This window comes from Acomys russatus, chromosome 9, assembly GCF_903995435.1.
Source record: "Acomys russatus chromosome 9, mAcoRus1.1, whole genome shotgun sequence".
Lineage (NCBI taxonomy): Eukaryota > Metazoa > Chordata > Mammalia > Rodentia > Muridae > Acomys > Acomys russatus.
This window is the reverse complement of record NC_067145.1, coordinates 39,367,437-39,655,794: the sequence shown is the minus strand read 5'-3', so window position 1 is coordinate 39,655,794 and position 288,358 is coordinate 39,367,437. Positions and strand designations below refer to the sequence as shown.

Below are 288,358 nucleotides of genomic sequence, written 5' to 3'. Positions count from 1 at the left end.
CAGGCCAACTAGATAGCAAGCCCACAAGATTTGCCTGTGCCCAACACCTCAAACCCTGGGGTTATAGTCATGTCATCATGCCCAGTATTTGCCTGGGTCCTGGTCATGCAAACTTAGGTCTTCCTGATTTCCCAGCGAGTACTTCATCCACTGAGGCCCCTAACCCTAACAGCACCTTTAAAACACTCGATTGTTTTCAACCTCCATGTAGCCAGGATCATGGCAGCTCTACGATGGCATCCAAGTGACATGTGGTAATTTAGGCAGGCCCGCATGCCTCAGTGAGGGACATACAGAACAGCACAAGGCCTTTGTAATATGTCCCTGCGGTCCCTAGTCTCAGCCTGGTCTTTCTCACTGGGCCAGTGTTGAAGGGTAATTCTCACCTAAGTAAATAATGTTGATCTGAAGCCAAGGCATTTGGGATTAAACAAATCATTTCTCCACCAAAATCCGTGGCAACAATCTGAGGTTGGCTAGCCATGTGAAAGTGGCACATCAGTGCTTTTCTGTGACTGGAAGGATTCACCCTCTTCAGCAAGTGGCCGTCAGAGCCAGCAGGCAGCCTCTGGACTCTTGGTGGACGGTCACATTGCTCCATCGAAGTGGAAGGTGGCACTCTTGGCAGAGCCACAGAATGTTGCCACAGCTGCAGCCAGTACCTGGCTTGGTGACGCCCTGAATGGATCTCTTGGCTCAGAGCTGCTCCCAGATCCCACTTTCCACCCAGTGCTGTTTCCAAGGACGCCAGTGAGTGGCAGAGGCCTCCTACCCAGCACCTGAGTGACCTCAGGTAGGTTCAGCTGCTCTCCTGGGAAGTGGCCAACAGATGAAGCAAGGCAAACACAGCACTGTCAAACACACATGAAGGTAAAAGCACGGGTTATAGAGGAGCAGTTAGCATCAGCACTCAGTAGGACTAGGCAGGCAAGTCTGTAAGTTTGAAGCCAGCTGACTACACTATAGAGTGAGCTCCAGGACAGTTAGGGATATATAGTAAGACCCTATCAAACAGGAAGAAAGGGGGGGAGGGAAGAAAGAAGGAGAGAGGGAGGGAGAGATAAAGGAAGGGGAAAGGAGAGAGAGAGAGAGAGAGAGAGAGAGAGAGAGAGATGAAACTCAGGGCTGCTGGTGCATATAGCTCAAAGGCAGAGGACTGGCCTAGTATGTGAGGCTCTTGGTAGTAGGGGAGTCCTAGGTCACTGGTGTGTTCTCAGAGGGGATTATGTGTTAACATTATTTATATAAAACTATTTTTCTGGTTGTCTTTTAGCCTAGCTATCACACAAATAATTGAGACTCCATTATATTATTTTAATAAGCTTCACAACACAATAACTGAGCAGTTATTACTCTATTCTTAACCATCTAAGCTAAGTTGGCTTCCTCCCAGCGTACATCCCAGGGATACTTGCACTTTGTAACTTTCCTTACTGAGCTCTCTCCTGGTCCCTCCTGGACATCTCCCATGCTCAGTCCCCTGGGTAAATCCCCTACTTCCTCTTCTAACTCTTCCTCCCTTGGCTGGCAGGAAGTCCAGCCCTATTCTCTCCACTACTCAGCAATTGGTAATAAGGTGTTTTATTGGCAGTCCAGGGACCAATTGGGGAGCAGTGTTTACACAACATTGAGACAGGAGATTCTCAGAATAAGGATTGCAAGCAGATATGAGTGGGGTACAGAAATCAGCATTTGAATTATACAATACTCTTATGCTGACAATTATGGGACTCCAGCTTCATCTTCCTCTATCTTCCTTTGATTCTAGTCACGACTAGTGAATGGCTTTTGCTGTGGCCCCCAGTTGCCACCATGATGTGCTGCTCACCACAGGCCCCAAAGCCCATGAATATTCTCAAACATGAACTTTCAGCACCTCCAAAGCTGCGAATCCAAATAAGCCAGAAAGCTGATTCATACTGTGTAAGAACCTGATCTCAGCTAGAGTCCAGCTCCTCCACTTTGCCTTAACTCTGGCCACACCTGGAGGCATGGCTTTTTGCATAAAATGCTAGATTGTAATCCTACTTCTGAGTTTACCTGAACCAGGAAGACTCCAAGGGCCGCTGTCCTCTTGATCTCCTAACACCAACAGAAGGAGTTTGTTGGTTAGTTCTAGTCACTCGCCATGGGCATCACTGTTCCCTTGTCCCAGATCTCTATAGAGTAGCTAACTGGCTTCAAACTTACAGAGACCGGCCTGCCTAGTCCTACTGAGTGCTGATGCTAAATATCCCTCTACAACCCATGCTTTTACTTTCATGTAAACGGGGCAATTTGTATCTTCAGAGATGCAGGCACCAACAAAACACAGGCAAAAATTCCCATGAGAGTCAGTGAGCTAAGCTAAATTGCCTCTGCTTTTTGCTTCTAAACCATGGAAGCTTCAAAGAAGAGACCCAAACAGTATGACCATTCTCCCTCAGAGGACCCAGGGCTTGAGAAACACTAAAACAGCTGCAGGGTTGGGGAGTGGATGCGCCTCATTAGTCACATGTGTTAATCCAGTTGGCCAGTTCTCTTTTGACCTGTGGGAACTTGTTTTGAAAAACTACCCTATGATATATTTAGAGAGGCAAGTCCCCAAATCAAAAGGTTGACTCCAAATTGCTTTTAGTCAGATGGGGTTCTTTCCTGATCAAGGAGGTGAAGGCCTGGCTGAGGCAGGGAGAAATACAGACTAAATTGGCAAGAATAGGCCATTACTAACCCCATCTCATTTGAAGAAAAGCAGGAAAGAGAGAGAGAGTCCAAGCAGGCTTTAAAATGGAATTCTCCCAGCATGACTCAGGGTTGGCTTTCTCCTGCCAGCTTCCAATTTGTTTTTATAGATGGGAAGGTGGGCTCACACCACCAGGCTAATCTCAAAATGAGGAGCGAGAAGCAATTCATATCACATGAGCATGAAGCTTATGGGGGTGTACCCAAACATCGGTGTCTGGGGGCGGGGATGGAAACATTGTGGAGCAGCCGCATTCCAGTGTGTTTGTGGAAGAGTGTGAGGAGGGCATGGTGTGTAAAAATAGAGTTACTTAGGAGACAGGCTATAGAAAGCTAGGCGTCTCCTTAGGACCCTCTGATGTGGGAAAGTATGAATTTCACATGCTCAGTAGAACTCTTCATGTTAAACCCAAAGAGGAAAATTAGAAGCTGTGTGAATTATCCGACCAGGCCACAACTGGCCAGCAGATGTTGTAGCCTTGTGGCTATGAGATTACATGCTCTGAAATTGCAATGTACTGTGTTTGTAACAAACATATTATAAAATGCAGAACAGACACAGCCCCGGAAGAGGGAATGTGCAAACTGGAGCAGGCTCTGCTTTGAAAGCATCACATGCCCACTAAACTGCTGTTTCAGTGAACTGGGTATTTTTTTTTTTTTCTTTTCTCAAGAATGAAGAGGTAATTTTACCCAAGTTCACAGAGCCAGAACCTGTCATTTTAAACAGCAATGGAGACCAATTCCTTCCAGCCTCTTTGCAGCAAGGCAATGTTCTAGACATCTACAAGCTAGCTGTCAGGCCAGGCAGGGCTGGGATCCACTGGCATCTATGGCCACCACCCTCCATGCACCAGAGCTCGGAACTGGAGGAGAGAAAATCTGATGAGCCAGGAAGGGTGTTCAGGGCTGAGCAGAGCTCTGCGAGACACAGTCTTAGTCACCATCAAAGACCAACCCCTGGCTTCAAGCCTCAGCATTGAAGCTCCCAACACACACACACACACACACACACACACACACACACACACACGGTGGGTTCAGGGGAGCACTGCAGGTATCTGTTCTCCTCTGAGGGAGAGGATGGGGTTCCCCATGCAAGGGTGAGCGTGAAGAAAAGGAACATGGCTAATGAGGAATGCTGGCTTGCTGGAGGGTTCCATCATGTGAGTCCCACCTCCCCACCTAATCCTGGCTTTTCTTCAGCAGGAGCCTATGGGTCCCAGGGCTGCATGGAATTGGTATGAAAGCTGATGTGTGTAGCAGGACAGATGGAAGCCTTTTGGACTGAGTCTCACGGTGACAGGCAGAGCAGATGAGAGTGAGGAGAGCCCAGCCAGCAGCAAGGAGGCTGACCAGACACCAGCAAGTCACACCAGATTCCCACCAGCCCACCATACCCATTCTCAGGGTCCCGGAAGCTCCCTGAGCTGATCTGCTTGCTTGCCTCTAGCCCCAGGAACAAGTTCTGGGCGGACTTCTTATCCTCCCCATCCCAGGTCCTGCCCTCCATCCCAGGTCCCTGGTCCTTTGGTTGTTACCTAAAATCATCCCAGCAGAGAACTCCAGATTCCCACCTCATTCTAGAGAAGGCATCAGGACTCCTCATACCCACATGCCTTATGTTTTCCCTCTGAGCCTAGGATCAGAATGGAGGCCCTGAAGCTTCACCTTGGGGAGGGGCCACAATGCTAAACATTTAAATCCCAGCTCTGCAAGTCAATGACTCCTCTGTGACCTTGAGTATTATCTAACCGGATGCTCTGTGCCTCACGTCAGATCCCAAGGAGCCAAGATTCATCTATAAAATGGGCATAAAAGCAGACTTGACCTCCAGGGTTAAATGAGTTAACAAGCCCTGAGCCCTGAGAACCGTGCTTGATGTGTCACGAGCCCTCACTTACTTCCAGGCACCATTATTATTCCTTGGGGAAGAGTGATAAATGGAGAGGCCTCTTGCTGGAACCAGGCTGGGAGCCATTGTCAGGAAATAGAAAGTGATAGATTATTTAAGCCTGGCTACTTTCCTATGCAAATTCCGATGTCACATTCACCTGCAGGGTGGAACAGGGTCCTATTTTGAGCTAAGGAAGGAGCTGTCACCTGCATTTTAGTTTAAAAGTGTCCTTGGGAGCTGTAAGAATTCAGTTAAGTCCATCTATCACATGAAGTCCAGTTCTTGAAATTCATCCGGACAGGAAGCTGATGGGTGAGGCATCTGCTCACATCCTGTTGTTATCTCCTCACACCCAGGCTTTCTTATGTGTCCTTGGGTCTGTCACTGCACGAGTACAGCCAGCCACACATGCCTTGCTCCCTCCTGTGCCCAGAGGCAACCTTGCCAAGATGCCTGCTTTAGGAGTCCGCCCTCTGCCATCCTGTGTCTACAACCATGCTTACCAATTTGGCCCTAATCTATAGATGGTTGGGAGCCGGGTGTGTGAGGTAACAGCTGCCTTTCCCAGCATCAGCCTCCACCAGACCCTGGGCATCCTGGAAAGCAGGATTGGAGGTGTCAGTTCACATTATTCTTCAATCAATCAATCAATCACTCAATGTACATTTCTTGAAGCTGCTTCAAGCAGTGCCTTCCTTAAAGTAACACAGGACTAGCCACACTAGGGGCTTTGATTGCCAGATGCAAAGGAGCCTGAGAGCACCTGTGTCTGGGAACCCAGTAGACTGAGGCTCCAGAAGCTTGAAGGGAAAGTCCAGCTAGGCCTTGCTCAGGGAAAAGCTTCCCTAGGGTCTTGCCTTCAAACTTTCTTCTCCTATATCTCCCCAAAATACTAGACTTGCGCTGCCCCCTCCCTGATCTGAGAGCTCTTCACTTCCCCCAAAGGGCCATATCCTTCTGTGCCAGCCTTCACACTTGCAGATAGGTCTCTGTGAGCTCCAGAGACAGAGATACAGACACGGCCTTACAAACACAGGACCATAGGGAAGATACTCAGTATGTGGCCGTCAGGGTGGCTTTTAAGAACAGCCTATCTGGTCTAGAGTATTAGCCAACAGCTTTCTGGAGTTTTAATTCCAGATATAGAAGATCTTAGAGTCTGCTTATTTTGGAGAACCAGCCTATATGCAAGGAATGATATTTTCCCAAGTTGAAGGACTTATTTGGCTGCTCCAAGACCAGGTCTGGTCAGCTGATCTAGGAGTTGGGTACCATGACTTAAAGCATCCTTTGAAATGTTCCATGCAAAGCAAGTTCTGAGAAATCTGGGAAACCTTGTTAACTCTCATTGCCTTTTCGGATATAGAGCCAAAAAGATAACAAATTCAAGTATATATTCAAGGGCCCTAGGGATGTAGCTCAGGTATCTGCCATGTGCAAGGCCCCAATCCCCTCCTTAGCACCAATAATAATAGTAACAGTGATAACACTTACCAAAGTTAAATCAATATCAGGCAAACATTTAAAAAGGCCTATAACTCCTAAGGAAATAGAAGCAGTCATTAAAAGTCTCTTAACAACAACAACAAAAAAAAGCAACAACAACAACAACAAAAAGCCCAGGGCCAGATGGTTTTAGTGCATAATTCTACCAGACTTTCAAAGAAGAGTTAATACCAACACTCCTTAAAATATTTCACAAGAGAGAAACAGAAGGAACATTGCCAAACTCTATCTATGAGGCCATAGTCACCTTGATTGCTAAACCAAATAAAGACCCAACAAAGAAAAGAAATTTCAGACCAATGTCCCTCATGAACATTGATGCAAAAATACACAATAAAATACTCATAAACAGAATTGAAAAACACATCTAAAACATCATCCACCATGATCAAGTAGGCTTCATCTCAGAGATACAGAGATGATTCAACGTAAGAAAATGTAATCCACTATATAAACAAAATGAAAGAAAAAACACAGAATCATCTCATTAGATGCTGAAAAAGCCTTTAACAAAATCCAGCATCCCTTCATGATAAAAGTCTTGAACATATCATGGATACAAGGCACATACCTAAACACGATAAAGGCAATTTACAGCAAGCCAATAGTCAACATCAAGTCCACTAAAGTCAGGGACAAGACAAGGCTGCCCACTCTCCCTGTATCTATTCAATACAGTACTTGAAGTTTTACATAGAGCAATAAGACAATTGAAGGAGATGAATGGAATACAAATTGGAAAGGAAGAAGTTAAAGTATTGCTATTTTCAGATGATATGATAGTATACATAAATTACCCCCAAAATATTCTACAAGAGAACTGATAAGCACTTCAGCAAAGTAGCTGGATACAAAATTAACTTTTAAAAAATCAGTAGCCCTCCTTTATACAAATGATAAATTGGGTAAGAAATAAATTAGGGAAACAACACTCTTCACAATAGCCACAAATAATATAAGGTATTTTGGTGTAACTCTAACCAAGCAAGTGAAAGACCTGTATGACAAGAATTTCAAGTCTTTAAAGACAGAAATTAAAGAAGATGCCAAAAGATGGAAAGATCTCCCATGTTCATGGATGAGAAGGATTAACATAGTAAAAATAAATAAATAAATAAAAATAAAAAAGACCATCTTACCAAAAATAATCTACAGGTTCAATGCCATCTCCCATCAAACTACCTACACAGTTCTTTACAGATCTTTAAAAAACAATATTTGACTTCATATGGAAAAACAAAAAACCCAGGATAGCTAAAACAATCCTGTATAATAAAAGAACTTCTGGTGGTATCACCATCCCTGATTTCAAGCTGTACTACAGGGCAATACTAACAAAAACTGCGTGGTTTTGGCATAAAAACAAACAGATTATGAATAGAATTGAACTGAAGACCCAGAAATAAACCCACATACCTAAGGACACTTGATTTTTGATAACTATACAATGGAAAAAAGAAAGCATCTTCAACAAATGGTGCTAGTCTAACTGGATGTCTACATGTAGAAAAATGTAAAATAGACCCATATTTATCACCCTGCACAAAACTAAAGTCCAAGTGGATCAAAGACCTCAACATAAAACCAGATGCACTAAATCTATCAGAAGAGAAAGTGGGAAATAGCCTTGAATGCATTGGTACAGGAGACAACTTCCTGAATAGAACACCAACAGCTCAGGAACTAAGATCATCAATTAATAAATGGACCTCATAAAACTGAAAAGCTTTTACAAGGTAAAGGACACCACACTGTCAAGAAGGAAAAAAAAGCAGCCTATAGAATATGGAAAAGATCTTCACCAACTCTATATCTGACAGAGGGCTAATATCCCAAATTTATAAAGAACTAAAAAAAAAAAAAAAAAATTAAACACCAACAAACCAAATAACTAAATTTTTAAAATGGGGTACAGATCTAAACCAAAATTTCTAAACAGAAACCTTGCTTGCGGGATTGCAAACTTGAATAACTGTTGGTGCTACTTTTTAACTCTATTTTATTTTGATTTCTTATACCTCTACCTCCATTCCACCAGCCCTCTAGAGAAAGAAAGTTAGTGGGGAGACTGGGAGAAGCATAAGAAACCAAATGAAATAAAGTTTAAAAACTAACACCAACAAGTGGCCTCCAGGTGTGGCTAGGCATGATGGGAAACTTGGTTTCTAATGCCATAGAGAGGAAATGCAGGATACAAAGGAATGAAAATGCTGTTTCACGATGTCAGCAAAACATTCATGGCTCCTTCCACCCTGGGTTCTCCCCCACTTTGCTACCAGAAGGCAATTTTCTGTTTCTGCTTTGTAGTCTTCCTGTATTCCGTTTTTAAAAAGGTTCAGAGAACTGCTGAAAAACCAAAAGTGTTACTCAATTCTCTTGTTTTAGGAAGGATTACAGAGTTTGCTGTGCAACCAGAGTTTTCAGGCAGAGGCTGAAGCACTTGAAAAGCAGAAGGTGACAGAGAAAACAGAGAAAGTACAACAAATGGGTTCACACCTGGTAACTGAGAGCCAGAGTTTCCCACTCTTTCCATCCTGTCCTTCTCCATGCACTTTTGCTGCCAGGTCCCAGCAGGCCCTGCATGGGGTAAGGGACTGGCAAGAACAGTAGACTGTACAGGGGAAAGGGGTTAATCTTGATTCAGATGCACCACCAGAGGAGTTGCCTGGCATTACAAGGTCCCCATCAACTGTCCCAGTAATTGTGCAGCACATGCCTGCTCATGATGTTGGTCATGACCATGATGAGATACCATGACATCCAACGGAAATGTTAAGTTTAAAGCATTTTCAAGAGTCTATTATTTGCTACAAATGCATTCCCCCTTCATTAAACAAATATTACTTAACTGGGATACCCGAAATAGAATTATTCTCTGAGATTGGAAGGAATTGTTGTCAGTTGTTCTTGAAGCTGGTCAGCAGTTAGAATGGTTATCATGGTGGAGGGAGGAAGCTATGAAAATATAACAACAAAATATAGCACGTGGGATAAATGTTGCTAAAGATCAATTGCTGGGTGAAGGGTGTTCTGCTGACCTACAGGAACAAATTTGATCCAATGATGTCATTATAGAATAATGTCCTGTGGCAGCTTTAAGAGCTTGGGATATAGTTAAAGAGCCAGGGAAAAGATCTGCCTCATTTACGGAGATAATACAAGGCTCTAGAGAAGCGTTCACAGACTTCTTACAGAGATTGATTTCAGCTGTAAACAAAGCTGTATCAAACCCTGATGCCAGACAGGTGTTGATAAAGACCTTGGCACCTGAGAATGTGAGTACTGAATGTATGAGAGTAATTAGGCCATTGGAGGCACAAGCAGCACCAATGAATGCATAGATAAGAGACAAAACTGATATTGGCTCTCAAGAGCATCATGCCAATATCATAGGACAAGCCATAGCTAGATGTCTCAGATATCAAATATATGGTGTTTCAATTGTGGTGAACTTGGCCATTTACAAAGAAATTGTAAGGTTAAAAAGCTTCAGAGCTCAAATTTTCAGGTGTATTAACTCTAGGAAATATGGTACTTTAACTAGTAGATGTGAACAAGTAGGGTCTGGCAGCAATGGAATGCCCAGATTTCCCAGGGTTTGTAGGTGCTATGGAAAGGGAAAGCACTGGAGTAATGACTGCAGATACGGGAGGGGCATGCATGGTAACCTCATGCCATCAAGGAACAAATTGAGGAGCCTGTCAGCTCGAGGCACCACAGCAAAAAAATATAAGCCATTTTCCTTTGTTCAGCCAGGCGTTCTGAGAACCAGCATGCAGAGGAACTGCAATTAAGTATGCTGATCTCATACACACTACTACAGACTTTAGATCTGGCCACAGATAAACCTCTTACCCGATCCCCAAAAGTTGAATATTAAAAGTGAAAAGAAAGGGAATGGACTATAGGATTACAGAGTCAAAGGTAGATTATTGAATCTATTAGGCTCAAATGTTTTACATTGGTATGGATTATTTTATATTGATAGAAATGTAAGATTATTTTGTTCAATTCTTGCTTAATGTATTGTACACATGCAATTCATTTATTGTATAGTGATAGAAATCTAAGGTTATTTTGTTCATTTGCTTAATATATTTTGAACTTATGTATCTCATTTGAAAATGTGATATAAAGTTCTAGTCTTATGAAAGCTAACTGTTGCAAACTGTTCAGGATGATTGGAGATCCATATTAGTAGTTAGTCACCTATAAGTAATCTTACTTATAGTCTTGTTAGATACTAGTTCAGGTAATACAGAAATAAGAAAAAAAATACAGAAATAAGCTTTATTTGGTCTTTTGTTGTGTTTTCAAGGTTAAGCAGATAGTACATAGCTAGAAACAAGCAATGTTTGTCTATTTAGATATACTGAAATCAATAGACAGTCTTCAAACATTTCAGAGATCTACAGAATATGGTGTTTAAAGATGTTTCAATAATAAAAAAACTTTTCTAACAGAGAGACACGCCTGCTCCTGGCATAACCAACCCCTAAGCTACTTCAAAGAAGACGGTGGGCATCAAAAAACAAATGTGGAAAGATAGCCATTGGGGGAAAAACTGTCCTTACTTTGCCTGCTGACAGCAGGCTATCGCAAATGTTGATAAGCAGGACACTGGTGAATTGGCTGGTCAACTTTTCAGAGACTAAGTGACCAATCCTTCAAAATTCCTACTACGTAGAAAAGTCTGTCAGATATTCTGGGCTGAGAGGATGGATATTGGATGGCCCAATGACACAGAGAAGCCTTTGGTGACTGTCCAGGCAGTTAACTGTCTCTGTCATTTCTGTAGTTGTAGAAGCTGCTTGCTCTACACTGCCTACATACTTAGGTAATAGTATTTCCTTCTTGAGTCTCTGATGGAGTTGAAAACTAGATAGTCACAGTCTTATTACAATTAAGCTTAGATGTTTTGAAACTAAGACACTGTTTTAGGTCTAAAAAGATGTTTCTAGGTTGATAAATGCAAGTTATAAGACAGTGATGCAGCGTACAGAACTTTGGACTCACCAGAATAGGATAGACAGTGGAATATTTTTCAAGGTTGCCAAAGATAAAAGGACTGGGCATTGTAACTGTAATTCTTACCTGATAATTCTCATAATTATTCTTTTTGTATATAGTGTATTCATGTTAGATAGAGGCATTTTTTTTTTTAAGACAAAAGGGGTACGTGTGGTACAAGTTTTGGTTTCTTTAAAACCCAGTTATGTTTTTGTTTTAATTTTGAGTGTGGGATGTGGGGCTGGTTTTAGTTTGCCCACAGCTGATGATTGCCTGGTGCAGCTTGGAGAGGGGCATGGTCTTTGACAGCTGCAATAGTTTAATTCTGAGGACTTAGAGAGGGTATAAAGAGTCCAGATAGAGGAATAGGAGGCTTTGAGGGATGCCTCGAGAGGGAAGAAGGCTACTGCTGGTTTGCTGTTTGCTGGTTTGCTGTTTGCTGTTTGCTGGTTTGCTGATTAGCTGGACTGATGGATATACTGACTATGATGATTGGAATTGCCCCAAGGCCGAAGGGGTCTGCATCCCCTTTCCTTTCTAACCTTCTTTATCTCCTACCTAATGTTGGGTGGCTGGTAGACGGGAGGTAGAGTATAAGAAACCAAAATAAAACAGAATTAAAAAGTAGCACCAACAAACAACCACTTTGAAAATCAATCTGACGTTTTCTCAGAAATTTGAGAATAATTCTACCTGAAGACCCAGCTATATCTCTCCTGGCATAACGCCAAAAGATGCTCCACCATACCACAAGGACACTTACTCATTTATGTTCGTAGCAGCTTTATTTGTAATAGCCAGAATCTGGAAACAACCTAGATGTCCCCCAACCAAAGAATAGATAAAGAAAATGTGGTATATTTACATAATGGAATATTACTGAGCTGTTAAAAAACAAGGAAATATTGAAATTTTAAGACAAATGGATGGAACTAGAAAAGATAATCTTGAGTGAGGTAACCCAGATTAAGAAAGATAAGCATGGTATATACTCATTTATAAGTGACTAGTATCCATAAAGCACAGGATAACCATGCTACAATCTACAGACCCAAAGAAGCTAAGTAACAACTAGGAACCAATGGGGAACACTTGAATCTCACTGGGAAGGGGAAATAGAATAGACATCAGAGGTGGATGGTGGTAGGGATGCATCTCTGGGAAGAGCTAGAAACCGAGGACAATGGAGACTCCCAGGAATATATAAGGGTGACCCTAGCTAAGACTCCTTGCAATGGGGGATATGGAGCCTGAACTGACCATCTCCTATAATCAGGCAATACCTTCCAATGGAGGGACCCAGCCTTAGAAACCTTAGACCCACAATTTCTCCTACCAACAAGATGTGCAGGGGTAGAGATAGAGCAGAAATTGAGGAAATGGCCAACCAATGACTGGCCCAGCTTGAGACCCGTGCCATGAGAGAGAGCTCACCCCTGACACTATTAATGATATTCTGCTGGCATAACTGTCCTCTGAGAAGCTTCAGCCAGGAACTGATGGAAACAGATGCGGAGACCCACAGCTAAACATTAGGCAGAGCTTGGGGAATCCTAGGGAAGGGGGAGGACAAAGGATTAGAGGCTCCAAAGAGGTCAAGGACACCACGAGAAAATATACAGAACCAACTAACCTGGGCCCATAGGAGCCCACAGAGACTGAATCACTAACCAGACAGCGTGCATGGGTTCAACCCTCAGCACATATGTAACAGTGCTGCAGCTGGGTCCTCATGTGAGACCCCTGCAAGCTGGAGCAGGAGCCGTCTCTGACTCTGTTGCCCGCCTTAGGATCCCCTTCCCCTACCTCGGCTGCCTTGCATATTAGAACTTGATATGCCAAGATGGGTTGATATCCATGGGAAAGCTCCCTTTTTCTGAGCCTCTTCTGAGGAGAAAGGGAGGACAGGATGATGTTGGAAGGAGAGGTGAGGGGGAAGGACTGGGAGGAGAGGAAAAAGGGGGAAATTCTATTGGAATGTAAAGTAAATTAATTTTAAAAAAAGATTGCAGGGACAAATAAATAACCTTTATAAAGTATAAAGAAAGAGAGGAGGAAGGAGGAGAAAGAGAAAGAGAAGGAGGAGGAGAAGGAGGAGGAGAAGGAGAAGAAGAAGGAGAAGAAGAAGGAGAAGAAGAAGGAGAAGAAGAAGAAGAAGAAGAAGAAGAAGAAGAAGAAGAAAGAAGAGAAGAAGAGAAGAAGAAGAAGAAGAAGAAGAAGGAGAAGGAGAAGGAGAAGGAGAAGGAGAAGGAGAAGGAGAAGAAGAAGAAGAAGGAGGAGAGGTCTTGCAGTACAAGCCGACTTTGAGCATAGAGTCCCCTTCTTCAAGACCACCTGGTTCAGATCCTCCCCACACAACACCTCGCTATGTTCTTGCTCTGTTCTGAGGTGAGCTCTCATTCAACATCTGAGACAAATGGGCTGATTTCCTGTGAAGGCGACAATGCTGTGATTGCCATCTGGGAAGCCCCTCACCACCCAAAACTAAAACACAAAAGAGGAAAAATGATTTGGCTTCAAATGGAAGTAAACAGCTGGTGGTGATGAATTCCAGAAGCAAGTATCCAGAAGCAAGGAGGGGGGGGCAGGAAAGGAGAGAGGAGGGGAAGGAGAGAGAGAGAGGGAGGGAGGGAGGGAGCGAGCACAGGACCAAACAAGGGCTATGTAAATATAATTGTTCTAAGTAGAGTTCCTTCAATGTTTTCCCACTAGGTAGAGCAGGGAGGTTAGCCTGAGGCCAGCTGTCCAAATAGGGCTGTCAGTTCTCTGGAGTCAGCAGAGTACATGGAGGAATTTCTCTTTGGGGACAGAAATTTCTTGCCACATAAGTAAATTTCTCCATTTTATTTAGGACTGTGGTTTTTTTGCGTTTTTTTTGTTTGTTTGTTTGCTTGGTGTGTGTGTGTGTGTGTGTGTGTGTGTGTGTGTGTGTGTGTGTGTGTGTTTCTTTTCAGAGCAGAAGGGTAAAAAAAAAAAACCTATCCCTTTTTCAAAGGAAATTCTAGTCAAACCTTTTATCAGAGCTTCCAGGCCTGCCTACAAGGCATCTTTGGAAAACTCCAGCTATCTTTCTAAACACTGTGACCCTACTGCTCAGTCTGCCACAGCAGCCAGCTGTCAGGGGCAGCCTCCCTGAGCCCAGGCCAGACTGGCAGCCCATCCCCAGGGATTTGTAAGCATGTTAATGCCAATGAGTCCAGGGTAGGAGTCTAGCTTGCTCCTGGGTCTGTTTTTCTCTCTTGGCTCATCCTAAATCCCTGGGGACGACATCTTGAAAATCACTCTGGGACATTTCAGGCTCTGGCCCAGCTACGGCTCTGAATGGAGTAATGCAGCCAGTGGTGCCCATGACAATCCAGCCCCTGCCTGGCCTCTAAGGGATCCAGCAGCAGGAGTAGAAAGGGATGCTGGGAAGGAGGAAGGAGGCAGGGGTGCCACGGGGCTGAAGCTGACACATGCCATCACACCACACGGCTCGTGCCTCAGTTCTCCTTGCTCCCATTGGGTAACCTCAAGCAGGCGAGCTAAGCCTGCTTCTCCCCTTGGGTCTGCAGCCATGGGGATGAAGATCAGGGTGGCTGGTGACAGTGAACAGAAACCCACTCAACACCAACCTGGGGGAAGTGCTGAGAATCATGGGGCAGGGTCCCTGGAAAGTGTATACATTGCAGTCAGTGAGTGTCCTCTCCACTCAGGGACTCCTGTTGAAGGGACACAAGACACCTGTGTCTGTCAGGCATACAGCATGGGAGGAACCCAAGAGAGGCTGCGGTGTCCCTCCTGGCCCCAGCCTGAGGGGTTCAGTTCAGTGGAGACAACATGAAATGGAAGGCCCCAAGTCCCAGCTCCAACAGCACAAGAATCCAATAGCCCCAATAGCCCCATCTCCCGTAGTGAGAAAGAAAGAACCAACCTAAGCCAGGAGTTAACTTGGCCTAGGGCCAGCAAAATCGCGTCCTGTTGGGTTCCTCCACTCAGCTTGGAGAGCACAGTCAAGGTCCACATAGCATTTATTCCATCTCCATCATGCAGGATGAGGGGTATTCACAGAAAAAGTGGGAACTTGTGGTGGGAGTAGACGCCTGCCCAATGCCTAGTCTAGACTTTCATCACAGTGTCAAGAGTCTCAATGCCTAAGCTCTGGCACTAGAACTGGACGGTGAAGACACACAGGAGTCCTGGCTCAGTGAGTATAGGCAGCTGAGAGGCCTCGCATGTACCTCTTCTGTGTCCCCATCCTCACGGTTCTGTCCCTCACAGTCCGTTCACTACAGCACCATTGTGGGAGTGCCAAGTGTTCTCTTGGATCACAGAGGTTCTTGGTGAAGCTGACTGGTCCCTTCACAGTGCTCTACAGACTGCTAGGAGTTTGCACAGCAACATAGCTCCTCACTTCTGTGAGCATTATTGGGTTTCTGGTGCTTTGATCTTGATGCCAACATATATAAAAAGGAGGGGATCACTCGTTAAGATTTGACTCACTAATCAAGGAAATGGGGTCAGTGAGATGGCTCAGAGGGTAAAGATACTTACCGCTAAGTCTAACAACCCTGTGGGACTCCCATGGTGAGAGGAGAGAGTTGTCTTTCTTTGCAGAAAGACAGATGTCAGAAGTTATCTTCTACACACACACACACACACACACACACACACACACACGTAAATGTAATAATAATTTTAAAAACAAAACAACAAAAACCTAAGAACCCTCACAGGAGCTGGGCACCACTGTGCTGCAACCATCTAGGCACTTTTCCGAGTATTTGTCTTCCCAGCCCATCTCCCTGTAAGCATCGTGCACCCAGGACAACACAGCTGCACCTTGAGGCAATGAATGGAGCACATCTCATAGCATCAGTGCAAGCCAGGAAGAGAATAAGAGCAAAAGGCCCGCTCCATTCTGGCTACGGCTACTTGTCCTGTGGGCCATGAGTCCAGAAGGACGGCAGGTGAAGGAAAAATCCCTGAAGCAATAGAAGCTTCCAGGCATCTGGGAATGCAGAGCCTTCGGGCTGAAACTTGATTTAATTGAAAGGGAAACAAAGGGAAGAAAAAACCCGAGGCTTTGAAATGAGCGTTATTTTGAGATTAGCTTGAGGCCAGCCAGCTCACCTGTTTCCTCATCTGTACAATGGATGTAAGGACATTCATCTACAAACACAATGACAAGAAAGCGAGCACACTTTAGATCCATGCACTGCAATCTTACCATGTTATGCTTTATGCCCACAGTGGCCTCCCATACGCCATATGCCAGTGGTCCAGTAGGACAATAGGGATGCAGCCTAGGGACACTGGTACAGGCAGCCCTGACCCTTGCCTGTTCTATTATACTAGTACAGTGTACAATTATGTGAAGTCTATGGTATATGCTGTATCTTTTATCATCTTCGTGGAGGCGGTGGTTTGGAACAGGGTTTTACTATGTAGCTCAGGCTGACCACGAACTTGTAATCCTCTTGTCTCAGTCCTCCAGGTGCTAACACGGCTGGTGTGCTCCACCACGCCTGGTTTTGCCATCATTTAAGAGTGCTCAGTTCTTACACATTTGCTGGTATGCCAGGCTGTGCTGGCAGTGGTCTCATACCCCTAGTGTCGTGGGGAAAGGAGAGGAGAGAGGCTCAGGAAGTTAAGAAAACTTCCAAGGCTGAGGAAGCTCATGAAACTTACAGAAAATTACAGGATTCACTAGGCCCCTCCCCAAAGTTACACAGACAGTAAGCAACCACTGGGGGGGGAAAGAGATGGTCTTTGGTGGAGCTTTCTGCAACATGGCCACGGAATACTAGTGATGCATTTTATGACTTGTCACTCATGCAAGGATGAGATTTTCAATGATGTAGTAGTCTTTGAGTCACCATGTTTCTGTAAGTAAAGTTTTCCCATGCTACTGTAAACAGCCCCAATAAACCAAGCTGGTCTCCGGTGCTGTTGTTTAATCAGTCTCATCAGTGACCTGTCCCAGGTGAACTGGTGCTTGTTCATACCTCCGCAGGAAACACCACACAGCAGCCATTTACCTCATCTTTCTTGCATGGAGAGACTTAGTAAAATGAGAGACCTAAGACATCCAGGTTAGTGAAGTAGCTCCAAGGTGTGTGTGTGTGTGTGTGTGTGTGTGTGTGTGTGTGTGTGTGTGTGTGTGTGATGAAATCGACTGGCCACACATTTCTTAGAACATATCCCTTTGTTTCCTGGTACATGTTTGCACTGTGTCTTTCTGCATCTTTCTGCATAGGCCATTTGTCCTGCACTTGGTTATTGACGTCAGCAGGCTACTGGTGTTACAAAGACGTGTGCAGTGAAAGATGACTTTAGATTTGAGAAGAGGGGATTGTTTCTCCTGGGGTATAAATAAGCTAGAAATCAAATGCAAGCCTACCCTAGAAACCCACGCCTTGCTATGACCTGGGCTCCCTGGGGCTGTGTAATCTGTCCATCTAACAAATGTAGGGACCAAGTGAGACCAAATCAGGGTCCATGAGGCAGTGCATGTCCTGCCAGGGCCTCCTTCCCCCACGTCTCAACTTTGTTCCATGCAGTATGCTTCATTCACAACTATCTCCACACAAGGAAAGTTCTCAGAAGTTAAGTTCTGACCGTGTAGTGCCCAAGTGTCACTTGACCAGGTCAGTGTGGTCGTGCTGGGCTCTGGCCCTCTCAGAGCTTGCAGTACTGAGGGGGGACAGCATGACCTGGGGACTGGTCAGGACTCCTTGGGAGTGTGCTTAGGAAACCCTCCACAGTCAGTGAGTGCAGGCCAGAGTTCACATTCCATAGGTTCCTGGGAGACTTTCCCTCAAACCTCAGGCTAAAAGGAAATAGGAAAAAGGGAAAAAAGAAAAGAAAAGAAAGCAGAAACACTGAGGACAGCGGGGACAAGAGGACAGGACACAGTTGAGCAAGGGCACAGCCTTGGTGAGTGTCAGTAACTCTTGCCACATGGAAGACCTAATCCAGTGAGTTCCTCAAGCCACATAATGCTTCCTGTAGATTTCTCGCGTGGAGATGCCACCAGCATCCTTGCTGTGATTTTTCTGTTTGGCTGAAGATAGGGAAACAGTGGGAGGTTTGTCCTGGCAGCATCAGACAGTCTGCAGTTGCATTTTATCGGCAGCTGAATGAAAATCGCTGTAAGTCTCCTGGCATGTTTTGTTTTCTGAAGAGGAGAAGAGAACCCAGAAGACTGCCTGCCTCTCTGCATGTCTGCATGTCTCTGCCTCATCTCAATTCTGCTGCTGTGATGTAAACGGCATTGGGTTTGTGCCTTTGCACTGACAGGGCAGTTATCACTTCTCATCTGGGGTACATTTCATATGACATCCAGGAGCAGCCCCGGGACTACAGTTGGGAGTGGCCCAGCTACAAGGTTGCCAGGCTGACAGGAAGGAACCAGTGGCAGCATCAGGTTAGCTCACTGCTGATATTGTTCAGTAATCAATACCAGCTGCCCACCCCCAGGAACTGGTAGGAATCACATTAGTAGCTTTAAATGAGGGTTCAAGATAGCTGGCCACTCAGTTGCAGTTTTCATGATAAGAGAAGTTGGACAGCCCTTAGTCCTGTAACCTCAGGCCCAGCACCGTCCTCCTCGGGGACTTTGGCCAGACTTCACTCCCTGCCACCACCCTTGCACCATTCCTCCTCACAACACACATACTCTTAATGATTGTTCCAAGTCATGGTCACCAGCGTCTTACTAGATATGCAAGCTTTTATCATTAAATAGACTCGAATTTTACTTAGATTGCTGGTTTATAAGGAAATGTCCTATAACTATGGTAAATGGGAAAAGCCATCCATTTGTCAGACCATAAAACGTGTGTGATTGGGGCTGGGTGAGTGCCCACCGCCTGAGCCTGGGAGCCTGAGTTTAGATCCCAGCTCCCATGTGATTGCGGCAGCCCACAGGAACCCCAAAGCACAGGGAGACAGAGATGGGGGAATCCCTGAAACGAGCTGGAGAGCTGGGTTAGCTGAACCAGCTGATTCTGCCTCAGTACAATCAAGGAAGGCCTGATGTCAACTCCTGGCCTCCACGTACACACACACACACACACACACACACACACACACACACACACACACACACACACTCACACACACTCACACACACACACACACTCACATGCAAACATATATACACACCACACACACATATGCACACTACCAAGATTCAGGGTGAGTAAGTTCTAGTGGGCTGCCATCCAGCTGTGCACATAACTCGTCCTGTTAAACCTCAGGTTAAATGTTCTTGTTACAAAAACTTTTAAAATCCTGAACAATATACAAGAGCCCAGGCAAGCACAGAGGCCATAAGCCCTACTGTTAATTACTGAGTTGTAGATATTTTTTTAGAGAGCACATCTCCAAGGCTCTTAACACATGTGCACATACAGGAACCACGTGAGGTGGTTGCTCGGTCCGTGGGCTTGGCAGTAGAAATAATTTCGTTGACTACATGTGTGGCGAAACATCATGTGTAGTGTAAGAATATACCACAGAATTTTATGAGAACAAAGAACGGCAGAGAAGTCTGAGGTGCATGACGGGTGTTTATTGCCTCGACTGTGGGGATGGTTCCAGGCTTGCATGGGTCCCAGCTGGTCAAACGGTGCACACAGCAAATACGTGGTTTTGCATGTGTCGGATCTATTTCAGTAAAGCTTTAAATTTTAAAAGCAGTAAAGGGGTGGCTGGTGTGCGAGCCTTGCATGAAGGAGGCCATTGGGACCGTCATTAGCACTGAAACAATAAATGCAAGCATGGCGAAACAAGGCTGTTGGAATGCCCATGGCCTTCACAGCCTTGCACCAGCACAGTACCATGTTGCCTGGCAAAATTTGTCTCTGGCGCCTGCACTCCGCTGGTCACACAAATAGTAAGCCGGTGAAGAAAGAATGTGTTAGGGACACACTAGTCAGACACAGAGCTCCGATGTCACCAGTGAACTGAAAGAGAACTAACTGTACAGGAGGTCCTTTCTCACCAGGGACTCAGGATCCTTCGAGGGATATATAGTGGCAGGGACCCAGCCTGTCTTGGTACCTTGGTCCTCTCTCTTTTCCCAGGCCACTGTGGTATGATTTCCACCCTCACATACCAGGACTTCCTGGTTTGCAGTTTTACCTGTTCCTTGCAGCTGCAACGCTCAGAATGTTGGCTTCTGGCACTGATGGCCAGTGGAGTGAGCCAGAGGCCGGAGGACACCTGCTGAGACCCCCAGCTTCTTTAGTACTAAAACAAAGAACTGAACCAGGAACAAACTGCTGACAACAGAACTAGAAACAGCTCATTAGGAACAGAGGGCTCTTGGGATGGGCTGCACACAGAGTTCTTAGTGACAGCGGGTCCCAGAACTGTCTCATCGGCTTGGGGACTCCTACAGAGCTTTGAGGGACTGCAGGAGGCTCCTCTTTGTCCTTTGCCAGCCCCTTATAACCACTCTGCTCTCAGCAGCCTGTCCCGACCCTGAGACCATGCAGTCCCACCTCCCCCTCCCCACAGGCAAAAGGCTGGATGGCAGGACATAGTCTCCAGGACCTTCAGAAGGATTGTGTCAAGTGCAATGTGGAGACTTGGGGAGTGCCCAGCCCAGCTGGCCAGACTTGGAGTCACAGAACTTGAACAAAGCAAGCCTTTGACACAAAGCACAGCAGCGCTTCCTTGGCTCCGCTTCAATCTCTCATGTTACCCTTTGGCCTCGGAGGTGTCACAGCACTGTGGTGGATGAGGTCCAGAGCCAGGCTTACAAGTGTCTTGCTTAGAAGTACAACTGCGTGTTGGCCCAGCCAATGCTTGAATCCTTGGGGGAAAGAAAAAGATTAAAGTGCCTATAAAACCACAAAGTATGTACAAAATGTATTTAGGGCTTTAAGGGTTCCCGCCCCCCCATACCTCCCCCACAACAGCTGCAGGCAGTGACTTCTAGGAGACTTTTGTTTGCATTGAAAGCTGTTCTGTGGAAATGCTCCCTTTCAAAGGTTCAGAGACTTGAACCAGCTGGGAGTCCTGCTGAGCCTTGAGTAGCAGTTCTCCAGAATGTCCCTAAGTTTGGGTGGAGGGTACAGGGGTCTCATCTCTGAGAGATGGTGGGTGGGTGGGAACCAGGTCACACTGGGACAACTCACACAGCCTCAGCCCTACACACACCCCTACCCACTGAACTTTACCTTGAAGAAATGGACTCTGGGGGCTGGAGAGACAGCTCAGTGGTTAAGCACGCCGGCTGCTCTTCCAGAGGTCCTGAGTTCAATTCCCCGCAGCCACATGGTGGCTCACAACCATCTACAACAGAATCTGATGCCTCTTCTGGCCTGCATATGTACACACAGAGCATTTGTACATAAAGTATAAATAAATAGAAATTAGGAAGGGAGAAAGAAAGGTGGGGGAGCGGAGTTCTTGTTTTTTCTTGGCTGGGTTTTTCCTTAAGGCACTAGCATCCCAGTGTGGCCTTAGCATCTCACTGAATCAGATGAACAGTTCAGTCCTTCTAAGCCTGCAGCTGCTGTGAACACTGAACAGCATGTCACAGGTTGGCTGTGGGTGGGAGGGTTTTCTATTGATGGTGCCATTGTCCCTCACCCTTTTGGGCTTTTCCTCCTCTCTGTGGGAGGTAAAAGTCCCCTCTATTGCTGTATACCTGCTGCGTATTCTCTGGGGACTATGTCCTGTGTCACACAGAGATGGGAAGCCTTACCAAGTCCCACACCACCTTCTTTCTTTTTGTTTGGCCCTAAGTTCTAAGAGGGTTCAGTCCAGCATCTGGAGTGAGTTAAAAGTTCAGGCCCCAGCGTTCCTGCCTCAGACCTCTGGGCCTGAAGGAGGAATGCAGGAAGGCAGGCCAAGTGCTTGGGGGTAAAGGCACTGGCTCCAAACTGCTCTTCAATAAAAACTGTCCACGTAGGGCACTCTGGTGAAATGGCTGTTTTGACTTTTTGAGGCCCATGCTCAGTCAGAAGAATCTCAGGACCTGCCTCCACCCCTGTGGAGTCCTGAGAAGCAAGCCCCTTCCTGCAGTCCACACACACAGCTCCAAAGATGAAGATCATGAAGGCTTCCTCCAGAGGCCCACGGGTCCACTCCTCCCAGGCTTTCCCTGGGGGCTACTGGATGCTCAGGCTGGGGATCTTGGCCTAGAAGTGGCTTACCTGCTCCAGCTCTGTGCCCTGGCTGGTACACACAAACCCAGGCTCAGCCAGCAAACATTCACTGTTTCACAGTCCTGAGTTCTGGAGGGCAGGATTTACTTGGGGTCTCAATAGAGCCCTGACTCCGTGCTTTCTCCCAGCTTCTGACGGCTCACTCTCTCTCTGCCTTCCTGTTTGCATGGCCTGCTCCCCGTGTGCGCATCTGTGTTCCAATATCCCCTTCTTAGAAAGACGCCAGTCACATCAGCCAGTCATTTGGATTAGGGTCATCCTAATGATCTCAACTTAGCTCACTAAATCGACTAGGACAGTTTCTAAATGAGGTCATGTTTTGAGGACCTAGAGGTTAGGATTAGCACAAGAGAGCCATGGCCGACCTATGATGCCGGCCTGTGTCTGGGCCTCGGGTAAGTGGGTGGGCACCTCTGAGCCTTGGCTTTCCACCTGTGATCGCTCAAATCTTTATGATCCTCTCTGGTCTTGAGCATGTGGCTTGAAGTCTTTGAAGTAGGCTGGTCTATTTCCCTTCCTTCATGAGCAGTCTCTAAGCACCTCAACGGATGCTCAATATTCAACAGATGCCGTGTTCAAGGCACTCCGTCTGGACTTTAGGAACAGGTAGTCACTTGCATACTCCCTGGTCAGCACATCCAGACTCTGACTTGTAAATGCCTCTACTGTCCACACTGGGGAACACGTGGTGCATAGGAGGGCTCTGGTTCCTTCTTACCCTGGTCTTCCTGTGTTTGATTTAGCAGATTTACTCTTAAAAGAGCGAATCTTCTTTTAAAAAAAAATAATAATTTCTCTAGGTTTACTTATTCACATATTAGTGCTGGAGATCAAGTTCAAGGTCTTGCCCACACTAGATGCAAACCATGTGCTTTACCCCAAAGCTACCCCCAGCAGTTTTATTTTTCAGTATTTAAAGAAAATAAGTAGGAGGATAAGTTAGAGCAAAGGACAAAGCCGCATATATAGGAAAGTGCAGCAGTGAAATCTATGACTCTGTGTATTAACCTGAAAAAAAAAAATTAAAAATTGAAAACTTTCTCAGGCTCAGGGAAGTAGCCCAACCACAGAGCATTTGTCTTGCAAGTGTGAGGCCCCAGGATCAAGCTCCAGCGCTGCACAAATAAGTAAATAAGCAATCATTGTTGGAGAATTCCAGGAGTAAGTGTGAGTGGCCTGAAACCAGCTCTGTGTTGGTGGTGTAGATGGCTGCGTGTGTTCTCTCTGTGCATTCTCCTAGCAAGGCTGCTGTGTCAGAAACAACTTAGTGAAAACACCATTTTTAGTTGTGCAGAAGATGCTAGTCTAAGAAGGTGCCAGTTTCATCTGTCTGTGTGTCTGTCTGTTTTAAAATTACAACCACCACCTCTAATGTTATCGCACTTGACCTTTGAGCATATTTCTGGTTGCTTTCAAGGATGATGCTTCTGTGTGTGATGTTTTTGAGCGACCATCTGCAACATACTTTTGATGTGTTTGTTCAGTCTTCTCCCAGAAAGGCGGACACAAGCACTCACCAGCAGCATTAGAATCCTCTGCACTCTCTATGGGAGACTGGAGACAGCTCTTGATAGGCTACAGACATAAATCTCTTCTTACCATACACCTTGAAAAGGGGACTTCAAACTTCCTAAAGTAAGAAGCTGTGCCTTGTTAGTGTGTTGCTCATGATGGCAAGTTCTGTGGGCTCTGAGCAGCAAAATTCAACAGGATGCAGAGGAATGACTTCAGCAATTAGGAGGCACACATTTAATCAAAATAATGTGACAAAGACCAATAAAGGACAAAAGGGAGGAAGGAAGGAGGGAGGGAAGGATGAAAGGGGAGAAGAAGGAAAGAGCAAGGAGGGAAGGATGAAGGCAGAAGAAAGGAAAAGGGAGAAAGAAAAGAAACAGGAGGAGGAAGGAAAGGAAAAAGAGAAGGAGTAAGAAAGGAAAGGATAGAGGCAGGTGGGAGGAAGTATAGGCGTTGGGTAGCAGTTTCCTCTGAGTTGCAACATTCCATCCTGGAAGGAAGCTCATAGCCCCAGGAAGTGTTAAACCTGGAGGTTGTTAACACTTAGTAAATAAACAACTCCTAAGTCTCAGGAAGTTCCTGGAAGCAACTGGATATACAAGACCTCAAAGATAGTGACAGCTGAGGAGACTGAAGGCAGCGGAGCTACCTGAAGTCTTGTGGAGAGCTCCAAAGTTGCAGCTTTCCTGAGATATCGCTCATGTTGTGGTGGCTTCTGGTGATTCTGCTGCCTCAGAGTCACCTCTGCTTTTGTGAGTTGCCTTCCTCCCTTATTCCTGTAGGGAACACCAAAAAAACTCATTGGCTCACCATGTTAGACTTAGTGGTATCATCATTACTTTGGTCTTCTGTAAGTCCCCTGTCTGGGGTGAGTAGATGTTTCTTTAAATCTCCTCAGGAATCGTGTTATAGTACAAAGAAAAGGATAGAAGAAAGGAGGGGACCAGACATCATACAGGTGCGAAACAAATGGTGGGTGAACAAGGACCATAATAATAACACTAATAATCCAAAGTAGAAATGAAAACTAAGAGCTAGATTCACCATGGGAGAACAGGAAGTTCTGGTTGTGTTCCCTAAGGTCACCCTCCGTTGAGCCAGCACCCACCCTCAGCAAGGGTACGTGGAGCTCCCAGGATGCTGTGGCAGTTGGCTTAGCCCTCCCATCTTCTGGCACTGAACTCACTCGGGAGCAGTTTTTGCTTGGCTTCCCTCATGAGATCGGCACCTGCTTTCACTATATGAGCATCAGTACCAGAAAGGGCAGCTGCAGCCAGGATAGCTCAGCTTTGATGCGGCTCATAATCTGTTCAGAAAGCTCTCCTTGGACCTCCTGAGTGCAAGAGGTTTGGATGTCCTCCTGCCTGAAGTGTCCAAGACATAAGGACTCCCTCCAAGTAATGACATTTTTTGATGCCTTTGGATGAACATGGTGCATGTTACAGTAGGAGAGGTCTCTCTGGGGCAAGAGCAGGGGACCACCAATAGGATACATTTGTGGTGATGGTGCAATGACTTAGCACAACAATATTTGTTCTATCTTCAATTATTGGTGCTTGAGTCTTGTATTAGACATGGTTCTCTAGAGAAGCATAGTGGATAGAATTAATATATATGTATATGTACTAGGTATATATTAAATTACACAAATATATATAATAATATAAAATGAATATATATAGAATTTATTAGAGTGGCTTATAGGCTATGATCCAACAGTTCTAACAGCGGTAGTCTCCTGATGGAAAGTACAAGAATCCAACAGTTGCTCAGACCATGAGGCTGGATATCTCAGCTGTTCCTAAGTATGTGTCAGAATTCCAAAAAGTAGGCTCTAACACTAGAGAAGGAATGAGTGATGGCAAGCAGAAAATCAGGCAAAGAGCAAGCTTCCTTCTTCCATGTCCTTTACATAGGCTGACACAAAAATGTGTGTCCTAGATTTGAGGCAAATCTTGAATGGATCCTCCAATCAAGAAAAAAAATCCCTCACAGGTATACCCAGCAGGTTGGGTTTAGTTCATTTCACTGTAGTCAAGTTGATAACCAAGAATAGGCACCACAGTCTGTGAATCAACTCAGAGCAAGAGACTTTGTGAAGGACTGTGAAATTCCAGTGCAGCTTCTGGTCACACATTCCATGTCACCGCTGCTCATCTATCCACATAGCTGACTTTCAGAAGATCAAGATTCACCTACCTGCTGCTGTGGCCTCCTTGACCACCATTGTGTCTACCTTCACATTGCTCCACACTTAGAATCCTAGCAAGCCTGTTATCAACAGGAATCCCAGATCCACAGAGATCCACAGCCCTCAAGAGAGCTCTATCAGCAAACTTCTCAAACTTGCCAATGTTTCTGCCCAGCCACTTCCACCTGCTGCCGATGTGCTCCTTGCTGCTTACATGTGCGCAGTGTGCACTTGGCCTCCCCAGAGCCCACAATCAAGTAAGAAGTTCACTAACACCTCCAGATTCTTTGTGTGTGTGTGTGTGTGTGTGTGTGTGTGTGTGTGTGTGTATGTGTGTGTGTGTGTGTGCCATTTTAGCATTTCTACCTCAATTACTGAAGTTTGCCATTGCAAACTTAAGACCCTGTCCTGCTGCTGTGAGGGCTGGCTCTACACATTACCAGGAATTGAATGTCACACATAAGTGATACATTTAATCCAGTAAATGTGCCTCTCCTAAGGCCCCACCCACTCAGTCTAACTTTGCCACAAGCTCCCTCAGACACATTTGTTCCTGTAAGGTTTTTCAAAATCTCTTTGTTTTAAATAAGCTATTTTCTCATGATGCACAGACTGCCTTTCCATTTGAGTGTGGCTGAGATCTAGGCATAAATAGCATCCAGAAGGGAAAGAAGGGTTTTGAAGTGAATCTTAAAAAGGAAATGAAAGTGTCTCCTTGATTGTCACTTGCCCTGAATAAGGTCTTTGCAAGATCTCCAGGCATCAAGAAGCTGTTACACGTCAGTAAATGGGAGCTTGAAAGAATTAGGGAGGTAATTGGAGTTTAAGACTTTGAGTCACAGTCCTTGTTCCAGGCTCTAAGATCCTAGTATTTCCTTATCAGTACTCTGAATTTGATGAGAGATACCTGTCAAAGCTGTACATTCAGTGTACTATTGGTTTAACCAACCTCACAATGAGATCATAGGTCTAACTTTCAACACATTCTGCTCTTAGAGTTGCAGGTGCAAAGTTCTCCCGGGATGTTTCCACAGAAGCCTTTAGACTTCCATAGTCTTGAGTTCATAGCTGGCTCTCCTGAAGCTATCTTAAAATAATATACCACAGCTGTCACATGACCCACTGTTTCATCTTCTACCAGTACCTTATCCTGACCTCATGCAGGTCACCAATCACTTACTATTTGACACTAGAAAAAACTGACATTCCCTCCAGGAGGAATTTATGTGATGGGTCTCAAATATATCTGCCAAGAGACAAAGGGAAATGGCCTTTATTTATTAATATCCATCCACACTTATTACAAATAGACCCACAAGCGTTAAGCTCTTACACTTACAAGCTGTACAAAGTTACAAGTTGTACAAAAAACTGGCCACTGCAACAGAGATGAGACAGTTTAGGTGAGTGTGTGGCTTAGAGTGAGAGGTGACACACAAAAAAACCATCACAGAGATAGATAAGCAAACCATCACTAACAATAGATGTGCTTGACTTGGGGTTACTCTGGCATTTCTCTTTTATAACTTCTGCCTTTTAAAAAGCTTTTTGGTTCTGAGTAACATTAAATTGACGCTGGAGAGAAAGATAGTTCAGCAGGTAAAAGCACTTACTGCTTTTGCAGAGGACCTGGTTTTGGTTCCTAGAAACCACACAGAGGGTCACAGTCATTTTTACCTCCAATTCCAAAAGACCTGATGTCCCCTTCTGGCCTATATGCATGTGGTGCAAGTAACTCCACATATATACACATAAAATAACAATAAAAAGGTTTTTAAAAGAATTACATTAAGTGAAATTTATTTTCTTTCTTTTTGTTGTTGTTTTTCAAGACAGAGTTTCTCTGGGTTCTGGATTCACTTTGTAGACCAGGCTGGCCTCAAGCTCATAGAGATCTGCCTGCCTCTGCCCCTGCCTCTGCCTCATCATTTTCTAAGTACAACCAGTCAATCAAACTGGGATTTAAGGAAAGTTGAACACATGTGCGTGTGTGTGTGTAGGCCAGAGGTCAATGCTGGGTAACATTTTCTTATAGACCAAGGACCTGTTATTGTTGGTTTTTTTTTTTTAACAAGGTCTCTCACTATGATTGTGGGCTCACTGGTAAGAGAGGGTTTGGCTGCCTACCTCCACCTCCCCAGTGCAGGGATTAAAAGCATAGCCACCTACTTTTTTACACCTGGACTGGGAATTGAACTCTGGTCTTCATACTTGTATAATGTGGTGGTGGTTTGATTAAAAGGGCTCCCACAGGTCCACAGGAGTGGCACTATTAGGAGATGTGGCCCTGCTGGAGGAAGTGTGGCCTTATTGGAGGAAGTGTGACTGATGCAGGTGAGCTTCGAGGTCTCAGAAGCTCAGATCTGGCCTGTGTGTCTTTATCTGCTTCTTGCTGCCTGCAGATCAAGATGTAGAACTCTCAGCCTCTTCCCCAGCGCCATCTCTGCCTGTCTGTTGCCTTGCTTCCTACCATGATGATAATGGACTAAACCTCTGAAACTCTAAACCAGTCCCAATTAAATGCTTTTTATTTATAAAAGAAAGAACTAGCTAAGACACACAGTAAACACTTTCTGACTAAACTGCTTCCCCAGACTTATAACTGACCTTCTTCAATGTCGTACATGGAAAATCATATAGTTTATCCATTAAGCAGGTAAGAGTTAGTCTACACCAACATTACAGCAGTGACTTAGTTTCCTTCTATCACAACTTACTGGTTACAGTCCATCAGAATAGGAAGACAACACAGGGCCTCGAAGCAGGAACCTAGAGGCAGGACCTGAAGCACAGACCATGAAGAGACACTTCTTAGAAGCTTGCTTTTCATGGCTTTCTCAGCCTATCTTCTACAACACAGGACCACATGCCCAAGGGTGGCATCACCCAGAGTGGGCGGGCTCTTCTCACATCAACCATTAATTGGGAAAAATGCTGTACATTCTTGCTTACAACCAAATCTGAAGAAAGTGTTTTCTCACTGGGAAGTTCCCTCTTCCCAGTTATATGTAGGTTTATGTCACGTTGTCAAAACTAACCAGGACAAGCAGTGATCAAAAAAGAAAACAACCTACGTAGAAGGTGTTAAAGATGATAGAAAATGAAAGAACGGCTTCAAGTGGAAAACTAGAAAGTGAGCGGTATTGTGGAGAAAGATAAAAGGGAAGGGTTGCATTTTGAGCATGCTCACACGGAGGGCCTCCTGTGAGGGCAATGTCAAGGAGAGACGCAATAGATATGTACATGTCTAGATCCAGTGTTCAGACACAATGTGCCGTCTTGAAGTAAAGTACACCTCCTGGTAACATGTGCTCACCTGCTTGTATGGAGCAGCGGAGTGGGCCAAGGCCTGAAAAGGGCCACACTATAGAGCACCTAAGAGACATAGGACTGTCTTTGCTAGGAGTGGGGAAGCAGGAGGCAGGAGACTGAAACACTCAGGCCAGACCTGAGCTTCTGAGACCTCAAAGGACACCTGCATCAGCCACACTTCCTCCAGCAGGGCCACATCTACTAATAGTGCCACTCCTATGAACCTGTGGGAGCCATTTTATTCAAACCACCACATTATGCAAACATGAAGACCAAAGTTCAATTCCCAGCCCCTGTGTAAAAAAGTAGGTGGCTATGCTTTTAATCCCTACACTGGGGAGGTGGAGGTAGGCAGTCAACAGGGCTGAAGGTGATACTTGGTTGGATATGATCTACGTACATACTCCCACATCAGTGTGAATGTTCCTGGATCCAGTGAATACAGCATCTAAGCTTAGGAGACAGGCATGCAACACAGACAATGAGGAGACAGGGATGACCATGGGGAAGGCATGGTGCAGGTGAACTTCCACATTGCAGAGATTGCTCCTGTGGGGAGAGCCAGGAAGCCCTGGCTACCCTCAGGATCAGGCTCACACATGGAATCTGTTACCCTTTCAGTTGCTCATGATGTTCCAAGCAGGAGACACTTCCCATGCCCTGCTTTGTGTCTCCAGGCTTTTTAACTTGTGAACTCTACAGCGTTGACAAGCAGGCCAATAAAATCTCATTGTTCCTGGTGGCAGTGGTCTGTTTCTGTAACCTTTGGCTTCCGTCTTCCCTGGTACTTCTATACATCTGGTTCTGGTAAAGTAAAAAGATACACTGAGTTTATAACAGCACTTCTTGCCCAGCCCTGAACCCCCACACCCTACCCCTACCCCCACCCCCAGCCCTACCCTCTGCAGCTGAAATGGAAGGGAAACAGCCCTTTTTGAAATCTCTTCCCCACAGGACAGGATAGTACCTCATCATGAGTAGAGGTCATCTGAGGTCACCTCCTTGAGCCTGGGCCAATAAACTTTCCAGTGGTTTCTACCCAAGAAAGGACAATTCAGGTACCCAAGTTGCTTATAGACAGCTCCTTCAGCCTTCCAAGGACTGCAGGCAGCATCTTCAGCCTTCCAGGGGCTGCAGGCAGCATCTTCTCAGCCTTCCAGGGGCTGCAGGCAGCATCTTTAGCCTTTCAGGGGCTGCAGGCAGCATCTTCAGCCTTCCAGGGGCTGCAGGAAGCATCCATGGAGCTAGAACCTCTTCCTGGAAACACATGTGTTCTGAGCTATGTGGGTCCTGCTGAGTCTTCTTTGGCCTTCTCTACCCTTGCTGGTTCCCAGGCAGACAGGTGTTCATGGGAAAAGCTACCTGCCCATGTTCCTTGGAGACATCAGTAGGGAGAGAGACGCAAGGGGCAAGCACCCCTCCAGGGCCATTGTGCGCACAACTCAGGAGTCAGGGAGAGAGGAAGCCTGTCTCTGGCAAGTTCTCTGACTATAAGGGAGCACTTTTGCCTCCTTGCACCCTTTGGAGCTTCCCATAAAGCAAAGGAATTTGCTCCGAGGAAGCCAGACCCCAGCAGGAAGTGAAATTGCAGCTGCTCAGGGGCCCCAGGCCCCAGTACTCAGAAGTTGCACACTTCCTAGGGAGCAGGCTCTAGGAAAATGTCTTTTGGCCCCTATGGAACTCAAACAGATTCAAGTTGCTCCCAGTTTATGGAGAGAGAAACTCCCTGAGACATAAAGCAATTTTCCTAAGGTCCCATCGAGTTCTTGAACACACACGTACATGCGCACACACGGTCACATGTATACAATCGAGCAGCTGAGCAGCGTGGTTAAAAGCACTTGTGCTGGAATGAGGCAGTAGACTGGGCTCTGTCCCGCGGGGGGATGCTGTGAGAATTTAGTGGAACACTTGCTCTAAGTTCATCCAGGCCACGCTCCCCAGCATCATTACTTCACTCTAATCACTGACTGTTACCAAAGGAGCCTGCTCACACCCTGTGGGTGGGCACTTCCTGGGAAGGGAACGCTGAAGCATTTATGTTGCACATTCTTTGGTCCGACAATTCCTTCTGCCCTGAGGATGTGTGCAGGAAAGGCACTCCTGGGTCGAGGGTGAAGGACATTCACAACAGCATTCTGATTGGCACAAAGAGGAAGGCACCTGTTCTAACCTGGAAAACTTGGCTGTAGGCTCTCTGCCTGGCCAACTCAAGCCTTAGAGCTTCCCCTGGCTCTTCTCTGACCACCTAGGTAATAGGCAAGTCCTGTGGTTCGGCCTCCCTCTGAACCAGACACTTCCTCCAGTGAGGCTGGGGGCCTTGTCTGCTATCATGTCCTCAAAGCCATGTCAGTGCCTGGCACGCATGAGGCTCCCTGCAGAGGAGTGAGCCCAGGAAAGGAGATCCACATGTTCTGTGGACCTCACACATGCAGGTGACCATGGAGCCACGAGAGTGTGTCGGAACCCTGGGAACTGGAACTGGAGTCAGAGGTGCTCTTGAGCTGCCCAGTGTGGGTGCTAGGAACCAAACTCGGGTCTCTGGGAAAAAACAGAAAGTTCTCTCAACCTCTGAGCCGTCTCTCCAGCCCCAGGGTTCGGTCTTCAGCAGCACTCTCCCAGATGGTGAAACGCTCACAACAGATTCTTAAATGAGAAAAGAGTCTGCAGGATTATAGGCATCGCATGGCAGCAGGGCTCTTCTCTGTCAGCGCATGTGGAAAAGCCCAGATGAAAGGCACTAAATTGCTAGCGGGCTTAGTCATGGCTGCTTTTATTTTTTTTTTCCCCCTCCGTGTCTGAATATATTTTCCAGATATTTAAAAATAACCACCCATTTCCTTTATAATTGTGGAAAATGAGTGAGATAGATGGAGACAGCAAGGGATGCGGGCCTTCTGGAATGAACTGGAATGTGAATCAGAGGTCTGGCTGGTTGAAGCCATCCTGAAAATTATCCATATCGGAGCTTGGTCATGATGCATGGCTATTACAACCATTGCTTCCAGACCATCTCTGCGCCATCATGAGCTCCTTTCAAGGGCTCATTACACTGAGTGTGACCGAAGTGGCAGGTAGCGGTGGTGGAGAGTGGGGGGATTCATCCTTTGCTTAGCAGCAATAAAACCCTGAGAATAACTGAGTCCTTCCCACCCCAACCCCCGACTTCTGTGTCCTGAGTAACATCTTGGAAGCTCTTTATAGGAGGCTTGTTTCTCTGACCCCTCTTAGCATCCTTTACCACTTGCAGAAACAGTTGGGGGTGGCCAATGAGACTGTCACCTGGCCAGGACACTAGAGATCCCTGTGGCCCTGAGACTTGCACTTAGGGAGGGGATCTCATGGAAACAGCATCCACAGCTCAGAGAACTCTGCAATTCTTCTCTTGCCTGTTTTCTCGGTACTGGAGTCCTGGTGGAATGCTGCCAGCCCCGTCCAGGTATTTTTTAAGAGTCAGTGACGCTAACTATGGTACCAACCAAGGACAATATGTACAGTAAACATGGAACCCCTACCCAGATCTAGCCAATGGACAGGACATTCTCCACAGTTGAGTGGAGAGCTGGGACTGACTTTCACATGAACTCTGGTGCCCCATATTTGACCACGTCCCCTGGAAAGGGAGGCCTGATGGCACTCAGAGGAAGGATAGCAGGCTACCAAGAAGAGACTTGATACCCTATGAGCATATACAGGGGGAGGAGGTCCCCTTTAGTCACAGTCTTAGGGGAGGGGAATAGGGTGAAAGTGGGAGGGAGAGAGAAATGGGAGGATAGAAGGGATGGGATAACAATTGAGATGTAATATGAATAAATCAGTAAATAATAAAAAAAGAAAAAACAATCGAGATGTAATCTGAATAAATTAATAATAATAATAACAAAAGAGTCAGTGAAGCTTACAGCTCAACCATCAGGGATATGACATCATATGAATCCGAAGGTGTGGCGTCTTCCTTGAGGCTCTGAGGAAGTATGGAAGGAAGGACATGGTAGGAGGGAAGGAAGCCTTCAGGATGTGCCTTTTACAGGAATATTTAGACCCCTATTCTCTTCCTGTCTTTTTCTTTTCTTTCTAGACCCCAGGGCTCCCCGCATTCTCCCTGCTGTGATATACCGCTTGCCAATTAGCTCAGCAGCAAGACCAACTGACCATGGACTGGAGCTTCAGAAAATGAACTAAAAGAAACCTTTTCCATTCTCAAGGTGGTTCTCTTGGATTGTTTTGTTATAGCAGCAGACAGCTGACTAACATAGCACACATCCTTCTCCCTGATGGTCATGCATAGTTAGAAAGAACCAGAGAAGACAAGGATAACAACAGATTGAATGTATACATTGTCATATGCATGAAGGATTTGTCCCAGCGCAGAACTCAAAACTTGGGTTGCCAGCAGGAGACAGGCCCATCTTTTATATATTTGTGTGTGTGTGTGTGTGTGTGTGTGTGTGTGTATACATACATAAAATAGCTAAAGAGCAAAAGAGTTGGCCAGCAGGAAGCTGCTTTGTGAGGCCACACACCAGTGTGAGAATTGCAAGGCGGCTGGCGGGTCACAGCAGTCTTGGGCACGTGTTGTTTTTGCAGTGATAGAATGGAACCCAGGGCCTTGGGTATGTGGGACGAGTGCTCACACCCTGAGTTACATCCCCAACCCACCTCGTAGCTTTGATGGAGGGCCCTTGGCTTAAATCGGAGACTGGACTAAGAGTCTTTCACCTTTTAGGTCTATCTGAATAGCATTTGTGATTCTTCCTTGTGACCGTTTTATACAGGCCCTGGCAGAGCTGTTCGCCTCCAGAGCTGTATGCGCAGGCCATGCTTCTAGCTGCCCTTCTGCCCCTTGGCACAGGAAAGGCTTGCAATTTGAACCCTCAGACAGTAAAACTCAGTTCTCAGGTTCCCAGCTTCCCTGGTAGGGAGGCTGAGGACTCTCCAAATTTGTACTTGGAAGTGGATAGTCTGCAGTGAGGTGTGTGTGTGTGTGTGTGTGTGTGTGTGTGTGTGTAAGTGGTGAGAGGTGACAGATTTCCATGCCTGTTTCTTTTTTAAAAATATTTTATTAATTTATTCATATTACATCTCAATTGTTATCCCATCCCTTGTATCCTCCCATTCCTCCCTCCCTCCCATTTTCCCCCTACTCCCCTCCCCTATAACTGTGACTGAGGGGGACCTCCTCCCCCTGTATATGCTCATAGGGTGTCAAGTCTCTTCTTGGTAGCCTGCTATCCTTCCTCTGAGTGCCACCAGGCCTCCCTATCCAGGGGATGTCCATGCCTGTTCCTTTAACTCTGGTGCAACCCTCCATGTTCTCGGTTCCAGCAGGGTGTAGAAGCCTTAAGTGGAAGACGACCGGATCCTTGAAAGGAAAGAGCCTGAAGGACAAAGACAGGAAACAAACAGCTTGCTGGCCCTGGTGGCCCTGCCTTTGGGCTAGCCTTGGCATAAGCTGACTGGCACATGATGGCTGGCCCTTCTGGTCCATAAAAGGTGACTGCACTTTTGGGAACTCCAAAATCAGTGTTCTGTGCTCCTGCATGATTTGTCACCCACAGGTACAACATAGGCTACAGTTCCCTCAGTGTTGGAAGCACCTGACTTAACCTACCTCCCCTTCCAGAAGGAGGGATTAAGAGGTCCACATAGGCAAGCCAGACTTCCCTGAATCACAGAAGCCTGAGGGACAGTTAGCTCTCTGCTGCATCTTGGTTCTCTGGTCACCCAGCAGGCCTCTGTTTTCCCTCCTGGTTTCCTGCTGGAACCTGGCAGAGGACAGACCTATCCTCCCAGGGCCCCTAAGCCCTGTATTAGGCACGTGATCGCTGCCCCTCACGAAAATGTGAAGCCAGCTTGAGTCAGGAGTTAAAAGCACAAAGGCAGGCTTAGGACAGCCCGGTTTGTACCATGGGATCATACCTCTGGCTTCCCAAGGGCATTTTTAGTTGCTGATGGATAGGACAGTCTTGTAGCATAGTCATAGGGTATTTCATATTCGTTGGGAAACAGGCCTAGGGAGAAGCCAGCGGTGAAGAAAGAGAAAGCAACATCAGTCTAGGCTGTTGCTTATGGGCTTTAACTGACTACCCGGAAGAAGTAGGAAACATGGATTTATACCTTGGCACCGCGGGTAACTTCAGCAGCCATGGCCTGTCTGGAATTGGAAACCTAAAAACATTCAAAGCTTGGGAGAAGATGGAGGCTGGAGAGCTCATTCCCAGTAGTGTTTGCAAGTGAAAGGGTCTCTGACCCAAGAGCATCAGCGCTAAGTCTGTGAGAGCAGAGAGGTGGGGCAACTTCCCTGCCCCCCCCCGTCCACCCCCCCCCCCCGCATCCCACATCCTGAAAGGCTGTGGTCTAGAACCCTCATCTCCACCTCCCAGCTGCAAGGCTGAGCAAAACCCCCTCTTTCGCCCAGTCAGCCAAGCGCAGGAGTCAGGCGTGGCGATCAGGCTAAAGAAGCACGTGTTGCTAGGCTGGCGACAAATAACGCAGCTAATTCTTCTCGCCCCGCTGGTCCCCGCGCACAGGGGCAGCCACGGGACCGCGCCCCGAGAAGCAGCTGCAGAGGCCGAGGCCGCCCGGGAAGACACGGCGGGGCCCAGGCTTGGGGTCCTCGCCCGCCGCGCCTTTCAGAGTTAATTAGCCCTCATGAATATGGATGGCACTGCCGATTTAATACGGTTGAGAGGTCATAACCTGACCTCGGCGAGGCGTGCAGAAAGAAAAGAGGACTTTTCTCAGCTCGCCTCCTAATTGAAAGGCTGAGTAGTAGACTGCGCGCGGTGGGTGTGATCCTGCCACCGCCCAGGCTCTGCGTGCCTAGGGAACAGTGGTTGGGGCCACTGCCCGCGACCACCAGGCTGCCCAGGAGCAGGGCCTAATTACCTACAGGTACGTGCGGGGCGGCCCGCCGTGCCTCCCACCTAAATGTCGCTGCGATGCTATTGCACTGGAAATGGGCTCTGGACCCTTCCCTCTTCCACGATGGTTTTCATTTCCTGTAATTTGGAGCTGGAAGCGTTTATGGAACATCACATGGTCTTCGTTTACACAGGAAATCAGCTGCAGTTGTGAGAAGATACTGACTCACTTATTTTTGTTTTGTTTTTTTAAAATCCTTTCCTCCTCTCACCCCACCTCACACCCCCCACCCCCAGAAAAATGAAAGAGAAAAGACCAGCTTTCGGCGTTTGCTTTTGAAATAGCTTCTTTTTTTTTTCTTATCCCAAGTCACTGTTCTCCAAGTGGGCTGTGATTACAAGGGAGATGTAGTTTATTTCTAACACGTGGTAATCTCTCCATGTGAAGCAAGCCCTGGGCCAATAGATACTTTTGCTTTTCTCCAGCAAAGGAGCCAGGCTAGACCGGCGGGGGCGGCCCGGGCGCACAGCTGCGCCTGCAGAGTCCCTTTCGGGGTGGGAACGGTTTCCCGAGGCATGCAGAGAAATCCTGCCAGACTGAGCGCGAACCAGGCAGCCTCGGAGTTTGTTTTACACCTCCCGCAATGCCAGCGCGGAGCCCTAATATCGCCGTCCACACCCTGACAATAGCAAAAGTCTTCGTCACTCAGTCGCACTCCCCAAGTCTGCTCTCAGCCTACCCAGAGACGTCATCCCAATCAACATCAGAGAACCGCCGGGTTCTAGTAAAGATTGAGAACGACGTGGAAGGAATTACGGTATGGTTTTCGATCTGCCTTCGGGCGGCCATGGACCAAAAGCGCCCCCACCCCGGCCCGTCCCGAAGCCAGCACTCTTGTCTTTTCCCTGGGGCGGTTCCAGCCTCTTACCCTCCACCCACAGTCTGAGGATAAACAGTGCTCCCTGTGCAACAGTGCCACCTTGTGGCCAGTATCATCCCCAGCACCTCCTCATGGCTTTTTTCCTCCCTTTGGGAGTTGGAGAAGATGCCTTCAAACTTTATGTGTTCCTGTGTGAATTCACCATGGCATCAGAGTCCCTGCCGGGAATTGGAATGAGCCCGCCTCCTTTCTTCCTCCTGGACTGACCTGAAGACACAGAGAACCGTGGCTCTCCATTTCCTTTCCTAAAACACCGCACAGTTACATATCCACTCCTTTTAGTTAAAGCTTGGCTCCTGATTAAATGATTTGGGCAGCTATCTTGTGGTGAACTGAACTGGTTGATTATATTTTCCTGGTGTGAGTAGGATTCCGGAGAGGGGAAATAACAGAGATGGAGGGGGCACAAGACAGGCAGTTTTAGTCTTCGAAGGGCAGTGTGCTGCTCACTCCCTGGGACTAAGAAGGACTGGGGGGCTGGGGGTTCCTGCACACATTTCAGGGTTGGGAGAAAATGCCAAGTTTTCATTGGGTCTCCAGGACCTGTGTGGATCTTGAGGGTCACTGTGTCCCCAGCAGCTGAGACCCATTTCCCTGCAACTCAGACAGGTCACTCTAAGGACCTTTTACCGTCTCCCATAAAACCCTACAGCCTTATGAGTGAACGCGAGCCTAGCTGTTGATAGTCTCTCTACTAGGCCTGCTGACAAGTGGAGGACGACGGCCTACTCCTGCTATCCTTTCAGGCAGGCTCCAAGCATTAAATGCTGTAACACGACTCATTCTTTGAAACCAAATATTAGCAGGAATACCCAGCAGGCCCCTGGTTCCTGACTCTCTCCTTCTAGCAGGTCAGTCATCTGTGCTGTGGGAAAAGGCACCTGGGGGTTTTCTGGGCTTCCTGAGGGTAGGCAGGCAACAGCCCCTGAACCCCCAATACACACAGGTGACTGTGGCTGCTCCTGTGGTCACAGGAAGCTGAGGGGAGAAGCCTGCTCCTTCCTGCCAGGGGACTCTGTTCTCCAAAGACCCAGTTCTCCCCCTCCCCAGGAAGCTGCCCGTGCCTTATTACCTAACTGATGAACTGAGTGGGCACAGGAGTTGGTGGGGAGTGCTGGCTCCCTGTGTGCCCACTGCAGGTGGCTTCTCTTGGAGGGAACAGTCTTGCTGTCATGGCCTTAACCGGTGGCTCTCCTCTTCTGCCCACTCTTCTGAAACCAGGAACATTATTGGTCTTCGTAGGGGGGGCGGGGCACATCATAAACTTCATCACGATGTGGTTCACCTACAACATCTTGGGTTTTGAGAATGCTTAGGGCAGTTCCCAGTGAGTCATGGCCATAGGCCTCTCGGCCCTCTTCGGGGACCATTTAGAGAATGGAAGGATTTTCTGAGGGAGGAGAAGTTTGATGAAGAAAAGCAAAAATGCCTGAGCACCTCTCCCTTGAAACACACTGACATTAGTGAAGGTCCTTGGCCAGGATTTCCCTTGAGGGCCTGAGCTGGCAGCTGCCTGTGGCCTCACCCAGATGGCCACCTCTCCTTCTGCCAGAATGTGTTTTCTGTAGGAGTAGGCAGTCCCAGGCTTCTGAACCTCGGGTTTTAGATCCTGAGCACAAATGCACTTTTCAATATGTGTTTATTCCCGTTGCATTCACAGTAGGAAAAAAAAAAGAGCCTCGTTTGAAATAAGCCAGAATGAGATACATAATGACGTTGTTTAGCGGCAACTGTGTCTTTCAGTGTTGTTGACAGTAAAATAAATTAGCATAATAAACATAATTTGCTCAAAAAAAAAAAAAAAGGCTAAGGAAAAGCAGATGGTTAGTACATTCCTGCAGGACCTGTTGGTCCAAGTTTGCACGGATGTTTAGCGGTTTGTGCTGCCTGCAACAGATGCTCTCCCGGTTCCAGGTGTCTCCATGTGATGGGTACCAGCAGGCGGTAGCCATTGGGAGATCCGGTGCCTAGAAAGGGGTGCAAGGCCCCCTACCCCCAGCACATGGGGGTGCATGATAGGGCCAGCCCCCAGCGGGGAGCTGGGCAGCAGGCTGGCCTCCCCTGCTGTGCATAGCCTGAGCCTGCAAGCGCCCTGGGCCATTAGCATTCATGGCCTGTCGCCTGCCCAGGGTCCATCTTTTGTGCACCAGGAACAAGGGAGCTTTTTTCCGGGGAGGATGGCGCCAAAATGCTCCAGCTTCTCCAGGCCAGCTTCCAGAGGCTTCCGGGGCCAGTGGGTTTGGGCTCTCCTTCAAGGAGGAGAAAAGTCATTTTTTCTGAGGGCTGAGGTGCCTGGAGGCTTCCTTTTTCTCTTTGGGTTGGAAGGGAAAGGACCTGAGGGTCACTGCTGTGGCAGGTCCCCCGGAGCCCTGTTTGCACTAGGCAGAGGCTCATTAGCAGTCTCCCAAGAGGCTGCATCTCTTCTGAGAACAGAGAGGAAAGCTAAACAGAAAAGAGGCAGGAGGGAACTGCTCAGAAGTGCTCTCTGTAAGGGGCAGCTGGAGCAGCTCAGGGCTGCTGGGATCTGTGGCCTCCTGGTTGAAAGGGGGAACCAGTCCCAGCTGCTGGGCACTTGTCTGTCAAGGTCCTGGTGATGGGTCCTGGAGAGTCTGAAGATGGGCAAGATGCTGGTTGGGGTGGAAGGAGGTTAGAGCAGAAGTGCTGGTTAAATAGGAAGTAACCAGAAAGAGAACAGCCTGCCCTGGGCAGCTTGCACCACTCCTCAGATGTTAACACTGGAGTCTAGAAGCCCAGACATAGGTGATCTCCCCCACCCCACCCCACCCCCGCTCCCCCACCCACCGGAGCTGCTAGCTCATGGCATGCAGCCTTGGCACTTTGATAGCAACACGTAAGAGGGTTTCTATAGGTCAGAGTGTACGTTTATTTCCATCCGTGCGTCCCAGGGGCCTTTTGAACAGAACAGGGACAAACTTGGGGAGCTGTCCCCAGATTTGTCCCTTTCCTTTCCGTGTCTTCTTTGTTCCCATCCACTTCTGAGGTTTAGCTAAAGTTAGAAGTCAGCTTTGGGCTTTGCTTTATCACGCTCACATCAAATCCTTCAGAACACTTTGTCAGCGCTCCATCCAGAGACCACAGTGAGTCCGAGTCCGTCTGCTGCTGCTCTTTGTGTCTGTGGGGGTTCCAGCCACCACCGTCTTCCCGGCAGCTCTCCGCTGCCCCTTCCCCTCCCCCCCCCAACCCCCTCTTCCCCCCCAGGCCCCTCCCCTGCTCTGCCAACCCAAAGTTAGAATTTGCTGCTCTTCCCTTAAAAACCTGCTCTTGGGGGCCAGGTTCCCTGGGAAGCAGGAGAAGACATTAAAAAAAAAAAGGAAAAAGTGCTGGGGTCAGTGAAGGAACAGGAGGTGACACAGGGAAGCGTGCAGACCAGACTAATACAGACTTCACCTCTGAAGGGAAGACAGAAGTCTTGCTCTGCCGCACAGCCAAGAAAGCAGGGCCCGGCCCAGTAGGAGTCCCAGGCTGCACAGGCCATGTGGAGGAGTTAGTGTAGCCTGGAGTCAAACATGACAAATGAGTGACTCTCGTTGTCACTAGGGCTGGAGGCTGCTCGCTCTTCTTAGGTTCTCTCCAGAAGCGAGGGCTGAGCAATATACACCTTATGGCTGCCCCACTGGCCAGAAGCCTGCCCTGACTCAGGCGGCCCATTCTGGCTCACCAAGCTCCGCCTACTTCACGGTAAGCACCCAGCCACACTGTCTCCTGCCTCCTGCAGTGCAAGCCTCAGATCAGAAGTGCACAGAACCTTCCAGTCCCTGCCCCTTGTCACTCTCCTTCCGACATCTCACTTCAGTTTTGAACTCGCACAGCCCTCCCCTGTCACTGTGAGCTGTCTGTTTCTTCCTCCTTCTAGTTTATGTATGTATGAACTCCATGACGCTTTTTAAGGGATTCTGGGTCTTTTCTATCTTGGTTGCCTCTGCGTCCCTAGCACAGTGCTCGGCACACAGTATTGTTATGGTAAAACAACAACAACAAAACAAATCAGTGAGTTAAAAATTAATGTTATAGTCAAAACAGCGAAGTGGAGACCCTCCCCCAAGAAGGTATGGAAGAGGGCTTGTGTTAGGGGTGAGAGAGCCAAGCTGACCAGTAAGAGGAAGGATGGGGGCGGCAGTGGTGGGGGTGGGGCACAGTCTGGTCCTGGCAGGCTCTGCCTGGTGGCCAGGACACTTCCCTGAGGAAGCTTCCCAGGCTCCTTGCCCTCTCGCACATTCTTACACTGAATGCAGCTAATTGCAAGAGACTAAATAGTGAGTGAGCCTGGCTTTTAATACAGCCTCCACCTGTCCCAGGAAGGAACACCTGGAGATGGTAACCACGGTAACAGCAGGTACACCTTGGTAGTTGTGTCTTCAGAGGGTTTGGGCAGATGCCTCTTTGCAGTTAAACACATTTGCCCACACATGCGCTAGTAGACTGTATTCTCAAAGGCCCGGTGTGGTTATATTAGTTTTGATACCCCAGAAGGAAGAGCTGGCCCACCATGATCTAGGACAGTAAGTAGGTCATTTTACTCCCTGGATATGCTACCCACCTCATGAATATTCATACAATCTTCTTTAAAATCCACAATATAGAGCCCAACATGCTGCCCATCACCTTGGGATAGCCCGCTCCCGTCTCCTGTCTCCTGTTGCAGCGCTCAGCTTCATTTTACTAACTAAACTCTCGCTTTGCTAAGTAACCGGTGGCTTAAACTGCCTGCTACAAAGACGGAATTCAAGAAGTAGAGAGCAAAGAGGCCCCGTCACCATCGTGTCTGCCACAGTAGGCCCAGTCCACACAAGCTGCAGCCATGAACACCGGGTCTGCGGCAGCTTCAGCACCAGGGATCAGGTGTTCTGGGCATGCTCAGCCGTTTATGCAGCCGTAAATCATAAAGCAGTGGTGTGCACTGTTTACAGGCCGCGAGTCTGCTCTCCTGTGCCCTAAGAGAGATGAACAATAATGCTACCACCATGGAAAGGTCAAACACAGAAGTTGGTTGCTTATCCAAGCCGTTAAGAGCTTTAAACGTCATGACTAGTGGAGTATGCTAGCCTGCTAATGGGTCAGAGTGGCTTCCCCATTGGAAGTCTGGCTGGGTGTGGTGATGTGTGCCTGTATTCCCAGCAGGAAAGGGCTGTCTCCTCCTTTGCAAAGGATGGAAGAGGGGCTCACAGGATCTCCCCTTCACTGCTGAAGTGTTTGTTGTTACTGATAGACCTGCGGAAAGCCAGAGCCAATGCCTCCACTTGTCAACCCACTGGCCACTCTACCAGACGCCTATGAGGAGTCCCAATCCAGTGGCCACACAGGGTGCTCTGGCTAAATTAAATTTGTTGCAAAAACAGAACAAAAAGATGTGAACAGAGGAGGATAATAGGTATGGGGGGGTGGGGTGGGGAAAGGCAGGTGAGAAAGAACTAGCTCAGTAGAAAGGACAAAAGGACAGTCCTTGAGGCACAAAATGAGGCTTCACCAGGGTCCCCCGCACCCCCCCTCACCCCATCGGTGAACCTTAACCTTGGGCTTCTGTGCCCCTAGAGCCAAGTGCATCATCGGACTTCTCTGTTGTTTACATTTCTCAGTCCGCAGTATTTTGTAATAACAACCCAACTGGATTAAGACAACTGGTTTGTTCCGTGACCTTGAGCAAGACCTGAGTCTTCCTGACTTTGTTCGCCACTAACAAGTGTAGGAATATTTTTTTTTTCTCAGTCTGCAGGGGAAAGGAGGAAGGTGTACGGGAACTTTAGGGGGTGATCTCTCTGTGGAGAGAACACAGTGTTGCATACTTATCCTCCTTCCTCCTTGTCCCACCGCTGTGGCTGTCATTCTGCACCACCCCTAGCCCCCGGGGCAGTAGCATTTTGGAGTGGGTGGTGGAGATGAAGAAGCCTTTCCAGTGCCCAACTTAAGGTGCAGTGGGAGGCGCAGTGGGAGGCGCACTGTCCTAGAATAACGCTTAGGTGGTTTTGTGGAGGCAGCAGGAGTGGGGAGGCGCAGCGAGGGAGTCGGGGGAGGCAGGGGGCAGGGCTGTGCACAGATCTTTGTGATATTTCCAAATGTTTCCTGGTGATCCGTACATACCCCCTGAGCAAGAGCCTCCCACCCCACCCCCGAACCCACACCCCACAACTGCCTTAAACAGCCTGAAATTTCCAATGATCTCAAATCCTCCTGAGTAACGGAACATGTACTGTATGTGCCGAGCTCACGCATCATCCCCGAACGATGACAAAAATCTCAGCTGGAGCCCAGCAGCTGTTGCACAGATGTTCTGCGTAGCAGCTGCAACGTTGTTTGGTCTCAATAAACACCCATCGCTGAGGCAGAAGACGTGAGAGCCGAGCTGGAAGTGGTGACAGCAGCCGCCATGAAGACCCCTGTTTGCAGGAAAGAGGAATAAGACCAGAGACTGAGTGAGAGTAGCTGTCCCCCCACCCCCATCCTTACCCCCACCCCCACCTCCAGCCCCAGCAGGCACTGCCTGCTCTCACAGCCTGCTTGAGGTGTTGAGTGATGGCGGGTCCCAGGCCATGTGCCATGTGGCCAGTTTGCTATTAGAAATGGATGCTCAGAGGTGCATGCACGCTAAATCCCACCTTCCAGCTTTTGGTTCCCAAGCCCTGCACCCTTTGTCACATTCCTCAGAGGTATGAAAAGATTGAACTCTGTGTCTGTTGATAGCTTACTTACTAGTGCTGTGCACTAGCTGCAGCCAGTTTTAGAAGCAATAGACCTGCCTCTCCAGGCCATCCTGTGAATGTTCCTCTGCCCTCTTTTCTGCTAAACCATAAAGACTTCTGTATCAGCCAGACATTGTTTAGAATCAAGCAGTTCACATGCTCACCAGCAGGGGGCGCTGAAGCCAGGGCTATTGTGTCATCTCTCCCTGGGCCTTGAGCCTAGATGAGAATCAAAGACAAGAACCTAGTTTAGCTCTCATTTTGCTGCTGTGGAAGCAAGGACTAAAATAGAGACATACTGTGCGGTGTCACTTGCCAGGTAATAGCCAAGACAGGACCCTAAGCCTCCTGATGCCAACATCTACTTCCTTAGTCCGTTGATAGCTGCACCTACCCTCTAAGTGAAAAATCATTGTTTGCTGGTTAGCTAGCTCATCACTAAGAAAAGGACAAAATGTCAATCAATATACGGCATTAAGAAGGAATCCATAAAAAGTGGTGCTGTAGTTCTGAAGCCTTGAGAGATGCAGGCAGATGTGACAAAATCTGACGACAGACCAAGCTCCATGGCCGTGTGTCCCTAAGAGGGTCAAGCCTGCCCTACAGGCTGAGGTTCCAGGCCTCTCCTTGGCCTTTTCTAGTGTATACCCAGACATGCTAAGGCCAAGTGTAAGTTGTGGTATCATATGCTGCTTTGCATGTTGGGGCCATCTAAGGACCACCTGCCCAGAGGTCATCTGCATCCGAGGCCATGGTAGCCTCTCCTGAGGCTGTTCTCCAGGAAAACAAAGAGACATACATGATGTCCCACCTTCCAACACAGGTTGCCTGTCCCCTCAGCTCAGGTGCCAGTCAGAGACTTGCTTCCTGCCTTGCTGTGCTCGCTCCAGCCAGCCCTCAGCTCATATAGGCGCTTCCTTTCCACAAACCATAATATGTACATCACCGCCACCAAGCCCTTAGGCCCACCCACTTCCAGTGGCCAAGTTGATCTCCTACACCCTCTGCTGCCTCAGCCCAGGTGACCAGGGACAAGCAAATCCCACCTCACTCACACCGAGAGAGGAGCAGGGGCTTTGTTTTCACACCAGTTCCATACCACCTTCCATGAAAACTTATCTGGTCGGAAAGAGAACCCTCTCCTCACACTGCAGCTGAGCAGCTATTCAAGTGTCCAGGTGGAACTTCTAAGAAATTAATCCCAACCTGCAGAGTGGCTGGGGACACGTGAGGATAAAATGGACATGCACATGGGGCGGGGACAGCATACCTTCCTTCCACGCCTTCAGTGACAATGGTCCTAGGGTGAGGTGGTGGGGGTTGGGGTCTGAAATACCATGGCTGGTTGGGCTGAAATAAGGCAAATGGCAGGCAGGGGTTGGAAGCACCTTCCATCGTTAACCTAACATGTGCTGAGCATGTACCAGCTGCCATACACTGGGCTGAGTGCAAAGACCATAGGAACTGGGAGACAGGCCATGTGCAGGAGGGAGGCTATTCCTGACAGCAGCACAGTGCATCAGGAAATTCCTTATTTAGAGAAGGCATGCTGTGGCTTACAGAGAGCATTGTGGGCAGAGGAAGCAACACAGTTAAGCAAAGCAAGGGCTCAGAAAGCTGTGCGTGCGTGCATGTGTAGAAGAAAAGTTGAGGCACAAATTCCATGGCACAGCAGTCCCAGGGCAGTGTACAGAGGGATGGCTAGAGCGGGGCTTCACAGACTGGTCAGGGCCTCAGCAGCTACCCTCATCCAGCAGCAGCTTGGCTTCCAGGACGTGATGTGGCTGAGAGTCTAGAATTCTCACAGTGGAATATCCCCTGCCATGTGTGGCGCCTTGGGGGCCCTCGTACTGGATGTACACATGTTTTTGTTTTGATCCCAAGTGTGGGATGTGTAGTGGACGTAAACATGTTTTTGTTTTGATCCCAAAGTATGGTATGGGCAACAGATTTGTGAGAGAACAGGCGATGTTTATCCACTAGAAGATGAACCACCTCGTGCTGGGGCTTGGTTTTTGCCAGCTGAAACACATCTTAGTACAGACTCCAAGAGGATATATATATATGCCAAAAACAGGAGGCGAGGGCTTTTGGGGTTTTGGTATTGTTTGGCTGTTCATCACTCCACTTCAAGACACTCCTCGAGAGAACCACTCCAGAGAACACTTCAGGGCTCTGGGCTCTGGCTGCTGTTCCAGGTTCCAGCAGCAGCTTTGGTTGAATTGCTGGTCTGCTGAAATCCTGCCGACTACACCAGGGGAATCGCTCCCAGGAACTGAGTCCAAAAAGGTCTACTTCTCCTGTTCCCATTAAACTCTTTTCTCTCCTATTTAGGGTTGGTGGATTGGAATGGAGATATAAGAATTAAAGAACCCCAAATAGAGTAGGTTTGGAAAAGGTCAAAGCCTACAGACCCTGACTCTGGGGTACAGCATGAGTGTAGAACACACCCGGAATGCACTTAATCTCTAACTCCACGACGTCACAGGATACAGTCCCATAGGTACTTAGGTATTAGCACGCAAGTGCCCGTAAGTGTGTTTCTCTTACAATTGCATTTTAGAGGCTATATAGGATCCCATAGTTGGAGATATAAGTGGCTTCTAACTTGTTCTTCTGCAGTGTATCTTTTATAATGAACATGTTCTCATGATCCAAGACAGCTTGCAATGCCAGCATTCATACTATCCTTTCTTCATGAAAGGAAGAAGGGCTGGAGTGGGAGTATGGAAGACAAAAGATGATTAAGCTCCCCTCACCCAGTGACAAGCACATCTGATGCTGTTTCCCGAGTCTGGACTGTGCTCTCCTCTGTAAGGTGGCAGAAGGGATATTATACCAGTTTCTAGACCAAATCCTAAGAAAACACCAGCTTCTGTGCTCATTCAGAACAGACTTTAGAAGCCAGGAGGGGGCACCTGACCGGACTGCCATCCTGCAGGGGGCAATGTTAAGGACTCTGGACATCTCAATTGGTCCAAGCCTTTCCTGCCATCCTCCAATGTGCTATGTGTGTGGATGAAGCTTTTATAAAGGGATCCGTGGACCTGCTCCTGAGCATCACCTGGTGCCACAGGGGGAGGGAGAATGATGTCACCCACTTGGTCTCTGTATCTTTTTTCCCTCTATCACAATGACCAAAATATCCAGCAGAGACAACTTAAGAAGGCATTGGCTCCCGGTTTCACAGAGATTCCAGTTCAGTATGGTAGGAAGGCATGGCAAAAACCAACTGTGCCCATGGCAGTCAAAGCTGGTGGCAGACTAGGAAACAGAAGTTACACTTAAACCAGGAGCATGTATAACTGTCAATGCCATCATCCCCCAGCAGCCCACTTCCGTCAGACATGCCCCTTCTCCTAAATGTTCCTGAGCCATGAAGGGTTGCCATGAGCTGGGAACACAGAGTTTATTTTATTTTTTGTTTTGTTTTGTTTTGTTTTGTTTGTTTGTTTTTTGTTTGTTTTTTGAGACAGGGTTTCTCTGGTAGCCTTGCCTGTCCTGAACTTGCTTTGTAGACCAGGCTGGCCTCGAACTCACAGCAATCTGTTTGCCTCTGCCTCCTAAGTGCTGGGATTAAAGGTGTGCCCCACCACGCCCGGCTGGAACCCAGCGTTTAAACCATTAGCCTGACGCCAGGATTTCAGACCCAGACCATAATAAGCTCTCTCCAAGTTTCCAGTCCACAATGTTGGAAAAAGCAAGAAAAACGATTGTTTTTAGGCACAGTATTCTAGAATTCTAAACACAGTTTTCCAACAACCGGTAACCAGAACAGAAGCCATCCCTTGCTAGTGGCCAGAGTAATCTGTTCCTTTCCTCTAAAGATATGTTGCCCTCTTCCTCCAAAGGACAGTTTAGAACTGACGTGTCTTCACTTCACTTGTCTTGGGGGGAAGTTGTGTCCCTGCTCTCACCCTCTGCCAGCGTCTTGTGCCTGTTCTCTAAGCTCTTCCTGTCTATGACTATGTTAAGAGAGGTACGTGACACAGTCAGAGCTGCTTTGGTTTACCCTATGAAGAAGAGCTCTCCAGCCTTGTGTATTTTGCTTATTGTAAAGGAAGTAAAACATGCACCAATCTGAGATCCTGGAATCAAAGCCCCCTTTGGGAAGCTATCAGATGCTTAGTCCCTAGCCGTGCCTGAGTGTCTCTGTTTTGGAACCGTGGCAGCAGAAACCTTCAAGAACAGACAGAGGAAGAAGAGTGAAGAGTGCTAGGGAATAGCTGGCGCATAGTCTAGATTTATATATATATATATATTTATTTTATTTTACTTTTTTACCTTCTTGGCATAACTTTTCCCTAAGTGAGCATATGTCTTTCCATAGAAATATCAAGTATTTTCCAAATGGTGTTTCAGGCAGCTCCAAAGGCAGTGTTTTTTGAGATTACACTTAGCCCAGTCTACAGGGCAGATATCAGCATCGGGGAGTTTCCTGATCTTAATAAAGACGCAGGTTTCAGTTGGAACTAGGATGGACTCTAATACAGCCAGGAGACAACACTGGCATTGTTTGTCTAAAGAATCCATCCTGGATGATGAAGGAAGCCCAGGAAGGCAAGCAAACATCTAAAAACAAGTGCTTTTGCTTAAAACGAGGAGTGAACTCTTATTAGGAGGGGGACATTGTTAACCCTGGGTAGCTGTTGTCTGGGACCCTGGGCACCCACACACACACGTTCTTGCACACCAGGCCAGCCTCTCTTGTTGCTAGGTCTTAGACAGTGTCTGGCAGTGGCTGTCTTCCCAGACTGGAGTAGATGGGCATTGTCTGCACGTGGACCCCACGTGTGTTTAGAACTCTGGCTTCTTCCAAGGGCTACTGGGTCCCTGTAACAATGCTTCAGGCAGAAAGTGTGTCTTGCCTGAAGCAAGGGCAAAAGGCAGGTCTCTGGGGAGAAGATGCCTGTCCTCTGTGTTGTGGAGCAGAAACCGGGAAGCAGCATCAGATCTTTTGTTCCTGAACACAAAGCCTACAGCTTGGACCTTCCTGGCTGCATTTTAGAGAAGGCTACCAAAGAAAGAGCCAGTCACCCTAAGACTCAGGAGGTAAACACAAGAGGATCTAGAGTTTACAATTATCCTAAGCTACCTCTTGTCCTAAAAAACAAAGGTTCTCACAATAACTACCAAAAATATTCATTTTCAAATTAAAATGAGCTTCATCTTGCCCGGTTGGTCTAATTGGAGAGTGTTGATGCCTTCGTGTGTTCTTAGCTTTTTTCTCAGCCTTCTCGGAAACCCAGTCCCAGCAGCCGTGTGTGTGTGTGTGTGTGTGTGTGTGTGTGTGTGTGTGTGTGTGTGTGTGTGGTGTGTGTGGTGTGTGTATATGTGTGTATGTGTCTGTGTGATTGTGTGTGTGTGTATGTGGTATGTATGTGTGTATGTGTGTGTGGTGTGTGGTGTGTATTTGTGTATGTGTGTGTGATGTGTGTGTGTGTGTGCGTGCGCGCGCGCACGCTAAGCTGCCTCCCTCTCTGCACCAGACACCACAAGAGAAGCCCCTCTCTCTGCCCCTTTCCCCATGTAGAGGCACACCAGGAAGGTGTGGAACCATGCTTTTCTTCAGGAGCCAGAGGAGACTGCAGGTCAGATCTGCCTTGGGTAGCTCCAGTCTCATCCAACCCTCGGGTGCCCCTCATCCTGTCCAGTCCGCCCACTTTGTCCAGCCTGGTCTTCTGAACTTTGCCTCCGGACCTTGACTTTTGAATACATTCAAAACCAGAGGGTTGTTACAATCTTTTAAGATCTCTCCAGTGGCATATTACATATTTTATGTAATAGGCTTTTCCTGAAAGTAATTTTTCAGGTGTCGCTGGGAAAAGATATGTATACATGGAATGTTAGGAGATCTTCAAATTTTATGCGCATATGCATAGGCGCATGCACACACACACACACACACACACACACACACACACACACACACACAGAGTGTACTTTTACAAAAATAGATTAGTTAAGAAACCTTTTTAAAGTATTTAATGAGCCCCTTTTCTGTGTTGTCCCTGGCTCATGAGCAGTGATCATTAAAAGTGATTGAGGGGGGTTGAGTGAAGGCTTCTCAGAGCACCCCACGTGGGGTGATGCTGAACAGCCTTGGAACAGCTTGCTTAAACCCATAGCTATGTATGTAACACTAAGTGTGAGTTTGGGAGCCAGACAATAGGATCTATGTATTTAGTGCAAGACCTTAATTCGTGAGAAAGTTTATTCGGTTGGCACAGGCATGGAGAATAAGTGGAGGGGAAAGGGTCCACCAGGCTACTGATCCCAGCTCTGTCCATAGCTGAGCACAAATGGCTTCCAGAAAACTCTGTGGTCACATTACTGCACAGTTTGTGTATGTATGTATGCATGTATGTATGTATGTGCCTATGTGTTCATGTGTTTGTATGTGTGTGTGTATGTGCATGTGTCTGAGTGTGCATATGTGTGTATGCACTGTGTGGGTATGTGCATGTGCATACGTGTATCAGAGAGCCCAAGAGTCTGCTTTCACTCCGGTTGATTTATTTTTCTTTAGTAGCCATTAAGAAACCCAGTAAAGTCTCCTGTAAGCTTTTTGGACTCTTGGAAAACCCTTTTACTGAGGATTGCTGACTCGGAGAAAGGTTTGAGTGAACTGGAAACCACATTTCCAGAACTCTCTATTCCTAGGGTGCATTCAGGTGCTCACGGTTTCCCAAGATGCTTTGATCTAGGAGGATACCACCCCTGGGTAGTCAGCCAGGCAAAACAACCCAGACTGGCTTTGCATTTGCTGGCAGCTCAGTGGAACCCACATACGGCACAGAAAAAAATCGTGTCACCCTGGGAATGAGTTCACCTCATCTCTTATTACAAAAAAGGAAAAGTCACTGAGAAAGAAAGAAAGAAAGAAAGAAAGAAAGAAAGAAAGAAAGAAAGAAAAGACTCGTTTGAACTGTCTTAATGGTTTACACAGAGCCCAAAGGCACTACCGCACTTTGAAGGTATTTCCAACTATAGCCCAGTGCTGAGAGATGGCACATGCTCAGTAAGTGTCATGCAGAGCTGGTAGCTTGATTTACACAGGTGAGGTGCTCTGAAAACCAAGGCAGAGAGTCTACATGTGTTAGTTTGGTCAGGGTAGAAAAATTCCCAGCGTTTCTAGCCCTGAGTTCATTGTTCATAGCAACCAGCCAGCCACACTCCCAGAGCTCAAAACCTTTTCCTCCAGAGCCAGGGGATGCATAGGAGTCTTTCCCTCATCTCTCTGGCTGTTTTTGGCTTCTGGACAGCTTAAAAGACCTGTGATGGCAGGACTCTTGTGACCTCAAACTCTCCACACGTCAGCTCTATATGGCCTGGGGTACATAGGAGCCCCAGCTCCACAGATGTCACCGTCCATTGGTGTCTCTACACTAATGAGGTTGCAAAGCCCTTAGAAGGCTTCGGGTACAGGAACGATGTACTTCCTTGTCAGCTGTGTGCTTGGTGGGAGGAACTTAGAGTCAATGAGTCACGTGTCATCAGCACGGCTCCCTAGACGATCGTATCTAGTTTGAGACAGATTAGGCTCACTGACCAGAGAGGCTCAGGAACCCTCCTGCTTCTGGATCCCCAGCCCCACAAGCCCACGTCATCACAGCTGGCTTGACTAACCTCAGGTCCACACCCTCCTAAGGCAAACACTTTACCAGCGGAGCACCTCCGGAGCCCTGGCGGATGTCCAAGTGGTCCTTTATACATTGTGTAATGTCTATGACATCACACCCATCCTCTCCCCAGCACTGTTCCTTCTGCAGTGTCCCTTATTTATCACCCTGGCCAGATGCCGGCATCTGCTAGCATTGTTTATATGCAAGAGCAACCCACTTCTCACAGCTCAGGAGCCTTGGAAGTCCAGGTAAAGATGCTGGCAGGTTTGGCATCCAGCAAAGGCCCATTCCCTGGTTGTAGAGATGGCTTAAGCATTTAATGGTTTAACGTAGGACTAAAAAAACAGAAAGGAGCAGCATCTAAGGCTGAACACCCTCTTTTAGGAGCCCCACCAATGACCTAAAAGCCCCTTTTAGATCCCCACCTCCCCAAACGTCACCACCAGCAGCACCCTGGGGACCTGTGTGGGTCCCCAGATACTCAGAACCATCTCCCAAAAGTTCCACCTGCTAACTCAATCACCCGGGGAGCTAGAATTTCAACCTAAGATCTGGAAGGAGTCAAGCCATCGCATTCCTTGCGGACAACGTCTTGCCCAGATGACATCTGTCATCCTGTGCTGCCTGTGCAGTCTGAGGATAAGCAACAAATACACGGAGTGACAAATGCGCGGCGAGTAACACCCACCAGTTTCTAGGAGGCCATCAGGTGGCTCACAAGATATACAAACATAGCCAGATGGGTAAGTTGTTTTGTGACTAAATGAATTCTATTTCCTTAAGATCTGATGATGTAAGGGCTGATACGCCAGTGACTCCTTCCTCACAAAAAAAAAAATATATGCAGAAAGAAATAGCCCTGAGAATTTATTTCCCCAGACAAGAAACCCTGTAATCTGGCACCTTGTATTTAGTTACGTGGAAACTAATAATTTTCCCCAGTTTCCTATGTGTATTTCATTTTACATCCTGAGGACTTTGGCAGTTGGAGGGGCATTCCCAGCAGTGTTTTTATTCCCCAAAAAGCATTCAGTACTAAACCAAGCCCACATGAGATATGCAGTACAGCCAACGAACTGCCTGCTCCATGCCCAGCCCTGGAGATGGAAATCACTCATAAAGGCTAGTGAGTGGCCTTAGGTCCCTGTGATGGGGGACAGCTGCTGCATCCTGGTTTCAACTGCATTTTTGTAAGTGTTGTAGTGTTCTATGGTACGCCTATTTCCGGTGCAAGATAGGGCTCCGATTTCAAGCTACCTCTGCTCTGTGTGAACAGAGGAGGAGTCCCATGGGAAGTTGAGAGGTAGCTCACAGAATCCGTGGGGAAGCCTGGGAGCCACACCCTCAAAACAGGCAGATGCAGGTGGTTGGGCAGCCGAGGGACCCTGTGGGGACAGTCCCAGGTATCACTGCTGATGTCCCACCAGCCATTCACAGCTTCTGACCTCTTCTCAGCTGTGGCCATGACTACTCTTTCACGAATTGAGGCCTGAGGTTTTCATCCATGCCTTGAGAAGCCAGTTCATGGTTTCCTAGAAGCCACATTCTGCACCACCTCCAGGGTGTTAGACCTGTCCCCAGTGTGGTCCTGTGCCTTCTGAGAGACAAGGCTGGGGTGCAGTCAGCCTCCAGGAGGAAAAGGATGAGGCAGGTGGGCCCGAGTGAGCACAGAACAAAGTCCGTGTCACGAGATCACCAGTCCAGTCAGGGGTGCAGGGAAAGGAGATTTTCTCTGAAATAGGAGGCAGGATGCATGGAGTATAGGTTGATCATAGAGACAAGCTTGCTAATCTATAGACAAAACCGTCTTCAGCCCAAATATCCACAAAAGAAGGCAATGGTAGACTTTTTTTTTTTTAAGACAGGTTTTCACTGTGTAGCCTTGGTTGTCCTGGACTCGCTTTGCAGAGTAGGCTGGCCTCGAACTCGCAGAGATCTGCCTGCCTCTGCCTCCATGAGTGCTGGGATTACAGGCGTCCTCCACCATGCCCAGCTTGGTGGACAATTTTTTTTCTCTTTTCTTTTTTTTTTTTTTTTTTCATTTTTTTTGAGACAGGGTTTCTCTGTGTAGCCTTGGTTGTCCTGGACTCGCTTTGTAGACCAGGCTGGCCTCGAACTCACAGCGATCCACCTGCCTCTGCCTCCCGAGTGCTGGGATTAAAGGTGTGCACCACCACTGCCTGGCTTGGTGGACAATTTTTACACATACTGTTGATACTTACAGGTTGCTCTCTCTCTCTCTCTCTCTCTCTCTCTCTCTCTCTCTCTCTCTCTCTCTCTCTCTCTCTCTCTCTCTCTCCCTGAGCCTGAGACTGTGGGGTCCTTGGCATGGCTGTACCTACATCAACAATATATACTCACTCAGTACTTCACCCGCTCAGAAGCTACACTTGTCAGTTCTTTTTTGTTTTGTTTGGTTTGGTTTTGGTTTTGGTTTTGGTTTTTTGAGACAGGGTTTCTCTGTGTAGCCTTGGCTGTCCTAGACTTGCTTTGTAGACCAGGCTGGCCTTGAACTCACAGTGATCTGCCTGCCTCTGCCTCCCAAGTGCTGGGATTAAAGGCGTGAACCACCACGCCCGGCTCAGTTCTATCCTAAATGTCCCCCTCACTGCAGAATCTTTGAGTGCTGCCTTCTGTGATAAGCCCCACCCAGTGCCCGACCTGTTCCTCATGAATGTCTCACTTCTGACCTTCCCACCCAGCTGTCATCTTCCTGCTGGGCTCGGAATCCTTCCTCATGCAGACAGCCAGACAGTGCCCATCTACTGAAGTTGTTTATTGGCTATACAGTCTCTGCTGGCCCTAGCTCCCCAGCTAGACTGTGAACTGCAGGGTGGGTGGGTGGGGGTACCTTAGGTCTAAGCATTGGTGCAGAGCCACTGGTTGGGTCATTGTTTGGCAAGCAGTTGATGAGTATGTTGGATAAGTGTATGAATGAATGGTTTCAACAGTGCTTGGTGCAAGACTGTGTTTGAGATTATTTACCCTAACACTCCAGGGCTGGAGAAATGGCTCCGTCACTTCAGTGGGTTGAGGCACTTGCTTTGCCGTGATGGACAAGCTAAGTTTTATCCCTAAGACCCACATGGTGGAAGAAGAGATCTGAGTTCCACAATTGCCCTCTGACCTTCATATGTGCACTGTGGCACGTGCACACCCCCTACTGCTCTCCAACACAAAACAAATAAATGAGATTTTAAAATTATGTTATTTTTTATGCGTCTTTTACCTGCATGCATGTCTGTGTACCACACGCATGCAGCTCCTAGAGAAACAAGAAGAGGCCATGAGACCCCTTGGGACTGGGTTTACAGTCCCTAGGAGCAGCTGTGGGGGTGTTGGGAGTGAAACTCGAATCCACGGAAAAAGGACCCAGCCGGTGCCCTTAACCACTGAACCATCCATCCATATCCCATAAAATGCAATTTAAAAACTAAAGATAAATGCACCTGCAGTCAAGTCAGCAGATATTTAGCAGTACAGAAAGACTAGTGGTTCTCTTGTAGAGCCTAAAAACCTCGATTAAACCCCTAAACTCACTATGGTTTCAAACCAGGGCCGGAGCAAAGGGTGGACTTAAAGAGCTGCTAAGCTGGGAGAGGCCAGTAGCCAGGTGGGCAGCTGCTGGCTGACCACCCTCATTCTGGAGCGGCCTGGGCTTCCTCTATATTCTTGTGGAAATTCCTCTCATGCCATATGACGTGGCCACGAGAAACTGACCGAGACCTCGGAGAGACTTGGGGTTGATAGTATTTGTGACAGTGACAATTTGCAGGGGCCCAGGTAACAATTTCTTTCGACAAAGGAGGGTGCTTTGTTAATTCTGAGCTGGATGATTAAGAGGACTTGGGTAGTTGGGACACAGTGGCACACGCAGGCAGAGGCAGAGGATCTCTATGAGTTCGAGGCCATCCTGGTCTACAAAGCAAGTCCAAGTACAAAGCCAGGGCTACACAGAGAAACCCCATCTTGAAACAAAACAAAACAGCAACAACAACAACAACAAAGAAGACTTGGGTAGGAACAGTCCCAACACAAGTCCACCCACTCTAAGCACACACACACTCACTCACGTGGTGAAAGCAAGCACTGCACATGGCCAGTTCTCCCTTGACGTCCCCGCTCCTTCATTTGGGGGAAGATAGTGAATGAGTCTAGTACTTCCCAGGAAACCTTAACACTCCTGTGTTAATGCTGTCTGCGGGCAGCTGGTCACACCTACGTTCAGACAAGGGTGTTGTAGACCATCCCCTCCAACTTGAGGGGTGTATGTGTGTGTGTGTGTGTGTGTGTGTGTGTGTGTGTGTGTGTGTGTACGCACATGTGTGTGCATGCCTGTATGGGTGTATGTGTGTGCATGGGTAGTGTGTGTATACACATGTATATGTGTGTTCATGCATCTGTGCATGCCTACACGTATATGTGTATGTGTGTACATGTCTGTGTGCAGGCATGTGTGCCTAAGCCGACAATTTAGTGTTTTGTTCCTCAGAAAGCACCATCTACTTTGGTTTGTTGAGACAAGTGCTCTCACTAGCCTGGAACTCACTGAACTTGAGGAGGTTGGCCAGTGCGCCCCAGCATCTTCCTGTCTCTGCCTCCCAGGCACACTCCACCTCCCTTGGTTTATTTTTATGTGGCTGCTAGGGATCGAACTCAGGTCCTTGTACTTGCAGGGCAAGCACTTTCCCTAGCGAGCTATCTCCTAGCCCCAACTTCCTAACTTAGAAAGAAAGCAAGACCTGGGGAAAGAGCCATGCTTGCCCTCGGCTCATTTCTTACGTTCTAAGTGTCTTGATGCTAGCTCTAGCCCAGGGGCTGTGAGGTGAGCTTCAGCCTCTTAGAAGTTTCTGGCCGGCTGGGGACAGGGCTAAGCCTCTCCTGCTCCTGGGCTCTCCCTTTCTATCTTCCATGATGTGCTGCTGTAAGTGCTGCTCCCCAGAGGCTCGCCAGGCTTAGCTGGGCCCCCTGGCCTCAAGTCCGATTTTCACATCTGGCCCCAAGCCACCTGTTTTCTGTGCCTGTTTCCCAAACGCCCGGGTGTAGGGAGGAAAGGAGTTCACCCACAGAAGTCAAGGGGGCAAACCTAGGTCATAGGCAGCACAGCTGTAATTCATTGCGTGAGAGCCGGGGGCAAGCAAGCAGGAGTGGAAAGTTGTTTTCTGTCAGACCTCGCCCCACACCTTTACGTGAGGCATTCTCCTGGCTTCTTTTGGGGAAGTAACTTGAGACTAGTCCATCCAACCCAAGCTGAAGAGTCAAATTTTTAGCAGAAGCCCCTGGGGAAAGAGGAAGAAAGCATTAAACAACTCGAGATGCTATCCTGCTTGCTATAGCAGCCCCTGGTGCGCAAGCCGCAGCTGGAATGCAGTGCACACCCTGCCACAGCTGGGATCGATATCGTGACCTCGTGTTAACCCATTGCCTCCACAAGCTGGGATTTCCTGAACACAAACCGCTCTCTTTTTTTTTTTACTTCCTCACCTTTCCTCTTTCAGTCTATAAGAAACGGAGGATTGGTGTGGACAGAGGGGCCCGCCAGTTTGGTTAGCAGCCTTCCCAGAGCTGAATTTAGGGGCTCAGAAAAACAAACACGGAACAGCGCATGCGCTTATTGTTCCTGGCAGGTATGGAGGCCTCTGGGTTCCAGTCCGGCACAGCCCCTTGGCTTCCAGCCTCTGGAAAACAAACCCCGAACAGCACTGACCCTCATCATTCCTCTCTGAATGGATGAAATAAACAAGGTAACCTTGGCCCGCAGGGATGAAGTTCTCCATCTCCCGGGAAGGGTGCTGGCTGGTCCTGGTGAAGGACACTTCCTCTGCAGCTGGGCCCAGCCAGGCCAAAACAGAGGGGCCAGTGTGTGTGTGTATGTGTGTGTGTGTGTGTGTGTGTGTGTGTGTGTGTGTGTGTGTGTGTGTGTGTGTGTGTGCGTGCGTGCGTGCGTGCGTGCGCACGTACATGCGTGCGCGCTCGCCGGCTGCAGTGGACCTCATGGGGCAGTGGCCTGTGAGACTGAGCACAGCGGGCAAACCCTATTCAGTGGTTGTGTGACTCTTGTCCCCTCTTAGGAGAATGGGGCCACACCTAGAAGCTGGCTACTGGGGAGACTAAAGGACCAAATCTCTTGGGGGGGGAGTGTTGGACTCAAAGACCAGCAAGTGAAGGTGCTGCCAATCCTGATGACCTCAGTTTGATCCCTGGCACCCACATTGTGGAAGCAGCAGAGAACTAGCTTTCATGTGTTCTCTTAACTCTGCATGTACCATGGCAAGTGGGTACATATGCACATGTGTGTGTGTGTGTGTGTGTGTGTGTGTAACTGTAATAAAAAAATATTTTTTAAACTTGCAAGTCAAACCCTCTCCCTAACCAATGTATCCACCTGTATATCTCTACACCCACAGGTCACGGGGTCAAGTGCTAATACCTAGAGAACTCCTGACTCAGGGTGGGACACATGGGTCGCTCCTATCGCCAGCACGGGCTCCTCTGAACCTCCTGTCAGTCGCTGAAAGGCACTTGCAGGGACAGCCCAATTGGTGACTAAGTGTTGCCAGTATTTCCCAGGGAGTTGCACGCATTCAGGGCACAGAGAGCCCAGCCCTACCTGACTTGTTGGCCTTTTCCCGGCTTCTTCACACAGAGCCCATCCCAGGCTTTGTACCAGGCAGGCCTCAAACCCGTGATCCTCCTGCCTCAGTCTCTCGAGTGTTGGGATTGCTGGCCTGTGGCACCACACCCAGGGTGTCTGCCTCTTCCTCCAGCCTTCCAACTCTTCTCTGTGTAGCTTGGTTGATCGTTTTCAGTAAGTCTGCCAGTGTGACAGGGTCACCAGTACAGTGCTGGGAACACGCCTGCCATTGTCCCAGAGGCTTGGGGTGGGGGTGGGGGGCTGGGGCCGGGCTGCCAGGATGGGCTAGAAGACAGCAAAGGGGGGTCACACGGGAGTTGGAGATAAATACTGGGGGGAGGGGTGGCGGGGGTGGCTGTAGGCCTCAGTGTCCCTGTGCAAGCAGACATCTGAATGGAGAGAAGTGCTGAGCAAAGTGAGCTGGGCCGGGGTGAAGGAGAGGGTTACCAGCCAGAAGAAGAGAAGGGAAAGCTCAAGGGAAGACGTGGGCCTGCTCCCTGCTCCAGAGGAGGGAGGCCCAGGGACACTCCGGGGTCCCGGGAAATGACCCCGGGGAGATTGCTGCCCTGCATTCTAACATGACACCTTTGTGCTGAACCAGGTGGTCTTCCTTTCTGGGAAGGGCATGCTGACCCAGTCTGAGACCTTATACAGGGCACTTCCCACCAGAGCAAGACTCCAAGGGTGCCGACGGGTTAAGAGATGGATGGAGGGAGCCTGTCACCATATTTATGTCACCTTGAGGCTCAGTGGAGTAAAAGGCAAGAGAGCAGCAACTGTAAGACAGAAATGAGGCGGGGGTGGGGTGGGGGGAGACAGGTACTCACTCAGCCATGGCCCTCTCTTGCCTATAAACACACCCACACCCTAGATTTACAGAGAGGCCTGGGGTGGCTTACAAGTGTGCGGGGGGGTGGGGGTGGGGGGTGGAGGCAGTTCAGGTGGAGAATTCTAGGCTGCAGGCAGCTCCAGGCTCTGGCCGATGTAGGCTCCATGTCTATGGAGCCTGGGACAACAAAACAGAGGCACAGAGGCCAGAGACCAGCCACACCCATGACCATATGCCTCAGTTGGGGTGGGGTGGGGGGGTTGATGATGGATATGGGACTGCACTCGCTGCACAGGCCCAGCATTAGGCTGCAGGGAGTCTCTGCTCTCAGGCCACAGGCTGCCACAAGAGCATCCTTAACCCTTAGCAGAAAAAGAGAAGGGGAGAATCCTGAATTCCTAGGCCGGCTTGTTCCCTGGTGCTCCTCCACCCAGATTTCATTCTTTGTAGGTCGTTGACCACTTTATGACTGGTAGATAAGTGATAGTGTTTATATACATTGTTTTAGTCAGAAAAGATACAGGCAGCAGTTAAGCCCAGCCTAACGCTGTGGTGGCCAGGAGGTGGGATGTGGACAGCACAGAGGCCATTTTGTGTTCAACAATGACTGTAGGGCTGGCCAAGTCATAGACGGGGTGGTTGTGAGTGTAAGGCAGTCAAGGCCTGGTGGGGAGTGGGCTGGGTTTGGAAGATGGCCAGGTGCCCAGCGCTGCCTTGTGAGGTCCCTAACAGGTACCCAGCTGGCCTGAGTGAGAAAGGAGAGGCTCTGCCTGTGTTCCCCAGATCTACTGAAGAGGATGTAACCCCAGGTTGTTCTAGGGGACAATGTGCCAGAGCATATTGCGTTATCCCCGGGAATCTCCCATTTGTCCTGAAGAAGGCAGGCCTCACTGAGGAACTAAATCCCTAGGGCTGCCTGCAGGCGCAAGGCAGGTGCGCTGAGGGTGGCTTTTCAGCGTGGTGTAGGGATGGGAGGGGCCCTCCTACACTGCAACTGTCAGAGCATATTTCTGTCCCCATGTTCCTGGGAGCTTTGTCACTAGATCTCAGGGCTTGAGAAGTCGCAGGCTAACCTCTGGGGCCAGATAACACAAGCTCCCTGTCACAGTCAGGTTTAATTGTAACCCCCTGTATATATATCCCCTAGGCTTCTAGAAGACTCAGCCCCGCTGAGAACCCCAGCCTTGCCCTCAACTAGCTAGCTCTCTTCCGTGTAGCAAATAGCTCCTGCTGGTGAAGCCTGGCATAGAACTGTCCGAAGAGGCCAGATTAAGGCTGCTTCACGCTGCTTGTTCAATATGCGATTCCATTTGGAATCACCAAAAGGCAGCCTGGTAGAAAAAAAAAAAGGTGGGGGCTTACTGAGGCCCGACACACTCTGCCAACCTTGGCAGGCTTTGGTGTGTCTTAGATGCACGGTTAGGGAAGGGGCTGCCCACTTGCCAGCCTGCGCTTGCTTCTTCTCGCTGCTCACTGTGGGCATTGCCAGCGGGTTCCATCAGCTGTTAACAGGTGGCTCCCGGGGTCGGGCAACAGAGGCTCAGGCCCAAGGGCTTTCTGACCAACTTGTTCCTGACTGCTCTGCCTGGCTCTCTGAAACCGGTTTCCTTTCTCCAGCTGGTGGCCTGGCTCCCTGGCTGGGCCTAGAGCCCCCTCTGCTGGTAGGTTGCCTCCACTGCATCCTAAGGAGGCCCCAGCCAGGGTCTGCACCCATAGAAGGTAATCCAACCAGCAGTTCACTTTCCTCAGCGCTCTAAAATGATAGCGATAGAAATTCAAAAACAGATCACTTCCTAACACAGCCTCTCCCCACATCTTTTTTATTTTTCATTTTGAGACAGATTGTTTCTAAGGTGCCCAGGTGGTCCTGCTTCAGCCTCCTTAGCTCAGCATGGTCCGCCTAGAGGAGTTTGAATGATTTTAGCCTTGGAGGACTGGATCTGAGGGACTTGGAGGACGCGGGGTGGGGGTGGGGGTCGGAAAGGGGGGAGAGGGGAGCGGGAAGGGGGGTAGCTGTTATACAATTCAGAAGCCCATTTCAGGAAGGACCGCCTGGCTGTGCTTTGCTCTGCTCTGCTCCCTCTGCCTGGCTTCTAAGTTTGCTTCTTCCATTTTTATCTGAGATCTAATAGCTCCTGCTCAGTGTTTCTCAGGAAAAATGGGGACAGCTCAGCAAGCTGCTTGCCATCACCGAATACAAGATCTGCCTGTTTTGTTTTTATTTTTGTTTGTTTGTTTGTTTTTGCTTTTTAATTTTTATTTATTTATTTATTTATTTATTTATTTTAGCTCAAAGCCCTGGGGGAGAGTCAGCAATTTCTTTCTAAATCTGTGCAACCTGTTCCTTGTGACAGACAGACTACTGGCTTCTCTGCAACTCTGTCAACAGCCCATCTGAGCTTCCAAGCTGGAGTCTGGGCACACCCTCCTCCACACAGGCGCTGTTGATGTTCCCACAGGCAGGCAGAGGGGCGGGCATGCGACCAGAGTCACACTACAGAGTGTATGACTTGCGGCATTGCGGTGTCGGTTGTCTCTAGTGCCACGGTTCCTGGGGCGTGGGAGGCGGAAAGCTCTGAGCCATTTTCCACTTGGCTGGGCGAGAACAGTGGCCTCTGCAGTAATTAGCCATCTTCCGGGGAAATCTTCTAAGGCAAGGCTGAACTTAGGGCCTACGCTGGGCTCCCTCCATGTGGGGGCCTGCAGCTCTCCCTGTCCTCTTAGCTTCAGCTGTCATCTTGTCCCTATGGGCACTTGATCCTTTGTGGTCAGGCGTGACCTATCTTGCCAGCTTTATGCAGGCCGGGTATCAAAAGTGCCTGTTGGGGCCAGGAGAGGGCCCTCCTTCCTGTGAGGAGACCCTGACATTTCAGTTGAGTCATACCTGTTGGGGAGCTTCCTTTGCACATCCTTGTGGGTGGGGACCAGCCCTGGCCAGCCCTCTGAGCCAGATTTAAATCCACCCCAGGGGCTCCCTGGGACCTATGGCCTTTCTCCCATGACCTACCCAGCCCTTCTACACAGTCCCCCTACAGGGCCTAGCCTCAGCACCAGGCATGGTCCCTGTCCCATCCTCCCTTCACCACTCCACTCATACAGCAGTCCTTGTCCGTCCTGAAGCTTACACCTCACACATCTTCTTTTCGTACTGCTTGGTATTTGTACACTAGACAAAAGCTGCATGCCTGGCCTACATCCTTTGAGGAGACGGTAGACAAGGTGTGGCGAGCAAGTTATCCCATCTCAGTGACTCTTCCCTGGGGGACAGGGTGCCGCTAAATGTCATGTGGTAACAGAGTGGCCCCACAGCACAAGACCTCCAGACCCAATGTTGCTAATGAGAACTCTACTTTTTTTTTTTCGTTTAATTTTTATGTATGTGGGTATTACGTCTGCATGTATGTCTGTGTACCACATGCATGCAAGCCAGTAAACAGCATTGAACCCCTTGGGACTGGGATTACAGATAGTTAGGAGCTGCCACTTGGGTACTGGGTATCAAACCCTGGTCCTCTGGGAGAGAAACCAGTGCTCTTTAACACCAAGCCATCTCTCTTTGGTCTTTCTGTCCTATCTTTTAAGTTTATCTTCTCATCTGTAAGAAGAAAGACCGTGAAACATGCAAGAGGATTGGCAGGCGGGAGCTGCGGATGGAAGCTGCAGATGCTGCACTCACCTGAGCTGCTCATGCAGGGCTCTGCTCTCTCCGCCCCTCCCAGTTGCCTGCATCATCCATCAGGCATGTGGATAAAGGATAGACTGTTTGTGCCTCTGATTCTCATAAAAGCTCAGCTGTGGTGGCCTGAGGGGAGGACCTGGAACAGGCTGGTCACCGCTCGGTCCCGGGTGCATGCATTGGGGGGGGGGTGGCGGTGGCTCACTCATATGGGAGCTGCTGGTCCAGTTACCTTCAGACAAGAGCTGCATCAGGTTGAATGTTGAAACACGAGGAGAAGACGCATCTTCTGCCGCTGGCTCCACAGTGCAGTGCGGCGCTGGTCATTCAGGCACGACTCGGCAAATTCCTGCACACTAAATGTCAGTCGCTAAGTGGAGTGGAAGGTTGTGGAGTCTGAAACCCGGACCACCGGAATGGCGAGAAGAGAGTCTCAGCGGCCCGCAAGAAGCCTGGGACCTAGTGGGTGAGGGGGCGTGGGGCTTGCTGGCCCATCTCAGAGGCTCAGATTGCTGGTGTGCATTTGACCTCCGTGCCACTGTGCAACCTCCCAAACAGTTGGGCAGTGGAGTCAGAACCAGAGCCAGCACCTCCTCCCCCTCCCTGCTGGCAGCAGCAAGGCTTGTGCCCAAGATGGGTGGAGGGGTGAGACCATTGGAAAGGTCTCCCTAGTGGAACCCACTCTTGTAGTAGGGTCGTGTCCTCCATGGAGAAGGTTACTTACCTCCAAGGAGAGGTTCCCAAGTTCCCTGTTGGGACCTGGGTCCATGGTGGGGTAGGGGAAGAGGGGGAGGAGAGGGCAGGGGCAGAATCAACTCTATTCTATCTTTGTGTGTGTGTGTGTGTGTGTGTGTGTGTGTGTGTGTACATGGAGACACAGACACACACACACACACCTGTGCCATAGCTTACATTTGAGGTCATAAAATAACAAGGCGTGCGGGTCAGTTCTGTCCTTCTGCATCTTGCTGGCCCTGCAGCTGCTTCTCTTCATCTGGCTTGCACTGTCGAGCAAAGTCAGCCACGACACTGCATCACTGCATCATTTCCCACAGGGGATGAATATTAAATTGCACCCTGAGAGGAGCTCTTACTCAGCTTGTTTCCCAAGGTGCCCCTCAAAATCATTCTGGACTTGGGACCAGGGACCCCCCCCCCCACCGAAGGACTTAGTTAAAGACACACACACACACACACACACACACACACCAGAAGCTTTGGCACAATTCCCTGAGTGAAGAGCGAGGGGCGACAGACTCCTCGGGTAGCACAAGCTTGGTAGGAAAACTGCAATAAGGAGGGAACATACTGCACCTTCCCTGTGGTACAGTGGCCCCGTCAATTCATTTTCTGCCTGTGAATTATGTCTAGTCCACTACATCTACACTGAATGATGGCTTTGCGTGGGCACGGCCACTCTGTGCTAAAGTGCTGTAGCTCTGGCTCTGTTTTATAGACCGCATCTAATTTATGGACTAAAAGAAGCAGATGCCTTGGTCGGGAGCATGTCACTGTGATCTAGAGGGACCGTATCGTAGGTGCTCATGTGTCTGTTCAATATGATGCCTAGATTCTGGATCTGGTCCTAGCTAGCCAAGTGCTACAAACCCCAGGAAGCTTTTCCGTTGGGAGGAAGAACCAGCTGCTCTGGGGATTCCGGTGAATTCCAAATGAGACACTTTCCCTGGCTCCCTAGAGGTGGACGAACCCTGGTGTTTTCCTGCATCCACAGCTCGGATTGTGTCTCAGCCTTGTTACTGGGGCAGTAGACTCCTGATGGGTGACTCTGTCATCCTGCAGTACCACAGCTCCACAGCATTGCTCTCCCGTGCAAGTCTTCCACTGGTAGCCCTGTGCCTGTCCAGCTGGGAAGCCACACAGAGCCACACAGAGATTGGATTTCAAGGACAGCAAATAATGCCAGCAGGAGCAGCAACAGAAGAGTAGACTCACTCACCAGCAAGAAGCAAAGCTGGGCAGGCAAATCAGCATAGCACTTTTCTGAGACCTTTCACATCAAGGCCCCACTGGAAGGGAAGGTCTTTATCCCTCATTTAAGTCTTCCTGGATGTCCCCTGCCAGGCTCGTCCAGAGGCAAGTCTCTTAGCTGATCTAGGATCCAATGAAGTTGGTAAGCAAGATTGGCCGTCACGCCTACCTTAAAACACAACAAAAAATCATTTAAAAGGCTCCAGGCTCGGATTACACGCCCACAATTAGTTAATTATTAAAGATCCAGGAGAGAAGAGGCCATCACTTGTGATGCTAAGTGTCTCTGGAAAGTGACAGTCGTCCACGATATTTGTGAGAGACACTTCTGTGGAACTTTATCAGTTTTCAGAGGCTACAGCAAAATACCCAACTCATGTGATAATGGCCAAGGCTCTTGGTGGGACCTCCGGGAGATGTCACGAGACAGCTGTGAAACTGCACCGTGGGGCATGGTATAGATCTAGGCTCCATGAGGAAGTCAACTAAGACATCAAAATCAATCAGCTGATCTGGAAGGAGCCCGGCAGGCCAGGCTGTCATACCTGCCTGTAAGTGTCAAGCGGCCATTACTCTTACAAAGCCATCCTTATCTCAAGGGCACGTTCGAAATCAGTATCTCAATATGATGGTTACATTTTAGGATACATACACATACGCAAACATTCATGCACGTGTGCACCCGTGCGCACACACCCCACACACTGTGGGACCACTCCCCAAGGAGTCAACATTGACAATCTGCACATAGTTAACAGCAAGTTTCACCATTTTTTTTTTGAGCCTTTCTAAACACTGTGCAGCAAGCTTGCACATATTAGGCTTGCACGCTCAGACTGGCGTTAGAGCAGAGACAGTACTTGTTGCATAATAGCATGGTTGAACTTTAAGTGTCCCCCACATGTATGTGTTTTGAATGCTCAGTCCTCCGTGGATATATTTGGGGGCTCTAGAGCCTTTTGGGTGTGGCCTCTGAGTGGCAGAATTGGGTTACTAGGAGTGGCTTTTGAAGATTATGGCCCACCCACCCCCATTCTGGTCTAGTGTGCTCAGTTTTCTGTCTGCCACTGTAATGTGAACAACCCTGTGTAGTTCTCCGATTTCTGAAACTTTTACCACCCTGGCCTGCTGTGATGGATAAACTTGCTGCCACTGTGATGCAGAGGAAACCTTTCCTTCCCCGAGATGTTCTTGTCATTGTAATAAGAAAAATAGTTGACACAGACTCAGTCACCTAACCCTGAGGTTCTTGGTTTCTTTGAGCCTCCAGATGGACGTCAGGAGGAACCCTCTGGCCCTATGGTAACCAGCCCCCTCGCCTCTTCTTTCAGAGCCAATCCCAAATCAGGAAAAGGTCTGATACACAGCAGCGTGGGGCTGACCCTCACAGCCTTTGCGCTTGCTCCTCTCACAGTCCGCAGCATCTCCAGGTGCCCTGGCCTGACATCCTTTGCTGGATGGCGTTCCTGCGTGCTCATTTGAACTTATGGCACCTCAGCTCTTACAATTTACCCTACTGGACATTTCAAACCTATGGTCTTTACCAAGCCTGTGATGTCAAAAAAAATAAAAATAAAAATCTAAAAATATCAAAAGAGGAATCAAGGCCATAGCATTTAAACTCATGTGTTTATTCATCCATTCAGGAAATCAATATTTGTTATGAAAGTTCTACTAATTGGGCTGCATGTTGGATGCTAGGATAGAGTAATGAGCAGAGAAATCAATGGAGTAACCGCATTCACAGTTCATCTTTCCAGAGTGAGATGCACAGTCCTGGGAAAGAGAGGAACAGGCTAGAGGCTCAGGCTCTAAAGGCTTTAGCGAGATGGCTCTAGAACCAAGAGCCTGGCCAAGAGCATCCTGGCTACGCAAAGGCATCTGTGGTGGCGCAGTCATCTAGATGCAGGGAACAGCAAAGCCCACCGAGGAGTCTCCTGACTGTGCAGGACTGAAAGGAGCCAGTGTGGCGAAGAGAACAAAGGCCGTCTTGACAGGGGCCTCGGAGGCCGGGTGGACAATTGGTTATGTATTTTTAAGAGCAATAAGAAACTCCTGGAGAGCTTTAAACAGAACCATAGAGATGGGATATGCACTTTAAAAAATGATAATCAGAAAGAGAGAGAGAGAGAGAGAGAGAGACAGAGAGAGACAGAGAGACAGAGAGACAGAGAGACAGAGGGGGGAGCGACCAGATTGGAAGAGGATCCAACCCAGTCTAGGAGGAGGTCACTGCTGTGGCCTGGCGAGAGGCAGGGGCAGCCTAGACTAAGACAGAGGCCGTAGGCAGTGAGTGGTGGCCAGGATGAGGAGCCTGTTAGGCGCTACTGTGCCTAGTGTTTTGGGGACGGGCTGGTTTGTGTGCTGTGAATAAAGGCACTGGGAGGGATCGCTCAGTTTTCCTATTTGAGCAAGCAAGCTCAACAGTAAGCGTTGATGTAGAAACCCGGAAGCAGGCCCATGAGGCTGGCAGAGAGGGCTGGGGGGCAGAGGGGAGGAGAAGGTAACACACATTAACACTTGGACATGGCGGGTTTGAGATTGGAATTGTCCCGCTGGGACAAGGGTGCGGGTAGAAGAGACCGAAGGACACACTGCAAGGTCAGGCTGGTAAGTCTTTGAGAGCACCTGCCCTCTGCCGTGCTTTCCTCTTTCTGATGGCTCTACCAGAGGCTGGGGCAGTCTCCCAGTCCAGCAAGCAGCGAGGGAGACAGAGTCGGCCTGGCACCAGCAGGGCAAGAAGCTGGAACAGCCCAGGTTTAAATACAGCTTCAGGGCTGGGGAAGAGTGCTTGCCTAGAGCCCTCGGTCCAATCCGCAGCACGAGCTAAGCTGAGCACGGGGCACATGTGTGTGTAAGGCCAGCACTGTGCAGGTAGAGGCAGAGGTTCAGAAGTTCAACATTATCTTGTGCTGCAAGGAGACCTTGAGGCTAGTCTTGGATATGTGAGAACCCTGTCTCAAAAGTAAATATTTTAAAATAAGGGTATCTTCAAAATATAGTAATAGAGTGCTGTTTAGAGGCAGATAGATATAACCTAGGGTGGTTTAGTGAATGGGCAATATTGATGAACTAGGGACTAAGTTCTTAAATAGAAGACAGTGCCAAAAGCTATAGTCTCAGCTACTTGAGAGGCAAAGGCCAGAGTTCAAGGTTAGCTTGGGCTAACCTCTCAAAAACAAACAGAAAAACAAAGGTTAAGAAAAAGGATGTTTAGAAGCATAGGCGACTCATTAAGGCTCCCTGAGTTACAGCGTGGCCTGGCTGTGGAGCGATGATGAACCCAAGAACTCCTAAGAGCAGGAAGGAGGCCTCTGTAGCCTTCAGGAAGCAGGATTAAAAAAACAAAAAACAAAAACAACAACAAAAAAAACCTTATTGTGACCTCTTGTGTTCTTGCAATGCTGGAGATGGAACTCCAAGGCTTGCTCACACTGGCCACAAACACCCTGCCTTCAAGTCCATCCTCACGTCTCCGTGCTGCCTTCAGTAGCATCCACCTCACTGTCTTTAGATGAAGACACTCTTGAGGGAGGGTGAGGGACATACCCGGTTTCATTGGAACAACTCTGCATCCTTTACTCAAATCCACAAGTGCTTCCCCATTGGCTCAGACATCATGCCCCCCTGCCCCCCCCCCCGCAAGTCACTCCATTCCCTCTGGACCCGCCTTCAGACTCTCTGGTTTCACCCTTAGCTTTTCTAAACAACACTACCTACTGAAGCCACTCATGAGAAGCTCGGTAGCCTCTGGGCTACTGTCAAGTGCCCTCTTTCTTTCTCAGACTTTGTAGATGGCATCGCTGGTATTTGCACATCTTGGGAAATAATGCACGCATGCCACGTTGTGATCTCCCTTTTAAAACTTGTATTTCAGAGGCATGTTTCCATGTACGGACATGGGCAGCGTGCCCGCCTATTCCAACGGCTCCGCAGTGGTCTGGCATCGGAACAGCCTCAGACTTGCTTAGTCATTACAAGATTGCGGTGTTTGGGTGGCATCCAGCACCTGGCTATCATAAATAGCACCGCTGTCTCTTCTTGGTGGCTTTTACATTCAGCAGCAGCTGCTTTGCTGGGCCACTGTTTCCTGGGGTGGGGGGGGGGGGTTGGTGGTGGAGGGTGTGGGGACCAGTGTCTCTTTGCCAAAGTAGTGACAGGAGGTAGTTGGGGGTTTTGTTTCCTTCTCACTTCCTGCAGGGGTCCTGAGCCCAGTAAAGAGCTTTATAATGAAGTTAGCCGGCCAAGTATGAGACAGGCATAGGGTAAGCACCCTGTCATCTCACAGCTCCACTGAGCACAGAGCTGCCCTGTGCTAGAGGTGTCCCAGTGACCCTCTCAAGTAAGGAGGCCGAGGCCGGCCAGCTTCTCTTGGTATATAGCATGGTCAGAACACTCCTGAGGGGAGCCCGCTGCAGGACAGGCATGCCTGGTGGTTGTTCAGGTGTTTTGTGTTAATTCCAGAAAGAAGGCCAGCCCTGGGAGTCTACACCTCTCTCCCGAAATCGGTGTGTCTGGGACAGCCTGTCTGTTGCACTGGACTGCCATGACTACATTTCTATCCAGGCTTTTGGGCTGAGGGTGGGGGTAAGGTGAGGGTGGGGCAGATGGAATATTCAAACTAGGAGACAGGGTCATCATATGCAGTGGAGGGAAAGGGGAGGCAGGCAGGAAGGACCGAGGAGTTCCAGCTGTGCAGCCCTCTACACTTGGAGTATTTTAGTGGAAGGGAACTGCAGATGTGACCCCACTAAGGAAGCTTTGAGGGCCAGCATCAAATGTCTCTGTGGTGACAAGAGCTGGCAGTGTGACAGCCAGAAAGAAGAAAGGACAGAGCTGGGGTTGACTCTTTTCAAAGCTCCCACTGAGAGCTGGCTGAGCAGGCCTGGCCTGGGCAGCTGCAGTACTGAATTGGTCCTCTGTCATCACCTGCTCAGCATCAGAGGAGACGAGCACAGCCTTCGTGCCCCCCACTCTCTCAACCATCGCTAATCTCCCCCCTCACAATGGAGGCTGGGAGGTGCCAGAGCTGAAAAGGCATTTCTTGTGGCACCTGGTTTGACTACCTGGCTTCAGAGGGGTGCAACCCAGGGTTCCCATGTCATAGATGAGGCTGCCGAGCTCAGTGGGGAGCTGAAGGCCACAGGCCTCACAAGCTGCCTGCCGAGCATTCCTAGACACAGGACCTGGGTGACCTCCACAAGACGAGCCACCGTTATTGGCTGACTTGTAATATAGCCTGGGAAATGTTTCTGGGAAAACAGTGTGCTCTCGTTTTACACAAGAGTAAAAGGGCTATAGGAAGAATTAAAAAAGGCAGGAAAATGAAAACATCTGTTACCTCCCCCTGGAAAGAACCTAGAATCAACACTTTGGCTTATTAAGGTAATCTTTTTATGCACATACTTTTTACATAATTATGCTCATTTACATTACATTTTTTGTGGCCCGATTTCCTCACTCAACACTGCACACATTTTCTGTAGTCATTAAAGAGAGCTTCATAAATGTGTGATTACATATAATCACATATATTTTGTTGATACCATACTTAACTTAGAAAAATTCATCTCCGGGCTGGAGAGATGGCTCAGTCAGTAAAGTGCCAACCACACAGGCGTGAGACCTCTGAATTCCTAGAACCCACATAAAAGCTTGGCTCACTAGCACGCGCGCGCGCACACACGCACACACGCGCGCGCGCGCGCGCGCACACACACACACACACACACACACACACACACACACACCAACAAACCCAGTGATGGAGAGGCCAGGGACAGAGGGGTGACCGGTCCAATCAGTGGCCTCCAAGTTCAGTGAGAGAGCCAACCTTAAGAAATAAAGTGGAGAGTGATCCATTGTTGACCTCTGGCCTTCCCACATATGCACACACGAGGGCATGGGCACCCACAGGGCGTATGGACACACATCCACGTGACCGTGTATATAACAGAGGCACACACAGTATCCTTAGCTGGCCAGTTCCAGCTTCCTGCCGTTGTGGTCAGGAAGCAAAGCTTTCTATGTCTTGAGCTTCTGCGATGAGATAAATGACGTGAGCATTTTTAAAGCTCACAGCAAACGTTGCTCAACTACTCCTGAAGAAATGGGTTCTTTACACAGCTGCCACCTGTCCCTTCTCTTGGAGCGCTCTATAGTTTGAGTGATTAGCCATCAAAGATTGAAGCATGCTCAATAAAATGACCAAGCCAAGGCCTTCAGTCATATTTTCTGTTGGGCTCCCAGCTCTATCAGTCGTTTATGACGCGGTACCCTACTCTCAAGCCTCTGTGCCAAGAACCTGCGTACACACCTCACTTAGCCTCCCCAGCATCCCCGGGGCCAGTTTTAGGATTACCTCTGCTTTGCAAATGAAAAAAGAAAAATCTGAGACACAGAGAGCTTAAGTGAGTTTCCCAAAGTGCACAGTGAGCCAGCGGTGAGGACTTAGAACATTAAAGGCTGAGCCTGTCCCCGGGCGCCTCGCCTTCATCCCGGATACGACCAATAACCTGGGCCCCTGGCTTGGGAAGGAAACCCCACTAAGAGTTCTCGCTGAGCTGGGCTAACCCACTGGTAAGTGGCAAAGTTGAGGCCAAAGCTGGCCTGGAAACCAACAAAACCAGCCTGAGCTTTCTGAGCATGCTCACCCCGACACAGCACTGTAGTGGAGCAAGTTCCTTCAGGTAATTTCAAAGTATGTGGTAGATGAAGCAATCTCACAGTGGCCGCTTCGCAAGATAGGCTACGGGGTGGGAGGGAAGACTGAGGGCTCTCGGCCTGGGACCAGCTGCTGGGGAGCCGCATGGCATGCGGGAGGCACGAATGAAGCCAGTAAAGGCTGAGAAATGCGTGATTTTACCTTTCCGGGGGCCTTTTGAGATAGCATCTCACTTTGTAGCCCAGGGTAGCCTGGGACCTTCTGCCTCTTCTCCCTAAGTGCTGGGTGAGAGGCACTCTACTCCAGCTTGCCTTGAGAGTCTTAGCAGAAATGGCAACAGAGGCCTAACCAGAGCTGTAGGGTGACTCAAAGGGGTGGAAGAGGACTGAAGGAATGGTAGGGCAAACCACGTGGGGAGTTGGTCTGAGGGGTGATTGTGTTGTGTGTTAGCCATCCATCACTATCACAGATTACCAGAGTCCATCAACTTATGAAGAAAACGGGTTCTGGCTCACAGTTTTTGAGGCAGCACACCTAGTGGAGCATGTGATAGAGGAAAATCACATCATGGCCAGAAAGCGTGTGTGTGTGTGTGTGTGTGTGTGTGTGTGTGTGTGTGAGAGAGAGAGAGAGAGAGAGAGAGAGAGAGAGAGAGAGAGAGAGAGAGAGAGAGAGAGAGAGAGCGCAGAGGACAGAGCGGGAGTCCCACAGCCCCTATGAAGGCACTTAAGCCACCTATGGACCTCCCACTATGTCCCAACTCCTGAAGGACTTTGCCTTGGATGGCACCACCCTAGGGACTGTATTCTTAGCATGGGGACCTTTAAGGGGAAACTGAGATCCAAACTAAAGAAAACTAAAACAGTGGTGCCCTTGATGTAGGCTTCAGGACCAGAGGTGTGTCTATGGTCTTCTAGGAGGATGATGAGCAATGCCCAGGAGACAATTACAAGTTCCTGAGCAAGTGATGAGAAATGCTCCTGGGAGTAGGGAGAAGGATGTTGGATGTAGGGGAGGAAGAAAAGGCTTGGGCTGGGGGGACAGACTTGAAGCCAGACAGAAGCAGATTGGTGAGTGTAGGACCAGTAGGTGCTATTGCTAATGGCCATCTCCTGGCTCTCCTCTCTCTGTTCCCTCGTAGATCCAGCTGTAGTTCTGTTGCTTCTGTCTAATAGCATATAACAGAAACACTAGTTCCTTCCGGTCCCATGCCTACCACCGTTGCTGGGACTCCCATAATGGATAGCCGGCTTGTTAACAGTCACCTCCAGTGGACTTGCTAGCTCCCCTCTCAATGCCCCACTCTCTCCTCCTGTGGCTACTCAGGGAGAGTTTGTGACTTGTGATCCAGACAAAGACCATCATGAAAAGGAAAGAAAGCATTAGGAAGGACTGCTCAGAAGGGCTGTATAAGCCGGGGACGTCCAGCGGGAATGGCCACGTTGGCTTCTAGTCAAAGAAGTAAATGAGTGACATCACAGTGTCTCACCCCCACCCCCATCCCCCACCCCCAGAGACTTCTCTGCAGTTAGGTTTTTGTTCTGGTTCTCTGAGGTAGACTCTCCTTGTGTCATGCAGGCCTGTCAGGAATTTGGGATCCTCCTGCCTCGGCCTCCTGAGCACTGGGGTGATAGGTGTGCTCACCATGTTAGGCTTGCCCTGCAGATGGTTAAGCCCCAGCATGCCTTCACTCCTGGCCCTCTTTCCCAACCTTGCCTTCCTCCCTTACAGCGCTTCCCCGCCTCCATGCCATGGCTGCATAAGCCTTTTGCCAGTTTCAAGAAACTGTTCCTGCTTCCCGCTGCTACACATCCCCCCAACCCCCATTGTCTCATGAGCCGTCCCATCCCTGTGCTCCAGTCATTTTCCTCCTGACTTGCTCACAAGCACCTTGAGACCCCCTGAGGGGTTCATCTCCAGTCTTGGGGGTACAGGAAAAGTCTGGCATGTAGTAGATGCCCAGCACATATTTACTGAATGAAGGCAGGAGTTAAGTTTATCCTGGTGCCAACTGATTTACAACAGCAGCTGTGTGTGTACCCCACCGCATTGACAACACCACAGGCTTTGACACCCCACTGTTTCCTCCTTGGCCTGAGAGCGTTGTTTGTGTAATTGTCCTAGGAGCCTTCTGATGAGCAAGAGGCAGAAGGCCTTGGTGGAGAAACAGTCAGCCAGGGCATGTGACCTGTGGCCTGCCATAAGGTCGCCACACCAGTTCGGCCACCTACCTAGACTACAACAGACTCATGAGCCTCGATTGTTCCAATTCATCTCTCATCCTTCAGTGAGGTTGGTCTTCACTGGTGTGGGTATGTGCGTGCATGCGTGTGTGCACATGTATGTGTGTGTACATGCACGTGTGCACATGTATGTGTGTGCATGCACGTGTGCACATGTATGTGTGTGTGCATGCATGTGTACACATGTATGTGTGTGTGCATCCATGTTACTTTTCCTTTACTGTGATGAAACACTATGACCAAACAAATTTATAGAAGAAAGAGTTTGTTTGAGGTTATGATTTCAGAGGGCTAGAGTCCATGATGGCGGAGCAGGAAGCTGAGGGTTCACATCTTGAACCATAAACATGACACAGAGAAAGTGAACAGGGGACGGTGAGAGGCTTTGAAATGTCAAAGCCTAGCCCCAGTGAAACGCTTCCCCCAGCAAGTCCATGTCCCCTAGGCCTCCCCAACATTGTCATCACCACCAACTGGGAGAGAAGTGTTCAAATGCCGTAGCCTGTGGGAGACATTCTTATTCCAACGACCACGGTGTGCATGCAAGTATATTTGTTCCTTTGGCACAGGATATAGCCGCATTGCCCGGGCTGGCCTTGAAATCCCCGGCTCACAGGGCTGGTAGGATGGCTCAGCAGGCAAAGACATTTGCTGCCAAATCTGATGACTAGATTTAAACCCCAGGACCACAAGGTGGAGAGAGCCAGCTACTGTAAGTTGTCCTCTGACCTCCACTCCCATGGGTGTGGCATGAGGGAATGTGGTGTGTGTGTGTGTGTGTGTGTGTGTGTGTGTGTGTGTGTGTGTGTGTGTGTATGCACGCACATGTGCACACACATGCACACATAAGGAATAACAACAACAATAATGAATTCTTGGCATAAGTGATCCTCTAGCTGGGTTTTCTGAATGTCTAGGATTAAAGGCACTCCCCCACTAAACTGAGTTAGTCCATAAAGTTTTGATCTTACTTTTCTCATAGCAAACATCAATGATACCTTATTTTGGGTAAAAATCCAAATTCCTGAGCGTAGCTCTCCAGAGGGTTCAGTCTTTAATCTGCTGTCTTTAGCTGGCCTGGGGTCTCTCCAATCCGAAGTCCCATCTGTCCTGTCCCCTGCTGTCAAGCACTTCTCCATGGGTCTAGGGAGGTCCCTTTGTCCTTTTGTCTCCTTACGTAATTCCATCAACCTGTCCTTGTGGATGCTTGTGCCCCTCATATGCGCTGACCCTCTTAGAGTATTTATCACCTCATATTTTAAATAATGATTTCCTATGCCTCTTCACACCCGCCCCCAGCCCTGCCCCCGACCCAAAGAAGGGTTAGTCATGCAGAACTTGGGGGGGGGGTGGTCCAAAGACGACTAGGTGCCTCCTACCACAGCACATACACCGAGTACCTCACGTTCTAGGGATATGGCTACGTCTGACCTACAGCTTACTAATGATTAGGCCCAGACTCTGAAGTTACATCTGCCCCAGTTTAGTGCTTTCCCTGGTACTGTCCCCCATAGGCTCATGCATTTGAACACTTGGTTCCTACGTGGGGACACTGTTTGGGGGAGGTTTAGGAGGTGTTGGCTTTCCTGGAGGAAGTATCCCACTGGAGGTGGGCTTGGAGATGAAAAAGCCCCTGTCTTTTCCAGTTGACTCTGCTTCATGCCCATGGCTCGAGGTGTGAGTTCCCAGCTTGCCGGCCCAGCCACCATGTTTGTCTGCTGCCATGCCTTCCCCCTGTAGTGGTAGTGGGATTTTTTTTTTTTTTTAAATTTTTAGAGACAGGGGTTCTCTGTGTAGCCTTGGCTGTCCTGGACTTGCTTTGTAGACCAGGCTGGCCTTGAACTCACAGCGATCTGTTTGCCTCTGCCTCCTGAGTGCTGGGATTAAAGGCATGGGCCACCATGCCTGGCTGGTGATGAGATCTTATTCCTCTGTAGTCAACCCTCTTTCTTCTATAAGTTGTTTTGGTCATGATGTTTCATCACAGCCACAGGAAAGTGACAAATACAACCAGGAAAGTGGTAAGTTGGGTCCACGGAGAGGGAGGCAAAGTCTCACATGTTGTGGCTCTACGACTTTGGATGTAATTTTGTGATTTTATCCGATCGCTTCTTCTTTCCATTCTCTTGCCCCATATTTATCTGTCTGTATATTGCTCCTGCCTGGCCTCTTCTGAACTTTTACATTCCTACAGTTCCATCCTTAGCAATGTAAAATCTAAGTTAAATGATCCTGAGGCAGCCATGGAAGATAGCTGCTCAGCAACCATGAGCGGGAGCCAGTCTGGGCCTGGGACCAACCAGCAGCTTCCAGGTGATGTGTCTGGACCTACAACAGAGTTCCTGTCAACATCAAGACCACTAGAGATAGGACCAGCTGGGTACTGGGGCTGAGACGTCCCTGCCCAATGCGTCTTGCACAGTGGTCACTTCCCTCAGGCTCCCAGTTGGTAGAAGAAGGCCTCCTCAGCTGCTTCTCCCTCAGCTCTGGGCCAGAATCCTGCCTTCTGCAGCCTCTTGCTGACACGTTTAGCTCCCTGGGTTCCGCCCCGCCCCCCCCCCCCCCCGCCCCAGTAAATCCTCCTCTCGGTGGATGTCCTGCAGAGCCACCGCATGGTGCTGCTTCCCAGATGAGCAAAAATGGCGGCACAGAGCTGTCTATAAAGAGGTTTGCTTTTAGGTTTGGAATGTTTTGCTTTGCTAGAGTGTCAGAGACAATAGCCTGTACAAGTCTGCCATCCACATCTACCATAGCATTTGTGTCACTATGCTCACTCAACAAAAATATTCCAGAGCCGGCGGATGATGGCAGTGAACAGCAAACCCACGTTGCTGCTGGAGGTCCACATGCAGGTCTGACACTGCCTTTCTGGCGTGTGTCTGCCCAGTGCAACGTTTAGGGGCCACATTTGACGACTGTGCTTCAGAGCCACTAGAAGCTCCGAGTCATCTCGAACTCTGAGCTGATACGGTCTTTGATAGATAGCTTTCACATTTCCAATTTTCTCTATGGAAGGTTTCAGGTTTGGGGCTCATGGGGGATACTGAGGTAGACGGCTTCTGGGGTAAGGGACTTATTACAGGAGTATTTACATCATGGGTAGATGGACAGACGGCAGCAGAGCAGGGCCCCTTCTATAACTCTCACAGGGAAGCGGGTGAGAAGGAGGATACTGGACGTTTCCTTTTTTGGTCTGCATTGGCTGCGTGAGTGCTCAGTTAAAGAATATGAGGTAGTGGATAAATATCACTCAGGGTTAGCCATTAATGGGGTTTCCAGAGCAGGAAGGCAAGAATTTACAGAACCAAGTCACTGTAGTGCTGGGGACCAAATTACAGTAGTTCAACCATAACTTGTGCAAAATGGCAGGGCTCTGACTTACACCAGGCCTCTTCCTCATTCCTCCGGCAGAAGGAGCAGGAGTGAGGATCACCGGAAGTGAGGGGAGCAGCCCAAGCAGGAGCTGGGAGGGGTCTGCAGGCTGAGGGGGAAGCTCTGGCTGTGAGGTCACTTCCTGTGGTCCTACTTTCGGAAGCTGCTGCTTTTCCAGTTGATTCTCCATGTCAGGCTAGGATGAGCAGCAGAGGTCAGAAGCAACAGCTAAGAAGGAAGCCCGTTCCACAGAAACTTGCTGAGAGAGCCTGCGCTTAAAACTGTTCATCTGATCCTGTGGCATATCTTTGCTTCACTACTCAGAGTTGAATAGATGGTCAGGATTCGTTCCCAAGTGAGGCTAATAAAATAGTTGATTTTACTGTGTGTGTGTGTGTGTGTGCAGGGACACTACGAGCAAGATGAGGCAGACCCCCTACTCTGTAGGCAGTCTCTTTTAATCAAGTGAGGGAGCAAGGTTTCCACCCCACTTTTGGAGAGGTCCAGCAAGGATGAACTGAAGGAGACCGAAAGATTGTTTTGCCATTGGCGAAATCCGTAGTGAGATTCAAGTTCCCGTGCTAGAAAAAAATCAAACCGAGAGCCCTTGATGACAAGGGTCTTAGGAGGAAGGCCTCATCCCACCCTATCGCCTGAAATTTCCTTTTGAATTGGTGACTCTGGTTTGCTCTGGGGTGATGCTTGGGCTTGTGCTGACTAGCCACAGCGCCACCTGCTGGCCCCGTAGCGCTTAGCGTTTTGGACCCTAGGCTAAAAGCCAATTTTCCTCTCTTCAGTATTTTTTTTCCCCCTGCTGGTCCCTACTGGGTCGCCTCATTTCTCCAGAACCACAGCTGATGGGTTAGTATATATTAAAAAAAAAAAAAAAAAAAAAAAAAAAAAAGAGTATGAATCAGTTGGAGGGCTATTTCCAAAAGCACCTCATCCTATTCTTGTCCACTCAGGATTAAAATTAGGAGTAATAAAATATAAGTCTTGACTGGCCCATGGAAACAAGAATAAGAGTAAAAGGAGTAATGGCTTGGGTGGTGGCAGTGGCAGGAGATGTGTCTGAAAGCTGTTTTCATAAGCAGGCATTCAGGGCCTTCTCAGAGCCAGTGCTTGTTTGGTGTGGCTGAGGGAAGGGCGGGTTGATGGAGATCTTAGGGTGGACACGGCCACCTCATGCATCTGACCATCCTGTATTCCCCTCCCAGGACCTTGGCATGACTTTTCATTGTCGTGACAAAATACCAAAGGAAAAAAGGTAGGAATGGTTGATTTGGTTTCAGAGTTCCGTAGTCACTTGGCACTGTTGCTTGTGTGCCCATGGGTAGTGGGGAGGAATATTACACTAGAGAGCAGGACTCAGAAAAGCTTCCGCTGCTGGGCATCAGCAGAGGGCAGTGGGCTGGGGAGGGTGAAAGACTTCACTTGCTCTACCAGCTTCAGGGGAGGACTGATTCCACAGCCAGTTCTCTGAGGCTGCTGCAGTCCTGAACAAGGCCCCCGCCTCCCTCCCTCCACCACACAGGTGGCCAGGCCATCCTCTAGGTGAAGCCAAACTCTGGCAATGTGTCAGTGCAGAGCAGGGACTGAGGCCTGCAGGTGAGACCAGTGGTACACACACACACACACACACACACACACACACACACACACACACACACACTACAAGATCGCCAGTCAAGTTCCCACCTGGACAACTTCCACGCACTTCCTGCAGGCAGGGTCCGGCCCCCAAGCCTGAATCCTTGAGAAAGCTGAGCATCTGGGGATCCTGGACTGTCCGAGCGCTCTCCGCCTCCTCTTGTAATCCAAGTCACTAAGTGGTCCAGGTTAAATGGACAAAGACTATCCAAGACTGTGTCCTTGGATGCCTTGATAGCCACTGAGTAGAGCACAGGGCTTTGCACTACGTGGTCTTTTGTCCTTACGTAGTGTCCGGCCTAGCTTTTGCCAACCTGTGTTGTAGATGTGACTGAGGCAGAGGAACAGAGAAGTACAGGCTATGATGGTATCAGACGACAAAGCTGGATTTATGATAATTTCCTGATCATATAAGTCAGTTCTAACACTGTTCACAGGGATGCGGGATACACCTTCAAGAACATTTTTCACAACTCTCATGAGGCTGTGAGGGGATAGCAGGACTGGGGTGCACTGGGCACCGCCTTCCATTACTTGACATCGCCATCCATTCGGGGTCCTCCGAATCAGGGTCTTACTGAGTGTGTTAGGCTGGCCTTGAACTCACCATCTTTCTGCCTCTGCCTCCAGAGTGCTGAGACCCTGAGCCTACAGCATCAAATCTGGATTTGGAGGTTTCTTTTTTAAATTCTAGCAGCGTGGCAGAGAAGCTCAAGAGAGCGCCTGCTCATTATTAGTGTGAGGGTGCTGGTCTGTCAGCCTTCCTTCCCAACACATCCCCAAGGATGAGCAGCGTGCGTGAGAGCAGTGGCGCTTCCCGAGTCCAACAGGCACAGCAGCAGATCCCTGCTGTGGTTATAGGAAGAGAGCGTTTCCAATGATTTCCCATCTCGTTCCGCCCTGATCCTCAGGCATATCTGTTGCAGGTGCTGTGCATCAGTCGGCTAGCCTGCCTTGCGCAACGGCCTAAGATCAGATCCCCAGCACTGAAAAGAAGTGTTTAGCATCACACGCCTGTAATCCCGAAGCTGGGAAGCCAAAGGCAGCAGGGTCCCCAGAGTTCACTGGCCCGATAGTCTTAGCTTCATCGGTGAACTCCCAGGCTGAGAGAGAGAACCTGCCTCAAAATTAAGGTGGAGACTGAAGAAGACATCTGATATCCACCTCTGAATATGGTCATGTGCACACATGCACACACCTTTATTTATACCATCCATCCATCCATCCATCCATCCACCCACCTACCTATGTCTTTGGGACAAATGGAATGGCCCTAGGTATCCAGGTCTCACACCCGCAGATCCAACCACAGGTTAAAGATGCTGACCTGGCTGAACTCAACATTAGGGGTTGTTATTCCCTAGACAATACTATTTACACAGCTCTTTCTCGGCCTTAGATATTATGACTCATCTTGAGATGAAATAAGGAAGCTAGGAGAGGACCTGAAAATTTTGATACAGGAGGCTCATGTTCTGGAAGCAGGAAAGAGACAAACAGCGAGCTAGGTCCAGAGTGGTACCCACCGTCAGGCTGAGTGTCCATCACTGCGGATAGCGCTCAGTACAAGTGCAGGCACAGGAGGTTAGAGTGCCTTGGAACAGCTTGGCTTTGAGGGCTATCCTGGTGACAGAGACCTGTCATATGAACTACGCCTCACTGGAGGTTCCTGTAGCCACTGCTGTTACTCTCTGTGATGGCTTAAGTGCAGGTATCACCTGGACCAGAAGAAGGAATGCTAACTTCACGGAGCTTACCTCATGTCCATAAAGATGTTTCCAGAGGAGAAAAGTGTGTAAGTCTGAGCCCTGAGTGGGAAATGGCCTGCAGAGGGAGCAGTTAAAAGACTGAGGTGAGTTCCTTGCGTCCTCTCAGGCAGCAGGGACACTGGCCCTGTGCTATGTAGACACACAGCGCAGACCGGACCTCAGGTCCTTTGCTCTCTGGGCTCAAGGGCAAACATGGAGTCCCAGGATCTCAGGCCTTAACCTTGTGCTGAGAGGGACACACACTGGCTTCCCGAGTTCTGAAGACTCAGGCTCAAACAGCTAAGCTGTAGTTTCCCCAGGGGCTCCAGATTGCATGTGGCCTGTTGGGAAAGTCTGTCTTCCCAGTCCCAGGGGCTATTCCCCTATTTTCCATGCACGCATGTATCATGCTACCTTCTACACATGGATAGTTGGTTCTCTCTGGAGAACCCCAGCTGGAGCCCTGCGTCTGAGGTCTCCGTTACCAGCTACAGATGGTGGCAGAGCAGTCTCTTCATGACATCTCCAGGTTGCCCTACTGGCTACGGACCGCCCCCACCTTTGCTGCTATTTGAAGGATACACTTTGACCTCCCCTTTCCATCATTTCTGGGTGCATGGCTCCACCCTTTTACTTTAGCTCTGTGCTCTTCTATTTCAGCTCCCATTGTAACAGCATCAGCACCAGGAGGTCCACAGCACTGGACAATTTTCAAAGCCCATCTCCGCCATCCCCACCCAAGGACCTGCAGTGCTGGAGAGGATAGTTATTGCCTCTTTTCTTAGGGAGACAGGAAAGTCTGGTGACTGGGCAATATCACACAGCCATAACGTTGTGGTCCAGGAGCAGCTGACAGGCTCCTGCTCTGGAAGTGCCACAGTGGGGCGTGAGAGAGGGCTAGGACATTAAGACAGACATACTAAACTAGGCTGCGGGGGCAGTTATAATGACTCACCGCCCATTGGAAGAGCATGCTCAAATCATGGTTTAGTTTTTTTCTCAATTTCTGGCAGTGCAGGGCATTGAACCCAGGCCTCACACATGGCAGGCAAGCACCTCTCCACTGAGCCATGTACCCTGGTCCCATAGCTTCCATTTTAATGCCTTATACATTCATTTTGAGAGTGGATATAATATCAAATAATATAATAATATCAATTAATATCAAAATAGTACATATTTTGAGAAAAGGCACTGAGATCTTAAAGTGAGGACAGATGCAGCTGTAGTGCTGAGAACATCTGCAGTGCTCAGAGCAATATCTGCTTATTTTGTTTAATCTTACACTCTCACCTAAAATCCTTGCCCTGTGTGAAATCCAGAGCTGCAGCAGCTGGTACTTGACTGACAGCTACATAGTTTCCCCCTACAAAGGAACAGGTCAATGTACACCGATCAATGAGTTGTGATTATTCTGAAATTTTATTTTGGGATTTTGTGTCACAAAATGACATGTGTAATGTTTACAATGGGTACGAGAAATTGAGATGTTTTTATTTCTATTATCTGAGAATAAAACTGTAGCTAATGTTCCAAACCAGCATCAAAAAAAACAAACAAACAAAAAAAAAACGCAGAGCAAACTTTTCTGTATATAAACTGTACATAAAACAAGGCACTATACATTTCTGGGGGGATATTAAGGTAGAAAGGTGGATGTTCATAGACTCTTCAGAGTCCACACTGGGAAGTACAAAGTCTTTGTTCGCTTTAGCACCGGAAGCAGAGCTCAGCACAAGCCACACCTAAGACTGAAGGAAGTACCACCCCTGAGCACAGAGGTGGGGGAGTGGACAGGGACAGACGGACAGAGGGACGGATGAGGGGTGCGACCGGTGGCAGGCCTAAGTCACAGAAGTGACTCCATCTAGTCTACTTTTGTAGTATTGTTTTGACACCAAAGAAAAGAATTGAAAGTGAATGAATACATATTGCTTTGTTAAATATGTATTTGATTTATATGATGTTTATATAAATATATATATATATATTTAGAATCCACAAACTATCAAAATAACACTTTATAAAGAGAATTGCTTTTTAAAAAAAAAGGCAACGCCGAGCCAGAACAGGAGGGCAAGGCTGCAGCGGCCACTGAGGCAGCAGTCGGCTGAGGGAACGGAAGAGACGCTTTTTTTCAGTTTACCTGAACCATGGAAAAGAACGATTCAAAGAATTCTCTTACACATTTACAAAATGCTCAACGCCAGGACAAGCGGTAGAGTTAATAAGGTCAGCTTCTGAAAAACTCTGATTCAAAAATACTTTCTTGTTTGACAGAGAAAAATACCGTTTTCTGGTCTAGCGGCCTTGAAAGTGACCTCCCTGGGCTCCCACCATCTTGTTCTCAGAATAGGCCCTTCGCTTTCTTCAGGTTCACTTGCTTCCAGGTGGGCAGCATGTTGAATTCATCTCTGGTCATGTCCAGTGCGAACTGGAGGAGATTCACAGGGAGACGCCGGTGAGTGGCTGGGGGAAAGGACGCTCTCGCCAGTGCGTCACCACCGTCCCACCCAAGGGCCACTCACCTCGAAGTCTTCATCTGTGAGATAAATCTCCAGCTTGAGCGGGTCCACCCCCTCTGGGAGTGGCCTAGCAAGCAGATCTGCCAGCGGATAGATGGTTTTACACAGCTTGGCTAAGACCTCTTCCACCAGGGTGATCTGGTTGGACACTTCAGTATCCTGGTGAGAGGGAGCAGAGAACACGTGAGAAGGTGCACGCCATCTCTGGAGAGCTGCAGAGCTCAGCTCTGTCCCATCTACGCGCAGTCTGGGGAGGTCGGAGCATGGCGCCAGGCACCGCGGAGTTGGGGGCTCTGGAAATCCAGGAATTCCCTCCTGACCTTCAGAGCTTTACTCCCCCTACCAAGTTTCAAATCAACCCTGTTTCTGAACTGCCTCCAAAAGAGTCAATGAATGAATGAACAACAGTGAAAGATTGTTGGACTTGAAATAAAAACAAAACAAATAACCCTCCTCCTACCCCCCGCCAAGATCCCCCCAAAACCAAACACTAGGTGCTTTAACATAGTGGAATTTATTTGAATACACTTTAAAATAATCAAATTCAAAAGAAACCATGCCTTCTACCTTTCCCCACAGTGAGACACTAGGAAGAGAAAGGTGTAGCTCAGTGGAAGAGTACATGCCCAGAATGCTTAAGGCATTCACACACACATGCTCGCGTGCACACATGTGCGCGCACATACACACGTGCATGCACACACAAAGTCACACACAGAGTCACACAGACAGATACAGGCACAAAGGCTGACACGCAGACACACACACACACACACACACACACACACACACACACACACAGAGTCGTGGTGTATTCTGGGAGAAGCATCCTCATCTACTACACTTGGGTCTGGGAAGTGCTGTCCTCCCTGTGGGCAATTGGCTGGTGAGTGAAGGGTTTCACTTCAATCTATGGGGCAGAAACTCAGGCGAGCCGGGCATGATGGCGCACACCTCTAATCCCAGCACTCGGGAGGCAGAGGCAGGCGGATCACTGTGAGTTCGAGGCCAGCCTGGTCTACAAAGTGAGTCTAGGACAGCCAAGGCTCCACAGAGAAACCCTGTCTTGGGAAAAAAAAAAAAAAAAAAAAAAAGAATCTCAGGCGAGAAGTGGGTGCAAAGCTGAGTCCAGCTGCCTGGCCCTGTGGATGATGACTCCTCACTTGGTGACTCAGAGATCTGAGGCAAGTGTTTCATGCCTTGCTTCCTACTCTGGTTAGATGGGGGTGATAGTAAGATGAACACTGAGGTACCGTCTTCGTAATTAAATGAGAACTCAGATATAACATGCTTACTGAGAGCCGGGGCAGCTCACAGTGAGCCTTAATTACAAGCTTGCTCAGCGTTATGCAAACCACCCCCAACCCCGGTGAGCTTCAGTGAGCACAGATATCTAAGGGCTTAGACTACACGAGGCAGCTGTGCTGCCTGTAATCTTCAGAGCTTCTGGGCTCTGCCATCACACATATTATGAACTGTAGAGCTCTGCTGGTCTGGCTAGGGATCAGGATGCAATCAGCTCCTTCCCTACGTTGATCAGATCCGTGGAGAGACAGACAGCTTGGAGTGTTGAGGCTGCAGCAGGCAGGAGGCCCTGGGCTCTGCTCCTAACACACAGGAAGGTCAGCTGAGCAGACACATGCATTATCACACAAGCTCTCAGCTGCTATGCAACAGCAGATCTTTTTTATTTGTTCGTATGGTTAAAGTTACTTATAAAATGTATTCAGGTCCACCTATCCTCATGCCTGTTTATGTGTATGCACGTCTACATTATAGGTTAGGGTCTCCATATAAAGGAGAACCCATTCTTCTGAGCTTGGGGCCACTTGATTTACAGTATATGCCCACGGCCATGCATTTTCTTGATTGCATTTTTCTTTGCAGCTGAGTACTACTCCACTGTGTATCTGCACCTCGTCTTCTTCATCAGCCAGCTGTCCATGGACATCTGGGCGGCTTCCATTTCCTAGCTATGGGATGCAGATACCTCTGTGGTGGGACATGGAGTGTCTGGGTAGATGCCCAGCAGTGGTATACCCGCGCTATGTGGTGGGTCTATTTTTATTTTCTTGAGGAACTTCCTACTGACTTCCATATTGTTATTATATTAACCTTCACTCCTAAGAGCAGTGAATTAGGGTTCCTCTTCTCCCACATCGTCTCCAACATTTATGGCTAGACTTCTTCTACCTTTCTTTCTTCCTTTCTCTCTCTCTCTCTCATTCTTTCCTTACTTTTATAAAACTAAATATTTTATTTATTCATTTAATTTATTCACTCTTGAGGATTTCATACAATAGACTTTGCTCACATTCTTTCTTGATGAGAGCATCTTGACTGGGGTAAGGTGGAATCTCAAAGTAGATTTAGTTTGCCTTTCTCTGGTGACTAGGGATGTTGAACACGTTAAAAAAAAAAAAACAAAACGTTATTGGTCATCTTTTGAGAGCCATCTGTTCATCCCAGTAGCCTGTTTGCTGATCGGTAATTTTGTTTCTTTGACATTTAATTTTTGAAGTTCTCTGTAAATTCTGGATATCGGGTTTATTCCCCGAGCTCCCAGAAAAGCAGCTTTATTTTTATTTTTATTTTTTAACAGAGTAACAAAATTAAAATGGAAAAAAAAAAAAAAAAAAACCCCTCTATCTTCCACTAAACCAAAACAACCCTTGGAAGTCCTATTGTTAGCAATGTCAACTCGCAGCCTAAGCACTTCCACGCAGCCACATACGCTAACGGGGGTCGGGGGGAGAATGTACTTGTTTGGTGGGCAGAGAGATGAGGACCACACCTCCTATAATACTACGTGACACTCTGTAGTTGCATGAGCATCATGGGAGTGTCACAATGTGCTCCTTCCCTCAGCTACTCAAGCACATTCTTCCATCAGTCTGTCTCTTCTATGTGAGCTTAACTTGGACACGAGACGATTTGGCTATACATTCCACACACCTTGGGGCTAGTAGAATGTTGTATGACAGGTCTTTGCTTGTATTTAAAAATCTTAAATTATGTATAGAAAGTGATCAGACTACTTCAATTGATTCCCCCATTAGGCTGTTCCTAAGTCAAGTCCAGGTAGCCTAGGTAGCATACTGCAAAAGTGTGTCCCCACTTTATTTATTTAAAAATTTTTTTTGAAGTAGGGTCTTGGCACATAGCTCAGGCTAGCCTAGAGCTTGCTATAAAGCACAGACTAGTCACCAAGTGCTAGGATTATAGGTGTATGCCATCACACCTCACTGTGTCTCACTTTGACAGTGCTGTCTGGTGCTTCTCCCTCTGCTGGTGCCACTGAGTGCAGAGGCCAGCGGAGGGGGCCTGGAGCGGGGGTGGGAGGGGGTGGGGGCCTTACCATTTCTGTGATCTCGGCAATATCTTCCCTGTGTTCCCAGCTGGGAAACATGTTGGTGAACGTCAGGGGCTCTAGGCCAGCATGGATAAGGTAAGACTTGGGGGGTGGCCTTTTGAGGTTCTTTCCTGTAGGGACGCAGAATGCACATGTCAGTGGACCCACGGACCCTGTCCTCCCTGCTTTTTCTAGGGATCTTCCCATTTTTCCTCTGAGCTCCCGGTTTTCATGTTTAAAATGTGGACTATGAGTCACTCATGGGAGCTCTGGGTGCTATTTTCCTGGAAGGCGACTCTTACGTTTATCTCTATAACACAGATGTGACGTCAACCTTAACCAACGCCCACCCCACGCCTCTGCCCCTTCCTGAACCTGAAAAAAATGTTTCTGGACCTCTGGTGGGGGGGGGGGGGCACCAGCAGGAGGCTCCCCTGGGAACTCCTGCCAGGCATTCGTGCTTCCCTTTCATTTTCCTGTGGAGGTTCCCCTGAATCCCGGAAGCAGGACAAGATTCAATGGCAAGAGACAGCCAATGGCAGCATCTCCTAGGTGCAGCTGAGGTGGAATCTGAAAGGCTGTTCACAGAGCTTTCTGAGGCAAGGGTGGGCTATATACCCTCTGGTGTATTAAGCCAGCCAGGAACCCTCAACACAGACAAAAGACATTTGTTACTGGGGTCTACTGTAAGTAAAAGGCCAGAGTCTGTGGACGCTAGGTAAGAAACCAGGGTTTTATGCCTTATTTTTATTGTTGGATATAACACCAAAAGAAATGCTGGCATTGGCTTTTAGCAGCTTGGGCACATTTCTCTAATGCAGATGCAGCCTGAAGAGAAACATATGCTGTGGAGGCAAATCAGCCACTCACCCCCATGTTCAGAGGGGCTGTCAGGGCAGGAGGCTCCACAGTATACCATGTGTCTGGGGGTGGCTCATCATGTGAAAGAGAAATATGGCTTCTCCTTTGTTCTGGTAGCTGAGAATGTATTGACCTTAAGATTGCTAAGTCTCCAGAAATTAATGGGGGAATTCTGGAGCCTTCCCAAGGTTACAGGTATCTCAGAAGGGACATGGCTGGGCCAGGGGTGGCTCTCCACCCCCTCCCTCCTGCCCTTACCTCGGCAGTACTGTAGGACTGTCTCCATGGCTCTCTTCCGGTCTGAGGCCCAGCGAATGCGGGCAGAGCCGGTTATCTTGTTCTCAGTGGGCCACCAGCCTTGCCAGAGGTACACCTCGTGGTGATTGTCAACAAGGAAGAGAGCTGTGAGGCAAAGAGAGAACGAAGCCATGAGGTACTCCTTCACTGCCCAGCACAAGCCCTGCTGCTCTGCCAGCTGTCCCCAAGGAAGTCAATGGAAGTCCCCTGCATACACAGGCCTCTGTGTATGCTCTGGCAGGGCAAGGAGGTGACCCAAGAAAGGCCTCCGTTTCCTTCCCTTTCCAAGCTCATCCAACAGATTGCTGGTGGCCTTTTCGGATGTCACAAGATCTCTGCTGTTGGCCACCTCTGGTCTCTGAAGAGGTCACATGTAGCTTTGCCCTCAGCCACCATGATGCTCTGAGCACTGATGGTTCTCTTACAGGGAAGGGAACTTTAATCTTCCTATCTTCAAACCTCCACCTGTGTGGCACGAGCTCTCCAACTTGCCAGCTCAGTGGCCCCAAGGTCCCGACTGATGTGCATTTTGGGATTGCTTTAAAGGCCAGTGGTGGTTGCTGATCCATCCCGAGCCCAGGAATGCAAGGGCGGGGAGCAGCCTGCTCTCGCAGACACTCGCAGCAGCTGCCCATAGTATGACGTATGCATCTGTCAAGCTTCTAGCTGGTGGTAGGGCAACTATATAAAATCAGGCACCTGGCTGCTGCTCCAGGCTCTAGACAAAGTTATGAGCTCAGGGGCTTGATTGGCAGGAAGGTGGGTGGGCCCGCAGAGCTCATTTCCTTTGCATAGGTTTGAGCATTAAGACATGACTTGGTGAGAACACTATTTACTGATCTTGGAATTGGGAGACCTAGTCTGCCATCTTAGCTCTGCTGAGAGCTTTCCCATGTCCCTTTCCTTAGCCACTTGCTTTCCCAGGATCCTTTGCAGCTGGAGTGGCCAAGTGACATCTTCTGGCCAAATGGGATGAAGCAGAGAAGGGTCCTGGAGCTAGAGGCACACAAGTAACTGCCCCTTTCTGTTCCTCAGTTTTGAACACAGACATGAAGGCTGGCGCGAGGACAACTCACAAGGGCCCATGAAGCAGAAAGTTGGAGAGGAAGTCTGGGAGAACATCAGGGGTGCCATGTGGTTCTGTCAGCTGGCTCTCTGGATGTAAGAAGTAACTGAATACAGTTCCTGACACAAAGCTACATAGCTGTTTTTCTTGTCTTCTTTTGGGGTGGGTGGATAAAAGATGATGTCTTAAGCAAGTGTGCCAGTAGTGTGCTTGGCAGATAGGAACTGCTTAGAAGACGAAGGCAGGCTTCGGGAAGGCGCTGCGTGGCCCCGCCCCACCTCACCCCGCCCCGCCCCGCCCCTGCAGGTCTCACCTGGCTGTGGCGCGCTGTACAGATCCTCCTGTAGGAAAGGCATGGAGCTGACAGCAGAGGGCGCTCTAGCCGGGTACACGAACTCTGTCGCTGAGAAGTCTCCGGAGGAGCTGCTGAGGATGAACAGGCGGGGCGCGAAGTTAAAACTTCCAGGATCTTCCAAAGAAAAGAGAACAAAGCTAAGGGCACCATACGAATCAGCTTCCGGACGGACTGAAGGTAAAACAGGAAACAACTCAAAGAACTGGTGGAAAATAGGCAGGAATTGGTTTATACCCACTTTCTGAGAGGGAAGTCATTACTTATTTTACAGTGTTGGGCATCAGCCACAGGCTTACTATGAGCAGTGACTAAAAGTGTGCATGTGTATAAATAGGTGCACACCAGACAGATATACACCCCCCACACTCAGTAAACATAAAAGTTCAGCCCAGCACTCTTACCTACTAAGTTGAACAGATACAGTACTTAACACCTCCCCTCCCCCAGTTTATCTGGCCCTCAGGAGGATACAGTGCTCTGTTTACAAGTGTTGGAAAAATACTTCCTTTTCCTAATTTCTGCTAAGAAAGAAAGTTGGCCCAATGTCCTGGAGGACACTGGTTGATATAAGGGCCCCACGTCTAGGAATTTAACTTAATTAGGGATAGATAATTATTTCTAAGGATATGTTAGCCACACTATTATACAACAGAAAGAACACTTGGACATTATTTCCCAGTTATGGAGGACAGGTAAGTAGAGTGAAATATATCACAGTGCCTTAGTGTCAGTAACGTCTCAGGGGCAGAAATGCAGCGATAAATGGAGAGGGCGGCTTATGCAGCAGTCACCCTGGTGTCTTTTTTATGGAGAAGTGGGTGGAACGTGCAGGAACACGTGAGTTCCGCTCATCTCTGTGACGCTGAGTTGCTGAACACCGGCTGCTCATCAGAGGTGACTAATAGGAGGTGGTTTGTTTTTGTGACCTTTTATGATTATAATAATGTGGAGTTTAAGGAAAGGCAGGAAGACACACGCTCAGCACCCCTTACCTTTGCTCTGGTGAGTGAGGGCAACTATCCTGAAGTCAGGGCATGAAATAAAGGGATTTCATGTTTAGGTCTGGGTCCTAGCCCCAAGATTATCTCAATCTTACAAAATTCAGAAAGTCTTCCAGCTTCTGGGCTGCCCCTCCCCCACTGCACTCATGTACCAGTCAGCGACACTGACCTCTCGCATACTCCACGTCTCCTCCTCTGTACTTCCTTTTCCCCTCTTGATCTCTGTGACACCCAGCGATGTAGCTCTGCATCCTGTATCTCCATCTTTGCCTCCTGCTTATAAACTAGCGCCCAGGCCATGAACGTTATACCCCCCAAATCATGCACACACCGCACACTCGTATCTCGCTCTGTCCTCGGCAAGGATTGTGTCCTTTGTCCTCACAGGACCTATGACTCCCTGAAAGGGTGAGATCTACCGAATGAGGGACACAGGTCCCACACTTCTCCCTTCCGCCTGCCCCCTTCAAGCAGACTTGAGGTCATGCCATCCAGTGATGGCCTCTCCTGTCCAGCTTTGAGTTTCAGGCTCCAAGTCCATGAGCTGGTGGTAACTGTCACATGTTCATGTCTCACAAGCCATCTCCCAGGAGGCACCAAGTAGCAGCCTTTGCTTTCAAAGTCTCCCCATCACGCCCGGGCTGCTGACAGCCCAATCTCTTTGTATGGCTGAGGACTTGCCGCTCAAGACCTTCCTGATCTGGAGGGGATGTGCTGCCTCCCTGGGGTTCCTGTTCCTTCCTTTACTGTGGATGCTGGGCAAACCTAACAGCATGCCATGTTGCTGTGCATCTGGTTTTCAGACTTTCCTTCTCTTCTCGTCAAGCCATACCAGCCTCAGAGGCACTATGTAAACACCGTCTTCCCACAGGGTGACCGCGTAGGACTTCCCTGGTGGGAAAAATCCTTTGTCTTTCCTACCATCACACTCTTTCATGGCCTGTTACTTTCATTCCCATGAAAATGAGACATACGGTGTGTGGCTTAGCTTTGTTTTTAAAAGATGTCCTCTGGTAGACTAACCCTTGGTTTTATTTATTCACTGTGTGTCGTACACAGCATGTGCTCAGTAAACTGTGTGTGTGTGTGTGTGTGTGTGTTTGTGTGTGTGTGTATGTGTGTATGTGTCCGCCTTCCAGGATCTCGAGGCTGCACCACTTTACCTTGCATTGTATGTGTGTTCTGGGGATTCGACTTGAGTCTTCACGCTGGGGAAGCCATCCCCCAGACCTCAATATCTCTAGTGAGAAAACAGTGAGTGGACTGAGAAGACGGACGCTCTGGACCACAGCCTTACCTTGAAGCATGCAGTCATACGCCTTCCTGTCCCTCCTCCCCAGAGCATCCCAGAATCCCAGGGGCTCGGATCCTTCGTCACACTCATGTATTGTCACGTTGCTGCTGCTGTGCAATCCTGCCTCCAGGGGACATCTGTGTGGGGGGACATGCCAGAAGGTTACAGAAGCCAGGGGAGTGTCTGCAGCACAGTCATCCCAGGCCTCATCCACAGATGCAGTTAGATCCACTCTAACTACAAGCAATTCCCATCGATGAATAAGAAAGTACTCTGTAAAAATTCTAGCAGCGCTGTGCGCTGGAGGGAGGCGGGCCAGTTTGCTTCAGGGAGGCATGCACGGCTATACGCGTACATTAAGACAATGTATATTTTTACGTCTAAACACAAGATTTGTCTGTTTATTGCCCTCTCCTGCTAGAGCATAAACTTTATTAGGAGAAAAATGAGTTTATTCACTGCCAACTTGGTCCCTTGTTTGGCACCAAGTAGTTGCTAACTAAGTGTCTGCTAAATGGATAAGTAAGTGCATGACTTCTTCACCATTTTGCTTTGTCCTTAGCGGCCCAAGTGAAAAGCCTCTTAGGGATAAATGCTATTGGATTCCTCGCAAAAACATCTTTCAAACTCCCCCCACCTCCACCGTCGACAGACTCTGGGAGTCTGGTTTCATCTGTCTGCCTGCTGGAGGACCACTTCTCCCTTCGTTTGGCCCTTACTACACAGTACCGACCTTCGGAGGAGTCCGGAGGAAAGCAGATCCCATTGTCCCATTTCAGTGCCTGCAGAACGGGCTGACCCATCTTGCCCTTTGCTGGTACATGACAGAACTCCCCACTTTAAGGAAGGAATTGAGACTGCCTAGGCAGCTGTTAAGAGCAGAGACACAATGGCAGGCCCTCGCTGGCTGTGCTGTTCCTTCTGAGGACCTTGTCCATTGGGAAGCCTCCAGGAGAAAACTCCAGCGGTGCTGTGCCCCAGGGCTGCTGGCCTGGGGTCTGAGAACTCCCTGGTAGCTCCTGATTTATAGCTGGGGCTCCCCTGCTGGCTAAGGAAAGGACGTGTTAAAGTCCCTCCGGTTTCTTCTTTAGCTTTGCCCATTCTGCCATTCCACTAAAACACACACTCAGACTCCTATAAGACAGTAGGATGGAGGCCGGGCGTGGTGGCAGAGGCAGGTGGATCACTGTGAGTTCAAGGCCGGCCTGGTCTACAAAGCGAGTCCAGGACAGCCAGGGATATACATAGAGAAACCATGTCTCAAAAACACCAAAAAACAAACAAACAAAAAAAGCATGGGACATCTTATTTTTGGTTTGTTTTTCTCTTTCAGAACAAGGCTCTGTGTAGCCTTGGCTGTCCTGGACTCAATTTGTACACTGGGCTGGCCTCAAACTCACAGAGATCTGTGGCCTCTGCTCCCTGGGCATGGGCCCTCTTTAACAGCAGAGGCTATAAGCTGAATGCTCAGGAGCAAGTGGCACTATGGCAAGAAGCCCAAGTGTGACTGTGTTTGCTGGGGACATCTGCCTTGCCGTTGCGGTCTCCACCTGTCCCCAGATGAGATTTCACTATAAAACCAAGGCTGGCCCCAAACTCTTGGGCTGCTACCTTGAAGCCCTTCCCTACTTCCAGCCTTCCAGGAAGCTAGGGCTGTCCAGGTACACCACAGTGCTTGGCTGCAGGTTGCCTTTTATGGAGGCAGGCATGCCTATGTCTAGAAAGCTCAAAAATCTCTCAAGTTGGAGGCTTCTGTGGAGACGAGCAGCCTCTGGATGTATGTCAGAACCCTGGCTATAGTTCCAAAGATCCCCTGGAGTCACATTAAGCAGATAGGGCATCCCTTGTTTGGGGGGGGTGTCCCTTCCTCAGCCGGCCTGCATCCCTCTGGGAATCCCTTGGTGCAGAGCCTGTCAGAGCGCCAGCACTCACTGCTCTTTGATCTTGTTGGCTGCGGTCCTTCCAACCTCCTTCGTATGGCCTTGAGCTTTGCATCCGTGCCACAGGTAAATGAGGGCCTTGTTTATGTTTAGAACAACCATGGACGTTCTGGACCTCAGGCTGCTACAGTGGCAGGCCACCTCCAGCAAGTTCCCCTCCATGGGGACCTCTCCTCGCACACAATACAGTCTCCATTCACCTGCAGGGACGGCAGTGGCACAGGGTTATGAAGGAGCAGGCATGGGAAGAGTGGCCCGTCAGGCTCCCCGAATGCTGTCAAAGACATACACTGTAGGGGTTCCAGGAACCGTGGCTGAAGGCATGCTGAGCAAGGGCAACAGTGGGCCATCTGGAGTTATACAAATAGGTTGCCAGAAGTTCACATGACAGAAAAAAAAAAAAAAAACTTTCTAAGATTTATATAAAATAACTAAAGCGTTAAAGAGAGGAAAAACTAAGGATTTAGTGTTAGGGAGCTGGCCAATGAAAGGATTATAATAGAGAATCGGCTGGTTTTTAATGTTCATGAAAAGTGTAGATAGTTACTGAGAATTCAGTTCAAGACCACAAAGGGTGGATCAGAAGGCAGCACTCTGCATGGTAGGGCCTCCATGAGGCTATACCAGGCAAGCGACAGGCAGCTTTCAGCAGGAAAGACACAGCTATATGAGGTCAGACTTACTTCAAGGTTTTATTTTAATTGTATACAAATTTAATTACATATAAATATATCTTAATTATATATATATATGTATATATTTGTGTGTGTGCACGCAGTGCTTGCAGATGCCAGAAGGGGGCATCAGATCCCCCTGGAACTGGAGTTACAAGTGGCTGCGAACTGCCTGGTGCCAGTTGGTCCTCTGCAAGCACAGTATGCATTCTTACCCAGGGAGCCATCTCTCTAGCCCTGAGCTTACTTTACAGCCCTCTTGTAAAATACCTTCAGGGAGAAGAGTCAGGTTGAATTCTAACACTAGAAGTAACTTACTTTGCACATTTTCTTCTTCCTCTTCCCTTCGTCCAGAGTGCACCACCATACCTCCCTGGAAACACTGAAGAAAACAGGGGGGCTCCTTTCCCTGCAGGACCTGCACCTGCACATTTAAACACAGGAAAGCAGGTCAGAGGAAAGGACTGTCAAAGGCGCCAAAACAGAACTGACCTGTTTCAGGGAATCTAGACCACACTGACGAGACACACAGAAGTCGACCTCCCCCTGCCCTCTGAAGAAAAGGCAGGACTTAAAAGTGTAATACAGCGTATTTTCAAGTATATGTTTTTTTCCTGTAATATGAAAACAGGAATGTTACTCTCTGCTGCCTTATGTACCATCTTTCATCACTAGCTTTGGCATTTTCGCAGTATTTTACTTACGGCTATAGGATGGATTTAAATGTGCTTCAGTAATGAGGAGGACGATTTGCTAACTTATCGAGTATGTGGGGGGTGCCCTTCCTGTAGCATCTGTGGGAGGTCAGGTTTTTTTTTTTTTAATTCATTCATATTACATCTAAATTGTTATCTCATTCCTTGTATCTTCCCATTCCTCCCTCCCTCCTGCTTTGACCCTATTCCCCTCCCCTATGACTGTGACTGAGGGGGACCTCCTCCCTCTGTATAGGATCATATGGTATCAAGTCTCTTCTTGGTAGTGGGAGGTCAGGTCTTAAATGGCCCTCAGGGCCACACCTCATGGCTTAGCTCCCCCAGGAAGTAATGTGGTGTCTAAGAGGTGGGAGGGGCCTCATGGGAAGTCTTTAGGTCACTGGGCGTATGTCCTTGGAGTGGCTTATGGGACCCTTGCTTCTTCCTCTTCATCTCTTTTGCCTTCTGGAAACGAGCCAAGTGATCTGACTGACATGTGTTTCTGCCATGACGTGCTGGCCCCCGCCCCAACCCTAAAACCAACATGGTCAACCAACTAGAGTAGAGAACCAAAGAAACACGTGGGGTGTTTATCACAGTGACAGGAAGCCAACACTGCACCCTAGTGGTCCCTGGAGGATGGCACGACTCTCCCTGACCATTCTGGTGTCCCTCCATCAGGACCTAGTGACATCTCTTGCTCTCACATTGGCAGACTCCATCCCTTAAAGAAGGAATGTTCGTTGAGCCTTTGTACATCTGGGCATCCCGAAAAATAGAAGCATTCTGTACCATAAGCTACCACACTCAGGTCTGCTCGGCACAGGCCATGGCCATTTTGTGGCAATGTTTTATGTGTCTGTCATGATTTTTCCATGTGGTGGAATGAAAAAAAAAATGAAATGTTCAAAGTAGAGAGATTAACCTCAAGCTCCAGATGTGCTCTGAACACAGGGTTAAGACATATTCATTCGTGGCTTTTATAAAAACAGGCAGCTGGAATCACCCACTGTTCGGAATTAAGTTACAGTGCTGCTGTTGCTAAGGTCGGCTTCTAAAACAGGATCCGGAGTGGAAAATATTCATTCTGTCTTTAAATTATTTTTAGGGAACATACTTAGTTCTGAGGAACTGTGGAAAGCACAGCTCTATTTCTAGAAGAAAAAAAAAATGTCTCTGCCCACATCTCCCGTACTCTTGCCAGTTCACATTCCTCCAGTGGAAATGCTCCTCAATAGTGCCACGCACCCCAAAACTCCAGAGCCAGCTCTCAATCAGTGGCCCTAATGGATGTGACACAGAGCACTGACCATCCAAACAGAAAAGGACACACTGGGGGCCACGCTGGGGATGCAGCTCAGCGGTGCTGAAGGCGCGTGCCTAGCACACACAATGCCCTGATTTGACGCCCAGAGCAGGTGCCGCGAGGCCCCACACAACAGCTTATGTCTTCGAGCCCTTGGGCTTAGGTAGTAGTGCCTGCCAGGCACGATGTCGCCTCTGAGGCCATAAGCCTGAGAGTTGGGGGTCTCTTTCTTCGCCACTGAACAAGAGTAATAGAGAAGTAAACAAAACAGCTGTGAGGTTCTAAGCTGCGGAAACACCGAAGGCACAGCCAAGAGATGATGTTCCTCAGCTTTGGACCTGCTCTTTAAAAGGGAGGACGGCTGCTTTTTCTTTGTAATAAACGTCTGGTTTGGGTTAGGAGGAGACCCTTCAGAACACTAGCCCTTGCACTTGCACGAGACTCAGCCTCCGCACGCTCACTGAGGCTGCAGAGCGGCAGGACCGAGTGTGGGGGAGGGTGTGGGGTCTGTGGGGGAAGAACCAGGGCACACATGCTCTGGAGGATTCTGTCATCAGGGGACCAGTTGGCTTCATCATGGCCCCTGAGCAAATGGCTCCCCAAAGCTTACCTGGGCTCCCCTCTCTTCATCCAGCTCCACCGTCATCAGAGCTGACGTTCCTTTCTCACTCACAGTTGAGTGCCGGCCTTGCCAGAAGAAATAGACACATTTCTCTTTGCCGGCCACTCTCACTGGCTGCTCTCCCTTTTGTCGGCTCCCCACTGCAGAAACAGTGACAGCGGGTAAGGTGAGGTGGAACACCAGAGGGGCAGCAGATAAATGCCTGGCCCTCTTCCCCAGAGTCTGTGAGGCTAGATTAAAAAAAAAAAAAAAAAAAAAAAAAAAAAAAAAAAAAAGATGGAGCCAAAATGGGCTGCCATCCTTTACTTATCTATTTATTATTCTTTATTAGCACATTATATTAGGCAGAGGCAGATTCCCTCTGACACCCGGTGTGTGACTAGGAAGCAAGCAAGAGCAGGCTGGCCCACACTCATTTTCCTAAATTCTACCCCTCTGGGAAGAGGATCAGCTGACGGGAGGAAGAATATCAGCAACAGGCAGAGGAGCTTCAGGAGCAAAGGCGAAGCCGTGGACTAGTAAAAAGGAATGGTGGCGCCTGAGCTTTCCATGTCCCAGCCATGAGGCGTGGAGCCTGAGCCACCAAAGTTCTCCACGCAGATGTGCTGTGTAGCCACAAGCTCAGAGCGGGACAGTCAACAGTCAGAACTGGAGCCTCACAACTGAGAGCTAAAGCAGATCTTCTCTCTTTAAAAAGGGATTGTGAGCGAGGCGTGGTGGCACATGCCTTTAATCCCAGCACTTGAGAGGCAGTTGGATCGTTGTGAGTTTGAGCCCAGCCTGGTCTACAGAGTGAGTCCAGGACAGCCAAGGCTACACAGAGAAACCCTGTCTCAAAAAAAAAAAAAAAAAAAAAAGGAGTAACTTGGCATAGATGTTTGTGGTTTTTAAGTTTAAAAGCTCCGTAACATTCTGGGTCTTGCTTGGGTGGGAGGTCAGGTGTCACAATTCAGGTCCCAAGTCTGTTCGGTGGTCCTGATCATCAGTAGCAGCTTGATTACAATAAATCTTTGTCATCTGCATTAACCTGATGTTTGCGTTGTGTTGGATCTAAGTGGACCCCCAAAACACTTTCCCCATTTCCTAAGAAAGACAGCCAGGGGTCATAGAGGTTGAGCAGCTTTACCCGGCATGCATATCTGGTAAGCAAGGTTCTGGGCTGCTTATGCCAGCTGTAGATTCTTATACTTGTGGCCTCATTCACTGAGGTGGCCTCTCTAGGAAAAGGGACAGCACTAGATCTGATGGCTCTTAGGAAAAAAAGAAACAGGTACCACCTCCCCACTACTTCCTGGAAGCCTGGGAGGAGAAGCCACGCTCTGGATACCCTATTTCTGCTTCTGATTATTTAGAGTGTCCTGGGGCCCAATCCTGAGTCAGTCCCGATGATTCCTACATCCCATACCAGGGTCAGATCCAAACCACTTCTGCGGGGTGAACGGTACAGTGGCAACACGTCATCATTGGCTTTAAAGGAGCCAGATCAGACTTCAGTCTTTTGCTCTGCTATCTGCTACCCAGGTGGCTGTCTGAGAAATTGGGAAATCAACAGCTGCTATGAGGGGCAGAGGAAGAGACACCAGCATCTTGGTAGGGGAGAAGTCTCTGAGAAGCTCCAGGAATGGAACTTGGCACTGCTTCCCACACAAATCAGGACTCTCACAGCCACCCCAGTCATGTGTTGGCCACCCAGGTTTGCTTCCTCACTGATGGCAGCTCCAAGGTCATAAGAACCAGTTACCCAGGTAACATGGCATCCTGTTGCTCTCCTTGCACTTGTTTTACTCTCATTCCTCCAGTGGGCTTCCTGAGGGGAGGTCTCCTGCTCAGTCCTTCCAAAAGCAGCATGGACCGGGCAGGCAGTCATGAAGTATCTTTCATTATATCAGGGAAGAAATCTAAAGTTCTCAGTCCCCAAGAACTATGCTTCCCATGGTCCTTGGTCAGCCACATCTAAGTGCCAGGGAGCTGGAAGGAGGCCAGGAAACTATCTGGGGACATGCATCTTTTAGTCAGAGAGCTGTGGTAGGCCTTCTAACTGACGAAGAACACAGAACACTTGGACAGTGGCTGCTTCTTAACAAAGGAAAGGAATTGATCTTCAAGTTCACAGGAACTTGAACTTGCCCCTCATGGTCTCTGGTATGAGGTGTCTAGCTGAGTGCATGCTGGCACACACCTGTAATAACCCCAGTACCCAGGAAGCTGAGGCAGGAAGACTGGCCCAGCTTGGGCTACATAGCGAGATACTGTCTCCAGGCTGCCAGGAACCCCACTGTACTTTTCTCTTGGTCCTTACCTGCACATGGCTAGATTGTATCATGGCTCAGAAGGAGCCAAGGGTACCCAAGGTGGTTTAGGCACCTTCCTCCAGGGCACGCACTCCCTGCCTTCTGAACAGAGAAAACACGCTTGTTCACTGACCTGCTGTGCTTGCCATATATTTCCACTTGACCACGTAGGCATCCCCCTCATGGAACTGCCCGATGCTCTGCCTGGGGAGCCGGCTGTAGTCAAACTCCAGGATATGCCACACATCCACAGAGACAGTGGCAATCTCAATCTGTCTCCTGTCATCTCCTTCCACCAGGCCATAGCCACGGCCAACGTTCACCCCATCGAGGATGGTGCTGGCTGTTACCTGGGGCGTTGCCACCATCTGTGTCACATCATAGGGCTTAATATCAGCCCTAGGGTCATCCTACAAAGGGGACAGAGATGTTCAGTTCTCCATTGCTGCAGACCCCTTTGTGTGTAAAACGTGTAAACACGCTTTCGTTTCACTCCCAGGTATGGGATATGGGGCTGCTTTAGATTGTCCGCAGCAGCAGATTGTTTGCCTCGGGTGTGCTCTGGCAGGGGTGTGACTCTGCACACTCTGAAGAGAGTTTAATTCTGAGGACTCTAGAGAGGGTGTAAAAAGACCAGAGCCCCAAGAGAGGAGGCATGGCTGTTTCTCCTGCTGGTTCCCGATCCCGCTGTCACTGGTCTGCCAAGTGGTCATGAGAAAGAAGCTGAAGGCACCTGGCAAGATGAAGATTGGATTTGCCCCAAGGAACTCAAAGCCCTCACCAGCAGGAAGTAGTCTAAAAAGATCCATGTCTTCTCCCCACTAACCTTCTGCCTCTCCTACCTGGTGTTGGGGTGTTGGAAGGGATTGGGGTGAAGAAGGATGGTAGATACAAGAACCCAAGTAAAGTAGCTAAAAACTACAGGCCTATGGGATGGCTTTCCTTTTTTTTTTTTTTTTTTTCCCCTTCTTTTTCTTTTTCTTTGGGTGGTGCTGAGAGTGGAACCCAGGGCTTGGCTGCCAGCCAGGCCACTGTTTATCACAGAACTATATCCCCAGCTCTGTTTTAGTTGCTAATGAGACAGTGTAGAGGTACAGCTTTCATGGCTATGTCTGGGCGAGAATCTGGGGATCCTCAGTTTGCCACACAGTGAAGGTGAGACTAGAATCAGGAATAGCTGCGCTGCGCATGCGTCACTGTTGTAACCCTGAAGCGTTTCACCATCATGGCCGTTTTTGCTGGTCTCCTGCTTTCACAGGGCTTTATCACTGTACCTTCTGCTGGACAGCGTCCCCAGAATTCTTCTCCGTGGGCCTCTTCAGTTCTGTCCAGTCGAGGAATTTCTCTTTGAACAGTATAGTCTCGTTGTGCTCAGTAACTCTCCCAAATATTGCCCAGTCAGGTCGGCCATGCCCTTTCCTGCAGTGTGGGACAAGAGGGCCCGGATTCAGCTATGTCAGCTGGGGGAACAACCACACGATGCTCTCACCCTCACTAAACTTCAGCTTTGGAAATCTGTCTCTTACACGCTGTGGTGTGAGAAACACAGTAGCTTGTCTCGAGGAGGGCGTGACCTTGGGAGCAGGGCCTCGGCTTCTTCACCTACTTTCTCTTGTGACTTTCACATTTCGCAGTGGTCAGGGGCTAGTCATCTCAACTGAGTGGTGTGTGTCGGCTGCCAGTGTGCTGGGAGGGGCGGCTGGGTGCATAATCTTGGCTGCACCTTAGAATCCCCAGGGAACTTTTAAGACACGCTGATACGTAAGACACCTGTTCTAGCTGCAACCACTAAGGCTGGGCCCAGCAGGAGCATGTTTTCGAAGCTCCTTCCATGATTCTGTGGCCCAGACAGCAGAAGCCAGTGGGATAGGGGCTGGTTCCCCCATGCACATCATCACGGTTAGGTATAATTGGCCATGGTATTGTGTCTACGTTCCAGCATTATTCTAGTATACATTAAGAGAGTTTGCCTGGCTTTGTTTCACCCCTCAGAACCTGAGTTCTTACCGCATTAATTAGTATTTGCTTAAAAATTTCATTTTTCCCCCTAATATATTGATAAAATATTTAATTTCTATTCTTTTCTAGCTTTTCTCAGACAGGGCTTCTCTTACCCTGTAACTCAGGTTGGCCTTGGACTCAGGTGGCTCAGGATGGCCTTAATCTCGTGAGTGAGCTTTGTGCCTCAGTTTCCCAAGTGTGGGATTACAGGTCTGGCTGTTAGTTATTGAAACCAACTATTAACAAGACCAGTTACTTGATTTTAAAGGCAGAAACTATGTAGGAAACTCGAAATCTGCACTGACTTATGCCACTTCATGCCATGCCTGTTTCTTATTACATGACACAGTTTGAAAGCATTTGGAGGGACTGCTAGTTTAAAAAAAAAAATTAATGTAGGATTACTTTTTTTATTCATGATCATATTTTTTAAGAGTCTGTGCCTGCTCTGATGACTTACCCAAAAGTTTTCAAAAGTATGGCACACGTAGGGAATTTTAAAATCACAAGCATTCTTTCAATGCAGTATTCTTTTCCTTCCCTTCACCCCAGAACACATAAGGACGGCACCGCAAAGTGTTCAGGACTCAGGGCAGGAAGATACCTCTGGAAGCCAGGGAAGTACTGACTTACCACAACAGCACCCCAGATGCTGGGGTGGGGCTGAGAGGCGTTCCTAAAACTACAGCCTCCATACTCATTAGGTGAGAGCTAAGGAAGGCTTGTTCTGTGACCCTCCCAGTCAGGCCTCTGTGTGAGGAGCAACGCTGGATGCCTGTGTATGGGTGTGTGGGGGGTGGGGAGAGCGGGCAGGAGGGGCACCTGGGAATGAGCGGGTTGCACTCTCCGGGGTCCAGTGGGTTGATGTCACAATTTTCATAGTCAAAGGTTCCATTCCACAAGTGCTTGGCCAGCTGGAATGCTATTTTCCGTTGTGCTAGTGTGACTTCCTTCCCGTGCCACACATAAACTTCACTACCAAAGTCAAACACCAGGACCTGGAAACGGGACAAAAAAAAGAATGAACTTCAAGGGCAGACTCGGGCACTGTCTCTGTGGATGAGCTCACACTCTGAATGCTCGCACCACCTAGGAACTCACACTCTGAACAACGCTCACACTACCCAGGGCTTTAAATCAAGTTAGGTAAGTACCTCCCTGTCTTCTTTCCCTCCTCTCTTCCTTGCTTCTCCCTCCTGTACTCACTCACACCCACTCACTTACTCATTCATTGATTCATCCACTCATTCATTCATTCACCACACACAGCTTGTCACTTACATAGCAGGTGCTGGAGCTGCCAGTGTGGTGCCTCCTGTGTACAGCTCTAAGGCCCTTCGGGGCAGAGGTATAATGTAAGGCCATCCTTACATTAGGGGCTTAGTGCTAAGTGTTTACTGAGTGAACATACTGCCTTCTTATTCCTGCCTTCATTTCTAGCACTCTAAATTCTGTTTTAACTCTCTCTTTTTTCTGTGACTTTTATTCCTATTTAAATGTGTGTGTGTGTGTGTGTGTGTGTGTGTGTGTGTGTGTGTGTGTGTGTATCTCCCTCAGTCTGGCTTTGGATGACATTTCTCCTCAGTTTATTATTAAAATATATCATTATATATTTGAATGTATCCGTGAGGTGTACAGTGGGACTCTGGTACTAAGGTGGTTGTACCAGCGCAGTGACTGACACAACCGTCCCTTTTGTCTGCTGCTCACTCCTGCCTTCTGCTGTCTAAGTGGCAGGAGCAGGTAAGATCTCTACATTTGCAAGGTCCCCGGCAGCAGCAGCTGATTTGCTGGAGCCGCATGCTGAGTAACATACCAAGAGCCATTCCACATATAGGTGAGATCACACAATACTTTTCTTTCTTTGCATGACTTATTTAACTTATCCTGTAAGCCCTAGGGGTTACTTCCTTTATATTTACTAACAGTTTTAAAATTACATTTACTCTGTGTATGTGTGTGAAGTGTAAATGAAAGGTCTGTAGTCAAAAGTCAGAATGGCCGGAAGGGGCAAGAAAAGAAACTATGGGATGGGCTGCTCTTCTAGAGGACCCAGGTTCAATCCCCAGAACCCACCTGGTGGCTCACAGCGCTCTGTAACTCCAGTGCCAGAGGAGCCGATGTCCTCCTCTGACCTCTGTGGGCAGTGCATGCATATAGTATGGACACGTGCATGCAAGCAACACACCCACACACATAAACATAAAGTAAAAAAAAAAAAAAGAAAATCCTGTGACTTCCAGAAAGACCATCATTCATTTATTCATCATTTATTTACTTATTGGTGTGTGTGTGTGTGTGTATGTGTGTGTGTGTGTGTGTGTGTGTTCATGTAAACCCAAGGAAGTCAGAGAATGATTCAAAGGAGCTGGATTTTTCCATCCACCATGTAGGGCCTGGGAACTGAACTCAAGTTTAAAGGGTTAGCAGCGAGGTCTGTACTCACCGAGCCATTGTGCTGGCCCTGAATTCTAATATGCCTCTACCCTGTGGAGTATACATGCCTTGTTGTGTCTTCCCCTTTCCTCTCAGAAATGATGACACATAACGACACTGGGAATACATGTAGTTAGTGCATAGTTACTCGGGTGAGTGACACAAAAAATACCTGACAAATCTGTATGTCACATTAATTATATGTAATTACATATACCTACATTAATCATTCCTGAAACTTTTAGGGCTAACTTAAATTTACTTTAATCTTATGTAACTCAAGACATAGGGATAATATTTGTATTTTGCATAAAATATAAAAGCCTTCAGTGGTTCATGCCCACTTCTGAAAAATATTCTGACCTTTGCTAGTATTTTAGATAGCGGTGATGGTTTGAAATAGCAAGTAAGCATCCTTTAGCAGGTGCCCTGCTTGACAATCAGTATGGGACCAGTGACCACTCCCGCTCAGGGCAGAGTGCTCTATCCTTGGAGCTGGTACCTCTTTGGACTGCAGCAGGGAGCACTTTGGAATCTTCCCCCAGTAGTCATCATCGGGAACAAGCTTGTCGTCTGTCAGGCGGTAGACACAGTTTGTCTCTATGATGGCTGTCTCGTAGAGCTCATCTTCCTTTGGGTCTCCGGCAGCTTCAGGGTAACACAGGGTATTAGGAGGCAGTTAGCTTCAGAGGACCAGGTAAGGAGTGGGGCTGGGGAGACAGGACGTTCAAGCCTCGTCACCCCGAAATATGGCAAACTCTTACACTGGTAACTGGTCTGGCCACCCAGGAGCTTCCAGAAGTCTTTGGCTGCGTGAGTATGCGTGTTAATTCCTTCCTCAATGGTCTGGATGTACGTAGCCCTACAGCCAAGCTCCCTCTTTGTCTGAATTAACGTTGCGAGTTCCGATGCCTGCAAAAGAAAAGAACAGGACAAGCTGGGAGGCGAGATTATCGCGGTCTGCACCAAGGGGCATGCGTTGCCACCAGAGGACAATGAATGCATGGGATAGGAGTCAGGCACAGGGTGGTGGACATCACTCGTCTTGGCCAAGAAGATGTAATTGTGTGGGAGCAGTGACACTCAGCATGAGATTCAACAGAGAACTCATGGGCTTTGGACACTATCCTGGGGCTTCCTCTATGAGATTCCCTCGAGAAGGCCACACTGGCATGTCACACATGTATCAGTGCCCAGGAGTCAGCTTAGACCCTGGCCTTCCTCCTTCAATGAGACTCAGGGTATCTGAGAAGCCTGGCACGGGACCAGCTTGTAGAAACCCCATCTTGTATAAAGGACACAGTCACAGAAGCATCTTAGCATTTGGATACCCACCTTTGCCTTCTCGATGACATTGGAGAACTCTCCTACCCACAGGAAGCAGAACTGAGGAGAGAGCAGGAGGAAGCAGTCCCCACTGTTGAGTGAGGAGGCTCGAGGCTCCACCAGCCTCGTCTGGACGTGTCTTCTTCCTGCGGATAAGCCCCAGAGTCCTTTTACCACTGTGCAGATGCCCGTGATGGACAGACACATCGCAACTACACACCTCCCATTTGAAAGACTCCTGACCACCAGCCTAAGCTCCCAGGACCCGCGGGATGTGGAAGTTAACACGGGCCACGTGACAGCAACAGCAGCTGGCGTCGCCCTGAGGTCTTTGTGCTTCTTAGGTACGGCCCCCAAGCCTTGGATTTCTGCATGTCTGTGGATGTAGTGAGGTTCTCCCATCTTGGGAGAGTGGCAAGGACGCCCTGCCCCCTCTTTCACATTCATGCTGCCTTTTCTCCACACAGCCTACTTTCCGTGCTTAACACTTAGCCGTGCTGCAGGGCTCTGGCCTGCCTCCCCGCAGGATCGCCTTCCACAGGCGCTGTTACTCGCAGACCAGCTGGATGGGACCAGCCTGGAGGGAAAGCACTGCCTGGCACTTTCAACCCCCTTCTAAGAGACTCTGGAGCGGTCTGTGACTGCATCCTGCTATCATTTCCACATCAGAGCTCCTCACCCATCTTTTGTGTGTGTGTTGTATGCACACGTGCATGCAGCTGTGTGTACACGTGCATGGATATGTAGGGGTCGGACGAGGACTCTAGTAGTTTTCTTCCCTTGAGATTGAACCTGAAGCTTGCCATCATACCTAGACTGTGTGGCTGGCATGTTCCTGGGATCTACCTGTCTCGGACCTACAATGCTGTGGTTACAGGTACATACACCCACATGTGGTGTTTATGTGGGCATCAGGGATCCAAGCAGGGGTTTTCAAAGAGCCTGGGGCCCCACCCACCACCCATCTTTTAAATACACCTCTAGGGGTGGAGCCGACCTTCCTCACAGCCTTAGCTTCCTGCTGCTCTTCCAAGTCTCATGTGTTGTAGACAAAGGGCAGGCGAGCGGAATGCAGGATGGGCGAGGCTAGTTTACTCCTGCCTTGCCTTCATTCTTTCCCAGGGATGTGCTTCTTTACTCCGGCTGCCATGGGTCATGGCTTATCCCAGTAGGGAGAGCTGAGGAGGGCATGCAGACCCATGCTAGAGACTTAGAGCACATCTGGTAAAGTGCACGGTGGTGTTGGCGTATGGGCTATTGGCCTGGTTCCTACTCCTTAGCAGCTTCTGTGTCCTCATCCCCAAACTCTTAGAACTCCCATGCGCAGACCACTGCTGGCCTCGTGGATCCTGATGCCACAGTGATGGAGGTGGTGTAGCGCCTAGTAAGGGAGACCCAGAGAGAATGCCTGCCCCGTTTCACAGGTGACAAGAGGGCAGATGCAGAGAGTCCTATAGTGGCCAGACAGAAACCACAGGCTGTCGCACTTTCTCTAGACCACGCCTAAGAATACCTTTAATCTGCAGCAGCATGAGCTTCTTGTAGGGCACAGCACTGTTGTTGGAGCTCTGCTCTGTCAGGTTGACGCTCCGCAGGCTGATGTTGCTGAAGTTCTCCCGGCTGGCTAGGCCGGCCAGAGTCACCTCCGAGAAGTTGGAATTGGATGACACTGGGAAGGAGGTGGGGCAGGAGGCTCAGTGGAACGCTGATGTTTTCAACCACAGGGGACTCCTAGCCGGGGCTCAAGTCTGAGGAGCTTAATCAACGCTTGATAACCGAGTACAGAATTCAATGTACACATCAACTACTGTTGACAAGTGTCACAGAACCCTGCAGGAGGCCAAGTCAGGGACACGGACCAGAACCACCCACCCATCCTACAGCCAGCTGCTGAGCTCACTGCACTAAATTCTACCAAGAGCGCCCACAATCCCTGACCCCTTAGAGATGTCGGGAGGCATTTAGACCAGGTCCTCATGGGTAGAAAGGTGACACCCTGCAGGGGTGATTTAGCTCATTTCAGGGGGGCAAAGTGACTAATTACATGTTATTTTGAGGTCCTTTGCCCTCAGACCAAAGGCTGTAGTCACAAGAGCCCAGGTTTTTAGTGTGGACCAATTGCACAAGCCAAACCCTGAAACTTTCCTCCTTTCCTTCCTTAATTTTGGAGATAGGGTCTTACTATGTAGTCCAGGCTAGCTTGGAACTTGGGGTTCTCCTGTGTTTATATCAAGTACCACAAATTGCAGGCATGTACCACCACTAAATACTCTTAAAACAAAACAAAAACCTTTGTCAAATTGATTCATGAATGCTAAAAGGAAAATAAAAGAGTACAGGAAAAAATAATAATAGATAAGTATCAAGATTACGGATACTATTACCACCATGAAAATCCCTATTTGACAGTAGTAGAACCCACATTCTGGGCCAGATAAAAGCTGAGATGTGTAGCTCAGGGTCAGGGTACAGGAAGGGGGCAACTTCATTCTCCAGTCCAAGTACCCTCAGCCTCGCCCATCTAACCCAACCCCATACAGCCCCAGCACCTCTCTCAGAACAATCTGAAAGCATTGGTTTAAAAGGCCGGGGTGAGGAAAGACATGACTTTGGACACCACAGGAAATCTAAAACTTTTTTTTTTTTTTTTTTTTTTTTTTTAAACTAAGACTCAGTGGAGAATTGCTGCCCTTGGGTTTGCCAGAGCCTATAAAACTGGTGGAATTAGGAAATCCAGAAGCACTTCCATCTCAAGACCCAATTCAGCAAAACGGCAAATTTTAAACAGCAACTTAGTGAGAAATCTTTTAATTCGAGGCTAGCATGTATGTGCATGAGTGGGTGCTCTCTGAGTGGCCCCCACAAGGCAAACCAGAGGGAAATAACAGGTTATCAGTGCTCAGACCCGGAAGCGAGCGGTTGCTCCCCACGCTCACTCTTTTCCACTTTCATCCGCTTGGATTCCATGAAGGCAACGTTGAGCCTTTGCTCTGTGTATTCCTGAAGGAGGTCGTCTCTTGCCGCCAGCAGTTTGAGAGGGTTCTTGGAAGCCTGGACCCGGCGCTTGGGCCTGACAGAGCGTTTATGTTCTGCCACGGAAGATGTCAACCTGCAGGCAAAGCAGATGTGGCCCAGCCTGTCATCTCACCTTGTGGGTCTTGAACAATAGACTCCATTATTTTTACTTCCCGATTTCATCTGGGTTAGAGCACCTGTGACCCTCTGCACATACATGCTGCTGTCAAGGTCAAGGTCACAGGGACTAAGCAGATGGTCACTGAATCCTCTTTGTTCCAGACTAAATTTTTTCTTCACATATAGCTTTTTTTTTTCTGCACAGAGTTAATCCCTCCACAGCTGGGATTAACTCAACCTGCCAGCTCCCTGAGGAAAATCACCACACTAATGAAGAATATACTAGAATAAAATAGGCCTTCAGCATCATCTCTGGTCCCCAAGACTGTCCCAGGTTTGGGTAGAGAAGCCTGGGAAGTAGTGTGTCAACGATGAGACCTCCCAGCAGATCTCCCGTGGTGATGCACAACTGTCAAGTGTTTAGGTCTTTGTGCCAGGAAGTATTCTTTGTATGCCTCCACTGTTCATGTGAGCATACACACACATTTGTTTAAACTGCTACATATCACAACTATATACAGCAACCTCAGCAATGACAGCTGGATGCGGAGAAGGTGAATCGCACAGATTGAAATGTGCTGAGCAGTACACCGCATCAGTCGTTTAGGGAGCCTTTACCCTCAGTAAACTCACTCTCGGAAGACAGGGCTGCTCTGATCATTGCAGAGGGAAGTTTGGAGATGTGCAGTGGGCAGCTGTGTGCAGCTTGCTCGGACAAGTGCCCCTACTTCTGGTGGTGTTACATGGGGCTTCCTCTGGGGGCTCAGCTCACCCCTCTGGTTGACGGGTATCATCTGTCCCCTTGACTACATGGATGGTTGAGGGATGAGCGCATATCCTAGGCTGGTACACCAAAGCCTGGACTCTGAGGATCTACTGGGAAGTGTGTCTGAGTCAACTGAGCAGCCTGTCTATTTGGCGCTAGAGGTGGTTCTTTCTTTATGGTTGCAGTCTGACCAAGAGAGAAGCCAGCATATGGAAAGACAGCCTTAAGACAGACCGTGCTGCAATTGGCGCTGTACACTCAGGGTGCGCCTGAGTTTGAACTAGAATCCTCCCCAACTGTATTTCTTTTTTCTGATCTCAGTTCAACATATGTATTTATCTGGCATCTGCCACAGAGGGAATCCTAACACCTAATCATCTCTTATAATGGTACCCTCAGAGAAAACTCACGGATATGTGAAATTTATACATTGCTGGAAGCAAAGGACCTATAGTTCCTGATTTTGTAACTACTAGTGCTACCCTGAACTCATTATCATCTGAATATCCAGGTATGAGTTAAGTTCAGTGGCGTCCAGTGGGACACTTATGGGGCGATGCCAAGTGGTGGTACTATGAGACACCACAAAGCAGTGCTTGCGCGATGTGCAAGCCAGCCACACCCTTCAAGGCAGCACACACATCCAGGGCACCGGCAGTAGACCTGCATGTATGGCAGGGTGACCATGCACACCCTCTCTGCCCTGAGGCAACGTGCATCTTGCTCTAAAACAAATACCCATGGTAGAAGTTTCTGGCGACAGGACTCGGGAAGCATTATGAAGGGAGCCATTCTCAAACTCACTTGGGAGCATAAGGGTCGAAAATGACATCAAAGTCCTCCTCCAGCTCCACAGGACCTCTGGGTATACTGTGATCCACGCTGCGGTAGAATTTGGCAAAAGTCTCGTCGTCATCCAACTTCATCACCTCCTTGACAGATTTGCCGGTGACCGTGAGAACCGTTTCCTGCATCCCAGCAACTATCAATAGTGGAGCAGAAACACCATGGGCTTTAGAGAAACAGTTACTGCGGCTTTTCCTTGCAATGCTTTAAGTTCCCTGAATTCCCAGAGTGGGGATAGCATCACAGTGAGGTTCGAAGCCCCTTTTCTGTGTACCCCTACACCCCCGCTCACTCTACTCCTCACACAGGGCTATCCCACCTGCTCAGTGGTAGTCAGGACAGGAAGCAGGCTGATCTTGCCCTCGCTAGCACGTCAGCCTTTGTGAACCTGCCCCATTTCTACTAACGGGGAGCTAACCTTAGCCTTGTTCCATGTTAGGTTTCTGCAAACTTTTTCTGCAATGACCTAGGATGCATTCGGGACTTCCTTGGGAAGAGCACACAGCTTATGGTGCAGTTCCTCATCCTGCGGTTACAGTGCGAAAGTGGGTGTGCACAGCAGGTCAACAAAAGGACATAGCTGTGTTCCAATAAAACTTTATTTCCAAGAGCAGGTGGAATACTGGGGTGGTCATGGCCACTGCCTGCTGACCACAGGCCAGATCACTGTTACTTCATTGTGTTGGCTAGTTCAATTCAATACAGGCTAGAGTCATTTGAGAAAAGAGGGTTATCAGTTGAGAAAAAGCCCCAACTAGATGGGCCTGTGGGATTGTGGCTCATGTGGAAGGCTCCTACCTGCTGTGGGCGGGGCCATCCCCAGGCAGGTCCTTGGTGCCATGAGAAATCAGGCTGAACAAGCCAGGAGGACCATGACAAGAAGCAGTGTTTTTCTATATGGCCTTCACATCTGTCCTACCTCTAGGTTCCAGCCTTACTTGGGTTCTTTCCCTAACTCCCCTGGATGATGGACTACCAGGTGTAACATTTAAAAAAACAAAACAAGACAAAGAAGACAAACAAACAAACAAAACCCAACCCTCTCCTCTCCAAGTTACTTTTGGTCATGGTATTTATCAAAGCCACAGAAACCAAGACAATGTTGGAATAGATTTCATTGTTAATATAGTTTACCCAGTCAGATTAACTATTATATTATGTCCTTATAGTTCTGGTTTCAGTGTTTGTGATACTTTCAGTTTTTAGGGGTCACTGTCAACAGTAGGGACTCCTAGTACCTGATACTTGATGAGAGAGAAAAGGATATTTCTGCATACTGCCTTTTGTGTCACCAATTATTATAATAAAGTGCTTACTGCATTATTATCTTTTACTAAAATTTTATTTAAAAAAGTATTTGGAATTATAAAACATATATTTTGCCTTAACAGAAATGATGCCTACACTTTATTATTATTATTATTTTTTGTACCCCTGTGTAGCCATGGCTGTCTTGAAACTTGCTCTGTAGACCAGGCTGGCCTTGAACTCACAGAGATCCTCTTGCCTCTGAGTCCCAAATGCTGGAATTAAAGGTGTGTGCCACCACTGCCAGGCGATGCCTACATTTCAAAGCTCATCCAAAAGTAGGTTAATTTTGTATTTGTAAAGTAAATGCTTTACAGCATAAAGGAAAAAAAATCACCGAGTTATTCTTGAATTGGATGATATGCCAAGGGTTTGGAGTTAGTAACAAGTGCGCTACTGGCCATCCCAAATTTATACTATTATCAAGTGATTTATTTATTTACATATTCTACCCACACGTATGCCTGCACACCAGAAGAGGGCACCAGATCTAATTATAGATGGTTGTGAGGCACCATGTGGGTGCCGGGACTGAACTCAGGACCTTTGGAAGAAAAAGACAGTTCTCTTAACCTCTGAGCCATCTCTCAAGCCCTATAATTCCATTTTTTGAAGAATAATAACAAATTTTAATTGTGCATGGGTATAAATTGCTGAAAGTATACTAGAAAGGAGAGGGCTTGGCTGAAGAGAGAAAACAGTAAGAAGTAAGATTTGGAGTGGTAGCAACGGTGGTACATGGCTGTCATCCCTGGACCTGGGGTGAAGAAACCAGTTCAAGGTTGCCCTCGGCTATGAAGCAAGGTCAAGGCTATGAACCTGGTCTACATGATACCATGTTTCAAAAACAAAACAACAATAGTAACAACAACAACAACAACAACAAAGTCAAGCAAAACAAAACCCCAAAAGTTAAGTTGCAAGTTAGCACTTGGAGGATCTGAGAGACCACGGGGAAGCTCCCCTCTGGCTGCTGGCACCCACCTTTGTTGTTCAGCCTCCTTAGGAAGGTTTCCAGCCTGTCCAGCTTCAGGTCTGATTCCAGCTGCATATCAGGTCTGGCTTCAATATCTAAACGAGTAGAAACCACAAGTGAGCAATCACCCCTGAGGCTCCTGTGCAGATCCCCATGTCCCTGTGGATAGCATGACATACCTTCCAAGGGTTTGGAGACCGGGGTAGTGCCCCTTGATTTACTGCACAGAGGTGAGGAGACTGGAGTTATGGCGGTGGGTGACGCCAGACCTGCAGAACACACAAGGGGACCATTTGGCATCTTCCAGATTAACGGTGGAAGTTCACAGACCCCAGTGAACCTGCACATGTCCTTACAGTGTGAGTGTGCACACAAGTATGCATAGGTCAGCCACCAAATGCAGTCACACCTAGGACTGTCCTATTGTCACTGTGCATCAGGCAAGCTGACACTCCAAAATGAACAGTGAGGACATGGGGCGACATAGCCACAGCATGTAACTGGAGCAAGAGTAGTATACAGGCTTCCAGAATGTACTGGAATAAGTAAGAGCTCTGAAGGCCTTTTGGTGTGGCAGGGGCCACAGAGGAAAAAGCTAATTTGTACCATCTCCCACAGATGTTAGGAGTCAGCTGCGAGGCCCTGGGCACCAGGGTTCTCTCCAGTCTGTGCGGACGCAATGGCAATGTGAGCTTGTGAGCACTGTATGGAGAATAAGGCAGAGCCCTGACCTTCCGGAGGAAAGACAGGCAAATTCGGGGTGGGGAGTGCTCGCTCAAGCAAAGGCTGAGGGACGCATGGAAAGTGACAAGGGGAATTTGAGCACTGAGAGAGCACTCAGTTGAAATATGAAAACATAACAAAGTTTAGAGATACCAACCCCTACCCAACTAGGAGAAGATACTGGGGCAGGGGAATAAGTGTAGTACCTGTAAAGGACGGAATGAGCTGCTGCTGCTCTCTGTGTCCTTTGCAGTGTGTGTGTGTGTGTGTATGTGTGTGTGTGTGTGTGTGTGTGTGTGTATGTGTTGCATGTGCGTGTGTACATGTGTGAGTGTAAGTATGGTGCATGTGTGTGCATGCATGTGTGTATGTGTGTGGTGCATGTGTGTGGTACACATGTATGTGTATGTGCATGTGTGTGGTGTGTGTGTGGTGCATGTGTGTGTGTGCAAGTGCGTGTGTGCATGTGTATGTATGTGTGTGGTGCATGTGCATGTATGCTTGTGTAAGTGAGTGTGTATGTGTGGTGCGGGTATATGTGCATGTGTGTGTGGTGCATGTGTGTGTGGTGCATGTGTGTGTGGTGCATGTGTGTGTGGTGCATGTGTGTGTGGTGCATGTGTGTGTGGTGCATGTGTGTGTGGTGCATGTGTGTGTGGTGCATGTGTGTGTGGTGCATTTGTGCGTATGTTTGTGTGAGTGAGTGTGTGTGTGTAAGTTTAAGTGGACATAACCCTCTTAAGCACTCTCCTAGAACAACCAGCGAACACATAAGCCACTCTCATTCACAAGGACAAAGGGGCTGCCCTGCTCCTTCCTCCTGTGAGCTGGAGAGGCAAAGAAAGCACAAAAACACAGGGAAAAGGCAGCAGCAGGTAAGTGGCTGAAAACTTAAGTTCTGAGCAATTTCCTGCAAACACTTCTCAATATTCACTTACACGTGAACTTGCAAAACTATACACGCATACATTCTAACACTCATTTCTACTCCCAGGTCAGCAAACAGTTCATGTCCACGAGAAGGTAAGATTTCTTAAAATATAGTGCTGTAAGTAAAATAATTGGGGGTTAAAAAGATAAGACAGGCTGAGTCATCACTACTTGGGGGCGTGGGTTGAGAGTTATCAGAAGACTCCACTGGCTCTAAAGCCAATAAACTAGACTGCCTCAGCTGATGGTCCCAAATCTGCTCTTCTATATGGACATGGTGAATCCAGGTACTATTGCGCCCCCTGCTGCCAGTCAGGCCACAGTGCACAAAAGGGATCCTGGAAGTGGATACTGCCTCCAGCTAGAGGCATTATGGATTTTCCCACAATGCAACAGGGAATATAGGGTGAAGTTTCAAAGTATTAAAACAACCAAAGCTCTCCCCACAGCTCTTTTCAGTGAATTCTAGAAGCAACAAAAATAGGACCTCCTGCCTGGGAACATTTTTACACCTTTTATCACGGATGCTGTGGGTGTTCCCCTTCCCCCATTTTAGAATACTAGGGGGATTTTGTGGCTTGCCAATTGCTAGAGTATTGGAATATAAAAGGAGAGAATGTCCAGGGGGAAATCAGGAGCGCCTCAGAGCCTCCAGGAGAGAGACAACACAACCCTGCCCTGTCCTCATGTGCCACTGGAGCTGAGGTGAGCGCTTCTGTGGCTGTCAGGCTGGGTCAGGGACTTGTATTCTGCAGTCAACAAAAACCATACGCCAGATAATTGCAAATCAAAAAGAACTAATAGTTCAAAAATAGATGTGGTCTTTTATATTGGATTAAAAGCAAAAAAAAAAAAAAAAAAAAAATCCTGACAAAGACTTATGACTTCCTAACACTGAGAAAACACAAAGCTCTTGTAGGGAAATAGACACAGAAATGCTCACTGTGGGATAGAGCCCTCTGTATCCAAGCTGGCAGTGTGGGCCTGGGCAGAAGAGCAAAGGCGTGTGGGAAGAGCCCAGTTAAGACTCTTCAGATGAGCCAGTAAAATAAGTTAAAATAAAATATGGAGCAAATTTCCATTGGGAGACAAGTTGGAGCCAGCACCTGAATAGCTGACTGAGCCCTGGTTCACTTTCAGTTCCTGCTGCCCTTAACCCATTTGAGCCCAGACATTCCCCTGCCTCTTGTTAATATGGGGGTGGGAGGCAGTGAGGGATGAGAGACTGGGCTCAAGGCTACACCTGACTGAACAGTTCCATGATTCCATGAAGAAAAGCCAGGTCCTGCTTCATCCAGAGAGAGAAAATGGTCCTCTGAGGTTCTTGGATGATCTTAAGGCTAACACGTTTGCTTCAAAGACCTCTTCCAATAAGAGTCAAGGAAATCAGCCTGAAGGGCTTGCCCTCCCTCCCCTCCCCTCTCTTCTGCATGCATCTCTCTAATGCCTTGAGTGAACGCAAGGGTTGAAGAGAAAGAACAGTAAACTTATGAAGTGTATGGCAGAAGTGTATGTGAAACTTCTAGACAGTTGCTTGAGAAATGGAGGTGCATGCATATGGATGAAGGGAGACTACTGATCAGGGTGGCATGCAGCTGGCACTCCATTTCTGGTGTCTCTGGTTCCCACGTCCCTGGTGCAGTAAGCAATCTATCTGCAAGGCATCCTTCCTCCCTGGAGTCAGAACACCTTTTAGACAGCTGTCACAGGCCTGCACGCTGTAAGGCACAGCTTACAAAGCCAGAGCCAACGGGACATAGAAACTGACTTGCAGAGAACAAGACTCCTTCATGCTAAAATCCCATTGTTTCCAAAGGCTGCCTTGGTAGCGGTGGGATGGTGGGAAGGCCTGTCTCGATGTATATCAGGCCACGGGAAGATGGAAACAATTTAAAATGAGTTGTGGAAAATAATTGGTTAAAACTGTTTCTTTTTCTTTTCCTTTTTTGGCAGAGCTGCAATTGCTTCCGAAACCTACAACTGCACTCGGTTTCCAAACAGGTGAGTTCTGAAGTAGTGACAGGCCAAGTCAGTCCTCCTACACAGAAGAGGGCAGTGACTATGATGCCCGCAGCAGAAACTGCCCCACACAACCATCAAACCAACTCACTCACACCAGTGCGGCGTGCCACGTAAACACCAGGACCTTCGCCCTTCCTGCTGGGTTGTCACACACCCTTCTACTTCCACGGACAAGCGTGTGCACACAGACACGCACGCACAGACGCGTGTATGCAGACTCTGACCTTTCTTCACCATTCTCCCTGCGACGGTAAACTGGGTTGAGTCGTTGGCAGCGCCTCGGCCCTTTGCCTTCCAGGCTTCCTCGCGCACAGTGATGAGGTGCTTCCTCTCCTCAATGGTCATCTGGCACTCTCGGCTCTCTGTGACCCGCTGGGTACAAAAGGCACAGAAGGGGGAAGAGGAGGCTGATGGCACTGTGAACTTTAGCCTGGCAGCATTTCCCACGTGAAAAAAAAAAAACAAAACCAGGTAAAGAGACTAAGCTGTCTCATTGTTCCTGACTCCTGACACCTGGTGAGTTAACGAGGGGTGTCACCTACACATGCTCACCAAGAACATGGTTAGTCTAGAACATTTTATATGAGTCAGCTCCCCAAGAGTGTGAGTGATGATAAAGTAGGGAAGCTGGTTAGCAGAGATGCGAATTTTAAGATTCCCCAGGACTGGGTGGGAGTTCTGGTCCAGCAGTGACGTCATCTGGGGAGTTAGGTAGCCAAGGGAGCAGAGGAGGAGGAGGCCTTAGATCAGATCTGACACCTGGGGTTTACTCTGGGGGTACACACAACCCACACAGAGAACAAAAGCTCTCAGCATGTGAGTCTCTAATGTGGTGGGTGATTTCAGTGGCAAATGCCAGCTTCCCCATCATGGAGCCCCTGCCTCTTCCTTGCACACGATCTTCAGCGCATGACCAGAAGTGACTTTGGTATCCTTAGTAATTCGGAAGAAGTGAAGACCTCATCCCGAAGCATGACAGCTGAATGCAATGCGTGGCCTGGGTGTGGCCCAGGAGTGGGTCTAGGAAGACTCTTCCTGGGGAAAACTGACACAGATCAAACACAGATGTGGGTTCGGTAAACACAATGGTGACGTCAAGCCTCTTGTCTTGATCATTGTTATCAGTGCACCATGGGCATGGAGGAAAACACCTTCACTGCGGGAAGTACATACTAAAGTACTGAATGGAGTGGTCTCCATACTGCTCAAGCATCTTGCACATGGTTTAAGAAGGAAAGATAAAATTAGACATATACAGTCAAACAGATTCATATGCACAGCCACACACATAGATACACATGCACATCCATACATATAGATACACATATCCATACACACCCATACACACAAACACAGTCACACATTCACAGTCACACATACACACACACTCACGGTCACACATGAGATGGGAGAGGGCACGAGGGAAGAGGCAGGGAGAGTCAATATCAGGAAGTGGTGGGTCAGGGAAAGGGTACAGAGTACCCTGCCTCTTATACACCGATACTTCCCGAGAAGGGTCACCTGTTGCCAAGGTGACAGTTATCAACAATTAAAACAAGCCACTTAAAAGCCTTCCACTCAGGACTGACACAGTGACCCTAATGCCAAAGAATGTTTGACTTAATGTAAGTTTACTAAATAAACTATGAGGTTTCTTATAGAAAGACACAACGGAGTCTGAGAGAATATACTTACTTGGAAATGAAGTGTCCGGAGTAAAGTTTAATTAAACCAATAGAGGAGTTGGCTAAAAATATTTCCAAAAACCATTCAGAATGTCATTAAAATTGGCTCCTAGCTTTATGGTGAGCCCATGGCCTCTCCAAAGAGCAGGGTGTGGTAATGCCATGTTGTTAATGACTCAGAAAAATGCTTTCCTGGAGTCAACAGCTTAGTGCTCCTGGAAATACCTAAAATGTTTTCATGGAAGATGAAAGTTTGGAGCCCTCGGATGAAGCAAGTCAACCCAAAGATTTCGTTGTTTTCAAAGAAGGATTGTTTGTTTGGTTTTTTAAAATTTTCTTCTAAATGCAAGTACTAAACATAGAAGTTTTTCCTTCTCTGGAAGCCTTTATATAACTTGATTATTTGGCCTGTTTGACTTGGGGAACCCTTAGTTGGCTCCCCTTGACCTTACACGGTTCTAGAAGAATTAATAGATATACAGTTGTATATCCCCTGAAAATCAACCTACAAAATCTACCCTAATGTATGAAGCCTCTCAAAGTGTGAAAATTTGTTTGCCTTTCTTTCTTTCTTTCTTTCTTTCTTTCTTTCTTTCTTTCTTTTTCTCTCTCTCTTTCTTTCGTTCTTTCTTACTTTCAGTTTGAAGCTGCATTATTGTCTTGGTTTTCTGTAGTAGACTTTTCTTTACTTGTTTAGTTCTCAGAAGCTCTGTGTCCTGCCCTGCGGTTAGCAAACTGGATGCTGAGTAGCCTGGAATAGTGAGAGGAGAGGCAGAGCACAGCAAAGGCCCAGCTCATCTGTAAGTCCTTCCTCCAAACCCAGACGCCATCAAAATACTGGAGAGAAGCAGCGGGAATGAGAAAGAGAATGGGGGAGGAGGGGAAGGAGAAAGGGAAGCGGGTGGGAAGAGTGGAGGGCGAGCAGATGCTGTCGACAGGCTGGCGTTTCTCCCAGCGTACTGAGAAATCAGAGCAAATCTTCGCATTCCATCCACAGGGATGAGATATGGCAGGAGAGTACAGCTCAGGTATCATTAGGATTAGCAACAAATTAAGAGGCAAAATTCCTCCACAGTTAGCAAGTTTCATACGAAGAACTACTGTAAGTCTGGAAACTCAGCAGCAGACCTCATAGGAACATACGCTACTAATAGAGATAAGGTCAAAGCACAAACTCCTGTGCAATGGTGAAGAATTCAGCTTTGCCTTCCCCTGAACAAGGTGTCAATCCTCGGTAGCAAGCAGTGTGAAGTGATCTGACACCAGAGACAATGACGAAGAAACCATGTGCTAGGAATTTAAAGTGATGCCAGTCTGGTCCTGTCACCAGTGGGGGCTTCTGATGGATGGCAGGTAGGGCAGCCCCTCTCTCCGCACAGCCGCTGGGCAGGTGGAGAAGTAGAGGGTGCGTGGTGCTGCACGGAGTCTGTGCGCTCTCAAACACAGTCTCCTTCTCTGTACGCCAGTATCATGAAACGTCAAAGACACCACCACTTCTGGGGCAAAGTAACGAACGTACCTGATCACTGAAGACACTGATACACTAACATATAACCATGTCAACACTTACATTCATCTGGTTAGACTGTTAAGAAGTAAAAATACATGGTTTAAAATGTTCTAAAGTTTGGGGTCATGAAACAAACTGTTCTTGTTAAGTGGTATTTTTCTTTGAACTTAAAAAAGCTCAGGGCGGGGGTGGGGGGCCTGGAGAGATGGCTCAGTGTTTAAGAGCACTGACTGCTCTTCCAGAGGTCCTGAGTTCAATTCCCAGCAACCACATGGTGGCTCACAACCATCTATAATATGATTTGATGCCCTCTTCTGGCCCACAGATGTACATGCACTGTATACATAACAAAAAATAAATAAAATCTTTAAAAAAAAAAAGCTCAGTGGGAGGTAGTCTCATGTTCAACTCTATTCTCACCAATTTGATGATCTATAAATCCAAGGTAGCCTCAATAAAAATCTAAGTAGGTTATTTATAAACAGACAAACATATCCTGAACTTGAATATTTATGGAGAAAGCAAAGCCCTATGGTAGTCCACGGAAACTGAGGAAGAATGAAGGTGGAAGACTCGATTCTAAAGCTACAGGAATCGGGACAGCATGGCACTGACTACATCAACAGAGCAGAATAGAAAGCCTAGACCCACATGCCTACAGCAGACTGAACCTTGCGAAGTAAAGGAATAAAAGCAATACAATGCAGAAAGGAGTACTACTAAGGAGTCATGTGCTGGAATATTTGTATACTTGCTTATATATAAAACAAACAAAAAACCCCACCCTAGACTAGATCATATATAATTGACAAAAACTAACCCCAAGTGGCTCATAGACTTATACATGAAATATAAAACTATAAAACTCCTAGAAGATAATCTAGTCATGAGCTTAATCACACAACACACACATGCACATGCGCACACACACGCACACCCTCCTCCCCTCGCTCCACTACTACGATCAAACCTATGGCTTCATGCATGATACTTTCCCCAGCCTGGGCATAATCATTTTTTCGGTAGAATACTAAAGGCATGACTCATGAAAGAACTAGTTGGCAAAGCGGGGTTTCACTGAGATTAATAAACTGCTCTGTGAAAGGCTCTGCCAGAAGAATGAAAAGACAAGCCACAGGATAGGAAGAGATATTTGCAAAACTCTTGTAATCCAAGATACACAAAGGACTTAAAAAAGAAAAAACGATCAGGAAACAAGTGAACAAAGCATCTGTGTACATATATCAGTAGAGAGGACACGTGGATAGAAAATACGCACATGACAACAGACTCAACAGTGAAACACCGTGAGGGACTCACATTTCAAAATGAGAGCCTACGATATATCTTTTGAAGTGGCCATAATCCGAGACACTGACATTAAATGCTGTAGACATTGAGCAACACGCGTCTTCACTGGATGCCGTAGAAAAGGAAATGTCACCGCTGCTGTGAGAGGCAGCGGGAAGTCTCCTATGAAATCATGCACGCTCTTACTGTAGGGCTTCTCAATCATGTCCACCAATACCTGAATAGTAAGGCTTATGTCTCAGCAAAAAAAAAAGAAAAAAGAAAAAAATAGCGCATGTGGACTTTTGTTTATAGCTGCTCTACCCACAATCGCCAAAACTTGGAAACAACCAAGATGCCATCAAGTACATGGATGGCTAAATGAGCTTGGTCCATCCAGACACATGACTACAGCCTAGCATTGAAGGGCTATGGTGGTACAAGAAGGCACAGGGCCAAGCGAATGCTCTCTGTTTCCAGCTCTAAGGGGTTGAGCAAAGTCGGGCGGCTGAGACCGACTGTCAGGAAAGCACAAAGTGCGTTAAGGGAGGGGCACCATCCTGTAAGCCAGTGTAGTGGTGGGCAGCGTGGCTCAGAGCCAAGTGTTGGGCAGGAAAGCACTGCACTGAGCCGGAACAATGGCTCCGCTGCTGTTTTCTGGGCAGAGAGAGTGAAAGTCAACCTTTTCCTTATACAGGCGTCATGACCAAGAGAGGGATTTACACTGCTGAATCCGCCTAAAAATTGGGAGTGAAGGGTGGGGTGTAGGTTGGCCTACTCTGAAAAACGTAAGAAAGTTAAACATACTTGTGACCACACACAGATACGTACAACCTCCCCTTTCTCTCCACACACACAATGAAATGCCACAGAAAAGCTGCTTATCGCCCCAATGAAGGTTTCTCGACCACTCAGACATTGCAATGAGGCTTAACATGTATAGGCGTTTCCTCACCTGATTAACAGAGACAAAAGACAGGTGTTTATGGGCAGCGGGCATAGCAGGAGAATAAGTAGAAGCGAATACAGGTTCCTATAGGGCAAAGCAAGAGGATTAGAGGTAAGACTGGAAGGAGGACCGAGTGTAGGAACCGGCGAGCGAGTTGGGGAGAAGAGACACAAACCACGCACTTTTCTACCGGAGTTAATTTTCCCATTGCAATGTTGGTTCTTCCTTGGAACACCCTTCCTGGGAGTGCTAGTGCTGAGTGGCACACGTCCCACACAGCCCAGTCATGCACCTGAGCCAGGGCTGCGAGTGACTGGTAGGTTGATGGCAGATTACTGCAGTTCATATATAAGACTATAAATATATATGTATGTATGTACTTAGTTAGGGGTGAGGTCTGGAGTTTTAAGTACTTAACATAAAGGATTAGTTTCTTTATGGCATTTTCATTATATGAGTTAAAAATAGTGTAAGGGCACAGGATCAGCTTCCATACTGGATGAAAGCTGTATGTTGCCTAGGGATACAAAAAAACAGGGACAGCGTAGGGCACCATAGGTGCTATGAAATTAGAAGCCGTGTTAGCTGCCATAGGGACAGTTACCTATGCTTGGGGGAGGAGAGAGAGCCACTGCCCCTCTAAGTGACTGCGATGTACTGTCCTTCAAAGCATTTTTTTTCATGTTTCAGATAAGGTTTCCAGAAATCTTTACAAGGAGCCAACCAAAATTACAGTCACAGTGACACTGTCCAGATGAGCTGCACTTCCTGAGATGCTCCCATGTTATTTACAACATGTTATGTGGGGTTGGGGATTTAGCTCAGTGGTAGAGCGCTTGCCTAGCAAGTGCAAGGCCCTGGGTTCAGTTCTCAGCTCTGAAAAAAAAAAAAAAATGCTATGTAGGACCACAAACTGAGCACTCAGGAATGTGTTAGCTTCCCTCTATGTGACAAGTTTTTTTCTATACTATATATGTGTATGTGTGTATATATGTGAAAATACATATATATGTATATGTATGTATGTACATATTGGATGCACACACATATATACACATATACCTACACACATGCACACACATACACATATATACGCATTTATATGTATACATATACATATATATAATAAACATGTGAGTTCTACCACTAAAAATCCCTAGCTTTCTTTTTCAGGCATGGGCCAAGGATTCTCTGTAGAATTCCCCAGGTAGAACTCTCTCTCTGTTCTTCTGTCTCCTGGCTCTGTGCCTAAGCTTTGCACCCACCAGGGGAATCCACTGCATTCGCTTATAGAAGGACATCTGCGTTAGAGTCAGGCTTACCCAAAGCAGATTAGAAATGGCATTATCATCTGTAAATCCTCCTTCTCCCTACAGGTTAAAACAAACAGGAGACATTGTAGAGGGCCAAAAGAGCAGAGTCTGCTGGGGTGAGCACTCTGTGTCTGGGTTCAGTCAGTCAAAAGCATGCACGTGCTCGCATTCCAGTGCTGTGAACAGCAAGCAGCCCCATTCCCCAGGGTCAGGATGACAACCTGTGAGCAGACATCACCCAATAGCTTGTCCCACCTCCTCCCCGCCTTGTCCACCTGTTTTCTCCTCAGCATTGACAGACAATTCTAGCAGGAATGTGGCAGGGGCTCCTTCCTTGAATTTTCAGGTCTTTTTCTGTGATACCTGAGATCTCAACCTTAACTGACCTCATTAGAGTGGCAACTGAGAGGGCAATCTGTTCCCCCCTGGGACCTTCACACAGGTAGACTGACAACAGCCAATTCTATAATGGTTTTTGTTTTCTGGAAAAAGTCCCAGACGCTGGATTGCTGTCTTCAAAAGGACATGGAAGTTACCTCATATCCTGCAATGTTGACCAGGCCCAAGTAGTGCATAAATTATATTTTTATTATTAATTATTATTATTAATTTTGGTTTTTCGAGACAGGGTTTCTCTTATAGCCCTGGCTGTCCTGGACTCATTTTGTAGACCAGGCTGATTTTGAACTCACAGAGATCCACCTGCCCTTGGCTCCCCAACTGCTGAGACGAAAGTCGGGCACCACCCCACCTGGCTTTAGAGCTAGGATTTAGTTATGACTTGACAGAAAGAAAGAAGATGCCAGGCAGGCCTCTTCTTTAAGGCCTTCTTTTGCCTCCCTCTCTCTTGACAGACATGGAAACAAATCCTGCTCACGTAAACGTGTCCCATAGACTGTGGACCTGGCCTGCATCACCACTTAGTGGCTTTTGGATTGGTACGACTAAGTACACGTGCCATATCACCCAGACCTATGCTAACTGAAATCCAGGAGGCAAGTGTGGGGGGAGGGGGGGTCCAGGAGGGGAGAGGAGAAGAAGGAAGGCCCCTGTGTCACTTCCATGGGAAGCGAGGCCAGCTGGAGATAGCTATCGCTCTTAATAGCCATTTCATTAACCTTGATTCTGAGGAATATAATTAGAACGCAAACAACTGCTCCCTGGGGCTGAAATCTGAGAACAAAAGGGAAAGCTTTGCTTTTTCAAGGCTATCCATGAGCCCAAATAAGACCGTATTATTATGCAGCACTCCAAATGAGATGTGGGTGGGAGCACCCTGATTTCTCTCAGGACTGCCCCCTTGACAGAGGAAATGATTACAGATTGTCAAGACATTTATTTATTTTGTTGTTGCTTTGAGATAGGAATCATCCTGTAGCCTGGGCTAGCCTGAAACTCATTATGTAGCCCAGGATGGCCTTGAGCACACATAAATCCCCAGTCTCAGTCCCTTGAGTGCTGGAATTACAGGTGTGTGCCACTATGCCCATCCCATCCCCTAATGTGTGTTTGTGTGTGTGTGTGTGTGTTAAAAATAATTTCACCTGCTTTTGTATATGAGTGTTCGCCTGCATGTATGTCTGCACACTGAGCACATGCCTGATGCCACAGAGGGCAGAAGAGAGTGTCAGACAGCCTGGAACTGGAGTTACAGACTGTCATGAGCCCCCGTGTGGGGAACCGACTCTGGACACTCTAGAAGAGCAGCCAGTGCCCTTAACCACTGAGCCGCCTCTCCAGCCCTGTAGTGTCTTCTCTAGGGTCTTACCAGGGCCTTTTAAATGATCAATATGGTATTAGCAGAAATAGGAGTTGATTTTGTTTTTGTGGTGTATGTGTGTGTGTGTGTGTGTGTGTGTGTGTGTGTGTGTGTGCATGTACACACACAAAGGTCAGAGATCAACGTTGGGTGTCTTTCTCCAGTTTCCCACTTTTTATTCTGAGACAGTGCAAATCACAGAACCTGAAGCGTGACGATTTGCTAGGCTAGATGGCCATGAAGTGTGAGGGGGTGACAGGCACAGGCCAGCTGGAGGGCCAGGCACTCGCTGCACCTGGCTTTGGTATGAGTGCGGTGGACACATAATCATGCTTATGTGACAAGTATGTTACTGACTGGGACAACTCCCCAGACACTAGTTTTCTTAATTTTTTTTTTTTTTTTTTTAAATAAAGTCTCACTCTAGCCAGGGCTGCCCTGAAACTCACTATGTAGCTTAGGTTATCCTTGAGCCTAAAGCAAACCACCTGTCCAAGCCTCCAGAGTGGGAGTGCTGGGCTCCAGCCGTATCCCATTCTGGTCTATTATCTTGTCTTTTTTTTGGGGGGGGCGGTTTCAAGACAAGGTTTCTCTGTGTATCCTTGGCTGTCCTGAACTCACTTTGTAGACCAGGCTGGCCTCGAACTCACAGCAATCCACTTGCCTCTGCCTCCCGAGTGCTGGCATTAAAGGCGTGTGCGACCACACCGGCCTACTCTCTTTTCTTAAGGCAGCTGATGCAACGTTTAAGCTCCCCTTGCGGCTCCCACAGCATGCTTTGTGGCCAGGCTGCATAGGCTTTCATGGGAGAGATGGACGTGGTTTACTGAGACCTCTCCTGTCTCTTCTCTGTCTTCCGGACCTGCAACCTGTGTCTGTGTACCAAGTACCCTGAGCTCGAAACTGTTGGGTAACCATAAATGTGTGCTGTTTGATGGATTCAGAACGAGGGTGTGAGTGACCCTAAATCTAGCTGCTTTGTGCCTGGGGGTAGAACTGGACATGTATGGTACCTGCCCTCCCCGGCCAGCCACCCATGGGCAAGTCTAAAGTCTCATTTAGGCAACAGGCTCCCACCTGCATGCGCATGTCAGAAATGTCTTCCCTTCTCCAGGGTGGCATTTAGACAGGCACTTGGAATAGCTTTTCAAGCATGCCTAGGTGGGCATCTCAAGAAACGCCAGGTTTAAGGCACTTTGCCTATACCTCCTCTGAGTGCAGCTAAGCAGTGTGCTTAAGCCCCGCCTGGCAGCCCTTGGGAAGAAATGAACCTGTGTGTTGTAGGTGACATCTGAAAACCACTTGACCTTAACAGAACTTGAGATTTCCCCGTGTGAGGGACAAGAGCCTAAAATAGATGGGCTATTTTAACTTCAAGGAGCTTATTGTCTAAGCCAAAGTGAACCAGGCCACGGCAGAGCCCAGAGCAGCGAGCTCACCAAGACTGCAGAAGGAGCAGCCCAGTGAGCCCTAGGTGGCCCTGTGCATGCAGCTGCAGGCCGCGCCTATAGCCTGAGGAGTCCAGCACTGGGCTCTCTATCCCGAGAGTGAATGCAGCGGCAGCCGGAGTCCCTGCCTGTAGGTGGCTCAGCCAACTGTGGGCAGCTCAGACCCATCCTCTCCCCACCGTGTTCTGGAAATAACGTGAGCCCTCCTCACTCTGCACCACCATGGGGAATCCATCCCGCTTTTGAGCTTCATTCTTGTTTTCACCTGACTGCCTCTTTCAAAAAAACAACTGCACCCGGAAGTGACCCGGAAGTGACGACATCATGTACAGCTGACAGCTCTGCTACTCATGTGTATGCTCTCTGTCTGAAGACTTTATAAGATTCCAGAAGTTGGATAGTTGGGTGTGGCTCAAGGGAATCACTCTGCCTTGGCCAGTAAGCGCATGTGTATCCACAGAGCCAGTGGGCAAGGACGTCGTGGCTGAAGCTTGGAGTATCTGGCCAAGGCTTATGATCACTACACATCTGTGATTCAACAATTCATTGATATGCCCACATATGAAATGCTCGCCCATGCGGCTTATTTGATTTTTACGTATATGTCCTCAATAAAAGCCATTATCTCATCTTCATGAACCAGGCTTCAGATTAGGCAGAAAGTCCTCATGGACCAGGGTTTCACTCTTAGTTTTATACATAGGCCTTAAATCTCTGCCTAAGGAATTTAAGTCCAGACCTAGGACCCCTACACAGATGTAGCTGACGGGTAGCTCAGGCATCATGTGGTCCCCTAGTAAGGGGAGCGGGGGCTGTCTCTGACATGGACCCTGTTGCCAGCTGTTTTATCACTCACCCTCCTGGCCACAGGGGAAGAGGACACGCTCAGTTCTGATGTGACTTGATGAGCTGGGGTGGATGGGAAGGGAGGCTCCCCTTCTCTGAGGAATAGGGACTAATGGGATGGGGGGGGGGGGGGGGGGGGGGGGACTAGGAGGAGAGGAGAGATGGGGCTATGACCAGCATGTAGAGTGAATAAATAAATAAATTAATAAAGTAAGTCCATGTTTGATATGTAACTTATAAGCTGTTTGGGGTGAGTTGTCTCATTTGAAAGACTTTAATCACATTCTAAGGCCAGACTTCATTTAAAATTCAACAGTGAGAACACTTGGAAACTGGCCTTTGCTCTCGAGTGTGGTGCTGGCACCAGCCCTCCTCCTCCAGCCTCGACCTCATGGTTAGTGTTAGCCTCGACCTCGTGGTTAGTGTTAGCAGCTTTGTGACAAACCGTGTCCCCTAAGGACAGGGAAGCGCTGGTGCTCTAGAGCAGGGCTCATAGCCTCCACCCACAAACACGTGTTCCCGAGACACATAGGTGACATTGGTAAGGTGGACATGGTACCTTCTTCCTCAGGGACTGGTCCACCTCCTGGATGTGCAGGCCGCTGGTGGCTTTGCCATATTCCTGCTTCCGAATCAGTCTGTTCTTCCAGTCTTCCTCTCCACTCTTCTTCAACAGCGCCAGCCTGGAAGGAAGACACACCCACGGAGCAGTCAGCACCACGGTCACAGATCACACAAGATGGTCCCGATGATCTCTTAGTTGGTTGGGAAGAAAAGCTGAAACTGACTTGACTTATAAAAGAGGGTCCATCAATTCCAGTAAAGGAAGGGACAACTAGGCCTTCCTCTTGCCCTGGGGCTGAGAGCAAGACCAGAGGGAAAAAATAACCATCCCGGGTGAAATGTCTTCTGGTGACCCCTTCTGGCCACCTGATCAAATAACACTTAAAGTTGAAAGCCATAGTTCTTTGTAGAAAACACTGCTGAGGGGGGCTTAAAACATGGAGAATAGCTCAATCCATTTATCCACAAATTTCGGGAATTCCTTGTTTTTAATAGCTGAGTAGTATTCCATAGTGTATATGTACCACAGTTTCTTTATCCACTCTTCTTGGATTGAGCTAGAAATGATCATAATGAGTGAGTTAACCCAGAAGCAGAAAGAATCAAATGGTATATACTCACTTATATCTGCATACTAGCCCAAGGGGCATGTCCCACGAAAGCCTTCACTTACCAGGAAACTGGGACAGAGGGGAAGGCATCCTATTGGGACTCTAAATGAGAGACACATGGGAGAACAGCAAAATAAAAGGATCCAGAGGGTCCTAGAAATCTACAAGTAGAACAATATGATAGGCAGATTTGGGCCCAGGGGTCCTGCTCAAACTAAGGCACCAGCCAAGGACAATACAGGAGGTAAACTTTAAACCCCTTCCCAGATCTAGCCAATGGTCAGAATATTCTCCACAGTTGAGTGGAGAGTGTGATACGACTTTCTCACGTACTCTGGTGCCTCACATTTGACCATGTCCCCTGGAGGGGGAGACCTGGTGGCACTCAGAGGAAGGACAGCAGGTAGCCAAGAAGAGACTTGATACCCTATGAGAATATATAGGGGGACGTAATCCCCCTCAGGAACAGTCATAGGGGAGGGGAATAATGGGAAAATGGGGGGGGGGGAGGAATGGGAGGATACAAGGGATGGGATAAACATTGAGATGTAACAAGAATAAATAAATAAAAAAAAAAAAAGGAAAAAAAAACCATGGAGAATAGGAATTAGTCATAGCAGAGGTGATTGCCAAACGAATTAACTCATTCTCATGTATGGAAATTTTATAATGAAACCTTGCTTTGAACAATAAATATACACCAATAAAAACAAAGATATGGCATCTTGGTATCTTACTTCAACGAAAGGTAAATTACGATTTCATCACTACTGTCTTCTAGTCTCAGCCTTGGTTTTTCTCCCTAGATTAACTTTGTCTGTACAACGTATCCTAACAGAAAACTACTTTCTAAAAACCCACTTTGAAAAATTATTACTTCAACTTTCTCCAAGGGAAAAAATATACCCCGCCCCCAAAGAACCTTATTAACGAAGACTGTTACCAGCACACTTTAGCCCAGGCACGGCAAGACTTTATCTAAAGCTGCCTGCACATTTGGTTCTCTCTGAAAAGCCATTTTCCAGAGCAAGAGGCTATTTTAGGAAAATATCCCAGCCATTTAAGTTCAACAGAGTGAGAGAGACAAAGGGGCAAAATGGGGCCCATGAGACTCACTGGGGCTGGTGTTCAAACAACTTGAAGATTAGGAAGGAAGTAAAGAAAGTGATGAGACCCTGTCCCCTTGTGCCTTCTGGCAGGTTACACCTTTGACCACAACAGGGGGTGACAGGCAGTCAATGAACTGCGCTCTGGGCTTGGATATGGGTGTGACTGGACATGAGAGGGCCCCAGAGGCTCCTGAGTTTGAACACTTGGCCCTTGGCTGGTACTACTATTTGGGGGTGCTGTGGAACCTTTTGGATCTGGGACTTAGTTGGCAGAGGGAGAGCTTTAGGGGTGTGGCTTGGGCCTGACCCCTACCCTGGCTTAAGCTCTCTGCTTCCTCTAAAGTATGATCAAGCCATGCCACAGCTCTTGTGGACGTGGATGGTGCCTCCCTTCACCGGGTCTTCCCCACCATAGTGGACTCTACACCCCGCTCTGCCCAGTTGCTTCTTGTCAGCTATTCAGCCCTGCTGATGAGAACGGTGGTTAGTTTACTGCATCGTTTCCTTCAGGTACCTTGCCCTCCTTGCCTTGCCATGTGTGGCCTGGACATGAGGCTCTTTGAGGCCCCAAGGGCTGCATGTCCTGAATCTATCCAATATTTGAATTGGAGGCAGGGTGCCTTACACCCTGATAAGAGCTCATTCGTGTGGTTTGTGGTGTTTCTTGGAATGGAGTCCAGAGCCTCAAACATGCTAGGCAAGTACTTAGAGCACTGAACCGCACACGCTAAGAGGGTTGTTAAGCAAATAAGGAACCAAGTTCTATAGGAAGCAATAACCCACTCTATTTACAAATGCATGCATAATCATCTTTTATACTTTCTGTCCCTCTATCAAATAATGTAAAGAAGCTCTAAGGAACTGCCCGAAGCACACAGACCTTTGCACTTTGGGCCTATCTCCCCCTCAGTAGAGATTTCTAATCTCTCAGTCCTATGCGGCAGCAGACAAGACCACAGGGCCCATTCTAGAAACCGGAGGAGCTGCCTTACTGCTCTAATATCTAAGGCAGGTGCTCACAGCCTCAGATGTTATTCAGTCTTAATGTCTATAGCTCGACAATGCTAACATGGCTACTTCATGTATTTGAACACGGAACCTGAATTCCTTCCCATGTTTTAATTTTAGTTCTTATTAAATAGTGACTTATTTCTTCTGCCCCAGTTAACTTGAATGTGTCCGTTTTAGTGCAATTAGAGAATCTCAAAAGATTCAGACTATTAAGAGAAATAATCACAACTGTGAAACCCGAAAGCAGTAGGGGGATATCTTCCAGCTAGTGAGCGTGCCAGGCCTTCACACCCAAAGAGGGATAGGTCCGAGTTGTCATCTACAGGAGGGACCCACACTGCTACTTGCCCTGCACTCTGCTCTCAGAAGCAGCTGCTCTCTCACGCTACCATTGACTCAGAGCAGGCATCCATGGCCTTCACCTCCATCGGATCTGACTTATCGAGTGTAAACTCTCACCCTCAGGGGCGTTAAAGACAACGGTGCCCTCCCCTGGGGCTGCTTCGGAAGTCAGGAGACTAACTCGTAAAAGGCGAACTGCAGAATCCAGAATCACTGTGCATGGGTGTGCACAGACATCTCTAAGGACCTCATGTTTTGTCCCCATCATGCACAGCAGGAATGCAGGTCAGACAGGGCCAAGGCTCCCCTGAGCTGTGGCCCATGCATGTACTGGGAGAATGTGTAATTCCAAATCCTGCCTTTCTGAGTGCCACGTTTCCTCCCATAAGAAGTGGAGCTCTATCCTCTATCAGGAAAAGCAGAGCTTTCCAACTGCCTTATAATGGTTCCCCGGCCCTTGCAGGAGGCCTTCCACAGAACCACCGAGATTCTGTTCTAAGGTCCTGAAAATCTGCTACTCAATATTCTGGCTCCTTCAACATTAGAAATGGAGTAAGCAAAATAATAAGGGGGAAGCTGCTTCTGTTGAGCCCACATGGTACTTGGCCCAGCCCACGCAGAGGACAAGCGATGGACAACTTCAATAATAACACACAGTGAATCTGAGCATATTACCCTGTCCCTTCTCATTTCCTACTTGGTGATCAAGCAGCTGCGGGAGGGTAGCCGATCTTTCTAGTCTTGTTCTCTACTCTGGCAGTCTCACAGCCCTTCATCACTGCTGCAGAGGGCTAAGGTCTGGGTCGACACATGACATAAATCCCCCACGTGCAGTGCCAACAATTGTCAGTGCTTTTAACATCTGCCAAGTCTGAGGGCTATTTGTGGGCTGTGTGTGACGTGGAGGGCTAGGGCATCTGCTTAGTCTGAGGCTCCATGCCCACTGAGTGGCATAGCATTAGCCTAACATGCCTGCCTGGCCGAGGGCCAGCAGGAAATGCACTTACCAGGCTGCTGGGGGAGTGTCTATGGCTCCTGCCGTAGGCCCTGCTCTTCAGCAGGAATTCTGGCTTGAGAGCCGGCTGGGTGAGGACAATTTTTTCCCCGGCTCATGCCTGTCAGGGCTGGGTCAAGCAAGGGACAGGCAGACCATGTGACCCCAATATCAACTAAAGTATTTGCATTTCCTCTTTAGACATTTCAGAGCAACAGAAGGGTCACAGATATACGCTGAGCGGCACTGATGAGTGATCACATAGACTCCGGTCTCAGCTGATGAGAAAGCCGGAAGAGTCATCTACTAACAATAGGCTTTTGGTCTGCATTTGGTTCTTATCTGGTGCTGAAGACTGAACCCACAACCTTGTGCATCAAAACATGGCTCCACATGGATCCCTGGCTGCAGCCTCTAGTGTGTGCGTGCGTGCGTGTGTGTACCCCTGAGATCTGCCTCCTCGTTTCACCTGTAAGCACTAGTGTCACAGATGTGTGCCCTGTGCCCACTTTCTACCTTCACGCCAGGGATTCAAACTCAGTTCCTTAGGGTTGCACAGCAAGCCCTTTACCTACTGAGCCACCTACCCAACTGCTTGCTTTTTATTTATTTGAATGTCTCTGGTGCTCAAGACTGAGGCTGGAACCTTATAGCTGCTAAGCATGCAACGTGCACTGGGCCAGGCCTCAGCCCTCATCTGTTCCCTGGAAGACTGCTATGGTTGGAGTACAGTTGCTTCCCTGTACTCACATTAACTGTCCTCAGGGCAGTATCCTGAGTGGACCTGCAGCAGGTGAAGAGATACTTAAAAGGGATGAATGCCTTTTGATTGGAAGTGAGTTTATGCTCTTGGTGCAGATCAATAATGAAAGAGCTGCCTCTCTGCTTTGTGCTCTCTGCACAGGCGTTTCGCCATTGTGAAGCTTAGATATGAAGTGTCCTTCCACAGGTCCGCTCGCTGGAGTCAATCCTGGAGCAAGGGCTGGTGGGAGCACTAGGTGCCAGCCTCCCTCAGTGGATGAATTCATCCCCTGGGAGGGTCAGGATATAATGGCATTTTTAGGAGCTGGTAGAAACTTCTAGAGGTGGGGTCTAGTGGAAGGAAGTAGTCTCTGTCAAGGTTCCTAGGGGCACTATCTTGTCCCTAGCCCTCTCCCATTGGCTTTCCACCCAGAAGCATCAGAACTAGCTAATCAGGAACTGAAGTCTTTGAGACAGCTAACAGAAATCTCCTCTCCTTCAGACCAGGATTCCCACTGAGTCAGCCGGACTTTCCTTCCTGCTCCAACATGGCAGGAGGCCCTCTACCTGAGGGGGGAAGCTGAGGCCAATCTCTGATGCTCCACAACTGTGAGTCAAAGCACATTCTTCCGCTTTCCAGATCACTCAACCCCAGACACTCCTTGCAGCGAAGTCAGTGATGACAGAAAGATGGCTTGCAAAGGCCTGGCAGACTTTGTCAGCTTCCACTTCTAACTTATAGGGTTATTTGGTTCAAAATTCTTTTTCCAAAAGTCCCTAAAAGGGGCCATTTGATCTCTAATGGTTTAGACAGTGATAACATGGTGGCTTTGTTAATCCACTGGATAGAGAATCCCAAGTGTCACCTGGTGATGGGTCGAACTGAATGCTCTAGATATTGTGGTTGCATCTCTCATTGCTGTAACAAAAATACTCAATGGAAGCCACTTAAAGGATCATTGACCCAGGCTGATGGTTTGAGATGGGAACAGCCCATCACGGTGCGCAAGGGATGGCAGAGTTCACGGTGGTGGGAGTGTGTGGCTGGGATCCTCACACCTCAGCAAGACACAGAGATGGGACAAGACACACAGCTGGGATGCAATCTTCAGAGACCTTCCACTAATGACTTAACTTCTGCCAGCCATGCCTCCTGTCCCAAGTGCTGGGCAAATTCCCAGAACAGTGTCACTAGCTGGGGACCAAGAGCAGCCAAACTTGTAAACATATAGGGACACTTTGGAGGCAAGCCCCAACATTCCATGTCAAAAAGATAAAGAAAGGAAAAGGACTTGGGCACGTGTTTCCATATCCAACTTATTCTTTAAAATGAGAGCGTAGGGCCAGCAAGATGGCTCAGTGGGTAAAGGTGCTTGCTGCTAAGCTTGACAACCTGAGTTTTATCCTTAGAACCCACTCAAGATGTTGTCTTCTGATCTCTCCTTTCACACTCATGCTGTGGCATGTGTAGGTTCTCTCCCTCTCCCTCCCCCACTCCCCTCTCTCCCTCTCTCTCACACACACATATAGAGGTTTTCTAAACTATTTTTCAGTTACTACACTTTTGATTTTAGCTTTACACTTTACTTTTTTTTGTCTCACTGTGCATCCTAGACTAGCCTCAAACTTTTGAGCTCACATGGGTCTTCCTGCCTCAGTCTCCTGAGTAACAGGAACTAAGGTGCTTAGAGTATTTGGCAGCATCAGAGCAGAGAACTTGATCTGACCCAGTCCCTAGGATAAAGGAGGCCCAGGCCGTGGAGGAAAGGGCATATAGCTCATCAGAACTTACAATAAAGGCTACAGTCCAAGTTGCCAATTCTCAGATCTGAAGGCGAAAGTGTAGAATGTGTATGCAGAACTGGGCACAGCGACACAGTGACTGCAAGCTCCATGTATTTGGAAGACGGAGGCAGGAGAATTGCCTGAGCCCACGGGTTGTGACCGGGTACACCGTGTTGAGGCTGCCAGGACTAAGTCCTTTCTGTGGTGGTGTGAATGAAAATGGCCCCCACAGGGAGTGGCACTATTGGAGGGTGTGGCCTTGTTGGTGTAGGTATGGCCTTGTTGTAGGAAGTGTGTCACTGGGGGTGGGTTTTGAGGTTTCAGATGCTCAAGCCAGGCCCAGTGTGTCTCTCTTTCTATGGTCTGCTGATCTCTTGACTTACCTCTCCAGCACCGTGTCTGCCTGCACACCACTATGCTTCCCAGCATGATGACAAATGGACTAAACCACTGAACCGTAAACCAGTCCCAATTAAATGTTTTCCTTTATTTATTTTATTTATATATATTTTTTAATTTTTTTCGAGACAGGGTTTCTCTTTGTAGCTTTTGCCTGTCCTGAACTCACTTTGTAGAGACCAGACTGGCCTTGAACTCACAGCAATCCGCCTGCCTCTGCCTCCTGAGTGCTGGAATTTAAGGCATGCGTCACCATGCCTGGCTAAATGCTTTCCTTTATAAAATTTGCCATGGTCATAGTGTCTCCCCACAGCAATAGGAACCCTAACTATGACACCTCGTGGGTAATTGAGCAGTCATAATAGTTGGACTAAGTAAGGTTTGAAAGACCTAGAAGTTTAGATGTCACCCCAGGAGAGGAAGGCAAAGCCCAAATAAATGTTTGAGTGACACCCTTATTCCCAATAGACCAAGCTTCACAGTTAAAGAGAGAGAAGGATCAGAGCCGCCATCAGGGAACCTCCTCATGTGAATGGTAAAGATAGGCAGAAGGGTATTTCCAGTGATGTATACACAAAAGTACCATCAAGGCACAGGCGGAGGTCACGGGTGACATATTCCTGTCAGTATAGTTTCTGATAGCCAACATGATTGCTCAATAAAGGAACCTTGACCTTTTAAAAAGCATATGCTTGGGCTGGAGAGATGGCTCAGAAGTTAAGAGCACCGGCTGCTCTTCCAGAGGTCCTGAGTTCAATGCCCAGCAACCACATGGTGGCTCACAACCATCTATAATGAGATCTGGTGCCTTCTTCTGGCCTGCAGGCATACATGCAGAGAGAATACTTTATACATAATAAATAAAATAAAATAAAACTTTTAAAAAGCATATGCTAATAATGAAATCAAGGAGATGAATATTTAGCAAGCATTCCTGAGTTCCCCCCCTTCAGGGTAAAACTCACAGAAATGTACAAATTAACCAGACTCTACTGAAAACAAGCAGTTGAATCCAGAACTCCCACAGCTACATTTAATATACAGTCTCAGGCTGGGGTTGGAGCTCAGTGGCAAAGTGCTTGCCTAGCAGGCACAAGAGTCTCGGTGACATCCCAGCACTGGGGTGGAGGGAGGGCAGAGAAACAAAGGGGAGAAAGGAAGGAGAAGGAGGAAGGAAGGGAGGACAGAAGGAAAAGAGAAAAGGAGGGAGGAGGAAGAGGAGAGGGAGGAAGGAAGGGAAAAAGAAAATTTGTAACAGTTCAAAACAAGCCATCCATCTTTGGCTGGCAAGATGGCTCAGCACACCAAGACCAAGAGTCTGAGTTCAACCCCAGAACCCACGTAATGAAAGGAAAGAAGTGACTTCTTTAAGTTGTCCACTGATGTCCCTTATTCTGTACCACATGTGTAAGTACGCACATACACACACACACAAATGAACAAGTACAATAACAAATTAGAAAAAACTAACTTATCTTATTCCCTATAAAATATACCAGATTCTAATCTCAAAGATACAGACCCTCTGTGTGAATTTATCTATCTCCACCCTGTATTTATTTGACCCAGACACTCGGAGGGTGACTGTACCTGCAGATTGAACTAGATGTTTCTGCAGGAGAAAGAGGCTAGATCTCAGCTCCCAGAGAACCGGTTATGGAACAAGAAACAGCCACAGACAAAGGATGCGGCCCTGTTCACTCTTCTCCAGTCTGCACTGGGGGTAAATCTCAGCTTTCCTAAACTAAGCACAGCTCAAGCTCTTTTTTAAATTTTTGTTTTGTTTTGTTTTTGTTTTTGTTTTTCGAGACAGGGTCTCTCTGTGTAGCCTTGGCTGTCCTAGACTTACTTTGTAGAGACCAGGTTGGCCTTGAACTCACAGCGATCCGCCTGCCTTTGCCTCCCAAGTGCTGGGATTAAAGGCATGCACCACCACCGCCCGGCGTTTAAAAAATATTTTATTAATTTATTCATATTACATCTCAATTGCTAGCCCATCCCTTGTATCCTCCCATTCCTCCATCCCTCCCACTTTCCCCCTACTCCCCTCTCCTATGACTGTGACTGAAGGGGACCTCGTCCCCCTGTATATGCTCATAGGGTATCAAGTCTCTTCTTGGTAGACTGCTATCCTTCCTCTGAGTGCCACCAGACCTCCCTTTCCAGGGGATGTGGTCAAATATGGGGCACCAGAGTTCATGTGAAAGTCAGTCCTCACTCTCTATTCAACTGTGGAGAATGCCTGTCCATTGGCTAGATCTGGGTAGGGGTTTGAAGTTTACTGCACATACTGTCCTTGGCTGGTGCCATAGTTTGAGCAGGACTCCTGGGGCCAGATACACCTGTTATAATGTTCTACTTATAGGTTTCTAGGACCCTCTGGATCCTTCTATTTCCCCACTCACCCATGCTTCTCTCACCTAAAGTCCCAATAGGATGTCCTCCCCTCTGTCCCACTTTCCTGGTAAGTGAAGACTTTCATGGGACATGCCCCTTGGGCTAGTGTCCAGATATAAGTGAGTAAATACCATTTTACTTTCTGCTTCTGGGTGAACTCATTATGATCATTTCTAGTTCAACCCATTTGTCCACAAATTTCAGGATTTCCTTGTTTTTAATAGCTGAGTAGTATTCCATAGTGTAAATGTGCCACAGGTTCTTTGTCCATTCTTCTACTGAGGGACACTTACTTCACCAACCCTACATCTGACAAAGGTCTAATTTCCAAAATATATAAAGAACTCAAGAAATTATATACCACCAAACCAAAATAACCCAATTAAGAAATGGGGTTCAGAACTAAACAGGGAATTCTCAACAAAGGAATATCTAATGGCTGAGAAACACTTAAAGAAATGCTCAACATCCTTAGTCATCAGAGAAATGCAAATCAAAAGAACTCTGAGATTCTGTCTTACACCCATCAGAATGGCTAAGATCAAAAACTCAAGTGACACCACATGCTGGCGAGGATGTGGAGAGAGAGGAACACTCCTTCATTGCTGGTGGGAATGCAAACTGGTACAGCCACTTTGGAAATCTATCTGGTGCTTTCTCAGAAAACTGGGAATAGGGCTTCCTCAAGACCCAGCTATTCCACTCCTTGGAATATACCCAGAAGATGCTCCAGCACACAACAAGGACATATGCTCAACCATGTTCATAGCAGCCTTATTCATAATAGCCAGAACCTGGAAACAGCTCAAGCTCTTACACCTCTGCTTCCTGCTTGTTATTTTAGCATCACAGCAGAGCCCCAGGCAGTAAGAGGTCATCTCCCCTGTGCCCCTCCCCCTGCTCCTCCCAGTCCTCCTGCTCCTCCCCCCTCCCACAGTACTGTCTGCCAGTCACCAGAGGGCCTACCTACCTCTCTTTGATTGACATGGTTTTGCTGGGTGAATCCAGGAGAGTCTCGCTCCCTGGCACTTTGACCTCTCCAGCAGCAAACATGGCGCAGGGGTTCTTGAAAAGCCTCTCTGCTACCTGCTCCGAGGAATCCTGCTGCTTCCAGGACGCTGGGGATACCATATGAACAGAGGCTTTCCCGGCAGCTGGCTCCGTCTGCTCAGAAGCAGGCTCTCCAAACTCTGAGAATGAGAGCCGAGTCAGTATCATTCACACTCCCCCGTGCCCCTCAACCCTGCCACCGACTCTTCCCAGCTTGTCTGTGCATGGCCTCACAGTGCAGTAACCAGGGTCTGGCTATGGGCACAGTGCAGGTTGCCCACCAGGCCACTGGAGTTCATGCAGAGCGGCCGCACGGCCCACAGAGAGAGAAACAGCCTGAGGCAGCTGTGCTCTCTTAAGACATCCTCATTTCCCAGGGACCTGAACTCATAGCCCAAGCCCGTCTCAACTGACATACTGTCCACGTGTGTAAACAGAAGCAGCCCGGTTGCCTCTGCAGACAGCACACTAAGCTGTATGATCAGAATGCACGAAGAGCCTGGAAACCACGTTGGCTCAAGTCCTTATTCTCTGCGCTTACTGGGTGTGGTGGGACTTGGGTGCTATGTTGTGTGCATTAAGGTCACCCATCAGCTGAAACCCTTACCAAGGGGTGTTAAGAACTGCAGCCACTCTTGCTGTTGCAGACCCCAGTAGGTCACTGGCTGTGTCACACTCAAGGGGAGGAGAGGTCTGGGGAAAGGACTAGGCGTCCCTGAACTTCTGATCCATTCTAGTGATAAGCTGGCTCTAGACGTAGGGGACCGGAAACAACATGGACACATGCAACAAAGCCTGTCGACCACAGAGCCGTCGGAAGCCTGCGAGCCGTGGGGCCGTACCTTTGAGTGAGAACCTCCTCACGGCGTCCTCCACGTCTGCTTTCTCCTCTGAGGCCTGCTTATCCTTCAGGTCTAGATTCCCTTGCAAACTGCTTTTAGCACTGGAAAATTCCTTCAGCTGATCACTGAGGTGGGCAGCAGGAGGATTCCCAAGCTCCAAGCTTCCTCTTCTTAGGATGTCATGTTTAGGCTCCTTCTGGCCATCGCCCTCCCTGACTCTGCCAAGGATAGGGTAGGAGGGCTCTGCTTCCTCCTCAAAGGCTCTGTGAGCTTGAAGGTCACTGTCCCCTGCAGTTGCAGTCAGAGCTGTCTTGCTCTCTGGCTCCTCGGGCTCCCCCGGCATTCCTTTGCTCCCACTGTGCTCTGCCGAAGGCCGCCAGGCTTGGGGTTTCAGAATGCTTCTTACTGGAGAGTCTGAATGTTCCACAGGAGAGGGAAGCTTATAGTCAGTGGCACTTGGACTGTCGTCAACAGCTGGCTTCGTTCGAAGGTCCCCTGCGTACGTGGGAGCAACTGCAGCGGCCATGGTAGAAACAGATGTGCTCACAGAGGGGGAGAAGGAGATGAGCTTTCCGCTCTGCACCTGAGAGGACACAGTTGAGATGCATCATGGTCTGAGGGGACTGGCACAGGTAGGCACACGACACCTGCAGTACTGCTTCCCGGCTCATCTTACTGGAAAACCAAGCCTGCGAGGTTCCAGAACACCACAGAACATATCACAGACAAACCTTCTGGGGGTGGCAGCTTGCCTCTGCTCTCATATCCTACTCATTTCAAGCAAGTTATGAAAACAACAGAAGAAATAGCCAACTGGGGGTGGGTCTGCCTTAGGGATGAGAAGATGAAGTCACTTACAAGCTCACCTTGGGTCATGAACCCAAGAGCAATATTGTGCAGCTGTATTAAAAAAAAAAAACAGCCCACCAACCCAGACATACACACACACACACACACACACACACCACATACCCGAGACATACACTCACATATACACCCTATACCACACACCCCAGACATACATTCACACCACACACACACACACACACACACACACACACACACACACACACACCACACTTACGCCCCCATACCACACACCCCAGACATACATTCACACATATACACCACGCACACACTGACATGCGCACACACACACCCCAGACACACACACACATGCACTTGCACACCCCTGCGCTGTAGACCACCACACTCACCTGCTCCACCTCTCCAAGGGTGACTGGCTGAGTCTGATATCTGGCGTTCATCCTCCTCTGCCGCACGTCTATTCTGTTTCTGGTAGAAATGGCTTTGGAGACTGGCTGGGACAATTTGTTAAACAAGGCCAATTTCTCCGCTAAGCTCAGAGTGGAGGAATCAGGTTCTCCTGGTTCGGCAGACTCTCTGCCCTCATTTGCCTGGGCCCTCGCTAAAGCCTTTTGGTGAGCAGATGCCTGCAACCTAGAAGCAAGGAAGGAAGGAAGGAAAGTCAGCCCTATAGAAAAGGCCAAACAGAAGCCCACTGCCACTTTCTTTCTTAACTTTCTTAACAATATCACTTATTTTGTAGAGGGTTGATTTTTTTCTATGCAGATCTGGGTGTTTAGCTATTAAACAGGACAGTGAACAGCAGAGCAAGTGTGAGGCACCAGCACACTAGGTCTACAAGAGGCAGACTTTTAGCTCTGAATCATTCCTATGAAGGAAACTTCCTGTTGAAGGAACCAGTGCCAGCCTAGCTACCTTCCTATTGAGAAATTCTGGATGGTTCTGATCACGGGCACTACAGGTAGAGAGGCAGGACATCAGTCCCCCGGTCTGACATCTTCCACAGATACAGCTCAGGAGGCGGCAACTTCATTGTGCATAGTAAGGAACAATAAGGTCTCATGTCCATGACATATTCTGCAAAGCAGCTTTTTCTCTGTCAAAAGTGTGGTTTTTAAATATACTTTTCTCTCCCAGGTTCCTACCAACTTTCAAGAGTTAAATCTAACTCTCAGTAACTTGAAAGGTAAAGAAAATTTCAGGTGTGTAATCTGCCCGCCCCCCCTTCCCCCCCCCCAGCTGAGACCGTGTAGGCAGAGTGGGGTAATACACGTTCTGCACGTGCAGAGCCAGGGCTCAATGCTCAGCACCAGAAAGACAACAAAACAGTTATAATAACAGCCTCTGCTGGCAGCACGGGTCTTAGAAGGATGTTCTGCTTTTGTTCTAACTAGTCACTGATCCAAGGCAGTCCTAGATCAGAGGCAGTGTCTGTGTCCACAGATGCCATGAGGACAGGGGGCGAGCGAGGACACCTGACGACTGGAGCCCTTCGGCGGGGAGATCGTCCAAGAGTACAAACTACAAGGGCGAGAAGTCTTTCCCAAGACAGCCCTGCTTCCGGATTGGGCTGGTTTATTCTAGTTCTGTCATTTTACATCAGTGTCTTATTTTTAGCTTTTGTGTTTTGGCTCAACACAGTTATGACAAAGGGAGATATCTGTGTGGTTTGTGAGCATAATTTGGAAACACTGCAATTTAAAATTGTATCCTATAAACTCCAACCACTCCTAAAGTCTAATGGCAGTGTCTCCTCTCTCCAAATTAGAAAACAGGAGCATTTTGGTTTTCGATTGGATTTGTGTGCACATGTTTTAAAATAACTAGCTCTTACCAATATTTCAATATTCACATCAATGTGCCATTTTAAAATTAGTCTCGATCTGTTAGTATTTTAGATGAAAAGTAAGTGTTTGAAGAATGACCATTTTTATGTTAAAAAAAAAAAGATGGTATAAGTGAGTTAGTGTGATCCTAGCACCAACACAGCAAGCAGGCAGATGGAATACATGTTTCTCACACAGGTGTGAAATTAACGGTACCTCTCATGGGACAAAACATCAAACACTTCAGGAACACTCACTGCACTGACTTGTTTGCCAAACAAACAAAAGACACTCAAGGTTCCAGATGCACCCGCTGCCCAGCGCCTTGGCCCTGGGTGCTACATGTGTCCAGTACCTGGCAGGCTGCACAGTGCTCCTAGCTACAGTGGGGCTAGGTAGTCTCGCCATTACAGAGTGGGTGACCCCAGAACACGAAGCAGGGATAGGTTCACTTTAAAAGCAATGGCCAAAGGAGGAGCATTCATGAGGAGAGAGAAGAAAAGAAGCATTAAGGAAGGCATGGCTGTAAATCCAGAAAAGCATGAATCAAATATTTTAACCAAAAAATATTTGCTAAACAGTTCTGAAGGAACACGAATCACAAAAGAACTTGGGAAAAGCAATACAGAGGAAGGGAACAAGAGGCACAGGCTATATCCAGGGTAAATGGGACAAGCAGAGGCGCAAGCTGGAAAAAGAGGCAACTTAGAACAAACAGCCTCATTTTAAGAAGTCATTTAAAAAGCTAGTATCAACCACAGCTGGTCAGGAGAGACCAGGCACAGTTTAGAATGTTCTTTTCAATGTGACGTTTAGAAGCATCGGTGACCTCGTCAATCAGCAAGCTCATCAGAGTAGAGCATGGAGCCCAGCCAGCTGGTATTCTCCTGCCTTCAGTGTTTTGTTCCAGTGGCTGTCTGCTACAGTGTTTACCAGCCAATCCAAGAAGTTATTTTGTAAACAAAAGGACATACTAGGAGTCGCAGGTAAGTAGACAGATGTGCGTGTCCACAAACACGTAAGATGAAGAAGAGCCTAGGCTGGGATGTAGCTCAGTGGCAGAGCACTTGTCCAGCACACCCAGGGTAGGTGAACCCCAAGAAGGCTGGTGACCTCACGGCAGGCTCCAGCGGCAAACCTGCAGACAGAGGTTCTTAGGGACACACCACTATACAGAAATGATTTTTTTTAAAACGAAAAAATATTTTCTGTTGACTGGAACGGCTAACTTTGAATGAATCAGTCAAGGTGAGCTGAGCGCACCTGAGCAGACTGCCCCCAATGCACCCATCCGACTGACAATCAATTTTTAGACACTTTGGCGATGGTTCAAAAACAAAATAAATGCTTATCTCCTAGAGGTCATGTTTAAGGATGGAAAGTCCGTGGTGTGGCCGAAGATGGAGAACGACCACCTAGGAGCCGATAGTTCATCTGCACAAGGGTAGAAACACTGCAAAGGTAACCCTAGAACCTACGACAGGTATGTCCCATTACTGTTTAGACAGCAGAAAAACCAAAAGTATGACGTATGTGCCTCTCTATGGCTTCTAGCTAAACTGCCTCATTCTTATAGAAAATTCTTGAATAGCCCTCTAAAGGTGACAGCACAGGCCAGGCCGAGAACTCCCCCCCGGAGACGCACGTGGCTGCAATGACCACTTCCTCAGTGGTGATGGGCTGGGTATGTGAACGGTCCTGCAAGCGACGCAACCTCTGCTCCACGGCTGCATTTCTTGAACGTCTCTTTGGTACACTGTGCTCATCAAACGATTTCTCCATCTCCTGCAGGTAGAAAAAGTTGTGGAATCTGCCTGAGTTTGAAGACAAAACCGCAGTAACAAAGAGTGTGCCTGCTGCTCTTCTGAGGGATCCCGAGAGCAGACACCAATGAGAGGTCCCTGCCGTCAGAAGTGACACTTCACACGGGGTGCCTGGGCTGCTCAAAACCAGTCAAAACTGAAGTGTGGTCTAGGATGATGGTGTTGGTATTGGTCCCAGCTCGGGTGGGAAGTAAGAAGCGGGGCTGTGTGCAAGGTTATCAGCCCTCCGAAAGGATTCCAGAATCCCCTTTCTTCCTTGCTTTTCCACTCCTGCCACAAGGAGGTGAGCGGCTTCCTGGCTTCTTCAGCTACCTGCTCCTGTCATGGAGGGCCCAAAGCAACAGGCCAGCGGCTCATAGAGTAGAGCCTCTGAGCAGTGTGCCAAAATCAGCTTTTTCTTAAATTTTTTAAAAACTGTGATAACCTCAGGTATTCTGTTATAGTAAAGGGACTCTGACTAACACAGCACAAGAAGAGAACAGCAGGTGTTGTAGGTGAGGAGGACCCTGAAGCACCCGGAAGTGTGTGAGACTCCAGAGCCTGGGGTTATGGTTTCCAAGCAAAACCATTTTGGCACGCCTTACCCTGAAGAGAAGCCTCTTGGCAGCAACACTCAGTTTGGCCCGTTCATCCACCTTCTCTTCATCTGGAAAAGCCATGAAACAAAAACTGAACATCATTAGAAAGCACGCATCTCTGAAGCGGTTTTTAAGGCTGACCTGGCAATCCCTTGAGGCCCAGAGGAGGTCAACTGACATCACAACTGGATGTCGTCCTGTTTTCTCTTCAGGGAGCAGGAGTAATTCCCATCGCAATTCAAGCCACACTGTGTCCAGGCAGTGACATTTACTGTAACAGTCTGCCTCAGAGGCTTTAAGAACGGGCCCTAGGAACGGACTGCCTTGTGGCAGTCACCAGTCAAACCTGTTCCTTTAGTCAAATGGCGGTTCCACACCGCTCACTGCCCAAGCCTCTTAGGTTCCATCTAAAGCTAAGGGAAGGCTTGTCTGGAATTTTCAGCAAGGGCTCCCAGCAAGGCAATTTGGAAGAAAGAAAGAAACTGGTAGGCTCCGGGTTTCCTCTCCCATGCCCCAAATCTTAAATCTTAAATCATCTGGAGGATATATGAAAGAATGAAACAGAAAAGAGATACTTGCCCTCAACCACCGGCAAGTCTGAGCCCGAAGGGTACCTAGGAGACACAAGAGGAGATAAAGACGGCGATTAGTGGCGGACACACAAGATCCATGTGAAACATGATGTTGACCTTAAAACACACACGAGTGAACCATCCTAAAGATTTAAAGACACACTGGTGCGGGCTCTGGCTGGAGCCACCAAACAATTGCTAGCTGACACCGTGGCGCATGCACACACAACCCCGGCCTGGTGCGTACCCTGTGAAGAAGTAGTGCTGACAAGAAATTATTACATGGGGCTACAGGCAGGTATCTGGGGAACTCATCATTTCTATACAATAGCACGCATAGTCATGCATAGTATGATAGCGTCATACACAATGCTGTTTATGAGTGCAAAATCCTTACGCTCAATGGAGGATGCTCAGTTCAGATGCCAGTTTAATAAAAGCATTAAAAAACAAAAACAAAAAAAAACCAAAACCAAAAAAACAAAACCTAAAAGCGCTGCCTGAAGAAAAGCGTTTCTTCTCACCTCATCAGGTTCAGAACAGTAGAGTGATACTAGTTAAGAAAAACCAACATTCTCCGGAAATATATTTTGCTAGTAAAATGAGTTATCTTTACAGCTGAGATGGAGAAATCCTGGAATCCTATGCAGACAGCATCGGGCCCACCAGGGTAGTGAGAATCTGGCATTTGAGTTGCTGACAAGTACACACACGTGCCTACCTATCCAATTCCTTCCGCTCTGCTGACGTTATAGGTTGAGTTCTAAACCGCTCAGAAGTTTTTCTACTTTCACTGGGAGAAAGATAGCGTCTTGGTTTCCGAGACCCTCTCTCCCGTTCCATGGGCAAGCCAGTTCCTTCAGCTGACCTCTCAACCCGGGATTGGCTTTTAGGACTAAGGAAAGTGAGTGCAACAGAGGGAGGGGGAGAAAGTCGGGGGGGGGGGGGGGGGGGTAGAAGGGGAGAGAGGGAGGGTAGAAGGGGAGAGAGGGGGAGAGACAGAGGGGGCAAGAAAAGGGAGGGGGGGAGGAGAGAGAGAGGAGAGGCTTATGCATCTCAGTGAGTCACAACAGCGCCAGGTTCTACATGCTACTACCATGCACACCTGCATGTGGAACATTCTAGAGACCCACTCCTCCAGATTCCCATTAGTAGGCAGAAGCAGAATGGTAGCGTGAGCCATTTCTTGTACACCCTGCCCTGCGCACACTTGTGAGCTAAGCTAACAGGACACACCACAGGTGGAGAAGTGAATCACCCGCCAACGACGTGCAAGTGACATATCGGAAGGACGCTGGGACTATCACCTACAGTTCAGGTTTCTTGCTGGCTCGGGCTGACTCCAGAAATACATTTCGGAGCTGGGCAACGGAGACTCTGGTGTCCAACATGCTGGCTTCTGCACCAGGCCCCTCTGCCCTGGAACCCTGCAGCCCCAGCTCCTGCTTCCGGGCTGCATCCTTGTGTTTGGGGGCCTGGAGCTGAGGGGGACCCGTGTAATCGGACAGGGAGCGGGCCAGGACCTTACGCTTCTTTGGAGAGGCCTCCTTTGTGTGACTGGTCAATGTGGCATCTTGAGACACAGGACCACTCTGAACATACAGAACCATTTCACTCCGGCCAGTTCTCTGAGTGGGTGGATGTTGAACTTGCCACTCCGTCTCAGGCTCTGCGGCGATGGAGTGAGCGGTCAGCATCTCTAAATCATCATTACCAGAGGGATCTTTGTGGCCTCTCACAAGCCTGTCGTCTTCTGAGGCCAAGAGTGATTTGGGTCTCCCCTCTGGACTTTCAGGGGAGAGCACATCTTCTTCTCTTGATTCACAAATCTGGAGGACGGGAGTGTCCCTTGACCCACTTTCTAGAATCTTCCAGGTGGTAGATTTTATGACATTGGGGGTGGCTGGTCCCACCCAGCTGCATTCAGATGCGCTTTCTGGGCTGTCCATGGTCACCAGCTTGATGGCATGAACAGGGTCAGCTGGCAGGACACAGCTCCGGCTTGCCCGCAGGGAGCCCACTGCTTTGTTGGTGACCCTATCCAAGGCGGAGCTTTTTGACTGGATAGACAGGAAATGCGCTGGTACTGGCTGCTGTCTCCTCTGAGTTAAGGACTCTGAGGTGAGTTCAGGGCTGCTGCGAGCACTCTCCTCTTTCACCAATTTTTCTCTAACTTTAACTCTTAAGAAAAAAATAGGATTTACGTTTTGACGTGTAGTAATCAGCGAAGGGAAGGAAGCATGCACAGGCCACGGAGGGCTTTGGAATCAATGCAAAGAGAACAACAGCGTGTGAAAACACATTTGGGCATTGAGCACAGACACCCGGTACTTGCCAGTTAAATGGAGGGAAATCTCTAAATTTGCACTCATGTTCTAGTGTGGTCCAAAAGTTCCATCCCCTGTAAAGCTGAGAGTCACATGCTGTCCTGAGGGAGAATGGGCTTACTCTAACGAACTATCCCGCGGCCCCAGGCAGCTTCATTCGTACATACCACTGTGAGCAGCAGTGAAGGGTTCTGCACACATGTCCAGACCCAGGCATGGGCTGTGGATGGTGGCCAGCTGCTCCAAGGACACTTACACTCTTGGAGGAGACACTGCCATGTCCCTGGCCACTGGATATGTGGGCTTTTGTGGCTCTTTATGCTTTCTACTGAACTAACATCGCCTCTCATGAAGCACTGAGCGCGTGCATGCATACACACACACACACACACACACACACACACAGAGAGAGAGGCTCTGGATGCTAAGCTGACTACATCATCTGAACCCAAGGCAGAGCCAGCTTGGATGTCATAGGTCACAGTCACACCACCACAGCGATGCCAGGAAGAATCTTGAACTCCTGTTGTTTTCCCTCTCAGTCTCCCCCGCTCTGCCCGCACCCATTGCTGCTACACCTTAATTAAAAACAACCAAAAGAGGAACTGTCTGTTGTTTTCCAAGTTTTATATATTTGTGAGAAAAACTGAAGATGTTTTCAAAATCTGCAGACCCTTCTGATACCCACAGAAGCCCAGAACCATGGCTGGGGGTCCCACCTGCCCTGTTGAGCTCGGGGCTTCTCCTTTAGAGTGGAAACAGTGGTGTGTGTGTGTGTGTGTGTGTGTGTGTGTGTGTGTGTGTGTGTGTGTGCTGCCCAGGGTGTGTGAGGCCTTGTATGTGGTCCCCAACACAGGGAGGGGAAAGACTAGTGCAACAAGGTCATGAGGCTTTGTAGGTCATGTGACTTCCTACTTAGCAAAGACGGCACAGTCAGCTGTGTAGGGACATCCCATAAGTTACTTTTTGAAATGCCAATCTGTGCAATGTGAAAGGGCGAACCGTTTGCCTTGAGACAGATTGCTGACCAGATACAGCTTTCAAAAAGTACCCAGAGCTCTTGGCAGAGGACAAGAAATTTCTGGGCAAAATGTAAAACATTCATTTCACGTAGTGAGCGAGCAAAAATGACTGTTTCTAATATACACATCTTAGAATTGCCCTGCTTAGGCCTAGTTTGCATGCTCTGCTTTTAACCAGGGCATCATCAGTAGACTTCCTTGAGGAAATATCAAAGGTACATATAAAGGGAGTTACTATGAGTGTTTGGGGAAAAAAAAAAAAACACTCTGAGCTGCCTCTTTCTGATACTAGGCACCCTTGGAGGATGCTGGCCCAGAGACTGAGCTGCAGTCAAACTCCCCTGTGGAATGTGTGCTCCTTATCTGAGTCGATCTCAAGAGAACAAAGTCACTGTCAGAAACTCAGTACACGGGACCTTTGTCTGGCCAGTGACTTGTTCATTCTTAATTCTTCCGCCTCTCTCCATCACGAAATGATTGGAGTTTTTGTCTGCTATTAGGCTGCATGCCCTAAATTTAACTATTGAAAATTAGCTACTGGGTTAGAAATAAGGAAACTGAAGCTAGTGCTGAAAAGGGATGTGGATCCGGTAGAATGGGCCCAGAGGAGGTGTTCACTACTGCCCCCTGCTGGCAGATTCCATAGTGAGTTGGTGAGAAAGTGATCAAGCAAAGAAGTGTGTTAAGTTAGAGGCAAATGAACCAGGAAGGAGAACACTGTCAGTGTGGACAGGGCAATCCAGGAACACACATGATTAGGAAGCAGTTTGTTTTGAACACATGGTTTTCAGAGGCGTTGCAAAGACAGAAGAGCAGCATTGATGTTAGTTAAGTGTGGCAGACGAAGGAGGGACGCCGGGGTTGGAGAGCACCGTGCATCAGCCACACACTTCCAACCTGGGATGTACCTGGAAGGCCAGTTGATAAGTGAAGATGTATCCCCTTCGGAATCTTTCTGCAGAAACCACTCATGTGTGGCCTTCCCCGCACTACCACGCACAAGAAACAGAACCTTAGCACACTGCAACGCCCACGCCCACATCGTTTTGCTTTTAGGTAAGAGATACTCAAGCTGGCTTTTGAAAAGACAGAAGCCATGGTGCCTTGACAGTTTAAACTTACTTCTTGGAATTTTTCTTGGTCTTTTGGCTCACTATGAAAAGTAAGAAGGACACAATAAATAAATCTGAGCCACTAGAGGAAATGGGTTTTGGTCCCCTAAGAGTCTGTTACAGTCACTCTGTGTGTACACTTATGAGAAGCTGGAATTAAAATATAAGACAACTTTACTTCCATAAGTCTCACCAAGGTACATGGGCAAACAAACAAATCTAAAAAGTTTCCATGCAAAAGGCACACACGGAACAAAGGAAGTAAAGAAAAAGAACCTTGGTGATAGTGAGTGGATTTTTTTTTTTTTTGTTTTGTTTTGGAGACAGGGTTTCTATGTGCAGCCTTGGCTATCCTGGACTCACTTTGTAGACCAGGCTGACCTCGAACTCACAGCGATCCGCCTGCCTCTGCCTCCTGAGTGCTGGGATTAAAGGCATGCACCACCTAGACTGGACCTTTGTTATACGTCCCTTTTGTCTTCTTGTTAGTTACAAATGTCAATTTGTAACCTGGGTCACTTAGACAAAGGTCTATTAACTCCTATTAGGCATAAAGCAGGGCACTAAAGACTCCAAGAACCAAAACAGGCAACAGGGTGGGAAGGGACAAATCCCACATCCCTTCGGACAGCATCCGGCTTCCATGTTTGTCCCTTATTTTTTTTTTTAAGATTTATTTATTTTATATATATACAGTATTCTGCCTGCATATACACCTGCACACCAGAAGATGGCATCAGATCACATTATAGATGGTTGTGAGCCACCATGGTGGTTGCTGGGAACTGAACTCGGGACCTCTGGAAGAACAGACAGTGCTCTTAACCTCTGAGCCATCTCTCCAGCCCCTCATGTTTGTCCCTTAACTCAGGCAGACACAATGCAAGGCAGGAGGAGTCCTTAAGACCTGGTGGAGATACTCTCGATAAAAATAACAGAGCAAGTTAAACCTCTTAACATAAAGGAGCTATGGGAGGAATAACTGTCCCATAGACTGTGTCTTCTCATTGAGGATTTACAAAGAAAATCCAGAAAGTCTCCCCCTGAATTCCTGGATGTACTTCAATGGCTGTTACTCCCTCCTCAATCTCCCAAATCCTCGGATTACAGGTATGAACCACCACAGCACAAACCAAAGTGGTGGCTCACACTGACTGTGCTGGGGATTGAACCAGGCCTCATGTGCACTAGGTAAGTATTCTACCAGCTGAGCTACCGTTCTCCAGACTTCAAGTTCACTTGGGGGCCTTGGGAGTGAGCCAAGACTCTGCTGTGCAGAGGCCACCTCCACTGGGAGAGAACTGTGGAGTCTCCCAGAGGCAGAACAAGGATGCAGAAATGCCAGGTGACTGGGATGGCCCTGATGTGTGATTGGCCAGTGGAGAACTGGCTTCCCAGGAAGTAGAAGTCTAGCAAGCTAGAACTACCTACCCAGTGAGATCCTGCGTCAGACGTAAAAGAAAGCCAACAAACAAACCTCCCTGACAGCAAAGTCTCACACAGATCTGATTACAGGAGGATGAGCTTCTACCACACCATTTAACTCACTGACAAGAGTCACCTGTGAGGGAGATTGCTGCTTTGCACACAGGTGTGGCCAAATCCCTAAACACAATCTATACTGGAAACCATATGCACACATTGGCTACTATATATTACAGGCTGGCATTTTAGGAAACATATTCATACGGAATTCAACAGCACTGCCACTTGCCAGTAAGGACAGGATGAAATGAAAAATGAGAAGGAGTGAGTTAACCGCTTAGCAACAGCCAAAGTTGGTGACTATGGCTGAACTGCAGATATCCGGTCTAGGGGACAAGACTTTCCTCATAACAGGATGGATCTAAGCCCTGCTCCCATGCTTGGCCCTCATGTCCACAGGACATGGTAGAGGGCTGCTGCCCACAGCTGATGGGGGTCGGAGGTAGGGTGAACACCAGGCACAACACTTTGTTGCAGATATCTCTACAGGGCATGGACAGATGAGCAGCGACCACATCCAGGAGGACCTGAGCCTCTGGAGACTGTTTCAGGATCCTAAGCTCTCATCAGAGGAGCATACAGTGAGGGAGGAATGCCCATGTCCAGCCTGCCTGGGTGGACCAGTATGCGTCATCCTTTCATTACTGAATAAGGAAACCAACAGGGCAGATATAAGCTCACAGTGTGTGTGTGTGTGAGTGTATGTGTGTGTTGGATATATGTTTATTGAGTTCCTGGTATATACAGGATATGAAGCTAGGATAGCTAGGAGAAGTACCCAAGACAAGTAAGGCCATCAAACCCTGGCACCCTAGCAGGTAAAAGAGAAAGAGAGACCCTGCCGTAATCCCAGCACTCCAGAGGAAGGATCTACCTGGTCTATACAGGCTAGTCTGATCTACATGGGGAGTTTCAGGCCAGCCAGGGATATGTAGTGTTAACCTGTCTCAAGGAAGGGGGTATGATTTCTTAGGGACCAAGACAAGCACTGTTCAGGCTAGAACCCACCAAAGGCCACTCATCGAAGGTCAAGTTTCCACTCTGCTCTCCAGGGCATCTCCACTGTCTGGTTCGAGCCGCTAATGACACAAGCTAGGAGAAGCAGTGATGGGGAGGGGCTGGGGCATAGTGATGATGAAGCAATGAACGAGGCTTTTTTTTAGAGCGACTCAGTTCCCAGAACAGGGTGTCAAGTTGAATTTCATTCTCCTCCTTTTAGTCATACGACACACTGAGAATGGAGTGACAGATGGTGCACAGGCACACAGCAGCTGGAGACCCCAAGGGGAAAGCTTCTGTGTTACCGCTCACTGAATGCACTTCTGTCTGTCTGTCTGTCTGTCAATAAGGAAATAAAAGTTGTGCAAGAAGTTAAACCAGAGTTTGAAGTTGCGTAAAGGATTAAACAAGAGTTTGGGCTTTAGGATTTCGGTAGGAGCAGGCGTTCTTATTTTTTTAAGTCTGAATAATCCAAAAGATGATGACATCCACTGATAATAATATGAAAGTATCGACACTTTTGTTTCTGCACTCACCCTGGCTGAATTCACAAGAACATTTCATTCCTGAACCAACCTTCTTCAGATGATGCAAAGCTTGCAGTTCCGCAGATTTGAAAGCATCCAAAAGGTGGGGCTGGGCCTGCCTTACAGCCCCTTGCTTCGTTAGAATGTGTGCTCTTCACAATCAAATGTGCATCAATTCCCAGGCAAGTGATAGGATGAGCTAAGGCCCCTACAGCATCCATCCCTCTATCCAACTTAAAAACCTTCACAATCATTTTATGGAATAATAAATAATTCCGAAACAAATTTACCCCATGGGCAAATACTGCTCTAAAACTATTTCCCTAGTCATATTTCAGAGCATGCCCACACAAGGCAGTGACATCAGACAGTTGTCACAGGACAATCAGACTAGCTTCTTCACTTGCTTAGAAGGGCGTATTGTTTCTACGTCTGTATTTGTTGGGTTTCTTTGCTCTGTTAATGAACATATAAAGGGGGCCAGCTGGTGAGTTGGCTCAGCAGGTAAAGGCACTTGCCACCAAGCTTGCTGACCTGAGTTTGGTCCCCAGGAGGACCCACATGATGGCAGGAGAAAACAGATTCCTGTAAGCTGTCCTTTGCCTTTTACAAGCACAGCACGTCCCCACTAGGAACCCACATGTTCACATATGTGCGTGCACAAAATAAATAAAATGTAACAACAAAAAATATAATAAATAAAATGTAACAATAAAAAAATATGTACAGGAGATGGGCATGGTGGCACACGCTTTTAACGCCAGCACTAGGGAGGCAGAGGTAAGGTGGATCCCTGTGAGTTCGAGGCCAGCCTGGTCTACAAAGCAAGTCCAAGGCAGCCAAGGCTACACAGAGAAGCCCTGTCTCAAAAAACCCAAACCCGAACCACACCAAAACACAAAAGTATGAGATTTCCTTTTATAGAAATAGCTAAACCAAGCACCATACTTCTACTATGAAATGCATGCTTTTGGGCAAAACATCCTCTACAAAATACATGGGAGGGAGTCCTTCTGTTTCTCAGGGTCATGTATTTCAGTCCCAACACTGATCCTTGGGACTTATAGGATCTAATTATCTTAGTGTCTGGGGTCTAAACATCTGAGCCTGGATGACCCAGATGGTGACAGGCATTGGGGCCTCAGGTTCACTGCTGCCACCTAAAAGGGGCTGGATGTTTACCACAGTCCCACTGAAGGCAACCGAAGATGCTCCCCACCATGTACTCAAAATGAACACAAAAAATGTGTGTTCACATATGTGTGTGTGTGAGTGTGTTTATACATATGCACATATATCTGTGTGTTACATGCAGTTTCTGCCCCAGAATAAATTTGCTTGACTCCAGGGTCCTGGCCTTCTCATCTCACCCATAAAGCTGTTGCTTGTTCGAATTGAAAAGCGTGTTTAGGAATCTACCCAGACATTCAGCCTGACCCGGTATTTAAGTAAGCAGTGCTTTAACATGGATAGCAAAATTTTTTTTTCAACTTAAATTTAGAAACAAACACAAACTCTCTTTTGTCATCTGACTTCTGGGATTTATATTTGACTTCTTCAATTTTTCCACACACCAGCTATTCTTGTGTTTGGCTGGTCCTTTTACTCAGGCCTATCTCTCAGTGGCTCTCATATATACATATATATGTATTTATATTATATTATATTATGTATATTTATGCCTTACTGGTCCTTCAGTGTTTATCAGTTAGACTGCACCATAAACAGAGGCCCTACTCTTGTTACTGAGGCTCTTCCTGCCTTGGTGGCATCAGCCACCAAAATCATTCCCCCAAAACCTAAGTCTTGAGCATAACCAAAAAGCAAACAATAGGATATACTAGGTTGGATCAGAAACACAGCAAGAGTTTTGGGGCTTATGTGTAAAAGGTCCCCATGATACCTGCTTAGTTTGCTTGAAAGAGAACTTAAGGCACTGAAGGAGGAGAGAGGAGAGATAGAGGAAGTGGTAGGACCTGATGGAACACTGTAGAAATCACAATACATCTCTGCAGTGAGTGGAGACCCGCAGGGACATCTTTGACAGCCAAGGAAAAACATGCGCTCAGTGCTTACCTGGCTCGGGCCTCTGTAGGTAGTGGCGGGTCACCAGGGTGGCTCGGGGAGGCTGGCTGCTGATGCGATGAGCTGGGCATCTGCTTTGGGGACCTTGGCACTTCGGGGAAGAAGGTGCCTCGCTCAGAAAAGAAGGCAGGGGAACCGTCTTCTGCCATGGAGGTCTCTTGGACTCTTCGCTGGTTCTCCACATTGAGAAGCAGCTCCTGGTCCGACAAACTGCTTCCCACGGGGGCACACTCCTGTGACTCCACCAAGCTGGCTCTGGGCCCTGGCTCCGTCCTAGAATGCCGGGAACTGGCATCCTTGCTCTGTTCTTCCTGCTTGTCACTCTTTCCTCGTCTCTCAGCCGCATCAGGGTCCCTCCGAGACTTGGTATAGCGAGACAAGTATTCAGAGTCTACTTCGGGGTCCAGAGTCAGCCCGTACTTTTCTGCCAGCTGCCGCCTCCTCTCTGCTTTGTACCTTGCAATCCTTTCCGCCTTGGATTCCAGACTGTGGGTGTCCATGGAGCCCGAACTATGGATGCCCGAGGTTTCTGTGCAGTATTTAGATGGAGTTTGCTTTTCTAGGGAAGACCCAGGAGTATCTTCCTCTTCATTGGATCGCCCTACAAGAAGACCACAGGCTAGAACATAGAATCCAAGCACAGCTGTGTAACAAATGGAGCCCTGCACACCACCTCACACCTACAGAGGGCCCAGCCTGAAGGTCCCATCTCACTTAGGCTGGCTGACGGAAAGAGCCTGGATCTTCTCAGAAAAGTATGAAAGTACAGAGCCACACTGCATCTTACTCCCAACATCCCTGGGCCTTGCTCAGCATTTATTCTCCTTTATTTTTATGTTTTGTTTCTGAGTTTACTATTTCACATAAGGCCAAACGGCAAGTTCCGAGTCTTCCAGAGAAGGCAGTATAGACACCAGAACTTCTGTGATTTAACAAGAGATGGGCCGTGGTTTCAGAGTACTCAGTGTGGTAGCTGTTCTTACAGAGGTGGCTTTTCCAGCTGGCCACACACATGCAAACATACAAACACATCAAAACGTTGAACCATTTATGAGAATATTTGAGACCTTTAAAAGTCACTTGCTAGGCTGTGAAATTAATTTCTACACTGCTCTAAGGAATACTGACTCATTCCTCATTTGGAGATTTCTTCAACTGTTTCTTTTAAGCCCAGTTGAATGAAATCCATGCCCATGTTTTCAAGTTTCCAGTGACTTGTTTTGAATTCTAATGAGATTAACTAGAATTTACTTTGGGGGTGGGTAGGAAATGGAAAGGGGAATGGGTTCTTTCCTCCTCCCTCTGCTAACTCAATTCCCAACATCTTATTAAATAATTCATTCTGGGTTGGGTATGCCCACAGCACCAGCATGTGGCCAAAGCAAGAGAACAGCAAGTGTAAGGCAGCCTGAACTACATAACTTATGTCTAAAAAACAAAGCCTGTTTTCCTCACTTTTTCTGATGACTGAGTTATGTGTTATATGGACGAAGACATTAGGTATACAGAAGTTTGTTTCTCGATAAAGATTGTGAGGGTTTTCTCTATTCTTGGCTCTTCCTGTAGCTCCCTATCAAAAAAAAACAAAAAACAAAAAAACATCAAACTGCAGCATCCTGCCCTGAGATCAGGAGCCCCCTCTGAAGAGGGAACTAGTAACAATGGTTAAAAGAAGCACTGACTGCTCTTCCAGAGGTCCTGAGTTCAATTCCCAGCAACCACATGGTGGCTCACAACCATCTATAATGTGATCTGATGTCTTCCTCTGGCATGCAGATGTACATGCAGGCAGAGCACTGTATACATAATAAATAAATAAATAAATCTAAACAAACAAACAGAAGCACCTCAGAGCCAGATCCTGGGGCAGGGCTGGGAAGCCCAGGCCTGAAGGAAGCTCTTCCCTCTGTGGTCAGGTGAGGTGGCTAATGTCTGCAAAGGTGACCACTGGGCATGGCCCAGGAAAAGCCACGTCATGCTCAGAATGTTGAAAATCAATGTGCAATACATTTACACACATGGAAGTGAAACGCCATTGCTGCGTGAATCCTGAGATAGTAACTGCCGTCATCCAGGGCCCAGCTTTGTTTGTTACTTTTCCCCTTTGCTGGGCATCTGGACATTTAGTGTAACTGACAATGCACATTCCTTCCTTTATGGATAGGCAGTTACTGATATTTTTTGAGAACAGATTCTACACGGATTCATGAGTGTGTGAAGACATGAACACCGCGCCTACTCCAATGGGTTCCTGTCTAAGGGGTCGGATGGCCAGAGCACTTAAGAAACTATACACAGACAGTGTACTGTGGTTGGAGGTGGTGGCCAATAGTCACCATAACGACTGGACTTGGAGTCTTTTCCCAATAAGTTTAACTGAGAAGAGAACATCTACCCTGATGTGGGTGGCACCACCCTAAGGGATGGCATTCCAAACAATAAAAAAGTGAAAAAGAAGAAATCCAGGGGAGCAGCGACAGCACCCCACTCCCTGATTCCTGACTGTGGGTGTATGTGACCAGCTTCCTCTCACTGCCCACCCCAATGCCACGCCTTCACTGTCATGATGGACTGTGTCCCCTCAAACTGTGAGTCAAGATAAGCTTTCCCCTCCTTCAGGTGCTTGGGTTGGCATTTTTAACTGGGCATCAGGCACCTCATTCTCCAGGGCCACAGGGCCTTAAAGGCCATGGTGACATGACGAGCGCCCTGCCTAGCTCAGTCACAGACTCACCAGTGTGTGGGCTGGCGGGGTCTGTGGCGCGCATGTATCTGGGCGTGTCTTCCTCCAGCAGTCGATGAGTCACGAGTCCTGTGCAGCTCTGCAGCAGGATGGGCTGGGGGTCATTTTCTATTCCTTCTAAGCGCCTGGCAATTCTTTCTTTTCTACACAGTAGACCAAAGGAAAAACACAGTCAGGGTGGAAACCGAGGCTAAGGCACAGACTCATCACTGCTGTGATAAATGCCTCTACCTACCAGCGGCGTGCCACAAATACAGTACCTTTTCATTTCTAAAAAGTCTTTCCTCTTCGGTTCAAAGATTTTTCTTAATTCTGCAACTACAGCACAGCAGAAAAGAAGAAAAACGGTGTGGTAGTTAGCAGGTATGTACTTGTTTCATTCACCCGTGCAACACACCAGACAGGACCTCCCACGTGACCTTGCCAAACCCCTGCTCCCTTGGGTTCCAGGGAGGAAGGGAGACACTAAATAAGTACATGTGTGCACACTGCCCCCTCTCCCCCCATGTCACACTCCAGGCTAACAAGTAAACTCATACAGTATAAAACACTCTTTTTTTTTTTTTCTTTCACTCACGGTCACAGAAGGCTTAACTTGGAAGACCTAACTTTAGTAAGGTCATTTTGTTTCTTTGTTTGTTTGTCTTGCTTGTCAGAAGTTTCAGTATCTATCGATTTTAAATTTTACTATGTTTACTGATGTATCTGAAGCTTTCAGCCATGAGCTCCCACAGGGCCATCTGCAAGCTCCTAGCAGGCACTCCTACCTCACCCTGTCATTCAGTCTGTAAGCATCTGTTAGTCCATGACTGTGCTTCCTTTAACCACAGCTGTGCAAGTCCCGGGCCTCTGCTGAGGCTTCACTGGAAGGAAGTGGTCACATTTGCTTCCACGCTATAGTCTAGGAGGAGCAGGAGGATGTGATTCTCCTAGAGTCACCGGGGAACCAGAAGAAGTGCTCTGGGGTGACTGAGGGTTCTAGCAGGACACCGGACACAGGGCAGACCGAGATGACAAGCAATTGCTTCTTCGGAGAGCTGGCCAAAGCTGGCAGAGAATGACTCCTAACTTGTTTCCATCTTTACTACATCAATTCTTAAGAGTGCCTAAAGGCACAGCCTTAGCAGAAAAAGAGGGAGGGGCCATTGGGATAAGAGCAAGAGAGAGACAGAGAAAGAGAGAGAGACAGAGAGAGAGAGAGACAGAGGGATAGAGAGAGACAGAGACAGAGTGACAGAGAGAGACAGAGAGCGTGGGGCGGGTGGGGGCACTGACTGACAGTCTAGGATCAACATTTTGAAAAGCTGACTCATAGGAGAAATGCAATGAAGAGACAATTAGACATGGCATTTAACACAGGCTGGACATAGGCCCCTTACACATATATAGCAGATATGCAGCTTGGTCATCCTTAGCAACTGGAGTAGGGACTATCTCCTACTCTGCTGCCTGCCTTTAAATCCCTCTCCCGTAGCTGGACTGCCTTGTCTGGCATCAGTGGGAGAGGATGCCTCTAGTCTTGCTGAGACTTGATGTGCCAGGATGGGTTGGTACCCAGGGTGGATACCTTTTTTTGAGGAGAAAGGAAGGAGGGAATGGGGAGGGGGTGTATGAGAGCAGAACTGAGGGTGACTGCAATCAGGCTGTAAAAAAAGAGATTGAGAGAGACACTAAAAAAAGACACAACATTTAATTAATTAGTAACTACTGCTGCTATGCTAGGGATTGAACCCACAACTTCCCGAATGCTACTCAGATTCTGTTACTGAACTAATACCCAAGCTCAAAGTGATTCTTTTAATTTCTGCTGTTGCTTTTTAGTGGCCAGTTTAACAACGAGTCAAAACTGCACAGAGACAAATGTGACTGCACAGTGGCCTCTGTGCTCTGAGACTGATGCTCAGAGATTGAAGCCTGACGCTTGCTTCCAATTGGCATCTGCCTTAAAACTTGCTGATGGGAACAGAGGTGTGGCTCAGCAGCTAAGAGCACTGGCTGCTTCTGCAGAGGACCCAAGTTCTATTCCCAGCAACCACACGGAGCCTCCTGGCCTTCAGTGTCTCTAGTTCTGCTGCCCTCTCTTGACTTCTGCAGGTATAAGGCACACACTTGGTGCACATACATATATGCAGGAAAAACACTCACGACACACTTGAAAAAAACTAGACACACAGATAGTGCACATGGATTAAACAAAACAAAACCCTAACCCTAACAAGCCTTTATATTCTTTAAACAGTTTTAGTGTGACTTCAGACTTAGAAGTTCTCCAAGGCACCCTTCCTGATGTGCTAACATCTTACTGGTTTATTTCTTTCCCCCTTCCTTTGGGTGGAGACTTTCATCATAGTCTCAAACCACTTAAGAGCAAGCTGTACTATACCTCTGCATCAAGATCCTTCGATGCAAATTCTCCAAAAACACATGATAAAAATGTTTCCTCAAGTCAGAGTCAACACCCATAATTCAATTGGCTGACCATTGAGCCATAAGTGAAGCCTCTAAACGCAGGTTCCACATACTGGTCAGCACATAGTGCAGGTATTGGCAGCCACAGATGGCCTAGTCGCCATTTGTTTTCAAGTACATTAAGATGTTGATGAAACCAAATTCATCCATTTTACAGATGCTGCTGTGGGCTCTTGAGCAATTTTGAGTGGCCCTCTGCATGTGTGAGTCTTTCGCCATTTCTGGCAAGAGGTCACGGGGCAGTTCTCAAGTAAGGCCTTTAAGGGAACTGGAGAGCGGGGCTCTTACATTCACACGTCTCTTTGCCAAACATTCTCTATAAGAAAACTGTTAACCCCAGGATTCAGGGTGATTTGGTCTGCCAAGTGCTTTTCTTGGGGAAGACGGTAAGTTGTTCAACCACTTCTAAGAGGCTAAGGAATTCTGGAAAGACAGTTTTTTTTGTTTGTTTGCTTGCTTGCTTTTTTGTGAGTGTGTTTTGATCAAGACAGGGCTTCTCTGTGTATAGTTGGCTGTCCTAGACTTGCTTTGTAGACCAGGCTGGCCTCAAACTCACAGTGCGATCCGCCTGCCTCTGCCTCCCCAGTGCTGGGATTAAAGGAGTGCGCACCACCACTCCCAGCAAAAGGTAGGATTTTAATTAGTCCTCCAACTCATGAATAGCAGGAGTTTGGATAGAAACATCAGTGGTAGGGTACTGGCATGACCTCATTCCTCCCTGTCACGTGACATCCCAAGGGAATAGGCCTGACAGGAGATACTCCAGACACTGGTTTGAGTTCCATAGGGGTCAATATAAAGGCAGGCAGCTGATAAGCAATCCCCAGATTAGAGGAATTACAGGGAAGGATGGCAGCTCAAGGGTATGAGGCCTTCCTTTGGGACAGTGAAAGCACTCTAAGTGTTGACTATGGTGGTGAGGAAGCTACAGTTCTGTGAATATGTCAGGAGTTAGCGAGCCATGGTGAACATGGTAAATACATGGGTGAACTGTGTGGTACATGCACTGTATCTTAATAATTGTATTAGAGACAACAATGTACTTCTATTCTTAATTCTAAAGTGGAAAATCTATTATAATATTAAGTGTGTGTGTGTGTGTGTGTGTATGTGTGTGTGTGTATATAGGCTCATGTGTGCCATGGCATCTGTGTAGGGGGTCAGAGGGCAGCTTTAGGGGGTCAGTTCTCTCCTTCCACCACGTAGGCTCTAGGTCTGGTGGCAGGAGCCGAAGCAATCCCAAAGGCCCTCTCATAGTCAAGACTTTGCTTCAGTGAAATTCAACATTAAGATGGCCGTTTCTCTTCTCTCTTAGACTCACCATACAGTGTATCAGCAAGAAATGAAGGGAATAAGAGTCCTCTCACTAGTGAACAAAATAACGTAACTCTCTGCTACCGAAACAAAATGGTGCTGAGACACAGCAAGTGTAGTGCTTGTCTGGGGCTGAGTACAGCCCAGCAACAAGGGACACAAAAGCAAAGCCCAGACCTGTAGTTCATTCCTTTGTCGGCATTCTACTGCCAAGAGCTGGCAGACAGGATGCTGACAGATCCTGCTCACATACCTGCCCAAAATCAAGGGCATCAAACTAAGTCATGAAGAAGCCTGGGGCCTAAGGTGAGACTGGGATGGGCCTTGGGACTCCTGTGAGGTGCTGTAGAGGGCTAACGCCTTCTGAGTTCAGAAACACAAATCTGGTTAGTACATATGGTTAACACTTGATTTGGAAAAACTGTACTTCCTTTCCTAATCAACTGTATAAATTTTAGAATAAAACTTCAGCTGCTGGGTGTTGTGGCACATGCCTTTAATCCCAGCACTTGGGAAGCAGAGCCAGGTGGATCACTGTGAGTTCGAGGCCCGCCTGGTCTAGTCCAAGACAGCCAAGGCTACACAATGAAACCTTGTCTTGAAAAACCAAAAACCAAAACAAAAAACTGGTCAATACGCTTCTGCTTTTCCATTTTGTTATAGCTGAAATTACAGTACAAGTAACAGCACACTCCTGACCACAGTGTTGCTCACTGCAGTAGTTACCTGAGGAACTGGGGCAGAGAAGACGAAGAGAGGGGCTTCACTATCGGGGAGGAGAAAGACCTTTGCATATAGCCCTGGGCCAGACAACTCTTGTCAGTCGTCAGTTTGGTTCTACCAAACTGTTCCCTTTCCCACTTTGTTCTGATCATCATCCTAGATGTTAAATACAGTGTGTCTCAGAAGCAGTTGGCGGGCTGCATCTGTTACAATGACTCCTATAACCCTCAAGCGCATGTCGTCTCATGCCAGACCACACAGCCGTCCAGGTGCACATCCACTGCAGCGCAGTCCTGCCAGGAACACACCTAGGCCTCTACCCTTCCTGAGCACTTAAGGAGAGGGTGCGCTCTCCAGCTGGCCATTCCCTCCCTCGACAGACAGCCCTGCTCTCCAGTGTCAGGCTCTGGTGTTCAACTGTGTTCTCAAAGAACCAGCACAGGCTTTTGGCTTTTGACACAGGCTCGACATGACCTAACTCTCAGAGCGGCCATGTTCATCATCTCTTTCTGTGTCCTATCTATACATTAAATTTGATCACATAGAGAGTGACACACAGAGAGTGCCAGCACTGGCCTACTTTATGGCACCTGCTGGGAATCCTGGGGTACATTAGCCCCAGATTGGGGGTGTGTGTGAGCTACAATTCTAGTCTTTCTAATTCCCCACACTCGTCCTCTGGTGCAGCACACAAGAAAGCACACATTCCCCCGACAGTTGTATAAGTTCTGAAACACTGAAGCATGTCCCTGTTTCAGTTTTCCTCACAGGCCAGGCTCTCGAGCCTTTTCAAGTGCCCATCCTCAGGAGACTGTCTGGACAGATCATCTGTTTAGCTCCTTGGGATACATTCCAGCTTGTCCGTGTGCCTTTGAAACTGGATTTGGTTTCTATTAAAAGAAAATGTCTTCTGATCTAATTTCTTTTAAACCTTTTCCCCCTCTGAGCAGATTTAAAAAAAAGCCCGTCCTTCCCTCGACCTGCTTTTTTCTTAGGGAAGAGCTCCATAGCTCTGTTCAGGTGCAGACACTTTGGATCCAAGTGAGCATTCCTCATGCTGTTACTGTTGGGGAAACACTGACAAGGCAATGTTTACATCCTTCCAGAGGCAGACACAAAGGGAGCCAGTTCTGAGCTGGCGCAGTAGCTCTCTGCAGGTGCACCTGTTGCCAGTGGAAAGAGTAACCCAGAAAAGATGACAGTTGAGGCCACTCAGATGGCTCAGCCAGTTAGGGCCCAACCCCTGGGACCCATATGGTTAACGGATAGAACTAAATTCCCATACACAGAGCTGCCCCTTGACTTCCAAAGGCATTCTCTGGAACACACACACTGATTTGTAAGCACACAAACAAACAAGTGTAGTAAAACATTTCAAAATTCAAAAGAGGACAGTGATATAGTGTCCACAGCTCTGTTGCCTGCAAGAAAGTCAGGCCAGTGACAGCTTTAGTCACAGCACTTGGGAAGGAAAGGCAGGTGGATCTCTGTGAGTTCAAGGGCGGTTAGGGGTAAATAGTGAGATCCTGTTAGCAAGGAAGGAAAGAGGGATGGATGGAGGGAAGGAAGGAGGGATAAATCCATGAGCTATTGAGCATAAATTCCCCATGTTGTGAAGAAGAGAGGTAAACAGGGCTGTATTGGGAGGGGAAACTGGGCTGCACTGGGAGGGGAAGAGGGCTGTACTAGGAGGGAAAGTGGGCTGTACTGGGAGGTAAGCTGGGCTGCACTAGGAGGGAAAGTGGGCAGGTGAAGAGTAACAGGAGCTTAGGAGACCAGCTGCCTTCAAGGAAAGTTCATTTCAATTTAAAAATTATTTTACCTTTCTTTCATATTTTTCATATAACCCAGTTAGACCTGCCTTCCAAACTCCTCTTCACTGCCCTCCCACCCAACTTTATGCTCTTTTTCTCTTTTTAAGAGTATGCATTTTTGCCTGTATGCATGTATGCGCACCATGTTGGTGGCTGGTGCGTGCATAGATCAGAAGAGGTCGCTAAATCCCCAGCAACAGGCGGCTGTGGGCCACCACACGGGTGCAGGGAACCGACCCCAGGCTCTGTGCCAGAACAAGAGCTGTCAACCACTGCCCAGCCATCTCTCCCGATCCCTAACAATTGTTTGTTTGTTTTTCTTGAGGCAGAATTTTATGTTTCCTCTCCTGACTCTACCTCACAAAGCCTGAGATTACAGACTTGAGCCTCCAAGGCGGGTTTATATGGTGCTGGGGATCAAAGCCAGGTTTCCTGCATGCTAAGCAAACACTCCACCATCTGAGCTACAGTCCCAGCCCCGGGAGGAAGGTTAAAGGCAAAAGAGAGAATACAGCCTCTGCACTTGCTCTCCCCTCTCCTCTCAGCCTCTAGCACTAGTTCAATGAAAGAATAAAGAGAAGAACTAGAATGCAAAATTCAGGAAGGGCCCCAAAATTGAATCTAGTGCTTAGAGAGGGGAGGAAGGGACGTGCAGGGGACCACAGGCTGGAGGCTAGTGAGCATCCTTCAGCAAAACTGTCATGAAGAGCTGCGCCCAGACACTGCCAAACCATTTAGAGAAGTGCTTACCTTTAGGGAGTGCAGCCAAACACTTGGCATCAAGGCCTCTCCTGAGGTTGGCAGGCTCTTCTTTATCGTCAAAGGAGAACTCTTTCTGAAAGCTAAAATTTATCTCATTAATGCACTCTTAAATTAAGATGTAGACTGAACACTGAGCGACAAGCACTAAGCACAAAAACCATATTTTATAACTGGTGACTTTTTTCATTCATTTACGTTTATCTTAATATGATAATTTGTGTATATGTGCTCAACCATGTAATTACACTGCATTAGCAGCAGCTTGGTGTGTTTGGTGGAGAAAACAGTGCTGAACCTGCGAATTGGATTCCTTTACTCAAGCAGACAACAGCCTCTTGATCTCAGAACAGGCGAGTATGGTAGGCTAACCCACCCAACCATCCTATGCTACATAGAGTTTCTTCCTTGGAAGGCTGGCAACTTGTCGAGGCAGTCTGGATGCCTTTTCCAGGCTTACACTATAGTAGTGTCACACATGCCTTCAAGCCACCAAGCTACAGGATGGACAAAAGGGAGGCAAGGCCCATGAAGGCTTGTCGTAAAGACAAGAGGAAGTCAAAGGGGGGACTAATAAAAAAAAAAAAAAAAAAAGGAGGATGTCTTATCATATATACTGACGCCAACCCCAGCTATGATCCTCACAATCTCCACAAGACTCCATGTACATACAACGTGGAGGTGTCTAAATGCCACCCTTGAGTATTTCCACCAGGGCTGGCTTCTGGCTAATCACCAAAAGGTAAATCAGAAGACGAAGCCCCACTGCCTCATAATTTGGGTTTACTTTGCTGGTGTATTTCTTGTACTCACGCAGAATCTTATGCCAGCGGCACCTTTTACACTTGGGTGTCCTGCCAGGCAGTTCATGTGAAATAACAGCCAGGGCTTCCAAAGTCTAGTGTCCTACTGAGTCAAGGTCACCAAAGGGTTTGACTTCCAAGGTACACCTTTCCTATCCTTGAATAAGTAAGGCCTCCCCCTGTCTTATCTTTCTTTTTATTTATCTATTTATTAGCTTTACTACAGTTAAGATAATCCACTAGGAAAAGGTTAGGGAATGAGCCCAAGGCGCCATTAAAACAAGCCATAGACATGGTTCTAATTCACTTTGTACTTAGATGTGCATGGAATACACCAGAGACTTCCCTGTGTAGTATAGGATCCACTGTCCGATTCCAACTGCACAGTCAGACAACTCAGAGTCACCATGTGAAGGAACGGACAGGAGCACCTGAGGGGAAGGGCAGCTGGCACAGGCGTTGCCTCCTCCTAGCACAGTGATGCACCAGTTGAGAGCCATCCCTGAGTGCGTTGGCGATGACTCTGCGCTTGATGTTGCCTGACTGTGTTGTGGGCAAAGGACCCAGTGCAGCTGCCTCGTGCGGCACACGCTTCGCTTTTATATCTTCTTACAGCAGCAATGGGCAACAGGGTCTGAGCACAGCAGGTACAATAGATTACTACCATAAAGCCCTGAGTGGAAGGAAACTGCACGTGCTGGGGAAAGAGAGGCGGCAAGACCAGACGACAAGAGCCCACAAGGACGTGGGTGGATGTAGACAAAGGAGGGAAGAAGAAAGGAAGATGGGTGGAAATAAAAAATAACAGGACGGACAAGGCTAAGCTTTTTCTTTAAATAAAAAGCTCCCTGATGCAAAGACTCAAAAGCTTAGAGGCAGGTGAGAGAACAAGAACACTAGTACCTCCTAAAATGACAATTACAAATGATATAAGCACACGTTCTAGTCCCCAGCTGGTTCCCAGTAACAGTCAGCCACTATTGCCGGAGAATACTGTTAAGTCAGCTTGTTTCACACATACATACATACGTACATACATGCATGCATACATACACATATAATGACATACACACTTATACACACGTACGTATATACAGACTGATATACACAGACACACATATACATACACATACACACACATGCATACACACATGCACACATACACACCATACCTCACACAAATGCACACACATACACACATACATACATACACACATACACACATACACATATACCATACTACACACATACACATGTACATACAAATACATACACGTGCAAACACATGTACTTAGGAATTTGCAATTGAACTCAGTACTTTGAACAGGCTAAGTAGAAACTGTATTACCGAGTCATGCTATCAGCTCACATAGATGTGTGCGTATATGTGTGTGCGTGCATAGATGTGTATTAATGTGTATATAACTAAATAACACCCGAGGAAAAACATACTGCCAAATAAACTCATGGGTTAGAAATCTAAGCGCATGGGCATGCAGTTCACTGGAAAGCATTTGCCTACGATGTGTAAGGCCCCAAGTTCGAGTCCTATCCCCAGCTCTGAGGAAAGAAGGCAGGATTTAAGGGATCATCTTAAAAGTCATCACACATCTCCAAAACGTACAAGTCTTTGAACACAGGTAGCATTACCTTGCAGCTTTTCTTTGATGTGGGAATCCAAGGAAGCCTAAATGTGTCTTGTTGAAATCTAAGGGAAAAGAAATAACACAGTGTGAAAATAGTTGCATGGTCACGTAAGACATTCCAGTAGGAGAAAATGACATTAGTAACCAAATAACAGAACTGACACCGTCTGAGAAACCTAGCACAAAAATCTCACACACAAAGCTCTAGTTTGCTTTTGTCTCTTCTCAGAAGGCCTCTGCACAGCTCACAGGTTAAACAAACATTCTGGCACCCTTCCAAGCCATTTCAATTGTTCTGGCAAAAAGAATAACTTGAAACAATGAAATACCAAGTAACAGTTGTATACTGAGAAGGGAAGAAAGGGAAAAAAATGAACTGATTTGGGTCAAGAGCGCCAGAGATAATGATATAGTCCCCTGGTAGATTTGAGATCCCTTTAAGAAGGTAGGGAGGTGGGAGGGGCATGGAAGAGCAAGGAGTACCTCAGCCGTGTCTCTCCTGCCTTGCTAAAGTCTAAACAACACCACGTGTGCATAGCGTGTGGGTATGCTTGTGCCGTGGTGTGAAAGGGGAGGTCGAAGGACCACTTACAGTAGTCAGTTCTCTCTATCACTTACACCCTTGGATTCGAACTCAAGTCATGGAACTTGGCAGCAAGTGCTGCCTGCTGAGCCATCCAGCTGGACAAGACTCATCTATTTCTGAAGAGAGGATATATGGTGTAAAGACAGCTGGTAACAATTCCACGTAGGAAAATCACACATCCAGGGTGAACGTGTTAATGAAAACCAGGCAGAGACAGGATTTATAACTGCTCTCACAGCCAGCAATCTGCTTTGCAGCTTTAAGCCCAGTGACCAAACACAAGCAGACCCTCGGCAGAAACTCCTTCCTCCGAGGAAGGGCCTTCATGGTTTACTATTTAGGATCAGACATCAAGGCGGAAAACATACAAGATATAGAGATGCCAACACTTCTTTATCCATCACAACCCACTTCAGGTCCTAGAAGTTAGAAGTTAGAACCATCAGGAAGGTGTAGGAAAATGAAGTGTCTAAAGCCAATTAGACACCCAGGCTTTTATTCCAAGCCCACAGCACCCCGTCATAACTATCTGAAGAAAGACAATTCTGATGAAAAAGCTATCAAATTCTCTAAGAGGAAGTTTTAGTCTGGTCCCAACAGAGCAGATGTGCTATGAAATATTCAGCGTAAGTAACGGCTGGTTTTCAAATTGGCATTTAAAATACCTGCATCAGCTCACTTCTGTTCCGACATTTCAATCACTATGTAACAGTGCTACAGCAATCAGATGGGAAACACTTCTCTTTCTCTGTAGCTAGAAAGGAAGCTATTGAGAAGACAGTGTTTTCTCCAAAATGTCTCACATGAAGAGGTAAGAAAAAGAGACTCACCCATCACTGCCTGCTAGATGTAAGTCCGTACTTACGACATGCAGTTTCAGAAAACATTTTAGGTACCAGTCAGCACATCCAGAGTTTAATCCAAAGTTTGGAACTTAATTAGCAACTTTTGCTGTATAAAAGCTTTCGTGGTTTAGCGATAGGAAGATAAAAGACATTTTCAGCAATTACAAGCTGCAGTTAGGAGCTCTGACAGCTAAAGCATCAGACAGGCGCAGGAGGAGCTGGGTGCTGGAGAATACTGGGTCCCACAGCAAAGACATTGGAAAATGGGTACAGAAATGCATTTTCCACATTTCCTCTACCTTACCTTGTTTCTCAGAAAACCTGAAGGCTCCCAGGCAGCTGGAAAGCCCTGGGCTTCTGAACATGGCTGCACACAGAAGGCTGAGCTCCACCAGCTTGATCTGACAGCTAATTCCCAACTAGGAATGGCCTTGAGCCCAGCTAAGCAAAACTGGGTTGCGAATTTCCAGAGTGCAGGGCTAGCGTGAGCCACCAGGCACTCGTGTCTTGAAGCTTGCAGTGAACACAAAGCAAAAGGCTGCAACAAATCAAACCCCTCCAACAGCTCACGAGCAGAAATCAGAGCTGGAATCTGCTGCTGCAGACAGGCTTCCAGTGAGGGGCATTTTGGATTATGCCCCAACAAGGCTGAGGGGTATCACAGAGAACGCTTGGCCCAAGAAGACAAAGCTGAGACCTAACTATAGTGCCAGTGTTGAAAAGAACACTCCCCCACTTTTCCTAAAAACAAATAGCCCCCAAAGAAGAGAACCCCACAGAGGGACTCAATTGGGGTGTGGTGAGGTGCCTAAGTGTTCCCAGGCTGCCCCAAGCTTGGCTTGGGCTGAGTTAAATAAAATATTTCACTTAACTAGGAGCCAAAAATTCATACTTAAGAGTTAAGATTTATAAGCAACATATGAGCAAAACTGTGGAAAAAGGAAAGACAGATATTACCAGGAGAGTCAAACATTTTAATTTGAGACAGAAGCCATTAAGCTTTAGCAATAAGCTGCTGCCCGCTCTGGCTCTGTTCCAACTGCAGCTTGTAACTGGTGGGCGGCTCAAGTCCGGACCATGAATTCGGGAGAACAATCAACAATCATTAGAAATGGGTTGTTTCCTCCCTGCAAAGGGTCTTTAAAGAAACTCACAGGAAACAGGGCTGTAGAGATAGAGTCATGGGTTAGTGTGAAGATATCCCAGCATCAATTATTTGTCCCAACTCTATGCTGTGGCAGGGACCCTGAGTTTGTCTGTCTTTCACTCTTTGCCCCTGAACATTTATTTGTATCTAACCAGCACATCGTAGGCCTGCAGTGATTATTTGCAGAAGGACCATGTGAAATGATGGAATGGCCTTTCCTGAAAGTTACAAATATATTTCGCACTTCAGAGCCTCCCATAAAACCAGATCAGCTTAGAAACAGGTACAGTCCAGCTGAAAATGAAGGACCAGTGGGTGGACAGATGGATGGAAGGATGGAAAGAGGAGGTTGTTACTCTTTGAAACTAAAGTGTACTCTGACTCTCCTGTATAGGAGCACCTGCCTGCTGGCTGGTGCCGCTGTCTGTGGAGGTTATAGGATGTGGAAGGAAGGAAAGAAGCACAGCTGGCAGAGGTGGGTCAGTGAGACAGGCCTGTGGGGGTCACTGCCCCAGCTCTCTGCCTCCCAATGCACTGAGTTATGAGGAGCCTCAGCTACAGAAGCCATGGCAATGGACCCCATTGCGCTTTCCCACCAAGACAAAGTGGACACTCCAGCCATGAGCCTTTCTCCCTTAAGTCGCTTCTGCCCAGCATTTTACCACTACGACAAGAGGAACTAAGACAGTGTGAGCTGTAGAACACCAGTGACATGAGGCCTTTTGGGGTTTCAGTACATGCTCAGTTACCTTTTGTAAGCCAGGAAGAGGTAGGACAGGGTTGTTAAAAGCAAAACCCATGAAGGAGCACTGTACGTACAGTCAACTATGGGGGAAACCGCTGAAAGTTCACGGTCTGGAAGGGAATGGATTTCACATTCGCTCAGCAGAGTGTGGGAACTGATGCCCAGAACAAAACAGAAAGGGTTGGAAGAATTACTAGAAATGGTGGCCTTGTCTATCATCCCTGATACAGAGCAGACAGACTTCATGGGAGAAAGAGAAACAAAAAGTTATTTATGAAAAAAATGGATAAAAACTTCAATCTACTGCTATGTGTAAGAAACCAAATGAGATAAAACAAAACAAACAAAAACAAAAACAAAAAAACAAAACCTATATTTCATGTCAAAGCAAAGCACCCATAGCTGGGCACAATGGCACACACCTGTAATCCCAGCACATGGGAAGGCAGAGGCAGGTGAGTTCAAAGCCAACCTGGTCTACAATGTGAATACAGGACAGCCAAGACTACACAGAGAAACCCTATCTCAAAAAACAAAAACAAACAAACAAACAAACAAAAATAGAAAAGAAAGGAAAAAGTAAGCAAGCTAGCATCCATGAGAGGCTGGGGAGATGGAAGGAAGGAAGGAAGGAAGGAAGGAAGGAAGGAAGGAAGGATGGACCTATGAGAGTAGGGGGAGATGGTTCCGTGGGTAAGGATACTTGCTGTGAGAGAGGAGAAAGGACAGAGGTGTTAGCTCCCTAGACAACTAACAGCACAGCTCACTGCTGTACCTCAGACTACAGGGGCCATTGCAATACAAGAGACAGCTGTCCTTGTAGAGATGCCTCTTGTGGAGGAAAATGGCAACAAGGCCAGACACGAAGAAGCCAAGCAACTACTAAGTGGTACGTGGCCCTCGGTTTTGTGATGACGTCAAGGTCTATATCCATTATGCCCTCATTTCCATGTTTAGTGCTTGCCTATGGGACCCACTTTGTCCTCCCAAAGCCCGCCAGGGAAGAGCTATGCTATGACGTATACAGGTAAGCGCCATGACTCCATTTACAGCTGAGAAAGTCGAGATGGATGATGTGGAGACATTTCCTGGGAAGATAGGAAGCTATTCACTGCAGTGAGTGAGAACACGGGCAGCCTGAAGAGAATACTGCCTCCAAGTGCACCATGGTGTATCAGTGGGTTCACTGGGCTCCTGTACAGGGAGCACGAGTGAGGGGTTAACCACAGGACGTGGGTGACACCCAGGCAGCAGCAGTACCTGGGCGAATCTCAGGGCCTTATCTACCAAAGAATCCCCCAGCCAACCGTTCATCTGTTAACATAAGGCAGAGAGGGGCTGTGTGGGTCCTCATAAGGGAGTGTTAACAGGCGTGGTATATTCTCAGAGTCTCCTTCAAAATGACAGTGGTTATGTCCAAATGCAGAGAAACTAAATACGTAACAGATATAATATTATAGACATACCCATAGATGGGCTACTTAGAAAATGTCCTTCCTTCATTTTTGCCTTCTCCTTTCCCTCCCTCCTGTCCTTCCTCCCTTTCCTCTGAGGCAGGGTCTCAGGTATCTCAGGCTGGCCTCAGACTCACTCAGTAGCCAAAGGCTGAACTTGAACCCCCGAGCCTTCCTTCTCCACCTCCAGAGCGCTGAGGTTACAGGCAGGTGCCACAGGTATGTCTAATTTTACAACACTTGGGTATCAACTGAGATACGTGCTCAGCCCTGAAAATGTCTTTCTAAAAGCCAAATTCTCTGGCAAGCCTACAGAAAGTAAGAGTACGGAATGACAGTGAGGTCAGAACCAGGAGAGGGTGGATGTAGCCTCGCTCTCAACTTCACATGGTAACTATTCATATACATTATGGGGACTTGGTGCACATTTGCTTTTGGGATGCTGCCCCGCACCTCCCAATGAAGGTGAAAGCACGTCCATCATTCTAGAAAACTGAGCTGAACGCAAATGGACAATGCAGAATGGAATGGAGCCGCTGTCTAGGTACACACTACTGTGAGCTAGCGACAATTTCTAAAATCAAGATGTGCCACAGAAATGATTTTACCAAAAGCTCACATACGCTTCTGAAAATGATGGCCGGCTTGAAATTCCAAGGCTGAAGACAGCGCTTTACTGCCTCGCAAAGGCGTATGCTGTAGGCCAGAATGACGATAAATGGTCTCTGGTTCTTTGGTGGTGCTTAATCTGAGTGAGTGAAGGAGGGAGGGAGTCCCACCGGTGGGAGCCTGTTCAGGCTCTCTCACTTCCCTTTTATCACATACGAGTTCTCCACGCCTTTCACATTCCTCATTTGAGTCTAGTTTTCCCACTATGTGTTTCCTGAAATGCTCTGTGGATTCTGTTTCATAGTAATACTCTGGACAAGCTGCAAATAAAACGTTACCTTCCACAATGACGTAAGGTAATGTAAAACAGGCTGTGTGTGTGTGCATGCATGAAAGGGCAGAAACACTTTCAACAATAAGATATATTACAACTCGCAGCTACCTCTTTATCAGATGTGTTGAAAGAAAACCATGCCAGCCAATTTTTTTTTTTAACAGAGAATTCCCTTTTCAAGGCAAACGCTTACTGAAATCTTCTTAAAGTGTTACTAGTGCCTTTGAAATAAAAATTCAAATGAATAGTGTCAACAATTGCCACAAAAATTAATCACATAGATTTCGGGTGGAATTGGGGCGGGGGGAGAGAAGTTCATTCCCCTCAGCAAATGGATAAGAGATTCCCTGAGTAAAAGTGGGAAAACAACAGGAGGTCCATGTTTCAAAAGCGCCCTGAGAGTGAGGGTGCATCTCACCAGTGCATGTACCTGCCCAGCACGCACAAGGCCCTCAGGAGGCTTGACTGGAGGTATCACAACATGAACGGCAAACACGGCAATATGCATATAATGAAACACTGTCCATCCTTCAGAGGAAGGGCGTTTTGAGTGAAAACAAGGCCATTACATTGACTGAAATGAACCAGCCCAACATTTCATGGCACCCTTTATCTGAGGTCCCTACAAGAGTCAAACACAAAATCAGGGAGGGAAGAGGTCCAGGAAGAGGAGGCGATGTGCCAGGCATGTCCAGAGTGTCTGGGAGCAACACTAAGAACACATGTGACCTGTGAGAAGCATCAACCGACGAAGGCCACCAAAGGCCCAGTATTTATTGTGCAGAATATGAAACCCTGCAGAGGTAGCATGCAGCAGGAGTGCTGACACCATCTCAATCACCAAGGGAGGTAGAGGAAAGTTCCTTCCTCCCAACACCCACCCCTCAATACTGACTACTTGATGGCTTTTACATGAACAGATGCAAGGAAACACCAAATTGCCAGGAGGGCTTTTATGAGTCTCCCAGTGCAGAAGGTTCACACAATATCTGATGGATCACAGATGTTCTAGAACTATGGGAAAATGTGTGGAGGGAGCTTTGACTATCCAGAGGCTGTCAAGGCTTTCTATTGGTGTCATTAATTGGTACCCAATATGCACCCCTGGCTCCCAGGACGTTTGCTAACTGTGGAGGAATGCTAGTGAAAGAGGAATGCTCCTAATACCTTTGTCCAGGTGTCATTGCCACCAGGAAGGCAGATCAGGTGCCCAAGGTTAGACTATACAGTAAAATGGAAGAGCTAGTACCTGTTGGGTTGAAATGCCTAGATGTGTTTATACCAATGGTGCCTGGCATATACGATGTCAAGCTTGAGTGGCCCCCTAAGGCACATACTTTTAAGCATGAAAGCCTCCCTGGCCCAGTGGGCCTACAGCAGGCCCCAAAGTTGAAACCGTAGTGTAAAAGCTATGTGATGCGCAGTTCAGCGGGTTAGACTGGGATGCTTCCTGGACAAAGTGCTGGTGAGTGAGTTTATCTGCAGGGGGGGAGGTGTGAACGTGGGAGCAAAGGTGTGAATGGGTCCTGTGAACACTAGGATGTGGGAAGGGAGGCTATGTGCAGTCTCTGATAAACCAGAGCCATCTTTGGGTTCAGCAGAAAAACCAAAACCAAAACCAAAAAAAAAAAAAAACCAACGAAGTCCAGAATCTCATGATATGTTGGCACTGAGCTAAAATATAGCATGCTGTTTTTTGGACGGACACGGAGAAAATATCTAGGAATGGATGTTGTAACCCAATATTTCTTCATATGTGGGTGTCAAGGCCTATAGACAGTGAGATAGATATATAAAAATTATGTATCTATCATCCATCATCCATCTATCTATCATCTATCATCCATCTATAATCTATCCATCTATCTATCCACCCATCACCCATCTCTCCTCTCCCTTCATTTCTTTCTTACCTCGTTGATCATATTCTTCTCTCTCCCCACCCCCCTCATCTTCTACAGGTCTTCCACAGGTATTGACAACCCCATCATCTTGATTTCCATGTCCACATATAACCCAATAGTCATCGTATCACTGGCTGCCTGAGGCTCATGCAACAAAGGGTTGCTCAGGATGTACAGAGGCTTAAGTGCCGAGCGATTAAGGTGTGAACTGGAAGCTGGTGTCCCATTATCGGCAGAACTTTTCCAGTGGGCAACTCATCCCAGTTGGGATATGGCTCAGTGGGAGAGAGAGCTTGCTCAGCATGTGTGAGGTCTGGTTTCAATGCCCAGAGCTGCTTTATTCTTACACCCAGTGATGTCTCCTGCAGTATACAGTCAGCTCTCCATACCCTGGACCAAAACTGTAGTTAAGTCTATGATGACATCTGTGCTAAACACCTCCAGACCCTTTTGTCATTACTACCTATGCTGGCTAATCTTATGTCAACTTGGCACAAGCTAGAGTTATCTGAAAGGAGGGAACTTCAATTGAGAAAATGCCTCTGTAAGATCTGGCTATAAGGCATTTTCTTAGTTAATGATCAACAAGGGAGGGCCCAGCCCATTGTGGGTGGGGTCATCCCTGGGCTGATGCTCCTGGGTTGTAAAAGAAAGCAGGCTAAGCAAGCCAGGAGGAACAAGCCAGTAAGCAGTACTCCTCCCTCCAGCAGCTCCTGCCTCTAGGATTCTGCTCTGCTTGAGTCCCTGCCCTGATGTCCTTCAGTGATGTGTAAGTGTAAGCCAGGTAAACACTTTCCTCGTTTTATCATCATCATCATCATCATTTGTAGGCTCAATTTTCTTAACAATTATGCTTGACTATGAACTTATTAAACGAACTTACCTCCCTTACAACCTGACTAGCCTATACAAGAGGGAAGGGAGATTAAGGAAAACAAGAATGAAACCTGATGTCATCTCCTAGGAACGATTCTCCTGGTGTAGTCAGCAGGACCTCAGCAAACCAGCAATCCCACCAGAGTTGCTGCTGGAACCTGGAGCAACCGGAACCTGAAGCCTCAGCTGGAGTCCAAAGCCTTGAAACTTTCCCTGGAGCAGTTCTCTCTAGGAGCGTCTCAAAGTGCTGGGATGAACAGCCCAAAACCAAGTCCAAACAGAAAGCTCTGCCTCCTGTTTTTTTGGCTCATATATATATGTATCCTCTCAGTCTGTTCAAGGATGTTTTTCAGCTGGTCACAACCAAGTCCCCTACGAAGTGATTTTACTTCTAAGTGGGAAAACATCCTGTTTTCTCACATCTAAGTGGTAAACATCCTGCTCTCTTCCCCATCCCACGCTTGGGATCAAAACAAAAACAGGTTTATCTCTCCCACAATCATCATCACCATCACTGTTGTCATCATCTTCATCGTGTGTGTGTGTTTGTGTGTGTGTGTGTGTGTGTGTGTGTGTGTGTGTGTGTGTGTGTGAGCTCATGTGCCAAGACAAATTGTGCAGAGCTTAGAGGACAACTTTGTGGAGTCAGGTCTCTGTGTCCACCTTTATGGGAGTTTCAAGAGTAGCCACCTCCTTGTCCCTTCCACATCTGTCCTTCATGCTTGAGGTCCTAGGTTTTTATGGCCTCGCCCCCCCCCCCACCCACTTCCCCCAAAGGGAGACAAACATTTCTGGTGAAGGCCACAGAGTGAATCAGAACAAGCTGCATAGTAGAAAACAGGACGAACCCCTTTACCCTCTGAGAAGTCCCTTCCACAGACTTACTTTCTAACCACACCATACATAAAGCATGTCTGCCAAGGAGCACACATATTCCTGTCATTGCTGAGTACTAAAATTAACTGAGCAGTACTAGGCCATGTCTCCAGAGCGTGAGCTCTCCAGCTCCTCACAGAATATGAGTGTGCTGCAGCAGGCACTGCCAGCCTGTCCTCAGACACCAGCCTCCTGGGACTGCCTAATAAGGTCATCTGCAAATTGACTGGCTGGCTTATAGGTCACCCACTGTTTACCCTGCAAACTGGGCTGGCAGGCAGAGCAGGAGCCTACCTTTAGCAGACAAAGAGTTACCCTTTGCCAAAACCTCTAACAGGGCTGCACTGAGATCCACTAACATAATGGAGACTCTGCCCGGCAGAGAGGCCAGACTATTGATGGGGTCTACTTCAACAGGTTGAAGTGAAGGTACCTTCTACAGTGGCCCGGAGCAATTAAAACGAAACTTCCTTTTCTCTCTGACTTCTCCTAGCCTTTTGAAGGTTCACCAGAGAACTCTCAAAAGCCAATCTTCAGAAGAACTATACAAGGAAAAGAGGAAAAGAAGCAGGGATGTGCATGTGCGGTGCTGCACAGGCGTCCTCTAGCATCCAGCTATCTGCCCTTTGCTCTTAGGGGGGCATTCCACTCTCACCAGGATGCATACAACCTCCCCAAAGCTTTAAACATCAGCTTCTAAACTTTCATCAGGGTCTGGGAGGAGAGTTGAAACTGGGAAGGGCAGGTCAAGGAGATAGAAACTATCCAGGGACCGAATTCAAGGGAACTGTAATTCGAGTCCCACAGGTCCACTGTGCGGCCAAACCCCCACAGCCTCATTGTTGCACTCTTCCTTCTATTCCTGATGTGTCCAAGGGGGGGCAGTTTGGCACCAACGTGTCATTCCTACAGTTTCTTAGTGACTCGAGAGTTGACATATAGCAGGCATTCTACGTTTCTGTAGGGAATAGTTTGTGGGGCTTGAGACAATAACTATGAAAAAGAAAAAGGTCAAAAAGGGGTGTAAAGGTCAAGTCAGCTTCTAGGTTTCCTTAATCTAGGGTTTAGTCAAACAGTTCCCTTAGGGGATTCGGTGGTAGAGGTGACTGGAAATTTCTGCCTAGGAGATTTCAATTTCACCCAAGCTCAGTTCCTGAGCACTGCAGAGCGCCAGTGCAGAGCATGGCTGTCAAGAGCTCAGCCATCCCTCTCAGTCTCCAGACTTCAGAAGCTCACACCCTTGACCCTGGGGGCATCTGCTTTGGCTTTTCTAGATTAGGCAAACCAGGCACTGATCGAGTCTCCCAACGGGTGTGTGTGTGAGCGGTTCACTTAGTGAATTCCATTGCCTGGGTAAAGCCAGGAAAGTAAACACCAGCTTGGACATGCCTTAGCATTTAAATTTCCACATTAAAAAAGATGGAGCTGCCGGGCGTGGTGGCACACGCCTTTAATCCCAGCACTTGGGAGGCAGAGGCAGGCAGATCGCTGTGAGTTCGAGGCCAGCCTGCTCTACAAAGTGAGTCCAGGACAGCCAAAGCTACACAGAAAAACCCTGTCTCAAAAAAAAAAAAAAAAAAAAAAAAAAAAAAAAAAAAAAGATGGAGCTACGTGGTTTAAGAGAAAGCCACTTCTTCCTATATTCTACCTCTCAGTGGATACCTGGTGTTCTAAACTACCCACAACATTACTCGAGTTTGCCTCCCCTCCCATAAGAGTAAATCCAACTGACCTGCCAATCCCCCAGCCAGGGTTCCACCCCAGGAAAACCAACTCACTTGAAGCAACATCAAGGAGATGGGAGGAATAACCGTCCCTCAAATAAGGCATGCTCCAGACTGAAGAGTGCAGGGCTCTCCTCGTGGAGCACGTTGGCTTGCCCAGTTTTAGCACAGCTATTCCTTTTCTTTCAGATACTGGCCAAAGCCTGGGTATGCGTCCCCTGACACACTGGACTTGCACGCTGTGTCTCTGAAGCTCTCTGCTTGCACCCCACCTTCCACTATGTGTTACTGAGCTTGCCTGCTTTCTCAGACTTTTACTCAAGGCATGGCTTGCTCTTTCACTTCTTCATCTCCCTTCTCCCATGAACCATTGAGGTTGATTATCCAGTGGTTGTTGTTGTTGTTTTTTCCATCAAACTATAATAAAACTCTCTCTGGGCTTCTTTTTGAATCTGTTTCTAAACTCTTTTTATTAGCGAGATGAAGAACCCAAGAAGGGAAACTCTAATTTCTCTGGTGACAGTCTGGGAATGGGCGTGGAGTTGCTCAAAGGTCCATGTTTAACACCCCCAAACCACTGGCTGGCTTCTGTGATTGCTTGAGTCCCAAGTAGTTATTTCCTTAAGGGTGAGGTACCATGAAAGCACTGAGTGTCCCCTTCCTCAAGGCCAGCTTTGCTGGATTCCCATACAGCACTTGTACCAGGTGCCGGAGAGTTTATCTTCTGCTTTAGATTTTGGGCCCAAGCTCTGCCAACCAAGCCACCTCAGAGATAGCTGGGGTCCCAGGAGGACCAGGGTCTACCCAGCCATCTACTCATGTCCCAAAGTCAGAACTCAGCATCTCTAAAGTAAAGAGAACAGCAGAGAATTCATGGATGCCTAGCAGAGCCTGGTGGTGCAGACCTTCCACTCCAGCCCCTTGGGAGGCTGGGGTGGGATTTCGAGGATTGCTGGGCTGCAGAGCAAGTTTAAGACCAGCCTGGGAACTCTCTTTCAAAATAAAAAGTAAAAACAAAAACAAAAACTGGGGCTGAAGAGATGGCTCAGAGGTTAAGAGCACTGGCTGCTCTTCCCAAGGTTCTGAGTTCAATTCTCAGCAACCACATGGGTGGCTCACAACCATCTATAATGAGATCTGGTGGCCTCTTCTGGCCTGCAGTGCACAGGCAGGCAGAACACTATATGTGTAATAAATAAATCTTCAAAAACAAACAAACAAACAAACCTACCTAAAAACAGGAATGGAATACACACACACACACACACACACACACACACACACACACACACACACACACACACTAGTAGTAGAGCACTTGCCTAGCCCCTTCAAGGCTCTGGGTTCAGTCCCCAGTAGCAAATAAAAATAAAAATAGAGCTAATAAACTGGATGGCCCAATGTGTTCAAGTGCTACAAAACCACAAGGATGTGATTCTAGGCCCCCAGCGACAAGGTCACATATCCTGCCCTGAACCCCAGTGCCATGGAGAGCAGATGCAGGGGGATCACTGGGGCACTTGGGGCAGCCAGCTTCGTCCAAACAGTGAGCTCCAGATTTGGTAAGAAAGCCTATCCAAGCAGAATAAAGTGCAGAGGGACAGAGCGGTACATTAGATGTCCTCGTCTGGCCTCCATATGTGTGAACATTGGTGTCTGCACACATATATATGCACACATTCCATGTATGTATGTATGTATGTATGTATGTATGTATATGCATGTGCCACAATCACTACACACTAAATAAAACCAGCACTATATACAAAACTATTACTGATTTTATCCTAACTTATTATAACACTAATAAATACTTTTCTGAAGTCCCTCTGCCTTTGTCCTTAACAATAAAGACATTGTCATTCCCCATGCCCCCCTCCCCAACCCCTATAGACTCGAGGCATTGAAATAAGCTCCCAGACAGCCACCTATTCATACACCTGGTTGTGCCAGGCTCGCACCTGGTACTGGGGTTGCAGGTGTGGGTTCAGTCGCTGTCTGTACATCAGGATGATACACTTTGCCCCATGTTGAAACTACACAGAGCAAGGGGCTCTGTAGGACCTCCTCCTGTCCTTAGGAGAAAAGGTGTTTCTCCATCTTAACGCGTGCACTTTGTCTTGTGACTTTAGAGCAAGTATGCTGTTTATTAGGTGGTAGGAAGTGTTCTTAAAGACTAAATTAGGCCTCAGTGTACACTTGCCTAGAATGTACAGAGCTCTGGGCTTGATCTCTAACAGACACACATGCACGCACTCATGCAAGCACATAGCCAACTCATTGTTTGCTCTCTATTTATAAGACACATTATTTTTAAACACATTATCAAGCTATTTTCATGGATTTATTTTTAACTGAGACACATGTTCATCCTGTGCTAAGTTTAAAATATACTGATGCAGTTCTAAGATTTCTCCTGCAGCACTAAGTTAACTCAGACCCCTTAGATGGAGATCAGACAATCAGCTAAAAGCACTAGCTTTGCTTTGGGAAAGAATTCCTTAAAAAAACAAACAGACAAAAACCAAAAAAACCAAACAACCAAACAAAAGAAACCAAACAAACATTCCATCACTGCACTATGCTGACCCCTAGTGGTGGGAGGAAATTGGTGCATTTTGTTGTTTCTTTTTTTTTTGTTTTAATTTTCCAAAGTTAATTGGACAAATCATAACAAATCTGTGAAGACATTTTTTTGTTTAAAACAGTCTGGCTACCTCCAAGATATGTACAAAATTAAAAGTTAGGAAATCTGCTCCATCACTTATTCAACAAATATTTTCAGTGCACTCTTTTTTTTTTTTTTTTTTTTTTTTTTTATGGTTTTTTGAGACAGGGTTTCTCTGTGTAGCCTTGACTGTCCCAGACTCACTTTGTAGACCAGGCTGGCCTCGAACTCACAGCGATCCGCCTGCCTCTGCCTCCCGAGTGCTGGGATTAAAGGCGTGCGCCACCACGCCCGGCTCAGTGCACTCTTTCACATGTCTTCAGTTGTGACACAGGGACCTGGTTCCAGCAATAGGCTCATATATCTAGTGTCCAATATGCTGTCCAGCATACCTGCAGGCCTTGTGTTCACATGTATGTGCAATGGATTTTGTGTAGGAGAACCACCGAACACTGTGACTTCGAAGGAGTGGCTTCTTTCTTCAACACCCCGCATTCTTCCATGATTTCTCTCCCCACCCTCATCTAGCGTCTTTTGTGCTGAGGGATCCAACTGCAGTCCTAACCAAGAGGTTTTCTCGCCAGCCAAGTAAAGGGGTGTTGCCATGTTTAACTGTCCATCATAAACTGAAACATTTAGAGTTATAAAAGTGAAAGCAGTCTCATAAAAAAGTAATAGGTCTCGCCGTAAGAACTGATGCACTGTACTACATGCTTTGTGTGTAAACATTACAACTGCATGAACACGGGATTTAAAGTCTCATGGGAGTGGGAACGGTGACACCCAACTATAGGGCACTGACTTCGTCTTGTTGCTCAGAATCTTTTTAATGGCAGAATGGTTTTAACGGCAGAACGGTTTTAAGGGCAGTATGAGAATGTTAATGAGCCTGCATGTGAGTCCTCATGAGATGCAGATATTTAACTACTACATAAGACAGCAGAGAGGGTTTCCACACGAGGCCGTGTGGTGTCTCCAGCACGCTTTGGTTACCTGTGTGAACCCACAGGCTCTGGTGAGTGCTGGAGTGGGGCGCATCTGGCTGGCATTGTGGCTGGGCCTTTATACTGAACCTAGAACTTACTTGTAATTTCACGGCATGTTAAAAGATGTCTCTAAGACACTACAGTTTTTAAGTGTTTATGTGAAACATGCACATTCCATTTGTCAACACATTACCTATTTTCAAGTAAAATAAAGTAATTTCAATATATGACTAGAAGTCAGGGAATTAGGTATCTCATAAAAGCCGAATATGGCACAGGCCTTTAATCCTAGCCCTCGGAAGGCAGAAACATTTAGATCTCTGTGAGTTCAAGGCCATCCAGGTCTACATAGTCAATGTCCCAAACCAGCACCAGTGACAGCTATGCAGTAAGATCCTGTCAAAAACAAAACAAAACAAAACAAAAAACCAGAAAACTGAATGCATATAAATTGACATTTCTGTTCAAAACGCCATCTCACCTTGGTGCTAAGACCTTTCAACTGACACTGGAGGCCCAATAACGGCTCTTCAACGAAAAAAGGGGCCCATGGTGAAAAACGCTCATGGCATGGAGGAGAGAGCGCTCACTCTGGAGACCTACTCTGTGACCCTTCACAAGTCTAAGAACGACCGGTCAGCACAAGTGTTAAAATGCAGTGAAGGGCTTTGTTAGGTGAAGTCCTCTGAGAGGAAAAACAAAAAACACGTGACCTTGAAGCAAAATTTGTGCAAATATTATGCCCTATGTCTCAACGAAGTTCAAATTATTCATCTAAATATAAGGCCTTGTTCACAGTCCACTGATTCCACACCACTTATTTATTTATTTATTTATTTAGGAGTGGAAAAAAAAAAGGGTGGAGACAGATTCAAATTCAGATCACTTTCTAAATATAAGAGAAAGGAATTCTCAGGTTCTCATTTACTGATCTGCTTAACAGTTTCACATAGAAGTTAAGGCTCAGTCCATTCAAGGTCACACAGGGAGTTATCAAACATGGTGATCAGGCGGTAGATGTTGCCAAGGCAACAGCTCTAATCACAGTACCGGACCTACCACCTTTTGATAGTTGCCATGTTGGTATTTACACAGTTAGAGGGCACTTGTGGGGCAAAAAGCTTCTATAATTACATATTAAATTATATTAAAGTCTTTGCATTATTTAAGAGGCTGCTAAGGGTAGAATTGAGACCCACTAGGGCACTCTCAAGACTAGCTTGGCTCTGCGAGGAAGGGGCAGGCTCCTGGCAGGGATAGCAAGGAGGGGACTCCTGCAGGATGGCTGCCGGATATCAGCCTCAGACCACCTTTTCTGTACTGTGGACCTTTTATGACTGCAGTCATGTCGTAAGGCCAACCATGTGATACAAGACAGGCCATGTGTCCCTCCTCTTGCACGGATGCTCTTCATCTGTGAGTGCCCTCCCATGCCCACTGTGTTCACCTGCATCTTGTCTTCCAAAAGTACACAGATTCTGACAATGCCACATGTTAGAGTAGTCATGTTGCTGGGAGGACGTGGGAGGCAGGGTGATGCCATCTAGAAAGCCACATGCAGCTCTCAGTCACCCAGCTAGAGGTTGCCAGTGCCTGCCTGCGTGATCCCATGTCCCATAATCTCATGATGGAAATAAAAATTCTCAGCCTCTGCTTTCTAGAGAATTTTTGTGCAGTAGATCTCAATCAAAACACAGCTGTACCCCACATATATAGCATACACTGTGCTTGTAATTGTTCACTTTATACTCAAGCTATAAAACATGGACACCAGAAAGTACTTCATTATTATTATTATTATTATTATTATTATTATTTTGGTTTTTCGAGGCAGGGTTTCTCTGTGTAGCCTTGGTCATCCTGGACTCACTTTGTAGACCAGGCTGGCCTTGAACTCATAGCGATCCGCCTGCCTCTGCCTCCCGAGTGCTGGGATTAAAGGCGTGCGCCACCACGCCCGGCTTCATAATTTATAAAGCGCCTAGTCAACATGGCTTCGTTGATTCCTGCAGGCCAGAAGTTCACTGTCATCGACTTCATCTCACAGATGAAAAAAATGGCGCCTCCAGGGAGGTTTATACATGGCTGATGACAAGAATGAAACCAGTGTCCTGAGGAGACACCTGTACAGCCCTGCTCCTGCCATATTAGTCACGCACAGTAGTCAACATATGGACGCAACCCAAGTGTTCAGCAAAGAGTTAACAAAATGCCTAAGTGCATGCATTCAAAGAAATAGTATTCAGCCTTAAAAAGAGGGAAAGACGGCAGGCAGGCTGGGTAGAGGGGTAAAGTGAGCATCATGAAAGTAAGGGGGGCTGGGTTCAGATCCCTAGGGCGCAGGTAAAGTCAGATGTGGTAGCACTCATCTATACTCCCAATACTCCTATGGCAGCATGGAAGGCACAGACAGGAGCATCTCCCAAAGCTCACGAGCCAGCTAGCCCTGAGTACACAGCAGTGAGCAAGGATGGAGGGCAAGGACTGACACCCAGTGTGGTCTACTGACGTCCACACCTGCACACCCCGTCATGTGTTTGCACACGCGCACACACTTTTTTTCCCCCCCTAGACAGGGTTTCTCTATGTTGCCCTGGCTATCCTGAAACTCATTCTATAGACTTGGCTGTCCTGGAACTCACAGAGATCCACCTGTTTCTGCCTCCCAAGTGCTGGGATTAAAGGCGTGTGCTGCTGCCACCGCTGCTGTCACCACCACCACCTACTTCTTTAAGAGGGTAACATACATGAAAATTGACAACATCATGCCAGGACTAACAAGCCAGACAAAAAGACAAAGACATCCTTACATACTAGAGACCTGAGGAGAATGGGAGTTGAAATGGGGTGACTACACACACGTGGAACAGGGAAACTGAAGTGTTTGTGTGGCAGGTGCAACAAGAGTTTTGGTTCTTCAAGATGAAAACGGTCCCACAGATGGGTGGTGTACTACATCACCTTACAATTGCATTAAATACCACTGACTTATATACATTTCACATATTTAAGATGGCGAATTTCCCATCAGATGGATATATTTTGTTACAGTATGAAAAACTGGGAACAAAACCCCAGGGGACTGTTGAGAGCTGCAGAAAACACAAAGGGTTAACAGGTTAATTCTGAGCTAAGGGGTGTGGGACTGAGAAAGGGCTGTGTGGTCCCTGACAGCTGCAGGTGAACTTTGGCCCCCTGGGTGAGAATCCATTGACAGAAGAGGCCCAACATGCAAAGGCAAGCATGCCTTCAAAACCTGTCTCTGCTGTCGGGGCCTCTGTAGGGAAGTGGAACACAGGCCAGCATGGTCCCCTGTTCTAGGGCAGTGCAATCACTAGTCCTGGGTGGGAAAGCCTAGCAGTGTATGTGGGGCCCAGCAAAGCAAGAGCCACCATGCTGTGACTAGCCTGCTTGCCTTTAGTCTAAACTGCTATCCTCAAGCCTTGCCAACAGAGGCCACCAACATGCTAGACTGGAGAAATGGCTCGGTGGATAAGAGTACTTGCTGCTCTCACAGAGGACCTGGGTTTAGATCCTAGCACCCATATTGGGTAGCAGCTCATATAGATGCCTGTACCTCCAGCTCCCGGGATCTGACGCCCTCTTCTGGTCTCTGTGGGTACCCACAGGCATGTGCACATACATATAATAAAATATATTCACACATGTAAATAAAAATAAAATGAATCTTAAAGGAAAAAAAAAAAAGGAGCATGAGAGTAAGAAAAGAGATTCTTCATGCATTCTTCGGGTGATAAATTTGGAACACAAGGGCATGCACTCAGGGAGCCTAGCCAAAGTTTAACAGAAACAGTGCTTTGCACAGCTGCCTCGGGGCACCTTTCTCAGCACACAACAGCCTCTCACCACTGTTTTCAGCAGCAGCCTCATAGATTTTTAATGGAGGAAAGGATTCGGGTAATCATTACCAGACAATATGTCGCCTTGTTTAGTGTTAGAAATATTTGATCGTGATGATTTGGCAAAGAAAAATGGTTTTCTATCACAGGAGCTCTTCATCCTGGCAGAAACTTGCCTGAGCAAGAAAGAAGGAGGACTGCGAGGACGGGTCCTCTGCACACACCCACACAACACCCAGTGACCTTCACAGGAACTCACAGACAATAGCCACGCTCTAAGTACAGGGCAAGGTCTAAGCACAGCTCTCCCCTACGGCCCTGGGGCTGGAGGCCACAGCCTCACACATGCTGTTAGGGGATCTGCCACTGAGCTACACCCACACAAAAGACCTTTGCTTCCCACCGCGTGCACTTTCTTGTTTATTCTTCAATCATTTGTTTCCAAATATGTTGTGATCCTCTAGGCAGAAGTAAGGAGAAAACCCACTCCCTAGAGCCTATCAGTCAAGATTTGGATGCCCAGCACCAATCATACACTAGGTGATATTGTCATCTCTGCACTGGCCGAGGCTTAGGCCTGGGAATTCCTGCTGCTTCTAACCTGAGGCAGTGACTGGTTCACATCTAGAATTAGATTCAACGCAAAATACTGACAGGGACCTCCTGATGGCTGCCTTTTCCATGTAATTTTATTCATATTAGTGTATGTGTGTCAGTCCCGGGGGAAAGCCACCATGTGGGGCCTGCGGGTGGAACGCAGGTGGCCAGGCTTGGCAGCGGGCCAGCTCATCTGCTGAGGCACCTCCTGGTCCAGGGGTGTTCTTTCTTTACAACCTCTTTTCCTGCCCCTGCCTCCCCATCACTGATGCACGTAGCTCATGTGCTAACTTGAAAGGCTCGCTTTTTTTTTTTTTTTTGGTTGCGGTTTTCATCCTCTGTCTCTCAGAAACATGTTACAACAACTGTAGGCATTTTGTCATCCAAGAAAACCAGCTAACAATAGCAGCAAACGCATGTTCTCCCACGAAGGCAAGGAAAGCATTCTTCCTACCCGCCACAGCTCATTTGTGTACAGCGTTTTCCAAATCGCTACACGCCAGCTTTCATCTGAACCAAGGGACACAGCAGGTTTAGCAAACCCAAAGCTGGAGCTAGAAGTAAAAACACAAAAGATGAAAGCCTCGCTGCCCCCAACTGCCAGGGAGCTTGGGGCACAGGAAGGCGTCACTCTGACCCTGGCAGCATGTTAAAGCTGAGCCATTCATTCTCTTACTCCATTTCCTTGATTCAGGGGAGCCTTATACTTGGGGTAAAGTTACACAGGCCCATTTCAAGATGGAACCTGTGAGTGACATCCCACCAGATGGGAACAGTCAATCCCTGGCACACTGTAGATGACAATGAATCCTGACTGGGGTACAGTTCAGATCAGAGAATTAGGACCTGAGTTCCATCCTCAGCAATGCAGCAGGGAGAAAAAGCAACAACAACAACAACACACACACACACACTTGCGCACCACAGCAGTCAGTGGATAGAAGGCATGGAGTCCTGGGCCAGATGTGAGCCCAACCTCACTTTCAGGAGCACTCCAGCTGTGAGGCTCTCAGGCAGGGTTTGTATTGAAAACATTCCCAGCTGTTACAGATCGCTGAGCTTAACTACTTAATTGGTGCTCTGCACCCATCTCCCCTGTCCCTTCTTTTTTCCTGTTACACTTGGTGGGTACATGTGCACACAGTCTTTCTAATTAATCAGGATGCATATACACCTGATTTTTTTTTTTGCCAGGTTTTCCTTTTGCTAATCCAATGTTTGTTGGTTTCATTATAAGTTTAAGTTATCAAAACTTAGAGATAGCACTTGGGATGTCTGTTGATACATCTTTCAAACCCTGCCACCCTGGTTATTACATCAGAGTGCAGTCCGTTTGCCCTTACCAATGCATGGACCAATGTATGAACAGCCCTAAATGCTGTCAGGTATTTTAGGTGATTTTGCAATAACTTAAAAACAAGGGAAATGTTTCTGGGTGTCTCCTTAGGTGTCCTCTGCACAGGGAACTCCCTCCAGCATGCCAGGCAGCCGGGCTGCCCAACACAGACACCCACAGCACTGAGCCTGTCCGGGAAACCCAGGGAAGGTACTTTGAGGAAGACAGGAGATAGTTTTCAGCCAGGAGTACAAATGCTTACTAGGTGAGAGCTCCCAAGGAAACCTGCTGAGCTTGGAAAGTCAGCTGTCAGACTACTTCAGAGGGTGTTTAATATGCTAAATATGCAAATGACCTGATTGGAGATGTCAGAGCTAGGGAGCTCACCCAGTGGGTAAAGTGTCTGCTGACAGGCATGAGGTACTCACATGTGCATGCACACACACACTTGTGCACACACACACAGACACACACATGCACACACAAATGGAGAAATGCAATAATTAAAACTCTTTTCATTTCTATTGAGATTGTCATGCAGGACTTCCTAGCCTCCAAAAGAAATCTCCGGGCAGTACTTGAGTGGGCTAGCCATGTAAACTTCACATTCCCCCCACCCTTCCCCACCCCACCCCCCCCCACCCCCACCCCCGCCTCTTAGAAGACACATCAACTGCAAATAGAGTGTCTGCAATGCTTTTTTCCTTCAGTGGTCCCACAAACCTTTAATCCCAGCACTCAGAGGCAGAGGCAAATGGATCTCTGTGAGTTTGAGGTCAGCTTGGTCTACAAAAGCAGTCCAGGATAGCCAGGCTCCATACAGAAAAACCCTGTCTCCAAAAAAACAACAAAACAAAACAAACAGAACACCCTAAAAGAAGGTGGGGGGGGCGGGGGAGGAGAGAGAAGACAAATGGAAGAGAAGTTCCTAATTTTGATCTAAAAAAAAAAAAAATTAAAAATCTTTCTGTTTCCACATGAGAGTTTGGGGTCGCGACAGGGTGTGAAGTAAGAACACTAGGCGGAGGCGTCAATACACATTTTCTTTTAACAAACAAAAATGGAAAAGCATTCAGCATGCAGCTGCTCGAACTTAAGCCTGAGACAGCGAAACAGCACTGGCTCCAGGCTACAAACCTCTCCTAAGAGCCATGATATAATTTATGGGCAGACAGTTCATCTGATTTCTTCCCCAGTCAGTTAAAGCATGCTTGGTGCTCATATTTAATAGAGCAGCTGGTGGGATCAGAAGTACAGCGATGGATGGAATGCCACAGGAACGAGCAGGGCGCTTTCTCCCTCAGCAGTCACAGTATCTGACATCATCGAAGGGGCCATCCTGGGCTGGCAGGACACGCTGTGCACAAAACATGCATTGAGGCAAACATTTCAAGGGTACCTACCCAACATGTTTTCAAATGACCTAACTGTTATATTTGGAATTTTATTCAGCTTTATATAAAAATGAACCACTAATGGATGTCACGTAGGGCTCAGCCTGCAAAGATGCCTTCACGGACCTGAGGGCTCCAATGGACGTATTCCAGTCCTTACTCAACTTCTTTCGCACGTGTGAGTTTCCTCCGTGCCCTTTACACAAGTTAATTACGAAACCCCATTTCACATACAAGTATTAGAATGCAAAGTGTCCTCAGCTATGTACTTGGGAGGCTTTCCGGAACAGGAGGCGTCTTCCCTTCCTGGAACTGCATAGCATTCCACTGCATGCAGTTTGCTAGCTTACCTCCTTAAAGGAGTGACTCCTTAAAGTGTGACTTCTAACAGAGCTGCAGTGGGTCACCCTGACCGTAATCGCCGTCTGAAAGAATCCTGACAGAAACTGCCAAATTGCTCTTCCTCAGCATTGTGCCATCTTACATGGCACGAACTGAAGTCTCCCCACAGCCTCCCCAATCTTCAGGTCCAATTAACGGCTAGAGGTTTGCTGGTCTGAGGCAGCCAGGGCACAGCACATTTTCCCTCACAAACAAAGCGGGAGTGCTTCAGCCCCATTTGAATGTCGTCTCTCACTGCTGCTCAGATACTTTGCCTACTTCAGGCGGTTCCATGTTAGTATACTAGCCAATGATCTGTGACAGGAGTTGCAAACAATCCGATTAGCTCTCTTTGGTGCAAATTTTTTTTGCATAAGTGAAAAAGCACTTTAAAATTATACTTTTTGCCATCTTTTATGGTCTTTGGATTTGAACCCAATTGGAAAGTTCTGCCAACTCTGTGGCTGTGAAGAATTTCTCCTGTTGAATCATGGTGCCTACTTGTTTTAATTTTGAACAAAAGTAAGTCTACACAGAATACAGAAATGCTACATGAACCCAAATATACCTAACTCCACAGAGTTACTGATTACCCAACATTCTTGCTGCCTACCTCCCCAGCTTTTAGGACAGGTCTGAGACAGTATGTTGTTTTCAGCCTGCTATGCTTTGTGGGAGCCCATGCCAAATTCTGCCATATCAGAAATCCTGTGTTTAGGCTGTATGCTGTGACCTTCGAGTTGCTGACCTTTACCTCACCAAGAGGTCTTGAGTTCTAGGCTATCCTTGGACTATTTACCTTTGAAAGAAGTAGAGAAGTCTTAACTTGGAACCACCCAGAGGATCTAGGAAGTTCTTACAAGAAACTACTCAGAGAACTAGGAAGTTCTACAGGGAGCGATTTAGGCTATTGTATTCTTGCCTGGGGGCTAGGGTGAGTGAGATTAAAATAAATCCTACTGACCTTGCTCTATATATGTTCCTGCTAGTCAGCAATAAAGTGAATCTCGATCAGAAATGTCCTGACTTGATTCGTTATTTCTCGCGTCTCTGTATCCTACTTTCAATCCCTATTCCCTCTTTCAGGTGAACCCTGATTCGACTTTTCCCGTGGGCTGGGACCCAACAATGCTTCAACACAACTTTGAAGATTGCTGACATTTCCCTCCACACGCACACAAAAATTTAAGTACTACTGTTGGTACCTAAACTTGATGGACATTGAGTTTTCTCCACTCTCTTAGCTAGGGTTTCAATTGCTATGATGAAACCCTTTACCCAAAAAGCAAGGTATAGAGATAAGGGTTTATTCGGCTTTCACTTCCACATTGATGTTCACCATCAAAGCATCAACTGTTCCAGTAAAACAGAGGCTTTATTTTAGTGGTCTGCCGCCTCGTGTTAATCACAGCCAATTCCTCAGCTCCTGCTGACCAGACACCACAGATTCTCCCCACAAAGGCCCAGTAGAGTCTTTGCGTCCCTCTGAAACTTCACAAGCCAGGCCACCATTGTCTGCACTGCCCTCAACAGTCTCATCTTCCCAGCTCCCACAGAACAGCTCACTGAGCTCTCAGCACTCAATGGCGTCTCTAGCCCAAAGTTCCAGAGTCCTTCCACAACCATCCCCCAAACGACATGATCAGACCTGTCACAGCCGTACCCAACTATCCTGGTACCAATTTATCTTAGTCAGGGTTACTATGGCTGTGATGAAACACCATGACCAAAAGCAAGCTGGGGAGAGAAGAGTTTCTAGAGCACTGTTCATCATCAAAGGAAGGCAGGACAAGAGCTCAAACAAGGCAGAAACCTGGAGGCAGGAGCTGATGTAGAGGCCATGGAAGGGTGCTGTTTCCCTATGGCTTGTTCAGCCTACTTTCTTACAGAACCCAGAACCACCAGTCCAGGTGTGGTATCACCCACAATGGCTGGGTCCTCCCTCATCAATCACCATTTAAGAAAATGCCCTACAGCCTTGCCCACAGCCCAATCTTATGAAAGTTTTTTTCTCAATTGAGGTTCCCTCCTCTCAAATGACTTTAGTTTATGGAAAGTTGACATAAACCTATCAAGCACACAACACCTCAAAAATGTCTTTTCTACTTGGTTTATTCACACAGCCATGCGCCTACACCTTCCTGTCTTCCAACATTTAGCCAGTCACATATTTGGCCTATCAGAAGTGTATTCTAGTGTGCCGCACACCTTGGTTACACGGCTGTTACTAGGAGCCCACTGTGGCCTGCTGATGTCCTCAGGCCCACTCTGCTATGCTTGAAACACTTAACTTGGACCATTCTTCATAGAATTCTGCTCAGAAGAGGAGGCAGCGCCTTCTGTTGAGACAACAGCCACACCACACAGGCTTCCTGTCCCACCTCTTCGGTTGGCAACACTCCACCATTCTGACACCATAAGCACTTTTCACAGGTGATCCATGGGGTATTTTCACGAGCACTTTCCGCTGCCTAGACAAGCACAGCGAAGGCTGGATGCTTCTCACATCTTCATCACTCTATATACCGGGCACTACTCCTGACTCTCCAATCTGTCCCTCTGCCCTGTTTCTCTCTGGCCAGTACCAAACTATTTCAATCGCCAAGGCTGAGTAACTTACTGTGGTGGTTTGAATGAAAGTGCCTCCCACAGGCTCACAGTGAGGGGCACTATTAAGAGGTGTGGCCTTGTTGGAGGAAATGTGTCACTAAAGGTAAGCTTTGACATTTCAGATGCTCAAGCTAGGCCCAGTGGCTCACTCTCTCTTTTCCTGCTGCTCTCAGATCCAGAACTGTCGGCTCCTCTAGTACCATGTCTGCCTTCATGTTGCCAACAAGCTTCCCACCATAATGACAATGGACTAAAAACCTATGAAACTGTAAGCCAGCCCCAATTAGATGTTTTCCTTATAAGAGTTGCTATGGTTGTGGTGTCTCCTTACAGCAATAAAACCCTAAGACACTGATTAAAAAGCCAGCAGCTCTTGTTTATCTGACCACATGAACATTAGGATCTACTTGTCTTCTTAGTTAATGATTGACACTTAATTGTGATGTATTTAATAAATTAGAAACACGAATTTTTTTCTTTTGTTATCTTGAGGGTTTTTTTGTTTTTGGTTTGTTTTTTACAGTATAACATGGTTTTTAAAAGATCTTTTTGTATTCTATTTGTTTTTCATGTACTATACTATATATGGTATCTCTGTGTAGGTGGGTGTGTGTGTGTGCATGGGCACACTCATGTGGAGGCTAGAGGCTGATGTTAGGTGTCTTCCCCAATTGATCCCCACTTTAGCTTTAGGGACATGGTCTCTCATTGAACCCAGGGATCACTGGTGAATAGCTGGCTGAGCCACTGAGCTCTGGGGGGGGGGGGAGTGTGTGCCAACCCTCACTTCCAGTGCCAGGGTTACTGACTCATGCGACCACACCTCATTTTCACATGGGCACTGGGGAGCTAAACTCAGAGCCTCACTGTCAGCTGGCAGGTACTTCACTGGCGGGACCATCTCCCTAGTCTCTCTTTGGTATTCTTTAGGAGTGCCCTGTGGGTTTTGGTTTAAGTACTTCATGTCAAGTTTGTTTCCTGGTATGCAATCTACTTGTCACTACTGCACAAAGAGCTTTTACTACTGCCTGAGGCCTTGGAATAGACTGTGGCGGGTGGGTTAAGCTTTCAATAGGGTCAAGTTCCAACTTTATCCCCAAAGATGCTCAGAGACCCCCGTTCACCTGCACTGTAACAAGCTGGGCACAGCCCTGACACAGCTAGCAGCAGGCCCAGGCAGGCCTATGACTTCCAGTCTGACTCCCATCCCATTCACAGTCAGCGACAAAGGAGCTTGGAACCTGAGGTAAAGGAGAGGCTTGGGCCAACTCTTAAGAAAAACCATGCTGCCTGCTATGAGGTCCTGTCTAATATTACGGCTAAGCACACTGTGAAACGTGTGTCTACTGGAGAAGTCTGTTGAATCAGATTTTATAAAGGCGATGGCAGTGGCTGCCTGCTCAACAATGGTTGTGTTTATCACTCCATCTCCTGTCATCACTCATGGCTTCCCAGCTAACACCAGTGGGGTCAGGAAGTCTCTTTCCTTTGTGACAAGAGCATCACAGCAATGGTGGCAGGCTGGCCGCTAGCTCCCTGCTGCCCTCAACCCAGCACTATCAGGATGGACTGCTGAAGACCAAACAAGCAGGCTCCTATCCTTTCCTTTCCTATCCTTTCCTCGCTTCTTTTTTATTCTTTTAAAGACTTACTTATGTTTTATGTGTATGAGTGTATTAAATGCACATATTATGACCACCACACGCCTGCTTGGTACCTGTAGCAGTCAGAAGAGAGTGTCAAAATCTCTGGAACTAGACGTTGTGAGCCACCATGTAGGTGCTGGAAGACCTGCTGAAATCACCTGAACTGTTAACACTCAGAGGTGCACTACTTAACACGTTGCCCTCCCCCCCATGCCCATCTCCCCAGGCCCCCTTTCCTTATTTCTGCAGATGTGTGGGATCTGTCCCACTCTTATCTCTTCAGTTGTCACAGATCTCTATACCCAGCCCTCCCTCGGGCTGGGCACTTCCCCCCTCAGCCTTCTCTGGGTCCCTTTCTGTCTTGTCCTGCTACCCTCACTCTAGTTCAAGACTTAGGCAGCCATATGGTCTTCCTGCTATCTCCAGACACCTCTTGCCCCACACCACCCTAAACGAAGGCTTTTCTTCATCCCACGAGCATGCCATGAGGGCAGGGCTGCACTCTCATGCACTCGCACCCTTGACCCCCGACAGCAACCTGATGTATCATGTGATACTATCATTCCCATTTTACAGATGAGGACATCAAAGCTGGGGGGGTCAGTCACTAGTTCATGCTCATACAAACAGGGCCGGAAGGTTGCAGGTTGAACGAGACATGCCGGAAGTCAGACAGCATACCATTGTCCCCTGTAGCATAAGTGACAGCACCATATCAAGAATTAGATGCAACAATGGCTGTTTCAGAAAGCTGTGATCCCTGGGTAAGGACTGAGCACACCTGGTCGATTTCACCGTCAATCAAACCAGCGATTCTCAGGGCGTCTGTCACCTTGTTTGTGAATCTGAACATTAGCCACCTGTTTAAGTCACCTAACTTTGCCAGCTTGCTCTTCAAGCTCAGCATTATACCAGTCACTCCATTCCTACCCCCCACCCCCCCACAGCAGGCCTGGATTCAGCAGCAGATTGATTTCGGCTTCGTTATCAACACCTTCTGTGTTTAATCACTCATTTTTGTTAGCAGCTTGTCACGTGCAGTGCAAGAATGGAACCGGCTACAACAAAAACATCCCATGTCCTTCCTTCTGGAGAGGTCTGAATGAACCAGGAGGGTTAAGAAGCAAAGTTTCGGGCGGCGGGGGGGGGGGGGGGGGGCTTTAGCCGACGCCAAACTCAGACATGCATTTCAGCTCATTTACACGTGGCCTGTTGATTTTTTTTTTTTTTCTTTGTGTAGCCTTGGCTGTTCTGGACTCACTTTGTAGACCAGGCTGGCCTCGAACTCATAGCAATCCACCTGCCTCTGCCTCCCGAGTGCTGAGATTAAAGGCATGTGCCACCACTGCCCGGCCCTATGTCCTCTTTCATACACCTATGAGGCTAAGAAATTGTCCCCCCTGGCAAGTACATGATGGGTCATGCATCTCTCTTAAAAGCTACAGGTTTTACTTTACATTTCAAATATGTTATTTCAAGCCTTTTACTCAATCCTAAAATGCTAGAATAGAGAGAGTTCCCAAGCAACACCGCTGCTGTCTGTTCAGGCTCACACAGAGGCCAAGTCACTGGCAGGCCCTAGGCTATCCTCTCATGCTAAGGCCGTCAGTGGGTGTACATGTGGAGCACATATGATGTTCTCCATTACACTGTCAGGCTGCTTAAATGGATGTCAACCAGAGACATGAACAATTCATATTAAGATGTTCTGGCCAGGCATAGTAGCGTATGTCTTTAATCCCAGCACCCAGGAGACAGAGGAAGGCACCTCTATGAGTTCGAGGCCACCCTAGTCCACATAGTGAGTTCCAGGACAGCCAGGGTTACACCGAGAGACCCTAGATAGATGGATAGATAGATAGACAGACAGACAGACAGACAGACAGATAGATAGATAGATAGATAGATAGATAGATAGAAATTCTATCTTAGCTAGAATGTGATCACAAATCATAAAGTGGAAAATGAACTGTCTTTGGAGATCTTTTGGATCCTGAGGTTTCTACACATCCTCCATGGCACACAGTCTACCTGCCGCCAGTGGTCTCTGCCCTTCACTAGGTGTTAGAGTTTACCCACATCCATTTCTGTGTGGCTCCCAATAGAACTGGCAGGAAGGGCTAGACAAGGGCAGCCCAATTTGAAATCAGTATGTGTATGGATAGTCTCAAACGTGGCTAAGTTACAAGTCCTAAAACACTAGCTGTCACTATCAGGCCACATAAAAATGTCTGCTAACCTTAGATCAGTGACAAAATGGTCACAGATGCACTAGGCTGTTTCTGAGGGCTCGCTTCAACACAAGGCAGGGAGGAATGTTCTCGTCCTACTGGCTAATCCAGGTCTCTCCAGGATGGGAGAAAGCTTCACTCACTGGACTCTCCTCAATGCTTTATAAGGAGCCAAAAAGCCCGGCAGCTGCATGCATGCAGCTCCGACGGGACTCAAGACTTTGGGCCATAATTCCTGGGGAAGAGATTTATGAGCGTTTGTCTCACTCAAGTTCGACTTCATGTCATAAGGTTTTGGGAAAGAAAGCAGTCTTCTATGACTGCATCAGGCTGTTCGCAGCTCCCTGACAGCTGGAGACTCCATGAAGAGACAGGCACAGCCTCTCTGCCTCAGGCAGAGACTGCACAAAGAACAAGTCAATGTGGGGTCAAACCCAAACTTTCCTCAGCTCAGCTTCACACAGACTCGCAGCGGCTGGCCCAGGAGGGATCCTCTCTAACAAACTCAGAGTGCCCTCTCGCTACTCATGTGCGATTCATGTGGGGAGACAGACCCAAACCTCTGTGCCTTTTCATAACGCAAGGCTTTGCCAAAACCCTCCACTTGCCCCTCTCCTTCTGGGCTACAAATCAGACTCCAGGGCCCTTCCTAGTGCTGGGAGTGGAATCCATGGGTGACAAGTAAGAGGTCTTTCTGCTCTAACACTGAGCCATACGCCAATCTACAAGTGAACTCTGACATGCCATAGATGCCTACGTTCCAAGAAGGATGGCTATGCAGGCTCTGAGGTTCCAGGGTACAACAGAGGGGACTTTAAATTAGAAGTGGCAACTTAACACCCTGGTGGCTCTGCCACCACCTATATGCCCAGAATAGGTCCTTTACCCCCAAAACCATCCCCCAGAACCCTTAATCTAGAAACTCAACCAATAAATGGCCCCCGAGGAGTGACAGAAGACACTGCACATATTTACGCAGCATTCACGGTTTGTCATCCATGTTTTAAGAATACATGGTCTAGGGCACTTTCAACACCCCAGAAGAAATGTTCCCAATGGCTCACAAGTCACAGGCGACGCCTGTGTGAGGGAAAAAAAAATGAAGGGATGTGAAGTTCAGGGTTTTGTGTAATTTGTTGGTTGTCAAACTTTAAGGACTCTTCTGCCAAAATAATTTTGTTCACTTAAAAGCTAAACTAACCAGATGTATGACAAATATTTACAGTCTGGGTCAAGAGTGTTTACTCTTTGGCAGTTGGCTTTTAAAACAAACGAGCTTCAACCAAAGATGAACTGAAGGCAGCTGCAGCTGGTATCCAGCACTCCTGGGAGAGCCCCGGGGACCCACTGCCCTTGTCTGTTAGGCCGTCATCACCTGTGCAGGAATCGGCCAGGAACACAGATGACAAGACCTCTCCTTCTTTTAAAGGCCAGGACACACACACAAACAGTACGGTATGGTTTCCCCTAGAAAGTCTGAACTGCCAAATTATTACCATGTTTCTAATTTTAAGTTTGAGTTAACGAATACCAAAGAACCTGAGGTTGATTTTAACATTTGCTCAACTAAAAATTAAACTAGAAGGTCACCGAATACCAAAGAACCTGAGGTTGATTTTAACATTTGCTCAACTAAAAATTAAACTAGAAGGTCACGTAGTCTTTTCTCTTTAGGAACAAGAGCAAGCTACATTATTTCAAAAATATCAGTACACTCATCGCTGGTTGGTATTCATCAGTATGCACTCATACATGAAACGCGCACACACACACACGAACACACACACAGAGATAGACAGACAGACATACATTCATACACACACTCACACACAGACACACACATACAGAGACAGACGTACATGCACACACACACTCACACACACAGACACACACAGAGACACAAACATATAAGCACACACACTCACACATAGGTACACATACACACTACCATATTACTTAAACAAAACAAAACGATAACCTCTCTCCACAAAACATGATGATCCCTAGAAATCAGATTCCATGTTTCAGCCCTTAAGAATTCTTCCCTGACCACTCTCAGAATTAGCATTATAAAGAAGCTAGCCAACCAGTGGGTGTGTCCTACCTTCTGACACTACAATGAACACAACACAGTCATCTACAAAGTCCACACTAAAGAACCACACAATCAGTTTATAAAAAATGAAAGAAAAGAAAAAAACAAAACAAAACAAAAAACAAAAAACAAGGAGGAGGAACAGGATTTATAATATTTGCTGTAAGTTACAGTTTTGTGTTGGGCCACATTCATAAAACCCTGTGGTCCACAAGTATGCCACAGGGAAGATATGAAAGGTAGACACCGACAAATCTATGTCTTAACAACTTATCTTGGTATCCATGGCAACCGGGGGGACTTACAGATATCCATGGCTGTGTGGTTATGTCTTGATCTGCTAGCTGCAGATGAGAAGGGGCAGCAGAAGATGAGAGAGTATGAGAAAACCAGAAAACCAGGAAGAAAAACAGGAGTTAAAGAGAGAGAAGAGGAGGAGAAGAGGAGGAAGGAAAGAAAGAGGGAACAGAACAGGAGGAAGGAGACAAAGAGGAGAGCTCTCCTTACGTTGTCCCTAAACATTCAAGACCCTTTTGACAAACCAAATAAGGCCAAGTGGCAACTCAGAGAGTCAACTGCTTGGTTATTTTAAAAAGCCCATCAGCTCAACAGCTGGGCTGGAGCGTTTGTGCTGCCTGTCACTAATCCACTTAAGTCCCTGTGTTCCTGGGCTCTGGATGTGAGAGTTAAACTGAGGAAGGGAGAAAGGAGCCCTACCTTTTAATTTCATGTACTTAATAACAGATCACTGCATTCCTTCTTTTTAAGAAACAAAAAAGGCTTGTATTTGGGGAAACACACTCTAATCTGGTTTGATTTTAGTCAGAGAGAATGGCAGCAGAAACGTACCATAGACACCATGGAGGCCTCACTGGTCAGGGGAAGGCTTCATCGAAGGGGGACTCTCTTGTGGAAGGCAACGAGTTCACAGCAAAGCTGGGTGAGTTAAGATAAGGAGTAAACACTTAGCTCTGTACCAGGGAAGAGGCTCTGCTTAGATGCTTGGAGGTGCAAAGCAAAACACTAGAGTAGGGCAAGGCAGGCAGCAGGACTCAGATGCGGAGCTGCCACCAAGGCGCACACCCAGTGAAGGCAGCAGCGGCTTGCCAGAGAGCAGGGAAGCCCATCAATGCATCTTTTCATCTAATACCACTTAACAGCTGCTCCCCACAAAAATACGAGGGCTAGAAACTGGATGTCCACCAGCCTTCCCAAAGGACATCATGATAGCCCCTGGGCCATAGCCTTGGCTGGGGTTGAAGGTCAAGTCCTTGGAGTTTGGCTTCACAGCCAGCCTGGATCCTTCCAGATCCTATGCAGCCCTCAGCCCCATGACATTCCTACACTGCCCATTGCAACTGTATCACCCCATATCAGCCCCTGTAGCCAAGGCTGGTCTTGAACACATGATCTTTCTGCTTAACCCCTCCCAATGGCTGGGATGACACCTGGCTGCAATTGGAACATGTGCACGTGCCAGCCAGTCACCTGTGGCCAGAGGCCACTGGAAGGAGAAGCATCAATTAGCCATTACCATCAGCACGGAATAGCTCCACCCAGTGTGCTGAACCAGGCCCATGGGTCCTAACCTTGACTGGGTTGTTGGGTGTGCCCTGAGCTGGGAGGTCCTGGGAGGGCCTTGCTTTTGCATAGATAATCAGAAGAGTGTGACTTCTGAGTCACAGTCCCTTCTAGAAGAGTGATGAAATCAATGGGTCCCTCTAATATAATTACTGGCGCTTTTGGAAAAAGGAAAGCTTTGTACAGTCTATGGTTTTGTTTTTGTTTTTGTTTTTTGTTTTTTTAAAGTTTCCATGGTCTGTTCAGGGGCTGTACCTTGAAACATCTACTCAAAAGTCTCTTCCTTTGTTTAAGAAGTTGATCTCATGCTTCAGAGACATCACCTGTAATGAGCTCTCCTGCTGACTGGTTAGATGCTGCATGCATGAAAATGTCGGGCATGGTGGCACATGCCTTTAATCCCAGCACTTGGAGGCAGAGGCAGGCGGGATCTTCAGTTGGAGGCAAGCCTGGTCTATAAAGCGAGTCCAGGACAGCCAGGGCTATTACACAGAGAAGATAGATAGATAGATAGATAGATAGATAGATAGATAGATAGATAGATAGATAAAATAAAATAAAATACGCTCAGAAAACACTCTTTAAAATACCAAGGAAAGTTGTTCTCTGCTCTAGGAGCACCCATTCAGACTTTCATCTGAGTATCTAAACGAATTGTAATTTACTTTTAATGAAATAATTATCTGTTGAAGGACAAATGATGAATGTTTATCACCCCATGAGCCAAGCAGGTCCTTTCAACATGTGCAAAATTAAGGGTGAGGGGGGGATGAAGGGGAGAGGGGCGGGGTGGGATGGAGTGGTTTGTATAAAACCAGTGACAGAGGCTACTTTAAGGTACCAGAGGCTACCTTAAAAAGAAAACCGTGAAGAAAGCCTGCAGATCCAAAGCTTTGGATATAAGCTAGACTTGCTGACTCTACCACTGACGCACAGCTATTCAGCTCCTGTGACTGAACTCTTATTAAAATCACTTCAAATTCCTCAGGCAAGCATGGCCTTCAAGCATACCTATAATCTAATTACTTGAGAAATCTGAGGCAGGAAGATCACAAGTTCAAGCCTTGCCAGAGCTATAAATAAGTTCTATTGATTGAAAAATGATTGAAAACATCATTATGTATTTATTCTGTGTAGGGGGAGGGGTGGAACTCTACAGCACACAGAGGACAACTGTGGGAAACCAGTTCTCTTCTTCCATCTTATAGGTCTGAGGGACTGAACCCAGGTCAGTCAGGCCTGGTGGCAATTACTTTACCCTCAGAGCCATTTCGACAGCCTCAGCCTTGGTGACTTAAAATAAAAAGCAAAAGAGGCACTGAAGATATAGCTCCCTGGTCTAACACTGGTCTGTCATGCAAGCGGGGAGCGAAGTGCAATCCTCAGGACTGTGGCAAGCAGATAATAAAAATAAAAGCTTCAGGCAAAGCTGTTTTCACTCTTTGTTTTGGGGACATTTAATAAAGCTTTGAGATAAAGCCAGGAAGACATCGAGCCAATGACGTATCCCACCTTTGTTGGGTGAGACCGGCCATCAACCTTTGAGTGAGTTAGCATTTATGGTGGAACTTTTATGACCGTGAGAGAACACAGGTTAAAATAGTCAGAAAGAGGCATCTGACTAGCTCTTGACTGCCCAAAGCAAATTTTAGAAAAGGTTTCTAACACAGTCTGTTTGAGTTAAAAGGAAACTGAATTACAGAAGGCAGAAAATGCAAGCTGTGAACAACTGACAACCAGGTACATGCAGTGACGGTGTGTGATGCAATGCTTGGAGAAAAGCATCGAAAAGTTGCAGCAGGGGAGTGGCTGGCTGGTAGGTAGGTGGGCAGGGGACATGGGTGGAAACTACAGCTCCAGATCAGCCAACTCTACCCCCCACCCCCACCCCTGCAGCAAACCTAATGCCTGTTGTGTGGCAGTCTGAGGTGAAGAAGCCCAGCAGGTGTGTGAGAGCACTGCATAAAACACAGCTTCTTTCCCACTGTGCCAGCCCTCACCCCGGAAGTGCTCAGAAAGGGGGGGGGGGGGGGGGCTCTATGGTGAGTGGCCTCAGACACTGAGTTACTAAGCCTAAAGGGCAGAGGCAGCAGAGCTACCAGCCATGCATTCTGCCCCTCCCTGCTGCCCCTGCTGGGTTAGCTGTGGCCATAGCAGTCCTAAAGAAAGGAGAGAGTTAAGTTGGGTTAGAGTAAAGAAAATCTGAGTATTCAAATATGTACAAAGGGAGGGGGAAAGGGCTTAATCTGAAGAGAGGGAAGAGAGTTCCCCAACATAAAAGCCTGGAGAGGAAGGGGTGACCACCCAGTAGACAAGGAATGGGAGCACGCTGAAGCAGACAGGACAGGAAGACCTAACAAAGCCTTCGCCACAGCCATTTCTCACTTCCTCTGGCATCTCTTCTTGAACCACTACACTGACTTTCTTTCCTAGGAGTAACCAAATACCTCCAGGCTCTGACAGTTCTATACTATGGAACACAAGTGTGTAGAAGGGACTTCAGAGGTCTTCTTGTGTGACCCTCATTCACCAGAAAGATGCCACCGAGGATCAGGGGACAAAGAACCTATTAAGGTCACAACCGGCTCCCTCCACTCTAGCTGTGGCTCTAGGGTACTCTTGGTGGTGGAATATCTCTATTTCCAGACTTCTCTGCTGGGAGCAAGAAGCAAACTCACTTCTTGGGAGTGGTGAGGGAGCCCAAGTGAGCTGTCCTTGGCCTTCATATCATGACCCCAACTTGTTAGGGTCCCCCCTAACCCACCATCTCCCCAGCAAGTTCCTTTTTAGATCATCAGCTGCCAGCCTCTGGGAAGGAAGTTATATGAACTCAAATAAATCAGCTTTACCAGCGAGAGCCTCCTCTGTGGGTAAAACCCGTCTCCCAGAGTTTAGTCGTATCATCCACCAGCACCACATTTCTAATCTAATCAAAGAATTTTAAAATATTCATTACTTTTAATAAAAAAATGTATGAAACCATGAAGCCAAATGTCTGTGTTTCTGTGGCTAAAATGAATGTCTGGTAGAAATTAAGACTACAAGGATGATTTGGAGAACATCTATTTAACAGAACAACTAAGAGTTTTGAATTTTGACTTTTCCTTCTCATTTTCATTTCTTTGTTTTTCATAATGCTAGGATACAATCTGGAGCCTGGTTCATGCAGGTAAGTAGCTCTACCACTGAGCTGCACCCCTTCTCACCCCCACATCCTTCTTTGTCCAGCCTGATTCAAATTTATACAACTAGCTGATTGAGCACCGGAAGCAATAACCTCAAACAATCAAAAGGCCATTTTGTGTTTCGTAACAGCAACCACTAACGGTGCGAGGCAGATGCAAGGTCGGTGAGCACAGGTGAGGCTCATGAGGCTCATTCCACAGGGTAGGAATTCTAAGACTTTGTTCATAGAAAAAAAAAAAAAAACATTAAGACTTTTCAAAGGTGATGTCTTCCTTTAAGCTACTTCTTAAATCAGTACATTTGGTGTGGAAAGGCCACAGCTTTCCTTCCTCATTTTGAGCCAGAGCGTTTTGCGTTTGTGGAGTATACAACACATATACAAATAAAACATGTGAGCAACTTTTATTTTTGGAGAGATGGAGTAAAATTCTGTTTCAGGATACAACATTCACTTACTTAAAATAGCCAAATCTCTGAAATCTTAATGTCACTAAAGGCATATATACATTTTCTGTTCATGGTCACTTTAGACATATGTTATGTTTTCTGTTCGATATCTATGTAGCTCAAGTGACCAGACAGCTTGGCACGCTTAAAGCAAAGGCGAAATACCATGAGGAAACAAGAAACCTCTGGTTGACCAAAACACTGAAATTTGTCAGCGTGAGCTGGGAGAAACGGCTCAGCTAGTGCAGTATTTCCTATACAAGCTTGAAGACCTGAGTGGGGACACCGAAGCCTGTAACCCTCGCACTAGGCGGTGGGCACAGGTGGATCCCTGGAGTTCACAGGCCAGTGAAGGCAGGAAATAAGCTCCACACTCAGTGAGGGACTGACCATGCCTCAAAACTCCAGATGGATAGCAATTGAGACAGGCACATCAAGTTGACCTGTGGTAGGACTTCACACAGGTGCAGACAGGTGCACCTGCACACACAAGCACACACTTGTACATATGCCTCTATACATACGCACACATGCACATGAATGTGCACACATACACACAATATGCATGAAAGCTGTTGGATGGCCATCCAGAACCTGCCTCTTCATGTTTTATGCATAATTCTATCAACACTGGATATACAGGCTATAAATCTTCACACAGATTACTATAATACACCATTTAATCACAAAGTGAAAAGCTAAAGGTCACAAATGAGCATGTCCCACCTAACATGGACAGGTCCTGGAGTGCATCGTGTGACAAGCAATGTGTGCACCGTGTCCTAAGTGGACTGTAGGAATGGACAGGCAGGCAAGTGCAGAAACAGCAAATAATTAAGGGGGGAAAAATAGAAATGTGAATATTAGAGACTGGGTAGCAGAAGAGGGGTGGGGGGGATGGTGTGACCAGTGCATTCTGAATCCGAGTATCGAAATAGCACACAAATGCCTTTAACGTGGTATGAGTTTAAAATTTTAAAAATGGAACCACAACAAAATAAGAATGCTAAGACCCGAGGTACAGCTCGGCAGGGCGGCACAGAGAGAGGCATTACTCCACTGGCCCAGGCCTGAGGTGGGCTCCATTAGAGTGGTCAGCAGCACAGGTGGGCAACGCACAGAGGCCTCTCAAGGCTGCACAGGAGGAGGCAGAAGGCCGGAGTGGGCATTGAGAGTGACTGGCAGGGAGAGAGGGAGTACAGAGGTCAAGGGTGCTTTATTTAGTCTGGAAGAAACCTGAGTATGTTTTCCACACAGAGAGGGAGCCAGGAAGGAGGCAGAAGTTCAAAGTCGGAGAAATGGGGAACAAGTAGGAAGGTAGAGACAGGGAAGAGCAGGGCTAATGATGGGAGTGGCTGGCTGAGGTGGGAAGCGAAGCTCTGGAAAGCCTGTTCAGGCCAGCCTGTTAGCGCGCTTCCATTTCAGCATCCACAGCAGAGTCCTCTGGGCCCCAGAGCAGAGGACAAAGCAGTCTGTAAGGTCTCTCTTTCTCTCCTCTCCTCTTCCCAAACCCCCTTTTCTTTTTTCCAGACAGGCTTTCTCTCTGTAGCCCTGGCTGTCCTGGACTCACTTTGTAGACCAGGCTGGCCTCGAACTCACTGGTGCTCAGTGTGCCTCCGCCTTCCAAGTGCTGGGGTTAAAGGCATGTGCCACCATGCCTGGCTTCTCTCTTTCTCTTGCCTCCCCTCTTCCTTTTTTCTCCCCCTCCCCCTTCTTTCTTCTTTAGGATCTGACCCCAAGGCCTTGCACACATTGCATATATTGAATGTATCCCTCAAGCTCCATATGCTAGAGACTGAATCTGTAAACCACATTTTAATGGTAATTGATGGTGGGATCCTTGGGAGGCAAAAACAAACCCCCATGTGTGCCAATGCCAGGACAGCCAAGAGTGGCTCTGTCTAAGGAGGACAAGTTCTGGACACACTAACTCTCTCCCCACAATACCTTGGTACTCTCCAGATGTCCCAACAGTGTCGCTCCTTACTGGACACAACCTTCAACATGGACTGAAAAAAACATTTCCCCTTTCTTTATAAATTACCCAGTCCCAGAATATGGACTAAGACAGCTGGCAATTAATTTCTGTTACAGTTTGAGCCACACTGGTGTTTGGGAGTTATGGGATGTGAGGTCACATCACATAGGTCTGTATTAAAATCCAGCTTCTCCCCTCCCCCACCCTTCACCCCATGGCATGGGTCCCTGGGCAAGGCTGTCTGAGCTTCAGGTCTTTTCTGGTAGGATGGGCATGCTGAGGGCAGCGTGGGCATGCCTCAGGAGCTCCGGGTGGGGGAAGGGCCCTTGTGCTAGTTCACACAGCAACCCTGGATGGCACACGCCGGTGTGTATTTATTGTTTATTTTGACCTGTGGTGCTTACAGCATGACCAGCACAGGGACTTCAGTACAGGGACAGCAGTCACCAAGGACAGGCACACACTACAGTCTTCTGCACCTCAAAGCCTTGAGTCCAGAGCTCTGCTCAAGGGAAATGCCCAGGAAAATGGAGAAATGAGGAAACTTAGGCCAGGGATGGGAAAGTCACTGATCCCAAGGCCAGGGGCAGAACGGTGGCCATCACTGTATTTACACAAACCCCAGCTAGTTCTGGGGTAGAAACACCTTTGAGAAGAGGGTGAGCAGGCTATGAGTGAAATGCCTCCTTCAGAACTACCCAGCATAGGAGTGTCTCTAAGGGGCAGAGACATTTCTGAACCACATCAAGGTGCTGCTGTCCCCAAGGTCAACAGTTGAAGTCCCTCCCAGGACATAGTACTTGAGATGATACATATAGCCCTTGGGAGAAAAGTACCCAAGTCAAGTACCCAGGTGATTTTTTTTTTTTTTTTTCATCTCAGGCAAGGCTTCAATATTGAAGAGGACATCTTTGCCAAATGCACCTCAATTTCCCGTGTTGGTGAAAGTGTGCATTCAGACACCTTATCAAACTTGTAACAGGAAGGTGTCTTTCTGCATGCACATTTATATTTGAGGATAAAAAGACATCCATATAACAGAGAGCACCAGCCTCGACTGCGGTGCTCCAGAAAAGCACCTGAGCGGCAAATGGAGCATGGCTAAGTCATGACTCGGCAAAGCCACACATTGCTGCAACTCAGTCCAATCCAGACACTCATATTTGTGGCGTGGCCACTGGGTAAGATGAGGTCAAGGGTACTGAGACCCAATGCCTGTTGAGTGCCCCACCTCCCTGGCAGAGGGAAGGCAGTAGGACATGTGTGGCACCAAGAGCCCTATAGTAGAAGCTGAAGTCAAGACCCTTGGAGCCAGAGACAGACAGTAAGAGGACACTTTGCCCTATGCAATGTGATATCATCTCCCAGGCAGGCAAGGTGGGGACACAGAGCATTTTGAAGGGGATGACAGCAAAGGTCTGAGGTCTGAAGGGTCTAAACAGTAAGTAGCACAGGGCAGCAAGGAACATGAAGAATCCGCTTGTGAGGAGCGACATGGTCAGAGTGTCCTTACAAAGACCACTCTCACACAAGACTGGACACGGGAGGGGCTGAGAGCAAAGGGACCCACTGAGGGCCAAGCAGTAGCACAGGTTGGAGACAAGGCTGGCGAGGAAGAGATAGGTCCCATCAGAGACCGGCACAGAGACCCACGGAGGAATTAAGGGAAACCAGTCAAGGGCAACATGGTTCCTGGTCAATGACAAGCCAAGATGTCAGGAAATTCCAGGGAATTCTAGTTGGGGAGATAGTCCCCATCCTGGCAAGACATTCCTCACCCTTATGCTTTAACACAAGTACAGGGTCACCCTAAATGGTCCAGACAGCCAGGTTCCTACAATTGAGGTGCTTTCCACTGGCTGCAGATCCTGGGGCATCCTTGAAAAAAAAAACAAAGGCTCTTGCCTGTGCCCGCAAGTCTTCTGTTGTAGAGCATTAAATGTCCCCAGGTGTGGTTAAAGGTGTGCATCGGAGGACTGGGACTCAGTCTTCCAGCTGTCTCAGAAGTACAGGCAAAGATAAACAAGCATGTCCACAGAAGGTCAGAACTTTCCCAAACTATAATGATTATGCTCTTGGGTACCAGCTCAGCTGGCCTGTTAAAGGCCTCTCTCTGGGGTTACCTACCAAGCTTCCTCTCATCCCAATAGAAGAACAATGTCAACCACACACCACCTCTCTTGGCACCCATGTCACAGCTACTCACCTGCAGAGGTGACACGAAACCCTATTGTTAGAAGGACATTCAATTGCTAGGCTTGTCGGAGAGTTTTCCTGGCTTAGTGAGAAGAGGCAGGCTCCCCTTGCCTCTGCTCTGGTGTGCATGTGTGTGTGTGTCCATGCGTGTGTGTGTGTGTGTGTGTGTGTGTGTGTGTGTGTGTGTGTGTGTGCTCACAATTCATACTACAGCTCTTCTCAGGCAGGGGTACCACGTGGCCATGGTAACATACACATCTACATACAGCTGAGCAGAGCCCCTCACACACCAGTCGCAGGTACATGCAGTGGAAATCTATTTCCTGAGTGGTACAGCTTCCCGTGGTGAAGCACAGTGGCTTTCCCAGTGATATTCCCCACTACAGATATTCTATTTTCTCCCTGATAAAAAGAATTCCTGTGCATACGTCTTTATGCCATACTTCACTAGAAGACACTTTTCCTTTGTATCAAATCCATCTGCTGTGTTTGTTCTACACCTTGCCACTACTTTTCCATTACCAAATTAAGAAACCGAGTCCAGAGCTCTCTCTCCATGGATTAAAAGGCATGTTAACACACCTTTCACTGGAGAATTTTAATATGAATTACAGTGAGAAATTTAGATCCTCACATCAGAGTCTTTACAAATCTGGACCAAAGCTGCTCTAGATGTCAGACTGAAGAATCTGAGCAGCATTGGCAGGAGTCTGGAAGCAAAGAGTAGGCGCACACAAGATTCATAGGCGTTCTGCAGTTTCACATGAATTAGTGACACAAGTGAGGACTAGTGGCATAGGCCAGTGGGAGAGCACTCACTGAGCATGCCCAATACTCTGAGGTTTGATACTCAGCATCACAATGAATGACAGAATAAATAAGTAAATGATACATAGATTATATATATATATATATGATAGATAGACAGATAAATGGATGCATAGATGGACAGACAGATATATATAGATACATAGATAGATAGATAAATTGGTAGGTGGGTGGGTAGATGGATAAATAGATAGATATGAAACAAAACAATGCCCTGTATTGGGAAAATCCTATAATTCAAATCGAAATCCAATTATAGACAGGATGTACTTACTAAGTTACATTAAGCAGTTGTCAGTAATACGCCTCTCTGTGTTATAAAGTAGGTCCCTTTGTCTGTAAGAAAATGCAATCTTTGCAAACCCTAAGTATTCCCCAGGGTAGCCATAGGGGTCATTGCAGTAACTAGCGTGCCTGGGCAGGAAACCGCGAAGCGTTCAATCAACAGCTTCCCAGGAAGCACACTCACACAGAGGGTCCTCCAGACACACAGCCACATTTATACACGTACTTACTTCAAAGTTCTGTGTAACCCTTCTTCCTCTAAGTGAAAGGGGCAATTCCTTATTGTTCTAACAAGAAAGAAGCCCAGTCACGTCCTCTAGTTCAGCCTTGGGTCTTCGTGAGGAGAGTCTCTTCGAAGAATACTATATCTAAAAGCCTAAACAAAAAGCAAAATCTCCTAAGGTAGGCCAGTGGCACTGCGTTAGAGCAGCGGTCAAACAACCAAGGCAACTGCCTCTGTCGTGGGATGATTCACAGCAGGGTATATTTAGAACGGTGCTTTCCAAAGGGCGTTGAGATGCCAGATTCGGGAAATAGGTGAGGGCTACATCCCAAGAGTTTCTCTGAAGAAAGAGCCCCAAAACATTAATAAAAAGAGTTTTCTCTTTGAAGTCCCCAGGCCCCTGGTATCTTCGAGGCTGCGCTTGCCCAGTCTAGTCTTGGTGGAGTCGTCCATTACGGAGTAAATCCACATGAAACCTGAGTATGCTTCCGTGGAGGACACAGTCAGAGGCAATGTGGCAACTCCACATGGGACCAGCCTTTTATGGCCTGAACTAGACAGGCCTGATAGCAGCTAATGGACCAGAAATAGCTCTTGACACTATGAGAGCCCATCAGCTGTCGCAAGCGGCCTGGGCCTGGCCCGCAGCCACTTTGAAAACAACTCAATTGGCCCCATTGTTTCTTGCTTGTTTTATAGAGAAATTAAGAAAGTAAGGCTGCCGACAGGTGACAATAGAGAATTCGGTGAGCAAACGAGCCTCCAACGCTAGGACATATACTAAAAGGAAGAACAGCGTGCCCTTGGGTAAAACCCAGATCCTAAACACCACACAAAGACACAGATGCACAGATAAGCTGTTGCACAAGTGACACAGCACACACAGCAGCACGGTCTTTACAAACGGGGACCCGTGCAGCCCTCTCTACACCGCTAAAGTTCACCCCATCAGTTTTCTGTAAAGGCTGCATGAACATTTTGCTCACAGGCCAGGTTTATTCTCCCAGTCAACAAGACCTGGCAACAGTCACCGGTTTCCCTTCAAACATCACACAGAACGCAACTGCTAAAAACAAATGGGGTGGGGTGGGGCGGGGGGGGAGGGGAACTAAAACCCAATGGCAGCCACTTCTTAAATGGCCACTTGCACTTTTTAAACACTGAAGCTAAATATTAGAACTCAGTTTACAGAAGTACTTACGAGGGCAAGCATCCCTGCTGTGTGACAAGGATAAGGCTGAGTCTTAATTGTCTTCCACGGCTTCAGTGTAAATCACGAAGCTCATTAAGTCTCCCGGGCTGAGAGCGAAGCTTTGTGCTGTGTGGGCCTCTGGCTGGTCTGTCTCTGAGTGTCACAGACCACCAGCTGCATCAGCCAGGAGCAGGAAGGGCTGAAGACAAGGGTCAGAATTCCTGTCACTAATTAACCCTGTAGGACAATACAGAGCCCTAAAAGAGTAACCCCTTGCTAGGTGAAGAGATTACAGTGCTTTGCTGTGTGGTTCAAAAGACTGACAGAATGCTGCAGTCACGGAAAAAAGGAGACTGTCTGTGGTAATAGGAAAACTAAATATCCTAACTCCATCCATGGATCAAAACACCATAGCCTTACAAATATGTACAAAACTCCAGTTTTTATATGCTGATTTAAAAACTGGACAGCAGATACCCTGGAGAGGTGTGACAATTGGACACTATCTTTAGACTATTTTGTTCAAGAGTTTAAAACAATTTGTCAAGCTATTATTATTATTATTTTTTTTTTTTTTCTGAGCTGAGGCGGGAACCCAGGGCTTTGTGCTTGCTAGGTGGGCTTGACCTCTGAGCTAAATCCCAACCACTATCAAACTCATTTTTAATCCGCTTCCAGACGGCAATCATCCAAAATTTTCCAGCACAATTTTGGCATCTAATTGAGTTGTAATACCCATCTCATTTTTCTCTGATAAGTTTAGTATATCCCTCATCAACACCAGTGCTTGCTGGTGTTTCACATGTGGTATGTATGTGCCTGTGTGTACACAGGTATATATGTCCATCTGTACACAACTGAGGCCGGTGGAGGACATCAGGAACCTTCCTCTACAACTCTCCACCTGTCTACTATGAGGCAGTGATGTTCTCCCACTAAAGCTTATACTGTTTCAGGTTGCCTGTCCAGTGAACTCCCGGGATCTGCTAGTCTCCAGCCCCTCAACACTGGGATTAGAGCACCCCAAAGTCATATTAAGTGCTAAAGATTTTGAAGTCTTCTTGCTTGCGCAGGAAATGCTCTTCCCGGCTGAGCTATCTTCTAACTTTCTCTCTGCTTTATTTTTGTTTGTTTTTGTGTTTTTCTGGAGACAAGCTCTTGCTAGGTAGCCAAGAACTCACTATGCAATGCAGGCTGGCTTGAACTCATACACTGCTGCCTGGTGCTCCTGAGTGCTGGGATCAGAAACACACACACACAACTGTGTCCATCTTGCTTTAATGCATATATGTGAGGAGTTTTAACCTTGCTCTGCAGCCAAGCAACGTCAAAATAAATAAAATTCCCTGAAAAAAAAAAAAAAAAGTCAACTATGAGAAAAATGGGAGAAGAAAATTGGATCATTGCTGCCACAACAGGTTAGTTTTCCTGCAAGAAGATACAGTGTCTCTGGGTAGACACCAGCTCCCATGTGCCTGATCGACTGTTCTCAGCCCAACAGGCTCTAACTGATGTGATCTGGACTAGGCAGGCTGAGCCCTCAGGTTCTTCTTTATCCTTTCTGACTTAGATTATCCGGATCTGGTGAATTCTAATCATACCATCCACTTAGTCAAGGTCCCAAGTTTTGAGCTAACTTAGAAAATGCCCACCGGACCAAGATTTCCATAAAATGACATAAAATGCAAAACTCAAGTAAGTAAAATTAGTGGTAAGAACTGGTTCTTGCTATACTCGGATGTTTCCAATGTCTTTGACAAGTAACTATTTCTCCTGTGCTATTCTTGACCACTAGTACTTTAACAAAACTGACTATTAATAACTGTCACATCAGGCTGGGCGTGGTGGTGCACAACTATAATCCCAGCACTCAGGAGGCAGAAGTAGGCAGATCTGTGAGTTCAAGACCAGCCTGGTCTACAGAGTAAGTTCCAAGACAGTCAGGGCTACACAAAGAAGCTCTGTTCAAAAACAAGAATAAATAAACTGTCATATCAATGTTATTGTGAATTCTAATCTGTCATGGGATAGTATAAGATCCATGATGATACAGTTGCTAAGAAAAATGCATTCTATGTTACTAATTTTACATCAAGAATGAACATGTAGAAACGTAAAATACAACTTAACCATCTTTTCAAAAAAGGTTAAATATTGAAATATAAACCAATGTTAAAAACTACAAAGTGCAGATGAAAAACATCCAAAATGATTTCAATATGTCAGTAGACATGTACTATGACCATGGATTAGGTCCATGATAAAGATATCAATACCAAATTATCTGTAAGCATTATATCATTCTTATCAAAATCACGAAATAATTCTGAGCTTATTCTAAAATTTATATTTAAAGGCTCATGCCCTAGACTAAGGAAAATAATCTTGACCAGAAAAGTATGAAAGAATTGGTTCATCCCATGTTAATGAGTACTACCTAGATATGGCAATGAGAAGACAGGGTGACACTGATGATAAAAAGGCAGGCCTTGGTATAGCAGGTCCATGTTTGTCCTGGATAGTTTCTAGAGTCGGCTCCGTACAAGCAAGTGTCATTTGGGAAGAGGAACATTCAGACCGGACTGGCTGTAACCATGTCGGTGCCTTGAGTGTTGATTGATGTGGAAGATCCCATCCACAGTGGCCAGCGCCACCCTGGGCACATAGTACAGGTTATATAAGAAAACTGGCTGAGCAGGAGCCAGAGGGAGCAGGCCAGTAGGCCTCCTTCCTCCCCAGTTTCTGCTGCAGGCCTTGCAACAGCTTCCCTCAGTGTTAGACTGTGACCTGGAAGTGCATGCCAAAAAAACCCAAAAAAACAACAACAACAAAAAAAACATTTCCTGCCCAAGCTACCTTTGGCTATGATGTTTAACGCAGCCATAGAAAGCCAAACTAGACATTGGTGCAGAGTAAGGGACTCAGTAATGGGCCCACGGCAAATATGCCCAGCCATTAGAGGCAGCTGGACAGCAGCCAACCAACCAAGTAACTTCTTCCTGTGGTAGAGAGATCCAGACCATCTAATACTACTAAATGGTATAAAATAGCCAATTACTGATACATGCATTGACCTGGAAAAAATATTCCAGGAACCAAACTGAGCAAAAGAAAGCTAATCCCAGTCTGTTACGGTGTATTCTAATTTACACGACTCTCTGTAAGGACAACACTGTATAAAGAGAAAGCAGGCAGTGAGGACCAGAAGACAGGGAACAATGCCTGAACCCTCACACCTCTTCAGTGGCACACCACATCACTACCATGCCCCATCAAGTCATCTTCACACAACCATGAGAAGCCACACAGGCTGTACTGCTGTAGTGAGGCACTACTGTCTGCAGCCTTTCCCTCATCCTCCCTCACCACCATTAAAATTCCCCTAAACCCTCCCCTGGTCCTGAAAGGCCAGGGGACCCACAATCTCTTTGTATCAGAAGAATGTGAGTCCGTCAGCCACTCCATACACAAACACATAAATGTTTGTGATCTGGAGCCCTAACACCAGCATCAAAAGCACTTACAGGTAAAGGCAAGCGTCCGTCCGGTCATCCATTCATTCTTCCTCCCCTCACTCCCTCCTTCCCTTTCTCACTTCCTCAGTACCCCCCCACTTCTTTTCCTTGCTTTCTTTTGTTTAATGTGTGTGTGGATGTGTGTGCACATGCATGTGGTAGCCAGAAGTCAACCTTGGGTGTCACCCTTTATGAGGTGCTTTTTTCCTTTTTTTTTTCTTTTTTTTCTTTTTTGGACAGTGTCTCCTTGAGACCTAGCACTATTGATTAGATGCAGCTGAGTGGCCAGTGCTCTCCAGGCTGGGGCTCTTGGCTCCCTTTCCCAGCACCGGGACTGTAAGTGCATGCTACTTCTGTAAGTGCATGCTACTTCATTCAGCTTCTTTGTTTGGGTTCTGGGGACAGTACATATCCAAGCCCTTAGATTTTTCTATTGTAAGATTTTATTTTCATTTTTTAAAAAGACTATATATATATATATATATATATATACAGTTCTCTACCTGCAGGCCAGGAAACGGCATTAGATCACATTACAGATGGCTGTGAGCCACCATGTGGTTGCTGGGAATTGAACTCAGGACCTCTGGACGAGGAGGCAGGGCTCTTAACCTCTGAGCCATCTCTCCAGCCCCGCCCTTATGTGTTTCAATGTAGCTAAGAGATTCTCTGCTTTTTTCTCAGGATCATCTGTCAATTCATAGTTTAAAAACAAACAAACAAACAAACTAGGTAGGGCTGCCCAAGTGTTTCTGGGCGGCGGCCTTGTTCTCATTATGTCTCTTCTTGTTCTAAAGTAATCATGACATTGGAACCTGATCAGGACAGGGAAAGCAGGGCCACAGGACAGCAAGGCTTCTGCTTTTTAATGGCAATGAGCTTGAGCAGTTACTGGACATCTTTTAAAGTGGCTCATTTCCACCAGGGATGAAAGGCTACATAGCCGGGACCTGTGCACTTGCTACCCTGATTTCTGCTGGCGCAGGACAAGACTTGGATTGATTCTTAGGGTTCTAACAGGAACAGACATGGTCCCCTAACATCTACACTCGTGCATCAGTGTTGGTCTAATACTGTGGCCATCTATACCACAGCCATTTTGTTTGTGGGTCGCTTTGTTTAAGAGGCAGATGGCTTCAGTAATGATGGTTTCTTGCTTTCTCGGATGTTCAGTCAATCTGTAGAGTCTGTCTGTCTGTCTTTCTGCACTCGGTTTCTGGAAGCTTCTGGCAAACTCAGCTCACTTCAGATGAAGATCTTTTGAGCTCTGGGGTCATTTGTAAGTCAGTGGGTTGAACAAATGATGCAGTTGATTCTCCTAAGTGGCAACTCCAGAGCTGTGGCTGGGCTGCATAGCTCAGCCCAGACAGTGCTGGCCTCAGGATCAAAATGAAATGGGAGTTTGCCAGGGGTGAGCCTGGCCCAGACTCCAGGGACACAGCCTTGCTTTCAGCTGGACCAACACCACATTCCTGGACACCAGAGTAAGAGTCCTGTGAGTAACCAGAGATGGACGAAGTGTGATGTGCTCCAGGTAAGACTGTTAGGTATCTAAAAATAGAGACTTTCTGTCTCTCTGGAGCAGTAGACATGGTTTGGCGGAGCCCCAAAGACTCTTCTCAAGTGAGGCAGAGCTGATGGACATACCCAAGTAAGCGAGGGCTTCCTGCACTAGCAAAGATCTGTCAGGCCTTCTCCTTTCCACACAGGTACCACCATCACCAGGCACAGCCCTGTCGTGATTTCCTTTGCTGGCCTAGATAGACACCAACAGAGAGTTACCCATCCCTACTCCTGAGTGAAGAGAATGATGCATCTATGTTCCTCCTGAGGACTGCCAGAAAAAGGGAAGGACCTGTGCTATTGCCACCAATACCAGGAGTGTTATATACACTGGATATGGGGGGGGGGGGGGAGGGTGAGGTGGCCCCCGATGAGCGTGTTCTCGGAGATGTGCATCACCCAGCTGGTAGCACACATCCTGAAACCTGGTTTATCCTGTTCAGAGACATGTGATGGCTGTATCATGGCAATTCAAGAGCCCTGCCAATCTGTAATAAGGGGACGCAGCAACGCAGAGAGCTAGACCCTCAGTGGTATAATAATTCCACAGCACTTGACACTCGGTGGTACAGTCATCCAACAGCACTGTTCCCACCACAATACAGTCATTCTACCATATATGGCACAGTCAGTCTACACTGTTGGATTCTCCATAGCACCGCCATTTTATAGCAGTAGACAATCTATGATACTCTCATGCCACAGCACTGAACCTTGTGTTGTTACACTCACTCTACAACACTGAATCCTGTGTGGTAGAGTCACTCAACAACACTGAATGTTTGTCACACTGGATCCCTCATGCTAGAGTCACTCGGAACCCTTGGACACTCAATGATATAATAATTCTACAGGAAGAAACCCTGCCCAAGAAGTCACTGTACAACTCTGAACATACAACAGTAAGGTAATTCTATATTATAGTACCACCCACACACAGTACAGTGAGCCTACAGCCCTGAATCCTCCACAGCACTTCTACAGCACTGGACAGTCTAAGGACAGCCATCATAAAGTGATAGGCAGTCCACATCATAAAAATTCTATAGACATGTAAAGTACAACAGTTCTACAGTGCTAGATACTATGTGGTACAATCGTTCTACACTGGTGGACCTTTGACAGTACAGTCATCCTACAGAGGCAGACACTCCAAGGTACAGTCATTCTACGACACTGACACTGTACATTACACTTAAGCTACAGCACTGGACTCTTCATAGTACAATCATTCTATGGCATAGAGCACAGTAATCTTCCAGCAGTGGACCCTTCATAGAACAATTGTTCTCTTGCATGAAGTACAATCATTGTGCAGCCCTGGACCACTACAGCCATTCTACAGAGCTGGACTTTTGAGAATACAGTCATCCTACAGAAGTAGGTCTTCAGTAACATTGTTCTACAGAGATGGCCTCTCCACAGCACAGTTAACTTACAGAACTGGGCCCTCCATGGTACAGTCACCTATACCACTATACACCCTGCAGTACAGTAATGCTGGAACACTGGATCTTGCAGGGTACAATCATTCTATAGCACGGGACATTGTACAGTAAAGTCATTCTATAGCCCTGGAACCTACATGTCTTAGTTAACAGTGATGGACTCTGCATTGTACAGTCATTCTAGAGTGTTGAACCCTCCCCTGAGCAGTCATTCTGCAGTCGGAACCTGCAGGAATACCGTTAATATAGACATCTGGATGTTCCACAGAACCAACATTCTACAGAGCTGGACTCTCCACCACTCTCTAGTCACTCTCCAGTCCTGAACAGCCAACTCTACAATCATTCGACAAAGCTGGACCCGTACAGGGCATTGATTCTACTGAACGGATTCTACATGACACATTCATTCTAAATTGCTACACACTCCATGATACAGCCATTCTACAGCCTTCAAGCATGGAAGACACAAGCATTCTAGAGTGCCAGACCCTTTATTATATAGTAATCCTACAGTCCTGGCCACTCCGTGGAACAGTCAGTGGACAACAGTGGACATCCGTAATACAGTCATTCTGCAGTGCTTGATGCTCTATGGCAGTGTCCCCTCAAGCGCTGAACCCCCTATTGTACAGTAATCCTGCAGCAATGGTCACTCCAGAAAACAGCAATTCTACACCACTGGACACTCCACAGTACAGTAATCCCACGGTGCTGGAATCTCCACTCTACAGGGCTGGACTCTACAGCAAAGTCATTCTAGAGAGCTGTACTGACCACGGTAAGTGAGTCCACAGCTTGGGACCTTCCCTGTACAGTCATTCTACAGAGCTGGACTCTTAACTGTACAGTCATTTCACACCATGACTGGACTTACCATCATGTAGTCACTCTACTGCACTGGAGCCTCCATGGTACAGTAGCACTGGCCTCTCCACAAGATAGTAATCATCCAGTGATGGACACTGCATGGCTCAGTAAGCCTACAGTGAGGGACACTACACAATATAGTCATTCTATGGTGCTAATTCCCTCCCCACCACAATAATCCTACTGGATGGTCCAGTATGCTACGGCACTGAACTCTCCAGTGTACACTGTATGTACCATGTCACTATACTGTCACAACTTGCATGTATCTGTGGCTTCAACTTGGCATTGGGAACACAGGTCTCCAATGGTACAAGATGAGGAAAACTAAGCACTGGAAAGATATAGAAGGCAGCTAGAAAGTTCAGTTTCATCAAACATACATTTCAATTTCTTTCTTTGTTTTTTCTTTTTTCTTTTTTGAGACAGGGTTTCTTTTGTAGTCCTGGCTGTTCTGGACTCACTTTGTAGACCAGGCTGGCCTGGAACTCACAGAGATCCTTCTGCCTCTGCCTCCTGAGTGCTGGGATTGAGCACTTCAGTTTCTTCGTGTTCTCACTTCCCTGCCATTGTGGAAGGCTTGATTTGCGTCCAGGCCTTAAAAATCTCCAGCCTGGGTTAAGGCTCTTTCTATAGCTGTGTTTAGTTCTTCAAGAACCATGACTCAGTTATTCCCAGACAAAGCAGCCTCGTACATCCCCAAGCAGAACCACAACAGCTTCCATGGGAGGGGGTGAGGGACAGGAGGGAATCAAGAAAGGAAGGTGGCACAAGAGAGATGGAATCCATCAGTCAAGTGGGAACGAAAGGAGACTCAGTAGATAAGTGTTGGTGGGGGAGACAAGATACACCTCAACTTCTTTCTCCCAAGGACCTGGTACAGAAGACCATCCTTCCAAAGATCTAGAGTCACCAGCTAAGTCCTGACACCAAGTGAATTATTCATGACCATGTGCAAAGAGTGGAGGATTAGCTGGAAACACACACGGTCCATGATGCAGTAGGTTAGAAAGGTCTATTGTGTGGGAGGAAGGGAGTGAGTACATTTGCATGGCCATAGCTACTCCAGAGCTCCTCTCTATGATCCCCCTCATGGCTCCACTGAGACACTGGCTCACGCACCATGACCTGTGTGAAGATAGACATCTCCGTCCACTTTGTGGCCTGCTGTTTGTCATCAGAACCCAGAACAGTGCCTAAGAGATAGGTTCAATAAACAGTTGCTGAAAGACTGCAATAGTGTTAAGTTCTAGGGCTGGAGAGATGGCATAGTTTATAAAGTGCTTGCTAAACAAGCATGAGGACCTGTGTTCAATTCCCCAGTACCCACAGAATAGCTGGGTGCAGCTTATAACCCCAGCACTAGAGAGGCAAGAACAGAAGGATAACTAGGACTCTCTGGCCTTTCCGTCTAGAGGAATTAGTGGGCAGCAATTTCAGTGAGAGGCCTTATTTCAAAAACTAAAGTGGAGAGTGACTGAGGAAGACACACACACATACACACACACACACACACACACACACACACACACACACACACACACGGGAGGGAGGGAGGGAAAGAGGGAGGGAGGGAGGGGAGGAGGGAGGGAGGGAGGGAGGGAAGGAGGGACAGAGAGAGGGTCTCATAGAAAAACTACCAAATTTAAGAGTATTTTAAAGGCAGGTTTGCCCTTCTGCTGCCCCTAGCCCCCACTTTGTATCTCCTTCCATAATGCCTCTTTGGGGAAGAGTTCTCTCATGAAAGAGCCTGATGTCATGGCGCTCCCTGGCCTTCTCAGCGCATTCTTACTCTACAGGCTTGGCATCACTTAAACAAACGCACCTCACAGGCCACGGTCACGCAGAGGCACAGCCACCTTCATGGACAGCTATCTGGTGTGGTAAGTCCTGAAGGCGGGATCGCTTTCAGAGGGGCCCTGGCTAATGTGCTCAGATGCTGGCCAAGCGAGCAAGTGTATTCCTTTCTCCCCAGAAACATGAGACTGCTTCCTGGACCAACCAGTATTAATTGAAATCCCTACTGGGCCATCCAGGATATGAAAATTACAGTAATCTAATCTTGTAAAGGAAGAAGTACAAATCATAGTTACACAGTCTGACAAAGAGAGAAATGAGTAATACCAGGCCACCTCAAGATTAGGGCCCATGGTGACTGTTCCCTGACAACCACAGCCCGAATAGAGGGACCCAACAGGCAAACATCAGAATTGACATCCTGGTTTTCATAGTTGGGCTCAGGGTGGAGGAAGGGACTGCCTTGGTCTTGGTACAACCCAAGACTTCATACTGGGCAGTGCTCCCACGGCCACAGGAGAAGAGGGAACTCTGGGCTCTTCTGACCCTTAGGCCTGTGTTTGGGCTCCGAGGTTACTTTAGGGACTACAAGTTCTGTGGAATCATAAAGTCTAACCAAATGACCTAGAAACCCCAATCCTCTGCAGGGAGGACCACAGTCCACTCAGAGCACAGCTGAGGAGAGGAGAGCAGTCTGTACCCCGCCCAGCAACAGCCCAGCTCTGAGGAAGTGCTGGCCCTTCCCTGAAGCTGCACTTTGTCCCCCCCCATCTCCTAGGAGCCACAACCCAAGCACCCCTGGGAAAGCTGGTCAGGATGCCTGCAGCCTGGAACCAGCGCTCTGCGCTCTCTCTCTCTCTCTCTCTCTCTCTCTCTCTCTCTCTCTCTCTCTCTCTCTCTCTCTCTCTCTCTCTCCTCACAGCTGTATTCAATTTTCTGTCCTTGGGGTTTTAAAGGAACATTTATTCCAGGGCCAGGATTCTCAAGTTTTATGGTTATACAACTCCCTCCCAGGGCCAAAGAATGTTTGAAAAGTCTTAAGCCCAACGATGAGAAATTGTGAAACAATCCAAAGAAACTGCAATGAGAAACACTAAGACCTGCTCCAATTCAGAGTCAGGCTCTCAGTTGACTGCCCTGCGCGCTCTGGATGCCCCTTCAAAGCCATGCAGCCTACTTTTCATGCAGTTACAGGTAGGGCGCATGCTCCGAGTGTGCATATGTGGGAGATGGAGAACAGGAAAGTTCATATGCATGAGAGGCACGCAGAAGTGCAAAGTGTGTCACAGCTACCCATGGTTCCTCCTTTCCGCCCCATGATATATTTTACTATAAATTAGGCCTCGAGATTAATTAGATTTAATAAGAGATTTTTTAAAGAGAAAGCAGTTCCTTTAGAAGGGCTATATTCTGGTTTATTTTGCCTGTTAGAGAGTTGGATACCTTTAGTATTGTTGGTAGCTGACAGCAGAGGTCAGGAAAACCAGAGAAGGAGAAGAAGGGGAGAGAAAGAAGGTGGGAGAAGAGAGAACTCAGGAGGGAAGACACATGCAATTTTACTTAGAATTTTAGTGGTATGTTTAATCAACTGTCCAGAAGTCAGTTTCATCATCAATATCTAACTATCCTTGACAGGTATAAGAATGGGTGACAACAGAGCCCTCTCCCCCAGCCCATGGATCGCCAAGCAGTTGTCTAAACGCAACTCCATGACCCTGCTTAGGAAGGCCCCCAGATCCCTTACCTGGCGTCTTCTGCTGTCTTCTCATGTCACTAGCTTATCCCACCTCAGCCATCTGTCCACCCAGGTGTGCATGCACATTCCTTCACTCTACCTTGAAGTCTCCCACAGGCTTCAGGCTGGCTTCACACAAGCATCTGAGCCGGCCGCAAGGCAAGCAAGGCTCAGGCTCTGGGGCCTGAAGTTTACGACACAGCACACACCACCCACATCAGAGGCCTGGCTACTGCCCAAGACAAATAAGATGTTTCTGAGAAACAAAGCAATTTGCACAGATCCACCCGAAGCAGATGGAATCGCAATTCCTCCATCCAGGCAGCTGTGCAGCAGCAGCACCTGCTACCCATAGCAGCTCTGAGAAGAACCAGATGACAAACACACTGACCTGGCCTGGCCCAGGCCATGCTGAGGCCTGTTGCAGCCTGGCTCCGGGGCCTAGTCCCCAAGCAGAGACTTCCAATCCTTCCTCTTGGCAGCACTTTCTCCTACTCTTTACAAATCAAGCAATCGAAAGTATCCCTCAGTGTGCAGCCCTGAATGATCGATCGAAGGTCGAACAAGTCCTCCTAGATAACCACCCAGTGAGCCTGGGCCTGAAAGTTGACAGATGCTAAAGTCCGAAACCAACTGAAAACAAAATTAAAAGCAAAACACAACAACAACAACAGAACACACCCACGGTTTAAAGTCAGAGCTTCTGTGAAGACAGCTCACTGAGTAGTATACAAAGCCTCAATTTCATTTTTAAAATGTGTCTGTGTGGGTGCATATATGTGGGTTACCTGTGTGCATGGAGTGCACGTGGAGGTCAGAGGGCAGCTTGTGGAAGTCAGTTCTCTCCTGCCACCATGTGTGTCCTAGGGACCAAACGCAGGTCAGCAGGCAGGAAGCTCCTTTACCTGCTGAGCTATCTTGCCAGCTCTCATTTTCTCACAATAATACATTTTAAATCCCTGTGAACCTGCATGCTAGAATACATTAAGATACGTATTCTGGAATACCCACCATTTAAAGAAAGTGATACTGGAAACTTTTCCCTCAAAACCCAAATACCTACTTCCTATGTGTACAATAAAACATTAACAAAGCAACTCCCATCATACAGGTCAAAAATAAACAAAACACCCCCCCACACACACACCAAAACAACAACAACAAAAACTCTTCCACCAGGAGGTTTTAAGTGAGGCTAGTAAAAAGAGGGCATTCTCTTGTTCTATGCCAATTCAATTGGAGTTTTAAGTTTTCACTCTCTGTGATAGTTTGTATTCTAGACAAGGAAAGGTAGACCTTTTGGCTAATGAGACTATAAAGTGAGTTCCAGGCCAGCTAGGGAGGGATGCATAGTGAGAAAACAAACAGAAAACTCTGACACAACAAAGAATGTGTGCATACCTGAGGGTGGACACACACACACACACACCTTGTAGAAGGAAAAGCAAATACTGCTTAGACTCATTGAAATGAGCACCTGTGCTCATTGGCTCAAACCACGATATTTGCTCAAAACATAGCAATAGGGCTTTCCAGTCTGAGGAGCAGCCTGTCCCCAAGGAACAGCTTCCCAACAGGAGGGTAGGTAGACTGGGCTGTCACTTGAAGGAACATGTGTCTCAAAAAGCAATTTGCAATAATCTAAATTATTAAAGACGCCTGGGAGTGATGGGGGTATGCTAATGGAGGCGGCAAGAGCACAGTCAGCAGCTTTGAGGCTTCCAAGAAGCATACCTACGGCCCTGTCACTCTCTCTCTCTCTCTCTCTCTCTCTCTCTCTCTCTCTCTCTCTCTCTCTCTGTGTTGTGTGTGTGTGTGTGTGTGTGTGTGTGTGTGTGCATGACCCTTCTACCTCTGATAAGGCTCCAGTGATCCATACTCCAGTCTTACTAAACACAAAACAACACAGCACTTGTAGTCAGGATCACACTATAACCAAGAGTCCCGTGTCTTCTCTTTTCTCCCAGTCACAGTAACAAATCACCTGCTGGTGCCTCAGGGGTAAAGCTTTCGATTAGCATGTGCCCAGGCTTTGGGTTCAACCTCTAGCACAATACAAAAACAAAACAACCAAATACGGTCAAACCCACTAAAGAATAAAGAACACAGCAGCCCTAGCTCCCCAAAGCCTTGCTGGGTGCATGCCCCGTGTGCAGGTTTTCAGGCACTGCTACATGCCTGATGACTAACCTCAGGAGCCTCAGGCTTTCTGACCCAACGGCCATGCCTGCTTCAGCAGAGCAGGAAGCAACCCTGACTATTCTCCTGCATCACACAGCTGTCTCCCTCTGCCTGCCTTCTCACTTGCCACACTGCCTGGGCCCACTCTGACTCGGAGTCACCAAGGCTGAGCCACTTCTGAGGAGGATGCGAGGATGCGAAGATTCAAGGATGCGGAGAACATCCATCTCTGCACTTGCAAAAAACAGTCTTGCTGAAAGCTGCAGGGTAGTTCTTCCTGCTGTGCAAGTCACCTTATGTCAGGGGCCTCTCTCAGGCCTTGCCTGTGCTCGCTCAAGTTCTTCTGGAACTCTGTAACTCTAACTTACCTCACACTGAGCTCACTAACCACCCAGATGTGAGTTTGCTGTTGTCGTGGTGGCGTTTCACCTCCTTTCTGGGCTGTACCTCAGAGCTCCACGTGCACTTCCAAGTTCCCATGTGTGAGTATTCCACGGCACCACAGGCTTCCCCAGCCGCATGGGTCCATACATACTCAACAGCACAAGAAAGCTCCCACTCCTCCATTGTCACCGATACCCATCATACCATTCTTTGCGCTGGGATGATGTGTGTGGTGTCTGACTGTCCTAAGGAATAATGATGCTGAAAACCCTTCTCCTGTGCTTCATATATCCTCTGCAAAAAACATCTATCCAGGCCTTTTACAAAGTTTTAATTGCCTTTTTTTTAAGTTATAAAAGCTCTAACATGGTCTAAATATATTCCCTTATCACACATATGACTTGAAACTATTTCATCAGTTTTCTTCTCTCAGCATGTGCAGGCACATATGCCAGAAAGCATCTCTGTCTTTCTCTACCAATCTCAGCCTTGTTTCCTTTTAGAGGAAGGGTGGACCTTGCATTTCTCAGCTAGGCTGGCAGCCAGCATGCCCTAGGGGTCCTTTATCTCTGTCCCCTCAGCGCTGGGATTATAACCATGTGCAGACTGGATCCGGCTTTTCCCCCTCTGTGTGGATGCTGGGATCCAAGCTCTGGTCCTCATGACTGCATAGCTGAGGCCTTTTCACTTTCTTATTCCTGCACTTTGATAACCAGAAGCTTTTAATCTTGATGAAGGTCACGTCATCTATTTGTGTCTTGTCATTTGTGCTTTTGATGTTGTATCTTTAAAACCACACCCCATCAGAAATCAGTAAATTTATGTTTTCTTCTAATTTTGTTTTAAAATCACTTTTGAAGTTATAGCTCTTGCATTAAGCTTTTGGCTTGTCTTGAATTAATTCTTGCACACTAGTGTGAGGAAGGGACTCAGTCTTATCCTTCTGTGCATGGACAGCCAGGTGCCACTAAAGAGACAATTTTCTCCTCTGGGAATTGCCCTGCTAAATTGCCAGAAATCAACTGACCACAAATGTATGGATTTATGTCTAGACCCTCAATTATATCCTATGTGTCTGCATTTCCAGCCTGGTTACCGTGATTTGGAAGTGATTTAGATCAGGAGACTGGTTTTCCGGCTTTGTTTTCTTTCAGCCTGCTGTGGCCATCCTGGCTCCACTGATTGTCCACATCGGTTGTGGGTTAACTGCAAAGGATTCAACTGAAGTTTAAAGAGGCTGAATCAAACTAGTGGCTGAATTTGGCAAGTGTTGAACTTGGTTTTGTTGTTGTCATCACAGGACAAGGCTTCAGTATGAGGCCTGGCCTGGCCCCGCCCCAAACTCGGCACTCCATCTTCACCTTCTGTGTGCTCAGTTTACAGCATGTGCCATCATGCCCTGCTGAAAGTACTAAGTATGTCCCATAGGTAAGATGTTCCTTTGACATGTGCTAAATTTATTCCTATTCTTGTCATGCTACTACACAGAAAAGGCTTCATTTTACACAATTCATTTAAAGTTTTAAAAATACAACTGGTTTTTTTTTAAAAAAAAAAAAACATTGGTCTAATATTCTATAATCTTGTAAACTTACTCATTATCTCTCACACTCTAATGGATTCTTAAGGATTTTCTCTACATAAAACAATGCCATTTGCACACAAGGATAGCTCTGATTTTCCTTTCTAATCTGAAAGACTTGCATCTCTTTTCTTAGCATAACTGCCTTGGCTACAACCTCAAGCAAAGTCCATATTAGTTTTCTAATCATCATTAGTTTTGAGAAAGCGGTTTCAGGTTTACCAGAGAAATGGAGCCAAGAAGATAGACAAACCAAATGATGGGCAAATGGATGGATGGATGAATGGGTAGATGGATGGAAGGATGGATAGATAGACAAATGGATGGATGGATGGACAGATGGATGCATGGACGGATGGACGGATGGATGGATGGGTGGATAGATAGGTGGATGGATGGACGGACAGATGGGTTAGAGATGATAGAGGGATGGGCCAAAGTTCTGGGTCTTTTGATAATGGGACTAAGTCCACAATGGCCACCTACAGGCTGGAGATACCCAAGGATATCAAGTCCAAAATCCTCAGAACCAAGAACACAGTGCTCTCTAGACCCATCAGTCCAGTTGGGCAGAAAGCCTTAGAACTTGCAGGGCGATGGCTTAAGGCTGGAGTTCAAAGTCCCTAGAATGCTTGCTAATATCCAATGAGTGAAAATAAGGGTATCCTGGCTCAGGAAGAAAGAGGAACTCAACATCTTGGCCTTTTCCATATATCTGAGATCCTATCTGACTAGATGGTTCTGCCCACATGGAGGACAGATCTTCCTCCTGCATTCTACTGACTCACATGCCAATCTCCTCCCAAAATACCCTAAACACACACACACACACACACACACACACACACACACACACACACACACACACGCACACACACACACTGCTTTATCAGCTATTTAGGATCCTTTCATCTAGTCAAGCCTATGTATTTAAACCAATCGGCACCAGCACTAACGGGCAGTGATGGGGTAAACAGCCTCTTATCTCTAACAGGGGAAATATTTCTGCCCATTCTGCATGGAACAGCCATGGGCTTTGCACAGATGTCCTTCTCAGGTGACAACAGCCCCTGCCAGCCCTGATTTCCTGAGTGTTTAAACACAGTCAACGCAGGACTCAATCAGCATATGCACCACACCCGTGCTCACTTTCCCTCACACCCTCTGCCTACCTTCTGCTTAGCCTGCCTCTGCTCACATACAACACGTTTCCATTGTAAGCCTTTCCATATCTCCCCAGTTAGTCGCCATACCAACCTCCAACCAGAGCCACAGGATTCGGCTATTTTCATTGTAAGAACAAATCTGATGGTATCTGTATACAGTCTAGTCCTGTCAGCATCCATAATGTCCTTGTAACAACTATTCCTATGAGGCAGGCATAATTGCCATTGCTCTGTAGGCAAGGGACTTGGGTGACAGAGGCTATATACATGTCCTTCCAGCATCAGGAAGATACCAAAGTCAGCATCAGTGTTAGTGTTAAAATCAGGCCACCTTGCCCTAGGGTTCTCTTTAGCCTTTGTGTTTCAGTGATTTATCTCGATCCCCCGTAGTATTTACATTCTATATATAAGCACCTCCCCTCGTCCCATCTCTAGCTGTATCCTTAGTGTCTGGCATCACCTGTGGCTGATGTTCAGAAGATAGATAATTCACAAGTGGAATGCTGGCCACACCCACAGTTTGCACAGGATAGTGGCAAGCGCTGTTGACTACACATAGGCACGGAGACTTACAAGGTCCATTAGTTCTGAGGTAGACCAGTTAGTCAATGCTCCTCAGTCAACTGACTACAGCACCCATGCCCAGTGCATGGACAGCCTAGAGGCTGTGCCCCAGAAATCACTTGGAGAAATACAATCCTGAGGTAGGTGAATAACGGTCACTCAAAGCATGCATGCCTCTGCCTCCCTTTCTGTGCTGGCTCTGATCCTTTATTTAAAAAAAAAAAGGCTAAAGTAAGCTGAGCATGATGGGATGTGCCCTTAATCCCAGCACTCAAGACACATGCAGGAGGATCATGAGTTTGGGACCAACCTGGGCTACACAATGAATTTGTCCAAAAACCCAAAAAGTTTACATTAGAGCCAGTCAGAGCTCTTTCAGGACCAGGATTCAGCCCAGAAAGAAATGTTTACATTTCCTTTAACCTTCTTTTCCTGGCAGTCCCAACCAGAACAGCAGGGCACAGGACTGCTGAGAACTCCAAGTCCCTATGAGGTGGGAACACATGCTCACCCCAGGAGTAGCTTACGCTTCTCAGAGCTCTGTTTAGCGGGATGTTAGTTAGATGGGGCTGCCCTCACGTATGTGCCTTCACCAGCTCTCGGCAAACAGGTTAGCCCTGTACTGTGCTATCTCCAAAGTGTGTGTGGCCTCCATAAAGAACTCACCTTAACAGTTAAACCATGGCTTCGGATGCAGATGCCCTCATCATCGGCTCTTCAGCTTTCTGGTCTTCTAAGTTATCTACCTGAACTCTATGGGAAAGAGAAAGAGAAAAGCAAGCTCTTACTTTGAGGTCTAAAAAAGACAACAGCTGGTGGTATAACACACCACCCAGTGCCCATGCCTTGGCTGCAGTGACAGGGGCTCAGACAAGGAGTGAAATCAGGCCATCTTACCGCGCCCCCCCCTCAACACACAGACTTTCTCTTAAGCCACAGAGACCTGGGAGCAAAAGGGCAGATGGCCTTCTCTGAGGGTTAGATTTCACATCCAAGAGGCACTGACAACGCTGGATCCCTTAGAGAAAGAGAGGTGTCACAGAGGCAAGAGCAGGCCACCCAAGGCATCCAGAGTGAACTCTCTCTGAACACTGAGTCCAGGGTGGGGCAATCTTGAACACTTACTTTCCTTAAAGGTTGGAGAGTATGGGAGCAGTGTGCCCACACTAGTAGGTACTGGAGTAGAGTATCAACATATACGACCCCATGTGTCTTGTGCAGCAAGGTGTCATGTCTAATGAGAGACGGCTAGACAGGAAGAATCACTGCTCACATTTGAAATGGGTGAGTGCCTGTATGGCATTCTGACGGCTCAGCATGGAGAGGTGCTGACACAGCATGGCCCCTGCCCCAAGATGCAGAGGGAAGCAAAGCTCCACCAGCCCTGAGTGGTGTCTGGGGCAACCTTCTATCCTAGGCTCCCGAGCTATTCCTACCTATTTCATGGCAGGTTTCTTCAATGCTTCCTGTATCATCAGCTTTTGAGACTGTTAGAGAGGAGCTCACTTGAGCACTGAGTGTCCCGCAGTGGCTAGCAGGCTGAAGATGCCCCATCACTGTGGATGGAACTGGCTCCAATTCACGGTACAAGTGTGCTCTAGCTGGCTTCCAGAGAATGTGGCTCACTTCCAGAGCCAGAAGCAGACACAACATACTGAAGGAGCCACCTTAGGCTGGGTGAAGAGGTGGCAGCTAGCCAGTTCCTGTGAGGTTTCCACAAGGCAAAATATGTGCACTACCATGTGGTGGGAGTCAGGCAGCCATTAACTCGTTACCTGAAGCCACAAAGGTGGCTGTGGTGCATATGAACTCAGGGTTAAATATGTATATAAAAATCATGTTCTCTTTCCCCACAAGTCTGTTTATTACTGAAATGCTTTGGAGGCCTGATAAAGTAGGCTAGACCAATTAGACTGCCTTTCTCCCTGGGGCTCCTCCCCTGTACCCTAAAGGATGGAGGAACATGGCTGCTTCTGAAGAGGAGGAGTGCCAATGATGGGAAAGACCAAGAGAGCCATCAAAATGAAGAGAAAGCAAAGGAGGAGCAAGTCAGGATAATGTGGGAGAAAGAAAAGCAAATTTAAGTTCAGTGACAGTTGGAAACTGAAAAATCTAGTCAAACTGGAATAGAAAAAAAAATCTAGAAAAAAAATGGAACAGTGAATTTCCAGTATGGCTAATACAAAAAGAAAGGAGAGGGTCAGAGGGCTAGCTCAGGGGTTAAGGGCACTTGCTGTCCTTGAAGAAGAGTGAGAGGTTCCTTCTTGCCACCTCATTACAAGCGCCCATAACTCCATTTCCAAGGATCTGACACCCTGGGATCTGGGGGTACCAGGTACACATGCATACATGTAGGTACTCATATAATTAAAGAGAGAAAGAGAGAAAGAGAGAGAGAGAGAGAGAGAGAGAGAGAGAGAGAGAGAGAGAGAGAGAGAGAGAGAGAGCGCCCATAACTCCATTTCCAAGAATCTGACAGCCTGGGATCTGGGGGTACCAGGCATACATGTAGGTACTCATATAATGAGAGAGAGAGAGAGAGAGAGAGAGAGAGAGAGAGAGAGAGAGAGAGAGAGAGAGAGAGGAAACAGCTGAAAATCGGAGCCAAGTGTAAGCTTTTGTCTGCCTCTCAGGGGCACGCCCTTCTTTCTCAAGGTACCTCCCACCTTCACTTGATCTCAGCATCCAAGCAAAGGTCCTGGCCTGACCTGAAGGCCCATCCTATACTAACTGCACCTGTGGGAAGGGAGTGGCAAGCCTTGCTCTAGGGCAGGGCTTCTAAAGGCTTACTGGGCTGACAGGCAGTTGCTCATGGCATATGGATGCTTCCAGTGTGTTTGCTCTTGTACTTTTAAATTCCCCAGTGGTGGCTACTTCTCTGGAGCAGGGTCTGAGCCCCTTTGTCAGGCATCTAATGGTCCTTGTGCTAGAGATGAGGAATGTACCCTGTCTGTCGTGGGAACTGGCTTCTAAACTTTGGGTATTTCTCAATCTCCTCCCAGGGTACCCAGAAGCAAGGAAAGCAGGTTCTTCATTTTACAGAGCCTCTGGCACTTCCTCCAGACTCTCAGATAATTTGCAAGTTTCAGTTTTCTTTCCAGAGAGACATTCCCAGACTGCCTTGTTTCCTGCTCAGGGACCTCTCTCCTGAATTCATGCGTCGATCTGTCATTGAACAGGACAGTGGCAGTCAGGCCATCCTCAGGAGGTTGGTTCCAGGTTCCCTATATGCGCACTGACTGCTCTTCCAAATGACTGGTGTTCAAATCCCAGCACCCACATGGCAGCTCACAATTGTCTGCAACTCCAAGATCTGACTCTCTCACATAGACATATGTGCAGGCAAAAATCCTAACACACATAAAATAAAGGTAAATCAATTTTAAAAAATTAGAAAGTGGAAAGGATAGTTTTCATGGCACACTGGGGTGTCTGTGTTCCACCTTGATGTGTAAGTGCATGCATGTATGTGTGTGCACGCACAAGGGTGTGTGTGTGTGTGTGTGCGCGCGCGCGCGCGCCTGTGTGTGTGTGTGTGTGTGTGTGTGTGTGTGTCGCAGCACTGAGACAAGGAATAAAAATCACAGGCTGTCTTGACAGCACCAAGCATTTGCCCATGTTATCTGTCAGGCATGTTGTGTTGTGACTCAAGACATAATATTACACACTAGAACAATAGCTATAGCAGCAGATAGGTCCCTAAGTACTGGGTTATTAGTTAAGTAATAGTGGTGGTCTTCACTAAGTACATGTTGACTCTTCATCAAAAGTACCCAGATTTGCCACGTATCTGTTCCTCTCAAAGCAGCCTGCATGTCCTGATGAACCAGATTCTTGTTTGACATCTTACGTCTCTGATGCTTCACAGGCATGGGCCCAGTGCTCAACGGACACTGAAGGGAACCAGGGGCAGACACTGGTCACAAGGTGCCCACAGTCAAAATAGCAACTGACACAGAGGACACCCAAAGCAGAGGGAGCTAAAAATAAATACCACGATCCTCTCAACGAGGCCAGGACTCTGCGTTCCTCTGTCCTTGGGGACAGCTTTCTGCATGACAAGCTCCCCACTTAGTGAGCTTGAGCTATGACTGTATACACAGGTACATATACATGTATGCTTGCATATATGGGCACTCTCAAGAGCACGCACGCAGACACACACACACACACACACACACACACACACACACACACACACACTTTTTCTAAAGCCTTTGGTAGAGGTTGAAGGGATAACTCAAAGTTCTGGGTTCCACCCTCAGCACTGCAAACAAAGTAACAAAAACTCTACTGTTATCTACATGAATAAATACCAGCTTTGAAGAAAATCACTTCTTGCTATGTGTCAGGCATGTGTTTCTGAAAATGCTCTTATAATCTACAGCATCAGAATATAAGATCCAGCCTTATAATTTAAAAATTAGAATTATAACAATAATGATAACGCTTACAATTATAAATGAGCACACAGTTTCTATAATGGATGATGGTGAGCAAATAGAATGCAACACTTAGGTGTCTCACCGGATGCCTCAAAGAACATCAGAACTCACTCCAAGGACCCAAGCACGTCTGTAAGCATGTGAGAGAATATGTACAGTCCGTCTGGAGCTTCTCTGGATTAGCCAGCACAGCGAAAAAGAAAACTATGGCAGAAGTCAGGGAGACTCCACAGTGGAGGCTGTGGAGTGAGAGCAGGATGTACTTTAAGGCCTCTTGACTCTTCTCTGGATTCCTGAGGCCACTGAGGCCCACTCACACCTTCAGTCCTAGGGAAAGCAAGTGTCTTCTCACCTAACTTTGAGTGGATATGTTCCTACCAAAACAAGATTACAGCTGTCAGACTTTAATTGTTGTGACCTAGATGGTGCCTAGGCAGACAGCAAATTTAAAAGTTTGCTGTTCTGTACACTAGGTTTGATACAAAATACAAAATACACACACACACATACACACATACACACACACACCAAGGGCTTGTGATGATCAGCTGGACAAGCTAGAGTCGTCTGCAAAGATGGACCCTGCAGAGGGATCGCCTTTATCAGACGGCCTGGAGACTGATCTGCAGAGGCACTTCTTAATTAATGATTAATGTGGCTGGTGCTAACCCCGGGCATATGGTCTTAGGTTGGATAAGGAAATAAGCCATGAGGAGCAAGCCAGTAAGCAGCATTTTCCCATGGCCTCCGCTTCGGTTCCTGCCTCCAGCTTCCTCCTGACTTCCATTCACGATGGACGGCAACCTGGGAGGTGAAGTAAAGACTTTCCTCCACTAGTTGTTTTTGGCTCTTGTTTATAACGGTAATAGAAAGGCCCATTAGGACAGGCTTGGGATTACTGTGCATGCCCTGCCCACATATTTTCAGAGAGTACAGTAGGGAGTGGAGGATACAGATAGAATCTGGATAACCAGCACCTTTTCTCTGCTTTTCTTTAAGGAAGATTCTTGTTACGATCTCACCAAGTCTCAAGAGCTTCAAGTATGAGGAGCGACCGGTGCCACTGGCTACACTCATTAATAAGGTGCGTATAACGCCAAGAGCCTACAGTGAGTTCTCTAACTCTCTCTCTCTCTCTTGTTTTCTAAGTCACAATCTGAAGTGAAGGCGCATTTGTGAGATTTTTATATACAGCCTACAGACAATAGTTAGCACAACCCCACATTCCTTGTTACCCTTGAGGTAACTCTGAGACCAAGAGTGGAACCAGGATGCATCAATGATAGTGTATACTCATGGACAGAACCAGTAGAACCCAGTCCTTAGTGGGTGGTGGCCGTGGAGGGAGCCTCTGTGTATGCTCACTGGTCCCTAAGCTCAAGCCCAATGACAACAACTTCCAGATGGAAAGCCAAGTTGATTGTATTCCCCCCCCCCACCCAAAAAAAAGCCAGGTCTGTTTGCTAACAGTCACCACACTAGTTTCTTAGACACTAAGACCAGTAGGTGTTCAAACTACAGATAATGTCAAATTCTGACAACCCAGACTGAGTAACTACCAGGAGGGTAACGTATACAGCCTGGATATGTTAGGCAAAGGGATGATTCACATTAATATGGCATGCAATTAAACATATCACTTACTTCTGGAAATAAGTAAGCTACACCAGAGACATGACGGCCTTTGAAAACAAGTGACTCAAGTCAATGGATGGACATGTAAGAGTCCTCTGAGGGTGCTGGCCACTAGAGGTTAGCCTGGGAATGATCAGGCCTGTTTCCCATCAAATGAACACGAATCATTCCTGTTTTGAACAGGTCTCTCTACCCTTGACCTCAGAGGCAGAGAAGGCAACGAAGAGGTGTCCAGCTCCCACACTGCGGAGTGTGACAAACAAGAAAAACAGCAGCTGCTCAACACCATATACGTATTAACGGTCCATCATTACTAGCTCCAATTCTCAAAGCCCCTAGTTTAAACAGAGAGGAGGACAGGAACTTTTAGGCAGACAGACAGACAGACACTCATGCTTGGACTGCGTGGTGGTCACTGTACAACTATATACAACTTACAACACAGCGGCACACTACAAAGGGGAGAAATTTACTACATACAAATTAGGAACAATGAACGAGGAGCGACCCAGCAATCATACCAACAAGACTACTGTCTACAAGAGTCTGCACACCATGAGCCCATTTGTTTCGCAGAGCCATGTTCCCACTTTCTTCACACTGCATTTACAGGAAGATGGCTGGTGGGGATGATCACGTTCCTAGGGAATGAAGACTCCTTTCACCGAAGGACATTTCCTAAAATACCCTTGGAGTCTAGACAGCCTAGGGCTCTTGTATATGGGTCCTTCTTATTCTCAGTTCTGCCCCCTACAATAATGTCACAACAAATTTCTTAGGTTACATACCATTCTTAGCACTGTGAGAAAATTTCCTCCAATCCAGCACCCCCTTGTCCAGAGTTTCCACGTTTGGTGTAGCACCCACCCGTTAGTTACCCTATAGCCACTCCACAGAGACAGTGTCAAGGGAGCCCCAGCTCTTGCGTCCCAGCAGCCCTTGTTTTACTTAATCATGGTCCCAACCACAGTGGTACTGACACTGGCAATTTGGTAAGAAGGGAAGCGAGAGGCTATAAAAATGCTTCCTTTAAGTGAGCACACAAAAGCACAGTAAGATAATGGGAAAAAGAAAACAACATTCAGCGAGTCACAGAATTTTGTTAGAACTGGTCAACTTTATTACTAGTTATTTACTGTATGGAATTCTATGTTAAACATATCACAAGCACAGAGGGAAATCTGTTTGTACAGGGTTTGATAACACCCATGGCTTCAAACACACTGCAGGGCATCTCGAAAGCAATACTCACAGCTAAGTGGGAACCACCGTATTACAAACAAATGAATATAAGTCTTTCTCCTTATGCTAAGTATGTGCCAGGTAATCCTGGCGGAAGAAAAGAAGTGAGAAACAAGCATACTTTTATATGCTGTCGCACCATCTGTCAGCACAGACCGGCACTGGACCTGCTGACTCACTGTCATCTTCCAGTGCTGGCACGTAAGTGTTGACTATGCTGCAAGTCAATGAGCAATGACTTTGAAGGCTTTACCAAAAAGTGAAACAAGATGCATGTTGGCTGTAGAATGGAAGCCTTCAGCGAGACAGAAAACAGCTTTTAAAGAAAAGTCAAAGCACTGGTGAGGAGCTTAGCTGCTGTACAATTTGGAGACTCAAGTTCTAGTGTCAGAAATCTGGCTCTTCCCTTGAGCCAAGTGCTCAACAGTCCCAGTGGTCCATGTATGCTCAGGAACACACATCCGGTGATCGCCTTTGTCACCAAGCACATATGCCAAGAGGAACTGGGACTACACAAGAAATATGTGAATGGATGACGGAAGTGATGAGTCCATACACACCGAGTGGAAAAGAAAAGTACATGGAAAAAAAATCACCGTGGGTGTGAAGGGCTTCTATTTTAGATCATGCTCAGGTGTCTCCGAGAAGGCGATGCTGGAGGAGAGGCTTGGGGGAGTTCAGAGAAAGGCCTGCAGGTATCAGCAAGGAGCACATTCAGGTGAGAGAGGATGGAGCTAGCTCTGGAGATGGGAGCAGGGATGGATGCTCAAGAGTCAAGTGGTGTGGTCAGTCTGGCTAGAACAGGGAGTAGAAAGGATGAAAACTCAGGTACAGGTGGCCAGTAGGACAGGGTGGCTGCAAACAGCTGAGCGCAAATACCACTCACGGATTTGCAAGAGGAAAGATGGACGTTTATCAGTTTTAAAAAACTCAATCTAGTTACTCCAAAGAAAAGAGACTTTGAGAACAGGTATAGAGGTGGGCCAGTGGAAGCAGGAGCTTGACAGTGGGACAGTATAGTCACAATGGGGTCCTAAAAGGTGGTCTCTAATTGGATGTGGTGATGGTAGTGATGCATTGGGCAGACTTGGAACCTGGTGAATGAAAGACGATGGGCAAATGGGCTTGTTACATGGTCAACAGCAACCCCTGAGTCTACTGGTATCAGGAGTTAATGGCCAGATTTGAGATACAGAATTGGTTATTTAGACTCAAATAGCATTACCGGTTTAGGAGCAGTGTAGCTGTTAATCTGCTCTTGCAATGCTATCGCTACTGAGTAGGCTGTTGACTACACAGTGTGAGAAGCAGGTTCTGGGTGCTGCAGAGATGCTCAGCTGGTAAAGTGCTTCCTCACCATCTTGCTCTAAGTTATCTCCGATATGTGCCAAAGCGATGGAAAGCTAACACCTCATTAGAGAGCTTTCCAGAAACAAAGGATTCCAGCAAAGCTGGTAAAAGCGTCAAAGTTTTATGAAACACAGCCACGGTGTTGTTGAAGAGTGTTGAACAAGATGATAAAATACCACTGTCCCATACCATCTTCCCTTTATTAAGAAGCTCTGTCCAGCTGGGCGGTGGTGGCGCACACCTTTAATCCCAGCACTCAGGAGGCAGAGAAAGTAAAATCTCTATGAGTTTGAGGCCAGCCTGGTCTCTAGCCAAGGTTACATAGAGAAAGCCTGTCTCAATAAACAAAACAAAGCAAAACAAAAAAAAGATAACCATTGAGATGTAATATGAATAAAGTAATAAAATAAATTAAAAAAAAAAAAGCTTTGTCCATTGGAAAAGAGAATTCAACCTACATCCATGTTCACTTGGTTTACCAGCCAAAGTCTTTGGGGTAAACACCCATGCTAAGGATTAGTCCTTCAGCAGCCTCAAATCTTTACAAGAATAAATTTTGAGTTTTGTGAAGCCGTAGCTAACCCTAAACAGGCAAGAAACAATCTACAAATGGCAAACCCCTCAAGAGCGTGAGATGCAGTGACTAGTGTGGCAGCAAGGCTCAAGCTCCACATGACAGGAAGTAGTGTTTGTCTCCAAATCACATGTTATAGCTAAGACAAAGTCGCTGTCCAATATCCGAAACCCAAGACAAGGTTTACCCAGGACAAGGTTTAAAATATTTTGGCTTAGAATAGCTGCAGACTCCTACTGAGGCTTCTTCCAGGAAACTATCAACTCTCATACTTCCATCTTTTCTCCATTTCGCCCTAAGGCAACAGCCCAGAGCTTGCTGGGAAGCCAGAACAAATAAACCGCACAGTGCCAGGCCCAGGGTCTCCAGAGACCACAGGCATCACTTTTCATCTGTTCCTAGAGAAAATGGTTCAAGCCACTCAGAACCCTCTGACACTTAATCTGCTTCTCATTTCTTAAATTTTACTTAAAAAAAAAAAAAAAAAAGTTCTCCAAAGTCACTCACTTCCCCATTATTAGCCAAGAAAGAAACACATTGTGGTCTCATAAGGCCAGCAGAGGTGTTTCCCTGGGGTGACATTCTTGAAGTCCTTTAATGCCCTATCACCCTGTAGATTTTAGAATGTGCTCTTGAAAAGACCCATCCTTTACAACTCAACTGCTTTGCCCTGAATGATGACTCAGACCTTTGAGTGTGGTGACTTTTCCCACAGACTCTGCTATTAAAGACAGATTTTTCCTGGCTTTACTGCTTTAAGATGTCAAGATACATTCTTCTCCCTAATCTGCTCTTGGGACTTCCTTTCACACAGCCTTCCTTTTATGATAACCAGCTGTTCCTGGCTGCTTCTTTGCTCCAGGCTTCTCAGAGGTCACCCGCCCAGAGCATCACCACACCGTTTCCCAACAGCTCCAAGCCAGTCATCTCTAGTCTTATTTTTCAAAAACTTTAGAATCAAACACACACACACACACACACACACACTGTCAAGCCCTCTGCTGAGACTGGATTAGTGTGGTTTTCTCATTGGATTCCTGCGCTATAATGACCTAAAGATGGATTAGATCTGGAATCTCAGAGGTCTGTTAAATATCAGCCATGATATGAAAGCTGAGTCAGTCTGAGTCTCCATTACGGTCCAGACTTGCCATCATTTCTTCATATGGTTCTAGAAGACCCTTAGAAACTCACACAGCTCCCAGGTGTCACTGGGTCACCTGAAAAGCTACTGAAACCTACAGGCTCACTCTGTGGGAAACTCCTCACACTGATACTAACACCAGCTGTTCTAGAACAGAGTTCACAAGCTGCAGCTGCCAAAGCCAGACCCAGCTGGTTGCCCTTTTTTGTCAATAAAGTTTTATTTGGACACAACTATGTCTGTTCACTTTCCTATCACCTGTTTTGTTTTTTCCCTTGTGCCACAATGGCAGAACTGGATAAGAATGACAGTGGTGGTACATGCCTTTAATCCCAGTACTTGGGAGGCAGGGGCAGAGGCAGGGGGAGAGGCAGAGGCAGGGGCAGGGGCAGAGGCAGGGGCAGAGGCAGAGGCAGAGACAGAGGCAGAGGCAGAGACAGAGGCAGAGGTAGGTGGATCTCCATGCATTTCAGACAAATGAGTTCCTGGCCAGCCTAGTCTATAGAGCTAGTTCTAGGATAGGCAAGCCTACACAGAAAAACCCTGTTTCAAAAAACCAGATAGTCAGACAGAGCCTTTAAAGTTCAAATCATTCACTCTCTGGTTCATGGAAAGGTGTCCTCTAGAGCTTGAAAATAAGTGATGTCTGAGCCATTGCATGTACAAGTTCGTAATCTATAATATTGGTTTCCATAAGAGAAAGAAGTGGGCTCAGAAACAGGATCCCAAGCCCTGTTTTGGTATCCCACCGCGGGGGGTGGGGATGGGGGTGAAAAGGGTCCCATCTTTTATTTGCCAAAATCCCTAGGTGCCTGAGCGCTTGGTCTCAAGGGCTCCTTTCCTATGCAGCTTGCTCCTAGGAAGCTGACAGGGGCCCCTCTCAGATTGCCTCACCCCAGCTGCTTTGTGCTCCTCTCACCTGCTCCCTTGCCCACCTTCCCACCTCATGGTCTCTGGGGAAGATCAGCTGTCTTTCCTTTTGTCTCCTAGGACCAGGTGCATGCAAGTATTTCAGACAAGATGGGGTCAAAGGACGAGTGGAGGAATAGATAACACTGGAAACAGACTTGCTTCTAAGAGATGCTATGCCAGCCACTTTATAAATATATTATTGACACCAGAATTTCCCAAAACAAGTGTCACACACACACAAAAAGACTATCTTGGACATTAAGAAGTTCTAATGAGGCAGGCATTGAGGTAGCTCACACTGCTGACAGGCAGATCTGTAAGTTCAAGGCCAGTGTATTTACACAGGGAATTTCAGGTCAGTAAGAGCTGTATAGTGCAGCCCTGTCTTAATAAATAGTAGAGGAGGAAGAGGAAGAAGAGGAGGAGGAGGAGGAAGGAAGGAAGGAAAAGAAAACACAGAGCAAAGTAAGATATAATAGCTTGAGATGAGCTTTAGCACACAGGCAAAGGACAGGTTGACATGTCAACTATGTGTAGCTACTGAGATGCCCCAGTGGCAAGAAGTACAGGGAGGGATCCCTTACCCAAAATGCTGGGGACGATCCCAAATGTCAGACATGCTTCAGGTGCTGGGATCCCTGAGTGTGCACACTGAGGTACCTTGGGGTTGGGATCACACAACCTCCTCCTAGGTCTGAAGGGAACTCCCATCATCGCAGCATGCTGTCTATATTTTAACCACGAATGGGGACATGTCGGCCATGTTCCACCTGTGGCATTTCATACGCCTCAGATTTTGGAGAGTCTGGGACCTTACTTTTCAGATTAGGGTACCTCGGTTTAAACCATGATTTTTGTTTCAGCTCAACCCAAGTTCTAACCCAGACACTCATCTCCAAATAAAAATGCAAGGCACGAGGATCCGTGCAAGGCATGAGGATCCGCGCAATCCAGTAACAGCCACACACTTCAACTTAAGGTGACTTCCTGGGAAGCAGCTGGGCTTTGTTGGCTTTTCTTGTTTTGTTAAGACACCCAGGTGTTGTTCTAGGCAGTGAGGACAATCCACCAGGGTGTGGTGGCTCAGGATAATCCTGGCACTCAGGAGGCTTAGGCAAGAATATCCAGGCCAACCTTAGAATGGGGAGGGAAGAAAGGAGTGGGAGAAAGAGGAAGTAGGGAAAAGGGAGGGAGGGAAGGATGGAGGAAGGGAGGGAGGGAGAGAGAGAGAGAGAGAATAAGAGAAGTGAGACTTGCCCTGCCCTTCCTTTAGCAAAATTGGCTTAGAAAAATCCCAGAATTAATTCAAGTCATTTATATTCCATAAATTTCCCGTGTGTGTGTGTGTGTGTGTGTGTGTGTGTGTGTGTGTGTAAAAGTTTTATGTTTCCAATTTAGACAGGCTGTCATATCATACGTGTTACTTCATGTAACAGATTACTACGCAGTCCTCAGGTTATAACCGTACACATTTAGATCAGATTCTAGAAGCTGGGTCTGAAATGGAGTTCCCTGAGCACTGAAGTGCTGGTGAGGCCACTGTCCTCCTAGACACAGAAAGGAGAACCCATTTACATCTTGCATATTCCAGGGCCTCCTGCACTCCCTGGCCTACAGCCCTTCCTGCACCTTCCTGACCCAGGCAGCAGTGACCATGGGCTCACCTCAGGGAATCACTGTGACCTCCTTGATTGCCTTCTTCATGAGCCTTGGGCCCAGCTGGGGGGATCACTCAAGGACAGCTGACTCGGAACCCTAATTCAGTTTCCATGTATCAACATAGTGTGGATGAGGACATGGCAATGTTTAGGGTGGAGTGGTGTAGAAATCAGGCCAGGCAGCCCAAGTGACATGCATGACCCCAGAGAGAAACTTGGAACCACCACATGATCTCTAAGCCACTGTGCCCACCTGCTGGGAAGTATCTCTGCCCACAGCAGCCCACATCGCCTCATGGGAGCATGCCTCTGCTCTCCCTCCCCCACAGAGCAAGTGCTGCTTCTCGCTCTCTCCTCACCCTCAAACTCTTCCAAGTTGAAAGACCATTTTTTCCCAGATACCTACGCTCCATATGGAAAATCCAGTCCCTTCCCTCCCTCCAATCTACTCCGAGGGATCTCTTACTCAATCAAGGATTACAGAAAACATTGTTTAAGTGGTAGTGGCGATGCCTTCGAGGCCTTCATTTGTGTCCTGTTTCTATGTCTGTGTTACCAAAGTATCCACGAGGTCATTCAATCTCCTATTCCTAAATTCAAGGGAAGGGGTGTGTGTGCACATGACATAAACTCCTTGAGAGAGCTGGGCGTGGTGGTGGACACCTTTGATCCCAGCATTCAGGGAAGTAGAGGCAGGTGTATCTCTATGAATTTGAGGCCAGTTTGGTCTACAAAGGGAGTCCAGGACAGCCAAGGCTATACAGAGAAACCTTGTCTTAAAAAACAAACTCACTAAATAATAATAGTAATAATAATACTTAAAATTAAACACTGTGTGTGTTGGATTATGTCTTCTAGTGTTGAAGAGTCAAGCCAGAGATTCGTGCTAAGTACATGCTGTTCCACTAGCGACGCCATCATCACCAAAAGCAAGGTCTGCGTACGTTGCTTCACAGTGATACTTGGTAATTGCAATGCAGAGAGCACATTCTGGTCTTTGACCATGAAGGCAAAGCAAGGCACATTCTGGGACAGTGCACAACGATTCACAGAGATTTCCTCTGGTGGAAGGTAAGTGGAGAGCTCTGCAAGGCTGACTGGCCCAGAAAGCAGGGCAGCAGAGGTCATTCTGGCCCTGAGATATCACCTCAAGGGGCCCCAAACAGCTGGCTCTTGGAGCATTGGGCTGGATTTTGGTTCAGGGAAATTGGAGCCAGGTCTTCTGTTTTTGACAACAGCCTGTGGCCACACTAGGGCAGCAGTTCAGCTGGCACTGGCCTGGGATGCAACAACCTCCCATTTGGCCATATGGAAAGGATTTTCCAGCTCTCAGCTTCTGCTGGAATGTTTTCCTGACCCTTGGGCTTGGAAGCATCTCCTGACAACTAGCCCCAGTAACAAGAGTTCCTCTCAGGTCACTGGAACCCATCTGCCCACTGCGCCATCTTCACCTTAGAGACACCTCAAAACTAAGCTGAAGGAAGCACCGTGATTACTGTTCGCTAGTGGGAGAGATGGCCCAGTTAAGAGCAGGAGGAGCGACCTTTGGCTCCCAGCACCTACACGCACTGTGGGTGTGGTCATGTGCCCACCTGCAACTTCTGTCCTGTAGTGCTACAAAGGGAGACAAAAGGCTCGCTGGGGTTTCTTGGTTGTCAGCCTAGCTCCAGTTTCACTAAGAGACCCATGTCAAGGGACTAAGGTGGGGAGTGATAGTACAGGACCCGTGATGTCCCCCTTCTGTGTAAACCTCTACACAGGCTTGCATAGGTGCAGGCACCCACACACTCATGTGCACCTATGTCTACAAACACACGCACACACACACACACACACATACACTCATGCACTCATGCACATGCACACGTATGCACACATGAGAGAACTACTATCACATTAAAAGTTAGAATTAGAAAGATGTAAACTTCAGGAAAGAGAACCCTACAGACCAGAATCTATCCTCATCTCAGTGTCCGAGACGCCCTACGCCTTCTCCGTACATTCTCCTGTACAGAGGTCCTCAGCTTGCCTCCACCCTGCACTTGGGAACTCAAATGCCACAAAAATGAGTCATTTGCTTTCCACCCAGGTGATGCCTTCAGAAAAGCACTTGGGAAGCTTTCCACTCTTCTTCTAGTTTAGGGTTTTGGCAAGATCCCCGAGGCAAAGAAAAATGTTATCGGGATCATCAGGTCTGGCCAAGCCCTCAGTGTTTGCCAGCACCATGCTCAGCTGCTCCCTCAGCCTCCCCACCCTGCAGGGGAAAGTGGGAGAGCAGCCCTTTGCATGGAATTCTGCCATTCACCCTAACAGGCAAAGCACAGAGGGCTTCATGTTTGACGATGGCAGTCACCACAGCTGATGTCCCACCTTCAGCTCAGAGAGCTCAAGTGCTTGGGCAAGATTCCCTGCAGGCCATGATGCCTAGGTACTTTCATATAGATGAAGATACTGCATGCTGTGGGTCATTTGCCTTCTTCTTAAAATAGACATTGTCCTGACTGGTTTTATGTCAACTCAACACAAGCTAGAGTCACCTGAAAGGAGGGAACCTCAATTGAGAAAATACCTCCATAAGACCCAACTGGAGGGCATTTTCTTAATTAGTGATTGATGGGGAAGGGCCTACCTAGTCCACTGTGGGTGGGGCCATCCTTGAGCTGGTGGTCCTGGGTTCTATAATATGTTAAAAATATCTATATTAAAAAAAAAGAAAAGAAGAGAAAGCAGGCTGAGCAAGTCATGGAGAGCAAGCCAATAAGCAGCATCCTTCCATGGCCTCTGCATCAGCTCCTGCCTCCAGGGTCCTGCCCTGTTTGAGTTCCTGTCCTTGCTTCCTTCAATGATGGACTATAATGTGGAAGTGTAAAGCAAATAAACCTTTCCTCCCCAAATTTGGTCATGCTGTTTCCTCACAGCAATAGAAACCTTAACTGAGGCCGACACCAACAGAGTTGAGGCCTGCCTCGTCTGGAGGACGATGGGCCTCGAACCTCACTAGAATCCTGCATTTGTGAAGAATGGCTCTGCGAAGCATCTAGAGATCATCACATCAGAAATGAATCATGAGTATGCAGAAAACCACAGCAGAGGCCCAAGCTTTCCCAGCAGCCTCCCTCTAGAGCCCCTCAAACACAGGAGCATGGTCCACGCTGCATGTCCGGCCAGCCTCTGTCTTTGGCTTCTGACAGCTCATATATACAATTTTAAAGACCTGAGCTTATGTATATGCAGTGGAGGAATAAGTTCCTCCACTGACATCAAAAGTTCTCACATGGAATAGTAAATATGCCTGCAATGTCCTTAGGGGACAAGAAATGGCAGTTAGTTACTGAAGCCACTGAAGATACAGGCATGGAGTCCACAGGATCTCTGGTTGGTAGGCTCTATTCTCTTCCTCAACAGGAAGGACCTCATGTATACAAATGCCATATACCTATTCCTGTGGGAGTGTGCATGTGTGGTCCATAGGCACACAGGTGCCTCTGCACATAAGAGACCAGAAGCTGTCAGGAATCTTCTTAATAGTTCTTTGCCTTGTTTTTGGAACAGTTTCTCTCGAGGAGCTGGGAGCGCCTCCATTCAGCCTAGCTGCCTGGCCAATGAGCTCCAGGGTTCTGCCTCCCTGACCAACCCAGGGCTGGTGTTTTAGAGGCGTGCCACTGTGCTTAGACTATATTATGTGAGAGAGCTATGAACTTGGCTCCCCGTGCTTCTGTGGCAGGTGCTTTCCTGACTGAGCATCTCCTACATCTTGCCAGCCAAGCAATTGCCTAAAACAAAAGGCATTGAGTATGGATTTGAAAATCATAAGGATGAGAATTAAGAATGCCTGCCACTTGTTACATGCTGATAAATTTACAAGGAGGCTGGAGAGAGAGAGAGATCCAGTCCTATCTCCAGAGAAGTCCTTGGCTGAAGAGAGCCTCTAAAGCAGTGGTTTTCAACCTGTGCCTCACGATCCATTTGTGTGTGTGTGTGTGTGGGGGGGGGGTTTGAACAACCCTTTCATGGGGTCACATATCAGATATCCTGCATATCAGATATTTACATTAGGACTCACAGCAGTAGCAAGATACAGTTATGAAGTAGCAATGAGATGACTTTATGGTTGGGGGGTGGGGGTCACCACAACATGAGGAATTAAAGGGTCACAGCATTAGGAAGGTTGAGAACCACTGCTCTAAAGCATTCACCATGAGATATCCTCTAAGCTCTAGCCTCTCTCCCCATCCCTGCCATGGGGGCACCTGATACAGCTGGCTACCCAGAAGAGGCAGAAGCATCCACCCCACTGTTAGTGTTCATCAGATGCAGCAAGTCGAGGAGGAAGCAGATAGACATCCCAGCTCGAAGGGGTACGTGTGAAGCCATAGAGTTGAGACTCAGCCTGGTACTTGCAGAGCTTGGGCCTACTCATATGCCCACAATGAGATAAGATATCTAGGCAACCTTGGAGTCTGGACACCTGCACCAGAAAGGCCTCCCATGCCACACTTCAGCTCTGGGCCACAGATTTACACTGAAAGCTTGGAGTGTGTAGAAGGTAGAGTTGGTAACAATCCAGAGTAGCCTAGAAAGGAGGCAGGGTGAGGGGTGTGTGTATGACAATAACCAGAATATGTGTGTGCTACCTGTGGGATTGGCCTTGGGGACAGATTGAGGGCATGACTGAGTACAGTACAGAATGAGGCGAGCCCTCCTAACAGGCTGGAGAACCATCCCACAGGGGCTCTTCTTCAAGTGGCCTCTGGTGGAGGGGGGTTCTGGGTACACAGGGAAGGAAAATTCTCCTCATGAGGCCGTGAGAGTGGGAGTAGACCGAAAGAGGGCAACGGACCACAACAGGACAACAAGACACTGATCAACGGAGGAGAGAGGGAAGACAGGTGGGTGGTCACTGGTCAGATGAGGGGGAGCTAGTGAAAGCCTGAAGAGGGAGCTCAAAGAGGACATGAGGGCTTCTAGCTCCAGAAAGGGAGGAGGAGCAAGGAAGGGAGATGAGGAACTTCACACTCCGTGAAGGCAACATCCCCTGCCTGCCTCAAGATTGCTTATCAGCCAACAAAAAGGCAACCAGCAGCCTTGAAGTCCTCTTATCTATAGCTAGCTCCCTTCCTCTAGGATGCTGTGAGAATGGAAACTATGGGCAAGCTTGCCTCCTTCCCTCCTGTTAACTACCTAGGAAGGAAAAGGAAGCCAGAAGGCAAAAACAGAAGGCACTGCTGTATCATCAGACTACCCTGGGCCCCTCCATCAGCTGCATTTCTTAACTGTGGGGCATCAGGAGCCCATATTATCCCTGGACTGCAGCCAGGTACTGCTGCTTAGACACACAGGGGAAGAGAAACAGAAGGTCCACCTCAACCCTCCACCAGGGACAGACATGTCACCTTCCTGAGACTCACTGCTGGCATCAGATGAGACCCAAGCCAGGGGAAAGCTCAGTGGTGACACGCAGCCCACGCCCTTCCTGCTCTCTCCTCCCCTAGCCTGCAGCCCCTCAGACCTTTTCCTGGGAGGGGCAGCAAGCACAGCCTCTAAAGGGGGCCTAGTGAGCATGCGGGCACTAGCTCTTGCTTCTGTTTATCTTCCATCTGAAGTCTCCATCAGAAAGACCCCTGATGCCCCGGACTTAAGCTCTGGGACCACAGAAAGATTTACACTGTGAAAACAGAGTGGGCAAAGAAGGGCAGAGTTCAGTGCCAATCCAAGGTAGCCAAGAATGGGGCCGAAGGGGAAGTGACTGTAACCAGAATATGCAGAGCTCAGAGACAGAGGACGGTAAGTCAGTCCAGGGCACCGAGTACTGAACAGAAAGAGGCTGGAGCATTCAGACACTTTTGAGAACTACAGACTAGTGCTCAATGGCTACCCAGCTGCTTCCACAGAATAGGGAATGGGGAACTGGGGGTAGGAAGCAAGCACCATGAGCTCACAGGGGCAGAGTGGGTTGATTCTAAGGTCATGGTAAGATCTTCCCAAATGCCACATTTGTAATCAGTTCCCAGCAACAGTCTCCCAAGCCAGGACACGTTCTACAGGGACACTTCTATTGCTTCCTCCCCTAGGGGAAGCTCTGCATGGTCACCTACCTGGGCTCACTTGGACCTTGGGAACCAGCATATCATGCCCTCTTCTTGCCTGTGCCCAGGCTCCTGCCCCCCAGGTACTCTGCCCCTGTGTCCTAAGGAGATTCAGAGCAGAGCTGAGACCATCTCTAGGAGCCCTCTGCGCAGTCCTCCACCAGGGATGGACCACAGAAACACAAAGCATCTTCTGCCTTGACAGCTAAGAACAAGACACCCAAGAAGTGGTAGCATTCCGTTCTGATTGGAGTGGACAGTAGAACAGTTTGGTTTTATCATCTCCCAGTTCAACCGGGTCCATCTGTGACAGCATCCTTGTCTAAGCCACAAAGACATCTCCACCAAAGCCTATTCTCCGTCAGGCTAGGCAGCCTTGTCAGCAGACTGCCTGGCATTTCAGAAACTCTAGCATGGAGGAGGCCAAAGCAGGAGGACCATGGCCAGATTGAGATCTAGTAGGTGTGTGTGTGTGTGTGTGTGTATGTGTGTGTGTGTGTGTATCTCAAAAAAACAAACATAAAAATCTCCTTAGAATAAATTTGAATCTGTTTTTTAATTATTTATTTATTTTCAGTTATGTGTATCTGTGTGTCAGTGTGAGTCTGTGTCACTGTGGGTGCCTATGGGGTCCAGAGACATAGGGTCTTCTGGAACTATGGTTACAGGCAGCTCAGCCACCCAACATAGCTTCTGAGAATTGAACTCAGGTCCCTTGAATAGTGAGTAATACATGCTCTTAACCACTGAGCCATCTCTCCATCTTCACTTGTTTGTTTGGTTGGTTTTTGCACACTCTACTCATTGACTTCCAGAACAATGTGATAAATAAATAGATGAATATAAATTTAAAGTTCCTTTAATTACATAGCAGTCATTAGGCAGAGCAATTGGAAGTAGGACATAGATTGACACAGAAATGTGGGACAGGAACTTTGACTGTCAAGAATAATGAAATACTGTACACACATTAGAACGACAATCTTTTGGAGGCACATAAGAGATCTAATGCAAACCTGAGCTTCGCTCACAAGCTCTGGGAAACATGGGACCTACAGGGCTCAAGGAAGGAAATCCAGCCTGACAAACACAACCAGCTTTCTGGGAGGATGGCTGGGAGTAGAGAGTGGCACCTGGAACAGGGACAGGGAGAAACCAGTCATGCTGAGCTCACACCATCAACCGTCTAGGAAGCTACATGAGTTAAGCCTGGAGGCAGTAGAGGGTGGATATATATTAAGTTTTATGAAATGCATGTGAGATGAAGGGCTTGGGGGTGGAGGGCTTGCCCAGCATGCAGAATCCCGAGTTTGAGTCTTATCACTGGGGAAAAAAACATAATAATTCCGTGAGATTACAATGAGCCCCTGTGCTTTGCCAGACTATGATGTAGAAATTCTCTCATGCTCTTGAAATGCAAGGCTGACACACAGAACAGACATGGAGGGGCAAGCCTAGGGATGAGCATAAAAGGAATCAGAGGCTGGGAGTGTAACTCCAAGGGCAGAAGGCTCCTTAGGTTGTGTCCCCAGAACTGGAGGGTGAGAGACAGAGACGCTTAGGCAGGTAGTGCTTTAATCCCCAGACACATCTACCTAGCTGAGAAGACATATTTGACAGAGTATGTATGTGGTTAAAAAAATCCAATAAACATCCCCACCCGACCCCTGCCTCGCTTAACTAAATCACAATGGTGCTGGCTAGCAGCCCAGTTACCAGCCAGTTCCAATGCTCAGTCCTAATGCTCAGTCCTCTGCCTAGTTGCAGAGGTGGCAGTGGGGGCAGCAGCTGCAGCAGTACAACACACTGGTGAACACTGTGAAGCCGACGGTCATCACCTTCTATCCTGTCACGACTCAACTCACCATGCCTGGGTTTCTCTTTTTGTTTTAGGAAGCAGCCATCTCCAGTGTTAGGAACTAAGAGGAAAGAGTGAGGAGGGAGGGGATTCAAACCATAAAGCTGGAAGACCCTGTGTGAGATGGGAAGAGGTGGTATGAACCGAAGTTCAGTTGCAACTGCAGTTACAGAGGAGTTCCTGCTTTAAACAGTTCCAGAGGCAGATGGATCGCTGTGAGTCCAAGGCCACCCTGCTCTACAAAGCAAGTCCAGGACAGCCAGGACTACAAGAGAAACCCTGTCTCGAAAAACCACAAACAAACAAACAAAAAACAACAAAACAAAACAAAACAAAAAACTAGTTCTGCTCTGTACTCTTTAACCTACCACAGGGGAACTGACCCAGGATTTCTACAATTCTCTAGGGTTTTTTTTCCTACTGTGTGGTTATCTTAGCTAGCTAGCTAGTTAGTTAGTGAGTGAGTGAGTGAGTTAGTTATGGTGCTGGGGATTGAACCTAGGGCCGTCAGCATGCTGAGTATCTGAAGCTGTACCGTCCCACTGAACCATGCCTCCTGCCCCTAGCAGGTAATTTCTATCATGACTGAACTTGCCCTCACTGCCTTGCCAGCCTCATTTGAAACACTTGGGATCTCCTACTGCAAACAACTAAGATGCCCCAATTTCTTCCGTTACAATGCCCTTTCTTGCTTTGGCAGGCCACGTGCAGCCCGTGTTGCCAATAACTCACCCACACATGCTGAGCAAGCAAAGCTACTCAGAGACGGCAGTAGACTCAGAGGGAAGGGAACGTGTTGACTGGCTTTCCCTCATGCGGATAAAACAAAGCAGATCTGTCCACAACAGAGTAACATTCCCCATGGGCACACTGGGCACAATGTAGAAGAAAAGCAGAAAGTGCCAGGTGTCAGGATGGCTTGGTGGGGAAAGGTACCTGCTGCCAAGTCTGACAGTTCAAGTTCAATACCAGGCCCCACATGGTGAAAGGAGAGAATTCACTCTCAAAGGCTAACTTCTAATCACCACACCTCCAAGATAAACCTGCAGCATCTGGAGCATGCACTCGCACCAAAAATTTTAAATGGAAATAGATACATAAAAGTGCTGCTTTTTATAGCACTGGCAGATTCAGGCGTGGCTGTTGTACCACTGTGAGCCCACCTGCTCTAGAAATAATTAATTGCTTTTTCTCGGGCCAGGGATGTGGCTCTGACACAGCCACCAAAGGCAAAGGTCACCACTGAAGGTAATCAATCTCAAGGGGTGGCAGGCAGGGCGACCAAACAGCCAGGATGCCATTCAGAGGCCTTCTTGGGTTTCTGCCATGTTCCTCGCCCTCCTGGACCATCTTGATCTCCATTGGCCACCTGGCAACAACAATAACAAGGACAACCTCCCTGCCACTTTCCTTCCTTCTTCCCTCTACTTCCCATCACGGGCAGCTTGCCTTAGCTTGTTTTCCCATTTACAGCAACAACAAACGGCACTGAGGAACCGACGTGAGCCCCTGAGATGTTCTTTGCGAACACATTGCTTCCTTATGAAGAGGGCTGCAGAATGTGGTCCCAAAGTAAAAAAACTCTGAAGATGTACAGATGCTTGTCTGCCCATAGGCAGGATATATTTGAGTATATTCAAACACTCCCACCCTATGGACCAAAGTACTAGAGAAGGTGGCTCTGAAGCAGAAACATGCAGGCGAGCACATGCAAGGCAGCAACAACGAAGCAAAGTGCCTGCATACAAAGATGAGAGCTTTGCCGATGCCACGCCCAGGGATGCATCTGCCAGCAGTAGGAAGTATGCACCCACCCTTGCAATGGTTATCAATCTAGCAACTTGATGAGATCTAGAATCACCTAGGAGGAAGCCTCTGGCAGGCATGCTGTGGTAGGATAATCGGGATTAGGATGCTTGAGGTGGGAAGATGCATCCTGAGCACGGAGGGCACCACCACATGGGCTGTGGTCCTAAAACCTGAGCTGACCAAAAGCACTCACTCCCTGCTCCCTGACTGTGGATGAAATGTGACCAAGCTGCCTCAGGCTCCTGCTACCCTGGCCTCCCCACCTCCAATGGACCGTACCCCCCCAAACTAGGAGGCAAAATAATCCCGCCCTTCCTTACCTTGCTTTTGTCAGGTACTGTTCTCACAGTACAAGACAAGTCACTAATACAATCATGTCAAAGCTAAAAGAGGAAGTTGGCTATCATCTGCTAGGCTCAAGGATTCTGTGACGGCACCGAGATAGCCCTTTTTGGGTCTAAAACACTCTATGATCTAGAATCACAGCAAGCTCTGACACAAAGGGATTTTTGTCTCAACCTTTTCATTTCACATCTGTAAACATATGTCCCCAAACCCTAAGTAACTTGTCGCAGGTAGAAGAGCCAGCCACTGGGCAAGACAGAGGAGGCCAGCTCTGCCCACTATCTCCAGATAACCAATCATGGCGTGACTAAGGTTCTAATCAGATATCCATCCATCTGTATCCATGGCTGTCTGGTAGTGAGAGGTCTGTGCCTCCTTTGCAAACAATACTGCAACCCTTGCCGCCAGTGCAGAGCTGCATGATGCTGACAGAATGGCCCTGAGAAGTCTCAGAAGGTACAAGTGTGACACATGGGGACTGAGCAGTGTTGCAGGGAAGTGGACATGTAATACAATGGCACAAATGAAGCAGCTGTCAAAATGAGGCATTTCAGAATGATTTGAATATTAAAGAGTCTTAGAAGATTCCAAAGAAAAATGACTGAGCTGCCTTTATGACAAGATGATCCCACCAGGTGTGATAGGAAAAGGACTGGAAAGCCACGTGTGATAGGGAAAGGACTGGAAAGCCAGGTGTGATGGGGAAAGGCCTAGAAAGCCAGGTGTGAGGTGTGAGGTGCACATCTCAGCACTTGGGAATTGGAGACATGAAAAGAGCCCCAGGTTAGAAACCAGCCTGAGTTACATAGCCAGACAGACACATAATAACAACTACACAAACAAGGAAAATAGTTGACAAACAAATAAAAAGCATTACAATGTAATGGCTGTACTAAGAGCTAATGAAAACTATACTTAAATTCATATTGGTCTAATACTTTAGTAGACTTGTTCCTAAAAACAATAGGTGGAAGGTTTTTTTGTTTTGTTTTGTTTTGTTTTGTTTTGTTTGTTTGTTTGTTTGTTTTTTCCCTAATGGGACTGGACAGATGGTTCAGCAAGTAAAGTATTTGTTGTATCAGCTTGAGGACCAGAGTTCAGGTCCTTAAAATCTAGGTAAATAAATGCCCACAAGTGTGGTGGCCTACTGACAATCCTGGCCAAGAAGGGGGAACAAGCTGGCTTGTTAGATTGGCCAAATGAGGGACCTCCAGGTTCAAGGAGATACCTGTCTGAATAAATGCATCAGGTAATAAGAGAGAAAACCAGTGTCAGCTTCTGGTCTCCACAAACACCCCTATATGTGAATACACATGAACATGTGCACACGTATACATACACAGAAGCAAAGCCCATCTGAATTCGGCATGTTAGGTTTCAAACCCAGACAAATGGCTGAGGGGTGTTTTAAGATATCAAAGTGACTGGACCTGGCCACCAAGCTCTCCCAGAATCCTTCAGTCCCTACTGGTTACAGGGTATGGCTGGCATACTCCTACCCTAAACTTCTCTAGCCCACATACGGGGCTGCCTTCCCTATATAATCCAACCATTTTGCATCCCTGGCCTCTTCCACCACCACTCCCACCCCTGTCTGTCTACTCTTTACCCTCCTGACCTAATGCTCTGGCACTCCCCTCTCCCTTCCTCCCTTTCCTCACATGGCTCAGGGTCATATCCACTTTGGACTCTCCCGGATGTCCTTGCCTCTGGCTATGCTCTCTCTTTTATCTACAATAACTCTCCTCCAGCATACCTTAAGAGCACTCAGGTCCCTTCCTTTTTTGTCTTTCTTTCTTTCTTCCCCTCCCCCAACAAGATAGGAAAATTGTTGTTGTTGTTTTGTCTTGTTTGAGGGGGATGGTTTCTTGTTTGTTTATTTGTTTGTTTTTGTTTCAAGACAGGGTTTCTCTGTGTAGCCCTGACTGTCCTGGAAATCACCCATAGACCAGGCTGGCCTTGAATGCAAAGACCCACTAGCCTCTGTTTCCAAGGTGCTGGAATTAAAAGTGTCCACCACCCAGTGGGAAGTTCTCTGTTTTGGTTTAGTTTGGTCTGGTTTTTTGAGACAGGGTTTCTCTGTGTACGCTTGGCTGTCCTGGAACTCACTCTGTAGACCAGGCTGGCATTGAACTCACAGAGATCCAGCTGCCTCTGGGATTGTTGAGATGTGGATTAATGGTGCTGCTGAATCAGTTTGCTTCCAGTGTGGCTTCGTATCCAGAGGCCCTGGCTAGTGGAAATGAAAAGATTTCAAAACCCTTCTACTTACACCTACCAGCAAACTAGGCTTGTGATCAGAATGAACGATTCAAAGAAACTACCTGACCAAGTTTGTTTTTTGTTGTCCTGGAGTTGAGATGTGCGTTCTTCCTGCTTTTAAGAATGTGGATGTGTGAGTGTGAAGAGGCTAGAGAAAAGATGCTCAGATTTTTCACTGTAACCTTCCCTAACCCACATTGTAGAGTTTCAGAGTGTTCATCATAGTGTTTCTTTAGGAAGGATGTGTTAAATACAGCAGTCTTTTAAAAAGATTATCCAGTTCTCTATTTATTGTGCTGTGCCTGGTCCTAAGTGCAGCCAGTTAAACAAGTTTCATATGTATTTTTCCAGTGTTAACTCTCACACTTACCCCCTTTGGAAACTTCCATCCTGAACAATGAATAGAAGAGGTTATATAAATTGCCTCCTTATCCTTAAGATTTCACTATCTTGAGCCGGGCGTGGTGGTGCACGCCTTTAATCCCAGCACTCAGGAGGCAGAGGCAGGCAGAACGCTGTGAGTTTGAGGCCAGCCTGGTCTACAAAGTGAGTCCAGGATGGCCAAGGCTACACAGAGAAACCCTATCTCAAAAAACCAAAAAAAAAAAAAAAAAAAAAAGATTTCACTATCTTTATGTTAAGAGTAATGTATAATTATTAAAATCTATGAAAAATAAAAAAAGTGGATTTAAATTAAAAAAAAAAAGGTGTGTACCAGTGGGAAGTTTTTAAACTGTCCAAAAATGTACTCCCATAAACATTATCAACCCTTGCTATCTCCCTCACTCTGAAAGCACTCTGATTTCCTTCCAGTGCCCACTCTCCAGACTCAGACCTGCAGCTGTAACAATAACTGCCCAAATTTTGTTAAATATAAACTAAAAGGAAATTATTTTCGAATTTTTCATTTTAGTTTTTCAAGACAGCACCTAAAGTTGTTGTTTTTTTTTCCCTTCAACATATTGTGAAATCTTGGTTCCCATTTAAGTAGTCTAGGAGGTGTGCAAGTGCACAAAGACACACAGACACAACACAACACAACACACACACACACACACACACACACACACACAGAGATGCCATTACTACCACCAGCAAAGAATGAGTGAGTGAGAGAGAGAGAGAGAGGGAGAGAGAGAAAGAGAGAGAAGAAGAAGAAGAAGAAGAAGAAGAAGAAGAAGAAGAAGAAGGAGGAGGAGGAGGAGGAGGAGGGGGGGGGAGGGGGAGAGAGAGAAAATGTCTTCAAATCCCATGTATTAAAGTCTTGATCTCCAGACTTGAGGTACTCTGCTAGGAGGTGGCAAAACTTCCAGGCCATAGGGCTCAGCAGAAGGAAGCCATGTCATTGGGGGTATGCCTCTGAGAACAATACTGGGACACCAGACACTCTTGCATTGCTTGCCAGCAGCTGTGAGGTATGCAGCCTTCTCTACACATCCTCCCCCTGTGACATGCTGCGATGCCACAGGCCCAAAGCAATGAGTCTAAATCTTCATTTACTGAAACCTCTGAAAACATGAGCAGAAAGTAACCTTTCCTCTTTACAAAATAGCTTGTCTCATGTATTTTGTCATAGTTAACCCAATCGTCAAATATATTTTCAGTGGCTGGCTCACCTAGAGATTCCTGGAAAAAGAGGAAAGCAGAGAAGTCAGAACAGCAAGGTGTGTCAGACACAGCCCAGAACCTGCTGCCTCATGGATCACAAGCCAATAAACAAAGACCTCCCTTGCCAAAAGATTTACCTTATATAGTAATGCCTTTCAGTGTATTAAGAAGCCAAGGTATTGGAACTAGCTGCTCACAGAATATATATGAAAGTCTATTACCAATATTAACCAAACTTCCACTCACCATTTAATAGTCATCCTTATTTTACAGGTGAAACTAAGAGACTGAGTGCTCTGTACCAAATCTAAGGGGGTAACTGGGTGGATGGACAGATGGATGCATGGGTGGATGGATGGATTGATGGACACATGCATGCATCTGTAGATAGATAAATAGGTAGATAGACAGACAGACAGATGGATGATAGATAGATCACACACAGTGGAAATTCCACTGGCTAGACACTATTAATAGATAAATAGATGATAGACAGATCACACACAGTGGAAATTCCACTGGCTAGACACTATGAAGCTAAGGTGTCAGCAGCACACCCATCCCCCATCCCACAGTGAGACCTCTCAGAACTGTGCTGCATGACCACAGCACCTACCTGGTAAGATAACATCGAACAAGAGAGCGGCTCAAAACAGACAGGCTGAGTGAGCCTGCTCCATCATAGGCAGCCCAGGGGCTTGATGCTCCATTGGCAGAAGTGAAGCAGAAAGGGAAAAAGCCCTTCCCCACACATGCCCCATTCTGCACACCCCACACAACTCCTGACACTTTTTAGGGCTGAAGTTACGTTACCCTGATAAGTCAGTTCTCGGAGAACAGAGAGAACACTCTTTCTGGAAGTCAAGGGAGATGTGGGGAGCCACAGCCATGGAGACAGACTAGGACTGAAGGAGAGCACTGCAACGTAGGCTCCAGAAGCCTACAACAACAGTAGTGCAAAGACACACACAACAGAGCGGTGTGGAGGGACGTCCAGTACAATCCCAGCACTTGGAGCCTGAACAAGGAGGATTGCCGGTTCAAGGCCAGCCTGGACTCAAAAGCAACACATGTGGACATGCACTCACTAAAATGTGAATCTGAAGCTCATTGGCCTCTGTATCCCCTAAGAGGAAACTGCTGCTTAAATGATCTCACTGGGGAAAAGCAAAAGAAGATAGATAACAGTATTTTGCATTTTTGAAGCACAAGTAGTTAGCCGGGCACCAGCACGATAGGAAAGGAGAGGCACACCCACCAATTTACTGATCTTCTCAGGTGAGCCTTCCACACCAGGAGCCAGGGATCTCTCCATGAGACTCAGGCAGAGTTAGGACAGCCCAGCTGTGGGCAAATGCACTCAACCAAGGACACAAAACAAGCAAACAAAACACCTGTGGGTTTCAATGTGCACAAACAATCTGAACAATGTTGGATGGGCGGCATCTGTCCAAACCTCTTCTTTCTCTACAGGCTGAATAAAGGGATGGATTTTAATAGGTCAACAATGGCCATTGGGTTAACTTTGATATTTGCTGTTGTTCCAAAGATTGTTTTATTTTTTTAAATTCGTTGAAAGAAATAAAATTATATTAAAAAAAAAAAAAAAAAAAGAGTGATCTGACAAACTGAAAGCCAGGAACAAAAGAGCGAGTTAGTACTTTTCCCTGAGGCAGATCTGATTAGCTGTAGAATGGGGTCTTCCCTCGCTCCGCTCGTCACACAAACAGGTGTCTCTCCTGTTTCTGAGGCGTTGGAAACACTCTAGGTGCTTCATGGTTGTTCAGGCAGGATGCTTCAGCCGCCTGGCTGGAGTTGGGGGTGGGGTGGGGTTGGGGGGTGTAAGAAGTATCAACAGCTGCCGCATTCCCGTTACACGTTTCCACTTCCATGCATTGTAACAAAGGAGTGGGGCTCCTGACCTGGATTTCAAACACCCAGTCACATTTTAGTCAAACCCTTACTAAAATGCCAGAGTCAGCCGTGAGCCAAAGACCTAGGTGCAGAAGCTCTGATCCCTCCTCTGCGCCCAGAACTAGTCAAAGGGCACCCATCCCAGGAGGCACAGATATGGCTAATCCACACTACAGTTTGTGACTCCTAAACCACGGACCTGTCCACAAGGCAGAGCAACCGCCCCCAAGGTCCCCCAGTAACCAGAGTTTCAGAAGTCACGCTGCAACTGCCAAAGCTTTAAGCGTACCAGCTCCCCAAATCTGGTTTTCCTCAATTTTACACTGAGACATCTATTAGGCTAAACAGCATTCCCACCTTAGCGAGAAAGTCCAAACACCAGCTGTGTTCAGTGTGGCCCACATGCTGATGCTAAGTGGTCTGACTTACAAAGGTTAAGGGCAAGAGTGGAGCTGATCTTCTCCAAGTCCTGGCATGGGTCACCACAAATTCCACGAGAATGTCCACTTGTGATAGCTGCTGTTTGGAAGTAGGAGTTTCCAATGTCCGAATGCCTTGGGTACATACTTAACGTGCAGGTGGAACCGAATTGCATGCCGATTCAATCCGTTACACACCATCACTCAGCTGGTAAAGGTTGAGATTATATGGGGGCGTCCTTGTTAGTTACCCCAAACATCTATCCAACCAAGGTAAAAACTGCTGCTGGACCCTAATTTTGAAAACCCCCACTCATTCCTTGGTTCCCTAAGAACAGTGCAGGCTCCTGTCTTCTGCTTTGCTGAGCTGCAGGGCACTGACAGCTTCTGCCCAGGACAACAGCCAGCACTCTTCCTGCCATGCTAAGGGAGCGACCTGAGTTACACTGGGCTTACGGTAACCAAGTCCTAGTAGGGAACAGGGCCAGAAATGACCACATTCAAGTAAGACTTCCAGCAACATAAACTTTGATCATACAAGAGTCACGTTTGGTCAGCATCGCAGGAACCAGCAAACATGAGCTGGAACTGTGCAAAATCCACAAGTTACCAAGATGATCTAAACTACAACACTGCTAAAAGCAGACCCTAGAGACACTCTACCAGCTTTTCTGCTTCACAACAAAGAAGTCAATATCCTGAGTTTTATCAACATTTTGTCTCTAAGGCATTGGAGACAAATAATTTATATAGTACATAAAAGCATACTAACGGAAGCAATAACACAGGAAGTCTGGAAAGACAGCCAATTCCTCAAAAATAAATAAATAAATAAATAAAATATTTAGGAAATAAATTAAGATTCAAACCTTATCCTTTCAAGTTTTCTTTGACTATTCTTGAGAGATGGCACAAAGTTGGTACATTTTTCTAATAATCATTTAGTTGAGGTCAAATACCAAAACATGCCTCTTGAACACACCGAAAACCTTACCTTTAAAAATCATGGCTCAGTTGGCAGTTACTCTGATCATGGGTGAAACCAAATGAGTTAGTATTCTAAATCATGGTCTGTATCATCAAGCCAAGATATTTTATTTACTAACTTTGGCTGTCAAAAAAAAAAAAAAAAAAAAAAAATGGTTTCTCCCCCAAACCAAATGCTACCTTTTCCTCCATCCTCAGAAACTGTCAGTATACAGTAGATGCTGGTTTGCAGACACAGATAATGCTCATTCAATAAGCAGAAGGACCCCAAGTCCAATCTCACTCTCTATGCCCTTTAAAACAAACAAGGGGAAAACACAAAAGCACTTCTTTCCTTCCTAAATGCAATTTGTATTTTTAATCACCTCTTTGACCTGACCTGATGGGATTTCTTTACTTCACCTAAGGTCAATTTTTTTTTTTTTTTTTTAATGTGTACTTGTTTAACTGAACTGATGTTACCATTCTCAATGTTTTGGTGTCTTTCATTGAGATTTACGTCCCAATCCCTGATCATCTCCATGTCTAGTGCCTACAATTCTATTCCTTTCTTTAAAGAGCTTGCTTTTCTAGTTTTCAAAGAAGATTGAGTCTGTGTGGGTACTTATTTATCTTACCATATTTATTTTTTTCCAGATAATTTGGTGACCTCCACTTCTATCCATCTTGCTGCAATGCAATAATTTAGTTTATTATGGCTGAATAACATTAAATTGTGTGACTATTCAATATATTTTATTCTGTAAAGTCTGAGTTGATTTAATTTTCTTGTTATTTTGAATAGTGCTACAATAAGCATGAAAATAACAGTAAAAAATGTGTACTTGTTGGGGGAAAAAAACAATGCCAATTAAGGTAAGACAGATTTATACTATATATACAATGAGGCCAAATTATTATGATTGGTTTCTGTAGCCCTAGAATTTACAGTGCACAATTTAGAATAAAATCACAAATCAAGGAGCACAGATGGAATTCAGCTTGCTCCTACCCCCCACCCCACCCCCGCTTTTTTTTTTTTTTTTTTTTTTTTTTTTTTTGAAACAGGGTTTCTCTGTATAGCCTTGGATGTCCTGGACTCACTTTGTAGACCAGGCTGGCCTAACTCACATAGATCCACCTGCCTCTGCCTCTGCCTCCCTGAGTGCAGGGATCACAGGTGTGCACCATCACACCTGGTTCAGTTCAGCTTTTCTTAACCCAAGGCATTGTCTCATTAAAACCCAGAACCTTCTATATGACCTTCCATTTTCCCATTCCTACAAAAGAAGCATTTCTGGGAAAGTCGGGATTTATTAAGAATATTAAAGTCCTGAACTTTTGTTTTAACCATAAACCCTAAGTTTTCTTTTAGTGCTTCAAAAAATCCATTATCATTTAAGACCAGATAAATTACATGGCTAATCAGCTGCTCAGCGCTGAGCCCAGAAAATAACCTCCAAAGAACAAACCCAAGTCCCGCCACTGAGCCAAGGGTGCAGGGTGGTCACACCTCTCATGTTCAAGTCGCAGAGCTGTGGAATTCTGGGAGGAGATCTACTGCCCTGGGCTCATGCCGTGGTACTTTCAGCGCCGATGGGCTGCACGTTGTCTGCGAGGTTGTGTGTGCGCTCAAGAAACAAATCACTCCGTACACTTAATTCCTTTGCCAGCAACTGAATTTTGGCCTCCAACCGTTTATTCCCTTCTTTGAGCTGGTTCACTCTTTGCAGTGTACCTTGAGCTTCCTGCTTGCTTTTTAACCGGCTCCTTTACACGGCCATACTGTTCCGCTCCCTGCACTGGCGATATTCGTCACTATTTCGATCCATGGGTGAGCTCTTTTTTGCTTTGCTTGCTTGAAGGCACAGCTTTGCCTCCTCCCCCAGGCCTGGTGGGCACCAGGTGAGGAACCTGCTGTAGGCTGCTGGCATGTGCCTGAGAATGGCTGACACTTACTCCGTCCACCCCTGGAGTAGTGGCTGGCTGCGACAGCTTGTTCGTTTGGGCACGTTCCTTTGCCAACACAAAACAGGTGGAAATCAAGCAGAGCCATGTGATGAGCAGGGGCCACACTCAACTGCCAAATATCTCCACAGGTACCTGGGCCTCCTGCCGGCCTGCCCACTCCCTTGTCGGCCTCCACTCCTAGCGGCCCTGTGCTGTGCAGCCCCGACCGACCCAGGCCTCACAGCCGGCGAGTCCGTGAGGAGGAGTGAAGGTTACGAAACTGGCAGCCTCCGCCTGGGTAACTGATTTTAAGGCTAGCTCAACACACACTGAAGGGAACTAATTAGGTTTGCTAATCTAACAAGGGGGCTTTGGCCAAATACCCAATGAGGTTAAAACTCTAGGCAAAAGAGCACTAACCGGACTGAGTCCATCTGGGTCTCCCACACAGAAACCCCTCCATCTCCCCGCCCATCCCTGGGTGGTTACTGCTCAGCCTCCTAGGGGCTGTGGAAATAGTTAATTATGATCAAATCCAACATAGCAGCAACTGGTTTGTATTCTCCACCCTCCCCTCTGACAGCATCATGAGGCTCCAAGATGGATCTTCCAGACTCAGGTAGCTCTCTCTCTTTAGGAAGTGAGAAGTGAAGACAATGCAGTACAGAAGCCACAGGTGACACAAAAAGCAACTGACCAATGCTGCAGCTGCCTCCCGCAGCTGATAATGCCTGCTTGGCGGATCCACAGCCAAACCTCGCTCAGTACACGGTTAAGAACCTCGAGTCGGGCTGAGCATGGTGGCGCACGCCTTTAATCCCAGCACTCGGGAGGCAGAGGCAGGTGGATCGCTGTGAGTTCGAGGCCAGCCTGGTGTACAAAGGGAGTCCAGGACAGCCAAGGCTACACAGAGAAACCCTGTGTCGAAAAACCAACAAAACAAAACAAGAACCTCGAGTCGGGGAAGGTGCTCATGGCAATGAAGGGCTTCCGGCTACACTTAAGCAGGGTGTGAACTCATAAAGAATGTCACACCCTTCACTGAGAGAGCCACGTGCTATTCATCCAGGATACTCCCTTTCAGCTGCAACCTGGGGCCATAGTTGTCATTTCACAAACATGGCACAGCACACTTATGCAAACTAAGATGGCCACAACATCACTAGGCAACACCCCATCATGGACCACCGCACGCATGTGGTATGTTCTTGGGTGTTGTGTAACACAAGACGTATTTCTACCCATATGTTCAACTACCATGTGATCCAGGAGCACCGTTACCTGCTCACCAGGAACCCTTCTACCCAGTGTCCTTCCAAGAGCCAGACACTGTCACAGGACAGCCTGAATGCATCTCCGTGAATCCCATTCTGTGGCTTACAAAGCTCTGAGGAAACGCTTTGAGGTCCCAGTCTTCACCTGAGATAGCACGGGGCTGCCTGTCCCCCACCTACAAACCCTACCTTCATCCTGCCAGACTATCTGAGTGCTTAACTCTGTTGCTTTGAGAAGCCCAGTACTTGGAGGACACAAGCTGCCGACACCGCTGGCCCTGTCCTTCGTATGCCAGTCTTTCAGCCTGCTGCTCTCACTGAGACAGGGCTGCAGGTAGCATGGATGCAGGATCACCTCTGCCTCCAAGGGGACGTGTGTCACCACTGCTGGCTTTACCCCTCTCATTTGGGGATTCTCTCTCTCTCCACCAGCCTGCCCTACCCAACCCTCTCCTCCACCCACAGCAAAGTGCATGGGAGCTAGACTAAAGGATTTCCTTCCTTAAGACTTAACTTTAACTTCATAGCAGAAATAAAGGGGACCTTTGTCTTTCTTTCTTTCCCTTCCTTTCTTCTGCCAAAGAAACATAAATAACCCTCCTTGCTCCAGCCACTTCTAGCTATTTGCTTTGAGCTGCAGTTAAGTCTCTAATTTGGGAGGTCAGGCAGCTGAGTTCTAATTATCAGTCACCCACCAGCAGCACTCTGGCTCACACTCCTGACAAGTGGGTCCCAGTGATAATGGTTGCCTAGGTTACTTTTCAGACACTTGAAGGCCTCTTTTGTGGAAACCACTTATTCTTCATTTAGCCCTCTGCAGGTGCTGCAAGGGGTGACCTCCTGATGCCAGAGAGCTCACACTCTAGCCTCATCTCATGAAGCCCACATGCCCGTCTCATGAACATGTGCCCTGAGGTAGAGAGATTAGATTACCCAGGCTCCTGACCATTGCATCTCCAACTATCTCTCCCCAGGCTTTCAGCCAGCCTGCTTCTCTGTCGCACAAACATGGGCAAATCCTACCTTCAGAGACACAACACTGTATACCTAGTCTCCCTGTGCTTAATGCTCAGGCACCTACCAGATAAGCTCTTGCCCTTCAGGAAAATCAGCATTCCATGTACCATAGCAGAAGGAGCCAAACCCAGCCTGGCTCCCCAACAAAAGCTGGCACAGGCCGGCAATCCCAGCCACTCGGGACACCAAGATAGGATTACAACAGACCATTTAAAGCCAACCTGGCTAAAGACTGAGTTCCAGGTCAGCCTTGGTAACTTAGTTCGACCTTTTCACTAAGTAAAAGGTAGGCTGGGCATGCTACCATTTGGTATAGAGTGTTTGTCTAGTCCTGGGTTCAATGCCTGGTGAAAGACTGGGAGGAGAAGAAGCGGCCGAAGCCGCCAGAGCTGCTGGTGGCCATCCTTCAGGTCATCCAGTGCATTGAAGAGTGAGTCCAAACCAAGGGGACACCTGACTCCCAACTAAAGCTGGCTTCTTTCTTGGGTTTTCCTGTCAGAGCCAGCAACCATTCCATACTTTCCTTAAAGTAGTGTGACTCTGCGAGGTGAGAGATGTGCAGAGGTCAAGCTTCTTCAATGATGTAAAGCGAATGCTTAAAAAAAAAAAAAAAAAAAAAAAGCCAATGGAACACACACACACACACACACACACACACACACACACACACACACACACACACACACACAATATCTACTGATATGCCAAAGAAAGTATCCAATAATATAATTCCTATAAAAAAAATTCCTCATTTGTTCGGGAAATAATTCAGCATAAGTACATTTATGCATTTTCAGAAAAATCATTCTAACTTGATACTAAGTACTGTTACTTTTATTATTGAATGTCATTACTAAATATCATAATTATAAGTCTCTATGTTAACCACTAGGACTGACATTCTAAAAAATCACTGGGATGTGAAATAAAAATGTTTCCTTGTTTGAGGCAGAGCCTTGCTATATGGATTAGACTAGCCTTGAACTGGTGTCCCTCCTGCTTTGGCCTCCTGAATGACAGGATCATAGGCATGTGCCACTATACCTGGAAAACCAACTATTTTTTAATGACTGGTCTGACATCATGTAAGACAGAGTAGCCTGTTGAAAAAGACAGAGAGCAGAGGTATTTCCCAGTGAACAGCCTCGTGCTAATACCTCACAAAGAGTTCTGCAAAGCATAACCTGTGTTTATGGTTTTTCAAAATCAGAAAAACTGCTGGGGACATGGCTCCGTGAGAAAGTGTTTGCCTGGCATGTGCAAGGCTCTGGGTTACAACCCCAACACTACAAAAAAGACAAAAGCAAATGACTTACAGGGGAGAGAGCTCCAGACCCCAGAGATAGCCTACCTGGTCTAAACACAAAGAGAACAGGACAGGCTGTTTAGCAAGTACATGCTCATTAAACGAATGGGCCTTGCTTCCTTTCACTTCTCTGAAAAACAAATAAGCAAAGAACCCACTTGGATCTCAGTCAACATACATTAGCACTTTTACTCAAAGCCTAAAGTAGGTTTAGGTGACATAGAAAACAGCCAGGCACTTACTTCTAATAAAGGAAAACAAACAAACAAACAAACAAACAAAAACCAACAACAACAACAATGTCCATTTTTATAAAAGTAAATTTTTTAAAAAGTTCAAAGTTTGAGACAGGCTCAAAGTTGTTTCCCCAGATGGGGCTGTTCAGAGGCCCACGCTGTAATCCCAGCATGCCAAATGCAGGGACGGGAAGACTTCTGTTAGAGGCCAGCCAAGGACTGCCGAGCAAGTTCCAAGATCTCTAGTAAGATTCTGTCACAAACACCATCTTTTAAAGATTATTTCCCTCTCGTCATAGTTTTCCAATGATATTTATAGTTTTTCTTAATTCAGTCGTTCGTCTTGGCACTGACTTGGAGAGCAGCTTGGTCAGCTCTGGGCCAATGCCAAACACTAGGCTGGCCCGCGCATCTCCTTCTCTTGGCAAGCTGGCATCAGCCACCATTACCTACTCCTGTGACCAGAAGGCTCTCCCCTGAAGACTGCATCTTTCTCCCCACACATGGCCGCTCCCTGCCTATGCCCTGTTCATTCACAGCAAGGGAAGCAGGGAGAGTGAGGCGGGAACACAGGCTCCTCTGTCAGCCAGTAACGCACTTGGACAGCCTCAGGGACTCCCTGCCCTGAACAAAGGGCTCAACAAGGAGCCAGTGACCACGGACACATGAAACCAGCCAGTGACCCTGGCTAAGGGTCTAGACATCAGTGGCCTCAAAGAGGTGGGGGAGGGGCATAAGGAGAGGTGGGAAAGGGAGGGGAGGGGAGGGGAAGGGAGGATCCTGGCTCTGGAGAGGGATGGGAAGGGAGGATCCTGGCTCTGGAGGGGACGGGAAGGGAGGGGAGGGGTAGGGAGAGGAGGGGAGGAGGATCCTGGCTCTGGAAGGGAGGGGAGGGGAGGGGAGGGGAGGGGAGGAGAGGGGAGAGGAGGATCCTGGCTCTGGAAGGGAGGGGAGGGGAGAGGAGAGGAGGGGAGGGGAGGGGAGGGGAGGGGAGAGGAGGGGAGAGGAGGATCCTGGCTCTGGAAGGGAGGGGAGGGGAGGGGAGGGGAAGATCCTGGCTCTGTCTATAGAAGCAGTACTCTGGAGCTTGGGGCATTTCTCATCCTATGTAGAATTCCTGGGTGACCAAATAGGTGCCCAAGGTAAAGTGGTGGTGACAGTCCGGGCTTCCCTTGTGAGGCAGCTATCTGGTGGGTTCTGAACAGCCCATGCACGAATGTTTAAGAACACCGATACCTCTGCACCTGCCGGAGAGGCTCCCAGCCTACCAAGCTCACAGTACCTCCTCTAACAGCCAGATCTGTGACTTCAGGTCCGAAGCAGTGCGCGGGCCTCTCCCCAGGACCACAGAGGTGTACAAGGGGAGGCAGGGCTTAGCAGTAAGCAACACGCAGAAATCACAGCATACGGTGGCTATTTTCACAAAAGAAACAATAAATGCCCAAGTGTCGATTAGCCTGATTCAATCGTTGTGCATTGCACATGTGTATGTGAATATCACGCTGAACTTCTGGAAAACACGTGTGATTACACCGTGTCAACTAAATGAAAGGTAAGGATGTGTATGCAGTCTTACAGTAATTGTGAAATGTTTCCTCTGCTTCTCTCCAGCAGGGATGCTCTCCACTCCTCTTGAATCCTTTTCCGGAGGAAAATCTCTAACCTAAGGACAGACATAGCATCATGTCTCAAGTTCTTCTTCACTTTTACATGAGAGATGATGGACATGCTTTATTATGGAACATAAGCTCTTCAAATAAGGAAATTGTGATTAAAAATATGCAAACCACTTGCTAATATTCCTTTGGGGATTTAATGATTCATCACAGAATATATCTCTGTCCTGAAGAGTCTCTGGCAACAGACTTTGGTACGCTCAACTGAGCTTTAGGGGAGCAGACACAAGCATGGACTCTTATGTAAAGGGTGGTAGCCACCTGTGAGGGGCGCTGTCTCATCAGACTCTCAATTCCAGCTGACAGAAAACCTCTTCCAAGAAGCCCTCCCCTCCCGGAGCACCAGAGCTAGAGGCTACCCTTAGGCCTAGCATGCCACATGGATGTAACTGTGTTTCCTAGTGTCTCATCCATGCCTGCTCACTTTCTAGACTAAAGCTCCCTGAGGTCCAGACAGGATCCCTGCATCCTGCATCCCGTGCACCTCACACATGGTAGGCTGTGCAAATAAACACCCCAAATATATGAATGCCTGCCGTGGCCAATCCCACCACCTAATGAAAGGAGAAAGACATCCAAAGAACTGGCCTAAACCACTTAGGGACTTCGTGGAATAAATGATCACCCACAGGGATGGAGAAGCAGACTTGGGGGTTCACCTTTCTCTTCTGCTTTTCTTTACTCAAAATGTATATAACTTGTTCCCCCACAGGGTTGCTGTCAAAATATCTATCATGGGGCTCAATATATAGCATGCTAGAGAAATTCTGTCCATTCTCCCAGGAGTTGTGAATATACACACACATACATGTGAGCAAATGTGTACACACACACGGGGGGGGGGGGATGTAAAATCTTGTGAACTGAATCTAATGGAGCCATGCCCCCAATAGGGATTGAACCTGAATGGGGGCAGGAAAGTGAAAATGAAGGAGATAATATGAGTTGAAGCTGGGAGATGGGGGGGCGGGGTGCTAACTGGGAACCACTGCTCTGTGGTCCATGTTGAGCCCCGTGCTAGTTTAGCTATTTCATTTCACCGCTTTGTCATCCCTTCACCAATAAGCACAACCCAGATCATCTCAGACCTAACCTCCCAGACCAAATGATGCAGGCAGACAGTTCTCAGAAGTCCTGGGCTGGAAAGGAACACTGGCTTTTAATACGGTTAAAGAAAATTTCGCAAGATGACCTGTGCTTAAGCACCAGTGCGAAATGCTCACGGAAGTACTGCTTGAACTATGCAAAGTGTGTGCCAGACTGGAGGGAGTTATTTGAGAAAGGACAGGCAGAGTAAGAATGAGAGCTTTGTAATAATGTATTAATGAACACATGCATTGTAAGTCATAGGTGTGAGAGGTTCTCCAGTCTTGGATATTGATAAATAAGTGAAAATTTTAGGGGGTGCTTCTCTACCTGCACCTTTCCTAAGGGTGTGTGTGTGTGTGTGTGTGTGTGTGTGTGTGTGTGTGTGTATCTGTCTGTCTGTCTGAGGAGTGAACCAAGGCATGCCCATACTAGGCAAGGGCAATAATACCGCTGAGCTAAGTCCCCAGCCCCTCTAGGAATCTTTTCATACAGCCAAAATTAAGGTAAGCTACATAAATATTCATAGTGCAGAAGAAAGGATCTGTGTTGGGGCAGTCTGTGCCAGCCTTGACTGGCAGCTCTGACACTGCAGGCTGCAGGTATTAGTGGGCTTAAGCTGGAAGATAACCCTGGATTATGACAGGGGGCCCGACACAACCCCCAGGGTCCTCCCCAGAGACATGGCTATACACTGATCTTTCTGCTTTTCTATAGGTTTAAATATTTTCAAACTTTCAAAAAGTGCCAGAAAAAAATCCCAGGGGGTACAAGTAAGAAATGTCTCTGAATCACACCAATAATTTTGCCTTAACCTAATCCCCTAGCTCCTGTATCTGTTTGAAGCTCCCTGTGGCAGCAATAATGACAAGATCAGCGGAAATAAAAACCCCCAAACACACTACTTGATAAATTAGAAGGTCTGTCAAAGTAATAACCAAATGAGCAGGTGTGGCTGCTGCCTGTAAGCCTAACCCTCAGGAAGCTGCAGCTGAGGCAGGGGGATGCCGAGTTCCTGGCCAGTCTGGGCCATATAGAGCCTATTTCAAAAATAAGCAAAGAAATAACTAAATGCATTATCATCAAATTTTAAGGGTTTTTTCTTGTCTCGTGTGTGTGTGTGTGTGTGTGTGTGTGTGTGCACGTGCGCGCACACGCACACATGCACGCACGCATCCTATCAAAACAGTGTCAAAAAGAAAACACAGAACTGACATCAGGATCAGAGTGTCCTGACGACTGCTTTTCTGGTAGGTGAAGCTACTTTCAATTGTGTTCATGAATCTGGGTGGTGATAATTGTCAGGAGCGGTATACTTGTATAGTTACTCAAATGGTAAGTATTTAAGGCACTGTGGGACACGTGGGGCTGGTGCGCTTTCCCACTTCCAGCAGATAAGTCAATGGACGAAGCTGCACGCTGATAAAATGCTATTTACACAAACATGCCAGACTTGACAGGCAAGCTAGTCCAGCACACCCGCAACTACACAGGACAAGATATTCCGGTACCTTTAAGAGTTTTCCTCAAAGTATAGGCTTCTTCATTTTCAACTAGTTCAGAGAAAGCTAGACTTTACAATACCACACAGAATTCTCCCCCCCCCCCCACCCCAACACAGAATTCTTTACTTAGGACTCTTGCAGCACTGAATATGTGGTGAGTTTCTGAATAGCCAAAGTGGCCATGGTATACGGTGCACAACCTTCTCTGGATAGAAGGAATGCACTGGGGTAAACCCAGAGAAGTGGGGTTCCACTGCCTCCCCGCACTGCAGTGCTGTGCTCCCTCCCCACACAGCTGTCCTCAGCCACCTCTCCTGACAAAATGTGAAGTGACAAATAGACTAGGGAGTCTATACTTGGTTCTTTTCCACAGAGAACAGGCAACGTGCGATTAACTAATATGATCTGAGTGTGTCTATCCCAAATCCCTAAAGCAGGACTAGGGGGTGGAGAAAGTGACCCTCCCAGGTCTCTAGGATTGCTAAGATTGCTAAACAGACTGTTACTCTATGTAAGCTCAGCTCTGCCTGAGCAAACAAGCAGCAGATGACGCATGGGGCAAGCAGATGGGAGACATAAGGGCACTGATGGGCCAAGGGGATGACTCAGTGGGTAAAGAGCTTGCTGTATAAACGTGAGGACCCATGTTGAGATTCTGCAACACCCACAGAAAAGCTGAATGTGGTGACCATAACCTCAATGCTTGGGATTGGGTGATGCAGAGGCAGGAGCATCCCTGCTCACTGGCCAGCCAGTCTAGCTGAATGGGTGAACTCCAGGGGAGCAAGAGAGAATAAAGAGTAATTGAGGAAGACACCATACATGCACATATGCACACACATATAAACACGTACATGTACAAACACATACCACCACACACACACAAACACACCAAGAATAATAGACAAAATAAAAGGCGTGAGAACCCGAAGTAGGCTAAGTAGGCATGCCTCACTTTAGGTAAAATCCGTAGTTTAAAATATGAAGCAAAGCAACATATCCCCAAATAAATGAATTGTCTAGTATTAACTGAGTTTTTGAGCTGAGAAAGAGAGGGGACGAGGTGCAGGGAGGGTCCAGACACGATGAAATGAAACAGAATCCATTTGCCCAAGCTGGTTCTTAAGGTGGTTTGTGAATCTTAGAATAGCCCACTACATCATTTTCCTTTCAGTACACTAGCCGACCATCCATTTCCCCCACTTATAACTGCACTTCCATAGCCTGTAATTATTAATAGAGGTGAAGATCTGAAAGGGGCCACAGCCAGCTCAGTCAGAGGCAGCTTTCCCCAACTACCCTCATCCTTAGGGGGAAGAAAACGGTGGGTAAAGAAAAAGTCTTTTGGCTGACAGGACTCTCACCCATGAAGTGCTGCATTAGTCACTGCAAGAGCAGCTGTGGTGGACTGACATGCCCCGAGTGGCCTGTTTAGGAGGTTCAGCCTCCTCAGATCTGCAGATTAGCCTGAGGTCCAAAGTTGGCCTAATGGTCCTAGTCGTGGGCAGCTGCCCAGCCCCGAGTAACAAGTCGGGAGAATGTCAGACACCACCTACTTCCTCGGCTAGCCTTTTAAAATTCCCAAACGCTATTGCTGTCTGAATAGACAGGAAAGAAACAGCTGCAGAAGCAGAGAGGTGAGGCAGGTACTGGCAGAGCTCCCAAAAAGCTCTGGGCTTGATCTCTATGTTCAACACCCAGTGTCCACATGGCTACTGGAAATGTGTCCAGCTAGACTGAGGGACTAAGGGCAGTCCTTTGGTCAAGCCTCCTCGCCAGCCTCCCCCTCCCCCTCCTCCTCCCGCTCCTCCTCCTCCTATGGGGCTGGAGACATGGCTCAGCAGTTGAGTTGAGTTTCCAGCACCCATGTCAGGCAACTCATAACTACCTGTAACTCCAGCTCTAGGGGGCCTAACACCCTCCTCTGGCCTCTAGGCTCATATGTGTACCCACATAAAAATAAATTAAAAAAATTTTTTTTTCCTCATTAAAGAAAAGCTGAACTTAAAAGTTAAATCACAGAACATAGAGCTGTCAGGGTTGAGTGAAAGACCAGGCTTATTCACTTACAGACCTGGAAACGACACCAACCCTTCAATTAGATTAAGACTCCTCACTACCTGCAGGGCGTGGTGGTGCACTCCTTCAATCTCAGCACTCAGGAGGCAGAGGTAGATAGATCTCTGTGAGTTCGAGGCCAACCTGGTCTACATCATGAGTTCCATAACAGCCAGGACTATGTAGAGAGGGACAAAACAAAACAAAGAAAACCAAAGACCTCAATTCCTCGAGACTCAGCACACTCCTTCTCCCTGGAGATACACTAAGCACAGCATAAGCTAAGGTACAAATACCTGGCTATAGTGTTGCACATGCTCAGTAGACACTGGCCTAGGCCCATATGCACTCAGTCTACTACCACACGCATCTCTAGAGCAGAAGCCAGCTGTCCATCACATGTGCCTAAGTCACCCTAGCAAAGACAGGAGGCCAGCCCTGCAGCAGCAGCTCTCCTCCTCTAGGGTCTCTAACACCTTCCTGAGCCCCCTCTGACAGGCAGGAAGGTGGCACTCTAGCGATGGTATTAACTAAGTGGCAATTGTTGCCTTAGGGCTCCTGGTGATGGATTAACAAAGAAAAGAAGGTAAACAGTTTTGTAGTCCAAGTTTAAGTGAGGAAAACATAAGATCAGAAATCACCATAACTACACTCCTACTCCTTTTTAAGAGCACTAGGGAAAACCTATCACTTGCTAGTAGCTCAGTCAAATCAGGTGGGATTAAAGCAGGGCCTGGAGTCAGAAGACCTTGTTCCAGGCTGGATCCTGACACTTGCTTGATAATTTAATTTAATAAGTTCTATGGGAAACCACAAAGCACACCAAAGTGCAACAGGGCATCCTTCTCGATGACTAAGGCTGGTGCTCCTCCTGCTAACAGGCAGAAGGTATTAGGGGTATTAAGTTATCAACCTAGCACTATTCCCCTTTGTTGGTTTATGTTCTTCATGTTGTGTCAGGAAGTACAAAAGGTTGGTAAAATGCTAATATTTCGCAATTTACTGTTACAGATTTTCTGCTGATAATTTTTAAAAGTGTAGCAGCAATAAAAAGTTGAAATAGTTTTTACAAGACCAGAACATAGAGTCTTAGAACTTTAAAAAAAAAAAAAAAAAAAAAAAAAAAAAAATATATATATATATATATATATATATATATATATATTTAACACTTGACTCAAACTTTCTGCACAAAAAGAAGGTTAGGAAGACAGTGCCAACACTATACTTCATTGCAATATGGAAGCTTAAAGAAAGAAATGAAGGAAGGGAGGGAGGGAGAGAGGGAGGAAAGGAAGGAGGGAGGAAAGGAGGGAGGGAGAGAAGGAGGGAGGGAGGGAGGGAAGGAGGGAGGGAGGGAGGGAGAGAACACACACTGGTAGAAGTCATTTTCCTCAGCTTTTCCTGCTGGCCATCAGCCATCCTGACCAGACATTTCACCTCTGAGAGCCTTGATTTTGACCATCTGTAAACTGGGAATATCTGTCTTGTTTCTGCTGCTGTGATAAAACACCACAAGCAAGGCAACTCATAGAAGGAAGGGTTTGTTTGGTACCCATGGATCCAAAGGATTTATGTCCCCAATAGCCAATGGAGGCAGCAGACGGCAGACATGGCAGGTTGAGCTGGAAGCTGGGAGCCAAGGGTTCACACCTCAAATCATAAGCAAGAAGTGGGGAGAGCCCACTAGACGTAGCACCAGCCTTCCAACTCTCGGAGTCCACCTCCAATGATGGTCCTCCAAGGCCACACCTCACGAGCTTCACCAAACACTGCCACCAGCTAGGGACCAAGCTTTCAAATGCCAGAGACCATGGGGAGTAGGTACAGTTTTCATTTAAACAACACCAGTAAATATATCACAAGGGATTATGTGAAAGGCCAGCAGAGGGCCTTGCACATAAAAACATTCGGTCACTAAACCTAAGTTTCAAGAAGCAGCTCAGATTTACACTTGATTGTTTCAAGGGAGAATGGGGTAGAACAAAGTCCGTCCTGATGATCTTTGAAGCTGTCTCGGCTCTTCCACCTATGCCGAACTTACAGAACGCCCACTCTACAGACACGCTCATACCCACATATACTTGGTGAAGGAAACTGACTTACCGAGCCCAACTGCAATGGGGTGGCAGTGCCTGCTGTCACATCCCATTAATTTGCTCATTTGTCCCCAGAATCCAGAACAATGAGAAGACCATGCTGAAAAGACGAAACAGAGCAGCCACTGTTGCATAAGCTATAAGCAGTCCGTGTGAACTCGCAGCTAAGGAGGACAAAATCCTGGGGTGGAGAGCCAGTGCGATGACTCCGTGGGTAAAGACACTTGCCTCTAGGCCTGACAACCTGAGTTCAATCCCTGGGGCCCACATGGTAAAAGGTGAGAATCAAGTCCCACAAGCTGTCCTCTGACTTCTCCACAGGTTCTGTGGCACCTGTGTGTAACCTACACAAACATGTGCACACACTACATAAATAAACTGTAAAAAAAAAAAGTTATTATAAGAAGGGAATAGAAATTGAGTAAAGATTACATAAACACAGCACTACTCTTGGGCGAGCCTTCATCCAGTCACAGGTTCTCAACCCTCCTAACCAGCAACCCTTAAATACAGTTCCTTGTGCTCTGGTGGCCCCAGCCATAAAAGTGTTTTGTTGCTGCTTCATAACTGTAACTTTGCTTCTCTTAGGAATTTTAACGTACGCATGTGATAGGCAGGAGATCTGGTATGTGATCCCCAATGGGGTCGCAGCCCACAGGCTGAGAACCACACTGGTCTAGCTGAACTGGAGAATGGAGAGGAAAGTTCATTGGAAACCGTGGGTCTGGAGCAAGCAAAATCCAGGAGTGCTGAATCTGGCCTGAGACTAGTGTCTGTGCTCAAAAGTCAAAGTAACTGTCCACAGTAAGTTTACAGAATTTTGTAAGGTAGGGGGGTAGGTGTGTGTGTGTGTGTGTGTGTGTGTGTGTGTGTGTGTGTATGTGTGTTTTGGGGGAAAGGATAGTTGCTTTTCTGTTGCTGTGATAAAATACCATGACCCAAAGACACTTATAGAAGAGTTTATTTTGGATCATGGTCCCAGAGGGACAAGAGTTCACAATGGCAGGGATGCAGTGGCAGGAAGTTGAGACATTACATCTGCAACTGTTAAAAAACAAAAACAAAAACAGAACAACAACAAAAAAAACCCGAAGCAAAGTGCTGACAAGAAGTGGGGCAAGGCAGTGAGTTCTCAAAGCCCATCCTCCATGATACACTTCCTTTGGCAAGGCCACACCTCCTAATCCTCTCCAAATAGTGTGGTGAGCCTGTGAGAGAAGTCTCTCACTCAAACCACCAGTTGATGGGGGGGCAGGCAAGGGAGTCAGAGGCCTGCTTCAGATGGGAGCAGTTTTCATAAGGAAGAAAATAAAGTGCTTCCTCCAACATTCTAGGAACCAAGAACAGGAAAAGCTCCATGTGATGAAAGCCTTTTAGTTAAAAAAAAAAAAAAAGAAAAAAAAGATGAGGAAGTTTTGTTAGTTTTTAACACAGAGATGTTAGGTTTACATAAATAATCAACCAAACCTTTACAACCATGCAATTTTCTTGTCAAACATGTAATATGTTTTTCTTTTTCCTGGAAACTCAATGTCACAAACTTACTGTGATGACTGGTTTAAAAAAAAAAAAAAAAAAAAAAAAAAAAAACGATTAAATAATTCTGGGTCCAGTATGATGTGCAGGGAGAGGGGGAGAGAAATGAGTTCAATTTAAAAGTCTCCTACCAAATTTGTTCTTAGGAACTAAATGAAAACAGCCTATCACTGCTTGAAGGATGCTCCCACCAAACTTGTTCTTGATCCCTTGTGGTCAGATTTCTCACTTTTTTCCAGGACCGTAAGTCCTTCGTTCTATATGCAAAACTTTCAGACTTGAAATCCATGGACTAAGAGCTGTGTAGTCTTTGAAGAAAAAAAAAAAAAAGCACATTAACATCCAAATTTTCAGCTGTGGCTTTTCCTCATCAGAACCTACCACTACCTACACCCCAACCAAGGGCTACATCTTAAACGGACATACTGTTCTGGCAGACATCCACACACCTTCATCGGTGTGCACAGGCACATCCTGTACTGAAGCGCTCATGTGCAGCCTGCACTTCGCATCCGTGTACTCTTGGGAGTCCCATGTGGTATGCACACGTGTCCTATACAAACATGTACACATTTGCCCTGCTAAGCATGTTCTGTTCAGCAAAGGACCCATGAGACAGCAGAGACCCTAAGTGTGGAAGCCCCCTAGGCAGAAACTTGAGGTGACTGGTTGTAATGCACAACACCCAGAAAAGAGACAAAGAGGTGGGAGCTGCCCCCTCTCCTGGGCAGCAAGAAAGCTGGCAGTGTGCGACAGTAACACTCAGTAAAGCAAAGTCTCTTTACAAACACTGCTGGCAGAAAACTGAACATAGAGGACATACGCGGTTACAGCCTCAGACAGATCCTATGGCGTGTCCCTTCCCAGCAGGGAGGGGCTCATTACATCACCCTGAATATCCTTTATACAATGGCCCCAGAGGGGTGGAGGGCAAAGTGGGATCAGTACACACAAGAGTACACTGACACTGCCCACAATTTATCACAAATGGTTCATGACCTTGGGTCTGGGTTCAAACCAAGACTGTTTTCCTGTTGCATCTCTTCAGAGCCACAGACCACAGGCTGCAGCATCCTACCTAGCATCCTCTCTGGCTGTTACTCTTAACAGGCCTCCCTCCCAGGCCCTATGCTGCCTCTGTACAGGAGCCCTGACTCAAAGCTCTGTGAAGGAAGGCCTCACAGTGAGCTGCACTCTCTATACCAGGAAAGCATGTCGGGAAACTCAGGCACACATGTGCGCGCCCACACACACACACATACACATGTGCATGCACACAGGTGTAAGACGCCTTCGTCAGGATCAGCCTGAAGAGGATAAGACGCACGGCAGAATAGGATCCTGGCCTCGGCTCAGAGCTCAGAAATAACCAAGGAGTCTATGGAACAAAAGGCCCCAGCACAGCCATATAAGACCAATCTCCCATGACTTACACGCTACCCAGGCAGCCAGTGAAGCGCAAACTGCCTCCGGAGAGTCTCCAGCAACACGCTTTGAAAAAAGGGCAGGGGTGGGCACAAATTGCCTCTCCTCTGCAAGTACAACCTCCATTTACAAAAGGGAAGGGTTGTCCAAGACAAGTGTGCATTCCAATTACTCTCGGGTGGAAGGAAAGCCAAAATAAATTTCAAACAGTCATCCTCAGAGTTGAAGCCTTTCGATGGCCTGACCTGACCAGTTTTCATAACTGGTATTTCCATACTTTGGTTCCAAAGAACCTTTCTAAAGGCAAAAGGTGCCTGGAAACAAAAGCTTTGATGGTGTACTCAAAGTAACTACCAGTACCTACCAGTGACCAGACTGCCAAAGGGAACTAGCTCAGGACAAAGGCGTTAAGTTTGCAAATGACAAAGAGAAAAGAATCAAGAGGCACTGACCCAAATGGGTAAGGAAGAAGGTAAGAGCAAAGCAGCCCGGAAGATGTAAGCGCTGTACCGGGAAACCAGGAAACTAGAGACAAAGGGCCAGGGACCCACAGAGGATGCTGCTGGGATCATGGTGATGGGGACTTACCCTAAGTCAGAGCAGGCTGGAGAGTGGGGGGACGCAATCAAACACCAATGACAGGTGGCCAAGGGCATCCAAGGCAAGGCTTCCCTAAGACACTTGAAACCCCGAGCTGCCGGGAGGTGGCCAGTCGGGTGACAGCAGCAGACCAGAGCAGGATGGGCAGAATGTCATGGAGAAAACGGAGGTCCATCCAGGGGTGAGGGAAAGCTACCCGGGTTTGAGGGTGAGAAGGGAAGGTGGTGATGGGTGAAAAGAGCAAGATCCAGGCTGCTGGGGAGGTCATGAGCCAAAGGGGTGGGCGGGGAGGGAATCTCTGTGTCTGCATCTTAAAGCTTGCCACCTTCTGCCTACAAGGAAAGAAAGGGGAGCTGTGTCCAAGCCCTGCGCAGCATGGGGTAGAGGAGAGAGATCACTCCCAGGGAGAGAAACAACTTCTATTCCAACAGTTCTGTTATTGTTTGGTCTTTTCAGATTTATTTTTATTATTTTTTAATTATGGATAGTTGTGTGTGTAGGTGTCTATGTGTACATATGTACATGCATATGTGTGTATGAATGTGTGTGTATGCATATGTGAGTACAAGTTCCATCAGAAGCCAGGGGTACTGGATTCTCAGGAGCTGGAGTTTTAAAACAGTGGTGAGCTCCCTGATGTGGGGGCTGGAACCAGGCTCAGCTCCTCTGGAAGAACAGCAAGTGCTCTTAACCACTGAGCCATCTCTCCAACACAGGCTGGATTAATTTTGGCCCTCCACCTCTATCTAACAGCATCAGAAAATATGCAGCATTCAAAGCACTGAACAGACATTAACCACTGGATGGTATAAATGTGGTGTTGTCTGTGAAGGGTGTTGGAGTGGCCAAGAAAGAAAGTGGGTCCATAAGCCATAATGGGTCTCTGTGTGCATGCCAACACACATGCACATGTAACAGAAAGGAGGGCTATGTGCATTAGAAAATAACATTGTGGTTTTTTGTTTGTTTGTTTGTTTCTTGTCAAGAGACAAACCTTCGAAATATAAGACACCAAGAGAACAATTGCAATTCAAAACATGTAATAAAAGGATCTCCCCAGGAAAGGTGTCCAGCTGGGGTCCCTGTGCTCAGGATAAGCACGAGGAAGCTCAGGAGCAGGCACCTGACTAAAGTTCTGAGGAGCTGATCCTTCCAACTCCCAGCTAGAGAGAGAGGCCAGATTTGAAGTCAGATTCTTTTAGTCCGGCCTAAGTTGGTTGTCACACGCGGTAGCCTTGGTTTCTTCTGTGAAGTGAGACCTGTCCTCATTAGCCCCCAGGACCAGGCTGGGCATCCTCATCAACCTCAAGCAAAAATGACAAGAGAACCAACTAAAAATGGAAGGGTGGAAACAGATGAAGTGCAAGGTGTGACTATGTGAAAGAGGCCATGGAAGACTGGCTGAGAACTGAAGGGCCTAACTCAGTGACAACAGACAGGAGCCCCTAGGAGTGAGACCCAAGTCAGAGGGCTTGGGGTACATCCATTTTATACCTCCTCATAGAACTAACTCAAGTCCAATAGAGACTGTGACTTACACTGGGGCTATTGATGGGTCATTAACTCACAGTTCACATTAGCAAAGATGGATGTTTCCTGGGCAATAGTGGGCAGGCATGGGGCCTCAGGTGGTGACAAGTGTCTCCTCACCAACAACAGGTATTCCCTTCTTAGTACAGGATATAATAGGTCTATTGATTCTTTGAGAACTACATACAATGTATGTATTATATACAATGTATATTCCCCTCCCACCCTCCTCCCTCTAAGGCAGTGGTTCTCAATCTGTGTGTTCCAAAGCTTTGGAGGTCACATATCAGAGATCCTGCATATCAGATATTTACATTAAGAAGCAAGATTACAGTTATTAAGTAGCAAAGAAAATAATTTTATGGTTGAGGGGTCACAACAAGAAGAACTGTATTAAAGGCTCATAGCCTTAGGAAGGCTGAGAACCACTGTTCCAGGTCCATGTGTATTGCTAAGCCATATTTTTTTAAGTGGCAAGTTAAAAAATGTAATTCTAATTCAAGATCTACCTTTATTAATCAATGAAATATAAATTAGACTATGTTTTAAGTATGGAAAAACTATACATACTATTTATCCTTTAAACCTAATTTGAAGAGCTGGAGGGATGGCTCAGCAGATAAGAGTGTATACTGCTCCTAGAAAGGACCCCAGTTTGGTTCCCAGCACCCATGCTGAGAAGCTCTATAATCTCCTGTTAAGTCTAGCTCCAGGGGATCAGATGGTCACTATTGGCCTCTGGAAGCACCTACATGCCCATATGCATACATACATACACACACACACACACACACACACACACACAAATATACACAGTTGGAAAAATAAAATAAAATTTTTTGGGTTTTTTGTTTTGTTTTGGTTTTTGAGACAGGGTTTCTCTGTGTAGCCTTGGCTGTCCTAGACTCGCACTGTAGACCAGGCTGGCCTCGAACTCACAGAGATCCACCTGCCTCTGCACCACCACTGCCCAGCATAAAATAAAATCTTTAAAACTTACTTTGACAAAAAATAAAAATAAAAAAAGTTGTGACATTTCCTTTAAGACTTATCCTGACAGATCCAGTGAATGTAACATCCTCTTCTGGCTTCCTTGGGATCTTGCACTTAAGTGTACATACCCATACAAGACACATACACACACACACACACACACACACACACACACACACACACACACAGAGAGAGAGAGAGAGAAAGGGGGGGTGGAGGAGGAAGAGAATTAAAATTAAATCTTTAAAACAACTACTTTGAAAAAAAAAAGTTGTGACATTTGCTTTTGAGTCTTGTCCTGACAAATTCTAACAGTATCTGGAATGCCACCAACATTGCAGAAAACAAGCGAGACTGTTTAAAAGGCTGCATGTTAACAGCGATGCCTGGAGTTTAGCCTCCCCATCACTAGACAAAAGCAGTAAGTGGAACTTTGGTGGCCCAGCAGCTGGCACATTCTCCCCTGTACGCACAGACGTGCTGGAGCAGCTGGGGAATGCAAGATGCTTTTGAACAGGCTGCTATGTGATCCAAAATAACACTGCCTGTTCATCCGCCCCACAAAGGCAGCAGCAGCCCAGCACAGGCCTGGCACATGCCCTGCAGCTGCTTCAGGCTTCACGCTGGGAGGCACAGCAAGTGCCTACAAATGGGGCTAGAGGTGCAAAGTGAAAGGAGGGGGGCCCTCCTTCTAACCTTTACATCTGTCCGTCCTCCCCTTACAGGGACAGCTCATTTTCCAGTGTGGGAGAGAGATACATTTCATGCCCAAATGTGGAGCCTGCACAAGGGCAGGCCCTCTCTTTCTCCCATCACCACACACAGGAGATACCCTTTATCAAAACCACACCACCGACTGTGAATGGCTGGACAGAATTTCCCAGTGGTGTAACCTTTAAGGGTTTGAAAGATTAAAGGTGCAAAGTGCAGAACACAGGGAGGGAAGGGGAGAGCAGGACAGACCATTTCTCCCCCTTAGCTTTATGAAGTTGAGAGCTCTCCCAGTGTTTTCTCGTGTGAAATAAGGCCCCTAGACGCTCTGAGTTTGTTCAGCTTTACCCCTGCGTGCCTTCTTCCACCAGTTTCTCATAGCATAGCAATTTTCGGGTCATACAGTTTACCACATTTGAGAAACCACGGCTGAAAGGAGAGCTCAGGCTCCCCTTCCTCCCCATGAACACACTTAAAGACTCAGAAAATATTCCCATTTTCCGAATAAAATAGCCCCTTTCCCCAAGATTGGGATGGCACAATTCTCCCTGCTCTTTTTCTTTAGTATTATAGATGGCTCATTAATTAGACAGACAGAAAGAAAGAAAAAACAGAAGGCCAACTTCTCAGTTTAGTTTTAAGTTGTTTGGGTTTTTTTTTTTTTTTTTTTAAAGTCTTGTCTTGTTGGTAATTTGGATACTGGCTTTAAGTTTAAAGGAAAGGGAAATGACTGGAGAGCTAGCCACAAAATTACACAGTGGCGCAGCCAGGAGGAAAGCCTCATAGTTCCGGAGGCCCTTGCAAATTCCTCCTGCAAGTGAACAAAGTTTCCATCACCAGCAACCGTCCAGTCCCCACCCTAGGCTTGCTTACAAAGAGGAGAAATCCTTCAAGACACAATACTGAAGAGTTGACAAAAAAAGGGGAAGGGGGAGGGCTGAGCAAGCTGTTGGCTGTCGCCTTCTTTGCCTGTCCAGAAGCCAGATGAAGGGAGAAAAGTAGAATCCTGTTCTTACACCTCATTGGTTGGTTGAGCAGCTACTATATGCTGGGCACAGTGCCAAGTATCTTACATACATCATCTAATTTTATCCTTGTTGCAAAATCAGACTAGACTACTATCCTCCCCATCTTAAAGGAGGAAACGGAAGCTCAGAGGGGCTGAGCCATTGGCTAAGGCAGCCTTAGTGGCAGATGAGGCCTGGGGCCAGCCACTGTGACTCCATTCATTACTCATGGGTGTCCCCATGGCCAGCACAGCACTAAGACATTCTGAGCCCCCAGAGTGTCATTCTAGAGTCACACGCCTCTCTTTCTAAAGCCACACGTTTTAAGTAGCAGTCGCGGCCAGACCAAGGTCTCACATCTTAAACACGAGTTTGGTTCTAATAGAACAATTGTGGACAGTATATCCTTAGGTCGGTAATGGAAACCCAGGAAGAGAGGAGTGTGGTTAAAAAAAAAAAAAATCAGTCAGAAAAGCAGCCTCCAAAGCAACTCTTGCTTAATTTAACACCCTCTTTCAGGCCTGTGACCATGTCATATAGGGTGAGGGTGATGATTTTGTACTAGGGAGAACTCCTGGCCTCAGGTCCACCTGGTGAGATACCACAGGAAGCAGGAAGCAGGAGGCAGCAGTTCCTGATTCTGTAATGGTACTATCCTGTACTTTTACAGGGTTGGTTTTTTGTTTTTTGTTTTTAATTTTTTTCAGCAATCCTTAAACTTTACAAAAAGTTGTTATCATTGAAGTGGTAGCACTAATGGAAAAAGTTTAATGTCCTACAAGAACAAATGTGACCAGGATGAGAGCACGGATTTAACAATTTACAAAAGCTCTGTGCCCGGATCCCGAGCACTCGGGAGGTTGTGGCAGGGACTGCCGTGAGCTCTGCAGGCTTGACATACAGCTTGAAAGCCTGTCTCAGAACAACAAAACAAGAACACGCAGAACCTCTTCAGAAACAGGCTGTTAGGCAACAGTGAGCATACAACACCGCTTACAGAGCAGGGCTGAACTGAGGACCTTTTGGCCTCTTAAACCTTTAGTTCTCAAAACCCACCCTCTGAAGGAGGCGGTGAGAAGCAAGAATCCATCACAGGCTGAGGGATTTTCCTAAGCATCAAGCAAGTCATCAAAGCCAGCCCCACCCTTACAACAACAGACTGACCTCAGGCTGAGAGACTTGAAAAAGTGACTTAGGCACTGCCCCAGGGGCTGAGGGCACCTGCCAGCAGAGTGTGACTGTCTAGCTCTCTCTCTCTCTCTCTCTCTCATTTAATTAATTTATTCAGATTACACTCAATTGTTATCCCATCACTTGTATCCTCGCGTTCCTCCCTCCTGCTTTCACTCTATTCCCCTCCCCTAGGTCTAAGACAGAGGGGGACCTCCTCCCCCACTATATGGTCATAGGCTATCAAGTCTCATCTTGGTGGCCTGCTTATTCTTTCTTTGAGTGCCACCAGGCCTCCCCACCAAGGGGAGGTGGTCAAATATGAGGCACCAGAGTTCATGTCAGAGTCAGTCCCCGCTCTCCACATAACTGTGGAGAATGTCCTGTCCATTGGCTAGATCAGAGTAGGGGTTCGATGTTTACTACTTGTATTGTCCTTGGTTAGTGCAATAGTTTGAGCAGACCCCCTGGGCCCCGATCCACCCGTCTCTTAAACAATACTTCCTCTGGGCCCCGATCCACCTGTCTTTTAAACAATACTTCCTCCCTTCAGTTCCAGGCCGTGAGACACACAGGGAAGCCTCCCCGACATCCATCCTGCAATGACTGCCTGTGCTTGGGGTCTGCAGAGTGACAACATGAGATAGAGACTGGATGGTAGAAACCAAGTGGCCTCTTCCCTTCCAAGGCACCGCAGCTGCAGTAAACAGGTCTGCAAGTCGTACACAACAGGTCCTTAATCCTGTACCGGACCACACTGTGGCCTGGGCCTGGAACCTCTCCTACCACCTCACCCAGTAATGCAATTATCACTTTCTGGGACTCCACTCTCTAGGTACGGCATTGGGGGGCGGGAAGTGGGGTTTGGCTAAGCCCCGCCCTTATGGAGCCACACACGCGCAGACTCCAGAGGGAGGGGCGTAGGGAGGGGCAGAGGGAGGGGCGTGGACAGGCGGTGGCAGGACGCCTAGCACTGGGTTCAAACCTGTACAGATCCTACCGAGGAGCCGCCCAGGGCGCAAGAGCCTAGGCAGTCCTCTGCCGCTGGTGAGAGGGAGGAGACCGCAAAGTTGTAACTGTGTTCGCTCGGGTGCCCTGGCTCAGCAGCCCTCTTCCCTATCCCTCCTTTCACCTAACTTCCCTGAAACTCGGAAATCCAAAATCCAAACGCTGCAGGACCTCCCCGAAAGGCAGCAAGGACGGAAGTGGGTGGAAGCGGCAGGCGCCCGGTGCCTTTGTTCCCTGCCCGGGACCCTAAAACAGCACCGGGTGGTAGCGGCCTGTGGACCCGCGGCCCCTCCCTGCCAGTGCCTTCCGGGTTCCAGCCTCGCCCCGCCAGGACCTCTGGCAGCCAGAAAACGGACCCTATATCCCGCCTTGGGAGGCATGCAGCGGCATCCTGAGGACTGCTGTCTTCGGCCGGGTGCTGCTTCCGAGCGCCCGGCCACTCCTCACCTTGCCACGCTCTGCCCTAGCCTCCTAGACAGGATCGCGACTTCCCGCCGGACAGCAGCCCCAAAGTCCGGACCAGCAGCTCCCCGGCCAATCACCGCCTCTTTGCCACCAAGCCCCACTCACCCACCCCACCACAGCCTCTGGATGATTCACTTCGCTCCTTACCTGGAGGCTCGCAAATCTCCTCCCCTCCGCTGGCCAGGACAGCGATCAGAAGTTGGCGCCCTCTGCCGGGCCGAGGAGGGGAAAGTGTGGGGCGCAACTCAGAGCAGGGACACCCCTTCCTGAGCAGGAGCCAGGGTGCAGGGACGGTCTGGGCCAGATCCTAAAAGCTGTGCCTGAGCTCAGAATAGGCACGCAAGGTCAGAGTTGCCCCCATTGCGGGCCATGAGGTCCAGTTCTGTCACCAACCACCGTTCCCCCCTCCAATAACGCCCCCCCTCAAAACCCACGACGCATCCACAATACACACGTGCAGCTTTAAAACACTGAAGAGCAGCGTTTGCAGTGTTCAAACTAAGTTTGTGCCTGAGTCTCAGTGCCTCTTTTCTGCCTATAGAGATGGAAGGAAAGAGCAGGAGTCCGTCACAACCCGGGTCTCCCGGTGTGAAGAGGCTCCCAGCGAGCTCCAGGTGCGGTGGACACCGGGCTTAGAGCGCCGGGTGGGGGAGTGGCTAAGATTGCCTCACTCTCTTGCCAGGGTAAACACACTTCAGCAGCTTAACTTTCAGCCTCCTCCAGGTCCAGAGTGAAACTTAGGGGTCCAGTCGAGAGAACATCTCAGCGTGGGGGCCTGTTTCAGACCGGGAGAACGTCTCCCGGGACCCCCACTTCCCGACCCTACTCACCCTCCCGCGCTTCTGCGCAGCTTCCTTCGCCCACCTGCTGCCTCAGCGCCTGCAACAATGTCCCTGCGGCCTGGGGATCGCACAATCGCGCCGAATGCAGAGTCCGCAGCACAGTCCTCAGCCCCAGCTCGCTCTTCAGGAGTGCTCCGGGAAGAGTCTGCAGGGCTCCAGATGGACGCAGTATCTGGAGTAAAGCTATCTACGGGCTCAGAGCTGACCTAGCGCCTCCTAGTCGGACAGCCGGTGCGCGAATCCCCGCGCGGCGGCCGGGCGCCGGGTATTAATTGTGGGGGCCCCCCGGGTGTCCACCGCCGGGCGCTCTGAGTGGCTCAGATGGCGCGCTAGGACAGCCGAGCCGGTGCGACCCACCCCCTCCGCGCGCTCCCGCCCTGGCCCGGCCGGGGGACGCGCCCCGCGCACGCGCCCAGCTGCTCCCGGGCTCGCTGCCTTGAGCTCTATTTGCCCAAAGCTTCCGGGAGGTAGAGACACTACTCACCTCCGAATCCCTTAGCGTCAGGCCTGAGCTTCCAGTGGCTCTAGGGATAAGACCTGGCAACCCAAGTGAACATTGCATCCTGTAGCGCTCCTGGCTGGTTGCCAAGAAGACAGACCGACTTTGCTAGGCTACTCACATCTGTGTAAAGTCCAGTTACACCACTACCTCCACTACCACCACCAGCACCACCGGACCCCAGAGGAACTTTCCTACCTCATTGGTGGAGTTCTCCAACCGATAAAAAGCAAGTCTGAAGCCCTTCACCTCCCCACCGGTCCTGCTGCTGATTCGCCCTGTCTTTAGGTGGGGGCGGCCAATTTGCATTTCTCACAGGCTCCCAGGTGATGCTGAGTTAAAGTTTGTGAAAACGCTACGTGAAGAGCAGAGCGAAATAGATAATTTTAAATGTGGAAAATACGTTGCATTTCTGTTTGAGCAGAGAGTGTTAAAGTTGAACTTCCTTCCAAGGCCTGATCGCTTCCTCTAGGTGTTAAGTTCTCCCTCCCTCCTCCCTCCCTCCCTCCCCAGAGTTTGCTCTTAGTTCACACCGAACAGCCCCCATAAAGGGGAAAGGAAAGTAAGTGCATCTATTTGCTTAGGGCTGCCTACTGAGAATCACAAACTAAGCCTTCACACAGTGTTTGTTTCAGTTGCAGTTCAGGAGGTCAGGTGTCCAAGATCAAGGCTGCAAGGCTTAGTTTCCCCTGAGGTTAATGTCCCACTTCCCCGTACCTTCCCAGGGTCTTCCTTCTGATTCTGTCGGGGGTCCAATCTCTTTTGGGAACCTATGACCTGGATGCAGCTTAATTGACCCCTTTAAATACAGTGTCGCAAATGCAGTAACATTCTGAGGTACTTAGGGACCAAGGAGAAGGGACATAATAGCTGTGAACATCAGTGCTAATATACTAGAGAAGACATTGAGGGTTTGCCTTCCAAAGCCCCTGCCCCACCCCTCTTTACTCCATCTAGGCACACCCCCTCCCCCAAAGTGATGGGATCCCCTCACACTGGGGAGACTGAAAATGCAGGAAAGAAACAGCCTATTCAAGTCTATGTACGTTCAGAGGATTTTGAAATGAGCGGATTTTGAATCTGCTGGGGATGGGGACATCTTGCTTCTTACACACACACACACACACACACACACACACACACACACACGGGAAGAGAGAGAGAATATCCAGAGCTGGAGCCACCCTTCCCTCTGCCTTGCCCCTGTGCAGTTGCACTCCTTGCCTGGAACCTGTGTCATCCTCAGCAGGCCTGGCTGTGTTGACTAAACACAGGGAAGCTTCTTTCCTGCTTGGATCTGAGAGTGCCTGTGGAATCTGGGGCTGGTGCAGATTGTGGGTGAGCTGGGTGTGTGTGTGTGTGTGTGTGTGTGTGTGTGTGTGTGTGTGTGTTCCTGTCTTCAGCAGGGTGAGTTACCTCTTTCCGTGGGAGAGCTCAAGGCCTCTGCCCCATACTCTACGGCTCCTCCGGCTCCATCTCGTTCTTTGTGGTTTCATCTCTTTCTTCTTCAAGCCAGGCTCCTCCTCATGTTTCAGGTCCGTGCTGGCACAAGCCAAAGTCTTATCCTCAATCCAGAAAATACCTCCATAAAGATCAGGCTGAAGGCCAGCCTGTAGGGCATTTTATTGATGGGGAGGGCCCCGCCCATTGTGAGTGGTACCACACCCGGGTTCTCTAAGAAAGCAAGCTGAGCAAGTCTGGAGAAGCAAAGCAGTAAGCAGTACCCCTCTATGGCCTCTGTATAGGCTCCTGCCTCCGGGAGTCCTATTTGAGTTTAAGCCAAATGAATCTTTTCCTCCCTAACTGCTTTTTGCTATGGTGTCCCATCACAGCAGTAATAACCCCAACACTGTGGGATGAATCTCAGTTCGCACTGCTGCTCTAAAGTAACTCAGTACTCAGAGTCAATCCCCCTGACTGTGATACAAACCCCTCAGACTCTGACATTGCCTACTGGGACAATGAGAGAAACCTCAGACATAACCTCTGCACTTTGCTGGCCTCTGGTAGTCAGCACCCTCACCTGCTTGAGGATTGCTCCTTCTGCGCTGGCAGCCTATCACATGTGACTTCCTTGCCTGCCCAAGGGGACCATGTTCTCGAGCCCCAGAACAGCCACACTTGTACCTTTCCAGACCCTGAAAAATGGCATCTTCCCCCTTCCTGCCACCTCCTGGAGTCACCGTGTGCAGGACCCCCCCGCCCTTTGCCCACGAGCTCCCACAGCCCTGTGCATGAGCCCTAGTCATAGCCCTGATAGCACTGACCTGTGTTCTCAGGGCATTCTTCTGTACTGTGAACACTCAGGGAAGTCTGAAATCTAGACTGGACATGTTGCTCCAAAAGTATTTAAATGTACAAATATATGTGTGTGTTATAAACATATAAAAATGATATATGATATATACACACTTTAAAGAATGAATTGAATCTTGGAGATCCAGAATAGTTGGTAAAAATTTAGTATTTATTTACAAATTACCTATTTGGAGCAGTCCCCACTTTTATAATAATAATATTTTGGGAAAACCCTCACCTAAGTCACCTCCTACTTTTGGTCCTCTTTTGTTTCTGTGGCCTTGTGGTTCCTGAGACAGAGTTTTAATCTACTGGTCCTAAAATCTGTTTTATGGCCACACATCATCTCTTTTTCTCCTCCCCCCCTTCCAGTTTTTATTTTTAATTCTTATTGTATTTATTTATCTATCTATAGGTCTATGTGCAGAAAGGCATATGTGTCATAGTATAGTTGTGGGTCAGAGAACAACTTTCTTTCGTGAGTCTGTTCTCTCCCCTTCACTGAGAGGATCCTGGAGACAGAACTCACGCTGTCAGGTTTGGCAGTGGATGACTTTACCTTGGCCTCCTGAGTGATGGAACACAGATATGAACCACCATGCCTGGCCCATTATTTATCTTATTTTATTTATCTTACATCTTATGAAGCAAAATTAGAAATAAAAAGATTAAAGTGCATCTTGAATAAAGTATTTGAGTTTACTGTATTTTCAAGGAGTGTGAATGACTCTGTGTGTGTGTGTGTGTATGTGTGTATGTGTGTGTGTGTTTGAGTGTTGTCAAATGTACTTCTTCCTGTGGGTGATGGTTAGAATGCCTAGGTGTCCTTGCTTTAGGCAGCTAGAGAGCATGTACCAAAACACACCCAGACCAGAGAAGGGATGCAGTTGAGGAGAGAATGTTTTCTGGGAAGAGATGGTCTGGGACAGACTTTTAATCAAGGAACAGCAGAGCAGACACTAAAACGCTGTATTCCCTATACAAACAGAAGGTGTCCTGTGATGCTTCTGTGCACTGAAGACAGATGAAAACCTATAAGATGGGAGTGAGCCTGTTGAGGAGTGAGAAGATAAAAGATTCAAAAAAGCAGAGGGAGCCCCCAGTTCACTGCCAGAAGGAGCTAGGTTGACTGACGTTCCCAAACACTAGTGAGAAGTGCAGTAACTTGGGGCCTCCTACCCCAGTTTGCATCAGGAGCAGGCCAAGGCTGCAAATGTGTTATTGAGCTATGCTTTGTAGAAATAAAAGTAGTGCTTGCTCTGTTGGAGCACATGTGAAAAGCCCAGAGCCATCTGCAGGGCTCAGAGTAGTGTGTTCAGTGTCCCAGCTCTGATACTGCCTAAGCTGGAAGGCCACGGACAGGGGCAGGACGAGATAGGGTTATGTAACAAGGGAGCAGAACAAGTGGGCCTTGGAAACTACAACCTTGATAGTTATGCCAAGTATTCCAACATCTTAGATGCCTTTAAATGGGGAAGCAAGCCCCAGCCCACAAGTGTTCGGAAGGCAATGTTCTCCCTCCCTTCCTAGTCTGAAGTTGGGAGTCTGTTGAAGAATGTTGCCATGTAAATAAAGGTTACATATCATTGCTATGATAATTTTTTCATTGCATTGGTTTTTCCGGTCTAGACAGATTAGAAGAATTGAAACTTGGACCCAAGGATGCATGTGGATAAAGAGTTTTAAAAGGAAGACAAATAAGGTGAACACTGTAAAAGGAAGATCCTTAAAAGGCAGCTCCTATGGCCTTGTTTCACAAGAGAGGCAAACTTGGTCATGAAGGCATGCCAGTATGGTTTGCTTTTTGTAAGAGGGGTAGTATCTGAAAGAAATCGGGCTAGGATAAGCATGAGTTCTAACAAGACTTTTAAAAATGGGTTCCAGACTCTTTTTCTTCTTCAGATTTGGAGGCGGGGACAGGAGGAGTTGAGCAAAATAAAATGCGGTTGTGAAAACTTCCTGTATTGCCAAACACTCTTGGGTGTTATTATCCTGGTGGGCCTGTCTGAGCCATTGAAACCAAGCCAGGTGGGTGCCGCCTCATCTGTTTAAATCTCCAAATGCAAAGAAGACTCCTCTGTTCTATTTTATTTTCCACTCTCTGTGGTAACTTTATTATTAACAGTACTTAGGCAGTTAGCAGGAGCTTGGCTACTCAGAGGGACACACAATGAAATGAACTCTTGTGTGTTAGCTTCAAGAGAAAGAATCTCACAATGCAACCCAAGCTGGCCTGGAACTCCTGGGCCCCAGTGACTGTCCTGCATCACCGGCTGCTGAGGATAGGATGTAGCTGGGATGCAGGTGCATACAGGTCTTTGCTCGCCTCTAACCAAATTTAATAAAGTTGGTAAGGGGCTCTCACCTACTGCAGAGCTGGCTGACTGGATCGTGGTCCACAGGAGCAAACCACTGTTTGGCCACAGGGGTTGTAAAAAGCAAGCATATGCCCAATTACATTATACTCTTCAGGGAGTTAAGGTGGCCAAACAGCCTACAAGCTAAACTCAACAATGTATGGGCTACTCCAAGGAGTGACGTCTTTAATTACTATCTCCCCATTGCTTCCTCTTTCCAGCTTCCTGTGGCCTGCCATGCTCTTTCTAGTTTGGAGTTATAGTTTGCTGTTTTCTGAATCTGAAAAGGGTGGATGGCATGTGTTCTGAGCTATGTTACTCTTGATTGCTGAGGTTGCATCTCTCTTGGTTATTCCTCAGACCTGCAGCCCAGGGAACACTAATGCCCACTTCTCAGCTTATAGTGTTTCCTCAAGCACAGTAACAAGATAATACACATTGCTGATAGTCTTTTTTTTTTTTTTTTTTTTTTGGTTTTTCGAGACAGGGTTTCTCTGTGTAGCCTTGACTGTCATGGACTCACTTTGTAGACCAGGCTGGCCTCGAACTCACAGTGATCTGCCTGCCTCTGCCTCCTGAGTGCTGGGATTAAAGTCATGTACCACCACTCCTGGCATTGCTGATAGTCTTAATTATTATCAATTAAACTTCAGCCCTCTGTCCCTCAGGATATTATCTATTTGACAACAGCCATATTTAGGGTTCATTCAATATTGTCATGCAAATGATGGTTCCTCCACATTTCGTCAAATGCCTTTCACTTCTATGTTATAACAAGTTCTTCCTAAGTTCTTTGGTACTTACATAAAATACCGGGGAGAGGTCTCAGTTCAGCATCTCTGTATTTGAGCTAACAGGGCAAATAGGAATTTCCCACATTCACTGGCAAGTGAAGCTTGGGGAGGTTCTGGGTTTTGTTTTGTTTTCTGAAACAGAGTGTTGTTATGTGGCTCAGGCTGGCTTGGAACCCAATGTTTCTCCTTCCTCCTCCTACCGAGTGCTGGAGTCACAGATACAGGCTCCAGTGTCTCTATAGAACTTCTCAACATGCTGTGTAGCCCCTTGGCAGCTGCTCCAAGCTGCTCTGACTGAAAGTAATTCCCTGGGCCTGGGCTTCCCTTCCTGATAATGCCCAGGATTGCCACATTCATTATCCGACATCCTGCCACTGGCTATTTGTGAAGCCCCCTCAGAGTGCCCCTCAAGGTGATCAGTCTGGCATTTACAGGTGCTCAGGCAAGGGGCTTAGCTGTGACAAAAAAAGTAGAGGGGATGCAGGGAAGTGGTACAGTGGAAAGAACGCTCCCAGGAAGATGTGCATCTGTATTCTGAAGTATTGAAAGTCTGTTTGTTATTTCCTTCAGACAGTAAATGTGTGTGCGTGTGTGTGCGCGTGCGCATGCATTCATGTGTGCAGCATATGTGTATGTGAAGGGTACATACTTATGGGGTGAGGAGGTCAGATGGAAACACATATCATCCCTGTCACTCTGCATCCTAATTTTTAAATTCTCTGTTTCAACTAGGCTGGACATCATCATGTTACAAAGATCCACCTGTCTCCACCGCACCCTCCTGAATGTTGGGATTATATGTACATACTGAGGCTTTGCTCCCATTTGAGTGCTGGCGACCCTCTTATAGCACACACTCTTATGTGCTCAGATGTTCCATTCATTTTTACGTCAGTACACAAGTGTCTGAGTCACAGTGGCAACTAGGTGATTGTAAAAAAAAAAAAAAAAAAAAAAAAAAAAAAATGCCACCCTGCTTGCTGTAGCATTGGCCTTAAACCCACTATTTCCACTTGTCCAATACAGAAAAGAGCTAATTTATGGCATCCTGGTGACCCCACACTGACACCCCTCTAACAGATCCAGACACTGTGATTGACAATGGCCCATGAGGTCTTAGTTTCCTGACCACCTTTGAAGCCAAATCTAAGGCAAAGCCCACAGCAACAAGGAAGGTGTTTCCTTCTGAGATCTCCCTGCAAGAAGGCAGACAGCTGGTACCCAGGGCAACAGTGCTTCTGTGGCTGAAGACCTTCATGCCTCTGTCCATCACTGAGCTATTGCAGAGGAAAGGCTTCTTAGCAGTCCACCCTGCTTATCCCTTTGTCCTCCTTGGAAAACTCCCCTAACTATAAGCCAGGATATTAGTCAATGGGCCAAGTTTAAAAAATAAGGCTTTGTTCCCCCTTCGGCATTAACATAAAAACCCAGAAAATAAAGGGCACACAGTCCCAGGTCTGCAGAGCTTTCTTTCTCTGGGATGCTGGTGAAGGGGTCCTCTCTCACCCTAACTTGATACTCCTCAGAGTAGATGATGGAGGTGGAAGCCATTAGGCTTGATTAGCTGCCACACTGAGAGTATGATGGTGCAGCCAAGGCTCTCTGACCATGCCTAGACATGGTCTTTGGGCAGCAGCTGTGGTAAAGTGGCAGGAAGATGCCACCATGCTGTCCTTAAAGCTTACGGTTAAACCTTACAGAAGCACCACCTCCCCCTCCAGAGTGCTCAAAGGAAACCACCAGGAAAGCTGTGTTGGAGATCAAAATCTGCAGCCAATCACCATGGCCAGGAACAGGACTTTCCTCCAGTGTCCCTGTGCCAGGGCTTAAGGCTCAAGGTTTTTGTTTTGGAGTAGGAGATAAATAAGTTTGCTGGCATACCTTAGGGCATGGTGAAGACTTCCTAGCTGTTGCTCCTGTGGAGTTCTTAAACTAAGTGAAACAGAGACAGTTGTCCCCAACTCTGCCAT

The 288,358-nt window shown here is 47.5% G+C and overlaps 1 protein-coding gene and 1 pseudogene across 1 annotated transcript; both read right to left on the bottom strand.

Moving 5' to 3' along the window:
* Positions 1–82,571: 82,571 nt before the first annotated feature.
* On the bottom strand, positions 82,572–219,001 carry Svil (supervillin). The gene is made up of 39 exons (XM_051151171.1): positions 218,852–219,001; positions 165,099–165,156; positions 162,637–162,728; positions 155,827–155,884; positions 155,558–155,709; positions 152,815–153,424; positions 147,524–147,604; positions 144,578–145,447; positions 143,988–144,161; positions 143,274–143,308; positions 142,701–142,762; positions 141,939–142,078; positions 140,649–140,744; positions 138,857–139,100; positions 137,640–138,222; positions 136,718–136,937; positions 126,354–126,477; positions 121,751–121,798; positions 115,219–115,366; positions 111,499–111,588; positions 111,328–111,414; positions 108,994–109,171; positions 107,225–107,397; positions 105,802–105,957; positions 104,298–104,434; positions 103,727–103,874; positions 103,465–103,610; positions 101,349–101,524; positions 99,800–99,944; positions 98,659–98,935; positions 96,223–96,374; positions 93,930–94,035; positions 92,930–93,137; positions 91,001–91,134; positions 88,661–88,816; positions 87,243–87,386; positions 86,130–86,254; positions 82,775–82,930; positions 82,572–82,680 (listed from the first exon to the last, which is right to left on the bottom strand). The coding sequence occupies exons 1-39, from the start codon at positions 218,874–218,876 to the stop codon at positions 82,594–82,596; spliced, it is 6,801 nt and encodes a 2,266-aa protein (XP_051007128.1). The 5' UTR covers positions 218,877–219,001; the 3' UTR covers positions 82,572–82,593.
* A 37,077-nt stretch (positions 219,002–256,078) lies between these two features.
* On the bottom strand, positions 256,079–258,365 carry LOC127193623 (CCAAT/enhancer-binding protein gamma-like; annotated as a pseudogene).
* Positions 258,366–288,358: the final 29,993 nt, after the last annotated feature.

Excerpts from the sequence above, each read along its gene's own strand:
- Svil (XM_051151171.1), bottom strand. The coding sequence starts at position 218,876 with ATGAGAAGACAGCAGAAGACGCCAG. Across the intron at positions 145,448-147,523 it reads CTTATCAACTGGCCTTCCAG|AGTTAAAGTTAGAGAAAAAT; the intron begins GTACATCCCAGG and ends TTTTTTCTTAAG. Across the intron at positions 101,525-103,464 it reads CCCTGCTGCAGTCCAAAGAG|GTCCTGGTGTTTGACTTTGG; the intron begins GTACCAGCTCCA and ends TCCCGTTTCCAG.